Source organism: Myxocyprinus asiaticus, chromosome 25 (genome assembly GCF_019703515.2).
Source record: "Myxocyprinus asiaticus isolate MX2 ecotype Aquarium Trade chromosome 25, UBuf_Myxa_2, whole genome shotgun sequence".
Lineage (NCBI taxonomy): Eukaryota > Metazoa > Chordata > Actinopteri > Cypriniformes > Catostomidae > Myxocyprinus > Myxocyprinus asiaticus.
In genome coordinates this window covers 14,495,448-14,737,822 of record NC_059368.1, presented here as the reverse complement: position 1 = coordinate 14,737,822, position 242,375 = coordinate 14,495,448, and the positions used below count along the sequence as shown (strand labels likewise).

The window sequence follows — 242,375 nt, the reverse complement described above, 5'->3', positions numbered from 1 at the left end:
ACCTCAAGTGTTGCATACAGAGGGCTCATGAGATAGTCGTCAGGCAGCGACCACTTCTTACATACATTTTTAAAAGGAGGAATGAGGAAGCAGCTTGTTGTGTGTCTCAGAAAATTGTCCTCAAGGCATGGCCTGCTTTATCTTTTTCAAGGGCATAATCCACCATTAATTGGATTAAAACCAGTTTATGTTTTCATTGTTGCATGTCCTTTTGCTGCTTAAATTGGTTTCTCAGTTATTCTTATGGTGTTTGCTTCTAGTTTCTGGGATATTGAGGTCACTCCCTCTCAAATTCTGAATACAAAATCTTAATGTTTTAGTGTCCCTCTGTGGTTTTGAGTTGAATTTCCAGTGTGTATATGTGTTTGCGTGGGTACTTTTAAACACAATGCATTGCATTTTAAAATGGTAAGTAAATTGTCATTCAGCTTAACACTGGAAGCTCAACACTGACCTCTGGTGCTCAAATTGAATTAGTGCAAATTTAAGCGGGCAGGAAAACGATTCTGCTATTTTATTTCGCCAAATAATCTAATCTAATATATTATTACATTTTTTAATATTATGTATATATATATAAATAAGCCTGTCAAATATGTAAACGTTTCTACCAGCTAGGAATCCTGCCTAACTATTCTGCCTGACAATCCTGTTGTCGGCTAGTTGCCATGACAACTGTTCAACAAGTGAAGTGCAACTGGAGATGGAGGTTACAAGTCTGTGGTTGCAATCTATTAAAGTGAGTAGTCAATGAATAAAGAAAATTATTTATATTTAGTGAATGCAAAGACATTTCTGATAGGTTTACAAAAGGACATTTGGAAAAATAGTTCACTTGATACCGCGCGTGTTACTCAAAATATTAATTATTAATAACAACTCAGCTTTAGCTAACTATAGTTAAATTGTTCGTCATATGGACACTTAAAATATATTATTAAGATATGACTAGTAAAGCAGCTTCATACAAGATCATTAACGATGATTTCATACTGAACTTGACCGTTCCTTTTTGATAGCTGTAAACAGATTAACAGCTCTGTGTGTTTCTGCTTTACAGTAACAGAAAACTCGCCTAACAATGCCATCCACTGTCCCGAATCCGTCCACCTTCCCTTTAGCGGATAAACTGATGGAGGACGATGCAGAGAAAGATTTTCTGCTCTCTAAAGCAACATGTTTTATCATCATTGGAAAACCAGTGAGTCTCCAACACGCATCTCTCAAATATAAAAGCGGATATTTCTCAGCAAAAAACAAAACAAAACAAGCAAAACAGTATTTCATTATGTGGCTATCTGTATTATTTACAGGGTGTTGGCAAATCCACTCTTGCTAGAAAATTAGCCATGACTTGGAATTGTGTCCTCATTGATGGTAATTTTGGTCAAGTGCCTTTGAAACTACATTGCCAACATTTAAAAAGCATTTTCTGTTAAACATGTTTATTCTTTCACTCTGCATAGATACAGATATTCTGAACAGCCACATCAATAATGGGACAGAACAAGGTATCCAGGTGCGTTGTTTTTCTATATGGCAGTCTTTCATTTCATGTGGCCATTATGGAAATAACCGAATCACTGTAAACAGTTCTAGTTTTGTCAAATGAGATATTTTGTTGTTGTTGTTGTTTCAGCTCTTTAATATTTTGGCTGAAGGGAAAACTGTTCCTGAAGAGATGGTGGTCAAGTTAATTGTTGATCGGCTCAATTCACCTGATGTTGAACATTATGGTAAGGGTGTGACAAGGCTTAAATAACCCAAACTTAAAAATATTTTGTCTTAGTTGTTTTAATGCCACCGGTTTATTTAAATGGTCATTGAAGACAAAGTTCTTCATATCAACAAACATATTGTAAAACCATGTTTTTAGGATTTTAGTTCTCATGCTTTGTTTTGAAACCTGTTGTTTAACAGGTTATGTCCTGGCCTGTTTGCCATCAATGTCAGAGGAGTGCCTGAAAATTCAGGAGCAAATCGACCTGATTAAAAACCTTAGAATGCCACCAGACTTCATCATCAACATCAAGGTAGCCCTTTTCTTAATCTTTATACTATCTATACTAATCTATACTCGGTGTTGGGTGTCATCTGATTACAAAGTAATTAGTTACATGGTAACAGTTAACAATAAGGTTCCATTTGTAAACATTAGTTAACATGAACTAACAATGAACAATACTTTAACAGCATTTATTAATCTAAGTTCATTTAAACATATGCTAAAAACAAATTTAATTCATAAGTTGTATTTGTTAACATTAGTTAATGCGCTATGTACTAACATGAACTAATAATGAACAATTTTATTTTGATTAACTAACATTAACAAAGATTAATAAATGCTGAAGAAAATATACAGTTCATTATATGTTCATGATACTTAATGTTAACAAATGGAACCTCATTGGAAAGTGTTACCAGTTACAGTAATCTAAATACTTTTAAGTAAAAAAAGTAGTGTAATGATTTACATAGTAAATTCTTGTAATCAGATTACATTTGCTGACTTTCAATTAAGTTAATTACTTTTAAGTACATTACTTGGGTTACACATATATAAAAAAAAAATCATATTTATTTAAAACACATTTAAAACATGAATTATGTTAATATGTATATTTTATTGACAGCTGAAGGGTGTGCGCCCCCTAACTAAGGGAGAAACGAGTGTATAGCTTGCATGTGACAATGAACAAGGAGGAAATATAGACATTGAGTACGTTTACATACACATTATAACACTGATTATGCTTATTAGGCCAACAAACTGTGTGGTCATGTAAATGCATTAAACAGCTTTCCTTTATCGGTGTAAGGCCACAAATGTCTTAAGAATAAACTGATCGACACGGGTACAATTTTGCCAATTACCCCAATTTTGTGTTGCATGTAAACACCTTAACCAGCGTTCTTAACAGCTTATCCAATGTGCACATGTTGTGCGCATTCCTCTTCACATTTGATGTCAAAAGCAGAGAATAACCAGATTATTTCAAATTTCATGTATACGCGGATTTCTTGCATTACCAGATTTTAAAAATAAGCAGATTTTTGGGAGTAATCAGAGTATTGGTGTGCATGTAAACAGGCTCAATGTTTTGAATTCGTTGAGCACAAAAACAAAAAAATTTTTCTGTGAAAAGTGTTTCAGAAAGTAACTTAAAAGTAAAGTAATTAGTAAAGTGATTACTTTTCCAATGACGTAATCAATAAAGTTATCTTATTAAAATTTTAGAGAAATAATTAGTAATTTTTAGTGGATTACTTTCTTTGAGTAACTTACCCAAAAACTGTCTATACTCCACTGATACTTACTTTGGTTATCTGTTGCCTTATTTCATCCTTTAGCAGCCATGAAAATATTTTACCACATTGTCATATTATTATTACACCTAAATGTGAGAAGTTGTGTGCTGTTGTTACATAAATGGAACCCCTGTGATTGTGTTATGTTCACTTAATCACTTCAGTATACAATAAATGAAGTAAATAAATGTTAAGTTAGTGTCTTTCAGTGTGTGTGTGGTTTTGTGTGTGATTGTGTACAGTGTCCAGACAGGGACCTGATCCAAAGGCTGTCAGGTGAGCGTCAACATCCTGAGACAGGCCTTGTGTTCCAGAGGGAGAAATGGGACCCTGTGAAGAAAGAGTCACCCATGAAAAGTAGCAACATAGAGGATGAGGAAGGGGAGGAAACAGAGGATCTGGAGGAAGAGGTACAGTGCTACGAAAGTCCAACATGATGTCTTTGGTAATACATAGATTGAATGACAAAAGTGGGAACTGAGTTCAGTTCATTATTGTCATTTTTATCAGAAAAATGTATAACTTCATAAATATACATCAACTTTACAAGCAACATTATAAATATACAGTAAGTTGGTGTTCTGTAACTGCTATGTCGATAAACTTCTTTTTCATGTTTCTGGAAAGATCAGCATTGCCAAATTTTAAAGCTCAGTTTACAAATGGGTAAACACAATTGATAAGTGTGCACAGTGTTTGTATCTGTGTCTAAGACGGAAGAGATAGAGCTCCAGAAAGACATGATCACACAGCTAGTAAGAGTGAGAGAGAATTATCCAGAAAACGCCAACAGCAGGATCATACTCTATAAGGACACCTTGCTCAGGCCTCTAGAGGTAATTATCCTTATTGCACACCTGCATACATTATTACTGAAACAAATATTTAGAGGATTTACACTTATGTTTTATTTGAAGGATTACATGGCGGACCATAATCCCCCACACTTATTTGAGTTGGATGGAAACAAGGACCCAGAGGAGCTCTTTGTGGTGGGTGACCTCTGTCAAGGCTATAATGCTTACAATAGTATGCTCTCTTAAAATTTATATCAGTAAAGCATTCAAATAACATGATATATAGTATAATGTTATGACTTAAGTTCTGAACTTTCCAACTATCTGTAAATGTCCACAGTCAGTGATGTCTCGTTTGGAGTCCATGGCTGTGAAGCGTGCAGCTTTGCCTGTGCATTTGATGATAGAGGACACAGAGTTTTCTGATCAGATGGACATGGTCAGATACTATAAACCAATATCTCTCTTATTCTGAACTGATCAATTCATAGGAACCTTAAAGGGATAGTTTACCCAAAAACGAAAATTCTCTCATCATTTACTCACCCTCATGCCATCCCAGATTAGTATGACTTTCTTTCTTCTGCAGAACACAAATGAAGATTTTTAGAAGAATATCTCAGCTCTGTAGGTCGATACAATGCAAGTCAATGGTGGCCAGAAATTTTAATCTCCAAAAATCACATAAAGCTAGCATAAAAGTAATCCATATGACTCCAGTGGTTAAATTCATGTCTTCTAAAGTGATATGTTAGGTAGATATGTTAGATATGTTAGATATGATAGGTTAGATCAATATTTAAGTCCTTTCTAACTATAAATATCCACCTTTGGCCAGCCTCGATCGGTAGGTGGTAATATGAACAAGTGAAAGTGAATTGGAGATTTATAGTAAAAAAGGACTTAAATATTGATCTGTTTCTCACCCACACCTAACATATCGCTTCAACATATCGAAACATATTGAGTCTAATGAATTACTTTTATGCTGCCTTTTATTTTTTTATTTTTTTTTTTTTTGGAGATTCAAAGTTTTGGCCACCATTCACTTGTGTTTTATGGACTTATAGAGCTGAGATATTCTTACAGTATAAAAAAATCTTCATTTGTTTTCTGCAAAAGAAAGAAAGTCATACACATCTGGGATGCATTAGTGTGTGTAAATGATGAGAGAATTTTCATTTTTGGGTGAACTATCCCTTTAATAAAAAAAGCTTATTATATCTCTCATTACCATGTCTGTTCTTGTAGGAGGAGCTATTTCGAACTCTGTCCTCTTGTAAGATCGTCGCACCAGGCTTTCGTTGGCGAAGAAGCCGATGGTCCACTACCTGCCCTGTGGCGCTCAAAGAGGGCAGGGTCATCAAGGGCAGACTTGAATTCGCTGTTGGGTTAGTAAAACATTTATCTGAAAAGGAAAATATTTCAAGAATTTAATGTGAGGGGCCTGGGTAGCTCAGAAAGTAAAGACGCTGACTACCACACCTGGAGTCGCAAGTTCGAATCCAAGGCTTGCTGAGTGAATCCAGTCAGGCTTCCTAAGCAACCAATTGGCCCGGTTACTATGGTGGGTAGAGTCACATTGGGTTAAGCTCCTCGTGGTCGCTATAATGTGGTTCTCGTTCTCGGTGGGGCGCATGGTGAGTTGTGTGTGGATGCCGCGGAGAATAGCGTGAAGCCTCCACACGTGCTAGGTCTCCACGGTAGCGTGCTCAACAAGCCACGTGATAAGATGCGTGGATTGACTGTCTCAGACGCGGAGGCAACTGAGACTCCTCCTCTGCCACCCTGATTGAGGCAAGTCACTATGCCACCATGAGGACCTAGAGCGCATTTGGAATTGGGCATGCCAGATTGGGGAGAAAAAAAAAGGAATAAAATATTTTTTTTTTTTTTTTTTTTGGAGGATTATTTATACATTTTAAGTTTTCCTCCCCATTAGATTCATGGATAAGATGTACATCCTGTCTTCTCTGGACGCTCTGCAGAAATTCATTACAAACCCTCGGCACTACCTGCTGCCGCCCATGCCCTGCCTGCCATGTAGGGTATCTGTGATCGGGCCACCGTGCTCAGGAAAGAGCACAATGTGTGCACTACTAGCTAAGCATTATGGAGCTGTAGTGGTAGATGTAAAAGCAATGATGGAGCATACCCTGGCTACATTCAGACAGGTCATGCTGGACAAAGTGCGTCACGATGCCACATTTGCAGCCCTGGAGAAGGTCAGGGTCAAGATGGAGCTTGAAGCTAAAGCATCAGGTTAGACAGCAATGACCTGCAGTTTCCAGCAATGGACTTGGTGTTTTTCCACACTAGGCATTGATAATGAAGGCTCTGTGCTTCATGCAGATTCTGAAAACATGCTTTAAGGAAGAAAACAGGCTCCATGCAAATGTAAAAACTCGCAAACTGATATACAGTTTAGCATGTTTTGCATTGTTCAAAGTTGAGAGAACTCGAAACTTGCAGCAGACTTCAAAATATATTTACATATGAAATAGTGATCATTATGTTTTTTTCCGTTTCTGCCTATATAGAATCCTGATATATAAGCTACATAATTCAATTTAATGACAACAACTGAGCAAAAAAGGAAACAGAAATAGTTTGTTTTTCTTTGACAAGGCAGTTGGTAGATTTTAGAACTGGCACAAGGGGGAGGTAACACCTCTGGTAACTGGCTAAGCAGACAAATTTATCAGCTGAAGTCGACAATCTCGAAATTGTAAAAAATCAGCCAATTAATTGCCTTGGCTGAGATTTCAGTCTATCACTAATATAAAATATAGGATTTCTCAATTTTTGAACTGTAGGTAATATGGAAGCCAATGAGGGTGAGTCTGATGAAACTTACTCAGGTAAGGGCATTCCACAGCCAACATGGACTTTACACCACTTTGTCGTAATCAGTGACAATGATAGCATAATGTATGTCTTGAGAGATCTATGAATAGAGTCAGTTTGTTCAACTCTGCTTTAACATATTGTTAACTGTTATCGCTCACTTTATTTTCTGCAGATACCCACCCAGTCGGTGAAATAAGTGAGAGGGGTACATAGTTATTAAGTAATCCAGTAGTGTTAAAAATGTTCACTTTATATACCACTGTATACTCCCAACTACACTCAGGACTGTTAAATTTCTTTTGGTCTCATTAAAAAAAGAAGTATTCATAGTAGTAACTTTTGGGCAAGCGTAGGAGATAAATGTTGCTACACTGGTTTGGTGATGTGTCTTTTTTACTTTTTTAATAGAGGTGACAGAAGATCACCCAGATGTTCAAGCTCTTGTAGAAGAAGCCATGAAGGTGGCAGAACAGTCTCCTGCCACAGCTCCACAGGAGCTTTATTTAGAGGCCCTGGAGAAGCACATAAGAGAGGTAGACCACCTCCCTAAACCATTTATGAACCATTATAGCCACTTTCCCATACTTTACACAGATCAACGTCATGTTTTAGAATATATGTGTTCTTCACATTTGTGGGTTGTTAGATTGAGGCTGAAGGTGAGGATGCTGAATTTAAAAGAGGTTGGATACTGGACAACTTCCCCAGCACCAGATCACATCTGATCAGCATTGAGGAGCTACATAATGTTATAATGCCTGAAGTCCTATTCTGTCTTCAAGACAATGTTAGAGAGGGTGAGGGAAATATATACTCACTCACACACATTTTTGCATGCACACTAACTAGCAATAATTCAACTTTTTTATTTTTAGTCCTGAACTTCAATACAGTACAGACTACAAGCATTAATTGACTGAAACTTGGTTATTTTCCATCAAATCTGAAAGATTTGTTTAGCCTTTTGTGGTTGTTTAGGCCACCATTGGGCCAAGCAGTTGAGTGGTGAGTAACAGTTCCAGTAGCATTTCCACTTGAGTACAGTTTGGTACAATACGATAAAAAACCACTTCCGGCCTGGAATTCTCAGTATGGTTAGCTAACCATCAGGACAGGGAACTGTTCTGGTGGAACGGCTGTAGTGATGTTGCAAATCACGATTGGCATGGCCGGCTCAAGGATGGGCAGCCCCCCTAGATTTTCCTTGTGCCCCCAGAAACTTCTGACCCCCCCCTCCCACTAGAACCTATTGCCCACCCAAAAGGTCAAAATGCCCCCTCAAGGGTCTCATTCTAGTACCAGCCTTGACGATTGGTCATTATTCTTATCCTGATTTCGAATCACCACTGTGAAAAAAGAAATCATAACCATGCCAACAAGTCTGGATTGGTACAGAACTGCACGGATCCGCAATGAGAACCACTCAGCCTGATGGTGGAAAAGTGCCTTTAGTTGTGATGGTCATATATTGTTTATTGAAGGAAGGACCGTACTAACCAGGATGTACGAACGGGATAAGGAAGCGGTGGATCGAGCTGTGCTGGCTCGCCTACGAGAAGAACGAAAACAGCAGAAGACACAAAACAGTCATGAGACATTGTGAGTGTATAGCAACAGGGCACAGTTTCAGTAAACATATATATAAAAAGCAACCATGAAACTTGTGGATAAATTGAAAACAATGGTTAACATAATGTCATGTAGGAAAGTGGTGGCTTACATAACTCATAATTGAGGTGAGAAATAGTCTTCAGCATTGTTTTCTTGCTGTGTTTTTTAAGGAAACACAATGAGGACTCAATGAAAGGTTCACAGCCTACTGACACCCAGTCAAAACTAGAGACATTGCTTGAGGAGCCAGATGGTACTCTTACTCAACATCTCACATATGAACAGACACTTAAGGGTATGTTCACATTGGCAGCAAATCAGTTCTGTTATGGGGGAAGATGCCCCCCTTAAGAACAATGCGCATTTACAATTTGGGGTAAAATGACCTACCTGGGGCAAAAAATCAGTCTCAGTTTTGCAGAATATATAAAATACATGTGATATCATTTTTAAATATTTTTCTGTTAAAAGCATCATTAATGTAAAATACTAAATAAATTATTCTATGTAAATTGAAGCTTTTTGACCATTTACTGTAGTAAGGGTCTTACTTTAACTTTTCACACTATGTTTTACCCTACAAATCTAAATGTGCTACTGTGTCCACAAATCCCCCATTAATAAATAGACATAAAAATTTTAAAATCCAAAATATAAATTCACAGTAAATAACAATAAATTCACAGATCACACCCTGCTAAAACAAATCCAGCTTAACCAGCATGCAATTCCCATGATGTTCTAAGCTATTTAATGCTGGTTAGTGCTGGTTTGGTGCTGGTCTACCTGGTGGATGCTTTTCACCAGCAAAACCCAGCTGGTGAAGTTGGTTGACCAGCATGGTCTTTCAGGAGAAGCTGGCTTAGCTAATTAAAAAGCCTGGTAGGGTCACCAGCACTCTAGGATGCCATGCTGGGGACCAGCACACAAAACTGGTGACCAGCAATACTGGATTTTTTAGCAGGGCTATTAACCATTTGAAAAAAAAAAAAATAATAATAATAAAAAGAAGATAATTTAACCTCAAAACTGTTTAGAAGGAATAAATCTCACAAATGTTGAAGTTCAGATTAATAAAAGCATAACCATTCGATAAATATGTTGAGATGAGATTTAGTGACATCTATGGTTAAGAGGTAATTTAAAGGTGAGGGGGTGCGGCATCTTACCCCATCTTCCCCATAACATTTCATATATTTAATAATTTTCTATTCTAGTCTTCAGTATTAATATTCAATTAATATTCCATTAATATTGCTTTTTGGCTGCAAATTGCTGTCATTGTGAACACTTCTTTATGTCAAAACTAAAGCAAAAAGTGTCATCTTGTAGATTCCATGATTATGTGTTTAATGAGTAATTTATACATTTTTGCAGAGGGTTCTGATAAGTCTGACGAAGGCAAAACTTCAGACTCAGTTGCATTAAATGATGAGGGTGAGTAAACTTATTATCTACTGTACAGTATATACAGAGTTCTTTTTTCCTTCAACACTCACTTTTCCTTTCCTTTTGTAATGTCAGTTGTGATTTCATGACTTCTGGATAATGTGTCTATGTGCATAATCCGCATATGTTTGGGTGTACAGTGGTGGTGCTACCAAAGGTGTGGGAAAAGGGTTATCCTGACGGCCCGGAGATGGATGCCTTAAGTTTGCAGCTGAAGCAGTTTTTGATGGATTGGGAAAGCACTGAGCTTGCCATCACCTGCAGTTGTGTTAAAGTGGACATCAATAACAAAACCCCTCAGGACATCCTCCAAGAGATGATTTGCCATATGGATCGTACGTGGAGTATATTGTCCGTCTTTTTATGATATTTCTTTAGTGGTCATTCTCTCACACTCTGTGGCGGCCCGCGCAATTTTAGTCTAGGCCTTCAGTGCTATTCATGCCATTAAGAAAACACAGTTTCACAATGAATAAGTCACCATATCATACATTATGTGGCAGTTAACTAATAATACCAATTGACATTTTAAAAACATGTCCACGCATGAAAGCCAGAACCAAGGAGGTCTAATACACTATCTAAAATTTGCTATTTAAATGTTGCTTGCAATAAATTTTGTTTCGTCAGTGTACATGGTTACTTTTCAAAACTTGATCTGACACTGAATGCTCAAGCAGCCTAATTTACACATCTCAGGTTTTAAAATCCATAAGGATCTCTTTCTCAGCTACAATACCAGCAGTGATGACAGCCGACTTGTCAGCAAGATCTCTCATTCTTTGCTTTTAAATTACGTACATCACTTAAAGCGTGATGGTGTCACACAAGGCCAGCTCGAAGGCCTGGACTGGGACATATCCTAAAGACCACACCCACCAAGAACAAATAAATCAATCTGATTGGCTAATGAATCTGACTTTAGATGCCTGTTCATTTGCACTGTTGAGGGATTCTGTGGAAATTCTGAAGGCCTGATGGGGTGGAGCTCAGAATCACACGCTCACACGCTGCTTCGACTAAGGAGCATGCGATATGTGAAACAGCCGACACGCTTTGCTTATAAGCATCGAGGGATTGATTCTGATTGGATAAACTTTTTTTTTTTTTGCTATTCATTTGTAGATGAATTAGGAGTGGAAAGTGATTGAAAATACATAGGCAAAAAGGTCAATGAAAATGAAAGGATGAAAAAATATTTATTTATTAGGCATGTTACGCCAGCAGAGAAGGCTTTGCTGGCCCCGAGAAAGCACCACTGCTCACACTCACTATATCCTCTCTATTCTTTGTTTCTCTTGTCGTGTCTCTCTACATTTCTGTCTCTCTCAGAGTCATTTAAGTACACAGCCATGAGGATATCTAGTGAAGATCTGGAGGAGGAGGAAGAGGATACACATGCTTTGGCACAGGCTGAGAAACCAGATGATGTTTATGAAGAAGAAGAACAAGAATCAGAGGTCACTGAACATTTGATAATAGGCAACAAGTACAGTCAATGTGAAATCAAAATGGACCATGTGTTCTTAACACACGTTTCTGGTGATTCATTAATTTGTCTGCAAATTTTAGTGCACTCCAGTGGCTCCAATGTGTTAATCTGTCCGATCACCAACCCAACATTTGTCAAAACAGTAAAAGAACAAAACAAATCACGCAGTGCAATCTATACGGACTAAGATCAATGCAAACATTTATAAATTAATTGAGGGCCCCAAACCATGGACAGTAACATCTACTCAACTAATACCGTATGTGTAGAGGAACTCCATCCTCCACTGCTTCCTTGAGATGAATTTAGAGACTATCCTGTCGTTCAGTATTTCACATATTTTTAGATCCTCCAATAATTGTTTATTTCATTGATATTTTGGCAAATTTTTAAGTTTCTCTTCACCTGTCACGTTAACCACAAGCAGGCTTGATGACACATTAATGTGATACTAGAAGCTGATTGGCTTGAATGGTTACCTCTAATAATGATTGATTATGAATTCATTTTGTGATGAAATTTCATTTTGCCTTTTTCGGTCGCATTTTGGACAGAAGCAGATGATGTTTACTTCAGTTGAATATCCATTTTGATTGGTCAGTTTACTAATGAGAAGAGGCTTTAGGGCATCAGCTTTCTCTAGTATTCATACCGATTCATACATTAAAACTCACCTGGACTACCGAAAAAGAAAGAAAAATACAAAAATTACCTATTTTTTTCATTAAAGGCATATGAGTTATGGACATTAGTAGGTAAAGTGATTAAAACAATTGTTAATTTGATTACTTTTGTTGTTACTTTCATTTTGAATACATTTTTGACGAGGCTCTCAGAATATCATACCACTCTACTATTTATGATGGTCTCAGGAGGAGGTCAGCTTTAAGAGGCAGCTGGGAGATACTAAGAATTTTTGTCCAGTCGTGCTGAAGGAGAAGGGTACACTGCTTCTGTGTCTGGATGAATACACTGCCAAGTACAGAGAGAAAGTCTATTATTTCTCCAGTGGAGAGGCACAAGAAAAGTTCTTACAGAACCCTGAACTCTACATCTCAAGCACAGAACTATTAAAGGTGCCACCAGCATGTTATCATGACAAATGTTAAAAACACATTTTATACAGTGTTTTGCACTATTAAAGAGTTGAAAACAAAGAGAAAGTGTCAAAATGTAAGTAGATACATAGATCTGCTTTGCTGTGTGCCACCAGCCACCAGCGCTGCGGGTCTTCATGCTTGGAGTGAGGGGCTCGGGGAAGACAACCAATGGGAAGTGGCTTGCCGAGCAACTGGGAGTCTTCCACATCCAGTTTCAAGAGCGGCTACAGGAGCTGATCCTACGAAAGACCCAGAAACGTGTGCCATATGCAGATGATTCAGTACCCCCTGAGGAACCTCCAAAAGAGCTGCAGGCCTTGCTGGAGGCTTTGGGTCAGAGTACAGCATCCCATCCTGACCAGGAGGACAAGCCCAGTCATGAGGAGATTGCATCTGGTAATGCTGTCAAAAAGGTAGGGCTCGGCAATATATCGAATGTCATCTATATATTTATGATGATTTTGCTGCAGGTTTAAAATAAAGAAACATGGTGAATATCATGGAGAATATCTCAGCTCTGTAGGTCCATACAATGCAAGTGAATGGTGATCAGACCTTTTGTAGCTCCAAAAAGTGCATAAAGTAAACAGAATTAATCCACAAGACTCCAGTGGTTAAATCCATATCACTTAAGTGATATAATAGAATTTAAGTCCTTTTTGTACTCTAAATCTCCACTTTCCCTTTTACATCTGAAAGTCACATGTGGTGCCTGTTTAGTTTTATTTTCACATCTGAAAATGAAAGTTAAAGTGGATATTTAGAGTAAAAAAGGACTTAAATATTGCTTCTGTAAATATGGATTGTGTGTATATGCACTATCGTTCAAAAGTTTGGGGTCACTTGCCTGAAATGTTTCTCATGATCTTAAAAACCTTTTGATCTGAAGGCGTATGCTTAAATGTTTGAAATTAGTTTTGTAGACAAAAATATAATTGTGCCAACATATTAATTTATTTAATTACAAAACGAAAATGTTATAAAAAAAAAATAATATTTTTTTTAAATGGATGACTTAGACCGAATAATTAAGAAAAGCAGCCACTAAGTGCCCAGCATATAGATGGGAACTCCTTCAGTACTGTTTAAAAAGCATCCCAGGGTGATACCTCAAGAAGATGGCTGAAAAAATGCCAAGAGAACATTTCTGCAAAATCTAGGCAAAGTGTCCACATTGAAGATGCTAAAATATAAAATAGATTTGATTTATTCACAACATAATTCCCATATTTCCATTTCTGTTATTCCATAGTTGTGATGACTTTACTATTATTGTGTAAAATGTGAAAAAAAAAAAAAAAAAAAAAAAAAAGAGTAAGTGACCCTAAACTTTTGAATGGTAGTGTGTGTGTGTGTGTGTGTGTATATATATATATATATATATACACACACACACACACACACACACACACACCGATCAGCCACAACGTTAAAACCACCTGCCTAATATTGTATAGGTCTCCCTCGTGCCACCAAAACATCGCCAACTCGTATCTCAGAATCACATTCTGAGATGCTATTCTTCTCACCACAATTGTACAGAGTGGTTATCTGAGTTACTGTAGACTTTGTCAGTATGAAACAGTCTGGCCATTCTCTGTTGGGCTCTCTCATCAACAAGGCGTTTCTGTCTGCAGAACTGCCCCTCGCTGGATGTTTTTTATTTTTGGCACCATTTGGAGTAAATTCTAGAGACTTTTGTTCAGCAGTTCAGCTTTTGAGATCAGCAGTTACAGAAATACTCAAACCAGACCATCTGGCACCAACAATCATCATGCAGATACGGGTCAGGAGCTTCAGTTAATATTCACATCAACCATCAGAATGGGGAAAAAATGTGATCTCAGTGATTTGGAGCGTGGCGTGATTGTTGGTGCCAGATGGGCTGGTTTGAGTATTTCTGTAACTGCTGATCTCCTGGGACTTTTATGCACAACAGTCTCTAGAATTTACTCTGAATGGTGCCAAAAACAAAAAACATCGAGTGAGAGGCAGTTCTGTGGACGGAAATGCCTTGTTAACGAGAGAGGTCAACAGAGAATGGACTGGTTCAAACAGACCAAGTCTACGGTAACTCAGATAACCGCTCTCAACTGTGGTGAGAAAAATAGCATCTCAGAATGCTATTCTGAGATGCGGGTTGGCGCCGCTTTGGCGGCACGATGGGGACCTACACAATATTAGGCAGGTGGTTTTAATGTTGTAGCTGATATATATATATATATACTGTATAAAATAATATTACTGTTTATTGCTATGTATTCATTTATTGGGGCTAATGAATGAAAACTAGTAAATATATTTTAATTTCGTGAACAATTAGTGAGTAAAATATGCCTTGACTATTTTAACATGATTTTTACCGTTTTAGTTTAACATTTTTAAAATCTGTATAACAGTGTCTTTTTGGAAGAAATTATGGTTCATCTTTTTTTTTTAAATCACCCTTTTAAGTCATATACAGTACATTAATATTGAGATATAGATTGAATATTGTCAAAAGTTTAGCTGTATTGCTTCATTTGTTAGAGAATACTTTTATGCATTTGTGTGTTTGCAGGAAGATCTAGGATTAACTGAAGATGAGGAGGCCATTAAAGCGTACCTGCAGGATGGCGATCCTCTCCCTCCAGAGATATTGGAAAAGGTTTTGTTACAATGGTGGGACCAAGAACCCTACAAGTAAATGATTGCTCATTCACACACATACACTTACTAATTCACACATGCTATTTCATAAACACTCTTTTGACCTTTTGAGTTTGTGAACCCCTACATTTTCTCTGTCTCAGATCCACAGGGTTTATTCTGGAGGGCTTTCCTCAGAACCAAGAGGAGGTGTCCTTCATGCTGGAGCATCATTTGTTTCCAGATGTGGTGGCAGTCATGTCAGTAGAGGTTGCTGAAGTGGTGCAGCGTCTGCTGCCTGCAAAGCTCATGCTTTGGAGAGAGAGACAGGACCGCAGACAAGAACAATTGCGTCTGGTCACCAAACTCAGGGTGAGGGTTAAAGCAGAATCTTTGGGTCAGCACTTGTGATAACTGTTCATAAAATGCAAATCAGTCAAATGAACAGCAGACATTTACCATTTTGAAGAGAAGTAGGTGAAACTAAGGAGCTAAAACAAGTGCTTGGTTTTGAGTAAAAATGTATTTATCTGTGTCCCACTCCAGGAGGAAGCCATCAACCAGAGAAGATCTGAGCTCATGGCTGAACGTGCACCCAAAAATCCCAGCCAAAGTGTTGGACTCAAGCCTCCCAAAGAACAGGTCATTGATCATTGTCATTGTGTCTTGTTTTAGTCCGAACGGACCCTTTTGACATTACTGGGTTTGTAATGTGGAACTAAACAAAAGCAGGATAAACGGCGTAGTTGGCTTATAGAGTTAACATAAGAGATAATGGCAAACATTATTGCAGCTTTACCTTTTGCTTCAACAGCAGAATAAAAAAAATCACTAAGTTTGCACAACATTCCAAAAGAGTAAAAAAGTAAGAGAGACATCGATTACAGCAGTCAGAAGGTGCCAATTGAAATTGTATGTAAAGGTGTTATAGATTAAACATATATAACCAATTATGCAATGCACTTCAAAGAGACAGTTTGTCTGTCCTCTGATTGGAGATTCTGTTGCTCCATCAGGAGGATGAGGATAAAGAAGATGTGGAAGAAGAAGCAGAGGAGAGGGATGACCTGGAGCAGGAATGGGAAGAGATTGAAACCATGTTGCTGGAGGAGTTTCCTCCTGTGGAGGAAGAGGAGGAAGATGATGAAGAAACAGAGACCAGTGCAAAAGAAAAGCTGGAGATGGAGATCAGTGGGAGGTTTGAGAGGGACGACAACAATCTCAACAGTATGGTGGTAAGGAGGAGAGAGGGGGAATGTTGAAATGTCGAAAGCCCATTTTATAAACAAATTTACTTAAAGTAAATTAAGAAAATGTACTTTTCATGTTAGGAAGATGTGATTGCTCTTGGTCAATTGAATTACAGCTGTTCTGCAGACAACATATAAAGTATGGATTGCTTTTTGTAGGACCTCCTAACAGACCACCAAATTCCACGTCTGGTTATAAGTGCTGGCCGCATGCCCCGGATTGTAAGGTACCAGCTCCTTCAGGGAATCAATCCTCTGCTGGTGAATAGACCCTCCCTGTTTCAAAAGTGCCAGCCAATCAGCTACAATCTTGCGAGAAGACTTTTGTACTGCTCCTTCAAATATCCCAGTGCCTTTGGGTGCTGGGATCCTGTAAGGGTAAGGACAGATTAAACATTTTCAATTTGTGAATATGAGAATCATGACTATGCACATAGATACATACAGCAGAATACAATACCAGTGACAGTTCTGTCATTAACAAAGCTACTGTAAACAAGTACGTGCATTTTTGCTGTCATAGCTTTCAAAGCCCAAAAATAGCCTAAGGAAATTGAGAGACAAAAGACTCAGTTTGCTATTTGTTTTGTAGCTTGCTGAAGGAGATTTTATCCAGCCTCTACAGGGCCCTTTCAAAGCCACCTTCCCTGTCATCCTGCATCAGTTCATCTACTTCTTTGCGTCAAAGGAGACACGCAACACCTTCATCCTCAACCCAATCAAATACCTCCGTCAACCAAAACCCAACCCTTCCCTACCCATCAAACTGGCTATCATTGGCCCACCCAAAGCAGGCAAAACCACAGGTTAGGTTTCAAATCCACAACGAACTTGTGAATGTTGAAAATGTTGCATAGTGAGGATGTCTTCAAAAATAATGACATAAATAGTTTTCATTTATCACTTAATGTCATACAAAGTCCAGTAAACATAAAAAGCTAAATCAATATTTGGTGTAACCACCTTTGCCTTTAAAACAGCACCAATTCTCCTAGGTACACCTGGACACAGGTTTTCTTGGTTGTTGGCAGATAGGATGTTCCAAGCTTCTTGCAGAATTCGCCACAGTTCTTCTATCTATTTAGGCTGTCTCAATTGCTTCTGACTCTTTATGAAATCTCAGACTGACACGATGTTCAGTGGGGGGCTTTGTGGGGGCCATGACATCTGTTGCAGGGCTCCCTGTTCTTCTATTCTAATCTTTTTTATTTGCAAAAGTAATGTTTGTGAGTCTAACATTTATATTTCCTATTGACTACACTAAAGCTGAAGATATAAATAACCATCTTAAGACAAATGCTTTTGTGAAACATCTTATGTCCCTAAGACTTTTGCACAGTACTGTATAATAGCTTATAAGTGAGTGTTTTTTAAAGATTATAGAAACAGTATCTAATGATCTTTTATTTGTGTGTGTGCACTCAGTGGCACAGATGTTTGCAAGCGAGTATGGTCTAGCTCGCCTCTCTATTGGAAATGCAGTACGATTGGTACTCAACAACCAGGCCAAAACTGATTTGGCTCATCAGGTGCAGAAGCATTTGAACCAGGGCCTGACCGTACCTGATGAACTGGCTATCCAGTGCCTGGAGGTGGCAGTAATGAGTCTGGTTTGCGGCACTCGTGGGTGAGGAGGACCATGCACAATCAAAGAAATACACAAGACAAATAAACACAAGACAGCCTAAAAGACTGAAAATTCAGTTAGCAGATCGTGTTGTGTCCGTAACTGTATGTGTCATTGTGAATGTGTTTAATTCATTATTTTAGGTTTGTATTGGATGGCTTCCCTATGACCAAGCATCAGGCTGAATTAATGAAATCCTGCAGCATTATTCCTATGCTAGTGATTGAACTGCAGCTGGACACATCAGAGGTGCTGAGAAGAGGCCTGGGAGAAAGGGGGAAAAACAAGAGGTTCGACCAGAACAAACACACAAAGTAAAAAAAAAAAAATGTATTAAATAAAAACAACAGTGTACCATACTATCATATTGCTACAAATTTCATTATCATTAGTTTAGGATATTTAGCAGTGGTTCTCAAATGGTGGGTCATGAATAAAACTCGAAAGTATTTGGCACAAATAAATACATTCAAATTGGCAGATGATAGCTAAATTAGTTTCTCAAAAGTTCTTAATGGTAATGTTAATAAATGACCATTTATACATTTATAAATATATAAATATATTCAATGTTTGATTTACTTATGTATTATAAACAAGTACTGTGTTGGGTCACCTCATTATCTCCAGTGTAAAATGTGGACCCTGAAGCAAAACAAGTTTAAAAACACAGGTCTAGTTGACAGGCTCTATGTAAAATTCAGCTAAAATGCTGACATATCATTTAAGTTTCATGAAATAATTTAGATTTTAGGTGAGTATTTTAGAATTCTGACCAATCTCTCCAACAGGCCCTACCCAATGCATGATAGCCCCCAGATCCTAAACATCCGCATCTCTTGCTTCAGAAGGGAGGTTGAAGCTATCAGGCTACACTTTCAGCAGCAGTATCACAACTGGACTCCCATTGATGCTCACAGGAGCAAATGGTGGGTGTGGGAACGAGTTTTAGATGAGGTTCGCATAGGCATGAGACACATTCGTTCTTACTTGGAAAGGATTCACAAAGGTGAGATCATGCAAATGATGCCCTGTCAAACAAGAAATATCCTACTAATACATACACTACTATACAGTTTGGACACACTTGACTCTATGACTAGACTGTAATTATTGTTAAATGCTTGAATTTAGTTTTGTGGCAAGTAAAAATTATGCCTAAATATTAAGTTCTCCAGCATACATGAAAAATCCTTCAATCAGGTGGTTTCATGGTATTCCAGTTGGTGGAGATTGCCCATAGTGTTGGAGCTGTAATATAGGCAAATGATGTCATCTTAGAAGATAAAGATAGTTTTGATTTATTTATAATTTTATGGCAACTGCATAATTCATTGTTTTGAGGATTTTACAATGATTATAAAATCCAGAATGAGTGTGTGTGTCCACACTTTTCACTGGTAGTGCACATTCGTGATCAGGCATGAAAATTGGACTTACCCGACATCAATATTTTCAGTTCTTTGACAGCTTTCTGTGTTCATGGCAGGCCAGGCAGCCTGTATATACAGACTGTGCATTACCCCACGAGAGTTGCAGTCTCGGCTGGGCGAGTTTGGAGAGCACTGCCCAGTTAGCTTGGCTCTCCATCGGCATCTGGTGGACTGCTCCCATAACACCTCACTGGAATTTGCCGCAGAGTTCAGGGGTCACTTCTACAAAATGGCCAGCAAGGAGTTCCTAGAGGTAAAGTGTTTATGGTCCTGTACTATCACTTGTTAATTTGTTAATACTCTGTTTTTGTGATGTTATTTTAACTGTCAGGCTTCACTTCAATTTAACTCATTACCTCTATTTCTTTGTTACTTGAAAGAGATTTTTAGAGTCCCCAGACCAGTTTGTGGTTCCAGGCTGCCCCTACCCGCTTCCCCCTCCTTCACTTCTTCCTCATAAGTTGAATGCAGGCCAAGTGAAGAGCCGGTTCCCAGAACAGGTGGAGATGAAGGGATTTTGCCCTGTCACTTACCTGGACGGCCAACACAGGTATAGTCATCACAAAACTACTTTATACTTTCAATCAGGGATTAAAAACTAAATGTCTTTCATTTCGGTTCATTCTGAATAAAAATAGTATTTTTTTTTTGTGCCAGTTCAGGCTTTCCCCAGCCTCTTTTCCAAATGGTAACCGATTAGAAGGAAATAAAAGAATGGTTAATAACGTTCTTTTTTTAAATAACAGGATTCTGTGCCAATGGTGGGTGATATACCAGTTGCAGTGTTGCCAGATCTCGAAAGATTAACAAGGGACCTGGTCTGGAAAAAAAGCTAAAAAAAAAAAAAAAGGAACTTGTCTTAACCAAAATAAGCAAAAAATAAGCAATACAAATATTTTAGCATATGGGAATGGGAATTATCAGTACATTTTTTTAAATTAAATTAATATTTAATAATTTTATAATTGATCAGAATTATCAATTATACAGTATCCTACATAAATTAACGTCTTTTCAATAAATGTATTTTAAATATTAAATATACCCCCAAAAATATTACGAATATACATGTGGCCTTATAAAATCAATTAATAGCCTAAATTGCTCTCTCCTGCACCTTATGTAGCCAATTTTGTTAATATTTTTTAAACCTTGGTGTGCCCCCAGAGAGTGCATACACAGACCATGATCTTAACGGGATGAAGTCCTAATTTTGTCTCTTTAGCTGTAATAAGCCATATTAAACCAAATATTACCACAAAGTAAGAAACCTGTCAGTCAGTTAAACCAGTCAAATCCTGGCAGCATCAAATCTGTCCATACCATGCATGTACATGTGTTTATTAAATATAGTTTTTAAAAATGTCTTCAGCATGTCACAGAAGGCTACAACCACAACGTGCAATTAGGCAAAGAAATGGGTGATGCAGCGGTTTCCTTCAGGATCAAAGCACATTCTTATGTTCTGCTAAAAAGAAAGAAATCTTTCAAGCTGCAAGTGAATGTAAATGAATATCCACAGTGCAGTTCTATCAGGTTTTTCTCTGCTTCTGTAGATATGAAGCCTTGGTACGTGGAAACATGGAGTATGCTGTTGAGTATCGAAACAGGATCTATATCTTTGAGAATGAGAAAAAGCAAGAGCGATTTCTTCGGTGAGTGGCCTCTCCATTGCCAAGTTATAATACATTATACCACTGGTCTGTTGAATGCTTGATTCTGATTGGTTGACAGACGTTCTAAGGTGTGCAATTATTTTCCGGTAAACACACGGCAATGAAGTAGCTCCAGGTCTTTACTGCATAACGGTTCCATGTCACTACGCCAAATTATTTCAGTAATTTCAAAAAGCCGTACAGGCTACCACAGCAAACCATAAAAAAAAAAAGACATTGATTAAAATAAATCAGTTAAGAACAGCAAAATATTTGTAGTATCCTAAATTTATATCAATTTTGGTTGAAAAGCGCCCTTGCATTCCCTCTCTCGTGTCTCACCCATACTTACACACGCTGACACACATGCATGTGTCACCGGTACTACTCGAACCGGTGATCCCCAGCATGGAAGCCAGACGCACTAGTAAGGAGGCTATAAAAGACATGGCCTCTAGCTTCGGTCGCTGGTGTGTCTCTTAAGGCCAGGAGAGTGAGGTTTACACACCTCACAGCTATCACGTACCAGCTGGCTACCGTTACACATGCCGTGACTTGATCAATACAGAAGTTTCTATATTATCCTAAATAACCATTAATATGTGCAACTTTTAATGTTTCAATGTATTTTGCTTTAATCTTTATCTTTTTTTTACGCCATGCCAGCTTCTATGGCTATATTCATGGCGAGAGCCAGGGTTAGTTGTTCAAGAATAGAACTAAATAAGGTGATTAAGATTAATTTGTTCTAAAAACGTTAACTAAATTTGGATTCACTTGGTTAAAAACCTTTTCAAAAGTATCAACAGAATAATACAAGTTCCTCAAATGTGTAGAAGTATTACAGTCCAGTAAAATATGTTTAACGGATAGTGGATTCTGACAAGAGGAACACTTTGGTGAATTTTCTCCTGATAGTAAAAAATTGTGTGTGAGTCTTGTATGTCCTATCCGGCATTTTGTGTAAATGACCTGATCCCAGCAATTATTAAAAGGGAATACATATCTTGTCCCAACAACAAGATTTATTTAACGTAATTTGTTGTTTAAACACTGATCCCATTCTGACTGCCATTTGTTTTTAATGTATACATTTAATGTTGGTTTCAGATCTGTGAAAGGTATAGAGCATTTTACTGGTTCTGTAGTTAATGCTTCTCTGGCAGCTCTGTCTGCTTGTTCATTACCAGAGATTCCTGAGTGACCAGGTACCCAGCAGAAAATAATACTAAAATTCTTTGATTCAAGAGATGGCAATTTGATTAAAATCTTCACGATTGTTGGGTGATCCGTTTTTATAGATTCCAATGCTTCAAGACATGATTTTGAATCAGTTATTATTAATAAAATGTTATGTGGAGCAGTCTCAATGAACTTCAGTGCCAGTAGTAGAGCATTTGCCTCTGCAGTAAAAACTGAACTTTGGTCAGGGATGCATATACCCTGACACAGTTGATTTGTTGCTAAAGCTGCTGCCACTTGATTTCCAGATTTAGATCCAGCTGTGTATATTGGGATATGTTGTGGAAATTTTGCTCTAATAAGCCTCCATAGCTGTAGTTGAAAGCACTGTCGCGCTCCCCCTCTCTTTCGCTCTCACACAAACTCTCTGGAGTAAAGTCAGCGCACCACCGTGACTCAGTGGGATTGTTAACAGTTGTTTAGCAATAGAAAAGCTACATGCAAGAATGGCGACTCTCGCTGCTGCTGAGAAGTATGCTTAAACGTACATCTTGTCAGTTTGAAGCGATGTTATTCCTAATGAGAGCCGTTTAAAACACAGGTAATTCCACGCGCAATCTCTCTGTTTCTCTCTCTCTCACTCTCACACACACGCTCACATGCACATTTACTACCTTGAAAGGCAGCACATCCTCCATTGCTAGTTCTAAAGTGACGTTTTCAAACTAGCAACGAAAGCTTGAGCTGTATTAAAGCTAGACGCTGAATCCGTGGTGGAAAAAAGTAGTTCCTCTCACAAGAACGTTTTAGGGACGAAAACCAGAAAATGTCTTGCGATAAAACCCTGAACGATGTCTTAAGGTATGGTAACCTTGGTATAAGTGGAATAATTAACTCAGGCCCATTGAATTATTGAAAAATTATGCACAACCGAGGTGTAACTGCTACTCCGCTGTGCGTCTTGACCAGATTACCACCTCGGGTGTGCATTGTTTTTCAATAATTCAACGGTCCATCGTGTTATTCCTTATGTATAATACAACTTGAAACACAAAAAATCACAACTGTTTGCAGGTCACCGGAGACTTACTGGGACCAGAAACTTCCACATAAACTACCTCCCATGGAAGAGCCAATTTTGCTAACCTCTTTACCAAACCTGGGTTATTTGGAACAAGTGAGAGGGCACCGAAACACACTCACAGTCTTTCGATCTGCAGTTTTAATTATCTGTAAATCTCAGTTAACAATGTAAATGGTCTGTTAATGGTAAATCATGTTTTATGGAAGTGGTAAGATTATAATAAACTCTATATGGGTTAGCAGTTATAGGACTGATGTCATGAATAAGATTTTGTGACATTAATTTAATTAATCTGTTTTTGTAGGGTCTGGCAGTACCCATCATCAAAGCCATGACTGCAGTTGGTAACCTAAAGCCAAAGTTCCCTTTTCTCAGTGTGAAGAGATCTGCTATATTGTACCTGGCCTTTCATCTGAAAGGTGATTGATGTTTTTCTTTTGACCTCTCTTTGAATAGATTGCGGTGTGATGGGTTTAAAAATAAATAAATAAATAACCCCATAATATGGTTCTAAATTTGTGTAAGACATGAAATCATTCAAAGTAAGATCATGTAAAATAAAGTCTAAGTATTTTCACACACCTAATCTAACTCACTACCCCTCACTCTCACAGCAATCAACACCAAGAGCCCGGACTATATTCGTCAAAAGTACAAAAAGAAACTTAAACATTTTGAGGAAGGCTGTGAGCTTCTCTCGTACCTGGGTACCACTATGGGGAGGCACAGATCTCCTTACGATGTGCCCCCTGATTTTACACTAAAGCTGGACAGGTTTCTGGCTCTGGAAAAGTCCACCAAAACAACCTCAGGCCTGATAAAGCTTGGGGGCAGGTAGACAGCAAATTTAAATAATAAAAACCTTGAGTCAGCAGTGCGACACGTCACAGTATTTCAAGATCAGTTTTGGTTGACATTAAATCAGTAAAATATGCAAGTATACAAACATTATTACTTTATTGTTCTGTTCAATTGACAATTCAATGTGTGAATGATCTCAATAAATACGTTTTAACTGTTTGGTTTTTTTTGTTGAGTATTACTGTCTTGAACGTTTAGTGTGAATTTGACTGACATCTTCCGGTTTATATACAGTATAAGGGTGTTTATATTCATTTAAATATAAATCTCTTCTCTATATACACAACATCACTGGGACCCATCATTTAAGCACACAGTTTTTTTTTTAACAATCTTAAGAAAAAATATTTTTTTTGAGAATACAAAATATTCTTAACTTTTTCTTAAATTGGAAATTAAGAAGGAAATGGTGGTTAAGAAGAATCTTCTTCTTTACAACATTTCATGAATCCGGCCCCATATCATGTAGATTTGCACATTAGGAAGACCCTTCCTCTCTGAACATGCCACACAACTCCTTGTTCAGTCTCTTGCCATATCTAGACTGGAGTACTGTAATGCTAATTTAACCGGCCTTTCTGCATGCGCAATTAGGCCTCTGCAAATGATCCAGAATGCAGCTGCACATCTGGTCTTCAATAAACCCAAGAGAGCACATGTTACTCCCCTCCCTGTCTCTCTACACTGGCTGCCGGTTGCTGAAAGTATCAAGTTCAAGGCTCTGATGCTGGCATACAGAACAGTCACTGGGTCTGCGTCAGATTATCTACAATCATTCCTGATGAGCTACGTTCCCACCAGAAGCCTTCAGTCTGCAAATGAGCAGCGCCTTGTGGTACCAACTCAAAGAGGCATCAAATCACTTTCCCGGTGTCGTGCCGAAATTTAATTCCCTAGTATCCTTATGTTTAGGTGTGGGCTTTAGGGATAGGGACCGATGACTCCCTAGTATGGTTAAGGATAGCTGTGGGTGTAGAGATAGTCTTTAGGTATAAGGACAATCAGGTAGCGGGGAGTTAAAATCTGACAGGGAGTATCATTTCGGCACAATACAGGACTTTCGGCTTCACTGTACCTCGATGGTGGAACGACCTTCCCAACTCTATCCGTGAAGCAGACTCACTCTCAGACTTCAAAAAATGGCTAAAGACACAACTTTCTCATGAGCACTTCACCATACACCTAAAAAAAATAAAAAAGAATTATTGTTGCCCTCTAATCTCAGTCTTGGCTAGTACTTTTCGAATGCAATTTAAACGTTGAATGCAACACTTTTCATGTTACTGTCTCCTTAAGAGGAATCGCTTATGTTGTTTCCTTCCTCATTTTGTAAGTCGCTTTGGATAAAAGCGTCTGCTAAATGAATAAATGTAAATGTAAAATGTGGGTGTTTCTTCAAATTCTGGCACTTTTAGCATTGTGAACTTCTAGAAAGCACCGTCTCGTTAAAATGTCTAATAGTGTATGTACATGCATCACAGGAGATTTATGTAGTTTTTGTATTTATTTCTGAAATTCTTGAAAATTCCCACCACTCATTTCCACCCCATCTCAATTTCTGTTTGTTTTTTCTTGTGTGAAATAGAATTCCATGGTGGAAATGACAGTAATGGAAATTACATTAAAAAAAAAAAAAAAAATTATATATAATTTTAAATAATTTCATAGCTAATATTTTATGTATTCTAAATACACACAATTAAATCATATTTTCACACTTTTTGCATAAGTTGGTAAAATTACAGCTTAATTGGAAATGACCACCAATAAAAGTATTTTGCTGACAAATTTTATTTAGCTTGATTTTTTTTTTTCTCTCACTTATCATATTTCATCTCAAGCATGCTCTTCACTGGCACTTTTGTTGACAAGTATACTAACTAAAAAAAATTAATAAAATTGTGGTGTGGTATGTCACAGTCATGTGTGTTTTGTTCACGTTTTGTGTCTTTTATTTTGAAATTTCATTATTAAAAAAAGACATGAAAACATGAACAAAACACACATGACTGTGACACGGTGATAATGATGGCAAAACTGGCGGTTAGCTGTAATTAAAAAAAGAAAAATAGAAAACGATTTCACACAACAAATATTGAAATGGTTTATGTTTAACTCTGTAAATGTAAATATGTAATACATTTTATTTTTATAATGGATTTTTGTAGTTTAATATTGAAAGTCTGGGCCTGGGACGAGGCTACATAAAAGGTATTGAAAAGAACCAAAAATAAATTATGAAAACCTGATAAAAAGTCTCCACAGAAAGAAAAGGTTGAAATCTGTTCGTTTTAATACAAATTAGCTGAACATGAAAGTGCCCGAAGTTGAAGAAACCCATAAACACATACAAAAATCGACTCTTAAAAGAAACGCAATCAATTTACTGAACTGTGCGTCATCGTAATGCGCCTCTCAGCTCGGTTACCTTGGGAACGGGACGCTCACAACACATCAACATGGAACCTGCTCTACATTTAGAGATAGTCGGTCTGATGAACAAACATAATTTTCAAATAGCCAAAAGCATTGTGGAGGTAAAAACTTTCTGGCAACTTTGCAAGTATTTTGCGTTGTGAACTGTGCAAACATGATCACTAAAGCTAACGTCTCCACTTGTAGGGACTGAAAAATAAATTCCCGGGTTCTTTTGATGATCCAGCCATTCGCCCTCTGCTAGAATGCGACTGGCATGTGTATTTATCGAATAAAAAAAGGGTAAGGTGCCCATCAATTACGTAATCTTTTATTGTTTTCATTATGGCTTGATTGTCCAAAGAGATTAAATACCTACGTCAACTTTCAAGGAGCTGAAAGGAGAGGTTTGGCAGTACACCGGCTGTCTTATGTGCTTTGTTAACGGTCAGTTGCTCGGTGATGAGAGGAAGCTGTCCAGCTGGGCTGAGCGAGAGTGGAGGTTTTCTTTCCATCGACCACAAGCGCTGTTTATTGCACTGGCTGATGAGTATTACACCAAAAACCTGCGCCGCACCGGGGTAAATATAATCCAAACAAGAGAGTGAAACCGAAGCTTAAAGGGATAGTTCACCAAAAAATTAAATTCAATTAAAAATGAAAATTTTCTCATCATTTACTGACCCTCATTCCATCCCAGATGTGTATGACTTGCTTTCTTCTGTAGAACACAAACTAAGATTTTTAGAAGAATATTTCAGCTCTGTAGGTCCCACAATGCAGGTGAATGGGTACCAAAAATGTTGGCATTTAATTTACGTAGAGCTCAGAATATTCCTGTGATTCACCCAGAATGTAAGGTTCTGTCATCATTCATTCACCCTCATGTTGTTCCAAACTCATATGACTTTCTGTCTTCCGTGGAACACAAAAGGAAATGTTAGCTTCAGTCACCAAAAAATAAATAAATAAATAAATAAAAATAAAAATTGAGAGAGAGAATATGCAATGGAAGTGAATGGTGACTTTTGGGTAAACTAATCCAATGAATGAATAACAATTGTTAAAAACGTATTTGACCAGTCATGTTTTGAAACAAATAATTTGTTAATTTCTCACCATACCTCAAAGGTGTGCAACATCCTTTCTCTCTTTCACCACCACAGCACATTTTTGTTTATATGGATATCGAATGCAGTGGCGAGGCATTTGGCAGACTGCTTTTTGAGGTAAGATCTTCTCTCTCTAGGTGAGGCGAGCTACTGTAGAAGCAAATATTTGTTATTACATTCATTTTCCTTGTCAAGAGCTTTTAAATGTCATATTTGTGTCAGCTGTTCTCAGACCTGTGTCCAAAGACGTGCAATAATTTTAAGGCCCTGTGCACTGGAGAAGCAGGCTTGTCCAAGAGTAATCTTGAGTTAAGCTATAAGGGTTCGATATTCTTCAGAGTTGTGCCACATGGCTGGGTACAGGGTGGAGGTAAGAGGCTGTTATACATACACATATGCATATACAATACCATTAAATATTGTGACTTTATATACTTAATCACTTTTACGGTTACTGTTACAGATATATCACCTGGAAACAAAGGCACTGGGGGAGAATCTATCTATGGCCCAACATTTGAGGGTACATTCTTATGCAGGACCGTTTCTAGGCATAGGTGAAATAGGCGGCCAGAATAGTCAGAAACGGCCCTTTACTTATGAACAAACACTTAAAATGCAGGACAAATTTTGAAGCTAAGACACAAATACTTTGATATTTTGCATGATACAGCATGTCAGTATAAGTCCATGACAATCAGCCAGTTCAACATAAACCTGTTTACCTACTTTAAATGACATAGGCCTACACACACAGAAATAACAAGCACTAGATTGTTCTCTCCTCTAGATGAGAATTTTGTTGTATCTCACAACAAGCGTGGTGTCCTGGGAATGGCTAACCAAGGTCCTCATAGCAACGGCTCTCAGTTCTACATTACACTACAGCCAGCCTCCTGGATGGACCACAAATATGTGGCTTTTGGGTAAATGACTTGAAGAATATAACTCCGCAAGTCTGCATATTGGTTTAACAATTGACAAAGTGCACAAGATGTACAGTAATGAGAAACTCACAATTATGAGACCTTGATACTGTCTTTGTATATTTAATCAGATGTTATATCGAGGAAGACCTGCGTAAATGCCCAATGAAGACCATTGCTATTTACCACTCTTTCAAGATCCAATGTTTGTGTCAGAGATTTATCTTTCTCTCCCAGGAAACTCGTTGAAGGTACAGAGGTTCTAAGGAGACTAGAGGAAGTACCCACCTACAACGAGAGGCCCAAACAGGACTGCAAAATAATAGCATGCGGAGTGTTTGAGCCCTGAGTGATCAAATATTTGTAGATCAAGCAAGCAATGCAAAAGATGTTTTTTACATGACTATTTTTTGTAATGTATGAAATGGCTTTGTGCTTGTCTTTGTGAAGTGCACACAAAATTGTTTGTTAAATGGCCCACACAATATTTTGCACATTCAAAAAAAAACTAAATATAATGACTTAAAATTAAAGGAATAGTTCACCCCAAAATGATTAGTGGTACATTTTTTTATTTGTAATTTAAAGGAATAGTTCACCCAAAAAAAAAATTCTCTCATCATTTACTCACCCTCATGCCATCCCAGATGTGTATGACTTTCTTCAGCAGAACACAAACAGATGTTTTAGAAGAATATCTCAGCTATATTGGTCCATAAAATGCAAGTCATCAGAGTCCAAAATTTTAAAGCTCAAAAAGCATATAAAGGCAGCATAAAAGTAATCCATACTAGGGGCCTGGGTAGCTCAGCGAGTATTGACGCTGACTACCACCCCTGGAGTTGCGAGTTTGAATCCAGGGTGTGCTGAGTGACTCCAGCCAGGTCTCCTAAGCAACCAAATTGGCCCGGTTGCTAGGCAGGGTAGAGTCACATGGGGTAACCTCCTCGTGGTCGCGATTAGGGGTTCTTGCTCTCAATGGGGCATGTGGTAAGTTGTGCGTGGATCGCGGAGAGTAGCACGAGCCTCCACGGTGTCATGCACAACAAGCCAAAAGATGCATGGATTGACGGTCTCAGAAGCGGAGACAACTGAGGCTTGTCCACCGCCACTCGGATTGAGGTGAGTAACCGCGCCAACACGAGGACCTACTAAGTAGTGGGAATTGGACATTCCAAATTGGGGAGAAAAGGGGATAAAATAAATAAATACATAAAAATAATCCATACAACTCCAGTGGTTAAATCCATATATGATGGGTGTGGGTGAGAAACAGATCAATATTTAAGTTGTTTTTTTTTATTTTTTTTTACTATAAATCTCCACTTTCAAACAGCCCTCCTAAGCGCTCTTCTCTAGAGTTCTTCTCTTCTTGTTGGTGATTCGCATTCTTCGTCCATATCACCATCTAAGGAAGGGAGGAAACTTAACAGTAAAAAAGGACTTAAATATTTACCTTTTTCTCACCCACACCCATCATATCACTTCTGAAGATATGGATTTTATTAATTTAATTAAGATACGTTATTTGCACAACAGCCCAGTAGGTGGCAATATACACGATGAATGTGAATCAGCAAAAAACAGGAACTCTCATGAACTTGCATAGAAGGGCTGTTGGAAAGTAGATTAATAATAAAAAAGGACTTGCATATTGATCTGTTTCACACTCACACTTATTGCTTCTGAAGACATGGATTTAACCACTGGAGTCGTATGGATTACTTTTATGCTGCCTTTATGCGCTTTTTTGAGCTTCAAAGTTTTGGACCCTGTTGACTTGCATTGCATGGACCTACAGAGCTGAGATATTCTTCTAAAAATCTTTGTATTCAGCAGAGGAAAGAAAGTAATTCTGGGGTGAACTATTTCTTTTAACTCTTTTAAAATTTTAATTAAATTCAGTTCAATTTAGCTTTATAGAAAAGTGCCTCACAAACACCCAGTGAACAAGGCTGAAAAAAAATAAAAATAAACTAATCGATTGATTTGATTGTTAATTAAACATAATCATGGGTTATTACAAGAAATTAAATATAATGATGATATTATTATGAAATACAGCTTATTAAAGACAATGATTTACATCGATGGCATTTTTTAACCAACCACACAAAAGTTTTTGCACATTCATCAAATATAATATAATAAAAGTTACAGAATTATATATATATATATATATATATATATATATATATATATATATATATATATATATATTACTTATTTTAAAAAATCACTTTTACAATTATTTAATTATTAGTTTGCTTTGCGATAAAGTATTTTACTTTAAAAACAACTCAATCAACACAGGTCCTGCTATGTTGTTTTTGCTTCCACGACCCTAGTCGAAGACTGCTGCAGTGTGCTTAAATAAAAACACACTAAACTCATTCACACAGCTGAGCTGAAGTGCAACACTCCATAACAGACTTCTGCCATTTGTTTAATGAGGACGGACAGCCGGCCGAAACATGACACACATCGTAACCACACCGTTTTCTCCTCCGCTGTACATACAGAGATACCAGTTTGTTATTGATTACGTGAGAACTTACCGACCTAGAAAGGTAAATACGGTCAAATTTTACATGTTAAAATTTTAGTAGTGCTGGATTTCGTTGGAGAGATTGGACGCTTTGTGAACTAACTTGCTAATCAATCAATACTCTCGAGCTTCAATTTTATTTTTAAACCACCTTAACTGGATTTGATCGATTTCTCCATCCACAGGTCATCGACTTAGGATGCGCTGAATGTGGCCTGCTGAAGAAGCTCAAGTTTCATCGCAACGGTATACAGTTACTAGTGGGAGTTGATATCAACAGAGCTGTCCTCCTCAAAAGAATGTACGTTTCTCCTCTTGCACATGGCACTGTCCGTGAAAAACGTGTAGTTTGGTGTCCAATTTTATTTATTTATTCAAATTTTTTTGGGCATTTTGTTGTGAGAACTACTGTCAGAAACTGACGTTTCCGTTGAAGGGCAATATCTGTTCCCGGATTTGATTTTCACGGGCATTTGAGCTTTTATAAGGGCTTTTTTTATTTTTTTATCTTACCATATAAAACAATATACTCTGTGCGGTCTAATACTTCTCTTTAATCAGTTCATCGACATAAATTCTGAAAATCTGAAAGATTAATCTTAAAATCAATTAATGAGATAATGTGTAACTAGGCCTAGAATTAAATAGAACAGAACATATCAGACGTTACAAATATAAAACAGAGAAATTCATACTGGAGCAGTTTTGGCCAACACAATTTGAATTTTGAGGCATTTCCCCCAAGCCCTGGTGATTTCTGACCCTGGTGAGAACTATTAGATATTTTAAATAAACTTACCCCACACCACCCCTTTTAAATTGTAATTTTGAGATGTCCCACATTAGGACTTTCTCAACTGTATATGCAAGTCAAATAATAATAATAATAATAATAATTTAGTCCGGTTGTTGAATTGACATTCAATTCAATGCAGTTAAAATATTTGAATTATTAACTGTTTAATTTTAATGACCAAAAATATTATATTTAGCTGTGTCCCACATTTTGCACACAACCCTTTTATCGCATGAAGTTTCTAAATTACAAATATGTAACATTCCTTAAAACTGTGACACCCAATACTGCAAGTAATATAATTTGGACCCTTTTTTACAGCATGGGAGGAAGACAAGTAAATATATAGCTGATGTAGTGGTACACTTTTTTATTTGTAATTTAAAGGAATAGTTCACCCAAAAATAAAAATGATCTCATCATTTACTCATGCTCATGACATCCCAGTTGTGTATGACTTTCTTTCTTCTGCTAAACACAAACAAAGATTTATAGAAGAATATCCCAGCTCTGTAGGTCCATACAATTCATGTGAAATGTGGCCAGAACTTTGAAGCTCCAAAAAGCACACAAAGTCAGCATAAAAGAAATCCATATGTCTCCAGTGGTTAAATCCATGTCTTCAGAAGCAATAAGTGTGAGTGTGAAGCAGATCAATATGTCAGTCCTTTTTTATTATTAATCTACTTTCCAACAGCCTTTCTACGCAAGTTCACGAGAGTTCCTCTGTTTTTTGCTGATTCACATTCGTAGTGTATATTGGATTGTATACCTACTGGGCTGTTGTGCAAATACGATTTATTTATTCTTTTCCTTTGCTTTATCCCTCAATGTTTTTTTTTTGTTTCTCCTCCTTTTCTAGTAGGGGGTGATATGCACGAAGAATGCGAATCGCTAAAAACCGAACTCGGTCCTCTTGTGAACGTACATAGGAGGGCTGGTGAAAGTGTAGAATTATAGCAATAAAGGACTTAAATATTGAACTGTTTCTCACATACACCTATCATATAGATTCTGAAGATTTGGATTTAACCACTGGAGTTGTATGGATTACTTTTATGCTGCCTTTATGTGCTTTTTGGACATTCAAATTCCTGGCCAGGCCACCATTCACTTGAATTGAATGGACAAACAGAGCTGAGAATTTTTTTTTTTAAATCTTTGTTTGTGTCCTGCAGAAGGAAACTCGTTAATCTGGGATAATATTAGGGTGAGTAAATTAGGGTGTTTTTGGGTGAACTTTACCTTTAATTTGAACCATTTTGTTTAATATTTAACTATATTGCTGCAAATTTTGGTAAAAGGGTATAAAATTGATAAAATTAAATAACAGTTTAGCTCATCAGTGGATTTTTGCCAGGCGTACATTGGCACCACTTATGAGTGATTACCTTCAGCCAAGCGACGGGCCTTTGACTGTTGAGCTGTACGAAGGCTCAGTCACAGAGAGGGAACCGTGCACCAGAGGATTTGATCTTGTGACATGTGTTGAGTTGTGAGTGTTCCACTTCTTTTGTTTCTCTAGCAAAGAAGTTCCTGTACAACTAGATTATTTAAAAATGGCATGTTCTACCAGAAATGTGTGAACTATAACGTTACCTCTTTACCGTGAAGAATCGAACACCTGGAGCTTGGGGATGTGAAGAGCTTTTCAGAGGTTGTGTTTGGGTACATGGCACCAGGTGCTGTGATTGTCAGTACACCTAACTCAGAGTTCAACCCATTGCTGCCGGGTCTGAGAGGCTTTAGAAACCGTGATCACAAGTTTGAGTGGAGCAGAGCGGAGTTTCAGGCTTGGTAAGCAAATGTTTTATATCGGAACTGATTCTACAAGGCATCAACACATGCACCAGTGTTACCGGTTGACAATTTCTCAGGCCAAAAGTTGTCCTAACTCTCTCTCTTAGGGCTCACAAAGTTTGTGGAGAATATGGTTACTCAGTGCAGTTCACTGGAGTTGGAGAAGCCCTTGGCCACTGGAGAGATGTGGGATTCTGCACTCAGATTGGTGTGTTCCAGAGAAATTTTGATGGGCTAAATTGGTCCATGACCAACACTGAACGTTCTGAACCCTCCGTGTACAGACTGGTGAGGGTCTTTAACATTCTTTCTGATGAGATGTTGCATATGCATTTTCTTATTTGTTTAAAGGGGTCATTCCATTCTCTGAGGTCTACTTTGTCAAGTAATTTTTATTTGTATAGTGCTTTTCACAACACACATTGTTTCAAAGCAGCTTTACAGAAAATCATGCATCACTTTAGTCCAGGTTAGTCAAGATATTTTTTTAACCAAAAACGGTCCTAATTTTGTTTTTCCATCACCATTTCCCACCTTCTCTCTTCTCTCAAAAATAAACAGGCTGTTTTTTTGTTTGTTTTTTGCCTCTGTGCCTTTAATATACACCCCCTTCACATATGAAAAGAGGTGTTTGCAGCACTCAAGTGCAGTCAAATATAGTTTTTTAACAGCTCCATCCTTCAATAACAGCCACTTTGCAAAACCTGCATTACATTGAAAAGACCACAAATCCGGACTTAAATGTGTATTAGAAACTGTTAAGATCAAACTGAATTGATCAGGGACATTGATAAAAATAAACGTCAGCAACTATTTCTTAAGTTGGGATTCTTCACAAGGATGTGCAGAGCAGCATGTGCTACACAGCCAAAAAAAAGCACAAAGTTTGGCAAACTTTCCGCATTTTTACTCTTATTAGTGCTTCTAGTGTACCACATGTGTCTATATACCTCACTGTGACAGGGCGGGCCAAGTTTCTGAACACAGAATAGGTGTTGTTGACGTAATTATTTTGGGTTTCTGACGATTAAAACCTGAGGATTTCAGATTGAGCTGTTAATGCAGGTTAGTAATAAATGCTCTTTTTAGACTCTGAGGAAGTTTTGAAGTCATCGCTTTCTCTTTGCCGTTCCTCATTTAGTTGTACAAAGTGGTGTATCCGAGCCTGTACGATAACAACATCTACCAGAAGACTTTGGTTAATGAGGTCCTGTATGAGGCAGAACACCTGAGACAAGAATGGCTCAAGAGTGAGAACATGGATTCTAACAGCAATTCACATCTCTACTATCATCCATCAGTGGAAACAGTACAGTATGGGGCTGAAGGGGGTGCAGTTGAGTGGCAACCTGTCTACCAGCAGGGCGGTGCCATTTGTGTGCCCTTGCCATGTATATGGTCCAGCCCCAGAGTGAGAGCGCTGTGTGGCACAGTGCAGCAACTCAGGAAGGAACTTCTGGAGGACTCGCAGGTAAGGCTGAGTGCTGATGGAACGGTGCTAATCCTGCCTGCCAATGATGAGGAGGAAGAAAAAGAAGAGGAGGAGGAGGAAGTGAAAACAGTATCGCGAGTAACAGACAATGTAGAGGAGGACTGGGACAGGGAGCTTGAGAGTTATGGAAATGTATAACAAAGCTTTGTAACCAGAATCAAAAGTAGGAAGTTGTACTTATTGTTTACAGTTTACTAGATGTTTGTTAGAAAAGAATGGACCATATTTTATGGCCAGATCTGTGATAGATTGAGATGTTCTTGGGGGAAAATAACCCTTAAACATTCTCATGTCCCATAGGACATAAAGTAATAAAAGATGCATCAAGTTTTGAAAATATGACACATTTCTTTGAAATGTACTGGTTTTATTGAACAGTGCATGGTACATACCTTACCAGCATCATAACAGAACACATGGCATGGAAGCCACTATGGGTCTAAAGTTAGAACACAACATTGCAAGACAGTCAAACGCAATGTCACCTTTTAAACATCAGAAACGGTACAATTACAAGGACCAAAACTTCACAGAAGAGATAAAGCCACCATGTTTTTTTACAACATGTAAAGTACCAGGACCAACTTAGAGACTATGTAAGAGTAACTAGGGAAGAAATATGGGGGAAAAGGGCTGAAGTCTCTAACAGTGGCACATATGAAACTATGGTCTAACAGTATCACTAAAGCTCAAATACATAAAAATAGACTTTAATTTTGGCAGTAGATAGATTAAAATGGTAAAAATCAAGTTCAAAAGAACAAAGAACACAATTCATATCACATAATTTTACTGTCTGTGGACTTGAATTAATGAAGCTGAAAGATCTAAATATCCTCTGAATAGCCTATCCTGATATTTGCACACATTTGAAGTGTGGTGCTTTAAAATTTGTGCAGTAACAATGAAGATAAAATTATAAACCTGAGATGTGCGGTTGAGTTTACTACTGAATCCAAGTTTCCCATCAGGGTTCTTTAGTGTTTGGATCTTGACGGCCTGGTGGAGATGTTTGGGATATGCGATAGCCAAGTCAACACATAAGGCTGGATGCTTCGGACACATTGAGTAGGTGTGACACCCATGCATTTTTACACCTAAACTTTTAAGTTAATTCTAGACAGTTATGATATAATCAAGTGCTACAAACAGACTGTACACACTCGATCAATCCTCACATGCACAACATCACAGAGGCAAGTGTATTTATATCTATAAAGCAGTGAATGGCTTCCGAGAAGATATGGACATACAGTCACATAGAACTAGATAAGCACTAAGTTATGATTTGATATCTTCTGATATGCCCTACAGCTGATCTTACAGAGAGATACTTCAGCACTGAATAATTAAGAGAGACATTAAAATAGCTTCATTTAAGTGATACATCAAGTACTACAAAAAGTTGTAGTGTTGTACTGTTATGGCAGATGAGTTTTTTTATATAGAGGCCTAGAAGAGCTACACACTTCTTGCTGACGTTATCTCGAGAGCCCTGTGCTAAACAGTTCAATTTCAAGCATTGTTGAAAAAGTTAAATGCTTCATTCGCTGCGTAGCTTAGCTTTAGAACAACTAGGCTGATTTTGTCCCTGCATGAAAGCTGGTACATTTACGTTATGTCATAAATGGTGATATTCACCTGCTTGGATCTGAAGTAGCAAATGGGTCAAGAAATCAAACTGCAAACGTACCACATATCTACATACAACAATGCATTTGGAACTCCCATGTAAAGAGTCCTTCAATTCAAAGTGCTTTTCAAATGGACAATTTTTTCAAGTCTGAAAACGGCTCCATCTGTCAAACGTATCACGACTTCTCAAACGCACACACAGTCAGACAAATTGCTGACAGTTATTAGCATAGCGCTGAATGGGTTAGGACAGTTTGATTTCCATTCGTATAGTAAAGCGATGACAGAATATTGGCTAAAGGAGTGTATACCAGCATAAAGAGGTCACCTTCATCTGCAGACAGAGTATACACCTCACACGTACACAGTGGTGCGAAAATGTATACTCCATCAAATACTACAGACAGATGCCTTACAATGGCTCACAAATATAAAATACAGAGATCTTATCACAAAACAGCACTAGGAAAGGTAATTAGGTAAAAAAAAATACTGTTACTGTTTGCAATGCAGATGCACCTCACAGTGAAACACAGACAGCAATAATGGCAGTCTCATACAGAGAAGCTGTCAGATTTATATGTAGCCAGCAGAGGGCACCGTTTCATCGAAAGGTTGAAATAGGTTCGTGACAACTGCTCATGATATGAGAGGAGACGAAAAGTCTTGTCTTTTCATCTCTTCGTCCCTCCTTCCTTCCCTCTCTCTCTCTCCTCCCACGAAACAGACTTTGGTTTTTGACACTTTTCCATCTGGCAGCTCCCAACCCTAGCGTTTGATCACCACCTGTTCATAGGCACCAGCTCCAACCCTGAAATGAGAAGAAATCAGCAATTACACACATCCTGGTCTATGGCTGCCCAGAAAATGCACTGGTTTCCTTTTTTATAGAGCATGCAGGGAATATCAGCTTATTGGCTGATATTGCTGTTATTTAAACTAATGATTGACTGATACGTTATTTAAGGGCCAATACTAGAAATCAAGGTGACCGATTGCATTTATACATGTATACAATTACACACTTTAGCTTTAATTTTAGCAAATGAGAAGTACACAAAAAAAAACAACACTTATTTTACATTATATTTACTCAATTCACAAAAAAATAAATAAAAATAAAATAAAAAAAAAATAGAAAATGTGCACTATCCAATGACAAAGCCGTTGGTTGATTTCGGAACTTACACTATGGGGAACAAAAAGTGTTAATCGGCCAATGTCGATAATTTCAATATGGCCAAATATCGTCTGATTAATCAGCCTGGCCAATATATAACGATATATCACATATTTAAAATCACCTGGCAGGAAGGTGGTGGCTACCAAGTGCTGTGCTTCCACCAGGACCAACAAACAAGCGCAGGCCTTCCTCTGAAACACACACACACTAAAATTAGATATTGCCTCCAATTCTTATGCAACAAGTCATGACTTCCCTGGGGAATGCAAAAACTAAACTGGTCCAATTCTAATGAGAACCTGTTGTCAGGTCATCTAATTATAATTCAAAACCTATTAGCACACATACATAGAGACGTGCTTTGGCACAGATACATTTCAATACATCAAACAGAGTTGCAGCTGCTACCAGTAAACATTGCTTCCAACAAAATATCCCCTATTTCTAGCTCTGGCCCTATTTTTAGTTATATACTCTGGTGTGCCCAGCAGGTTTCTACTGTGAAACTGCATGCAGTTGTCTGGAATCAATACAGTGTTCACTTAGGTTGCAAGGCTTAATGCACAGATCCAATCTTTTGACATATACATGGTTTTATGTCCCTCCTGTTTTATTACATTAATACCCCACAAAGACGCACTAGGATGACAACAGCACTATTTAGCATTTGTAGTTAGCTTTTTAGTAGTAAGCCTCTTTATGGCAAGCCTTATGAGTCAGAAAATATGATCTGTGCCAGAAGACAAAATCTGAATTGGTTGAGAGTGTAAATGCAGCCTTTGGGTAATGAGAACAAGACAGATTGTAAGAGAAGGACATTATAGTCAGATATATATGGAATACTGTATATGGAAAGGTAAGAATTTGCAACTCATGCAATGTCTTCTAATAAACCTGAAGAAGTTGTTGCAATTGTTACCTTCAGCGCTTGAGTCCAGCAGACTGTGGGTGAAATCCTGGCTCTGTAGGATCTTCTCCACTACGTCATCAGCATCCACACGTGTGGCATCCACCCTCTTTAGCTGAGACTCCATTGAGTCCTGCTTCACTGGATACCTTTGTGTATGCGAGGAAATAAATCTGATAAGCAGCTGACAAATTCTCTATTATGATCTAATTTAATAATGCTGCTTTCATTGCAAGCTCAGATCCCAAATGCATTGATCACTACATTCATTTCATTTATTGCATCTAAAGCTTGTTGAAGATAGAGCAGGCAGCAATCTGGCTGACCTGCTGGCTGCTCTGTCAGGGGTTGATGGGTGTTCAAACACAGCAGCGCAGACTCCCGTGGCTGTAGGGGGTGCTGTAGTTTGGTCTCTCTCCTCACTAGGCTCAGGGATGCTGGCAATGCCAGTAGAAGCACTGCCCACCGAAGTGTTTCTCCTGTGAGAGAACTCCGACAGACTGGAGGAACGTGAATGACTCGTACTATAGCCTGAGAAACAAGACACAAAGTTGTTTTCAAATTAATATGATTTTATTACAAATTGTATGTTGCAGCTAGGGGTGTAAATCGCAAGTTTTATCACGATACGCTCATATCGATTCTCTTTTGTTTGCCGATACCAAATGGCGTAACTACAGGGAGGGCAGGGTGGGCAGCCACCTTAGGGCCCTGGATGAGAGGTTTGCCCACAACGGCAAACCAAAAGGGAACAGAAAAAACGGCCACTGACCCGATGGGCAATGAAAAATGTGGGAATACTCAGCATCGATGACTTCCCATTGTTGGTTATTTGATCAATGGATCATTACACCCCTACTAGCAGCTTTCATAAAAAAAAAATAAAAAAAAACACAGCAAATCAAAGCAGCAACCCTGACTAGAAATATTCACTACTAAATCGGTTACAGGTTCCTCAAAATCGGGTCTACAGATAGGTAGCACCATTTGGTGGGTCTCTAAAGTATAGCACCCATCAATGGCGTTACACCGCTGTGCATTCAACAAGAATTAGTTTTCACACATAAACTAACTTAACGTATCTTTTGTATCTTTTAAGGCGTGGTTACATTTAACTTTGCATGGAAAAACTGCATGGCCAAAACAGTAATCTCAATGGGGAATCAGAGCGATATTGAATTTTGCACGATGGACTTCCAGTGGCATTTTAAGCTTAATATTTATATCCCAAAATAAAAATAATTTAATAAATTTGTGACCAATTAATATACACACACACACACACACACAAACACTCACCGGCCACTTTATTAGGTACACCTGTACATCTACATATACATGTGATTATCTAATCAGCCAATCATGTGGCAGCAGTGTAATGTATAAAATCATGCAGAAATGGGTCAGGAGCTTCAGTTAATGTTCACATCAAGCATCAGAATGGGGAAAAAAATTGATCTCAGTGATTTAGACCATGGCATGATTGTTGGTGCCAGACGGGCTGGTTCGAGTATTTCTGTAACTACTGATCTCCTGGGATTTTCATGCACAACAGTCTCTAGCGTGTAAAGAGAATGGTGCGATAAACAAAAAACGTCCAGCGAACGGCAGTTCTGTGGGCAAAAACGGCTTGTTAATGACAGAAGTCAGAGGAGGAGAAGTCAGTACCACTACTGTCAGCTAAGAACAGGAAACTCAGGCTACAGTGGGCACAGGCTCACCAAAACTGGACAGTAGATGATTGGAAAAATATCGCCTGGTCTGACAAATCTGGATTTCTGCTGAGCTACACAAATGGTAGGCCAAGTGGAACCCAGCGTGTCTTCTGCTGTTGTAGCCCATCCGCCTCAAGGTTCGACATGTTGTGCATTCTGAGATGCTATTCTGCTCACTACAATTGTACAGAGGGGTTATCTGAGTTACCGTAGCCTTTCTGTCAGCTTGAACCAGTTTGGCCATTCTCCTTTGACCTCTCACACCAACAAGGCATTTTCGTCCACAGAACTGCCACTCACTGGTTGTTTTTGCACCATTTTCTATACACTCTAGAGACTGTTGCGTGTGAAAATCCCAGGAGATCAGCAGTTACAGAAATACTCAAACAAGCCCATCTGGAACCAACAATCATGCCATGGTCTAAATCACTGAGATCACATTTTTCCCCCATTCTGATGGTTGATGTAAACATTAACTGAAGCACCTGACCCATATCTGAATGATTTTATACATTACACTGCTGCCACACGATTGGCTGATTAGGTAATCGCATGAATAAGTAGATGTACATGTGTACCTAATAAAGTGACCGGTGAGGAGATATATATATACAGGTGCATCTCAATAAATTAGAATGTCGTGGAAAAGTTCATTTATTTCAGTAATTCAACTCAAATTGTGAAACTCGTGTATTAAATAAATTCAATACACACAGACTGAAGTAGTTTAAGTCTTTGGTTCTTTTAATTGTGATGATTTTGGCTCACATTTAACAAAAACCCACCAATTCACTATCTCAAAAAATTAGAATATGGTGACATGCCAATCAGCTAATCAACTCAAAACACCTGCAAAGGTTTCCTGAGCCTTCAAAATGGTCTCTCAGTTTGGTTCACTAGGCTACACAATCTGCTGATCTGACAGTTGTCCAGAAGACAATCATTGACACCCTTCACAAGGAGGGTAAGCCACAAACATTCATTGCCAAAGAAGCTGGCTGTTCACAGAGTGCTGTATCCAAGCATGTTAACAGAAAGTTGAGTGGAAGGGAAAAGTGTGGAAGAAAAAGATGCACAACCAACCGAGAGAACCGCAGCCTTATGAGGATTGTCAAGCAAAATCGATTCAAGAATTTGGGTGAACTTCACAAGGAATGGACTGAGGCTGGGGTCAAGGCATCAAGAGCCACCACACACAGACGTGTCAAGGAATTTGGCTACAGTTGTCGTATTCCTCTTGTTAAGCCACTCCTGAACCACAGACAACGTCAGAGGCGTCTTACCTGGGCTAAGGAGAAGAAGAACTGGACTGTTGCCCAGTGGTCCAAAGTCCTCTTTTCAGATGAGAGCAACTTTTGTATTTCATTTGGAAACCAAGGTCCTAGAGTCTGGAGGAAGGGTGGAGAAGCTCATAACCCAAGTTGCTTGAAGTCCAGTGTTAAGTTTCCACAGTCTGTGATGATTTGGGGTGCAATGTCATCTGCTGGTTTTGGTCCATTGTGTTTTTTGAAAACCAAAGTCACTGCACCCGTTTACCAAGAAATTTTGGAGCACTTCATGCTTCCTTCTGCTGACCAGCTTTTTAAAGATGCTGATTTCATTTTCCAGCAGGATTTGGCACCTGCCCACACTGCCAAAAGCACCAAAAGTTGGTTAAATGACCATGGTGTTGGTGTGCTTGACTGGCCAGCAAACTCACCAGACCTGAACCCCATAGAGAATGAGGAAAATGAGAAACAAGAGACCAAAAAATGCAGATGAGCTGAAGGCCACTGTCAAAGAAACCTGGGCTTCCATACCACCTCCGCAGTGCCACAAACTGATCACCTCCATGCCACGCCGAATTGAGGCAGTAATTAAAGCAAAAGGAGCCCCTACCAAGTATTGAGTACATATACAGTAAATTAACATACTTTCCAGAAGGCCAACAATTCACTAAAAATGTTCTTTTTATTGGTCTTATGATGTATTCTAATTTTTTGAGATAGTGAATTGGTGGGTTTTTGTTAAATGTGAGCCAAAATCATCACAATTAAAAGAACCAAAGACTTAACTACTTCAGTCTGTGTGCATTGAATTTATTTAATACACGAGTTTCACAATTTGAGTTGAATTAATGAAATAAATGAACTTTTCCACGACATTCTAATTTATTGAGATGCACCTGTATATATATATATATATATATATATATATATATATATATATATATATATAACACACACACACACACGGCCAAAAGTTTGGAATAATGTAGAGATTTTGCTGTTTCAGAAGGAAATTGGCACTTTAATTCACCAAAGTGGCATTCAACTGATCATAAAGTATAGTCAGGACATTACTGATGTAAAAAAACAGCACCATCACTATTTGAAAAAAGTCATTTTTGATCAAATCTAGAAAGGCCCCATTTCCAGCAGCCATCACTCCAACAACTCCAACAGTAATCATGCTAAATTGCTAATTTGGTACTAGAAAATCACTTGCCATTATATCAAACACAGTTGAAAGCTATTTGGTTTGTTAAATGAAGCTTAACATTGTCTTTGTGTTTGTTTTTGAGATGCCACAATATGCAATAGACTGGCATGTCTTAAGGTCAATATTAGGTAAAAAATTGCAAAAAAGAAACAGTTTTCTCTAGAAACTCTTCAGTCAATTATTGTTTTGAGGAATGAAGGCTATACAATGCTTGAAAATGCCAAAAAAATGAAGATTTCATACAAAGGTGTACACTACAGTCTTCAAAGACAAAGAACAACTGGCTCTAACAAGGACAGAAAGAGATGTGGAAGGCCAGATGTACAACTAAACAAGAGGGCAAGTACATCAGAGTCTCTAGTTTGAGAAATAGACGCCTCACATGTCCTCAGCTGACAGCTTCATTGAATTCTACCCGCTCAACACCAGTTTTATGTACAGCAGTAAAGAGAAGACTCAGGGGTGCAGGCCTTATGGGAAGAATTGCAAAGAAAAAGCCACTTTTGAAACAGAAAAACAAAAAGAAAAGGTTAGAGTGGGCAAAGAAACAGACATTGGACAACAGATAATTGGAAAAGAGTGTTATGGATCTTAACCCCAGCTTTTGTGGAATCAGGTAGACTGTAAGGTGCGGGAGAACTGCCCGAAAAGACAGCCACGTCTATGGCAAGTGCTACAGGAAGCGTGAAATGTCACCTGAGTATCTGGACAAAATGATAGCTAGAATGTTAAAGATCTGCAAAGCTGTCATTGCTGCACATGGAGGATTTTTTGATGAGAACTCTTTGAAGTAGTTTAAGAAGGTGGCATAATAATAATAAAATATTAATAATAAATATTGTTATCATTGTTATAGTTTAATGATCATTACTGTTAAATGCAAAGAATTTTTTTTTATTACAGTTGAAGTCATAAGTTTACATACACCTTAACCAAATACATTTAAACTCAGTTTTTCACAATTCCTGACATTTAATCGTAGAAAACATTCCCTGTCTTAGGTCAGTTAGGATCACTACTTTATTTTAAAATGAGAAATGTCACAATAATAGTAGAGAGAATGATTTATTTCAGTTTTTATTTCTTTCATCACATTCCCAGTGGGTCAGAAGTTTACAAACACTTTGTTAGTATTTGGTAGCATTGCCTTTAAATTGTTTAACTTGGGTCAAACATTTTGGGTAGACTTCTACAAGCTTCTCACAATAAGTTGCTGGAATTTTGGCCCATTCCTCCAGACAGAACTGGTGTAACGGAGTCAGGTTTGTAGGCCTCCTTGCTCGCACACGCTTTTTCAATTCTGCTCACAAATTTTCTATCAGATTTAGGTCAGGGCTTTGTGATGGCCACTCCAATACCTTGACATTGTTGTCCTTAAGCCATTTTGCCACAACTTTGGAGGTATGCTTGGGGTCATTGTCCATTTTGAAGACCCATTTGCGATCAAGCTTTAACTTCTATTTGATGTCTTTAGATGTTGCTTCAATATATCCACATCAATATCCTTCCTCATAATGCCATCTATTTTGTGAAGTGCACCAGTCCCTCCTGCAGCAAAGCACCCCCACAACATGATGCAGCCACCCCCATGATTCACGGTTGGGATGGTGTTCTTCGGCTTGCAAGCCTCAGCCTTTTTCCTCCAAACATAACGATGGTCATTATGGCCATATTTTTCAATTTTTGTTTCATCAGACCAGAGGATATTTCTCCAAAAAGTAAGATCTTTGTACCCATGTGCACTTGCAAACTGTAGTCTGGCTTTTTTATGGCGGTTTTGGAGCAGTGGCTTCTTCCTTGCTGAGCAGCCTTTCAGGTTATGTGGATACAGAACTCATTTTACTGTGGATATAGATACTTGTCTACCTGTTTCCTCCAGCATCTTCACAAGGTCCTTTGCTGTTGTTCTGGGATTGATTTGCACTTTTTGCACCAAACTATGTTCATCTCTAGGAGACAGAATGCGTCTCCATCCTGAGCGGTACAATGGCTGCGTGGTCCCATGGTGTTTATACTTGCATACTATTGTTTGTACAGATAAACGTGGTACCTTCAGGCGTTTCGAAATTGCTCCCAAGGATGAACCAGACTTGTGAAGGTCCACCATTTTTTTCTGAGGTTTTGGCTGATTTCTTTTCATTTTACCATGATGTCAAGCAAAGAGGCACTGAGTTTGAAGGTAGGCATTAAAATACATCCACAGGTACACCTCCAATTGACTCCAATTAGCCTATCAGAAGCTAAAGGCTAATTGCCTAAAGGCTTGACATCATTTTCTGACATTTTCCAAGCTGCTTAAAGGCACAGTTAACTTAGTGTATGTAAACTTCTGACCCACTGGAATTGTGATATAGTCAATTAAAAGTGAAACATTCTGTCTGTAAACAATTGTTGGAAAGATTACTCATGTCATGCACAAAGTAGATGTCCAAAACGACTAACCCAAACTACAGTGTGCTAATATGAAATCTGTGGAGTGGTTAAAAAATTAGTTTTAATGACTTCAACCTAAGAGTATGTAAACTTCTGACTTCAACTGTAGTTTCTTATTGAACATTTAAATATACAAAATCTGTATCTGTAGTGATCATATAAAAAAAATATTGGTCAATCTGTAACACTTACTGAAGGAGACTCAACCAAACAAATCTGTTTTTATGAAGGACATAATAAAAACATTCATCTGCTCTAGAAATTCGCAGCCTACACTTTTTTTAAACCTTTAACAGATTAATCAATCACTGAGAAGGGAAGGGACATTTAACACTCCCACCCAAACATGCTATTCAAGTTGCTGTCAAGCTGGAGAGCTTCAGAAAGTGTACATGTCACAACAAAAGAAGGCCAAATATCCACCAACTTAATGAATTGCTTAGTGAAATAAAGACTGAGTGCTGTCTCCAGTAACTGTATGTGCTGAAGAAAGCAGTGTTATCAAACTAGGGACATCTAACCCAGATATTTATAATAGGACAGTATCTTTCTAAGGCTCTGTTCAGACAAACAACAAAAATGAATTTTTTTAGCACATCCAACTTAAATATGTTAAGTTTCTTGTAGTCTGAACACCAATAAATAAATACAAATAAGTAAATAAAATTATACTTTTCCAATCTGATCCAAACAATATTTATATGTGGCCTGAAATCATTAAATCATGATTAAAATCAGACTTTTTTTGAATGTCTTAGTCTGAATGGTCCGATTTCAAGTACTCATTTTGTCATTCAGAATATGACACGTAAGTAACATCATAAAAAGTGTGCAATAGTGTCGAGAGCTGTGTCGGAGTACAAACATTTTCACACACTCTTTTCTCAAAGGGAATTATGTGATATTTACTACATAGTGATTAGTGAATGAGTAAACGGATCAGCGATTTTGGACACATGTGCATGAATGCATAAAATGCCTCCTCCACTGATGTTCTCTCATATGGTTTGTGAGTTCAGCACTGTTGCGAGATGTCAGGATAAGACATGAGCAGAGCCACAATTTCCAGTTTTCCAGACTTCGATTCCACTGTCTGAACAAACGGAACACATTTAAAGATCAGATTTGAAAACCCCCAAAAATTTGAGTTAGAGTTAAGCACATAACAAAATATAATGTGTGCAAATGGATGTACAGTACACACTTACATATTCTCTCCATCATGCAGAATAGAGACACATGAGATGACACATAACAGCCTACATGCAATGTCATATGCAATGTAATTACAAAATCATTTCATCGTCTTGCAACAACATGGCATCATGTCGATTGACAGCATGACAATGTTAGAGCCAGACTAGCAGATAGTAACAATCAGGCATACATTCAGTTCGAAGTCGAGCAAGACATCTGGGTTACATCAAACCCAGATTAAGTGATCAGAGAGAATTCAGAGAGAAAAGGAAAGCCTACCTGACACTTTGGACTGCTGACTAGCGTAACTGGATGTTCGAGAGTGTCCACACATCCCCAGTTCATCAGGCAGAGAGCCACACTTCCCTGATGTCTCTGTGGACATAAGGGATTGAATAAATATAAATGTAACCTGCTCAATTGATTTACATGCCTACATGGGCTGCATTGCCAATCTTAACTGTTCTTTTCCCATTTCCAACCTTGTACATGTAGACTGTCTTCAATATGTTTGGTCTGATATCTCTGGCTCAAAACTATATCGACGGTTTTGTCCATTGAGTGTAGGTTTTGCTGGTGTATTATACTGTACTTGTGATTTCACTATTCAAATCAGGACTGTTTGGAGGTCAATTAAATATTTTTGGGATGAGTAAACAAAAAGAGGATTTTCATGTGTAGCAGTGAGCCTAAGGATGTTCAAAACTGCATATTTTTTAGATCGACTAGTCGTTGGGCTGTCTGAATAATGGCTAGTTGATATTAAGGATGCCTGGAATAATTAGGCTGTTTTAGAGTCACATTCATGATTTTTAGAGATGCTTTTCTGAGAGGGAACTTGTAATGCTAGTCAGTGGCAGGTGACATTAAAGAGGCATTCTCATTCTAGTATTCAATTATTTTACTGGACAGAAATTCTATGCTCCTGAATGCAAGATGCCTTATCAATATTTTTGGTGGAAGAGAAAGACTACAAATGTATATATACTGTACATTTCTCAGCCATTTTTTTAAAATATTTTTTTTTACTTTGAGTGCACTAGCATATTGATCACCTCAAAGCTAACAGACATGGATTAAAAGCAACAAAACTCAAATTAAAAGCCCTGTCGCTAACATTTTTAAGTTAAAAAAAAAAAAAAAGAGGAAAATAACCAGATAAACTTATTTAACTCTCTCTGAACAAAAGGCTCAACTAATTAATTAATCAATTGCCTCAGACAACAAGCTGCTTTTTGGCATCTTTCACACGCAATGTCTTGTCTTCCATTAATATTTAGGATAAAACGACCATTAACTTTAATATTTTTAAATTATCACAACTTTAAATCAATAAGTGGCACTGGGACCTGCTTGATATGCCCCTAATTACAGTATATTTTAGGAATTGTAAAGTTGTGGATGGAAGCACACCTGCTCTAGATAATGTGCAGTCAGTCTTACTGTTTCACAATGAGAGCAGAGAGGAGAGTGGCACATGGCTAAATTATACATTAAAGACTGATGCATTCACCAGCCTCTGGACAGAAAAGGCACGCAGCATGTAAAAGGGGAATGGAAGAGAGGATAAAAGAGAGTGGGGGAAGAGAGAGAGCACTCTTTCAAGCTCCCATTAGTATAGCAGCATCGAATGAAACACACAGTCCCATTAGTTTCTATCGGACTGATATGGATGCAGGATTAATGAGAATCTTCTCACAATGTTTGATTAGGACAAGCTGATTAGAGCAACTGTGCTGGAACCAATTTCCCGACATAAACTTCGATTGAACCAGATATTCCATCGCAGCATTGTAGAAATGACTTCATGAATTTCGTTACTGATAAAATCAAAATCAGAAACAAAATTGGAATTACGTATACATCTTCCACAGCACCCCAGAAGACTAAAATTATTCCCTATGAGCAACTTCAATCCTTTGCTGTTACTGGTCCAGAAGAGCTAGCAAAAATGATCAAAACATCAAAATCAACAACATGAATGTTAGATCCAATACCGACTAAACTCCTAAAAGAGGTGTTTCCTGTAATCGCAGAACCTCTTCTTAATATTATTAACTCCTCATTATCCTTAGCGCATGTCCCAAGAAACTTTAAATTGGCAGTTATCAAACTGCTTATCAAGAAACCACAGCTTGATCCAAGAGAATTGGCTATTTATAGACTGATTTCAAATCTCCCATTTATGTCGAAAATACTAGAAAAGGTAGCCCTCACAACTATGTTCATTTTTACAAAGAAATTGTAAAAATGAAGAATTTCAGTCAGGATTTAGGCTCCATCATAGTACAGAGACTGCATTTATCAGAGTTACAAATGACTTGCTCTTCTATTTTCTAGTGATTTTCTAGTGCTTTTAGATCTCAGTGAACATCGTGTCAGTCTGAGATTACATAATGAAACAGAAGCAATTGAGACAGCCTGAACAGATAGAAGAACTGTGGTGAATTCTCCAAGAAGCTTGGAACATCCTATCTGCCAACAACCAAGAAAAACTGTGTCCAGGTGTACCTAGGAGAATCGGTGCTGTTTTAAAGGCAAAGGTGGTCACACCAAATATTGATTTAGCTTTTTTATGTTTATGTCTAGACTTGGTATGATAGTTAAATGTATTTATAGTGATAAATGAAAACTATTTATGTCATTATTTTTGTAGACATCCTCACTATGCAACAGTTTTCACAAGTGCCTAAAACTTTTGCACAGTACTGTATATCAACTTGGTCTTAGGTCAATAAGGATCACTACTTTATTTTAAGAATGTGAAATGTCAGAATAATATGAATGAACATTACATTTATATAGCGCTTTTCTGACACTACACTCAAAGTGCTTACATCACATTTCCAGTAGGTCAGAAGTTTACATACACTTTGTTAGTATTTGGTAGCATTGCCTTTAAATTGTTTAACTTGGGTCAAACATTTTGGGTAGACTTCCACAAGCTTCTCACAATAAGTTGCTGGAATTTTGGCCCATTCCTCCAGACAGAACTGGTGTAACTGAGTCAGGTTTGTAGGCCTCCTTGCTCGCACATGCTTTTTCAGTTCTGCCCACAAATTTTCTATAGGATTGAGGTCAGGGCTTTGTGATGGCCACTCCAATACCTAGACTTTCTTATCCTCGAGCCATTTTGCCACAACTTTGGAGGTATGCTTGGGGTCATTGTCCATTTTGAAGACCCATTTGCGACCAAGCTTTAACTTCCTGGCTGATGTCTTGAGATGTTGCTTTAATATATCCACATAATTTTCCTTCCTCATGATACCATCTATTTTGTGAAGTGCACCAGTCCCTCCTTCAGCAAAGCACCCCACAACATGATGCTGCCACCCCCATGCTTCACGGTTGGAATGGTGTTCTTCGGCTTGCAAGCCTCACCCTTTATCCTCCAAACATAACGATGGTCATTATGGCCAAACAGTTAAATTTTTGTTTCATCAGACCAGAGGACATTTCTCCAAAAAGTAAGATCTTTGTACCCATGTGCACTTGCAAACTGTAGTCTGGCTTTTTTATGGCGGTTTTGGAGCAGTGGCTTCTTCCTTGCTGAGCAGCCTTTAAGGTTATGTCGATATAGGACTAGTTTTACTGTGGATATAGATACTTGTCTACCTGTTTCCTCCAGCATCTTCACAAGGTCTTTGCTGTTGTTCTGGGATTGATTTGCACTTTTCGCACCAAACTACGTTCATCTCTAGGAGACAGAATGCATCTCCTTCCTGAGTGGTATGATGGATGAGTTGTCACATGGTGTTTATACTTGCGTACTATTGTTTGTACAGATGAACATGGTACCTTCAGGCACTTGGAAATTGCTCCCAAGGATGAACCAGGTGGTTCAACCTTGTGGAGGTCCACAATTTTATTTCTGAGGTCTTGGCTGATTTCTTTTGATTTTTCCATGATGTCAAGCAAAGAGGCACTGAGTTTGAATGTAGGCCTTAAAATATGTCCACATCTACACCTCCAATTCAGTACACCTCCTATTAGAAGCTAATTGGCTAATTGCCTAAAGGCTTGACATCATTTTCTGGAATTTTCCAAGCTGCTTAAAGGCACAGTTAACTTAGTGCATGTAAACTTCTGACCCACTGGAATTGTGATATAGTAAACTAAAAGTGAAACAATCTGTCTGTAAACAATTGTTGGAAAAATTACTTGTGTCATGCACAAAGTAGATGTCCTAAACGACTTGCCCAAACTATAGTTTGCTAATATTATAACTGTGCAGTGGTTAAAAAATTAGTTTAAATGACTTCAACTTAAGTGTATGTAAACTTCGGATTTCAACTGTATATGCAGTAGAAAATGTTTAATTTGTCTTGTTTACATTATGAATTCATGAAGCTAATGCGCTAACATGATACATGCGGACATAATATGCGCTGGTTACACTCTGTTATTGTAATTTATTATGACACTAATACCATTGCCAAGATGAATGTATAAAATTGTTACTGTGCAGAAAAAAGATAAAACAATGATGATAGAGGCATATCTTACTTTAGACAGATGTGTGAATGGCTTTTGCTGCAGATGGCACATGAGTGAATGGGCACTTGAGTATTTGAGAAGTTTTGATTCCTTTAGAAGACTAAAAATTACATGAATTGGTCTTGGAAAATGTCTCTAAGCGAACGATCGTTCAGATGTAGGTACATTTGCACCAGCTCGCTAATAACTCTACACATCGATGTGTTCATGTTGACTGATTTTGACTCACTGTACAACGTAAACAAAATTAGTCATCGACCTCAAGGTAGGTGGAGCTCCAGGTCATACCTACCACTGACATGGACCAATGGCAGTAAGGTGTTTAGCAGCCGATAAGAATTTTTACTAAAAGTTCGCCCCAGCGAGCTGTTACGAACCACCTAAACGAATGCAAAAACACATTCTTTTTAGCCAGATTTTGTTCTAAATGACGTCACACCCATTCGTTCTTCGATTTCGTAGAAAGTATATCGAGGCCTTTTGGTTTGTGCACGAGATGTTTACCTGAGAGGCTCAGAAAAGGTTTCTGTGTGTCTCCTCCTTTCCTCTCTTCCAGCAGACTCTCAGAATCACCCTGAATGCCTATTACTGTGGCAGTGGATGGAGGCCTAGAGATACAGGAAGAATATTACATACGGATCCAGTACAGTGACAGAATAAAGATGGGGAGACAGACCACTTGTAAAACAAAAGAATGGGGGAAATCGTAATGCTCAATACAGCTACATGGAATGAAATCCTGGCTTCCAGTTAAAAGAGCAAATCACCTTTTTAATTATGTCTGTATACTCATATTATACTCATATTAGTATACACTGTATACTAATAAATGTTTTACTAGCATTAACTGGTGCATCCTGAAAAATACAGTTTTAGCATGATCTAAGTAAAAAAACAATTAAATATGACACCAATATTGTCAGATTTTATTGCTGGTTTGAAATACGTTATTGAAGTGTATTCTTAACAAATAGTTTTGAAGAGATTTTGGTCATTCCCCAAATCAAGTACATAGGCGCTGTACTTGTTTGCCTACTGCATATGTAGAACATAGCAGCCCAGGGGTTATATGGACTTATCTTAAAGGGATATTTCACCCAAAAATGACAATTCTCACATAATTTACTCACCCTCATGCCATCCCAGATGTGTGTGACTTCTTTCTTCTGCAAAACACAAATGAAGATTTTTAGAAGAATTTGTAAGCCCTGTTGGCGCTCACAGTGCAAAAGAATGGTGACTAGAACTTTGAAGGTCCAAAAATAAAATAAAGGAGGCATAAAAGTAATCCATAAGACCCCAGTGGTTAAATCCATGTCTTCTGAAGAAATATTATAGGTGTGGGTGAGAAACAGATTGATATTTAAGTCCTTTTTTACAATCAATCTCCACCTTTGACCAGCCCCATCCAGTAGGTGGCTGAATGTGAAAGTGAAAGTCACTTCAACACTACAACGTGGACGTGAAAGTGTAGATTTACAGTTAAAAAAAGGACTTAAATATTGATCTGTTTCTCGCCCACACCTATCATATTGCTTCAAAAGACATGGAAGACTTATGGATTACTTTTATGACTCCTTTGGACCTTTTTTGGACCTTCAAAGTTCTGGTCACCATTTACTTACATTGTGAGGACCAACAGAGATTAAACATTCTTTTAAAAGTCTTCATTTGTGTTTTGCAGAAGAAAGAAAGTCACACATCTGGGATGGCATGAGGGTGGAAAAATTATGAGAGAATTTTCATTTTTGGGTGAACTATCTGTTTAAAGAAATGTTCTGAGTTAAGCTCAATCGACAGCACTTGTAGAACAATATTGAAAAATTATTTTGGCTCATCCCCTCAGTAAGGCACTTACAATGGAAGTTAATAGCGCCAGTCCATAAACATTCAAATACACACTTTTTCAAAAGTATAACCACAACACAAAAACAATACGTGTTAACGTGATTTTAGTTTGATAAAATCACATTAAACACTTTGCTGTCATGACGACGCAAATCCGGTAAACGCCGTAATGCAAGTAAATCCCTAATTTTATCAAACTAAAATCACGTTAATATGTATAATGTTTATGTCTTCTTGCTATACTTTTGAAACAGAACATAATTTAATGTGTAGCAATCAACATTATGTCACTAATGCTGCTGATCAAGCTTAAATTGTGTTGAACCTAGATCATTCCTGTAAAGGATACTTTGACAGTGACCAACCGCAGAAGAGAGCTTTTACCTATGCCACAAAAAGAAAACAAGGAAGTGGATAAGTGAAAAAATAAGCAGCCTGAAGGGCAAGAGAGTAAGAGATGGAGGAGAGAGAGCTCTGAGGTTGACTGGTAATGCACAACAGGGCTAATGGAGACTGAAAAAAAAAAAAAGCCCATCATTTCCAAATGCGGAATTAAAGAACTGTACCATCTTAATCCACCTACTCACGGAGGTCCACAAACAGCACCCCCCGAAACCCAGAACACTATCCTCTCCTCCGTGCTCCAACCCACACAAATGTTTTAGCAGGTTTTTGCATTCATGCCCAGTGTGTGCTGCAGTGTGTGTACGTGTGCGTGTGTGTGGGTGGACACTGTTGGTTTCCTCTTCGACTCAGTATGCAAATTTGTGTTCAAAGCTCTGATTGCCCAGAGCTCTCACTCACAATCTTCCCCAAAACACACAGGCGCTTTCAGAGAAAATACTATACAAGCAGCCTCAAATCTCTGAGTGGCAAAGGTCACTGTGGGTGCTCAACTAAATCACATTTGAAAAAATTTAGATATGGTGGTGTAGAGGTAAAATAGCCCATTTAAAACCAAACTTTAATTTATCTCTCTCACTTCAATAGTGTCACCCATTGGATTATAATGCATTCAAAAAGCATTGAAAAGTAATACTCACGTTTTGAAACAAGGGTCCCCAGACATTAACTGTGTGCTAATAATCACCTGCAGGTAGAGACAAATGACAACATAAACATACGAAACACTGAATGTGTGTGATTTAAATGCCACATAATTTGAGGTTTAACTGTACAATACCCAAACGTGTCAAATTTTAATACTTGATGTGTTGTTAATACGTTTTATGTTTAGGATCACATTTATACTTTGCAAACATAAACATTTAGTTTTCTGTGATATTAAATGCTGTGTACTGAATTATGCTGCTGCAAATCCTGCATTCATTTTAAACCAGTTATTTTTGACAAGCCTGTCCTGACAAGATAAAAGGAAGATCCTGAAAGGAATCCTGAACATTTCTATACCTTAAGGATGGAGTTGTCTTGCCTAGTGTTCTTGGTGTCATAACCTTCCAGCAGACACCTGCGTGTGGTGCTACCTGACCCCGCAAACTCTGCCAGGTTGAGATCAGCAAACCCCAGCTGTACAGAGAACAAGAGCAATACATTGTCAGGGATGAAATCCAATTTAACTTTCACCGATAGCAAAACATAAGGTGTCACGAAAGGCACTGATGCTTCAAAGCCTCAAGCTGAACTAAATGGTTAATGCTTTTATGAACAGAAGTGCACCGGAAACATACTGTTTGAGCACATACACAAACAGAATTGGATACAAACACTATGTTCTCAAGAGAGATCTATTTTAAGCAGTTAATTTTGCCATTAATATTTTACAATCCTTTGCCTTGTCTACTTGATGAATTACCAATCCCCTAAATTTTCCATCTACGAAGAGTAAATGGGTAGTTGGCAAATAACATGGACATGAACAAAGATTTGAGGTTAAAATGGATATGGGAAGTTTTATATGTATAGTAGGTGCTGTGACTGGTCACAATTTCTTATAAGATTTTCACCTTTTAGCTTTTTTTGCAGTTTACTTAACCCTTATGTTGTTTTTCGGTCATTTTGACCTGGACTAATTATTTTTTCGAACTTTTTTTTTTTTTTTTTACTTAATCCAATTGGAATAAAATTTCTCAACTTTGTTTACATATAGTATCTGAAAACACAAAAAAATTTGACCATTTTCTTTTCAGAATTTCAAGATATACTTATCATATTACTGTATGTTGTGTTTGGGCTTGTTTGAATCGGGATAGTCTGCTGTAAGTTACAATTTGTAATTGTCAATGTTATATGTATGTTTCAGGAATTAATAAGGAAAAACATGACAAAAAGCCACTCCGGTTTATTACATTTATGTGTGTCAGTGGGAATTACTCACTGCAGTTTGGACTCATTACATTCTACTAATTGAGACCTTTCCAATGATATATAACACATGGCTATCTCATCTTCTTTGTGGTTTTACCAACTCTGAATGTAATTGTTGTGATATCAAATTTGAAAATTATGAGAACGAAACAGGTCTTATTTGTCAGCAAATTAAAAAGCATAATTTAAGAATTGGTAGGGTCAGCTATATGCATTGTAAAATCTAGATTCTAAGCTTTAAAATAACAAGATCAAGGCAAGTGGTTCTTAATTTATTATGTAATTATTATAATTATTTATTTTTTTCTGCAGGGTGTGCCCCCCACTGGCCCGGTATAACCAGTTCAATTATTCTTTATATCAATAAAAATATATATTTTTAAAAAATATGTTCAAAAAGGTCATAATTACTAAAAAAAAAGGTTGATAAAAAGATCTAATGCAAAATCTTGTAATAATATATGCAATATGAGAGATTTATAAACAATCTTAGTGGGCCGGTCATTTTTGACCAGGAACACAAAATGTGTTGGCACAAAACAAACACAACATGAAGGTTAAATGATACTGCCATGTGATTACTACAGAAAATATAAATATTTAATGTAGTCTCTCAATTCATATCAGGCCATAACTGCATGATTAAAAATTACAAAAGAATTGGCAAAATGCTGTTTAAAATAGGTTCATTAAGTATACCTTTTCACACTGCAAGACAATGCTGTGACTGCTCGAATACGGCTGGTAAAGTCAATGAAAGGGAAGAATAATTTACCTTTGCATAAGTCTTTCCACCTTTCAGTTCCTGTTAAAAAAACAATCAAATCATTTTCACTATTTTAACTCAAAACTTATTAATGGTTTTTATTGTAGACAAAAATGTGTGCACAGTACAGGAGTGTGTTTGTACCTTTCTGACTGAAACTCGACACACACAGGGGTCAAGGATTCCAGTTCCAGCATTAGCGCTCATTTTACAGGGGAAGGAGAATCTCTTTCTCCAGTGTACACAGTTTGCCTGAACCGTCTCCCTGTCAAACACACAAATACACACCATGTCATTACATTTAAAATGTTTATGCATATAGCAGACACTTTTACCCAAAGCCACTTAGAGTGCATCAGTTTGTGTGTTCCACGGGAATCGAATCCATGACCTTGGCATTTCTAGCACCCTGCTATACCAGTTAAGCTAATTTGAGGTGCCACTTAATAGAACACAGTCATAGAGTCAGTTTCACCCAAACAGTATGAACCCTGTTCCAAACTATTTGATTTTTATTTGCTAAATACAACAGTGGTGGACAGCTCTTGCCGCTTGCTCCTCAGGGAGATCTTAGAATGATTTCACAACAGAATGAGTCACCTAATCCAACCCTATTATAATGGAGTGACTTTAATATTCTCTGGAAGATGTCTTCATAAAAGGGATAGGTTACCCAAAAATGAAAACTTTGTAACTCACCCTCACACATTGTTCCAAGTCTGTGTGACTTTCTTTTTTCTGTGTAACACAAAGGGAGAGGTTAAGCACAATGACAGCCTCAGTCACCATACACTTTCATTGAATGGACAAAAGATGCAATGAAAATGAATGGTGACTGAACTAAAGTCATATAGGTTTGGATCAAAATCATTTTATGGTTTTATTTTTGGGGGAACTATCCCTTTAAAGAGTCTGATTCAAATTCTGTGGTTAATTAGAGCCTAGAGTCAAAGTGCCATACAGAAAACTAGAAGTTTAATTAATTTCCCATCTGAAAATGGCCCTCCCTGTGCAGGAGGTGTTCTACTCTCTAATTAGACAGATGCTTGCAGACAGGGCAGATGAGTGAGACCCAGTGGGCTTTTGGAGAGATGCAGAGATGTATTATAACCTTCAGATAAACTGTGATGCCAATGCCAATACACACATTTACTGTAACAGAGTGAACACTATATAGCAGGGGTCTTCAACCTTTTTCAGGCCAAGGGCCACTTGCTGGGTAGAGAGGATGAGTAGGGACCCCCTGTTATATATATTGTACAAAATCAGGGGTTGAGTTAGTCCATTTGAAAAAAACAAAAAAGTACCAAAATAATATGGTTCCATATTATTGTATGGATATCCTTTATGATGTTTACATAGCAAAGCCTTTAAAATAATCAAAAATGTACAACTTTTTTGACATGAAATGCCATTTTTAATGACAACTGCAAAGACTAAACATTCTACATGCATGTTTCCACAGTGGGCTACATGCATGCCCCCTAGCTGGATAGATTAGACTTATGGCTGACCTGTACATAACCCTTACATAAATACAAAGTCCCCTCATTCTTACAATATTCTGTCATCTCCTAATGGTCTACAATGACGTCAATGGGAAACACAGCCAAAATAACACATAATCACAAACAGCTGGGGAGATTCCCTACCATAAGGCTTGTGCTTGGTTCTGAGCGAGTCACTGGATGAAAAAAAGCAGCTTCAGCCATTAAACAGAATAACCCACAGCTGGTTGAAAACCCTCAACTCTATGTGATTCTGTCACCATAGCAGCAGGGGAGAGTGACTTCTATAAACAATACTAGAATGATTTTCCTCCCGGCGAAAACCCCCAATGACGGGCAGTTTCTATGGAAATAAACTGTGTGAGACTAACATGACTAAGATGACAAATCAAGGAAACAAAATCTGCTCAGCTAATTCATAATTGCTAAAATACTCATAATATCATTCTCTTATAATTTGTAGTAGATGGACAGAGTTAAATGACCCTGTTGTGTGTCAATAGACCTCAGAGATTTTCTGAGAATCCCCGCTTTAGAAATGGTCTGGATTGAAGAGCTAAAAAACTCTGCTGACTCCTTGAAAACCACCTGCCTGTGACTTTATAATGACATGCAATCCAACTAAATTGAGCCCTTAAAGTGCATATTACAAATAAACAATATAATCATCATGAAATTGCATAAAACCCTTTTTACTTCTGCAATTTGATGTATTTAAGAGTAAAACAGACTATTCAACAAGAAAAACAAAATGTCTGGCATCCGTGTGAGCTCCACTTTACAGGTGTAATGTCCACGGAGGGGCGCCAAAAGCAAGTTGTGAAGAGAGTTGTTTTCAGCTGTACAGGCAGTAATACAGTAGAGTGGAATTCATGTTTTATAAATGTCACCCTCCAACCCAAACCCCAAACTTAAAGCTAACAATCAGTGGAATAAGGGAGGGAAAAATCTAGATGCTAGACGGAAAAATGCAACCTCCAAATCGCACTCGTCACTGATTATACGAATGCGATTACTTCCTAGTTTCAACGCAGTATCCAAACCAGCTGACGCAACATGCTTCTGGTCGAGCCACAGGGGAAGGTAAACATGCTGGAGCTGATGCAATGACATCTGATAGGAGATGCCGCTTGTCAGTGAGTCGGCATAATGTAGCCAATCCTAGGGTACCGGAAGTAGGTACTAGGTACAAGTAAAAACACTACTCGAATATTGCAATTTGATTTTCTTTGGTTCCTTTGCCTGCCGTGCAACAATGACACTGCTTCTCTTAACTAAATCTTGCTGTTAAATTCAATGCATTGGTTGATGTGTTGTTAAAGGAATAGTGCACTCACAGACAATCATCATAATTTCTTGAATTTTGCTTATTTTGATGAATTTAATTTCTTAAAACACGTTCTGGATTTTATTGTGCATGATTCATCAATGCATGTTATATGAATTGATGAATCATGCACAATAAGGTCCAGAATGTGTTTTAAGAAAGTAAATGGGGTCAATTTTGATTTCATGTTGACTAAGTCTTAGGGCTTTATTTTCTCCTCAGCTTTCATAACAAGTCTCAATTCCTGCTTTAATGACTCTTCCTAAGGTGCCATAAACAATGATAATGAATGGAAGATATGATAATGTCAGGTAATGCAATCCCTCCATCCTGATATGATTATAAGCAAATTGCTGGCACGGAGACTATAAACGAAAGGCTGCACACAAATAAATCAGATGCAACCTTAGCAAAATGAACAGGGCAGAGTTCTGATCAATACAGGACGCTTCTATTTTGTAATCAAAACTTCACTGCAGGTCAGCTTCATACTTGTCCTTTCTAGGCTTGTCCTTTCTGCCCATCAAATAATGAATGTAAGGCTAGGTGCCAAGAGAACTGCACCCAGCACACACCCACATAGAACAACGAAAGAACTCAACCAACGTCATAAAATTCTCACACAGAAGACATCTCCACCTGAGACAACACACCCTACTGAGAAAGGACCATAAAACGCAAATCTCACTCACATCTGCTCTCTCTCACCTCAGGTCACTTTAAGGACACCAAAAACTAAGTTATGACTTATCCTGTTCTGTAATGTAAAAGGTTTTCTGATCATACATGTTTGGTATCATTCAAGAGGTCTCAGTGCAACTGGTAAAACGGTCTCATTCCCTTTCAGCAAAGTCAAATCACAAGATTTAAGAACTTAGTAAAATACTGTATTCTATCAGGGGCATGATGAGATCAGATGCTGTATACAGATTAGGTGCATTCTTTAAAAACATCAAACGACCTACTCACAAGTTTCAAAGGTCAACTTACAACTCCCAAAATTGTAAACCAAATCCTAATTAACATCAAACATACACATCTGAAATAACAATAGAATAGTTTGGTACTTACGGAAGGATGGCAGAGGAGCTCGGGGAATCTGTATTCAGATTAGGGATGTGCGAGACTAGTCGACTAGTCGATTAAACGGTTCTGATGTGGCTAGTCGACACTGGAATTACTAGTCTGTTAATATTTCCCCCCATTAAACTGATAATAATTTTTACACATTTACGTTTGGCTTTATATTTTTTACAGAGGCTGCACTTAAATCACTGTCATATTAATGTTACATATTTTAAATAGAATTAATAATACAAATATTATTTTAAAAGAGGATATCTGGAGCAGATACATAGTTTAATTTCACCTCAGTCTGCGTGTGCTTCTTCCCTTTCTCACTCGTGGCGTGCGCAGGAAAATGTGCACTCGCTAGACAAGCAAACTCAGCAAAGTACTTATGAAATCACTTCAGTGGTGCGGGAATCGGCTTTCCAAATGTTTGAAAGTCCCTAAGGATGTTTTCACATTTGAGTCTTCTTTACATCTGTGCATGCATGTACGTTATTTTTCCGCTGAGCGGGCTTTTTCAAGCACAGGATAGCCACCTCAGGTGAGTCAAGTCCCGTCTTTCACCGGACCATGTTGACATGTTGGGGCAATTTATTGAAGTTCCACTCCGGAATGGATAGCTTTTGCCTTATTTACAATGAATATTGTTTAGTCTCTGACTCGATAAAATAGACACCACTGGCTGCAGCCCTAACTTCCTGCAATGATTCAGCATCGAAATGACTCATTATAACCTTCCCTACAAAGCATTAATGATGTGAAAACACAAAGGGCATAATGAATTCAGTAATGTTTGGTGATAATGGCTTTCATTACAAGTGCAAATAAAAACTATTTATCATATTTGCTCTCATTATCTTCCTGGAAAAACAGTACTGTTTTTTTTTTTTTTCATTGGATGATCAGAAACCATTAGTGTAGCTTGCATGTGCTGGAGACATTATTGTTCTCACAGGAATAATGAGCCATTAAATCTTATTGATAGACCTTCTTATGCCATGATGGGCAACATACTTGTTCATAAAATGATAATATTTTAATAAAGAACCACCATAACCATCAATATTGCCCATAACTATAAAGTTTGAGAAGAGTGCTACAGTGCTGTGAAAAAGTATTTGCCCCCATCCTGATTTTCTTCTGTTTTTGTGTATATCTCAGGGCTCCAGACTGCAACTAAAATGGTCACAAATGCGACCAAAAAAAAATGATTGCAACAATCATTTAAAATCTAGTCGCCACTGGCGACAGTCGGGATGTGTGCTTTCATATGCAGTTTCGTCAGATATCATCTTGAGTGCTGAATTCATCTTTTCACCCTTTCTGTTAATAATATGAGCTCGCTGGCTTCACGCAACAACAAACACAGCACAAGCCATGCTGTCTGATTCGTGAACAAATTACTCTTTATATATATATATATATATATATATATATATACACACACACACACACACACACACACACACACACACACAGTTGTGCTCAAAAGTATGCATACCCTGGCAGAAATTGTGAAATTTTGGCATTGATTTTGAAAATATGACTGATCATGCAAGGATAGTGATCATATGAAGCCATTTATTATCACATAGTTGTTTGGCTCCTTTTTAAATCATAATGATAACAGAAATCACCCAAATGGCCCTGATCAAAAGTTTACATACCCTTGAATGTTTGGTCTTGTTACAGACACACAAGGTGACACGCACAGGTTTAAATGGTAATTAATGGTTAATTTCCCACACCTGTGGCTTTTTAAATTGCAATTAGTGTGTGTATAAACAGTCAATGAGTTTGTTAGCTCTCACGTGGATGCACTGAGCAGGCTAGATACTGAGCCATGGAGAGCAGAAAAGAACTGTCAAAAGTCCTGCATAACAAGGTAATGGAACTTTATAAAGATGGAAAAGGATATAAAAAGATATTCAAAGCCTTGAAAATGCCAGTCAGTACTGTTCAATCACTTATTAAGAAGTGGAAAATTTGAGGATCTCTTGATACCAAGCCAAGGTCAGGTAGACCAAGAAAGATTTCAGCCACAACTGCAAGAAGAATTGTTCGGGATACAAAGAAAAACCCACAGATAACTTCAGGAGAAATACAGGCTGCTCTGGAAAAAGACTTGTGGTTGTTTTAAAGGAGCACAATACGACGATACTTGAACAAAAATGAGCTGCATGGTCGAGTTGCCAGAAAGAAGCCTTTACTGCGCCAATGCCACAAAAAAGCCTGGTTACAATATGCCCGACAACACCTTGACACACCTCACAGCTTCTGGCACACTGTAATTTGGAGTGACAAGACCAAAATAGAGCTTTATGGTCACATCCATAAGTGTTATGTTTGGAGAAGAGTTAACAAGGCCTATAGTGAAAAGAATACCATCCCCACTGTGAAGCATGGTGGTGGCTCACTGATGTTTTGGGGGTGTGTGAGCTCTAAAGGCACGGGGAATCTTGTGAAAATTGATGGCAAGATGAATGCAGCATGTTATCAGAAAATACTGGCAGACAATTTGCATTCTTCTGCATGAAAGCTGCGCATGGGACGCATTTGGACTTTCCAGCATGACAGTGACCCTAAGCACAAGGCCAAGTTGACCCTCCAGTGGTTACAGCAGAAAAAGGTGACGGTTCTGGAGTGGCCATCACAGTCTCCTGACCTTAATATCACCGAGCCACTCTGGGGAGATCTCAAACGTGTGGTTCATGCAAGATGACCAAAGACGTTGCATGACCTGGAGGCATTTTGCCAAGACGAATGGGCAGCTATACCACCTGCAAGAATTTGGGGCCTCATAGACAACTATTACAAAAGACTGCATGCTGTCATTGATGCTAAAGGGGGCAATACACAGTATTAAGAACTAAGGGTATGCAACTTTTGAACAGGGGTCATTTCATTTTTTTCTTTATTGCCATGTTTTGTTTTATGATTGTGCCATTCTGTTATAACCTACAGTTGAATATGAATCCCATAAGAAATAAAAGAAATGTGTTTTGCCTGCTCACTCATGTTTTCTTTAAAAATAGTACATATAGTATCAAATCTCCAAAGGTATGCAAACTTTTGAGCACAACTGTATATATATATATATATATATATATATATATATATATCAAATCAATTTAATATATGCACTCCCTATATACTTAATGTGAATACCTGTTATGTAGATTCTGAAGGGCAGTCCTACATAAAAAGCAAGATCCTTTATCTCTTATATTTGTTTAAATTCAGAAAGGGGTGTGAAAACTTATGAGACAAAAGGGGAATGCAAATTTGTGCACTCAACTATACAGTATATATATTAAACACCCGATTAATGAGCTATCAGCTGTCTTTTCTTTGGCTTTCTATCTAAATCCAGCAATTCTGTGATGTGGCAACTAAAACAACCATTTGGCTCTTAAATGTTTCAGTTTAGGAGCCAATGGCTCCTTAGTCATTTTTTTAGTCTGGAACCCTGTATCTCAAACTAAATTGTTTCAAAAATTCAAACAAAATCTAACATAAAACAAAGAGTAAACACAAAATACAGTTTTTAAATGATAATGTTATTTATTAATGCAAAAAATGTATCCAATACCAACTGGGCCTGTGTGAAAATCTCCAAATCTATAAAACTGCATTCATATTGGGGTTCAGCTGGACTAGACACACCCAGGCCTGATTACTGCCAGCCCTGTTCAATCAAATCAACACCTAAATATAACTTTTTCAGCAGCATGAAGTTGGCTAAAATGTCTCACCCAGTAGAACACTGTCAAGGTTGAAAGAAATTCCAGAAATTATGAGGAAAAAGGTGACTGAAATACATCAGTCTGGGAAGGGTTACAAAACCATTTCAAAGGCTCTGGGACTCAAAAGAACCACAGAGAGAGACATTATTTCTAAATGGAGAAAGCTTGGCACAGTAGAGAACTTTCCAGAAGTGGCCGACCTTCCAAAATTCCTCCAAGAGCACAACGACGACTCATCCAGGAAGTCACAAAAAAGCCAAGGACAACATCAAAGGAACTGCAGGCTTCTCTTGCATCAATAAAGGTCACCGTTCATGACTCCACTATCAGAAAGACACTGGCCAAAAATGGCATCCATGGAAGAGCAGCAAGGCGAAAACCACTGTTAACTCAGAAGAACATTAAGGTTCATCTGAATTTTGCCAAAACACACCTTGATGATCCTCAAAGCTTTTGGGAGAATGTTCTGTGGACTGATGAGTTAAAAGTGGAAGTTAGTTTTTCACATGGGTGATGTAGATGTTGGTGTTTGAAAACTGTATTTTGTGTTTACTCAGGTTGCCTTTGCTTTATGTTATATCTCGTTTGAAGATCTAAAACAAATCAGTATGAAAAAATCCACTAAAACAGAAGAAATTTTCACAGCACTATATATATAACTAGACAAGCCACTAGTCTAATTTCCGTATTTGGAATATATGCCGTTGCCATGGAAAACACAGCTAAGCATATGAAGAGCAGGAGTGATTTGGTTTAGTGTGCTCCTTTGCTGCTCCCTCAGGATGTCTGCAGTGGAATAGGAGTTCTTAAAAATAATAACCACAGGCAGATAGAGCAAATCTCACGCCTGGAGGGAGAATAAACTCACAAACTTTAGACACTCTCTGTAAACTGCATAACTAAATAGCGAAGGACTGATGGTAAAACTAGACCTTCTAAGATGCTGTGGCGCTGGTCTACAGGCTCTCTCTCTGTTTGGATGAATAAGCTATTGTGGGAGAGTTGCTTTGAGGGAAATTTGACAGCCCACTTTCACTGCCTGACACATTAATGTTTAACTGTGGGAAGCCTTTGTAGTGCTGAGCTCCAAAAGAGAGTGAATGATAAACGGTACAGCGGGGCACAGAAAAAGCTTGTGATGTCTCTACTGAGATGGAAGAGAGAATTTGAGGACAATCGATTTCATATACAAATGCTTTTTTTCTTGCTGTGTACTAATGTTGTACTGTTCGATACCACTGCGCCTTCAGAAATTCTGTCAATTTTAATAACTGCCTCTTGGAATTAATTATCAGGTGTTTTTTTTTTTTTTTTTTTTTGAAGGGCATATTGTTTTATGTCTATCTATCATATATATACACTGCATGCCCAATTATTAGGCAAGTGAGTATTCTGATCTTATCATTATTTCCATGCACATTTTCCAACTCCAAACCATATAAACTTGAATGCTTATTGGATTCAATTATTTTCAGGTGGTATGTATTTGTGTAATAAGGGAGGGTGTGGCGAAAGTGACTAACATCTTATATCAAGGTGTGCATAATTATTAGGCAGCTTCACTACCTCAGTTAAAATGGGCCAAAAAAGAGACTTAACTGACACTGAAAAGTCAAATATTGTAAAATGCCTTTCAGACGGATGCAAAACTCTTGAAATAGCTAATCTATTGAGGCGTGACCACCGGACAATCAAACGTTTTGTTGCAAATAGTCAACTGGGGTGCAAAAAATGCATGGAGAAGAAAAGGTACAAATTAACTGTAAAAGACTTGAGAAGAATTAAACGTGAAGCTACCAGGAACCCATTATCCTCCAATGCTACCATGTTCCAGAACTGCAACTTACCTGGAGTGTCCAGAAGTACAAGGTGCCAAGTGCTCAGAGACATGGCCAAGGTCAAGAAGGCTGAAACACGACCACCACTGAATATATTTACAAGTTGAAGCGTCAAGATTGGACAAAGAAATACAAGTCATATTTTTCAAAGGTTTTATGAACAGATGAAATGAGAGTGACTCTTGATGGACCAGATGGATGGGCCCGTGGCTGGATCACTAATGGACACAGGGCACCACTTCGAGTCAGGTGCCAGCAAGGTGGAGGAGGGGTACTGGTATGGGCTGCTATCATTAAGGATGAGGTAGCTGGACCTTTTTGAGTTGAAGATGGACTAAAACTCAACTCTCAAACCTGCTGCCAGTTTCCGGAATGTACTTTCTTCAAGCAGTGGTACAGGAAGAAGTCCTCAGCATTCAAGACAGCCATGATCTTTATGCAGAACAATGCTCCATCACATGCATCCAAGTACTCCACTGCTTGGCTAGCCAGCAAGGGCCTCAAAGATGCCCAAATAATGACTTGGCCCCCTTCCTCAACTGACTTATATCCTACTGAGAACTTGTGGGCCCTTCTCAAATGTGAGATTTACAGTGAAGGAAGACAATGCACCTCTTTGAACAGCATTTGTGAGGCTGTGGTTGCTGCTTCAGTGAAAGTTGATCGTGAACAGATCAAGAAACTGACAGACTCCATGGATGGAAGGCTCATGGCAGTTACTGAAAAGAAGGGTGGCTATATTGGTCACTGAATATTTTTGAAAGGCCAAAAATGTTATTTAATTGTAATTTTGTGTTACTTGTTTGTTGCACCTACTCTAAAAATTGAGAATAAACAATTGAGTTGGGAGAAATTCTTTTTGTAATTTAGTTATCTATTAATTGTGCACACTAATAGTTGCCTAATAATTGTGCACACTTATGTATTACCATGAGAAAGACAAAACTCACTTTTTCTTTGTTAAACATTCAGGTTTGAGGTTCAATAAAATTTTGGATTGATTGAGAGCATTGTGTTTGTTCAAAAATAAAATTAATCCTGAGGAATACAATTTGCCTAATAATTGGGCATGCAGTATACAATACACAGCATGTATGTGTGTGTATATATATATATATATATATATATATATATATATATACACATATTTATTTATTTCAAGAATGTAAACAATAATAAAGGAATTAGAACGCTACTGTACATGCCTTGCCCTGAAGTATTTCCAGTAGCTGCATTTTTATAAACCAGAACTGTCAAAATAAAATGACAAGCGCATACATTGAGTCTAGCTAAAACAGAACAAATAACTTATGTGCAAAAACTGAAAATAAACAATGAGGTGTCATTACCGGATCTTCATAAGGCTCTGAGATAACACATTTTCTCAAAGAACATCAAACGTTCACCTGAAGTTACTTATCTAGACGCGTTGTTGATACTGAGCGTTTACGCGAGACAGGCGATAAAATAGTATCGTAGTTTAGATGCTCACAATTATTTCCTCAGTGGAAAGGTTATAATGGATCACTCCTGTTATAATCAATGAAGCTGTAAACACTATAAGTGTGTGACCTGCAGACAAGGTAACAGGTTTTTTATAATAATAATAATTAAAAATAAAAATGTTTCATTGTCTGTCTCTTTCTTCTGCATTAGCTTCTTTACTACTCCAGCATCTTGATAGTTTGTACCTCGCTTTAGATAAAAGCGTCTGCTAAATTATAAAATGTAAATGACTTGCGCAGCTTAATTCATTATAATGGGGGCGATCTGTAGTCACTTTAAGAGCCCGTAAAGAAATACTCTGACTTAACTAGCCAGCTAAACTATACCTATAAAATCTATAGTTAGTTGGCAAAATTTTGTTCACCTACCAGATATAAGATGTGTGCTACAGTTGTTAGTACTGCATGTATCCAGCCGTCTCGCTTCATTGCTGCGGTTCATGCGTCCATTTGTGGTTGCTTTTTCAGATATCTAAACACTTTCATTTCTGTTAGTTTCAGCCATCCACGGAGAATCCAGCCACCGAACAACATCGTCCACATTTAAAAAATTACATTTTATGACAATCATGTTAAAGTCACTATGAATGAAGCACCTCCCACTGTTGTTTTGAATGAGTTTGACAACTAGCCTGAAATGTTCAAGGGACAATATACAGTATTAGTGTTGTCACGGTACCAAAATTTCAGTAGTCGATATCGATACCAGTGAAATTTCACGGTTCTTGATATCGATTTCGATACCACAGCAAAAATATGCTAATATGATCATGTGCTATTGAACACATAAGTTTAGTTATTTTTAATTATTATTTTCCAGAACATTTAATCATCAAAATTGTGTCTAATCAATTAATTCTTAAAACTTTTAATAAATGAATATAGAACTTTTTACATGACATTGCATTTTTCTTGCCAAAATTTATTCAACACTGTCTTGCATGTGATATACTGATGAATTGATTGATTATACAGTTGTAATATATTAGTATTCTTTATTTAATTTCTTCAATTTCAAGCATCTAGCTATTATTTTAAATCGTGCTTTTACTGTGACATGTATTTTTGCCGGAAGCTTCACTTTTCCGGATAAACAGTTCACAACACGGCCCAGTGTGATCATTGGCCTTTATCACAGTCCACGTGTCGTCACACCCGGCTCCGAATACTAGCGTTACCAAATATCCACCTATCGATCTGTCTATGGACGATCGCAGTTTTTCTAAATAAATTAAGCCAACTTTGATGCACTTGGCAGTAAACATCAAACGTTTAATTGTTTCTTTGGATTAACACAGCACTTCACCATATGTGTTATCTAGCACTTTAATGTGTAATAGTATCTGAGCAAGGCGATAATCAGTGTAAAGTTTTCCCAGTTCACTAGGAGCTGCGCGCGATGTTCAGCTTACTCCCGGAGGATTATCGTGCTCAACTCAAGTCCGAAGAGACAGCGTTTAAGTGTTTTCACCATGCTTATCTCCCGTTTGTGTGTATAATACAGTTGTAGACACTGGGACAGTTTCATCTCTATGTTTTATTTACATTGCATTCGATCGCGACTCGTGAGTGGAAGCTTCAATCATCATACTCGAACCACAAGGATATAACCCCACGTTTACAACGATTAAACCAGTTATTTTCTGTAATTGGACTCTGGGATGGAAATGTTTCTTTATTTGAAAATTTTCAAATGGATCTTATATCATACATGGAGATTATATAGAGTAAATAAATGAAAGCAATGTGATCATTATCATCACAAATACTCTGTAGAATCTTTACATGGAATATATATATATATATATATATATATATTTTTTTTTTTTTTTTTTTTTTTTTGCGATTTACTGTATACCCTTGTCTTGTTCTAATACTCTTTAATGTGTAAATGTACTTTTGTTTGTATTATATTCTTGCGTTCCTCTAATAAAAAACATACTTATACTCTGTGAAGTGGTCCCTACTTGCATTCATCCTGTTTAAAATAATAAAACAACATGACACAGTTTTTCTATACTTCATTATCCCTGAGTAATGATTGTAAGGTGAGGTAGGTCTGTTTAGATTAAGTATTTGAGATTAATTGTACATAAAATAGGCCAAAATAATTCCACGCTGTGGGCACTGCCATTGAAACAGACTACAGCAGAAGTTGTTTTACGCTACTTAGCGAAGCTTTCGCTCTGCGAACGCGGAAGTGTGATAAAGGCCTATTGAAGACTTTGAAGTCATGTCTGAAAAATGGTCAACTCTGTTGTTTTAAATGCTATATAAATAAAATTAAATTGAGATTATAGCACAAATGCTGTGATTTAATTATATAAATGTATAGTTTACATGTGCTGCTTGGTTCACAGTGGATTATTGCTCTGCTTTGTCATCTCAAACAACGTGAATGATTCTCAGTGTCTGTGGAGTTTCCAGAGTATGAGCAGTTGGATTTATACATTCATTTAAAGTACGCAGCTCATCCACGCTATGATTGCAGCCTTCAGCAGTTTAATAAATCACACTAGGACATGTCACTTGGATTAATTGTCCATTTCAGTGTAAAAGGAGTAACAGAGCACGCGTTATAAGCCTGTGAGCATTTTAAAGCTGACGTGTGTCAGTCATATTGCATGCTGGTACCGGATAGAGTCGGTGTTCGGTACTACAGAAACACTGGTATCATTACATCTTTTTTATTTTAGTACCGAAGTACCGGAACTTTTGACAACACTATACAGTGTATGTGTATATATATATATATATATATATATATATATATATATATATATATATATATATATATATATATATATATATATATATATATATATATATATATTCATTTTTTATTTTGCACCTAGCCCATTATTCATCTTCACAAAGAAACATGAGTGACGGAATACTGAACTGTCCACCAAAGGCACTCATTAATTTTTCAGACTATCACATTTGCCACTGACATTCATAACACACAAGACAAGACACTCATAACACATTCATCTATAACCTCATTCACACTGGGCTCTGACACTATGCAGTTCTCTTTACTGTTCTGGATTTATTCCCAGCCTGCCAGAAATTAACCTGTGATCAAGTCAAATAAGCAACACAGTTCTTTACACACCAAACAAGTAAGTGGCTTGAGGTGACTCAGCACAAGACCAACAGCTTTCAAATGAAGTGGAACAGTGCACACAGGATGTGATAAATATTATGTAACAGTATGGTAACTTAAATCATATGTTTCCATGAAAATGGTTCTTCTATATTCTACCAGTGAACTGCAGTGACTATTTAGCTCTGACTGTTTTCAGAATACATTGTCAGTGCACTCTGTAACATTTTGTTGTTGTTGTTGTTGAGGCAGTACTGATTGTGTTAGTTAACATACTGACAGAAACAAGAGCAGCCAACTTTATGCTTAAGGTTTTTATAACATCTATGTCTTTTGACACACCATAGTTATTGATTAAGGGCAGAATAATCATTTACACACATCGGAATCACTCATATGGCATGTCAACATCTAAAACTATTTTGTAGAGTAAAAATTAAGCCTTGTAGGTCATGTAGCCTATGTTGTAATAGCCTATGTTGTAATAGCCTATGTTGTAATATTCACAAGTCTTAAATGCTTAAGCTCCCTTTGTGAATGACAGATGGCTTACATCCAGGTACTCCAAACAATGGTCAGTTGTTTGGACAAGGATGCAAGTCCTAAAGTTCTGCTGGGTGTTGCTGGTACAACTAAAAATTAATTTGAGCAAGATAATAATAACATTCATTTCAGACAGATTCACCATCGATTTTTAAACCATTTTAAGCCTGATTCACCATTTTTAACCATGCATTAGATCTTACAGGACACACTACGGTCATGATCAGAACCACACAAACAAGTGTTGAGTCAAACCTTGCCATCCCAGATGTGTATGGCTTTTATTCTGCTGAACACAAAGATTTTTAAAAAAATATCTCCGCTTTGTAGGTCCATTCAATGCAAATGAATGGTGGCCAGAATTTGAAGCTCTAAAAAGGACATAAAGGCAGTATAAAAGTAATCCATATGACTCCAGTGATATAATCCATATCTTCTAAAGTGATATGATAGGTGTGGGTGAGAAACAGATCAATATTTAAATTATTTTTTACTATAAATTCTCCTCCCTGCCTAGTAGGTGGCGATATTCACAATGAAAGCATATCGCCAAAAATAAAAGAAGAACGTGAAAGTAGATATTTATAGTAAAAACAAAAAACAAAAAACAAAAAAAAAAAAAGTACTTACATATTTATCTGTTTCTCACCCACACCTATTATATTGCTTCTAAAAACATTGTTTTAACCACTAGAGTCATATGGATTATTTTTACACTGCCTTAATGTGCTTTTTGGGCCTTCAAAGTTCTGGTCACCATTCACTTGCATTGTATGGACCTACAGAGCTGAGATGTTCTTCTAAAAATCCTCGTTTGTGTTCAGCAAAATAAAGACGAGGGTGAGTAAATGATGAGAGGTTTTTAATTTTGGGGTGAAGTATATCTTTAAGCTTTACCCTGTCGATTAAAAACCAAAACAAATTCACATTAGTATTACCCTCCATCAAACCACATAACAAACTACCTTCATCCCTCCACATTTCCAAGCATGCTTACCTCGATGACTCCTCGGAGAATCCGCCGTCGAGCAGGCGGACTTTACAGAACAGAACCCCGTTGACAAACGGAACCGACGACAGCTCGTCCAGCTCAAAATCCACTCTGAACTTAAACTTCTTTTTCTTCATCATCTTGACTGTCGATTCCCACCAGTCTCGTACCGCCCGAAAGTATCTCTGGTCATACGCTGCGAAGGAGCATCACTTTTATTTACACATCTTTGATTAGTCTCTGTTGCTGGAGCTGATGGCCGTTAGCATCTGCTGGAATCCCCTTTGCGTATTAAGCTACGCTAAGATTATAATAACGGATAGTAAAGTCTAGAATGCGTCCTGTGTCAGTAAACTACATATTTACTGTCAAAAATTGTTCTGAATATGCAGTCTATCTGTGACGCAATGTTTCACCCCACTGAATCTTGTTTTATGTTATGTTACGTTGCGCGTTATCGTGTAGTAAATATCGGCTGCGCGCCTTAAAGAGCCAGTGGACACATAAAGCGAAAGTGACGCAGGAGTGACGTTTTTTTAGGAGGACAAATTATAGAGTAACACAATAATACGAAATTATTTCTTTCAAGAAGCAGAACACAGAGTATATAATTTTCATAGAACACAAAAGCTGAAACCTTAGACTGTACCAATATAAACACAAAAGCATTGGTGTCTTAAAGGCACAGTACTCCTTTTGATGTTACACACGCACAACAGTGCCCGCCAAATCTTTCGGCCGCCTGGGTTTCGGAAGTATTTTTCCCATTCATTTCTTCCATATATTTTCTATAAAATCCTTAATATAAGAGTTCTAAACCATGAACCAAACCAAACAGCTCAGTGATAAATCTTAACATTACAAACTTTGTTTTGAAGCAAAAAAGTATTTGAAAATCAGACAAAAAAACAAATTAAGGCTGTGTAATTACCCTCTTTCACAAGGGCAGGAACTACAATCCAATGAAGCATTGCAAATGACGTAATCAAATAAAAAATGATGGAAATATATTAAACTATTGATTTTAGGTTGTTGATTAGAAGTAAAAAAAAAAAAAAAAGTAATAAAGATTACATTTATTGTAAAATATTGCAATTTATACAAACATAAAAGTAGTTTGAGGGTGTAGGGAGACCGACTCCTTTGTGTCAATCACAATGTGTCATGGAAGTGGACGGTCACTTCCGGGTTTGTTAGGTGGGCTTTCTTGGCCGCAGTTCTCTGATTGGAGGATCTTTCTCTGCTGAACCAAAGGAACGTAGTTGTTCACCAGGAACTCTGCTACTAAATGCGATTTTTACACAATGAAGTTCAAATAAAGTGGACTGATGGCTTCAGAAGCATATATAATCGATGAACAACCTCGGAGCTCACGGTGTGTGTGTCTTTAAAGGTTTGTAAGTTTTCAGTAAAAATCAATTAGTCTATGGAAAAATAAATGTCATTTTTACTTCCAGAACCTGACTGTTGCGTTCTATAGACCATATTCATAGTACAGCCATGTTTAATTTTTGACAGAAATGAATGAAATGAATGTCCACTGAAGAACATACATACTATTAGTTTGCTTGCTACCACCATTTATGTGGAAATGGAAGGTTAAAGCTCGACTAAGGGCCCCAAAAAGTGAGTTCTGATTCTTTACTCACGCAAACAGTAACATGGGTAACACTGACCACTAGTGGTTAATTATAGTACTTCGTCACCGGATATGGAAAGAATGAACTTGTACTGGATTGTGGACGCCGAATGGATTTCACCAGTTAGACTACAGATGGCGCTATAACATTTAAATTGTCCCCATAAATTAAACCTTAACTTTAAGGATTTGATGCTCAAAAGTAGCTCGTAAAAATAAATAAATAATGCCTTAAATAATATAAATAACTTAGTCTATAATCGATAGTAATTATAAATGGCTTATTTTAGGAATAGAAGTTAATGGGAAGTCCATTTTTGGATGACTATGAAAAGATTTGTGTGTGCATCTGTAGATGTGGACCAGGGCGCTGTGAGTCTCTCCATCCTGCCCCCTTACATAAGATCAAATGTAACGTCACTCCTGTTTCTTCTCAGACCAGCTTAACGCTGAGGACCAGGCACCTGCCCTCATCTGGGACTTTACCTCCTCTTGACTTGTGCAAAATCTCGTCTCAGATATTCTACCTGGAGGGCAGTGCAGTTGGAGATGTGTTTCATAGTTTTTCGTTTTTAAAGAGGAAAAGCTCGATTTTAACGCACAATCTACAAGTGTCATATCCTCGAAGGGATTATATCAAACACTGTGCATGATGACTTATATGGGGATGTGGTGCGTTTTATGGTTCGTGGCATTCACTCTCACTTCTGCAGCGCTAAAATCTCACCAGCGAGTTTTGGAGATGACAAAGGAGCAAAATGAAACTCTGCAAATGGAAATGGATAATCAAGTAAATATATTAAGTCAGGTAAGGTAATATTATCCACAGCTCGCATGGTATTTCACAACACATTTTATAAAAAGAAGTAATAACATGCAATTGTTTCCTCTTAAGGATCTACAGTAGGTCTTATAATAATTTTCGTTGGTGTAATTTTGTTAGGTCAGTTCAGTAAGAATAAATACAATTTTTGAATATAACAAACCAGTAAATGTATTTATTACCACATGAAGCACATTTATAGGTTTGCATCGCCAAACAATGTTTCCAGAACACACAGTTAAATGAGCATAGCAATATGTGCAGTTTATTCAACTTGTGTAAAAATGCTGCTTCATCATTTAATTTTTAACACACTGTAAACAAGGTAACATGCAGTTGTTACATTAGCAGCCTAACCCGTGAAATTACTTTTGTTGGGGTAAACTAGTCAGGTTGATTCAGTCACATTAAAGGTGCTATATGTAATATTTGTACTGTACTGAATCATAAAATGACCATAATATGTCATTAGAGAATTAGGATACATGCTAATTTGAAATACTGGCTTCTCCGATAACAATGCTACAGCCAGTATATTCTACTTTTAAGTTTCCATTCCGGGCCGGAATTTCTGTTTATGTTTTGGCCCGTGTGATCCCGCCCACTGCCCACTCACCAATAGTATTTCGACACCGCCGGGTTGCCAGATTTGAACAAGTTTGCAAGCAAACAACACTGCGTGCTGCAGCAATGGAAGCCGGCAAACGAACTGGATCAGAGATAACAGATTCCACCTGACCTAAAAAGCCTCACCATCCATCTAAAAACCACCATGACCAGAGGTGTAGTAAAACAAGGATAAATATTGGAGATGCCTTTGGAAGATGGAGACAGCTTAAAGCCCAGAAATCCTTTAAAACGGATGCCAAGTTGGCTAGTTTGCATGTCAACATTCTGGCAACCCGCATGAGCTTCGAGTGTTGGGCGGGGCAGACAACTCTCCAATATTTAGAATTTGGATTTCAAACGCTTGTTGTCAATCTTGCATACAGCACCTTTAATGTTATGAATGTTATTACAAATGTATTGTTATACATGTTATAGGCTACATGACATGTCATTTTCTCAAACGAATGAAAACCATAACAAAAATGTATTTGAGTGTCACGTGCAGGAGTGCAGCATTTTTAGACACCATGTCAGGTAAAAAAAAAAAAAAAAAACATAAATTTTTAAAAATGCGCCTCAGTGGGGCCTGGGTTGCTCAGCGAGTATTGACGCTGACTACCACCCCTGGAGTCAAGAGTTCGAGTGACTCCAGCCAGGTCTCCTAAGCAACCAAATTGGCTCGGTTGCTAGGGAGGGTAGAGTCACATGGGGTAACCTCCTCTTGGTCGCGATTAAGTGGTTCTCGCTCTCAATTGTGCGCGTGGTAAGTTGTGGGTGGATCGCGGAGAGTAGCATGAGTCTCCACATGCTGTGAGCTTCTGCGGTGTCATGCACAGCGAGCCACGTGATAAGATGCGCAAATTGACTTTCTCAGAAGCGGAGGCAACTGAGACTTGTCCTCTGTCACCTGGAGGTTACCACGAGGACCTAGTAAGTAGTGGGAATTGGGCATTCCTGAAAAAAAAAAAAAAACGCACCTCGAAACGCACGTGTTCGGTTCGTTGCATCTATCTTTATAGCGCAAGAATGTGTTTGGTCCTACGGCCCCTAATTATGAAGGTAAATCAGTAGCAAAACTCAAGAGCTTGCATATTTGATTTGAGAACTTGTACAATAAATATTTGTACTCATAAGTTTACATTTGCACTCACAGCACCAATATTAAAACTTGTAAAATAAACATTTTAAGTTGAATGTTGCAATCTGCACTCACAGACAATAATTCAAAGCTTGTGTTCTGAATTCACAATTGCAGACAGGTAGTCACAAATGTGCAAAATGACATTCACATAAATACAACTACAGACACAAACTTGTATTACACATTAACTTTTGTACTTAAATTCATTTTCGCAGTACAACCACAAATCAGCACGTACAACCTCTCAAATTTGGCACTGCAACTTGAAATCTTCACGCCTTGACATTTGCAAGTACTTTTGCGAAAAACCGTAGCAAAACTCACTTGTGCACTTGTAAATACTGATGCGAGAGAGCAAGACCAGTATTTGGTGGGGGTGGGGGCAATTAAATCGTTTTCACATCGGTGCTGTGAGTGTAAATTTCGATTTACGAGTACAAATATTTATCGTACAAGTTCTCAAATCCCAAAATCCAAGCTCTCGTGTTTTGCTACTGATTAACCTTCATTCTAATTCTCAGTCAAATACAACATGTTGCATTGTGACAAAGTGTGGTGATTTTGCTGGCTGGAAAATGCATTCGTCCTCTTCTCTTTGTAGCTGCTGGGTGATTATGACAAAGTGAAAGCGCTTTCAGAAGGCTCTGACTGTGGCTGTAAATGTGTTGTCAGACCTCTGAGCGCGAGTGCGTGCAAGCGGATCCAGGAGGGTAACGCGACGCCTCAGGATTTCTACACGGTGGAGACCATCACATCAGGACCTCACTGCAAATGTGCATGCATCGCTCCACCGTCAGCTATAAACCCATGTGAGGCTGACTTCAGGTTGAAGCGGCTGCAACAGGCTGGTAAAGATAATATCAAGGTGACTGGACAGTGTATGGATATTAAAGGCCACAACTATTGAAAACCAACCTAATTATGGCATGAAAATGAATGCAAAACATTTTCCTTCTCTTCAATAAACCCAACACTTGCCGTGATGGAATTTACTTAATGTTACAGCTGTCCACAGTACTGGAATTGCTGGAGGGTGCCTTCTATGGCATGGACCTACTGAAATTGCACTCGGTCACCACAAAGCTTCTTGATCGTGTGGACAACATAGAAAAAGTAAGTCACAGGGCTGTTTGCTTCGCCAGCACTGAACTTAACCACACCACATTTTCTTATATTAAATGCCTAAACACACCTGCACTCAAAAAATGCATGCATTTCAATTTCATAACAAAATTCCATCAAATTGAATTGAGTAATCTTTAATAAAATAAAACAAAAACAACTACATGTTTTACGCTTTATTAATTTAATTTGGTTAAACATGACACAATTCAATTTGATGTAATTTAGTTATGAAATTGAAATGGATACATTTCAAAAATAGCCAAATTTTGTTACACATAGTGTTATACATAGTAGCCAGTGCATGCTCATGTTTTTATATAGACCACACTGTGGCCCCTAAAGGGATAGGCTAGTTCATCCACACTGAAAAATTTTTACTAGTAAGATTTACTTAATGTTACTTTGCAAGTGTTTGCACACAGTTTTTCTAAGTACATTTGAATGGTATAAAATTGAGTAAAATCTGTTTAACTTCATGGCATAATATTGATTAAAGTTAGTAAGTAAATTTAAGTTTAAATAATTACAGTTAATACAATAACGGTTACTTACAAATCTGATGTATGCCTACATGGTATTTAAACAGTATAAAATTTAAATCAACATTATGGTAGAACATTTCACATTTAGAACTTTACTTAAACATATTTAATCATATTCCCCATGGCATAAAGCCTTCCACAGGGAAATTGTCTATTAGACAATAAAAAGTTGTCTATTAGACAACATTTCCTTGTATTACTAACAATAGACACAAAATACAGATCTGCACAGGCAGACCTCAATACCTGGTGTACAACACAAGATTTATATCATCAGTGGTTAATTTTGAGTAGTGAATTAACTTCAGACTTGGCAAAACAAGAAGATACTAAACATAACAAAATCAACAATAAAAACTTTGAATAAACTTGCAAACAGTGAAACCATGCAAGCTCATTAATTATTCAAGCACAGTGCATGCTGGGAACAACAGTTTCGAAAAGTAAAGTAAATTGTACTTTGTTTTAACCAGTGAAATTTACTCAAATTAGTGTATAAATATGACAAGGTTTTCTACTTTAGGATTGAAGCATGATGATGCATTGTAAAGATAACAAACAATCATAAATAATATTTACTTATAAGCTAGATCATTCATTTTTACATGCTTGAATTGAATACAAATGTAGACTTCACTAAATATTTTCAAGTTCACACTTTTATTATTTTATTATTTAATGTAGAATGATCTTCATCTTTTCGGCTATATTTACTTCACCACATTTTTTTTTTATTATGTCATCATTTACTCACCTTAATGTTGTTCCAAACCAGTATGACTTTTTTTTCTTACATGGAACCATATAGGAGATGTTAGGCAGAATGTAAGCCCCAGTCACCATTCACTTTCATTACATCTTTTGTTCCATACAAGGAAAGTGAATGGTGACTTGAGTTTAAAATTCTGCCTAACATCTCCTTTTGTGTTTCATGGAAGAAATAAAGAACCCTGCCAAACTATATTTCAAGATGTTTTTCCCCACAAATGAAAATTTAATCCTAGTGTTTCATTGCATTAATGTTGCTATTGTGGCGGTCACCTCACAGATGGTCTCCAAAAACCAGACTGAGGAGAGGTCAAACACAAGGAGTACCTCTCCAAATCCACAGCTGCCCACATCCTCACCTACAACTCCACCCCCACGACTGCAGGAGACGAAAAAGAGACAGAGGGAGCAGAATGACGAGGCAGCTGCTTTTCTGCACATAGAGGTGAGAGGGTACTCCCCATTGCTATTTAAAACAATTTAGGCTAGTCCTTACATAATGTAATAAGCATGTGCAATACGTAATAATGGAACAATCCAAACATAATTTGAACTGAAATGGCTCACCTGCTGCTGACGTTTATTTATTTACTTATGCCTCGCTTGAAAGTATCTGTCCCAGAGTCAAAAGGGACCTCATATTATGCCAGATTGTTTTATTCTACTCTCAATTTATATATAAGGTGCTTATGGCAAGTTAAACAATTTGCCTGCAAAGAAGGCATGACTATTGATAACTATAGTAAACGTCTATTTAATATAACTATGATAATATGTACTGTAACTTTTGTTCTAGTGGGTTCAATTTCTGCTTAATATAATCCTTAAAAGAAAATTTCGGGTTCATTACAAGTTAAGCTCAATCAACAGCATTTATGGCAGAATGTTGATTACCACTAAAATAATTTCGACTTGTCCCTCTTTTTCTTAAAAAAAAAAAAAAAAAAAAAAAGGATAAATCGAGGTTACAGTGAGGAACTTACAACAGAAGTAAATGTTGTAAGTTTTTGAAGGGTTTAAAGGCAGAAATGTGAAGCTTATGATTTACTATAGCACACTGATTCTTCTGTAAAAAAACTTGTTTATTATTTGAGCTGTAAAGTTGTTTAAATCGTCATTTAAGGTGTTACGTTATCATGGTACATAACTTTAAACAGAAAATGTTAGAAAGTGATTTTATTACAATCAAATCATGGTAAGAGTAACACACATATTGTTTACGTCTTGTAGCAATTCTTTTGAAACAGTATTTTAACATTTATGAATTTGCCCCATTCGCTTCCATTGTAAGTGCCTCACTGTAACCCAGTTTTTTTTTGTTTTTTAAAAAGGAAGTTGAAAATAATTTTATGCCACAAACAGTGTTGACTGAGCTTAACTTGTATTGAACCTGGAATATTCCTTTAAAAAATACTTTTTTTAAGAAAACCTGTTTTTAAGTTAGGCACATTTTTATGCTATCTGAAAAAAAAAAAAAAAATCATTGTAGAGAAAATTGTGTCTATTCAAAATGAAAATACTGTATGGCTTGTATATTATTCTGTAAAGCATCATAGCTCAGTGGGAGCAATATGACTGTCACTATGTCACTACTGTCACTAATGTGCTAGCAGAATAAGTTTGAGGAAAGGTTTGTTGGAGATCTTCTAAAGAGGACGAGTGAATCAGACCTAGACAAGGCCATTGCAACCTTGCAAGAACAAGAGCGTCATGGGAGGGAGAAGCACCCAAAAATGATTGTTAAGGGGATGACATTCTATAAATCTGACTCAGTGGAAGAGGCAGACACAGAGGAGAACTGTAAGTATAACTGCAGTGTTTCAGTATCAAAGGATTCTAGATACCAGTTTTGAGTTATATGCTTTGCCTATGTTAGTTACCTATCTAAGATGTTTGTTCCTTATTACAGTAGATGAGAATCTCAGTGGTGATAGCCCAATGGACCTTTTTGCTGATGAACAACTTCTTCATTACAAAGCTCGACACTTCAGGCCTGTCATCAGAGCATGGTCTGTCCCACCCAAACCCAAGACTGAAGTTTCAAAAGGGGGAACTGCACAAAATAGCTTTCAATCTCCATTCACTGGACTGTCAGACTCTGCCATGCCAATTAAGAGACCTTCTGACCCAATATCCGTTCTGGCTCGAATGGCTCTTTCCACCATTGAGAGCTCCAAAGGAGATGATAAAACAACACCAACACCTGCTGCGATGGATAATTTGATGGTTATAAATTCTGAGAAACAGACCAAACCTCAGACCATCATCAATAAAATGGAGGAAGCAAGCAACATGGAGCCCTCAACTCCATCTGTAAGACAGGCTCAAAATATTTTGGTCAGGTCATCCAATCTGAGCCACATAAGGACAAATGAGTCAGTCACAGCAGCTGTTGCCAATGTAATGACTACAGTGCCAACCATTACAGAGATTATAACCAAAGGGACAACTGAAGTTGCAACTGTGACTAAAAAAATCTTGAAAGAAGATGTCTTTCAAACTGGTAAACCTTTGTTTTCAACTGAGAGTATAACTCAAGAACAAACTCTCCATAAGCTACCCGCCTCCATTACAGAATCACCATCCGACACATTAACAGCAACAGAAAACACCTTGGGCTCAGCTGCTGGCATAAGAGTAGCTAACACCTTGGTGACAACACCACATATCAGTAAAAGTAAGACAGACTCTATCACTTTCTTAACCAAGATAAATCCTGAACAGACCTTTACCTCCATGGCGTCTTTGTTCACAACTACTTCGCCTACAACAACTACTTCGCCTTCAACTACTAAAACAACAACAACAGCAACCACAAGCAAAACTGGCAAACGCAAGTATAGCATAAGCTGGGAGGAAGAGGAAGTGGTAGAGGTAGAGGAGGAGATGGACAGAGGGACAGCTGTGAAAACTGTGGTGGAAGAGAACTTTAAGGAGGGACCTCAAAAGAAGCCAGGTTTGGTTAATTGGTTTCTCAGATATTCTCCTATGACAGATGGAGATGTTTGCTAATAGAAATTTAGTGGTGGGTTCATATCACGTCGGAATAACAAGAATTACGAGATTCCGACTTCATTCACGTCTTCGTAGAACTCGTAATTACAAGTTGTAAACTCTGAATTCTATGAAAGCTTGACAGTACTTGACAGTCGTGAAGTTATGTAAAAGGAACCAAAATTGCAGTGGCCTCAAAAGTTAAAGGCTAATAATCATTAATTAAAAATTGTTTGACATGCCATTTTATTATGCCATTGTTACCTGGATTACTTTCTTTGTCCTTAAACATTTTGCAAGAACATATACAGGTGAATTAATGTAGTGATAAATGTTTTGCTGTTAACAACAACAAAGCTGTTTTGGCATTGTGTGTGTCGCCATAGAAATTAATAACTTACAAGGTCAGAGAATGTCAACAGCTCCTGCTAGAATCGCCGAGTTGTCATCTCATAATTACAGTAATTCCAACGCAACCTGAAAGAGCATTAGAAATAATGCTGATTTGAGAGAGGTCATTTTAAATTCAGCAATTTGGTGTACATCTAATATTCTTTCATTAAATTGTATTTTATACTGTATATTGCACTATCGGCTTTTGGCCATCCTACTATTTGTATATCGGCATCGACCATACAAAAAAAAACACATCGGTTTGCCACTAGTTTGCACTCCAGTTTTCCAATATGGATTCATCAACCAAACGGTTCTGTCTTCGATGTCAAATTGGTCTGTGCATGGAAATGCAGATTGTTTGGCAAAGAAAGGTTAAAACAGTGCTGTAATTATCAAGTGGTCTGTTTTTGTTTACAGGACTTTGTAAGGACACCTTGGCCACAATCGCAGAACCTGTCACACATAACACATATGGTCGCAATGAAGGCGCTTGGATGAAAGATCCGCTGGCTCAAGATGACAAGATATACATCACAAACTATTACTATGGCAACAACCTACTGGAGTTCCGCAACATGGATATTTTCAAACAAGGTGTTGTTTTTTATTTATTTTCACATGCTTACTAACAAACAAACTTTGTAAATAAGCAATTTTGAGTACTTTTTCATTTTCATGCTTTCCTTCAAGGTCGCTTCACTAATTCCTACAAGCTGCCTTATAACTGGATTGGTACTGGCCATGTGGTCTACAATGGTGCTTTCTACTACAACCGCGCATTTTCTCGAGACATTATCAAGTATGACCTCCGGTTGCGTTATGTGGCTGCCTGGACCATGCTGCACGACGCGGTCTTTGAGAACGACGATGTGTCCGCATGGAGAGAAAATTCGGAAATGGATCTGGCCATAGATGAGAGTGGACTTTGGGTGATCTACCCTGCTCTGGATGACGAGGGCTTCTTGCAGGAAGTGATTGTCTTGAGTCGACTGAACCCCAACGATCTGAGCATGAAGCGTGAATCCACATGGAGGACTGGACTCCGCCGCAATCGCTATGGCAACTGCTTCATCGTATGTGGCGTTCTTTACGCAACAGAGAGCTACAATCAGCATGACACCAATTTGTCCTATGCCTTTGACACTCACACTAACACTCAGATGATCCCTCGCTTGCCTTTTAGCAACAACTATACTTACATAACTCAGATCGATTATAACCCTAAAGAGAGGGTGTTGTATGCCTGGGATAACGGACATCAGGTCACTTATAATGTTCAATTTGCATATGTAGACCCACTGTAGACCAAAATGATAAAGTGCGTGTACTTGTACAAAACAGATGTTGTCAGGATAAACTTTAAATATATTAAAGTGGATTGTGGATCAGTTCACTCAGCTATTCTTATCAACTTTATGTAGTTTAATGTACTGTAGTATATGCTGTTGGCTCAGTGTTTTCAAAGTGCAAAAATGACCTCAGAATCTTTCTAGACCCTTATCTTGATGTCAAAAACAAAGAAAGTCATCAAATTTCATTAGTTGAATTTCTTAATGAATAACTACCAAACTTCACATGAGCTTTGCAAGTGTGCATTGATGATCATTTCTTTAGATTTTATTGTTGCTTGCTTTTGCACTATGAAAACAGACCTCTTTATTTTTGTAGCTGTACATCTTTTAAGGCTGGCAGAATTATAAAACTGTTGAGGTATTGAGGTGCTATATTCTTACATTGAGTAGAAAACATTGTATATACTGTAAGATAAAAGCTTAAACACGGGATTGATGAATGTAAAAAGAAATACATTTTTTATTTTCATAAACATTTTGTTTTACACACTATCACTTGCAAATATAGTTTGCAACTTTGTGTCATTCGAGTATGAACAACAGTAGACATTCTGGGCACATTTTCATTGTATTACAAATTCTGATAAATTTTATAGAGTCTTTACTGTTTGTAATCTTTTGTCATGTTTTATACATATTTTGTATTTTTGCAATTTCATTTGACATTTTTTTTAGCACTTAAACTCAAATCTCTGTCCGACTCAGAACATAACTGCAATTAAACAGGAGTTGAAATGAGATATATTGTACTGGTTTTCCTTTTAAGAGTGTTCTCTCATCACAGACCTTCTCAATGGACACTCAAATCAAAATCAAAATCAAATCACTTTTATTGTCACACAACCATATACACAAGTGCAATAGTGTGTGAAATTCTTGGGTGATCCCCCAGGTGGATAAGGCACTCGTGGTGCACTTGTGCCTGCAGAGCGCCACCACCTGGCGTGGGCACCCGAAGCTCCTGTCCAGGGCCTGTAGGTTTACGTCGTCCTTGGCGACTAAGGCCTACGGTGCCGCTGGACAAGCCGCCTCCACCCTGCACGCCATGGCTCTCCTGCAGGTACCCCAAGCCAAGGCTCTAAAAGAGCTGCACAAGGGTAGTTCTGACCCGGGATTGATGCAGGCGATGTCCACCTTGGTGGTCCAGGAGCGCCACCTTTTGCTCAACCTGGTCGAGATGAGAGAGGCTGACAAGGCACGGTTCCTTGACGCCCCCATTTCCCAGGTTGGCCTGTTCGGCGACACCGTCGCAGTTCTCGGCGGTGAAGAAGCAGACGGAGGCTATACAGCATATCCTACCCCGGCGCGGCTCAAGACCCCGCACCCCATCTGCTCAAGGGTGTCCTCCTGCAGCAACATCACCAGCTCCGCCGCAGCCCACCCCCGCAGCCCGGCCCTGACGTGGAGCCCACCGCCGGAAGCAGATGCCACCCGTCTCACGGCCAGCCACCAAGAACCCAAGGAAGACTTCGAAGCACCCCTGAGGCGGGCAACCCAGGGACGAGGAGACCCGCTTCAATGGAGCTGGTGGACAGACCACTCCATCCCCCGGTGGAGGGCTGGGAGGAGAATCTTTTGTTTCATTTTTCACCGCATGCCCAAGAGGCTGCAGTACCCAAAACTTCAACAAAAGAGTGGGAGTCTTGTTCCTTGGGTCACATGTCAGGTGCGTACTGCCGTCGTCACGACCACCGTCCACCATCCCATTTTGGCAGGTTTGGCGCTCCAGCGGCGTACCCCCCGCCAGCTGTGTGCCCATCTGTGGCACAAACATGCCCACACCGGGTTGGTTCCGACGGACTGTGGGGACAATATTCCTCCTCCCCCCTCCTCGACCAATCTTATGGTGGGCATTAGGAGCCAGGTAAGTGCTTCGATGTCTCTGGACTCAGCACGGCCACGGGGTTCGACCCCCCTCGACGTGGCGCCTCAGGCTCCACCCCGCCGCGAGGCCCCACCCGCCGGTACATCCGACGTGATTGTCCCCTTGATCCCCCTCGCCCAGAGTTTCAACACATGGCTCGCGCTTTCCAACCCATCACGATGGCTGACCCGGACCGTCTGACTCGGCTACGCGATTCAGTTCGCCAGGTGCCCGCCCAGGTTCAGCGGCGTCTGCTTCATCTCGATGAAGGGCGAGAACGCCACTACGTGTTGTGTGCGCACAGGGACCTGGTGCTCATGCACCTCAGCCGACTGAGGCTTCGGGTCAACTGGGAAAAGAGTAAGCTCTCCCCGGTTCAGAGCATCTCTTTTCTCGGCTTGGAGTTGGACTCAGTCTCGATGACGGCGCGCCTCACAAATGAGCATGCACAGTCGGTGCTGAACTGTCTGAAGGCGTTCAGACAGAAGACAGCGGTTCCACTGAAACTTTTTCAGAGGCTCCTGACGCATATGGCATCCTCAGCAGTGGCCACACCGCTCAGGTTGATGCATATGAGACCGCTTCAGCACTGGCTTCAGACTCGAGTCCCGAGATGGGCATGGCACCGCGGGACACATCGCGTGGTCGTCAAGCCGATTTGTCACCACCTCTTCAGCCCTTGGACCGACCTTGCATTTCTACAGGCAGAGATTCCCCTAGAGCAGGTCTCCAGGCGTGTCATGGTTATGACGGACACCTCCAAGACGGGCTGGGGCGCCGTATGCAATGGGCACACAGCTGCCGGCTTCTGGACTGGCCCGCGGCTGCGTTGGCACATCAACTGTCTCGAGTTGTTGGAAGTACTGCTCGCCCTGCAGAGGTTCCGGCCGTTGATCCAGGGCAAGCACGTATTGGTCCGGACGGACAACACATGCAAGGCGGTCTACGCTCCCGTTGCATGTCACAACTCACCCGCCATCTCCTCCTCTGGAGTCAGCAGTGCCTCAAGTCGCTGCGAGCCACTCACATCCCGGGCGACCTCAACACCGCGGCGGACGCGCTGTCACGACAGGCTACGCTCGGGGGACAGTGGAGACTCCACCCCCAGGTGGTCCAGCTGATTTGGAGTCGATTCGGTCGAGCACAGGTAGCTGGCCCCCGGGATTACGCAAATATGCGTTTCCCCCAGTGAGCCTACTTGCACAGACCCTGTGCAAGGATAGGTGCTCCACATGTGCTGGTTCCCCGTAGGTGACCCCATGTGATATCTTCCGCTAAATCATTTCCCTGTTGGTAAACTGCGTCTTCTTGGGCAGAGGCCCCTCTGCCCCCGGTCACCATGTTTGTTGAAACTCCTCATCCCTCGGGTAGGACCTACCATGCGACTTCTCCACATGACATACTTCCGACAAGACTCGGTAAGACCATGTGATGTATTTCCACTCAAAATACCCCCCCTTCTCTGGGCGGGGTGTGGTCTCTGCGGTGTCTTCCCCTTGGGAGTGACACCCCCCCGACGTAGACATTTATGGCCCCTAGTCGGTTAACAAATTCCATTCTTTTTGGGGAGAAAAAAGAGGAAAAGAAGCCACGGCTGGGCTAGCCTGTCCCTATTTGTCAGGCAGTCGACTTGTTCCCGAAGGACCGTTCGACGCTCATAAGAGCATTGGGGGAGGTTACGTGACAGCCTGGTGCGCTGGCTACGAGGCACACAGCGGTCTGCCCGTCTCACACTACCAGTCCACGTAACACAGTTCAACTAGTTGTGGCGTTTTGTATAGGGACCCCTTGTGTCACTACATCGACACAACGTCGAGTGAGTGACAGATAGGGAACGTCCTGGTTACTTTCATAACCTCCGTTCCCTGATGGAGGGAACGAGACATTGTGTCCCACTTGCCACAACACTGAACTACCCGCTGAAATGGCCAGGACCTTGTCTCGGCTCCTCAGCACAAAACCTGAATGAGTGGTTGTATACCAGCTCCTTTTATACCCGTATGTCCATGGGAGTGGCATGCAAATTCCACTCGCCAATTCCCATTGGCCTTTTTTCAAAAAGCAGAAGTGTTTGGGGCTCCCAAGAGTGACCCCTAGTGTCACTACATTGACACAACGTTACGAAAGTAACCATGACGTTTTTTTAAAAGAGCTACAATCAGAACTTTACTGTACCTCATAGCCTTTACTTTCATAAACCTTCAATTTCAATGAGCAAATTCATACCAACATATTCCTACTACAAAAAAAGTTTGCAGAGAACTACAGTATGCCTGGGTCGTGAAACAAAAGATATACACAAATCACCCACAAACTTGTGCTAGTATTTGTCCAGTGTTTCTTTCTTGGCATTGTTACAAAATTCCTTTCCTTTCTGTCACTGTGTGTACAGGAACAAACAAGAAGTCTTTCCAAAACTGCGGAAATTAAATACATTAAATCCAAAAATGTTGTTTAAGGGAATAGGGCATTTGAGAACCAACTACAACATCCTGAACAAGAGAAAAAGATGCAAACCTCTAAATAAGCCAGACTAATGGACACAAATACACAGTAAATAAGGACAGATGAGGCACAAAATCAATGACTCATTTGTCTCTTATAAATTTTCAAATTAACAACCAGTTATATGGCAACAATTGTCTTTATAAATGCACCTCAGTTAAAGTGCAATTAAGCCTCACAGCAAAATATGAGGCCCTGACGTGTATTCAAATGAATTGACAGATTTTGCATAAATTTGTGGCAGTTAGAATTCATCTAAAATTATTAACTCAAACATTCGAAGCGAAGGCAGAGGGATTATTATAACACCATAATATTTCTTCTTTTGCACTCTTTTTTGGAAATATATTTAGAGCAGTGTCCTGAATGAGAAGAAGCTTTTCAATTCAATTATGAGAAGTGAGTTAAAAGGGTAAATGCATTTTAACACAATTTTCAATTCACAAGCGGCAACTAAGAATAACTGCCAGGGCCGGTTCTTTGAGAATAGTAGTATTAAAGATTATGAGCCTTAAATGTGTACCAAACAAGCTTGGTACAAAAATGTAAGCTTCATAAATATTCATTTCAAGTCATTTTACAAAGCAACGTAAGCACAGTGCGACATTTCTGACCGCTCCCACGTATAGCAGAGAAATAAATTGAAAATGCAACTGAACCATGACATCAATAAAGACATCTTAAAATTGACTGAACATTAATTGTAATTGTGTGTCTGCTTGGAGAACATAAAAAAAAAAAAAAAAAAATGTTTTGGAAATAAACTAACATTTTAATCAATCAAGCCAGATCAGCAAGGTAACAGCAGTCTTTGGGGGGGAAAAATGCCCTGGAATGTTCTGACTTTTGTATTGAATGGCACACTTTGTGCATATGCATTTTGATGTGGTGACTTCATATTCAGTTTTCTGTCCCAGTTAATTAATCTTGGTAGTACTCAAACAGATTCTGGTTTGCCAGTCTGACAAAAACAGCCACCAAAAACAAACAAAATAAATGATGATGAGAAACGACAATATGACAAGATACATTTTTGTAGTTAGTGGGTTTCTGGAATTAAGAACCCACGAGGACTCCAACAGGGGGAGCAGGCTGGTTGTTGCTGGGGGTTGAGTGATAGAAAGAGTCTGTGTCCGTCTGATTGGCACGCAAGATGGGTGGAACACTAGATGACTTGATATGGAGGATCCTGGTGTCCATGACTTCACAGTCGATTTGCATCATCACCTCAAACTCTTTGTCTTTTATAACGCTCTCTGTAATGAGACATATAAGTAATTTCAGTATTAACAAAAACACAAATTAAACATTTGAAAACGCAAGTTTATACACACCTACGGTCTGTGTGAAAGTAAATCTTTAAAAAATGCAGGTGATGTGCTGGGTGGCCAGAGGTTAAGAGGCGTTTTAGGGGCTCTTTTCAGACAGATGGTTCATAGAGGTCAGTCACATGTTGGCCTTCACTTTTACATAGCAATAAACACAACAGATGACTCCCACATGATGAAAAATGGGGTTAAGGAGAGGTTCTTGGGCAAAACACCTCTGGATTGATCAACAATTATATGAGCGATTATCTTTACCTTAAAAGCTCAAAAAAAAAAAAAAAAAAAAAAAAAAAAAAAGGGAATTGACACTTTGAGGCTCTGATTTCATGATTGAAAACCTAATTGCAAGTAATGCATTCTTAACATTTTGTAATGCAATAAAAAGTAATAACTGTGAATCTGTTGTATCATAAGAAGTGTTTTATGTGTTTACTCAAAAATATAATGCAAATCTCAGTAACCAGTACACATTGTAAAAATTAAGTTATTATATAACCGAAATCAGGGCTCTTAGACTATGATCTGTCCTTGTGCAAGACAGGTTTGTATCAACAATGCTCAGATTCAGAGAAAACAGAATGAGACTATTTTGCAATCCACATTTGGCAAGAGAATCAAAAAACTTTGAAGCCATTTTCTCAGTGTCAGTTTTGGCGAAGTAAGTACATTTGGGCTTTGCAGGGCAGTTAAGAAGAAGGAGAAACATCATTATTATAAAGAAAATTAACACTATTTGGTGTGATTTCTAAAATACATAGTAAGCAATATTGAGCATGCTTTGAGTTAAACTGACACAATGAGAATCCCTGGAAGACAAGGTCAGGCTGTGACTAATTTTCCCATGTTTTGACTGACTTATAAAAGCCAACTGTCAAACACAAGCAGTGAGTATTTTAGAAGGCACCTTTAATAGCATGATGGTTTACATCATCACTCTGCAGATGCTGTATGGTCTACTTTCAGTAAGGAAGGCTCTCCATAAGGAGATCTTCACATATGTGCACAGCTTATGGGCAGCAGGACAGTAACTTCCCTCATTTTTACAGCAGACATGTGTGTGACTCGCTCCAGCCCCAATAAAAACTTTATAAGCCAGAGAGCATCACAGTAGGTCAGTCTGAAAGTACTTTTGCAGCTATGACAGGTGAATAGATTTACGTATGGGCCTGATGAGAGTTTAAGCTGCACACCCACAATGATAATGTCAGAACCAGTGATTTACAGTAAACCAGAGACAGTATATGGGGAAGGAGACAGACCACTGCTAGAAAAATGAATGGAAGAAATTTAAAGGCGGCAATATATTTCTAGCGAAATAGAAGAATGGGTGTAACGTCATTTCAAACAAAATCTGGCCAAAAAGAAAGTGTTTTTGAGTTTGTTGCGGTGGTTTGAAACAGCTTGCTAGTGCAAACCTTCAGGAAAACTTTGTACCGGCTGTTAAATACCTTCTTACTGCCATAGGTCCATGTTATCTGTGGGCGCGAACCGGTGATCGACCTATTTTGAAAGCAACATCTCTTTGCGGTTGATTTCTTCACCCAGTCAAGATTAGAAACCAAAATCTACCCATCCATCTCAGTCTGATACAGCCATTGAACAGTCAGTCAATGTTATATGATTGTATTTCATCGCAAGCACTAAAATGGCAATAAACTGTTCAGCTATACATATAATTTTGAATATGGTCTTTTTCCATAATATCTACTATAAGTTTCCAATATCTCAGAAATGCTATTTTTCATTCTCATAGAAAGCTGTTTGCTGGGTGAATTTACTTGGATATGTCTGGTACTATGCCTGACTGTCCATACACCTTTTAAAAATACTGATTTAAAGGGATAGTTCATTCAAAAATGAAATTCTGCCATCCCTTAAGCCTGGTTTATACTTTGGAAGAAGCCAAACTTTTTTCTTGGGCGAACAAACGCACCCTTGGCGAACGAAGCTGGCGTTTATACTTAAGCGTGGTGTTGTTTTAAAATGAGTTCATTTAGGGTGATGTCACGGTGTTTAACGTACTGTTCCAGCCACAAGTAAAGCCAATAATGCAGGTTTTTCTTTCCGTGGACTGCCGCTTTTAGCGCTGTCACTTCTTTGCTTTATTAAACTTGTCACGGCCCCTTCCACTTTTAAAAACTCCAATCTCTCTCTGCTCATTTGTCGTGGCAGCACTGTCTTTGTAGAGTTTGTGTTGCAAATCATGTAAAAGAAGTATACTTCCGCACACTCTCTGAGAGATGGGCTTCAAAGTTATCAATTTTAACGACAATAACCTAGGTAACAACTCCTCAGCTGGCACGCACGATTGAAAAAACAAAAAAACAAACAAAAAAAGTCACGTCCAAACAACACCCACTATTAGTTTTAACCAATCATTTAACCAATCATCATAATATTTAACCAATCACCTATCTTTCTTAGGATTTTGCATATGCCCACCTGAATTAATTGATGATACGTATGGCCGCCAGAACAACGAGTCATTTTTTGACCCGGAACTTTCAATCTACTAACGCAATGCCACAGCACCGCTGAGTGAATTGTGTATACATATGTGGGTTAGGGTTTTAAGTGTGAAAGCGCACGGAGCTGCGGGAGTGCAACTGATGGCACTGGCAAGACAGACAGTCCGACAAAGCTGATCCACCAATCAGAACGTTCATTTCAGACTTGATATTTGCTAACCAATAATATTTTCCGTTTCAGTAAGGGGCAGGAAATTTACACGTCTGATGCACAAGCATCTCTGGAGTAATCCTAATTTGCATTGCAAATTTATTTCCCTGCTAAACATAAATATTTATATATTTACCTTTAAATTTAACTTAAGCAATTAAACTTTGTGAAAATACTGCATGTTTTTGATTCTATTTTTATTTTTATTTTTTTGCCTTTTACTGCAGTCTGGTGTCTTTTTCTTATGATATCAAATCATTTAAATTTACATTTCTAAATAGGAAAACAATTTCACTATACACAGAAAAGCACATAATAGTACACAAATAAAACAAATAACCATTAATGTTTATGTAGGCTATATACAGTATATGGTAATACAAGATAACGTGTTAACGTGAACATTACTACACTCATATTTGTTACAATGCAGTTTATACAGTTTATTACGTACAGTCGAGGTCAGAAGTTTACATACACCTTAGCCAAATACATTTCAACTCAGTTTTTCACAGTTCCTGACATTTAATCGTAGAAAACATTCCCTGTCTTAGGTCAGTTAGGATTACTTCTTTATTTTAAGAATGTGAAATGTCAGAATAATAGTAGAGATAATTATTTATTTCAGCTTTTATTTCTTTCATCTCGTTCTCAGTGGGTCAGAAGTTGACATACACTTTGTTGGTATTTGATTGCATTGCCTTTAAATTGTTTAACTTGGTTCAAACATTTTGGGTAGACTTCCACAAGCTTCTCACAATAAGTTGCTGGAATTATGGCCCATTCCTCCAGACAGAACTGGTGTATCTGAGTCAGGTTTGTAGGCCTCCTTGCTTGCACATGCTTTTTCAGTTCTGCCCACAAATTTTCTATCAGATTCAGGTCAGGACTTTGTGATGGCCACTCCAATACCTTGACTTTATTGTCCTTAAGCCATTTTGCCACAACTTTGGAGGTATGCTTGGGGTCATTGTCCATTTGGAAGACCCATTTGTGACCGAGCTTTAACTTCATGGCTGATGTCTTGAGATGTTGCTTCAGTGTATCCACATAATTTTCCTTTCTCATGATGCCATCTATTTTGTGAAGTGCACCAGTCCCTCCTGCAGCAAAGAACCCCAACAACATTATGCTGCCACCCCCATGCTTCACGGTTGGGATGGTGTACTTCGGCTTGCAAGCCTCACCCTTTATCCTCCAAACATAACAATGGTCGTTATGGCCAAAAAGTTACATTTTTGTTTCAACAGACCAGAGGAAATTTCTCCAAAAAGTACTGTAGTCTGGCTTTTTTATGGCGGTTTTGGAGCATTGGCTTCTTCCTTGCTGAACAGCCTTTCAGGTTATGTCGATATAGGACTCATTTTACTGTGGATATAGATACTTATCTACCTGTTTCCTCCAGCATCTTCACAAGGTCCTTCGCTGTTGTTCTGGGATTGATTTGCACTTTTTGCACCAAATTATGTTCATCTCTAGGAGACAGAATGCATCTCTTTTCTGAGCGGTATGATGGCTGTGTGGTCCCATGGTGTTTATACTTGCGTACTATTGTTTGTACAGATGAACGTGGTACCTTCAGGCATTTGGAAATTGCTCCCAAGGATGAACCAGACTTGTGGAGGTCCACAATTTTTTTTTCTGAGGTTTTGGCTGATTTCTTTTGATTTTCCCATGTCAAGCAAAGAGGCACTGAGTTTGAAGGTAGACCTTAAAATATATCCAAGGGTACACCTCCAATTCAATACACCTCCTATCAGAAGCTAACTGGCTAGTTGTCTAAAGGCTTGACATAATTTTCTTTCATAAATTCACAGTATGCCCACCTCTTCAGACACTACTACACCACTGTCATCGACGCTCTTCGACCAGCAGTGTTCTCCTAGGTCAAGAATTTCAGAGATGTGCAGGAACAGTTAAAATGTCACCAAACAAGCACACTGGCAGAACAAAAACATCACTGCATTTCATCATCATTTGTAGGTGACATGAAATCTGTTCGCCCAGTAAGTGTAAATTAGCCTTTACTCAGCCTCACGCTGTTCCAAACCCATATTACTTTTTTCTGGAACACAAAAGGAGATGTTGGGTAGAATTTTACAAACTGACAGCCTCAGTCACCATACACAAAAAAGAAGTGGTGAAAATAAAGGTGACTAAGGCTAATATTGTGCCTAACATCTTTTATGTTTCACAGAAGAATGAAAGTCATAGAGGTTTGGTTTAACTAGGCTTTTAAATTTAAAGCACTGGCATGGGACTTTGGTTTTTTAATCGCAGAGTACCACATTTTCACTAATATGACTTTGAAAATGTATGCAGTGCACATACAAATAGTTTTATTGTCCTCTTCCAAGTTCACAAATGATTATAATGCTGACTCAGGATTCCCCATGGGGGTACCAGAGAAGGCCTGGGGCCGGTTGCACCAGCTATATGTAAGTTACAACTTAGCCTAGTTGTGGTATAAATGGGCACTAAGTCACATTTACGCACTACTAAATATTTGAGTGTTGCACCATTAAACTTAGGTAGGATGTAAACCTACGTATAAACTAAATATTTACGGAAGCCTCCGAACAGGAGTAATGGATGGAATAAAAAGCAGACTCATTAATGACATCAATGAGCTCATGTTTTGGTTGACAGGCTTCAGTCCTTTTGAAATATATGATGTCGGCATTTACACTTGTTTACATTCACGGGAGAAAACATTATGTAAAAAACATACTTCTTCAGCATGAACCAGATCTAACGGTGCACATTCCTGTGTACGCCGCCCAGTGTCAAGTTTCAACATATAAAATAGATATTAAAATGAATAAATGTCTATTTTTTCAGCCTGTTGTATTAGTATTTATTTATTTATTTTCCTTTATTCATTTTAGATACAGTTATTGAATATTGTTATTTACATAGGCTAAATATACCATTAATGAAATCTTGTTTTATTACGTATCATATTTCAGTGAGGATATCATTTATTACAGCTGACAGTTACGTGAGCAAACAAAGTTTGAACAAGATCAAACTGAAATTCAAGGCTGTTTAACATGTCTGTGTACAAATTTTACACTGAATTAGTTACAAACTAACTAGTAGTTACTAAGCCCTTAGTGTGAACTTTACGTTTCAACTTAAGACCTTACGCACAGCTGGTGCAACCCTACCCAGGAAACAGCACAGATAATAGCATGCACTGATGCTGCCAAGCACTGCAACAATTGTCTCCAAACAAAACACTCTTTTACACAAAACATGAAACTGAAATTGATGGAAGAAGGATGGAGGATGGAAAAAAATCTGTTTTGTTGTTTTCAAGATGGAAATTATCCATCTTTAAAACCCCAAAACAAGAAGAAAAGGTTTTTTTCTCCACTCTTGCGTCACATGTAAGGAAAATACCATTATCCAAACCCAAAATCTTTAGCTTGAAGAAAAGAACAGTAACAGCTGGCGGCAATTTCAAAAACTAGACTTTTGTCTTGAGCTGACCAAAAGTTGTCTTTTAATAGAGCCTTTAGAAAGTCAAGCATTTCTAAAAGAACACAAGTTTGAGCTGGAAAAAATTACATCAGAGAACATCATGCTTGGCTTTCACTAAACTGTCCTCTCAAGAGCCAATACTCAGTTTTCAATTACATAAACAGTTCAGTCCTGTAATCTTGTAGATCTGGCAGGTTTCTGTCAACAGGGAAATTAAGAAAATCCTGAGGAATGTTACTGTGTAGACTGTTGATTTGATACTTGTTGACTTAAAATGGTGTTGCTTATGCTGTGACTAAGGAACAGCACACTAAAGATTATTAATTTGATTTTAGGGTATTTAATTAGTTGGAATTTGCAATTAAATGTGAAATGTGTAATATCTGCACAAAAGTGGATACAAATGGAATTGCAAAAATCTGTTTTCAAACAGTTTTCTCATTGGTTTGGCATTGGTCAGACAAACAGGTTGTCCCACCTTACACTCACACCATTGGTAGATCTAATGCTGCCATGTCGGGTCAATCAAACAGAGCAATGATTTGATAGTACCACAGTGCCATAACATTTTAACTTTTTTGGGGAAGTTAACCTACAATTGGCTTACTTGTAGAACTGGGATAAGGGAATGTAATTTAACATGTGAAAAAAACTTAACCTTTAAATAGACTATGCAAACCACAAAGAGTTACAGACACATCAGTCTACTACTGATATTACCTCCTGAAAGGTAGAGGCTGTTCCGTTCCTGGTATTTGCACCTATTGTTTGGCAGGCTTTCACAGAATCTAACCATAGTGCCATAGTAGGAAAAATAGGGAGAGATGAAATTGGACTACACTTTTATCCATCTTCTCTCTAAAAAGGGACAAAACTCTTGTCTTTCACACTGATCTGTTCACCCTCCAGGGGCAGGGATATCACATTACCCTGAATCACCCTTCTTGAGATCAGTACAGAGCTAATCTAATCTGATACTGTGACCGCAGCCAAGAGTGAGAAATGTAATAATAAAGGGAACATAACTATTCTAGACATAATCCACCATCCTCAAATTTCAACACATAGTTCTCTTTTTAAAATTCACAAATTCATACGAGCATAATCAAAACCATTGTCTTAAAGGTGACGTGTGTAATTTCTGCAACAGTTTTCTCAAACACTTCCCCATCTGCCACACCCCATCTGCCACACTAGCAGACTCCAAAAAAAAACTCAATTTAGGCTGAGGGTGCCACACTTGCCAACTGTTTTGCTGAGATCTCGCTCTCTTCAGTCGGAGGTTTGACAAACTTGCCGATTAAGAAAGGTGGAGGGGTTACAGACATACCAATTCACTGTAACTCTCTCTCTCTCTTTCTGATTCCCTGTCACATTAAGGTCACCAAAAAAACAATAGGAGTACCGCATGAGCATTAACAATTGTAAAAGAGTGATTTAGGATATTATTCATGGACTAACTTTACCTTGTGAAAGTGTGATTGTGTATTTATCCCCTCGAGGCTTGCCGTAGAATGTGTATGTCCATATGCAGCTTTCGGTGAGTAAAGAAATTATGTTAAAAAAAACAGACTGTTGTACCTCCGTTCTCTCATTTCATTAGTCATTTAGTGTAGGAGAAAATCGCAGGAAAAATGCTTGGAGACAGAATCACTATGGATTACAATCAGCATTTGTGATGATATCCAGCTGCGACAGAATAATTTTTTTCTGTCATGTTTGCTCATTTTTTCCCATTGCTGGAACCATTAACTCAGCTGGGAGTACCGACTGGCAGCAATTATGTAAATGAAGCTCACACCTGAAAATCACTGGAAAAATTGGCTAGTGTGGCGCCGGCTTAACAGATTCAATTCATTGGTTGATCGAATGTTGCTTTGTCGGAATGGGCAGGATAGCAATGTAGAGATAGCACCACAGTGTCACAGTGTTTACACATTTGGGTAAGGCTATCTGTGAATAGCTTTCTTATAGTTGTTTTTACATATTAAACTTTGATAAGATAAAGTATTTTAACATCAAAAAGATTACACACATACCTAAGATTTAAAAAAAGATTTTTTTTTTATTGCACAGTAACATCTGTTCCTGCTACATGAATCAATCAGATGTCTAACCCCCTACTCATTAATGAGTAATTAACTCACTGGAAGCTCTTGTGTGCTGCTCCTCTGTCAGGACTCTGAATTGAACATTCTCACCCAGCAGTGGTCAAAAAAAGCAATCGTGTAATCAGAGGTGAACTGACTGTGAGCTTATCAGCATACAGGCATAAACAGCTCTGGTCTGCGAGCAGGAAATGTCTGGGGTACGGTGGTTTTGAGTGAAGGATGTGCGCTGAAATGTAAACCAGTATTTATGTCGCCAGTCAGAAGACATGCAGAACACGGCAACAATTTCTCTTTTTTTCAGTGACAAGACTAAAGGACTGTCATGTATTTCACTATCAGTCAGATTAGTCATTGGTTGAGATCATGTACTGTACAAAGGATGATCCGGGTAGACCAAACTGGGAACCAAGAGTTGGAGCTGGCTAGTGATTTCTGACTGTAGAATCAGGAAAATACATTGACTTATCTTCAAAAGGTAACAGATGTTTTTGCTCATTTTATAGGCATAAGACATGAGACAAAGGATTTTGTAAATTAGTAGGGATGCACGCTATGTCTGTAATTGTGTCTGTATGCTACCAATTATCAGTATTGGTATGATTAGGCCGATATTGGAAACAGACAATATAGCCCATAATTTTTGTTATTGGCTATAAACTAAATTGAGTATCGTAATGGGCAATGTCTATATAATTTTAACCATATAAATCCTGTAAGATCATTCAGAACTCTTTTCTCTTACCATTGTAATTCATAGCTGGCAGCACAACAGACATTTTGGGTCGGCTTCCTTTGTTGTGGTTGGTGGCAGGAAGGAGAAGGTGATCCTGTAAACGAGAGGAACAGCCGTCAGTCAGCTGCAAAAATGTGAATGAGAAGAATTTATTACATTGCTGTTGACTTCAACTGCAGTGGTCATTGCTGAAGAAGTTTGAAGAACCAATAGAGTATATTAACCGAACGTTATTGACACACAATTAAAAAAATTATATATGTCGGTATTCCCAAATAGCCCATGTTTGGAACTCAATCAGCAACATTCATGATCCTTTATCATAATGCAGCCATCAGAAATGTATTACAACTGTAAATGGACCTAATATAGCATGTTACCATAGACATTGCATCATAGAATAAACTCATGTAAAGGCCACAACCAGAGGCCTATCCTTCAACAATAAACACAAACTTGTTTTTAGCAATAACCACAGCATGTACCCATAACTGCCCAAGCAGCTCTGTACTTTTGAAATTAACTCCTAAGAATCCAAATGAAACTCAAACTCATCAACAAGGAGACAGTTTTTCAGTTATTTAATGTACACGCTAATGACAAGCATCTATATATAGTGCTGAAGAAATGAGCACATGCTAATAGGAGGAATGTTAAGAAACACTTAACATTTGCTGAAGAAAGCTGCTAATTTCCTCGAATGCATGCAATTTAAAGACCTTGAGAATGTAATGTAACACTACCGAACCAAAGGTCCAAAAAATGTGTTCGTCTAACTCAACTGAACCAATTGGAGACATTCTCCTGTCAGGACAGACACCTGTTGAAGACAGAAACTATGCAGGCAGGAAAGACCCAGAGTTGGAGTTTGTAATAACACTTTTGTTTCTTACTGACTGTGTGATGGATGGGAGATGGGTTGTGAAGTTTTGAGTCATGTAGACTTTATCAAATGTGTCTGTGTTTAAAACCATCTGTTGTCACTGTACTAAAAATATACAAAAAGGAGTCCGGTGCAAAACAGTGACATGTGCCTGCACAGAACACCAAACAGATAATTACAATTTCATTAATCATTTAATGATTTAATTTGTGTTACACCTTTTTCTAACTTGTTCCTCCAAGCCCACTGTGGCTCCCTAGACAAGACTATGACAAGGAGGTCTTTTAGGAACTGAAGACATCTTTGGACACAAGAAGGTGACCAAGAACAGCCGTGTGGCTCAGACTCTCTCATCCAACAGCCTTCCTTAGAGGTAGAGGGGGAAAAAACCCAAAGCTGATATTTAAAATTATCACAGTATTTTATGGGGAAAAAATGTGATCTCAGTGATTTCGACCACCTTGGTCGGAAACACCTTGTTGATGAGAGAGGTCAACGGAGAATGGCCAGACTGGTTCGAGCTTACAGAAAGGCTGCAGTAAGTCGGATAACCACTCTGTACAATTGTAGTGAGCAGAATAGCATCTCAGAATGCACAACATGTCAAACCAAAAACAGTCGAAGACCACATTGGGTTTCACTTCTGTCAGCCAAGAACAGAAAGCTGAGGCTGCAGGGGGCATAGGCTCACCTAAGCTGGACAGATAAAGACGGGAAAAACATAGCCTGGTCTGATGAATCTCGATTTCTGCTGAGGTCCACAGATGGTAGGCCCATTGCAGCCTCAGCTTTTTGTTCTTGGCTGACAGAAGTGGCACCCGACATGGACTTCTGCTGTTGTACATACGCTATTATAAGTTAAGCAACACATTAAGCACCTGTTGTGGAAAGCATTGACCAATAAAGATGAATGAGAATAGAGTCAAACATCACAATACATCACAGTTTTGGATTGCAATGTTTTTATTTTGCATCCCAAATACTGATAAAATATATTCCCTGAATCCCAACCCTAGCCTCCATGACTTGAAAGGGTAAGTGAGTGTGCAGAACAGTATAAGTTATACCTCTGTAAGACTGGCACCAGAATGTCTACAACCAAAAGGCGCCATTTCCGGTAAAAGTCAAAGAACTCTGCGAGAATCAACGTCATAGAACTCTCTCACAAAAGCTGAAATCTACACCTGAATATCACCACAGTGTGATAAATTGCAAATCACCTTGCTGCCCCCCCTTCTCTCTCCCCCTTCTCCCCTTCATCAGCTCTGGACCAACACAAAAGACACAAGATTTATATGTAAAAATATAACAAATACCATGAAAACAAAGAATGCAACTGTATGTGTTTGATATCATTTAAGAGGTCTCTGTGCGACTGGTATAATGGTCTCATTCCCATGTTGATCAAACTAATGGTAACAAAGTTATAAGGTCTTTGCCAAATACTGCATAATTCTGGAGGTGTCTCCCCCTCCTTGACCTACAATTGAAATTATCTCCTGTATGTTAACAAGGTTAAACCCCAGGAAGTCAAGAACCCATTCACCCCCAAATCCTCATTGTTCAAAGGATAATACCATTTTGTACACAATGTTTATTCTGTCTAGATACTTAAGGAAAGTTGGCATGAAGCTCTGGGAATTTGTATGCAGATCTCCCATGCTGTACCGCCACATGTAGTTTTGTCAGGTATGTTTCTTTGACTTGTCTTTTATTTTTAGTAATGCTTGTTTATTCTGATCATGTGAAATTGGCTTTGATTTGAATTTCTGCAACAATGTTTTATATCCTACCTGACAAATAAAAATACAAATTTTTATAATAAAATACAAATAAACTGTTATTATTTGATTTATTCTGAATTCCTCTGAAATCATTACTGGAGCTTTAATATAGGAGGAAGCCATTTAAAGACTCTCAGTTTGAATTTAAACCACTCAGGACAACCAGGTAGGACAACCACCTAGGACAGCCGGGTAGGATTTGAATTTCATTAGACCAGGGTAGACCATACTGGAGCTTTAATATAGGAGAAACCACTCAGGACAACCAGGTAGGAGAAAGCCATTTAAAGACTCTCAGTCACTGCTCACCGCCCGTCTTAGCAAGTTGTATGTACGTGACTAAGCGGCAATATCGTCTGGTTATGAGACAAGCCAAACCAGACGATATTAGTTAACCCTACAACCGCTGACTAAGAACGGAACTGGCTATCCATTTTCGGGAGGTTTACGTAATTTAATAACGGCCAGCGTAAGTCTCCAAAGATCAAAAGGACAATGAATAGAAGAGGATTTAGAGTAATCAATAACATAAAAATGTTAAATTAAAAGAATGATCAGAAATTAATTAGAGCTTAAATATAAATTAGAGGTCAACTTAAAATTGGAGTCAGATTAATATAAAATTGGAGTCAGATAAAATGAATAGATAATCAAATGTGTGAATTAACAATAATTGCTTTACTTCAGCGCTCAGAAAAGACAGAACAACGCAGAGACCTTCAAGGGCAATTTATTGAAGTTCCACTCCGGAATGGATAGAAAATTATCCTTCTTTTTTTACACCTCTCTCATCCCACAGCCAGTAAAGGGACTTCCTGCAACTCTAAACTGACAGGCTCAGAGGGAGCTGCAAGCCAAGGATCGTATGACCAGCTTACATAAGGAGGACGATGGAAACATTTCTAGCACAGTTTGGGATGTTACTGTAAACCCAACTCTGGGTGATCAGAGAGCTTGATGAAATGGAAAAATGAAATAAATCCTATTAATCTGCAAATACACTCCAGAGAGAGATGCAGGGGAGAAATGAAACAGAAAGAAAGAAAAGAAAATAAGATATGCAAAACTTCACAGAAACACACACCAAGGAAACACAATAAACAAACATAAACGTAAACTAATAGAGTCTAAAAAATTATAAAGAGAAATCAAAATTAATTTCCCAAGTGATGGTTCATTGCACACAGTAGGGAGATAGATGGATGAAAGAGGATGTTAATTGTTTCAGTTAGAATGAGACCTCGAAGACACATTCCTTCAGATCAGCAGTATAACTTTTGGGGTGGGGGTGATGAACAGGTGAATTAAAAGAGGAAAATTGAAGCTTACGCATTAGTTCTAATGGGAAGACTCATATTAGTAAGCTAGTTCTATCTACACTATATTGCCAAAAGTATTCGCTCACCCATCCAAATAATTGAATTCAGGTGTTCCAATCACTTCCATGGCCACAGGTGTATAAAATGAAGCACCTAGGCATGCAGACTGCTTCTACAAACATTTGTGAAAGAACGGGCCGCTCTCAGGAGCTCAGTGAATTCCAGCGTGGTACTGTGATAGGATGCCACCTGTGCAACAAGTCCAGTCGTGAAATTTCCTCACTACTAAATATTCCACAGTCAACTGTCAGTGGTATTATAACAAAGTGGAAGCGATTGGGAATGACAGCAACTCAGCCACGAAGTGGTAGGCCACGTAAAATGACAGAGCGGGGTCAGCGGATGCTGAGGCGCATAGTGCGCAGAGGTCGCCAACTTTCTGCAGAATCAATCACTACAGACCTCCAAAGTTCATGTGGCCTTCAGATTAGCTCAAGAACAGTGCGTAGAGAGCTTCATGGAATGGATTTCCATGGCCGAGCAGCTGCATCCAAGCCATACATCACCAAGTGCAATGCAAAGCGTCGGATGCAGGGGTGTAAAGCACGCCGCCACTGGACTCTAGAGCAGTGGAGACACGTTCTCTGGAGTGACGAATCACGCTTCTCCATCTGGCAATCTGATGGACGAGTCTGGGTTTGGCGGTTGCCAGGAGAACGGTACTTGTCTGACTGCATTGTGCCAACTGTGAAGTTTGGTGGAGGGGGATTATGGTGTGGGGTTGTTTTTCAGGAGCTGGGCTTGGCCCTTAGTTCCAGTGAAAGGAACTCTGAATGCTTCAGCATACCAAGAGATTTTGGACAATTCCATGCTCCCAACTTTGTGGGAACAGTTTGGGGATGGCCCCTTCCTGTTCCAACATGACTGCGCACCAGTGCACAAAGCAAGGTCCATAGAGACATGGATGAGCGAGTTTGGTGTGGAAGAACTTGACTGGCCTGCACAGAGTCCTGACCTCAACCCGACAGAGCACCTTTGGGATGAATTAGAGCGAAGACTGTGAGCCAGGCCTTCTCGTCCAACATCAGTGTCTGACCTCACAAATGCGCTTCTGGAAGAATGGTCAAAATTCCCATAAACACACTCCTAAACCGTGTGGAAAGCCTTCCCAGAAGAGTTGAAGCTGTTATAGCTGCAAAGGGTGGGCCGACGTCATATTAAACCCTATGGATTAAGAATGGGATGTCACTTAAGTTCATATGCGTCTAAAGGTAGATGAGCGAATACTTTTGGCAATATAGTGTACATTTGCATGCATTAATTTAGCAGACGTTTTATCCAAAATGACTTACAAATGAGGAAAACAACAAAAGCGAATCATCTTAAAGCAGCAATAACATTTAAAATGCTGCGCACGCGTTCAGTGCTCACGCACACTGCTTTTGACGAGATTTTGAGTCATGCGTCCTGTATGCCGAAGTATACTTTGGGCTTACTATAACTTCCCTTTAAAGATCCTCTAATAGCCTGTCATTTCACTGCTTTCAGGTTGCCAGTGTTCATTTGAATCCACCCTCCACAAATGCCACCAATATGGGTCCCTGACTGGAGGGCAAGGCTCCTCATCTCTGCAATTTTCCTCTGGAAGAACCAGTTGCCAAGCCGTCAGATGGGGCCAAAAGGCATTATACTATCACAAAATAAACATGCTAAATTTGAGTCTTTCTGGTAGAACTATATTTTCTCTAAAACAATTCATAACAGGGCTGATTCATTGAGTCAAGGATAACAGGCAGCGTTTGCCAGTCTAGGGAGCAGCAGTGGGGTTCAGTAATTAGTTACTAACTACTTATTACATCTTCTACAGTGTAATCAGATTACTGTATTAATTACTCTGTCTGAAAAGTAATTGCATTACTTATTAATAACTGCTTTCTAAAACCCTTATCAACCTCGAACAGATGAAAAATACAAGGATAAACGTGAAACTGTTCTTTTAATTCTTTCAAATAAATCATATAAAATCAAATAAATTATTCATGAACTGGCCAATGAATTTAAGGGGGCAGCATTAAATTAGAAAACATATATTTTGACATTTGATGTTAAATTTAGATTTTAAATTCACTATTGTTTTATATAGAATTGTTCTATAGTCTATACAGTATTTAACACAATTACATCAGAAATAACTGTAATTAAATTACTGAAAATCTCTTTACTTTTTTCAATGAAAACATTAATTAATTACTTAGTAATGCATTACACCCAACACCCAAGTTTTGTGGATGAATCTACACGCTCTTTGTGCTTATTCCGCCTATCAGCTGGAGTTTATTTTGTGGAGTATTTCTGGCAAAGTCATTGAAGTGAGTAAGTAATTTGCTTACACTCATGTTGTAGCCGAGTGGGCCGGCTCACTGAACATCCGCTTGACAGAGGAACTTGCATGTTTTTTTTTTGTTTGTTTTTTTGTGCTGGTGCCACCTATCGGCTGAAGTTTATTTTGTGGAGTATTTCTTGCAAAGTCATTGAAGTAATTTGCTTGTACTCATGTTGCAGCCGAGTGGACCAGCTCACTGAACATTCGTTTGACTGTTTCAAGAATCTGCACATTCTTTTTGTGTTGGTTCCGCCTAGCAGCTGGAGTTTATTTTGTAGAATAACACACCATCAGGACATTTTTATGGATGAATCAACACGCTCTTTGTGTTTATTCTGCCTATGGAGTTTGTTTGATAGATTATCTTTTGCTGTGTAATTCTGTCTCAGAAAATGTGTATAGAAACACCGGACTTGAGCCGATGGCAAGGTTGTTGCGGTGGCTCTAGTAGGCGTTCATGGACTGTTTGAGTTTGGAGACATGGACGCCAGTTGGCACTGTTGTGCGTGGGGTTAATGCACACGTTTTTCTTTTTTGTTTTGTTCTAATGGAAGTTCGGGGTTTGATTGTTGCACTAATGTTGGAATGTGGTCTTTATAATCATGTCTTTGATACACATTCTATTTTTTCTTTTATGTCAAAATGTCAAATGTTAATATGAGTGGATTGTTTCTCTCCACGTGGACTGTGAATGGGTTGGGGCACCCCATAAAAAGAAGGAAGGTTATTTCTCTTCGTAAGCGTAAGAAATATGATATAGTGTTTCTTCAAGAAACGCACCTTTCTCCGCAGCAAAAAAGCTGAAAATTTTTGAAAGGTATTGATATTTTTTTATAGTGCTGGCACGACTAAGAGCAGGGGAGTCATTACACTGATAGTAAACACTGAAGTAAACATCTACAATTCAAATGTCTCAAAGTAAAGATAAATTAGGAAGAGTCATTATTGTTTTAGCTGAAATTCAGGGACAAAGTCTTATTTTGGCTAATATTTATGTACCTAATGTCAATGATCAGGGATTTTTTATAGCTCTTGAAGGGATGTTGCAAGCCACTGGCACCCCTCACGATATATTATTGGGGGGAGACTTTAATCTATTGATGGACACAGTCATTGAACATAGTGAAACAAAAGTGTGCAAGTCACCTAGAGTAACACTGCTGCTTCACAGGATGTGTAAAAATCTTGGTCTTACAGATATTTGGAGACTTTTGAACCCATCTGGTAGGTACTATAAATTTTTTTCATCAGTCCATAAGATTTACTCTAGAATAGTATTTTTTTTTGTATTTTTTTTTTATCTAAGTCCCTCGTTTCATCTGTCGTTGATTGCTCAATTGGAAACATTTTAGTCTCAGATCACACGCTGGTGTGTTAAGAGGTGTTGCCACATATGGAGAAAAGGAAATCTTATAGTTGGTTCTTTAATGTATCCCTCTTGCAAAATCCTGAATTTCAACAAATGCTAAAGGCTGAAATCAATGTCTATATGGAGACCAACTGGTCCTCAGTATCCTCTGTGGGCATGGCTTGGGAGGCACTTAAGGCTGTTCTTAGGGGCCGGATCATACAGTAGGCAGCTTTCATCAAAAAATCAGATATAATACTATTTTGTCACGAAAGGTGGAGTTTTGGCTATTCAGGGCAAGACAGTCATTCTTTGAGTCGGGGGAAGAAGCAAGGAAGATTCTGGCTAGATATATAAAACAGAGAGAATCTTTTTCTACCATTCCTTCAGTGAAATCTGTTAATGGTGATATATTTATCTCGGCCACTGATATTAATAATGCTTTTAAAGAATTCTATCTTGATCTTTATAGTTCCACATCTTCATCTACTGAAGAGGATATTAGAAACTTTGTGGAACCATTAGAACTTCCTAAACTGTCGGCTGAGCAAAACAATCTCTTGATTCTGAGCTTGGTGAGGTAATCAAGGCCTTGCCTACAGGCAAGGCTCCAGGGCCAGATGGCTTTGCTGCTGAATTTTTTAGATCTTATGCTACAGAACTGGCTCCACTCTAGCTAGAAGTTATACGGAATCATTAAAGAATGGAAAGCTTCCGCCAACCATGACACAAGCCTGGATCAGTCTGATTCTTAAAAAGGACAAAAATCCAAGCGAGTGTAAGAGTTACCATCCAATTTCCCTGATCCAGCTAGAAGTTAAAATATTGTCAAAACTTTTGGTTAACCGATTAAGTAAAGTTATGACATCTCTTATACATATAGATCAGGTGGGGTTTACTCCAGGCCGTTGCTCTTCTGATAACATTAGGCGTTTCATCAATATCATGTGGTCAGTGGCAAATGATTAGACTCCGGTCGCTGCCATCTCACTTGATGCTGAAAAGGCGTTTGATATGGTAGAATGGGATTATCTTTTTAAAGATTTTGAAAATGTACGGGTTTGGGAATACTTTAATAGGATGGATTAAGTTACTTTACAGACACCCGGTAGCGGCAGTACAAACAAATTGATTAATTTCAGATTATTTTACTCTGGATATTTCCCCCTTATTGCTCTGTCTTGCCCTGGAACCATTAGCAGCCGCGATAAGAAAGAAGGATGATTTTCCAGGGGTGATAGCGGGAGGTGTGGCACATAAGCTGTCTCCGACCCCACTAGATCTATGCCTTGCCTCCACAGAATTATTAATTCCTTTTCTAAGTTCTCAGGATACAGAGTTAATTGGTCTAAATCCGAAGCTTTGGCTCTGACAGCGTACTGCCCGGTAACGGCTTTTCAGCTGGGTGCCTTCCAGTGGCCCAAACAGGGCATTAAGTATTTTGGGTATTTTATTCCCAGCAGATTTGTGTGATTTATTTAGAGTTAACCCTTTAATAAAAAGGTTTTTGAGTGATGTGGGCAGGTGGGCTTTATTACATTTATCTATGATTGGGAAGGTTAATGTTATTAAAATGATTCAAAATTCAACTACCTGCTACAATCTTTCCCTATAGATGTCCTCCTCTCTTATTTCAAGCAATTTGATAGCATAGCGAAGTCCTTCATTTGGAATGGTAAATGTCCCAGATTACATTTCAGTAGTTGGATAGGCCGATTGACAAAGGTGGGCTAGGCCTACCCAAGATTTTGTTTTATTATTATGCATTCTCAGACATTTGGTTCATTGGTCGCTTCCACCTGAGAGAGCCCCTCCCTGGTTTTGTATTGAACAGGAAGTTCTTGCCCCTATTTTGCCATTGCAAAGCTTTTCTATAAAACTATCTGGAGAAGTTAAATTACACCCCGTTTTCTCGCATTTGTACTCAGTATGGACAAAAGTGTCCAGAGTGTTTAATTCGGACATTTATTTAAATGTAGCATTGAGCATATGGCTGAACCTAAAATTATGTATTAATAAGTCCCCTTTCTGCTGGACAGAGTGGATTGAGAGGGAGGTTAATACGCTCGGTGACTTATATGAGAGTGGAGTGTTGAGATCCTTTGAAAATATGGTTCAACATTTTGGGGTTCACAGGTCTCAGTTCTTTAGGTATTTACAGCTGCTCCACCTGCTCTGTACTATTTTTGGGAGTAGCATACACCCCCCTAAAGCGGAAGATGCTCTGGGAGTGGTGATTACTGCTTTTGGAAAAGGTCATGAGGCATCAGTGTATTACTCCCTGCTAATTCAGAGTCTGGGGGACAGAGCTTCGGCTTCTCTCAAGAGATTATGGGAGAAAGATCTAAACTTGGTATTGGAGGAGGAAGTGTGGGCTAGGATTCTAAAAAACATCAAGTCTACATCTAGAGATGCAAGGGTGCGACTCATGCAATTTAAGATTTTATATCGATTCTATTGGACCCCCTCTATATTGTATAGACTTGGTCTGAAAGACACACCCACCTGCTGGTGATGCCAATCAGAAGATGGGGACACAACCCATGTTTTTTGGTGGTGTGTTAAGATCCAAGAATTTTGGTTGAGGGTTCAGAGTTTTATGTGTGATGTACTAGGCACTCAAATTTCATTTTGCCCCAGACTCTGTATTTTAGGCGATGAGGCAGTCATTAATATAGGGGATAAATATATAAAAAATTGGGTCCTAACCAATTTTAATATATTTTTCTTTTTTTCTTTTTGTATGTGTATATTCAAGTGTGACCATGGGGATATTTGTTGAGGGCCAGGGTGGGGTTGGGGATTGGGAGGGGGCAAGGGAATAATGGGGGTTAAATGTTGATTCTGTGAATATATGTTTTGCTTTTCTTTGTCAATTGTGTGAATCAATAAAAACTGTTAATCAGAAAAAACAAAAACAAAAAAAAACAAGAAAAAAAAAAGGAACATCATGAAACTGTGAACTCCAGTTGCTACACATCATTAGAATTGCAACAACAGGAGAAAAAGAAGAAAAAAAAACCTTTGATAAAATCTTCTTCATTCACTGTGATTGCCCATGTCCTGCTAAACAAAAGGTCACAAATTGGAGGTAAATGCATTCCCTTTATTCAATCTTAGACAGCTAGTATTGCAGCCTGATGGATCAGGCTTTGACCTTTCAATGTTAATAAATGGAGGTAACCATCTAAGGAGAATTCTGGTGGCACTGGGTCAATATTATGAAAATCTGACTTCCCAGTAGACTGAATAAACCCAAAGACCTAATGAAACAATGGTAAAAACAGGGTGGTGCCTTCCTATGACTAAGCCGGTCAAATGTCTTCTGACTCAACTCATCCAAGATTTCTTAGATTTAAGGTGATTTATTTTCTATTGGGACTGATAAAAAACGAAAAACTGAAAAATGTGATGTTAAAATCTTTAAAAGGTGAAATATGTAATTGGTAAGAAAAGGAGAGAGGTGCAACAACTGTTACCTAATGGAATTGCAAAAAATATTAACTTTTTTTTATTTTTTTATTAAAGGTTTCCCAACACACTCCCCTCGTCTGCCAAAAAGACAGTCTGGCACTAGATAGTCCTAGAAACATGGCATCGGTTGGGTCAATGTTACTTCAGTATGTCAGGCTGGTTCGGATGATAAAACAAACAGAGCTTGATTTGACACTGCCATAGAGCCACAGTGTTAACACATGGGGTGAAGGCTAGAAATCTTCATAAAAACGCCAGTAATGATACTTCTGTCTGTATGTACAGTTCCATGTGTACTTGCGTTCATGTACATGTGTGCACAAGAGAGACCTCATTTCACTCTGAGGCCTGATTCATTTGAATAACTCTGAATCATGTTTTGCAAGGCAATGCCAGTGTTTTCACATCAAAAGGGAGCCCATATGGACACTCAAGTGTATAAAAAGTTTAACAGATCAGCTACGCCAATAGCAGCACCAAACGGAATTGCAAAAATAACAGTTTTCAAACAGGTTTTCCAAACACTCCCCATGTTTGCCATTGATCTGACAAATGGATAGTTCTGCCCATTGGTTGAGACAATGTTACTGCATCGGGCTGGTCAGGATGCTCAAACAAACAGAAGAATATTTTGATAGCGCTAAAGAGACACATTTTCATTGAAATTAACCTTCAAATGGCTTACTTAGTGGTCATTCAGACCAAACATGTTCTTGCGAGAAAAAAATCTAGATGTAGCGCAACCAATTTAACAGAACGGAGGTGTCTTATTGTGTTTTTAAAAAATTATTTTAACTTGACCAAAATAAGTGAAAATAAGCAATTACATTTTTTTGCTGTGTGGTGGATTTATAAGCATAGAAATCATAAAAAACATACAGTTAATTCACGTATAATTTTAATTCCAGACCTGCTTCTCAGTCAAAACCCGGCAACATCAAACCTGTATTAATGCATCATATCTAACATTAATTCAGTGAAGACTTTGAAACAACTGAGAAACTTACTTTTTACAATTACTAATGTTTTCCTTGTATCTGGATTAGCCAGTCATGTACTGTTTATGTAGTTACTATACATAGTTGTTAAAAAGGTCTTCATTCACAGGATGTGACATCCACAACGGGCAATTGAGCAAAGAAATGCGTGATGCAGAGGTTTCCTTCAAGACCAAATCACATGTTTCATTTTTTTAGGCAACATGAAGTAGTGTAATTCCAAAAATAGCCTCGGAACGAAAATTTACTGGTTATAACCAGTTACCAGCATTTAAAATAATGTTTTCACTCCAGAACAATTGAAAATGACTTTGTTCCCATTTACGATTATGTTCTGCAAAAAAAAAAAAAAAAAAAAAAGTACCTTGAACTGTTTTTAGTCCCTGCTTGACACATTGTCAACAAAACACAGAGATACTGTGCAAGATGCGCCGCAACATTTAAAGACATTGATCTAGTGCATGTTTACATAGAAAAACAATTTTAAAAAAAAACAATGCAGACAGACACAAAAAACACTTTCGTGTGAACGACCCCTGATACTGTAGTTGTCTCTACACATAAAGCTTAACGTAAGGATAGGAGAAAGTATTTTTAACATTGAAAAAAATTACACACTTCAACTTAAATTATGGCGGTATGCCAAATACTGGCAAAGTGGTACTGCTTTTCATTTCATACAAGAACATTAGTTTACAGAACTGGAAAACAGAAGTTTACAAAAACTTCCCATGTTCTTGCATATGTTCGGGATTTCAGACAGGCCATGTGCTCTATTGTAGTGGAATGGTCTCAAGTGTCCCATTATGGCTTTGTGTGAGCTCTCAAACCAATTAATCATGTCCATGTGTGGCCACAGACAGAGAAAAGGCAGAAAGATAGATTGATAGGTAGATAGACAGAGAGATAGACATGGTGGTCAGCTTACCCGGCGGAACGAGATCACGTAGAATGTGTCCCCCCTTCTGTTGAGTTCATCAAAGAAGTCATTGTATGTGCGGTGAGGGGCGTAGTACACCTGCAGCTCACTGCTGGGATTCCTACATACAGGAGGAAAAAAAAAAACTTCAAATGTGTTTTCATCACTAATAAGTAACTGACTGCTTTTCTTTAAAGCTCAAACATTAAAATTTTCACAGACAAGAACATTCAATACCACTGAAAGGGCAGGGATTCTCACAAATTGTTTTGGATATGAACTAAAGCTAATACATTTAGAACGACAGGCACAGTTTTTATACTTTTCATTATTATTACAGCAGAGATTTGTTTACATTCAAATGTAGCTGTATACCCGATTGACTAACGAATGTGTAATCAGAATCAGAATGAGCTTTATTGCCAAGTATGCTTACAAATACAAGGAATTTGTCTTGGTGACAGAAGCTTCCAGTACACAACAATACAGCAAAAAGACAGAGATAATAATAAAAAAAATAAATAAATAAATAAAAAAGTGAATATAAAATAAAGTATATATAGAAATACACAATAGGACTATATATATATATATATATATATATATATATATATATATATATATATATATATATATATATATATACACAAATCTGTTATATACAGAAGCAAGGGAATGTAATGGCAGAAGAGGCATGGTATGTTGGATAAATATAAATAGAATAAGCTGTGTATTGCACATTAATTATTGCTGAATGGGGCAGTTTGGAGCAATAATTAATGCAGAGCAAACAAAAAGTCAACTGACATTTCTCATTAATCTCTTGATAAAACATCTTCTTCCTGTGTGAATGTGATCTTTCCCCTATTGTCACTGTGCAACAATGCTGAAATTTGACCTAGTGCTCTGCTGAGATCAGCCAAACTCTCCACAGCCAAAAATATGATTTAAACTCAGGGAAGAGCAAGTGGACCACCCAGAAAAAAGTGAAACAAATAAATAAACAAAAAGGAATGCAAGAGGATTAATCTGCTGAGGTGTAAAACAGCAACATTATAAATCATTAATTAACGATTTGATATGAATACATACAATTGAATATAAATTGTATTCGCAATCCTTCTTACTTGCACAATGTAACATAAATGAAACAGGAGATTCACTGAGAAAAATAAAGTAGGGACTTGATTTTATAAATCAGGAATTGATTGGATTGTGGAAGTCCATTCCATTCCAGAATGGAGCCAGACCTGAATGTGAGTTTACAGTCAATTATGGAAGACTACTGTCCTTCTGAAACATCGCAGACACCAACTTTAATACTTTTTGGTCATGGTTAAGGTGACATCAGCTAAAAAGGAAAGTAATTTTAGTGGTGGACAACATACTTTTTTTTTTTCATTTGGAATAATATGCACTGCTCATTTGTGCTCAATAAGAACAAAAATTAAGAAAGTAAATTACTATATTAAGAAAATAAATAGGGATCAATTTTGATTTCATGTTGACTTCAAAAACATTCATAATTTGGGCTTTCAATGTCACTGTGTAAATTGTCTTCAGACCATTTCTCAGAATGCACATTAGAGAACATTACAACGCTTGTGCAACTTAGCTCACATGAGCAATCAGTCTCATGAAAAACAACATATAGTCATACAGCATTTATAAAGCAATGTAGATTCAAGAATAAACAACTCGCACAATCACACAATCATGGCCACTAAACAATTGAAAAGACTCTGTGAACAATTCAGAAAATTCCTCGCATCTTTTGTTGCAACTGGATGGAACTTACTTTTCAGAGGAATCTGTGTACTGGATCTGTGTCACTATCTGCTGCACCTCTGCCCTTTTCTCGGTTGCTTTCTATTGGAACAAAAGAACAGAAAAATTTGACTTCCTTTTTCCATATTAAAAAACATGCACAATCCCATGCGTGTCATTGTGCAAGCTCCGATATCTCCATACATGTGGCATACTGGGTCTGTGCAGAGGCTTCTGTCAGCATGTGTTAGTCTGATAGAGTGCATCTCCCCCAGTCTTTGTTTGGTTTGGTGCCTGGCTCTAGAACGGTTCCACTCTGTGTCACCTTAATGAATATGCAGCATTACAGCACACAGAATCAGGGAAACAGCCATCTGTCAACACACCTATCAATCTCCAATCACCCAAACTCTCAGCACCCTGCATGATGACAGTGTTTACACCAGTGGCTCAATCCTGGAGACGGAAAGCATACAGGGTTCATTCTGCTTCCCAACTGCTCCCGGTAGGGGTGGGTCAAGGGAAACTGTCTCTGTGTGTGATGAATTTGATTGTGTGTATATCTTTAAATCTAATGCCTAGCATGACATAATACAGAACTGTGTCTTTAAAAGATTTGTCTGCCTTGTCAATGCAGTTCCCAACATAGGGCAGACCATTCAAACAGCCTTTCAAACAGTCAACTGCCTGCACACATATATCACTCTAAATCAAAACAAGCTGTCCATTTACCTCCTCTCACTCTTAGTTAACTGATAAAAATAAAAAAGAACTAAACCAACCAAGTGCAGTCTGATAGTTAAAAGAATATTTCATCCAAAAATTCTGCCATCATTCCAAACCTGTATGACACATGTTGAACACAAAAGAAGAAATTCTGATGAATGTACTGGATGGTATTTTCCATTCAATTACAATGAATGGAGACTGAAGCTTTCAAGCATAAAAAGGACACAAAAACATAACAGTATCATAAAAGTGTATTTTGAAGTATTCTGAAGCCATACGATAGCTTTTGGAATCTAGTAAATTGAATCTAGTAAAGCTACTGACAGTGGTTTTCAAGGCAATAAGACTGTGTGGGAGAGACTGTAAAAAAAGAAAGAAAGAAAAAAAGAAACTGCTCAGTCATTCTGTCTTTCCCAAGACTCCTGGATTATACTTAGTGAGAGATCAAGCTGGAGAGATTGAGTTAAAAAGGAGTGAACAAGTGAGGAGAGCTAAGAGAAAGAGAGAAGAGAGGGATCTCAACCCTAACGTAAACACATCAAAAGATCTATTTAAAGAAAATAAACGGTGTTACATTCTGGTGGTTCTCAGCCACCTCTATCTGGATTGGAGGTATACAACCCAGTGTCAGCAGCTGAGCTGCACAGAAACAGATGTTATGCTTCAGTTTAAACAGATAGAAATGAGGCTCTTCAGCAACTGTACTGTATATTGTCCCAACCTAAAAAGACCCTTAGGTCTCCTTAGGTGTCTCTCTGATGCAAATTCTCTGATGAATTTTGATTGCATTTAATATTTGATGAAAAATTAGAGGAAAGTATTAAAATAAAAAATAGAGATAGACAAATGTGGCTTGAATAGGAAAGATGGTGCTGGGTCATACCGGAATGGTTCTGCCCCTGTGCTGGGTGTTGCTCATGCGGCGGGTTTTGGTCCGCTCAACCTCATGCCGATGTACCCAGCCCCTCAGATCATGTGCTATCCTGTAGATATGCAGAGCAGAGATATAATATCAGATATGGAAAGATGTTAAATGGTAACATTATGAATTAAGTAGGGATGTGAATCGCTAAACATTTTTTTTTAACTACTTAATCGCACATTTTTCTGTGATTAATCACGATTAATCATGATTAAATTGTGGTACATTATATACACTATATTGCCAAAAGTATTCGCTCACCTGCCTTTAGACGCATATGAACTTAAGTGACATCCCATTCTTAATCCATAGGGTTTAATATGACATCAGCCCACCCTTTGCAGCTATAACAGCTTCAACTATTCTGGGAAGGCTTTCCACAAGGTTTAGGAGTGTGTTTATGGGAATTTTTGACCATTCTTCCAGAAGCGCATTTGTGAGGTCAGACACTGATGTTGGACGAGAAGGCCTGGCTCACAGTCTTCGCTCAAATTCATCCCAAAGGTGCTCTGTCGGGTTGAGGTCAGGACTCTGTGCAGGCCAGTCAAGTTCTTCCACACCAAACTCGTTCATCCATGTCTTTATGGACCTTGCTTTACGCACTGGTGCGCAGTCATGTTGGAACAGGAAGGGGCCATCCCCAAACTGTTCCCACAAAGTTGGGAGCATGGAATTGTCCAAAATCTCTTGGTATGCTGAAGCATTCAGAGTTCCTTTCACTGGAACTAAGGGGCCAAGCCCAGCTCCTGAAAAACAACCCCACACCATAATCCCTCCTCCACCAAACTTCACAGTTGGCACAATGCAGTCAGACAAGTACCGTTCTCCTGGCAACCGCCAAACCCAGACTCGTCCATCAGATTGCCAGATGGAGAAGCGTGATTCGTCACTCCAGAGAACGCGTCTCCACTGCTCTAGAGTCCAGTGGCGGCGTGCTTTACACCACTGCATCCGACGCCTTGCATTGCACTTGGTGATGTATGGCTTGGATGCAGCTGCTCGGCCATGGAAACCCATTCCATGAAGCTCTCTACGCACTGTTCTTGAGCTAATCTGAAGGCCACATGAACTTTGGAGGTCTGTAGCGATTGACTCTGCAGAAAGTTGGCGACATCTGCGCACTATGCGCCTCAGCATCCGCTGACCCCGCTCTGTCATTTTACGTGGCCTACCACTTCGTGGCTGAGTTGCTGTCATTCCCAATCGCTTCCACTTTGTTATAATACCACTGACGGTTGACTGTGGAATATTTAGTAGCGAGGAAATTTCACAACTGGACTTGTTGCACAGGTGGTATCCTATCACAGTACCACGCTGGAATTCACTGAGCTCCTGAGAGCGGCCCATTCTTTCACAAATGTTTGTAGAAGCAGTCTGCATGCCTAGGTGCTTCATTTTATACACCTGTGGCCATGGAAGTGATTGGAACACCTGAATTCAATTATTTGGATGGGTGAGCGAATACTTTTGGCAATATAGTGTATTACAACGAACATTAAAAAATCATAATAAATATATTTTATATTTTGTTTAAAAGAACTTGCAAGAAATTGGTTATTCATCATTTATTTAAATTATTTAAATATTTTGTGTTAACGTTCAGTTTTGTATTTTTAAAAAAAAAAATTGTATAAGTTGAGTTAATAAGACACATTTTTACAGGTATTAATCTTTGATACAAGTATTTGTATACATGTCATCAATTAAGTAGACATGCTGTAATTACAATTTGGGCAAAATAATAGGATCAACTGGACAGATTCAATTCATATCAAACTTTATTGGCAAGAGAAACTTAAGTGTTCATTGCTAATGCATTATTAAACACTATACATACAGATATAAAACATAACGAATGCTGAAGTTTAATTTGCTGAAATTAAAAATCTCAAAACACGCCTGTTTCACTGCTTGCGGGTGAAGTCTCCATTCTCCATAAAGTAAATCCGCTCCTGTGTTTATTATGCTGGGGACACGCGCAATGAATAAGTGTGCACTGCTTCACACAATCAGTTTCTGTGCTAGGATGTGCAGTTGAGCATGTACCTCCTGAAAATGTATATATGCCAATTTTAGCCACAGAAATTGGGGAAAAATATTGTGTGCCACAAAAATGTGCCTGGGTTTGTTCCTGGCAGGCAGCAGATGCCCTAACCCCCCACCCTATTTGGAGCATGTAAGGCTGAATTAGCTGCCAGTAACAACTTGAGTCACCTTTCTCCTATCACTGGAAGTTTCAGGAAGTGAAAAAAAAAAAAAAAAAAAAATGGATACGGCATTAATTGCTTTTAAAAATAAAATTACGTGTTAAACAAAAAAATAAATCGCAGAAATTAATGCATTACATTTCCCAGCCCTAGAATTATGTACTTCGCTTCAGTGCAGTTTAGTACCACATTTTCCGGAAATAAAGTCACACCTAGTCAAAACTGAGAAATAAAGTCACACCTAGTCAAAATCGCATTGAGAGAAAAAAAAAAAAAAAAAAAAAAACATAAATTGCATCCATGCATTTGTGCTTGTTTAAATTGGGAGCATCTGCTTTAAGAAATCACTTTTCATATTTTCTTTATGCTTCTTTCCTGATGCTTTCATCCATTTGTGTAAGTATATATGTTTTGGTGTGCAGAGTGTCTGATTGGCCAACATCAATTATGTAAAATGCGATTTATATTCTGGAAAATACAGTATTTAAAAAAAAAAAAAAAACACTTAAAACATATGGTCAACAAGAAATGGTACTTAAATTTAAAAACTACATAAACAGTGTTGCTGCAGAGTTTTTAAAATCAAATGTAAGACTTTTTAAGACTTTTTTCAAGACCTGAACAAATAAAATTAATACTGTATCCCCATACCAAAACAAACCTTGTTACCATACCACAGACTCTTACTTAAACAGGCAGGGGCACACATTCAACATGGCCTTAACATCGCTTATCAGTAAAACAGGGTAAGCTATATGCAAGTTTAAAATACTCAAGACATGTTTTCCACATAAATATCACACTAAAATCGTACAATGTACAATTATATAAATAGATACAAATTAGAGGTCGGCTGATATTGGATTGTGCTGATTCGATAATGTGTTGAAATTATAATCTGCCAATAGTTTTTTAAAATTGGTAGCCTATATTAAAATGTTCTTAGTCTTTTCTTCCTGTGATGGGGAGGGCAAAACAGAGGCTACAATAGTCCAAATTTAATCAAATTCCAGATGCACTTTATGGCTGGGGTGTGTGTGTGTGGAGGGAGGGGTGCAGATTTTATTCATAGTGTGGAAAAGTGTTAAAAGAGCCACACCGGGGACTCTTATTTTGAAATGCTTGCGCTTCACTGCTTCCAGCTGCTTATTCAAACAAATAAGGGATATAAAATGTGCACAATAATCTACGTTTTACAATAAACAATTAAAAAAAACATTGTCATATTTCATCAATGCTATAACATCATCATCAACAGTTGATCTTTAGTCATAAATTTGAAAACACTCACAAGCCCTGGCGTGCTTGGAGAAAATACAACAGTGCCACGTTTTCACTCTGAGAAACGCAGCGCATGCATTTATTTAATTCAATCATATTCTTTTGAAGTTTGATAATCACATTAGGTCATATCACTATTCCTGCTTTCCACTCCCAAATTTAAGACCTCTTTAAATAAAAAAAAATAATTTAAGATATTTAAGGCTTTTTAGGACCTTAAATTTCGGAAAACTGAATTTAAGACATTTTAAGTCTTTTTAAGGATCCGCGGGAACCCTGATAAAAACAAAGAATATAGAGAAAAACAACTAATTACTTTGGAACACTGATTGAACAACTGCTACATCTATTTTTTTTTACCCTCTTATAAACAGAACTCAAATGTTTGAGAGCTACACAATAAAAAATATTTCTCGGTTAAGATCAGATGGCACTGCGGATCAGATACTTACTTCATGCACTTGGTCCTGTTGACGGGTGGCTGGCAGGGAGGTGGAGTTCTGAAATACAGAGGATCCTTCTTCACCACCATCAGAGCCTTCTGTTCTGATGCCACATCCTCCAACCTATAAGAAAGAGTGAAAACGGTCTTAAAACAGAAAAAGGGGCAACATTAAAAGAGTACTCATCCACTTACATTGAACAGAAACATTCGACTAAATATGTACTTTTGTGTTCCACGCAAAACATAAAGTCATACAAATTTGGAATGACATAAGGGTGAGTTAATGATTACCATTTTCATTATTGGGTGAACTATCCTTTTAAAAGAAGAGAAGAGAGATGCCACAATGTAATGGCAGAGAACAGATAAAGACCTCAAAAGTGAGGTTTAAAAGGAAAGAACGGAGTCAGTTCTTTATAAGGAAGTTCTCATTTTATGACAACGTCAGGGATTTTTCAAGGCTCTTGTTTTAATCATCTCTTGGTGCACTGCAGGCTTAACATCTGAAAAGGATGCCACATGCATGTGTGCAAGCCAAGGCGGTACATTTTTTATCTTGTCTAAGGGAAGAAAAAGCAACTCAAAGCTATAAATGAGCACTGCATATGACTAGCATCCAGTCAATGCTTAGCGGAGACCTAATGAACCTGTACAATACAGCCAAGACATGACATCATCAAAAACGTATTTCAAATGGTGCGTAATCAGACTATGAGCAGCTAATGTCGGTATTTATAGCTTGATTTAATGGCTTTGAAAAACCATGATACTGAGAGGGAAACATTTGTCCTCTGAAACGACAAGTCAAACGCTTTTGGCTTGGGATGAGTGAGCATGCCTAAAACTCTGGGAAGTTGGATCTAGGACTCACAGTATAGAAACAGGGAGTGGGAGTTAGTCTGGAATACTTTCTGTGAGCTCAAGCCTTTGTAAAGGAAATAAATTCAGACAGCAGACTAAACCGCTCTTAATATGATCAATCTACAAGAATAATGCTTTCCATAGGACAAACTCTGAGCTATTATAACCAGAAGCCCTGGACAGATCCAAACTCAGATGAACCCTTTAGGAATGGAAGCACCCTCACAATCTTAATAATGCTGGTGATCTTTTCTAAACCGGGCCACTGGAGATTTGAAACATGACTCTGGGAGAGTAACGCAAATTCGACTAGTCTTGCTTGATGGATGTCTTTGAGAAATCCCAGAGACAGGTTTTCAAAGCAATCATTTCTTCAAATATCTGTCTTTTCATGTGGGGTATTTGAAGTGCTGTGAGTTCCATGTTGTTGAAGCAATTTTGTATGGACATGAGGACCCAAAATCACCTTTCAAAACATTTTCTGGGTAGATAAAACAACAAACTGAGCTAGCTGTCCTGTTGTGGGACAGACATGAGAACAGAGCCTTGTTCTCCTACCCGGGCAGTTGGACAGAGTCACGCAGCACCTGTGCTGTCATGTTTTATAAAACATAAATGGCCTGTCCAAGCTCTGATAGGTAAGGGCCTCAGATGCTTCCGGCCCCAAACACAGCATTCAGCATGACTGGGTGTTTGTGCAAATGTAGAGATGACGGAATAATAGTTTAACCTGTTCACAGTGTTAGATGGATCAGTCTCAGGCCTGTTTGACTCCATGTTTCTCTCTGACTCTGGTGAAAAACCCAGCAGGTGTCTGCCATTGAATGCAGGTGCTGCAGGAAAGGTTGACCCCCAGTCTCCTCCTAACAAACTGGGTGGGAAACAAATGAAAAATAGGAAATAAGACAGGATATTAAAAAACCTTAAAATAATAAATTATACAGTACTTTGTGCCTTCAGAATAATGGCACATGGGTTGCAGTCAAGCTTTTTGTGACACAATTTTATTACCAATTTTTGCTACCAGTTAATTTTCCAAATTCCCTTACAGCTATGAATTTTAATTATTTTATGTGATACAGAACCAAAATAACAAAGAGATAAGACCTAAAAACATACATGAAACAAATGACTATCTAAATCACAATCATCCAGTCACAATTTAAAATACGGAAATGGTTTGAATAATGTAAATTATTTACCTCATTGGACCCAAATTAAAGACCAGGAAGACCAGGACCACCATAAGGCACACAGCCCTCCTTTTTGGAGCTGTTGCCTGCAGTACGGAGTTCTAAAGATATGAAGAAAAGATGCCAATGCATCTTAGAGCAAGACCACACACGATTTCAATTTAAAGTCTACTTTAAAAACTCTAGTACAAACTTATGTGTTTTATGTAGACAAAAATAAAAAAGAATCCCATTTATGGGTATTAATTATTACTTATTAATTTGTAAATCTGGCCCATGATTCATTTTCCTAAGTGGGTCTGTTAACCAAACATTTCCATTGTTATTATAGTCTATGATAAGATCAAGGATTGATAGTATGGACACAAACCTCACTCATCAGGCCATCTACTTGTCTTTTCAATGTGCCGTTTTCATTTTTCAGCCTCTTGTTCTCTGACAGCGCCACCTTCAGTCGGGCCTCCAGCATCAGCAAGTACTCCTTTTTCTTCTTCCGAGATAGAGACGCAGACTCTCTGTTCTTTATCATGCGTTGTTGCCTCCTAGACACACTCGACTGTACAGGTAAAAGTGAGAAATCAAGTCAATGCTGCTCAACAAAAATTTAGTAATTGCATTAGTGTTTGCTGTGACACACTGGTAAAATATCTTGTGGCTTAATCTGCACGAAACAAATGACGTCACAAAATTAAAGAAGGAAAATGTATAATACCTTTATTGAGAGATTTTATTGGGGCTTTGAAATGCTAAGACACGGCTACTGAATGAACCAACTTGCCCTAGAGGGACGTGCTAGGTCATAGCTACTTAAAAACAACTACATTTTCTAAGCACATAAAAAGCACTGAAGCCCCAGTCACACTAGACTTCGCACTCCATTCACTCACATTCAAACGCATCTGAATGCGAGAAGGCGGAAATGCAAGCTCAAGTGAAGAAATTTCACATTCTGCTCCATACAAAAGTTCATGTTTGGTGAACTCTGACCTGCTAATCTTGATGACGAAAAGACCAATAATAGATTGAAACGTCACACACTGACCTCTAAGCTCAATACAAAGAATAAATCTTTCAAAGCTGTGTTTTTTGTTGCAAAAAGAAAGTAGACTGTATATTTTAATGTTTTGAATATTAGATTATTTGTTATTTGTGATTTATTGTTTATTAGAACCAGAAGTCCTTACTCCTGACATCATATCCTGGTTTGTTGCAGTGTCCGAAATAATTTTGCATGCTCAAAGATTAGTGTGATGGCAGCGTTTAGCTTATAAAAAGCATTAAACTAAGTGATGAATTTACAGTATGTATGCTTTTACGCTAACAATGTTCTGGATAAAAAAACCAGTATACAAAACTCTGTTACCAAGTCAAACATGGTTAATTAAGCTTAAATAACTAACATAACTAAATCACCACCCAGGTCTGATACAACTCAGGGGTTAGATGTTTGCATCTGATATGTTTTTTTTTGTTTGTTTTTTTTTTTTTGTGAAAACAATTTTGTGCCAGACTCAACCAAAATTCAGTGTAACTAAGAATTTGTGCTGAAACAATGAAAGATGTTTCATGACATTTGTTCCATTTTAGTCTTGTGCACATTTGAGGGAAGGTCAAACAAAACTGAATATTCCAACCAAATGTCTACCATCTGACACTCATATTGATGGCTGCCACCTAATAAATTTATAAATACAAAATGACTCCCCCAAACCTTACTGGCAAAGTAAAGAAAGCTCTCCAAGGTTCAAAACACCCCTAACCAATGGATATTCTAACTAACCAACATTACAGTTAAAAGTTATAAGGTCAGAATCTGCTTTGGTTGGCATCACTTTTAGAACGCCATCATCTTAAAGACATGCACAATTTATCAGCAAAAGTGATTTTTAAATTTGAGACTTCTGAAAAATACTCTGCTCTTGAAGTGACATGCTAACTGAGTGAACCATAATCCATAAAGCCCAAAGTATACTTCGGTCAGACGCAGACATACAGGACACCTGATGCAATTCTCATTAGAGTGCTTGAGCACTGAATGTGTGCAGCCCGATTTTTCTAACCGCACGTTCAAAGAATGCACATTCACATTGAATTATTTGCACAAATTAGTGGATCCACAAGGTGGCAATACTCACATTTGCTGTCACGAAAAAATGCTAGAAGATGATGTAATCGTCTGTAAATAACAGGAGACGAAAGTAACAACAGTTGCGCCAACTGCCTGTGTATGCGCGCACCATCAAATGGAGTAAACTTTGACAGGCTGGCATTTGACTGTATGCAGATGCTGAGCGTTCGCGTCAAAATCGAATTATATTTTGGGCTTAAGTCGTGAGAGTAAGATAGAATAGAAAACTTATATAAAGCTTTAAGTTAAAAGGTGCTTAATGTACAAATGGGCTTTGGATAGTAGGAAAAAAATACCTTATTAAACTTCTTTGTTTTTCAATACAACTGCCTGTTGTGTCCAGCTCACAAGAATTTTTAAACTAGATAGAAAAAATTGTAGTCTCTAGACCTGCATTTTGAAGCATTAGCCACTGAATGGTTAATGACTGACCCAAGTTAAAAATTACAGAAACATTTTCATTTATAAGCACCAATCTAACAATACATTGTAAAAAAAAAAAAAAAAACAGCTATTTTACCTACATATATTTTAACTAAAACATTTAAATGTATGCAAAATGCCACTGAGTGGTGATTCGAATGCATCATTAAATCAGAGTTTTGAATTTCACTGAAATGCACAGCTTGAACTGATTCACAGAAAAGAATTAAACCTGCCAACTCAAGTTCAAATCAGAGACACTATTAAAATCTTAGTACTCTCATACTCGCAAGTCACAAGACAAGGAAGATTTACGATTGGAGCTAGTCCAATGACAGTCTTTAGGAAACTTATCAGGCCAAAACACAAGTGCATTTAAAATCATTGTGATATTGCTTAAATTAATAGCAGCGTCATTTCGATTTTACTGCCACTATAAAATAGAAAGTGAGCACTCTGAACATCAGATTTCTGTTTACCAGCTAGACGGGCACAATTATTGGTCAATCCTACTTATATAAAAATGCCAAATACTGCCCGTTTAATCAGTCTGGCCATTATATCAGTCAAACAATAGTGTAAAGCATGACTCAAGAGATAAGAAGCTAGAAATATAGAGGAAAGGGGCTCCGAAGACTCTCTCATGCAGCATACAGTCTACTGCGACTGGGAACTGAAATCAGCCCTAAGCTGCACAAACTAACTTGCCAAAGGTCATTAATCTTGAGCTGCCATAACAAAGCATTACATACAATCTGCTAAACAGTCATCACCATTCAGTCGTTTCAAACATCCCACTCCACAATAACTCACAAACAGCCATACATAAACACATACCACCATACACTCATGGACACCTGCCCCACCTGCCAGTTTTACTATTGCACTGCAATTCCTTAACCCCCTCCACCAAAAACCTCATCTGAGGCTAACCCACAAGAAGCCATAGTTAAACCACAGCTGTGCTCACCCACACAAATGCTATGCTCACCCACACACACTCAACAGCACTCTATGGACTGTGACAGTTTCAATGGGCCTTCAAACATTTTTACCACTTCACACTCATGACATTAGCACTGGTCCAAAAATGAGAAGGGCATAAATGTCAGGAAATGTAACCACTGGACTCTGACCTATTTTCAATCTCCTTGACTTGAAGCTAATTTAGTGCAATCAAGTAATTGTATGTTTTTCTTTAAAGATAACATTTTCTCCCATGCAACCCCTGTTTGCTTTCACAACTGAGGGATGTAATCCATTGACCAAAATGGGAAAACTCAAAGATTCACTGCACCAAATATGGTGAATAAATATTTCTAAAATACTATCAAACGACAGTCTTACATCACTGCCTGTAACATTGGTGGGCTGACATTAAAATTAAATAATGAAATTAAGAAACATCACAATGATTTTAATGCACTGTTTATTTGGTCAGTAAATTTCCAAAATACTGTGTCATTGGACTAGAACAGCATTAAAAACAGCATTAGAGTTAGATTCTAATAGAAATTCTATTAGAATTACTCCATTCAACCACTGGAAATTGATAATTTTCTGTGAATGAGTTCAAACTGTCATTTTTAAATTGATTCAAAACTCTGATTCTAAGATGAGTTTGCCTCATCACTCAAAACGTATTTTCCCTTTCTCTTCAGAGAGTGGCCTGTGCGAGTATGAATGCATGAGTGTGTGTGTGAGTGTTTGCCACGTAGGAGTACAATACCCTAACCAAGAATCTGGAACTCAGAATAAAGGACAAAAACAGAAGCAAAAGAGAGAGCGAACATGTGGTTGAGCGCTGCTCAATTGTTTCTTCTGAAAAACCAAGAGACGTTGAGGCTACAGAGTTTTTCATCATATTCCCCTTAACGCCAGATCCATCCTATAGAGTCACTGTCCATATAATAAGCACAATATTTAGTCTATCAAGTGAATTCACACCTCAACATGCCTCCAAAGCATTTAATTATTTTGTTAATTTTTGAGAGAACTCTGTGACACAATTTAATTTACTTACCCTGCTCATACTATTCCAAACTCCATGTCTTTCTTTCCTCTGTGCAACACAAAAAGAGATGTTTGGCAGGACAACAATTTCAGTCACCATTCACTTTCATTGTAAGAAAAAAAAAATGTAATTAAAGTGAATGGAGAATGAGGCTGTCATAAAATCTAATTCTGTGTTCCACAGAAGAATGGTTCGTAACAACATGAGGATAAATAAATGGCAGAATTGATGTTTTTAGGTGAACTATAACTTTAATATGTAATTTTACAAGTTGTCCAAAAAAGGGCAGTTCAGAAATATAGACTGTAATAAAATCTTAAACCTGTAGAATTGCAACATTAAAAGCAGATCTGGATTTTACAAGAAAACCGCTGGCTTATATGGAGACAATAACTGTTGCTATAAATGTGCAAACTTGTTTTGCTTCTCTCAGTTCAGACATTCATGACCGAGTCTAAATGATACCTTGTGTGAATTGCACACATTCACTGCTGTGTATGAAAGCATTCATGCCATGCATTATAATACAAACATGTGGACATGCAAATGTGACACATGCACGTGGCTGTTGTACAGCTGTCCTATACTAATCTACTAAATAACAATAAAATATGGATAACAGTCAGCATGTCATATTTTTAACACATTTGGAAACAGGATTCTTTGAGTGCTGCACCACGGGAGTTTTAAACACAAACTCCATATACACTGTCCATTCAGCTAAGCAACAAGGAAGCAGTTAACGCTCATTCACAACAACTGTGCTACAGAACACTACAAAGTTTTTAACAGCATGATCTAAATAATATAATGCTTCTGTGCATACTGAGCATACTATACGATTAGCAATGGATGAATATCCTGGTGCTTAGCTCATAGCTGCAATGTGATGTGGTGATGTACTTCATAGCACAAGTAGTAAATGCATCCCCCCCCCCCCCCCCCCATGTGTTTTTTAAGTGCCTCCAAGTGCTACATTATTATTTCAATGTAAATATTTCAGCTGCAGTATAAGGCTTGAGTATTTAAGTGATTCATATGACCCCTGTGCTACTATTACTAGGGTGATGACTATTAGTTGAAGCAAGCTTTTGATCTATTGCTCAGTGCACATGGGTGGGACAATTAATAACACAGGCACATCAAGTTCCCAACATTAAAAAATGTTCAATGTCCATGTTGAAAACGAAAATACTGCAGTGAAATTAAAACATAACAGCTATGTGGAGCAGGATTATGGCCCAATAAGATTTCACTATGGGCGAAAAAAACAAAAACAGTTACTAATAAAATGGCTTGCCACAGTCGAACCTGGTTAACATAAACACAGATTAAGACCAGAAACTCTGTTTTCTAGGATATGGGCTTTATTCAAGAGCCTCTACTCAAGTATGTAGAGGCTTTTAAATGCTATTCAAGTATGCACTCTAATTAGCACACTAAGTATGCAAATACATGCATGAATGCTTGACCAATGCATTGGAAAAGCACAGTTTCATCATACATTTGAGCATCCTAAAGGCCAAAATATTCTTCGGTTGTCCGCGTTGCTGATCGCTCTGTGCACAGAATGTGTGACACAAATTTCGCCATCAGTATGGTCTGTGCAGACTGTCCGCGTGTGGCACAGATTTTCTCGAAACGTGGACAGTCCTCATCGGTGCACACTGTCTGCACATGAGCCTGCTGTTGAATGTACTAAAAGAGTATCACAAAACAGTCATTGTGTGCGTGCGTTGAACGAGTTTGTATTTGTCCGCAGTTAAAAGAGTACACTTTGAAAGGCAACACAGCCAACCGGGTGCGATCCAATTCGGAATGCAGAAAAAAATAAATATACCTTTACCAGCCCAACAAAGTAATGTTGGCTCAACCAATGGCGTGAGTTTGGGGCGGGACTATCTGTTTTGTCTGACCAGCTGCAGATGGGAGGAAGAGTTTGGGAAACCTGTTTGAAAACAGTGAGTATTTTTGCAATTCCATTTGGTGACACTAGTGGCACCAAATGAAACCACATCAAAGGGGTAGATCACCCAAAAATGAAAATTCTCTCTTATTATTTACTCAACCTCATGCCATCCCATATGTCTATGACTTTATTTCTTCTGCAGAACACAAACAAAGATTTTTAGAAGAATATCTCAGCTCTGTATGTCCGCACAATGCAAGTGAATGGTGGCAAGAACTTTGAATCTCCAAAAATCACAAAGTCAGCATTAAAGTAATCCATATGACTCCAGTGATTAAATCCATGTCTTCAGAAGTGATATGATAGATGTGGATGAGAAACAGATCAATAATTAAAGGAATAGTTCAATGCAAATGAATGGGTGCCAAAATCTTGAAGCTCCAAAATCCACATAAAGGGAGAATAAAAGCTATCCATATGACTCCAGTGGTTAAATCCATGTGTTCAGAGACGATATGATAGGTGTGGGTGAGAAAAAGATCAATATTCAAGTCCCTTTTTATCATAAATTATCCTCCCTGCCCAGTAAGGGGCGATATGCACGAAGATTGTGAATTACCAAAAACAGAAGAAGAATGTGAAAGTGAAGTGGAGATTGACTGAGTAGGAAGGAGAATTTATAGTAAAAAAGGACTTAAATATTGATCTATTTCTCACCCACACCTATCATATCACTTCTGAACATATAGTTAAACCACTGGAGTTGTATGGATTACTTTATGCTGCCTTTATGTGCTTTTTGGAGATTCAAAGTTTTGGCACCCATTCGCTTGCATTGTAAAGACCTACAGAGCTGAGAATTTGTTCTAAAAATCTTCGTTTGTGGTTCCACTACAACAATGTGTGTGCTCGCATAGCTAGAAGTGAATATTTTTATGAACTTGTTTTGAGTATGTTTCAAACCTGACATGGAAGATAGAAGAGTCCTGGTCAAGTTATCGTGTCATGCCTGTTTAGGACATGGTGTAACAATTCCTAAATAAATGTCACTGCAATGACTTGCAGCCTGTTGAAAGCATCCTGACTGAAAATCTGAAAGGTCCTTTATTTACCAGGCTGACCATAGTTTATAAGATTTGGAAGAGGCTCTGTCAAGTCACCATATGCCATGCCCTTTGAAAATCAGATTTAGGTCATAAATCAGACATAAATATTGATTTATAGAGACATGATGACTCAGACTAAACTTTAAATGTGGCTTCTCACGCAACTGCAGTTAAAATGTTTGAAGTTAAGCAGTAATTTCAGACACAACTCAGTGGTGTTTACTTCAAGTCCTGCACAGGTTTATCAGTATTTCTATGAGCAGGTCATCGCTCATGGATGACCACTTTCCACCCAACCTACACATGAACCATACCAATGTTACGTATAGGCAGGTGCTGTGTTGTTTTTTTACCCAGAGAACTTGGAAACAGAAAAGAGCTGTGAACGAAACCTGTAACAACATACAATGTGGAAAAGGGAATTTCCACAGGAATTTGAGACTAATCCTAACCTCTGTTAAATTAATCTGATTTCAGATGAATCAATGTTGGAGGAAATACATTAAGGTAAATTAAGTAATATGAGTATGAGCTCACTGTTGGTCTGCTGCTAAGGCAAGGACAGATTAGACCTGACTACGTTCACTTTTATGTGCTACTGGACACTTGGCAGATTTGTTTGGATTTTCAAATAGTGGAAGAAAAGTTTGTAGCAGTGTCTGACACGGCTAATTATATGTACTTTTTAATTATGAACCGATTCAAAATCATGCGTTATTAATAGGGATGTGCACGGTATTCAAATATCAAAATCACTCTTCGGTTATTCTGTACGTGTACAGAGTTCTTCAACCCGATCTGAGTCCGATGGTACCCGACAAACCTACAGGTTTTGGGCCAGGTTCGGGTCAGTTTTTCAAAGCAGGCTACAGGGCGAGTTACGGACTGTTCACACCTGCGTCTAAGCTGTTTTTAAATAGTTTTTCTATGTAAACATGCACTGGACGGACGTCTTTGATCGTTGCACCATGCCACAACTCAGGACCGTCGCATGTTTTAGACACTGCATTAAGTTTAAAAGAACTTTAATATTTATAAACGCATCTCGAGACACCTGTGTTCTGTTTCACCATTTGTTGCGCTGCATCAAGCTTTTTCAGCGCTGGTGTCACAAATCGACATTCTGATGAAGTTCAGGTTGCAAAGAGGACTTAATGTGACTGTTACACATGATTCCAGATTGTTTTTCACCTGGCAAAGTTTCAGTGCCTGATAAATGGTGAGCCAATGTTTTTCCCCCTTTTGCTCTGGTGTGCAGAGAATAATTACACAAGTTAAATGCTGAATCACTTAAAAATCAAAGCATCCCGAAGAAGTCCTATAAACCGCAGCGTTCGTTGCCTCATGGAAAGTGAACCTGCCTGGACAGAATTACGCATTTTCCGTTTATTAAGAATAGGCCTTCTATGTTGCAGGCAGTGACAGAGATTACTTTTGTTCGGCTTTAATGTGATTTTATCATTTGAAGATCTATGTATTGTGCTATTTAGGCTCCTAGCTCACTGTGCACTTTATTCCATACTAATCTGAGATTGTGTTTATTGCATGGATGCGTATCCATGGCAATAAACTTTCTTTATTCCCGAATCCAACTCCCGACAAACACAATAACCATTCGTGAATGTGGTGAGCAGGGCGGAGCTGAGCGGCATCTGGGCAGAGCAAGGCCGGGAAGATAAGTGGCGAATGACTTCCACCTGCGTGCCACACCGGCCTCGCTCTGCCCAGACGCCGCTCGGCTTCGCCCTGCTCACCACAGTGAACTCTCGCGGTTAACTAAATATTACAAAAAGTTACCATGCATATATTCAGGGTATTAAGGCATCTTTCACTTTATCATTAAACATTAAATGCATGCACAACATAAATATTTTAAAGTCCTCCACACTGTTGCACGAATTCTGTCGCTTATATGAATTTAAACCATCAGCTTTGTACACAGCCAGGGTAAACTGCACCTTATCTTTGGAAGCATTTTGTAAATCAGACACTGTTCTCTGTAGTCCATCAAATAAATGCGCTGCACCTGTGAGACGCAGATTCCCTGAGCACGCACTCGAGTGTCTGTGCTCGCGCTGCTGTTGTCCAGCACGCATTTGGCCGAACAAATGGTATTTCACATAAGGCTGACATTTACGTGGATTTATAATAGATATCTCAAAATAAATACATTATTGATTTAGAGCTCGGGGCCCTTTGGGTTTAGAGGCCCCTGGGCAACATCTTTGTGCTAAGGGACTGATAGTGGCCTCTAAGACCCAAATTCTTACAAAAAAAAAAGATAAGAAAATGATTTGCCATTGTTTTTCAAAGCCAACATGTCCTAGTTTAATGAGAATGTCAATGTCCTGTAAAATATTTGGCTAGCAATTACACCTTGGTGAAACTGTAGAAAAGAAAAGAGTGAAATGTCTGCCAGATAAGTGCCATTACTGCAAAATCCTATAGAAACGCATGCATTTCTCACATAGAGTTCTCATTCTCCCACCATTACAACAGCTCTCTCTATCCCAACTATAAACAAAGTAATTTCCCATGTCTGTGTAGGGCTTTTAGCTGATGGTCAGGACAGCACATGTGGAAGAACACATGCTTTTCATTAAGAAAACATTTGATGAGTAAATGCTATCAAAGCAAGACTGGGTCCATTCTTCTTTTCATCATCTTGTCTTGTCTGTACTCTTGTTCCCTTTCTATCTTTCCTGTTCTCCACATTTATTTGAAGTTGTGGGGTGTAATTTCCACGCCATATGTGGCTACAAACGGAATTGTAAAAATACTGGCTGTTCCTACACAGGCCTCCCAAACACTCCCCCATTTGCCATTGTTCAAACGTTTCCAGTAAGTCAACCTTAAGGGGCGTTCACACCGCAGGTTGCTGAGTGTAGATTTAGGGATTTTAGGGATTGTAAGTATTTTAACGTTTAAATAAATTGCACACAGCAGTTTAAAGTCCTTTAGCACATACACAAGGAATAGACACTGATTTAGTAATTATTTTACAGAATTTTTTCAACACAGAAATTATACACATCTGCACTTTAAATACAAATAACACCACAAGCGATTCTTACTTCGATAATTATAAATTACTCTATTACACTGACACTGATTTCTTTTCCACTCGCTTTTACTGGCAAGTTTGAGGAATATTTTAAAGTGAAATTCTCTTATATAGGAAAAAGTCAGAGACAAGTGGTATGCAAGTATTTTCACACACAATGTTGTCTATATGTATACATAATGAAATAATCTCCAACAGATTACAGTAAACTAAATTATATAGTCTATGTATTTATTGATGAATGTTACTGTTGTCATAATCTAAGAAAACACTCCAGGCCAAAGATCTTTAACAAGCTATTCGGGAGTAGGGCTGCAACAAATGATTATTTTGATAATCGACTAATCTAACGATTATTAGAACAATTATTAGACTATTCGGGTGATTATTGCAACGATTAATCATTAGCTCTTAACCGACTATTCAGCTTGTGCCCCGACTTAAAAGGTTGTATTAAACGTGCTTGCTAACAATAAAGAGGACAAAATCATCTTTAAAAAATACCTCTAAATGACATTCACAGAATTAAAGGAAAAAATACATTTTATTAAGTTTAATTCAGTAAAAAAATTCACAGCAAAAAATCCTATTGTAATCAAGTGTTTTTGTCTTGTTTTCCATTTAAAATTGTCTTAAAATACATTTACTTGAGAAGCAACATATAAGATATTTAGACTTGCTTTAAGAGATAAAAATAAGTGTATTTTGTATATAAGTGTATTTTTTCATGTGGTTATACTTCTGCGAGTGCAGTAAAGACAAAATATACTTATATTCAAGATCTATTCTCTAAAAGCAAGTCTAAATATAATATATGCTGCTTCTCAGGTGAATGCATTTTTTTTAAAGGATTTGTAGATATTTTAAAATATTTGTATTTTTTATATTATATTCAATATTCTCAGATAACAATTTTTTCTTCTGCAGTATAGCTCCTAAAGTAAATGTACATTGTTTTAAAGGAGTTTTAGATATTTATATTGGAAAACAAGCCAAAACAAAAAACAAATCAACCTTTTTGTTCACTTCAATCCATCTTTAACTCACAAAAAAAATAAACACTATCTTATTAATAAAGCTGCGTATTGCCAATTTTCTTCAGGGTAAGAAATGCACAGTGACAGATATACTGTATTTTGATACAATAAGTCACGAGCCATCACGTTATAATCTAGCTGCAGCAAGCGCACACGCTCGAGGGATGAGTGTCCCCATGCCAGAGTGTGCCTCAGCCGGATGCAGTTTCAATCTCTCCCCCTTAGATTGGGACACTTTGCGCAACTAATATAAGAGTTTGTATTTGTATTTGAACTTTAATAAAGCTATAACGCATTAAATATAACTGCATTAAAGATGTAACGGCAGTTCAGTGGACGGAAATGCTTTGTTGATGAGAGAGGCCAACAGAGAATGGCCAGACTGTTTCATACTGACAAAGTCTACGGTAACTCAGATAACTGCTCTGTACAATTGTGGTGAGAAGAATAGCATCTCAGAATGCTATTTTGAGATGCGGGTTGGCGCTTTATACACCCTTTAAAGACGCTGGACACGAATGGTGCTATAAGGTCGACACGCAAGTTTTGCTTCAACGGAGCGGCAGCTCCAGTGTCCTGAAAATACACTAATCAGCCACAACATTAAAACCACCTGCCTAATATTGTGTAGGTCCCCCTCGTGCCGCCAAAACAGCGCCAACCCACATCTCAAAATAGCATTCTGAGATGCGTGAAAATCCCAGGAGATCAGCAGTTACAGAAATACTCAAACCAGCTCATCTGGCACCAACAATCATGCCACAGTCCAAATCACTAAGATAAAAAAAAATTCCCCATTCTGATGGTTGATGTGAATATTAACTGAAGCTTCTGACCCGTATCTACATGATTTTATGCACTGCACTGCTGCCACACGATTGGCTGATTAGATAATCAAATTGGAGGACTTTTGGTGCCAGACGGGCTGGTTTGAGCATTTCTGTAACTGCTGATCTCCTGAGATATTCACGCACAACAGTCTCTAGAAATTACTCCAAATGGTGCCAAAAAAAACAAAAACAAAAAAACATCTAGTGAGCGGCAGTTCTGCAGAAGGAAGAATGGCCAGACTGGTTCGAACTGACAAAGTCTACGGTAACTCAGATAACCACTCTGTACAATTGTGGTGAGAAGAATAGCATCTCAGAATGCATCTAGATTTCTGGCTGTCAAAACTCTGAGAAACTTACATCATCCTCAGGTATCATGTGGACCACTGGAGTAGCTGTTACCGGGGCAACAACAAAAGCAGGTCTGTCCAGTGTTGGCACTGTGACCACACGTGTGGCTACTGCCTGAGGCACCTGGAGCTGGACAACCTGAGTGGGTTGAGATAACAACATTGGTCGACCTGCATGAGAGAACACCACAGACAGACAGTCAAAATCTAAAACCTGATTTCATTCAACTTCGATTTCAAAGTACTTTATTGCCATGATTGTTTTTCATATAATATTGCAAAAGCATCCATACAATGCACACACAATGAAAGTAGTGGTCGACAGATATAGGTGTTTCCGATATATAGCGAGCAGATTGGCCGACAGCCTAACATATTTTTGACAATATTTACTCAAATAAAAAATAAAAAAACGTCTATCCCTTGACAAATCAATGGTAGATTTTGGAAGTGACACAAAGAGAAATGTAACACTTTTGTTTATCGGCCAAGTGAACACGGTTATAAGCCAATGCAGATAATCGCAAAATTGCAAAATAATGGCTGACATATCTGGCGGATATATCGGTTATTCACTCAATAAAAGCAATGGCAGAAAAATAAATCAATTTTAAAAAAGGACATTTTTGGAGGCTAGGAAATCCAGTTTGTTGTTATTTTACCTTTATTTTCACTGACCTCCATATAAATACTCTCTGAAAATAATGCCTCGGTTTGTGGCACATGACGTGTTGCTGTTGGAGTTGAGTTAAATGAGAGAAATTCACAGCAACCCCCCTGCAGGGGACATTCTCAACAAGTTTAATCTCTTAGCCACCCACTGACTTCTTCGACAAACTACAAAATAACCACTTGCATCAAAACTCTGTGGTTTGCCAGAAAGGAAAGTAATTCCTGAAGCAGAATGCAATCAGTTCAAAGAGTAATTCCACCATTTTTCACACAAATGGGTTAATTACATTTATGAGTAGCTGACATTAAATACTTTTGAAAAGTTGAATGTATGTATCCTGATACATACATACGAATATCCTTGACCTCCAATCCCTTTTTTTTTATTGTTTTAATAGATTATTATTTACAGTTTATTGTCTACAACTGTTTACATAAGTAATTGCATTGCTCAGAGTGATGTTTACAAGTGTTTATTGTAATGTCTGTAAAATGCAGTTCCACTGAATAATTGCGCATGGCTGGAATGACAATAAACTTGATTGAGGTCTTGCAGTGATGTGCTATACTCTTACCTAACACCCTGTTAAACAGCATTTTGCTGATTCTTTTATAACTACTATAATGTACTGTAGACTTAATGACCTCATATTAACCGTGGGACTACATCTACTACATCTGTACTTTTAAAAATTCATTTGCCACAACCCTTTGAAATGAACAAGGTAAAAGGATGATTATGGTGATACTCGTAAAAAATCTATATAAATGATGACCAGTCAGAATACCTAAAATTTACACTTTCCCTTCAGCATGAGCAGAACTTTTAATCTTGATGTTGATTAAAAAAAAAGTTCGGGTAAAATTCCGTCATGCTCTGTGTGACGTAACATTCATAAACTAAACTGCACTGACATGCTAGGCCTCATTCTATCATACCGTTTTCAAAAAATGAGTGAGAAGCAATTGTTTGCACACACTAAAGTACAGAGATTTGTAACAATAAGTCTCTTTAGTGCTCCAGACAAGATGCTTACATGATAGGATTACCGACGTGAAGCTACTCTTGTCTTCTGCTGTACTGGTGCTTCCAGGTATGTGAGGCAGATGTTTATATTGGCAGTGAGGAAACGGATACTAGAGCTTGCTAGAGGAAATTGATGCCTGACAGCCATTGCTTAACACACTCAAGACACTACACAGGGCTGCCTACTTCATCAGCACAGTGTTTTTTTCTAATTCTGCTCGATCACAACAAATTAACATTCTCCACAGCAAGAATGAACCTGCTAATTTGTACTGCAAACAGAGAAATTATCAGATTTCCCTAGCAACCCTAAAAAAAAACAAATATATTAAAACATTCATAATTCTATAAAGCTCAGCCTCAGAATTAATACATACTGGCAACAAAACACCTATAAAACATCCACGTCTTCAAAACTTTATACTTAGCGCCACCTGCTGGTTTTTGTATGCATGAACAAAGTACTGCAATATAGCATGAGATGGGTTAACTGTTAACTAACAGTTAACTAACCCAAATTGTAAATGAAGAAAAAAAGACTGGAGAGAAAATACCATCTGCTCATTCTATAGCTGAATTTTTTTATTTTTTTTAAAGGTGTAAAAAAAAGTATTTTTTCCCCGCTCACCTGCAGGGGGTGCTGGCTGAATTGTGACATGTGGAGGTTTCACCACAGGTAGAACTGTAGTCTGGAGAGGTTGGATGATAATGGTCTTAGCCTGAAGAGGGGCTGCAGCATGGGAGATGGGCACCGCAGTGATGAACGGTTTAGGCTGTATGGAAGCCATATGAATGGGTCTCTTAGATAAATGGACAGGCTTTGCTGTGAGAACAACAGTATTGTTAATCAACTTCATTACGAATAAAAGGACATTAGAAAACAAATTATTAAAATGAGGAAACTAGAGAGGTTTCAGCAATGCCATATGAATGTAGATGAGTGCCAACCTTCTGTGGCCTGATTGGTCCTTTTGGGTGGCTTCTTCTCAATGGGTGGCTCAGCACAACCGCTTGAGTCAGAACAGACAGACAGCGGGGAGGGCTGAGAATGCCAGGACAATGGAGACAGCGCTTCATCCTAAAATGGTAAATGCTGTTAAGGTAAAATTATGTTTATGTTTATTTGACATATACAATGCATTCTGATCAGGTACAACAGCCTTTTTTTGGTTCTTCTCATCACAAGACTGTGGGGTAACATTGAGATGTTGGATCGTTCTGAAGGTACAAGTTTTCACTGGAACAATGTGTTTGCGTGATAGTGGAATTGAAGTTGTTCTTTGAACCTTGTGAAAGATTCGAGAGACACTGTGTGATTTTGCTTATACACCTTGAACTGTCAGCAAACATATTCCAAAATGAGACTGAAAACCTCAACGAGAGACAGATTAATTAGTTTGATGATGTGTTAAGAGGCAATTAAGACATTTGTTAGCAAACCGAGGTCTTAATTAGACACCTAATTCACATGGGTGTATATTTGTGTCTGTGTCCTCTTGACCTCTGAACCAGTGCAGCTGTCAGACCCAGTGTAGCCCAAACACACAGTTGACATGCATCTGACAGTTTAGGTCATTAAGCAAATGCTTAAAAAGACAGAAAATGTAACTGTCTTTTTTTAATATATCAAGACCTATTAATTCTCTAACATGATAGAAAGAGTGGTGATAGACATACTGTCCATATTTTTCAGGCCAGATTATTTGCTGATATTTGGCCAATTTCATATTATGCCCACTTGACAGTCACGGAAATGTTAGCTGTCCCTACAGTCATTTTGCAAAAACTACAGACAGCCTTGTTTACAGACAACTTTTCAGAATAAGGTACTCTTTCTGTTTTCATTTTTTATTGTTATTTTCATATTTTATATTATCATACAGTATGTTTTCATTAATTAAAGTGTAAAATAAATATTTATTTCCAAGTTTTTGTGTCTTGTTTGCCAATATCAAACTGTACTATGTACAGGCTATATTAATATTTATATCGGCCATCGTTCAATGGCCAATGTGTGTATGTTGACTACACAACAATACAGTGGGCAGTATATGTAAACAGTAGGGAGGCAACAGCAGTGCAAAAACATCTCTACAAATCACACTGACAAATCATATGCTAATTTCTGAGGGCAGAAATGCTTAAAGATTTGGGGGTGGAGTTTGACTCACAAGTGCAGAGTATGGTGATTGGGGCTCCACTGATGCTGGTGAGGACACTGAACTAGGCGTGTGGTTGGGTGAGAGTGAGTCCACTGTTACATCACCGTCTGTGAGAGTAGAGACAACAGGGATGGCAAACACCTTGAAATCAGATCTCTTCCAAAGAACATAGCGTCCTTGCAGATCAGCATCGAAGGATCACAGTGGCATGCCCCAGAGTGACTGTATTAAATTGTGTTTTGTAAGTTTTGAGAGCAGATACAGTGGGGTCCAAAAGTCTGAGACCACAAGTTGTCACTAGCTTCTATTTTGTATGGATCCATGTTTCCCAGCACTATTTCAGAAAGTCCCAAAGAGCATCTTGTGTGCTTCAATGGCCCTTTGTACAAAAGAGTTAACACGGCCAAAACCACATTGCTTACATTTGATTAGTGACCATGCAATAGCGCAGAATTTGAAATATTCCTTCAACATTTTTAAATTGTAAAAATCCTGCAATTAAATGTTTATTTCCAGGTTTAATGAAAAAAAAAAAAAAACTTTTCAATGTGATCTCTGACTACACCGATGTCTTATGTCTGCAGAATACAAAAATACTAACAAATGTTGACTGGAGACATTTGAACATTTTGCATAAATATCAAGTTTCTCAATTCAGTGCAGCTACAGACATTGAAATACTACTTAAAACAGAGAAATACAGTGCAGTCAGTGCATGGTAAATTTCAGCACCTGATCGAGGGCTGACATTTTCTCTCCAGCCATCATTGTCCAATTTCAGGTCTTGTGTATAGGTTTCCTAAAGGAGGAAAAATCCACAGTTATTTCCATTTATTCTTTTTTTTCTCTCCCCTTTTTCTCCCCAATTTGGAATGCCCAATTCCCAATGCGCTCTAAGTCCTTGTGGTGGTGTAGTGACTCCAATCTCAGTTGCCTCCACGTCTGAGACCGTCAAACCGCACATCTTATCACGTGGCTGGATGAGAGCGTTACCGCAGATACATAGCACGTGTGGAGGCTTCACGCTATTCTCTGTGGCATCCACGCACAACTCAACACAAGCCTAACCGAAAGTGAGAACCACATTATAGCTACCACGAGGAGGTTACCCCATGTGACTCTACCCTCCTTAGCAACCGGGCCAATTTGGTTGCTTCGGAGACCTAGCTGGAGTCACTCAGCACACCCTGGATTCGAACTTGTGACTCCAGAGGTGGTATTCAGCATCTTTTCTTGCTGAGCTACCCAGGCCCCATTTCCATTTATTCTTAATCTTCTTACATTTTCTTCCTAAACATTGGTCAAAGCTGCTTAAAAATCCACAGGACTGTTAAAATGAAAACTTGCAAATACCTGATGAGTTTTTTTAATGCACTAAAAACCAATAATAAATCTATCTAACCATGTCTGAAAGCTTCTGTGTAGCAGAGCTAAAATATTTTGATCAGTTGCCATTGCAGGCATTTTTACTTACATAGCCGACACTCTCCACCAGTGCCTCCAAGAGCTCATCAGCTTCCCCAAGACCATCCAGGTCATCAAACAAACTGATGTCTATACAAGCAAGAGACAGAAAAACAAAACAAGAATGTAGAGCCAACAAAGAAATTGCTTTAATGGCATTAAGCTAGACTGTCATCAGATAAGCATTAATGGAATAGTTCCAGAATCTGAAAATTCTCTAATCATTTACCCACTCTTATGCCATTATTTCTTCTGAACACAATGATTTTTAGAAGAAAATCTCAGTTCTGTAGCTCCATACAATACATACATTAACGCTCTTGGGACATAACAATAAAAGCAAGACAGCAGGTCAAAAAAATTATTAATACATAAATATAAATTTTACAGTCAAGACATAAAAGACACTTATTATTCTAATTTGCAGAAAAAGGCAATCAAATTAACTTCAGATTTAGGTTAACCTAACCCTAATTCACACCCTTTAATACAGTAATACACCTAGACCTGTGTATTAACTAACCAGTTAAACAAATAACCCTAATTCACACAATTTAATACAGTAATACACCTAGACCTGTGTATTAACTAACCAGTTAAATAATCCTAATTCACACCCTTTAATACAGTAATACATCTAGACCTGTGTACTAACTAACCAGTTAAATAATCCTAATTCACACCCTTTAATACAGTAATAAACCTAGACCTGTGTATTAACTAACCAGTTAAATAATCCTAATTCACACCCTTTAATACAGTAATACATCTAGACCTGTGTATTAACTAACCAGTTAAATAATCCTAATTCACACCCTTTAATACAGTAATACACCTAGACCTGTGTATTAACTAACCAGTTAAATAATCCTAATTCACACCCTTTAATACAGTAATACACCTAGACCTGTGTATTAACTAACCAGTTAAATAATCCTAATTCACACCCTTTAATACAGTAATACACCTAGACCTGTGTATTAACTAACCAGTTAAATAATCCTAATTCACACCATTTAATACAGTAATACATCTAGACCTGTGTATTAACTAACCAGTTAAACAAATAACCCTAATTCACACCCTTTAATACAGTAATACACCTAGACCTGTGTATTAACTAACCAGTTAAATAATCCTAATTCACACCATTTAATACAGTAATAAACCTAGTCCTGTGTATTAACTAACCAGTTAAATAATCCTAATTCACACCCTTTAATACAGTAATAAACCTAGACCTGTGTATTAACTAACCAGTTAAATAATCCTAATTCACACCCTTTAATACAGTAATAAACCTAGACCTGTGTATTAACTAACCAGTTAAATAATCCTAATTCACACCCTTTAATACAGTAATAAACCTAGACCTGTGTATTAACTAACCAGTTAAATAATCCTAATTCACACCCTTTAATACAGTAATACACCTAGACCTGTGTATTAACTAACCAGTTAAATAATCCTAATTCACACCCTTTAATACAGTAATAAACCTAGACCTGTGTATTAACTAACCAGTTAAACAAATAACCCTAATTCACACCCTTTAATACAGTAATACATCTAGACCTGTGTATTAACTAACCAGTTAAATAATCCTAATTCACACCCTTTAATACAGTAATACACCTAGACCTGTGTATTAACTAACCAGTTAAATAATCCTAATTCACACCCTTTAATACAGTAATAAACCTAGACCTGTGTATTAACTAACCAGTTAAATAATCCTAATTCACACCCTTTAATACAGTAATACACCTAGACCTGTGTATTAACTAACCAGTTAAATAATCCTAATTCACACCCTTTAATACAGTAATAAACCTAGACCTGTGTATTAACTAACCAGTTAAACAAATAACCCTAATTCACACCCTTTAATACAGTAATACACCTAGACCTGTGTATTAACTAACCAGTTAAATAATCCTAATTCACACCCTTTAATACAGTAATAAACCTAGACCTGTGTATTAACTAACCAGTTAAATCATCCTAATTCACACCATTTAATACAGTAATACACCTAGACCTGTGTATTAACTAACCAGTTAAACAAATAACCCTAATTCACACCCTTTAATACAGTAATACACCTAGACCTGTGTATTAACTAACCAGTTAAATAATCCTAATTCACACCCTTTAATACAGTAATACACCTAGACCTGTGTATTAACTAACCAGTTAAATAATCCTAATTCACACCCTTTAATACAGTAATACACCTAGACCTGTGTATTAACTAACCAGTTAAATAATCCTAATTCACACCCTTTAATACAGTAATACACCTAGACCTGTGTATTAACTAACCAGTTAAATAATCCTAATTCACACCCTTTAATACAGTAATACACCTAGACCTGTGTATTAACTAACCAGTTAAATAATCCTAATTCACACCCTTTAATACAGTAATAAACCTAGACCTGTGTATTAACTAACCAGTTAAATCATCCTAATTCACACCCTTTAATACAGTAATACACCTAGACCTGTGTATTAACTAACCAGTTAAATAATCCTAATTCACACCCTTTAATACAGTAATACACCTAGACCTGTGTATTAACTAACCAGTTAAATAATCCTAATTCACACCCTTTAATACAGTAATACACCTAGACCTGTGTATTAACTAACCAGTTAAATAATCCTAATTCACACCATTTAATACAGTAATACATCTAGACCTGTGTATTAACTAACCAGTTAAACAAATAACCCTAATTCACACCCTTTAATACAGTAATACACCTAGACCTGTGTATTAACTAACCAGTTAAATAATCCTAATTCACACCATTTAATACAGTAATAAACCTAGTCCTGTGTATTAACTAACCAGTTAAATAATCCTAATTCACACCCTTTAATACAGTAATACACCTAGACCTGTGTATTAACTAACCAGTTAAATAATCCTAATTCACACCCTTTAATACAGTAATAAACCTAGACCTGTGTATTAACTAACCAGTTAAATCATCCTAATTCACACCATTTAATACAGTAATACACCTAGACCTGTGTATTAACTAACCAGTTAAATAATCCTAATTCACACCCTTTAATACAGTAATAAACCTAGACCTGTGTATTAATTAACCAGTTAAATAATCCTAATTCACACCCTTTAATACAGTAATACACCTAGACCTGTGTATTAACTAACCAGTTAAATAATCCTAATTCACACCCTTTAATACAGTAATACACCTAGACCTGTGTATTAACTAACCAGTTAAATAATCCTAATTCACACCCTTTAATACAGTAATACACCTAGACCTGTGTATTAACTAACCAGTTAAATAATCCTAATTCACACCCTTTAATACAGTAATACACCTAGACCTGTGTATTAACTAACCAGTTAAATAATCCTAATTCACACCCTTTAATACAGTAATACACCTAGACCTGTGTATTAACTAACCAGTTAAATAATCCTAATTCACACCATTTAATACAGTAATAAACCTAGACCTGTGTATTAACTAACCAGTTAAATAATCCTAATTCACACCCTTTAATACAGTAATACACCTAGACCTGTGTATTAACTAACCAGTTAAATAATCCTAATTCACACCCTTTAATACAATAATAAACCTAGACCTGTGTATTAACTAATCAGTTAAATAATCCTAATTCACACCCTTTAATACAGTAATAAACCTAGACCTGTGTATTAACTAACCAGTTAAATAATCCTAATTCACACCCTTTAATACAGTAATAAACCTAGACCTGTGTATTAATTAACCAGTTAAATAATCCTAATTCACACCCTTTAATACAGTAATAAACCTAGACCTGTGTATTAACTAACCAGTTAAATAATCCTAATTCACACCCTTTAATACAGTAATAAGCCTAGACCTGTGTATTAACTAACCAGTTAAACAAATAACCCTAATTCACACCCTTTAATACAGTAATACATCTAGACCTGTGTATTAACTAACCAGTTAAATAATCCTAATTCACACCCTTTAATACAGTAATACACCTAGACCTGTGTATTAACTAACCAGTTAAATAATCCTAATTCACACCCTTTAATACAGTAATACACCTAGACCTGTGTATTAACTAACCAGTTAAATAATCCTAATTCACACCCTTTAATACAGTAATACACCTAGACCTGTGTATTAACTAACCAGTTAAATAATCCTAATTCACACCATTTAATACAGTAATACATCTAGACCTGTGTATTAACTAACCAGTTAAACAAATAACCCTAATTCACACCCTTTAATACAGTAATACACCTAGACCTGTGTATTAACTAACCAGTTAAATAATCCTAATTCACACCCTTTAATACAGTAATAAACCTAGACCTGTATATTAACTAACCAGTTAAATCATCCTAATTCACACCATTTAATACAGTAATACACCTAGACCTGTGTATTAACTAACCAGTTAAACAAATAACCCTAATTCACACCCTTTAATACAGTAATACACCTAGACCTGTGTATTAACTAACCAGTTAAACAAATAACCCTAATTCACACCCTTTAATACAGTAATACATCTAGTCCTGTGTATTAACTAACCAGTTAAATAATCCTAATTCACACCCTTTAATACAGTAATAAACCTAGACCTGTGTATTAACTAACCAGTTAAATCATCCTAATTCACACCATTTAATACAGTAATACACCTAGACCTGTGTATTAACTAACCAGTTAAACAAATAACCCTAATTCACACCCTTTAATACAGTAATACATCTAGTCCTGTGTATTAACTAACCAGTTAAATCATCCTAATTCACACCCTTTAATACAGTAATAAACCTAGACCTGTGTATTAACTAACCAGTTAAATCATCCTAATTCACACCATTTAATACAGTAATACATCTAGACCTGTGTATTAACTAACCAGTTAAACAAATAACCCTAAATCAGTTTTAATGGACGTGTTTAAAAGCTACATCATTACAATGCAGTCCAACAATATTGGAATGTTCAGCAACTGAATTTTTTTTTTAATAATATATATATTTTTTTTTTGACCTTAATATTACTAACGTTCAGATATTTAAATATATGTTTTTGAATTTAAGTCTCACTGTATCGCTGTGGATGAATGGGAAACAGGTTCAGCAGTTGCTCAGATATTGAGTAAACCAGTAAAATGGGTCACAACACAACGTCTCAGTGCCGAAAAGACACATTTTAAAGTTAAAATACTTCTAATAGTACCCGCGGCTTATGCGCTGTCATGGATATTTCCAGTAAGTGTTTCTCACCCCACTCTCCATCCTGATCTATGTAAATATCTTCCTCCACTTCCTTATTCATCAGCGATGAATTCACAAACATTAAATCCGACGACATTATATCTCGAATACATCACTTAGTGTTAAACAATTAAACTGATAACGGACGCTGGTTATCTGTGACTTCTGTGTGAAGTTGTAAACGCGCGATTCTCGATTCTGATGAAACTACATAACAACGTTGTAAGTACACGTCTAGCTTTACGGCAACTTGACGGATGCCGGAATGGGTCAAACACACGTTAGTGTAAAATCCCTGTTGGTTTTCATCTGTACGCCACATGATGGCAGTACACAATACTGTTTTGATGGCCTACCAGCAGTTATGCACAAACTGGGTTGATGCAATACCATGGTGATGTTATCTTTGATATTTGTATAGTGTTCGTGCTGTACAATAAGTAACTTTTATGTTTTATTTCTTTTCATAGAAAAAATTCCCAGATCCCCAGATTTCCATAAACATTGATTACAGCTCTCAGTTTTATTGCTTTGCTTTATCCAGGCAAAACAATAATCATAATGTGCATTTTACTACTGTTGCAGATCAGAGATGGTGTACTTACAAATATAGACATAGGGCAATAACTTTGACATGGTCTTCTCTGTCCAATACTGTCTGAAAGCTGAGACTTTGACATTTGGAAATGTGTTACTAGCCAACCTTGGTCACTGGATATCCTATTTAAAGCACTGGTACCAGCTAAAATAAAAGGTGCATAATCAGATTGTTGCAGGTTCATTTAACAGATGTATTCAAAGAATAAAAATAATCATAATGCTTTATTTGAGTTGCACATCTGTAATACACAATTTCAGTAGGCACAGCAGCCCCTTTTCGGTGGGGAGTGTCAAACTGACTTAGTATAGGAAAAGTGCACAACACAAATTAACAAAATCTATCTAAAGAGCATTATGACTGTTTTGTAAAAACAATCCAACTGAGCTGTTGGGCTTACTTTATTCACGGGATTTTCACAGTCCCTGTTACGTTACTAAATGTCAGACCAGCAGGTCACATCGGCTGGTTTGAAGATCTGGAGCAGGTGCTAGCTATAATCTTGTTGGTCTTCCCAGGACATGGTCAGCTTAACCTGATGTGGTCTACAACAATCTCAGCTAGATTTGAACCTCTCCCACACTTTACCCAAGTAATGTTTTTGTGTTTTCTAAGTAACTGCTATGAGTGGGTTAATCTACACTTTCATCATAAAATCTAGCAACTCACTTGCTCTACATGTTATTGAACCAAAATTCAGATGTGGGCATATTTGTGCAAAGTTGCTTTAAATAGACCAATATAATTTACCTTTCAAGCATGCCTATTGAAGTTGGGATGATATATTATGATTGACTGAGTGTGTAAATTAAAGGTGCTATACAGATTATCTTTCTGACAGTAGCTACTCATTGGTTTAAAAGAGGTGAAATTTTTATGGCAAAAACAGCCATACTAGGCACTATAAACAAAAAATATATACTCATTTGGCTGAGGGTTTTGAGGCTTTTTCGATTTTAGCCAATCATGAACCAGTATGGACCATTCAAGTTAATTGTGTATTCAGGTTAATTGTGAATAAACCCACCAGCCCCCTCACAAAAACAGCCTGAGAATTAACAGGTTAATGTAATGCTCGGCAAGAACATCCATTTGGAATGGATTAGGGCTTTGACCACCATGTCTATAAATTGCCATAGGAATTGTTTGTTCAAAATCCCCCTTTACAGAGGAAGACTTCAGGTTTTCCTGTAACAAAAGGTACATCCACAATCCACAAAATGCATTTAGGGGGTCACAAAGCAAGTGAAACTTAATTTGAGAGTTCATTATAGGGATGGTTCACCCCAAAATAAAAATTATGTCAGTTTACTCACCCTCATATTGCTCTAAACCTGACTTTCTTTCTTCCAAGTAACACTAAAGGAGATGTTAGGGACAGACAACATCAGTCCCCATTTATTTTCATTGTATGGAAAAAAGAGCAGTGTCTTGATTTTTGGGTAAACTATCTCTGAGCATTGCAATTGCCTGAGATACCCATAGAATAAGCAACAGAATAATCCTGCTTCTTATATATCCTCTTTGAAGAAAAGCAGCAAGCAATGCCAGGAAAGTAGAGCACATTATACAATTTAGACCTCCCTGCTGGAAAACAGATGAAGTAAAATGTAAAGAATTCTCCTATCATCACAATTCCATACGATCACCCCCACACCTCAGTTTGTGTGCTCCATTTGCACTTGAATCTCTGTGGGTGTTTTCGCTCAGCAGTCATCAAGAGAACGTAGAGGTCTGGAAATAAATGGAGGTTAAAGATAGAAAAGAGCAGTAGAGAGTAAGCAAACAGACATTTCACAAACATAGTCCTCTGCCCACATCATCTTTTGTTTACGTGATGGATGTCCTGTGAGACTGATGATGTTGAACAGTTGCTGGGCATTGTCTCTTCCAAGCGACCATAGAGGATGGATCACTTATCATCTTAGCTTGGGAAGAGGGAATTAGGGGTTGTAGAAGGAAGATTTGTGGAAAAAGATGGATTTTGTGTGACATACTGTGACCCCAAAAAGTATTTGGACACTTAAGCCACACTTGAAAATGAATGAATGTCATTATTACACAAGATCACAAAATATCAAACCACTTTAAAGAAATACAGCACAAAAACACATTTGAAGCTAAACATTCCATAAAACAAGAAATTCTATTAAAGATTAGTAATATTCAATTTGATGGAATTTTGTTTAAATTCAATGTGTAAAATGTGTAAATCTAAAAAAAAAAAAAAAAAAAAAAGAGTGTGTTTCAAGTTATAAAACAAAAGTTATAGGCCTAATGGCCTATTGTTCAAAATCAAGACAAAGTTATTTGGACACTTTCTGGTTTTTAAACCTAAGTGGAACATGTCCATGGTTAATGTAATGGAACTACAGTGGTTACTCTGCAAGGACTTCACACATAAAAACAAAATATGATCTTGACACCAGTTGGTTAGAAGTAACAGCTAAATTGGCTCCAAAAAGTAAGTTAGTTCTAAGGAAATTTCTAGCATTGTTTGTGTGCTGATGGCACTTGGTTTAATATTTTGTTGTAATGCAATGAAATTCACACCATTTTAAGAGTAACTTAAGTGTCCAGATACTTTTTCGGCCCACTACAGGCCTAATGAGTGAAAAAGAGGGATAGAGTGCCAAGATCCATAACATGATGAGTTACAGAGCTGGTGATGAGCATGTTATAGAGTATGTATATAATATTGTGGTTATTTTAAACCTAATTTAATTTCATTGTATTGTTTTTTTTACACTTGTATTGGCTTTTATTGCATTTATGTATTTACTTTATTGTATATTTCTATTCTTTAAATGCTTTGGCGATACTGTAAAATGTTAACAATCATGCCAGTAAAGCTTTCTTGAATTGACTTTATATATTCACACATTGGCACATAGTTTTGGTCTTCATCCTTTGGTTTGTGTCTGTGTGCTTTTAATTTTCACTTGACTAGGTAGTCGCTATTTAACCTATAATGCAGGGTTAGCAGGTGACTTAGGTCTGGTGTGCTGGGGGTGTGGGAAACATTGTTTGTCTGGATAGGTTTGTGAATACAAAGGGATTACGGCATACGGTTTGGCTCACTGACAAGCTCTGACTGTGTGTGTTTGTTTGTTTGTTTGTTTGTTTGTTAGTGTGTTATAGAGAGTGTGTGTGGCTGATTATCTTTGAGATAAGTGGGCAAGGGAAACATGATGGAGGTTAATAGGGGGTGAAAAATGAAAAACAACCAGTTAAATGTAAAATGTCAAACTGACTGATCAAAGTTTACATAGCAGAAAATATCTTGACAGTGTCATTTTAATGATATGTTTTCATGTATGCCTATAATCAGTTTGTTGCAGTAAAACTGATTATACTTACCTTTAGAAATTATAATTATGCTACATGGAACTAACTTTAACTCGATGTTCTCCCGTTTTTACATCAAAAACAGCTTTAAAAGAAAAGAACAATAAAAAAACCCTTAGCAGAAAGAAGAGGATAACAAATTGCAGGCATTACACCATGTGCCACCATTAAGCCCACACAAAGAGAGCAGTAACAAATGACCATTTTAATTCTTCAGTTTGACTTTAATGAATTAACATGATCTAATAGACCTAAGAAAGGAGGGTATACATAAAAGCCTTGACTGGTGTGAGAAGGGTTGGAGGAAAAAAACTATTTATCTTGTTTACTTGTGCTCTTTAATAGGTCATTCCTATAATAAGGGGGCCGAGTAAATGGGGGGTTGTGTTATGGGGTGGGCTTATTCTAAAACCTAGAATGATATGTGTTGTGAAGTTGCTGGTCATCCAGAGCACTCACCCCACACTAGTTCAAGACTGTGAATGCTGGTGAGTTCAGAATAACCTTCTGAGGTAGTGAGAGCTCACCTTTGTATGACCCCACACTCTGAAGAACAGTCTGGGGGTAATCTCAAGGAGTCTCTGAGCCCCCACATTGAATTTGAATGAATGTAACTAGGCGGACAGATGGATCTTACTTGACTGTATACGATTTTTACATAGGGCTCAGCTCTGGTTTACAATAATAATTAATAATTGTATTTATTTATCACATGTTATACATTTGCACATATACAGTGAAATTCTTTTTTTTTTTTTCACATATCCCAGCTAAGCTGGGGTCAGAGTGCAGGGTCAGCCATGATACAGCGCCCCTGGAGCAGATAGGGTCAAGGGCCTTGCTCAAGGGCCCAACAGTGGCATCTTGGCAGTGCTGGGGCTTGAACCCCCAACCTTCTGATCAGTAACCCAGAGCCTTAACTGCTGAGCCACCACAAGCATAATTGTATAAAATTAAAGCAATGCAACAAACTAAATACAATATTATGCCAAATATGCTTAAATTGCATACATTTTACCCTTTGTACACTGTAAAAAGGGAAAATGTGTTGTTGTTGTTGTTACCTTAAAGAGCTATTTCCACCTGAACTGATCCTTAGAAATTACTTTTGTAGGTGTATTCTAACGAAGTCAGGTTGATTTAGTCATATTAAATCATATTTTTGACTTAAACAAAGCTAGTTAATTTACCACGTATAATGTATATTACGCGTAATGTATATTTTTAGATTACCTGAAAATTTTTAGCAGTGTGCAGCACTGTTTCTCTTGATGGTTGTTTGCATAGATATCTATATGTAGATACCTTATTAGCAGCTATTCCTATGGGCTTCAATATGTCGGCACGTCCGCCATACTGGAAAGGTCAAGAGCCGTCCATCAACACATGAAAGTAAATTGACAGATACGGTCTGTAACAGTCTGGAGTCTTTTCCAGCCAACTTCCAGATTATCTGATTTTTCATAAACATTGAGCAATATTCTCGATGTTATAAAAATTCCTGACTTCACTTCACTAAAACAAGGTTTTTTTTTTCATAGCAAACTGCAAATAAAGTCCTCTACCAATGAATATATCATGGCAAACATACTGAAAATTATCACCCAATCTGTCAATTACATGATGAACTGTTTCCACACAAAAGCAGTTTATGCAGCGGTCTGAGGCTTCTTCTTCATTCACTTGCATTCAAATAGCTCTGCTTGCTGACTGTTCCAAGATGGCATCGCGGTTGACGTATCCGGACCAGCTGAATGAGGCATATACGTATGTATATCTATGGTTGCATGGTTCAGTAGGCATTGCTGTGCAGAGCTACAGAACATCTTATAATTTGCATGCTTACAGGCCAAATTATAGAAAGCATTCAGATATGTGTAGTCTGGTTGTCTTTTTTAAATAGTGATTAATCTTTTACTAATTGGTTATAGCTTGAATAGGTTTTCCCATGTAACTCATAAAATATTTTCTGCATAGTAGCTAAATTCAATTAAAGGAATATTCCAGGGTCAATATAAATTAAGCTCAATCGACAGTATTTGTGGCATAATATTGATTACCACAAAATTTTACTTTATCTCTGGGTTAAAGTGATGCTCTTGGGAAGCAAATGGGGCCAATTTTTGAATGTGAAAATACTCACTGTTTCAAAAGTATAGCCACAATATGTAAACAATATGTGTGTTAGCATGATTTTAGTGTGATAAGATCACTTACTAACCTTATACATATCCAATATTACAACTTCTTTGCCATGACGATGTAATGCAGTTAACCCTAAAACCCTAAAATGACTGTAAAATTGGCGATTTAACAACTTTACAGCTCAAATAATACACAAGTTTAAACAGCAGAATTAATGTAAGTGTTTTTTATTATAAATAAAATTATAAGCTTCACATTTCTGCCTTTAAACCCTCCAAAGATTGACCCCATTCACTTACATTGTAAGTGCCTCACTGTGACACAGATTTTTGCTCTTTTTTGTTAAAGAAAAGGAGGGACGAGTCAAAATTATTTTTTCAACATTATGACACATATGATGTTGCTTAAGCATGGCATGTATTGAAGCAGTAATATTTCTTAAAGTTAAGCTCAGACGACAGTATTTGTTGCATAATGTTAAGTATGAAATACAGTTACAGTAAGACACTTAGAATAGAAGTGTGGTTTTATAATTATAGCACAAGATGTAAACATTATTCACGTTAACATAATTTTAGTGTAATAAAATCAATGATGTATTGCCGTTGCAGCATTTTCCAGATTACAGGATATATTGCTGTTACATCATCATTCCAACAAAGTTGTAATATTGGATATAACTTTACACATATAAGATTAGTAAGCAATTTTAACACACTAACATATATATATACTTTTAAAAATATACTTTTGAGGGGCCTGGGTAGCTCAGCGAATAAAGACGCTGACTGCCACCCCTGGAGTTGTGAGTTCGAATCCAGGGCATGCTAAGTGAACCCAGCCAGGTCTCCTAAGCAACCAAATTGGCCCAGTTGCTAGGGAGGGTAGAGTCACATGGGGTAACCTCCTCGTGGTCGCTATAATGTGGTTCTCGCTCTCGGTGGGGCACATGGTGAGTTGTGCGTGGATGCAGCAGAGAATAGCGTGAAGCCTCCACACGCGCTATGTCTCCGTGGTAACACGCTCAACAAGCCACGTGATAAGATGTGTGGATTGATGGTCACAGACATGGAGGCAACTGAGATTCGTCCTCCGCCACCCAGATTGAGGCGAGTCACTACGCCACCACGAGGACTTAGAGTGCATTGGGAACTGGGCATTCCAAATTGGGGAGAAAAGGGGAGGAAAAAAAAATATATATACTGTATATATATATATATATATAAATATATATATGTATATACTTTTGAAACAGTGTGTATTTTAACGTTTGTGGACTTTATTTCCATTTTAAGGGCCATAACCATAATTTCTGTCTTTTTTATTATTATTATTATTATTATTATTTTTAAAGAGGGACTAGTCGAAATTTTTATAGTAATAAAGTAATTAAAGCAATTCAAGTAATTAAGCTTGAATTGTATTAAACCCGGAACATTTATTTAAATGTTATTCTGTAGCATGCAGTATCATTTGAATCGTAAAAACTGTTCCAATGTATCCATGTGCTGAAGTCATCTGCCTAAATCTTATCAGATTGTTGTCGTTGGCAACACCCCTCCTCCCGCCTCCCCCTGTGTGGGGCCCCGAGCCAGCCAGCAAAGCTGAGGATTTCACTTCACTCGGGCTGGGTAAAGAAAGCAAAGGAGGTGCTGCGCGCCTCCAGGACAAGACCCGACAGCAAACTGAATCGGAATGGATAATAACGACACATACTTACATCTCAGTAAGTCTCCCTGTCTCTTCATTCACTGTTAGGATCTCCTGTGTGTGTTTCGAAGATTCGTGTGTTGTTTGTCACAAGCGGCTGCGTATGTCGTGAAAACAACTTCGCTGATGAACTTCAGACAGATTGTGGACGCTGATCCGCTTTTTGTCCTATCAGTCCGTGTGCATTGACATAGTCAGGTGATCTCGAGTGCCAGTTTAATTGAGTTAATGTAATCTATAGCTCTGAAAGCACGCGTGTTGTCAAACTCTTGTGTCGGAATCACTGAGAACAGTATGTACTTATGAGGAATGAAATTATTTGGCCGAACCTTGGAGTTAAACACGCGACAAAGACATGTTTTTTTCTTTTTCTTCTTCTTCTTCTTTTTAATTTTTTTTTTTTTTTTTTTTTAACAAAAGACAACTGAATTTCTTGCTGCACGCTCTCCTTAATTAGCTCTAAAGCGTGAATTGTAAGTCACGAGACTCTAATTAAAATAAAAAGTGTGTGCCAAAGAATGTGTAAAAGTAATAGAGCGCAGCGATGCGCAGACTTGCAACTGACAAACTAGAGAAAAGGTCCTCTGCTCTGAGTCACCAATTTGTCAAGCTTAATTCAAATGTACATGTAACTTAATTTGACCCTTTGATGGTTAATCTTGTTGTTGAGATATGAATAAGTTAATGACAAATGCATAATTATTTATTCAGATGTTGTTATATGCAGTAATAATAGCTGATATTACAATGGAGTACAAAAGGGTAACAGATGATACTGCATAAGTCTTTGACCTACTTACAATACGTGTGCTTTAGAAGTAATATCACATGCATTTTCAGTGTTTTCAATTAACAATATGTATCTTATAGCCTACGATATAGTTTTACTCCTGATTACACTTATGGTACAACTTAGGTAGTACAACTTAAGTTATACAGTAACAACAGATGGGAAACAGAGCAAAGTTGTACGGTTGTACTGCTAAATAGAGTAAAAAAGATAGTATCAGTGGCGGATTTAGGCATGGGCGACATGGGCAGTTGCCCAGGGTGGCATCTTGTGGGGGGGCGTGTTGGGGGCGTGTTAAAGTGGGTGTCGCCCAGGGCCCCATACAAGCTAGAACCGCTACTGGATAGTATAGAACTTTCTGAAGCACTTTATAATAAGGTTACATTTGTTAATATCAGTAAATGCATTAGGTATCATGAACTACAATGAAAATATATTTTTACAGTATTCATTTATGTTAGATTGTAAAAATACAGTTGTTCATTGTTAGGTCATGTTAGTTCATAGCGCATCAACAAATGTTAACAAATACTTTTGATGTGATGAAAATAAGAATGGGCAGTAATAATAAATGAACATAGAATTCTACTGTACACTTAAGACAATCACGGCTGTGATTACCTGCGGTTTGGTATTCAGTAAAACAGCACTCTTGCTTGTTGTTTTAATACAGTGCAGTGATTTGATCTAACTAATTACTGTATATATTACAATGTTACTGACAGACTTCAATTTTCTTTATAGCTGCTCTCAGGGCATTGTAAGTGCTTGAATATATTCTGAACAGGTTTCTTAGATCTTGAGTGTATGATTCGATTTGGTATCTTTCCGCCATCACGCTCAGCTCTCTCTTGGTGCTAGGCTGTCAAAGTGGTGCCTATACCTATATCTCTTCTTTTAACAATGTGAAACGACTCAGCAAGTCCAAAAAGACACAAGACAAGATAACCGTTGGTCGTTGAAAGGTGTAAGGACACAATCTGCGCAGGCTTTCGCCTGTTACAATTGTCAGGTAGAATTGGCTCTGTGGCCATTGGAATTGTCAGCTGTACACATGATTTCAAACTGCTCAGAGCTGTTTCTGTACATTTCCTACATGTGCTTTAGGCTTTCATTGTGTTACCCACTGAGCAGCCTTGCCCTCACTGTGGCTGTAATGACTGAGAGAGTCAGAGGAGCCCAGTCAGGCATTAAGAGAAAAAGAGGATATGAAATCAGTGAGTAAAGAGGGTATTGGAACAAAGTGCAACAGACAGGTTTTGGAAGTACAAATCCCATTTATTTTCTCCATAAATAACAAGATTGATTAACTATAGCTTTTCAACACAGACCTACCTTGAGACCTACCAACACTGTTACATTTTTCTGGAAAAGCCAAATACAGATGTGATTACAACCTAATTAAAAAAAAAACATTGTGTTTAATACTTGAATTCCTGGTGAAGAACCACACTACCTATGAATCCTGAAGAGAGATCCACCAACTGGAGAAGTCACTGTTACTGTGTGAAATGTAAATCATGATGAAAGAGCTCAGCAGAGCTGAGAGTATATTTTCATGAAGGCTATAAGTCATTTTCTGCCATGCCTCAGATTCCCACACCCACACATATCCTCTATCATCTGTCATTCTATCTTTCTGCATTCCTTTTCTCCTTTTATGTACAAAGATGACAACTTTTTATCAAAAGCTATTTATTTATTCTATTAGAATTGCATAATTATTGGGATTAGTCCCTTTTAAAGGAATATTCCAGGTTCAGTACAAGTTGAGCTCAATCGACAGCATTTGTGGCATAACGTTTATTACCACAAAAATGTATTCGGACTCATCCATCCTTTTCTCAACATTTAAAGGCATAAATGTGAAGCTTATAACTTTATAAAATGACTTATATTAAGTATTCTGTTCAAAATTGTGTAGTATTTGAGCTGTTAAGTTGTTAAAATCGTTTTAACAGCAGTTTTAGGGTTTAAAGCATTACGTCGTCATGGCAACAAAGTTGTAAAATTGGATATAACTTTACACAGAAAAGGTTAGTAAGTGATTTTATCACACTAAAATCATGTTAACACACATATTGCTTATTTCTTGTGACTATACTTTTGAAACAGTGAGTATTTTAATCGGATTGACCCCATTCACTTTCGTTTTAAGTTCCACACTGTAACCTTGCTTTTTGCTTTTTTTTAAAGAAAAGGAGGGACGAGTCGAAATACATTTTTGTGGTGATCAACATTATGCCACAAATGCTGTTGATTGAGCTTAACATGTAATGAAACCTGAGTATTCCTTTAAGGTCCCGGCATACTCCATACGAAATCAAAGAACGAACTGGTCTGACGTCATTTAGAAAAAAATCTGGCTACAGTAGCGGATTTAGCATGGGCGACATGTGCAGTTGCATCTTGCGGGGGGGCAGCATGAGGCACCCACCCCACACTTAATTTGTTGAATATTTACATGCAGAGCATTGTAACAGAGCCAAGACTCTGTCACCATCACTGTTTTATAGACTAGTTCACGATTATTAATGTTATATAATAAGCTGTAATATTATTGTTATTATTGTTATTTTACATATTTTAATAATAGTAAAGTCATTAAACTGGGATGAATAGTTTACATAGTTGACACATTTGTGTTTTCTAATAACACAAATGAGAAAAATGTGAATTATGTTGTCATCAAAAAATTTTACTCAAATATTACATTTTAGTCTCTTCAAAGTAGCCATCCTCTGCCTTGGTAACATATTTGCACACTGAGCAATCTCTCAGTCAACTTCATCTGGTATCCACTTTAATGGGGCTCAGTACATATCCCTATACAAGGTGACTCTATATTTCCGCGGGCAGCTCCAGTTGTGTCAATCTTCTGCGTGAACTCTGTTTTCATTCAAACTGATCTATGTGGGCCATGTCTTTTATAAGATGACATATTAAATAGGCTTTTTTAGATTCACCCTGAAGGCATTCTGGCATAGAGTCAGCTCTCTTTACTTATCTTATCTACTGTCTATCTCTCAATGAAACTGTAATGGCACCAGCATTGATATATTGTAGGTTTAAGTAGAAGGTCGTCTTACAACTTCTGCATCATTACAGTGCTTGCTTGCAAGACATCTCGCAAACATTTTTACTCTTTTTTTTCTCTTTTACTCTTCTGCAATTTTTTTTCAGCCCAAACCACTCAGACTTCATATGTGATATGTATTTTTGTTTTTTATAAGCTTTCTACAATTTTCAGAAATTGAAGATTTCTAAATTTCCCCAGTAACTTGACACTTTTTTGGATTCATGTTAGGGCTGTAAACTTCATGTGAAATTCAGTGCGATAAAAAATAACGCTTAAATAAATGAATGAATCATGCCCCTGGATTGTAATAAAGAATTTTCCTACCACCGGAGCAATTCAAGCTTGAAGTATACCTATTGTACCACCTTCATGTTTTTACAAGTCTCAGTCACGAGGGACAGTAAGCGCAACTACAGCTGTGCAGGCATCAAACCACACTACTGACAACAGACAGCACAAGATGAAGACACGTTTTTTAGCATTTAACTACATACCAAACTTGAACCAAACTACGTTTAACTTGACAGAGTGTCCTAAAAATGCTGTTTATGAAACAAAAAGTGAGAAGCTTCTAAAGCATCCATCTGATATATTTGTTCATAAACATGTCCTTAGAAAAGCCCTTAAAATAAGTGTACCTCAGACTAATTGACGAATTTAGTTGCAAAATGGATCGCTAAAGCCAATGACAGCCTTATGTTAAATTATATGAAAGTAAACAAAATATTGTTTAATCAATGCTTTTCTCATCTGCCACAATATTGTAATGTATTTTAATTATCTGAATAATTAAATGTATTATATAAAGGCCATATTATATTTATAATTATTTAAATACAATTATTTATAATATTTTAATCATTATATAATACATTTTTATTTGTGGGCATTTCTCTGCAAATGTTTATTATGTGATTAATTGCGGTTAATTTATTTGGCATATCATGTAATTAATTTGATTAAAAAAATAATCATATAATGAGCCCTAATTATTATATAATGTCACAGCTTAATTATTTCCAGTCACAAGTAACTACATTCACCAGTAACCAAGTAACCGAATTGTCAGTATTGAATATAGTTAATATTGACCAAATGTGAACAGTTTAAGAATAGGTTTATTGAAAAACCCTCATTGATCAACGACTATTCTGAATATTGCAGACAGAGACACATCCTCCTCAATGTCGGTTACAGCCCTGCACAAAACTCTTCTTGGTAGTTTGACTTTTAACTTCAATTTGTGGTAGTACTGTATAATTGAAGTATGCACTGTGCAGCCTGGCACAAAAATAGTCAGTGACTAGAGTTGGAAGTGCATTAGATAATAAACACACAAGCAGGTGTATCTGAGGAGCTTGCCAGACTTGGCTGCGGGCTGTGCTTTTGTAATGTGTGTTGTGTGTGTGTGTGTGTGTGTGTGTGTGTGAGAGAGAGAGAGAGAGAGAGAGAGAGAAAGAGAGTGAGAGCTGTTGTTACCACTTCACTGCTTTAATACTGTAGAAGCATTCATGTGCCCCAGTTACTGTGATTTTTATGGAGAATTGTTCAATAATTTAGTTCTGGCTCAAAGGTTAAACTTTTACCCTTAGTTTCCAAGATCAATGTCCTCCAATGTACACTGATTTATTTTAAGCTGCACTTGCAATCTAAATATAAAAGTTTATTTTTGACAATCAGATATTCACTCTAAATATATATTTAATTCTGAATCGTAAACAAACAGGTATAGCCTCTATTTGAGCCTCACACAGACACTGTTCATACTTGGTCATGCAACAGGTGGCCCGTCTGGACTGATAGATTTAATGACACCCTGAGACTCTGTCATGTCAGACCACAGTTTGTGCCGAAGGGGGCTTGTCAAGGGTGGGAGGGATGCTGATCTGTGGCAGTAGACGGTTCATGCTGGATTGAATCGCCAATAATCTGAGTAATCCCATAAATGAGCAGACTCCTTCCTGCAGATCCTCTCCCAATGGCCATCCTGCTTTGCTCGTGTCCCATCTGTTTCATCAACAGAGTGAGTCTGTTTGGACGGGCACTTTACCATGTTCGTTGAGGTTTGGCAGTCATGTGGAATCTGATGACGTTGCCTCCTCATGGTCAGAACCACGGCAGAGAGAGCGGCCACTACAGCCACCGTGAGTATTTGCTTATAAGACCAGTGATCAGACCTGCTCCCAAAACTCTAAAAACTTCTACCCTTCAATGTCTTGGCCTGGCAGGTGCATCCTCAGGATGTAAAGGGAAGATGAGAGAATTGTGCCAACTATGTATGATCAGAATCTTTCATATAGGAAAGCAGGTGCATTCAGCATTGACAACAGGAAAAACTTTTTGGGCTGATTTTACATCTTGGTTACTAATTGCAAGATTTCATTAGATCGGGCTTGGATACTGTATGTACTATTTTAGGGGTATGTTCGTAAGTTGTTATAAGTAAAGAATCTGTTAGGTATTATTTCTAAGAGAGGGCACCTTCCCATAGAACACAACTTGTAGCATGCATTGTTTTGTTTTTGCAGGAAGTGAGCAGTATGCACTGTAAAAAGGGCAGTTGACATCTGCATTTTTTTTGTTTGTTTTTTTGCACTTAATAAACACTATGCCTCTAAAATCAATCTATCTATCTATCTGTCTGTCTGTTACTCTTTCTGTCTTTTTTATCTATCAATCTATCTCTAGCTATCTGTCTATCTGTCTTTCTGTGTGACTGTCTGTCTATCTATCTATTACTCTTTCTGTCCTACCTGTCTGTCTGTCTATTACTCTTTCTGTATTTTCTGTCTATCTATCTGTCTGTCTATATATATATATATATATATATATATATATATATATATATATATATATATATATATATATATATATATATATATATACAGTATATATAGTTAGGTTGATTCAGTAACAAAGTACTTGCATCCAGTTAATTTAGATGTTCTAGGTTAACTGACAATTAACTGCACTACTACTACTTTTTTCTTGTACTACTTATAACTTACACTGCTCTGTATACAGGTACAGTGGCCAAAAAAGGACACTTAAGACATTTACAAATGAATTAATTTGTGGTATTAGATAGTAAAATAAGAAACCAAGTGACAAAAGCAAATAAATTATGCTAGACCTTTTAATTTCTCTTTACCATTTAGCAATTACTTTTAACCAAAACTCTCCCAAGGTCTTTTTAGTGGATGTATGAAGTCCATTTCACTCAAATTCACACATTTGTCCTAGCAGAGTAACCACAGGTGTAGTTAATCATATTAGTTATGGACATGTTCTACTAAGTTTGTGTTCTTATGAAGACCAGTCGTGCTAGCCTAGATCGAATTCAGAGGGACAGGAGGACATTGAACGCATCTATTGCAAGCTTTGAGATGTGCTGCAATTTTCCTGTTGCGCAATTAACGAGATGGGTGTAGCTGCAGACAGAGTTCCAAAAAGGGGCAAGAGCTCCAAATTGCCAGCAAAGATATAGGGAGCCAATAACCTAACCCTTTCCCTAACTCTAGCAGTCTGTGGAGGTGTCACCTCCTTTTAGAGTTGGTGCAACCCCCTTTTGGAATAACCCCGCCCCCTTCTGGAGAAACCACACCCTATTTTGGAGATTCCACCCCCATTTGGAGATCTCAGCCTGCAGCTATACCTACTTGCAATTAACCGTCACAGCACTTTTGAATCCTGTAATAAATCTACTGGCATTATCACACCAGTGACAGCATTTTGTCATTAACAATTTTTATTGATTCCACACTCAAATCAACACAAACAGCACATGAAAACACGGAATCAGCTTTCAACAAAATTTACCCCTACACTCCCCCCCACCCAATACACATCCCAGTGGTCAGACACAAATAATAACAGACACACATACAAGCAGACAGTCCAAAGAAAATACTCAGACTTAAAAAAAAATCCCACAAAAGATTGCCCAAAAAAAAGAATAAGAAAAAGAAAAAGGGTTCCACACATCAATTAATTATATACACACCATTTAAACTGTCCCTCACCACTGTTCCTCCCTGGCAACCCTCCAAGAAGGCCAAATAAGTGCCCCACTTCTTCTCAAAGGCACCCAAGCTGCCCAGCCGTCTATGCGACATCTTTTCAAAGGCCGCCACTGTGCCCAATTCGGTGCACCACTCATGAAATGAGGGTGCACCAGCTGACTTCCATCCCCCAAGGATCACTTTCCTGCCGATCATCACACTGGTAAGGACCCAGTTTTTAATATGTGTATTCCCTATGTTAACCCCCACCCCATCACCCAAATTACAAAGTCTGGGGCAGAATGAAATCTGAGCGCCTAGGATCTCACAGACATGACTCTAAACCCTCGACCTAAACTCTTGAATTTTGGTCGAGGTCCTAAAAACGTGGGCTATGTCCCCATCCTCTGATTGGCCTCGCCAACAGGTGGGTGTATCTTTAAGACCAAGCCTGTCCAGCAAAAAGGGGACTTGTTAATACACAATTTAGGGTTTAACCAAATACTTGTGGCAACGTTCAGGTAAATGTCCGAATTGAACACGCGGGAAACTTTTGTCCACACTAACTGCATGTGTGAGATAACGGGATGTGTCTTTACTTCTCTGGGCAGCTTGGTAGAAAGACATTGCAATGGCAAGATTGGGGCAAGGACCTCCTGTTCAATAAAGAGCCAGGGAGGAGCTCTTTCAGGAGGAAGCGACCAATGCGCCAAATGTCTGAGACCAAAAGCATAATAGTAAAACAATATTTTGGGGAAACCTAACCCACCTTTGTCAATTGGCCTGTGTAACTTGTTAGAATGCATTCGAGGGTGCATACCATTCCAGATAAAAGATTTAGCAATACTATCAATTTGTTTAAAATAAAAGAGGGGAACTTCAATGGGGAGAGACTGTAATAGGTAGTTAAATTTTGGAATACAATTCATTTTTATAACATTAACCTTATCAATCATAGATAAATGTAATGAAGCCCACCTTTCCACATCACTCAAATTTTTTTTTATTAAAGGGTCAAAATTAACTCTGACTAAATCACATACATTTGCTGGGAATAAAATACCCAAATACTTAATGCCCTGTTTGGGCCACTGAAAGGCGCCTGGCTGAAAAGCCGTTACCAGGCAGAATGCTGTCAGAGCCAGAGCTTCGGATTTAGACCAATTAACTCTGTATCCCGAAAAGTTAGAGAAGCAATTGATCATTCTGTGGAGGCAAGGCATAGATCTAGTGGGGTCGGAGACGAATAATAAAATATCATCTGCATAAAGCAAAAGCTTATGCGCCACACCTCCCGCCATCACCCCTGGAAAATCATCCTCCTTTCTTATCGCGGCTGCTAATGGTTCCAGAGGTTTTTCGGCATCAAGTGAGATGGCAGCGACCGGAGACTGATCATTCGCAACTGACCACATGATATTGATGAAATGCCTGATGACGTCAGAAGAGCTGCGGCCCCGAATAAACCCCACCTGATCTATATGTATAAGAGATGTCATTGAGATGTCGCTTGGATCTTTGTCCTTTTTAAGAATCAGACTGATCCAGGCTTGTGTCATGGTTGGCGGGAGCTTTCCATTCTTTAATGATTCCGTATAAACTTCTAGTAAAAGTGGAGCCAATTCTGTAGCATAAGATCTAAAAAATTCAGCGGCAAAACCATCTGGCCCCGGAGCCTTGCCTGTAGGTAAGGCCTTAATTACCTGGTCAAACTCCTCCAAGGTTATCTCAGAATCAAGAGAGTTTTTTGCTCAGTCGTCAATTTAGGGAGTTCTAATGGTTCCACGAAATTTCTAATATCTTCATCAGTAGACGAAGACATGGAACTATAGAGACCAAGATAGAACTTTTTAAAAGCATTATTAATATCAATGGCTGAGGTAAAAATTTCACCACCAGCAGATTTAATGAGGGAATGGTAGAAAAAGACTCTCTCTGCTTTATATATCTAGCCAAAAGCTTCCCTGCTATGTCACCCGACTCAAAGTATGACTGTCTTGCCCTGAATAACCAAAACTCCACCTTCCGCAACAAAATAGTATTACATCTGTATTTCAAATGAGTCAATTCTTTGAGGCCATCAGACGACATTCGGCGCTTCAGCTCTGCCTCGGCACTTTTAATATTCTCTTCCAACTCCACGAGTTCACGTGCTTTGGATTTTTTGGTGAATGAGGCATACTGTATGATCCGGCCCCTAAGAACAGCCTTAAGTGCCTCCCAAGCCATGCCCAGAGGATACTGAGAACCAGTTGGTCTCCATATAAACATTGATTTCAGTCTTTAGCATTTTTTGGAAATCAGGATTTTGCAAAAGGGATACATTAAAGTGCCAACTATATGATTTCTTTTTCTCCGTATGTGGCAACACCTCTAAATTCACCAGGGTGTGATCTGAGACTAAGATGTTTCCAATTGAGCAATCAACAACAGTTGAAATGAGGGACTTAGATATTAAAAAAAATCTATTCTAGAATAAATCTTATGGACTGATGAAAAAAATGTATAGTCTCTACCAGATGGGTTCCAAAGTCGCCAAATATCTGCAAGACCAAGATTTTTACACATCCTGTGAAGCGTCAATGTTGCTCTAGGGGGCTTGCACACTTTTGCTTCACTATGATCAAGGACTGAGTCCATCAAATGATTAAAGTCTCCTCCCAATATTATATCATGAGAGGTGCCAGCGGCTTGCAGCATCCCTTCAAGATCTATAAAAAAGCCCTGATCATCAGAATTAGGTGCGTAAATATTAGCCAAAATAAGACTTTGCCCCTGAATTTCTGCTAAAACAATAATGACTCTTCCTAATTTCTCTTTAATCTGTTTGAGACATTTGAATTGTAGATGTTTACTTATCAATGTAATGACCCCCCTGCTCTTACTTGAACTGGCACTAAAGAAAACATGTCCACCCCATATCTTCCCAAATTTTTCAGCTTCCTGCTGGGAAAGATGCGTTTCTTGAAGAAACACTATATCATATTTCTTACGTTTAAAAAGAAATAACTTTCCTTCTTTTTATGGGGTGCCCCAACCCATTCACATTCCATGTGGAGAGAGGCAGTCCACTCATATTAACATTTGACATATTGGTATAATAGAAAAAATAAATCGTGTGTCAAAAACAAGATTATACAGACCACATTCCCCATTAATGCAACAATCAAAGCCTGAACTTCCCACCAAACCAAACAAACAGAAAAAAGAAAAACGTGCACATTAACCACGTGCGTGGGCACGACAGCGCCAACCGGCATCAATCCCTCTAAACACAAAAGGTCCATGTACGCATACGAGAACCCCCGTGACAACTTTGCCATCGGATTATTCCAGTCCAGTGCCTCTGCACAAATTTTGTAAGGCAAAATTACATAACAGAAAATACTTTGTAAACAGACCTCAGCCACTAGGCAGAATAAACACAAAGAATATGTAGATTCATTCACAGAACTGTCTCGAAGGTGTGTTCCTCCACAAAACAAATTCCAGCTAATATAAAGCCTTTCAGTTTCCTCGGACAGACAAACAAGTGTTACAAATGTTCAGTGAGCCAGCTGTTATGAGTTCAGCAGATGACGTAATTATTCTAATGTCCCTTAAAATTATTCCACAAAAACAAACTCCAGCCAGCAGGAGGCATAAGCACGAAGAACGAACAGATTCATCCACAACTGTCCCAAAGCAGTGTTATTCCACAAAACAAGCTCCAGCCGCTAGGCGGAACCAGCACAAAAAGAAACAAAACAGGCATCCCGGTTTCTTGAATGGTCAAGTGTGTTTCAAATTCACTCGGAGGCTGCATAAAAAAAAAATACACCATGACTTACTCAGTCTGTCAACTTTATAAAAGACATCCTTTGTGTAGGCATGAAGATATTTTGCAGTCATTCTTAGTATCCATTCTCAATCTGGCCGGGAACTTCAGTGTAAAAGCGATCATCCGTCCATGCAAAAGTTTCTTGAAGGAGTCATTCCACAAAACAAACTCCAGCCGTTAGGCAGAGCCAACGCAAAAAGAAACAAAAATGGCACCCAGCTTCCTCAGACAGCCAGAGTAAGTACAGCAAGTTAATCCACATTGGAGCTACATGAAAAACCCTAAATGGCTTACTCACCCATTGTTTTTATAAAAGACAATGCTTGCTTGGGACACGTAAATGCCCTACGACCATCCTTCGTTTGTATTCTCAGTCTGGCCGGAAACATCAGTGCAAAAGTGATCTTCCGTTGATGTAAGAGTTTCTTACATTCCTTGAACCGATTGCGTTTCTCTCTTGTCGAATTCGCAAAGTCCGGGAACAAGAAAATATTGTGATTCTTCCAAGAAAGCTTTCCTTTGCTCCTCGCCGGGTGCAACATGAGATCTTTATCGGATGATTTCAGAAATTTGGCCAGAATTGATCGGGGCCTCAGGTCTCCCTCAGCAGATCTGCGAGCCGGGACTCTGTGAGCTCACTCGATTTCCAGTTTATGGCCTGTTATGTCGAGCAGACTCGGGAAGAGCTTGTCCAGGAATTTCACCATATCTCTGCCCTCTTCATGCTCAGGAATTTCAATCCTTCGATTCCTATTTTCGAGATCTTCCAATTTTCCCAAAATATATTCCAAGTCTGTTTTGGACATGGGCGGATTAGTGGATAATTCCCTTTCCAATGACTCCAGATAATCGATCCGTCTCTCAACTTCTGCCACTCTTGTGACCAACTCAGAGAATTTTGTTTCCATCGCCGTAATCGATCGACGTATTACAGCGAGATCCTCCAAGTCAGCAACAACCTTCATCAGCATCACCGAGATGTTGGACAGTTGACACTGAATTTCTTCTCCCGACGTGCTTTCCAAATCAAGTCCTCTGCTCACAGTCCCGTCAGAGTCCCCAGCTTGAGCACGTAAGTGTCTTTTTCACAAGCCACCATCCGATGCATCCTTGATATCAAGAACATATCCGGGTAATTACCTGCGTCCTCATTACTTGCGTTCTTGAGGATTGGAATCAAACTTCGGCAGTGGATGATGACATTGAACGAGGATGTAAGAACACAAAAGAACGCACATTGAGAAGCCTTTTACACCCACAAGTGTCCAAATTAAGTGTCAATTATTGCAGTGGTTGATCATTTTAACCAATCAGAGACATGACCATTGCTCGCTTCTGTGTACAATTTGTTCAAAATTTAACCAATCAGAGACATGACCTTTGCTTGCTTCTGTGTACAATTTGTTCAAAATTTAAATAACAGTTTTGTTTTTTATGCTTCTAAGAGGGCCAATCTGAAGTTGACCATTTTAGGCAGCTAGTCTTGATTTAGTGATGTACTATATAAAGTGGCAATTGAGGAATTCAGGAACACAATTCTAATCTTGTAGGATGTCACCCACCCAAAATAAGTATTTTAATGTTTATTCTTTTAATCCAAATTAATCTCAATTGCAATATCAAGGGAAATAATTGGCAATTATGATTTTTGTCATAAACATGCTGCCCTACAACAAACTGCTTTTTGTGAAATTTTGTGCTCACGTATGCTGTTCTTTCTTTCAAATAAATGCCAGTTGGTGTGGTATTTTGAAATCTAATACAATGACATTCATGCAATTTGAAGCATGGCTTAAGTGTCTTAATACTTTTTGGCGCCACTGTATGTTTATGTATGTGTAGGAGGGAGACAGATTGCAATTTGTATTTTAACACTAACATTTGAAGCATAATGTGTAAACTGTGTATACACACACACACACACACACACACACACACAAAGATTTATGAGGTAACCTAAAAAATGTGCTTCATGTGGAAACATCTAAATTAACTGGTTTTAATCAAGTCAAAAATATTATTTAACACGTTATTAACATATTATTAACAAAAATTATTAACATTAGTTTACTCTAACAAAGCTAATTTGTAAGCGGTAGATCAGGGGGAAAGTTCCTTAAGGTAACAATTGCAGGTTGCTACTTTTTACAATGTACTGTCCTTCCCCAGTGTCTATTAAATTGCCACTCTCTCGATCAGATACTTGTTGGGCTTGTCATCATTTGTAGCTCTTTTGTGTAATTAATCTGTGACTTCCGCTCTCAGCCGTAGAGAAGTGAGAGTATTTGGCAAGGCTCGGTACTTTAATGCTCTTCAGCTGTCATAGATCAGGGCAAGGTGGCACTGGAGTATTAAGGATATTTTAGGAATGCCTGCTTGGATCTATCCAATTCATTATATCCCTTTATATCTCTCTTTTCTATCTCCTTCTGTATCCCTCACCTCTACTCACCCCCTCACTTCTTTTTGTCATGTGCTCTTTCTTTACCATTTACCTTCTCTCTCTCTCTCTCCGTTTCTCTCTTACAATAGCTCTGTTGAGGGACGTTTGTGTGTGGGTGTGTGTAAATACTTGGACTGACAAGGACAAAAAACATTTTGATCACACAATAGATATAGTTGACAGAAGTCGTCATCACTGATTGGCAATCTTCCCCCTCTCTCCCCTTTCTCTTTCTTCTCCATCTTTCTTGAGAGGTGTCAGTGTTGGCAAAACAAATAAATCTTGCACTATACTGAGGCAGTAATCAGCCTGTGTGGAAGTTTTATGGACATGTCTCAGTCTTCAAAGGCAATAACAATTATTTCTTATCTATATTGTTTATAGTCATAACCCTGTAGGACAGCATATCATAGAAAGCATATAAGTGTGTAAATTTACAGCAATTCAACTTCTGATACAGCATGTTGTCAATGACCAGATTGAAGCTTCGCTAAGCACAAGCTCCGCTGGTTACTGTTGCTGGGTCTGGCAAGCTTTCCAACTACCACTTGTTTTACCACTGTCTGATGGAGAGAGAAGTAATCTGATGGAATGAACCTCAAGAATGATTGAATTACATAGATTTTCCATAGACTTACATTACACAAGAGCAATTTTGTCAGGCTGTTTGGCAAATGGCAACAGCTGCCAAGGTAGGATTGCTCAATAACCTTTTAATGCAGGGCTTAGAGAAGGGTCACTTGCTGTTGTTTGGAGAAAATGTATATTGAACATATATATATATATATATATATATATATATATATATATATATATACAATTTGTTTTATTTATTTATTTTTTTATAATAGTCTTATGAAATATTTGAATAGTGGGTGGCAGAAGGTTAGGGTTTGTGCTGAGAATACAGGGAAAAACGTCCTCTAGTGTTTTTTGCTCAATGCTAATGTTCCCTGGGGAATCTTTTAATATTGTAAAGGACATAGATTTGACTAGGCTTTGACTCTTTGGTTCTTATTTACACTGTAACATGAACACTGTAATATAAAGTATGACCATTTCCTTTTTAAGTGGCCTCTTAGTGAGTAAGTGGAATTATCTAACTCTTTATGTTTTGATTGTAGTGGTTGCTATCTGCCATTCTCTGGTTATTCAGAGTCAAACTCCACCTTCCGTGACAAAATAGGATTATATCTGTATTTCAATCGGGTCAATTCTCTGAGGCCATCAGACGACATTTGGCACTTCAGCTCTGCCTCTGCACTTTTTTTTTTGATTAACAATTTTTATTGATTCACATATATGTAACTCATAAGACAAAACATATATACATAGAATCAAACTTAACCCCAACTATTACCCCTCCCAATCCCACCCTAACCCCAACAACATAACAGTGGTCCCAAATGACATAGACACACACATGCACAAAAAATAAAACAAATAAATAAACAGATAAACACAACAACAATAATCACATATCCACAAATGACAAATACCCGCCCCATTTCTCCACGAACACTTTATACCTCCCCGTTCCTCTGAATGTAACTTCCTCAAAGGTCGCCACCCTTCCCATCTCTGAGCACCACTCCTGAAAAGAGGGCGCTCCAGCCAACCTCCAACCCCTCAAAATGATCTGCCTGGCGATCATGACACTGGTTAAGACCCAACTCTTTATGTGTCTACATTCAATGTCAATGACCGCCCCAACACCCAAGATACAGAGTCTGGGGCAGAATAATACCTGAACACCTAACACATCGCACACCAGACTTTGCACCTTTAACCAAAACTTTTGTATTTCAACACACTCCCAAAAGACATGGGTTATATCTCTGTCCTCTGATTGGCATTGCCAACAGGTGGGTGTGACTTTAAGACCAAGCCTATACAATTTACAGGGGGTCCAATAGAACCAATGTAAAATCTTGAATTGTATAAGGTGCACCCTTGCATCTCTAGATGCAGTTTTTATGTTTTTTTAAATCCTAGCCCATTCTCCCTCCTCCAATTCCAAGTTTAAATCTTTCTCACATAATCTCTTGAGAGTGGTTGAGACTCCATCCCCCAGACTCTGAATTAGCAGGGAGTAATACACTGATGCCTTATGACCTTTTCCAAAAGCAGAAATCACCTCCCCTAGAGTATCTGCTGCTTTAGGGGGGGTGTATGCTATTCCCAAAAATAGTACAGAGCAAGTGGCGAAACTGAAGTTATCTAAAAAACTGAGATCTGGGGATCCCAAAATATTGAACCAAATTTTCAAAGGATCTCATCACACCACTCTCATAAAGATCACCGAGTGTATTAACCCCCCTCGCAATCCACTCTGACCAACAAAAAAGGGGACTTATTAATGCATAGTTTGGGGTTTAGCCATTGGCTCGAGTCAACATTTAGATAAATATCTGAATTAAACACTCTGGACACTTTTGTCCATACTGAGTGCAAATGTGAAATAACGGGGTGTGATTTAACTTCTCTGGTTAGATTGACAGAAAGGCTTTGCAATGGCAAAATGGGGCAAGAACGTCTTGTTCAATGCAGAACCAGGGAGGGGCTCTTTCAGGTGGAAGCGACCAATGAGCCAAATGTCTGAGACCGAAGGCATAATAATAAAACAAAATCTTGGGTAGGCCTAGCCCACCTTTGTCAATCGGCCTATGCAGCTTACTAAAATGTAATCTGGGGCGCTTACCACTCCAAATAAAAGACTTCGCTATGCTCTCAAATAGCTTGAAATAAGAGAGGGGGACATCTACCGGGAGAGACTGTAGCAGGTAATTGAATTTTGGAATACAGTTCATTTTAATAACATTAACCTTCCCAATCATCGATAAATGCAATGAAGCCCACCTGTGTACATCGCTCGAAATCCTTTTTATTAAAGGGTCAAAATTAACTCTAACTAAATCACACAAATTTGTTGGGAATAAAATACCCAAATACTTAATGCCCTGTTTGGGCCACTGGAAGGCGCCTGGCTGGAAGGCTGTTACTGGACAGTACGCTGTCAGAGCCAAAGCTTCGGATTTAGACCAGTTGACTTTGTATCCTGAGAATTTGGAAAAGGAATGAATAATTCTGTGGAGGCAAGGCATAGATTTAGTAGGGTTAGAGACGAATAATAAAATATCATCTGCATAAAGCAGAAGCTTATGTGCCACGCCTCCTGCCACCACCCCTGGAAAATTATCCTCCTTTCTTATCGCCGCTGCTAATGGTTCCAGGGCAAGACAGAACAATAATGGGGAAAGAGGGCAACCTTGCCGGGTGCCCCTATTCAGAGTAAAATAATCTGAAATTAATCCATTTGTTTGTACCGCTGCTACAGGGTGTCTATAAAGTAACTTGATCCAACCAATAAACGTACTCCCAAACCCATACATTTCCAAAATCTTAAAAAGATAATCCCATTCTACCATATCAAACGCCTTTTCGGTGTCAAAATTGAGATGGCAGCGACCGGAGTCTGATCATTCGCCACTGACCACATGATATTGATGAAATGTCTAATGTTATCAGAAGGGCTATGAGCCCGAATAAACCCCACCTGATCTATATGTATAAGAGATGTCATAATTTTACATAATCGGTTAGCCAAAGTTTTAGCAAAAATTTTTACATCTAGCTGGATTAGGGAAATTGGATGGTAACTCTTATACTTGCTTGGATCTTTGTCTTTTTAAAAATCAGACTGATCCAGGCTTGCGTCATGGTTGGCGGGAGCTTTCCATTCTTAAATGATTCTGAATAAACTTCTAACAAAAGTGGAGGCAGTTCTGTAGCATAAGACCTAAAAAATTCAGCAGCAAAGCCATCTGGCCCCGGAGCCTTGTCTGTAGGAAATCCTTAATTATTTCGTCAAGTTCCTCCAAGGTTATCTCAGAATCGAGAGTTTTTTTGCTCAGTTGTCAATTTAGGGAGTTCTGATGGTTCCACAAAATTTCTAATATCATCATCAGTAGATGAAGACGTGGAACTGTAGAGATCAAGATAGAATGCTTTAAAGGCATTATTACTATCAATGGCCGAGGTAAAAATTTCACCACCAGCAGATTTCACTGAAGGAATGGTAGAAAGAGACTCTCTCTGCTTTAAATATCTAGCAAAAAGCTTCCCTGATTTGTCCCCTGACTCCAAAACTCCACTTTCCGCGACAAAATAGTCTGTATTTCAAACGGGTCAATTCTCTGAGGCCATTAGACGACATTCGGCGCTTCAGCTCAGCCTCTGCACTTTTAATATTCCCTTCCAACTCCACTAGTTCTCGTGCTTTGGATTTTTTGGTGAATGAGGCATACTGTATGATCCTGCCCCTAAGAACCGCCTTAAGTGCCTCCCAAGCCATGCCCACAGAGGATACTGAGGACCAGTTGGTCTCCATATAGACATTGATTTCAGTCTTTAGCATTTGTTGGAAAACAGGATTTTGCAAAAGGGATACATTAAAGCTGCATGATTTCTTTGTCTCCGTATGTGGCAACACCACCAAGCTCACCAGGGTGATCTGAGACTAAGATGTTTCCAATTGAGCAGTCGACAACAGTTGAAATGAGGGACTTAGATATTAAAAAAAATCTATTCTAGAATAAATCTTATGGACTGACGAAAAAAATGTATAGTCTTACCAGATGGGTTCAAAAGTCGCCAAACATCTGCAAGACCAATATTTTTACACATCCTATGAAGTGTCACTGTTGCTCTAGTGGGCTTACACACTTTTGCTTCACTATGATCAAGGACTGAGTCCATCAAAAGATTACAGTCTCCTCCCAATATTATACCATGAGGGGTGCCAGCGGCTTACAACATCCCTTCAAGATCTATAAAAAAGCCCTGATCATCAGCGTTAGGTGTGTAAATATTAGCCAAAATCAACCTTTGCCCCTGAATTTCTGCTAAAACAATAATGACTCTTCCTAATTTATCTTTAATCTGTTTGAGATGTTTGAATTGCAGATGCTTACTTATCAGTGTAATGACTCCCCTGCTCTTAATTCATCCACATAACTGTCCCAAAGGTGTGTTCCTCCACAAAACAAACTCCAGCCGCTAGCGGAATTAGTACCTAAAAAAAAGAAAAAGGCCGTTCAGATTCCTTGGGCAGTCAAACGAATGTTCAGTGAGCTGGCCCATTCGACTGCTACATAAGTGCAACAAATGACCCAATCACTCCAATGTCCTGCAAGAAATACTCCACAAAACAAACTCCAAACAATAGGAGGCATAAGCACAAAGAACGTGCAGATTCATCCACAACACTTTCCCGAAGGAGTGCTACAACACAAAATAAACTCCAGCCGCTAGGCAGAACCAGCACAAAAAGAAACAAAAAAGGCGCTCAGTTTCCTCGGACGGTCAAATGAATGTTCAGTGAGTCGGTCCACTTGGCTGCAATGTGAATACCACAAAATAACTTACTCAGTCCATTGACTTTATGAAGGACATCGCTTGCTGGGGACATGTAAATAATATACGGCCATATTTAGCATCTATTCTCAATTTGGCCAGGAACATCAGTGCAAAAGCGACTTTCCTTTGATGTAAGAGTTTCTTGCATTCCTTGAATCGATCACGTTTCTCTCGTCGAATTCGCAAAGTCTGGGAACAAGAAAATGCTATGGTTCTTCCAAGAAAGCCTTTCTTTACTCCACGCTTCACGTAACACGAGACCTTTATCGGATGATCTCAGAAATTTGACCAGAATTGATCGGGGCCTGTCTCCCTCAGTGGATTGCCGAGCCGGAACCCTGTGAGCTAGTTCAATTTCCAGCTTATGGCTTGTTATGTCGAGCAGACTTGGAAAGAGCCCGTCCAGGAATTTCACCATATACCGACCTTCTTTGTCCTCAGAAATTCCAACAATTCGGACATTATTCCGCCGGTTACAGTTCTCCAAGTCCTCCAACTTCTCCCAGACGTGCTCCAAATCCACCTTGGTTGCTAGCGGATTAGCAGCTAATTCCCTCTCCGATGACTCCAGATAATCAATCTGTTTCTTGACATCCCCGACTCTTGTAACCACCTCAGTGAATTTCGTCTCCATGGCAGTGATCGATCGACGTATTACGGCAAGATCCTCCAAGTCAGCAACGACCTTCGTCAGCATTGCTGACATGTTCAACAATTCTCGCCAAATTTCCCTCACTTCTCTGGTGAAATCAGTTCCCGGGCTTGCGGCCTGCTCAGGGGCTTCACCTTGAGCACAGTAAGTGTCCTTTAATGTCTCCAGAGCCTGAGGATTTTGAAGTCCTTGACATATTGTCTTCCTAGAACAGTTAAGGATCAGGGTGTATCGAATCTCACTGGTTTATGACATAAAAAGTATTAAAACTAGCAAAGTGCCGTTCACACATCCGAACCTTGCATGGCGTCCGGTTGTCTGTCTTTATTAATCATTTACACTTAAATTGGTCCGTGCTGCAACAAATGCTATAACAGTCACTTTGCTACACATCCACTTAAGCTTTCTGTTAGCAGCTAGTTCTCTCCTTCTCTCTCTGTCTCAGACTCCAGCGTTAAAGACTTCAGACTTGACTCAGACTTCAGATGAAAGACTTGTGAACATCTTTGCTGTAAAGCAGTTGTCAGCATTTACTATTTTAAATTAGAGTAATGCATGTGTCAAAATGTGCTTGATTTGAGTGAAGAAAGATAGAGGTTACTGCAGGTCACACTGTGTTTTCAGAGTTCATTCACTTCACGTTCAGTGAGGTCAGACATCTGAATACTGTATACTCTATTATTCTTCAATATTCACTCATACCTTTAAACAGCATATCACCGACCACCCTTTATGCTGTTCTTGATAGCACAGCTCCCGTTGTTTGACTGTACAGAGTATTGTGGATATTGAACAAAACAGTGTGTTCAACAAAATATGCTATGACAGCGCATGTATGCGATTGTGTCCGCATAGACCTGAGAGATTTAGTGTGGTCTCCACTGAACGTTATAGCAGTCTGCCAAAAGCTGCACTTTGCACCCAGACAGCTGTACAAAGGTCATGGGCACTTTTTCATTGTGAAATCCTTGATGAATGTTTGGCACATGGGCTAATTTTTGTCTTTTCAGACCTATCACTCTGAGGTTCTTTCTCTCAGGAGAATAAAGATTTGAATGATCATAAGAGGAAGGGGTGATTGGTCTGGGAATTTTTTTTAGACTTTCTGAAATGGTGTGAAAAGGCATTGTGCTGCAGTAGGAAATAGAGAAATAGAGTAGAGTGATACTATGAATTGTGGTATTCAAACATGATAACACGGGAAGTTGGCATGTTGTTTTTGAGAGTTCGGATCGGCCACATTATGCCGACTCACCGACAAGCGCCATCTTCTGTCAGACATTTTTGCATTGACTCCTGCGTATTTACCTTCCCCTGTGGCAAGACCGTAAGTGCGTTACTTCAGCAGTGTGGGAGATCCTGCACGTTATGTATACTATGTATACTGTGCTTGTATACTGTGCTTAATTCAATTCAGTGCAATTGCCTCTAACTGTTCAGTTTGTATATTGTGTAATGTGTATTGTGTAACATGCAAACTGTGTAAACGTCTCTGTATTGTTATTCTGTATAGTGTTATATTGTTATTCTGTATATTGCTAATTGTCATTCTGTATATTGTTATTCTGTACACTGTTATATTGTTATTCTGTACATTGATATATTGTTATTCTGATCATTGTTTTTCTCATTGTCATATTGTTTATTCTGTACATTGTTATTCTGTTGAGTGTACTTACACTTATTGTATTTACATGTATGGCTGCAGTGTCTGGACCACGCGCATAAGCTTTGCACACAAAATTCACTTGTGTAATGGTGTAGTGACAATAAAAGTGAGTTGAGTTTAGATCCGGGTTCAGATCCAGCATTAAAATCAGGAAGCAATAACATTTACACAATCAGTGATGAGCACGATTCAGAGGTTGCATTTTTCCCTCTAATATTACATTTTAAGCAGTCTGTTTGGTTATTGCATCCTAGGTGATGTCAGATGAAAAAGAAAGTTGTTTCAGAGGTGGAGCAAGTTATTGTATTTTGATGAAAGGTTACAAATACAAACATTTTGTCTTTGGATTAATGAATTGTTCAAAATAAGACCAGGGATGTGTATTAAAGGAATATTCTGGGTTCAGTACAAGTTAAGCTCAATCGACAGCATTTGTGGCGTAATATTAATTACCACAAAAATTCATTTCAACTGGTCCCTCCTTTCCTTTAAAAACAGTGAATGGGGGCCAATTTTTTAATGTTTAAATACTCACTGTTTCAGAAGTATAGCCACAAGACATAAAGGATGTGTGTAAAAATGATTTTAGTATGATAAATCGCCTACTTTTCTCTGTAAAGTTATAGCCAATTTTACAACTTCATTGTCATGACTATGTAATGTCAACAAACCCTAAAACCTTAAAAAGACTGTAAAAACGACAATTTCAACAACTTTACAGCTCTAATAATACATGAGTTTTAACAGAAGAATTAATGTAAGTGCTTATATACAATTATATGCTTCACATTTCTGCTTTTAAACCTTCTAAAAATTGGCCCTGTCAGGTTTTTGTCAGAAGAACCCAAGCACAGGCAGTCAGAGCTCTTTTACAAGTCTTTAAGACAAAAACAAAACAAAAAACAATAGCAATTCGAAAACTCCCATGAGAGGGAAAACTGAAAACAAAACAAACTAGACAAATGAATTATTAACAAGAGAACAAAACAAAAGCACTGAACCTGAATCTAATAGCAGAAAACTGAATTAGAAAACAGACCGACTGGGAACAAGACCGAGCAGACAGAGAGAAGAATCCGACAGAGCACACATGGGAAATATAAAGCTAGAGAAATCAGTAGGGTAATGAGGGAATGCAGGTGGGAACCATAAACTAATAATCAAACAGGTAACAAGGCAAAGAAGAGGGCAGGGTTATCACTGAAGACAAGACAGACACGAATGCATAAGGAAATGAGAAAACACAAAACCAAGTGCATTCACATAACATGAGACAAAACACACGTGCCTGGACTCAGCCACAGAGTAAATAAACCAAACCAGCCGAAGTGGCTGAATCCACACACAAGACATAAAACAGACATAGAATACGTGCATGTCAGGGCTCTGCAACAAAGGGGGAAAAACCCAAAACTAAGGGAAGAACTCTGACAGTCCCCATGCACTTCCATTGTAACTGCCTCACTGTAACCTCGATTTTTGGAGGGACAAGTCGAAATTAATTATTGTGGTAATCAACATAATGCCACAAATGCTGTCGATTGAGCTTAACTTGTATTGAACCTATAGAATATTCCTTTAAGAAAGTGAAGAGGGTTAATTTTAATTTCATGTTGACTTTAAGAAATATGTAATGGCAAAAAATTATTCTTTGTAGTATTTCTGGAATTTCCTGTGATGAGAGGGACCTACTAACTCCTTCAGAGACTCACAAAAATATATTTTTATTTGATAGCAAACATTCATTTGCATTATTACTTGACTTTTGGGACTTGGCCTGTTTTCTGATTTTAATGGACTTTCTAGATCAGGTCAGTCATTTGCGTATAGGCCATAGTGTGGACCTCTCTTCCAAAAGATCTTTGGCCATCCGCCACAGAAATTCCTCCTTTTGCCCAGAGTCTTGGACAGAAAACAGATGCACAAGTAAATGAACCACACTTCCACTCAGCATGAAAGAATTTAGCCACTGCAGGCTGACTGTGCAAATTATTGTGTTTAAGCTCTGTGGTGCTTAGTTCTTCCTTGTTCATTAACTACAAATCCTGTTAAATTTACGGTAAAAAACTGGCAGCTGTGGTTGCCAGAAATTCACTGTAAAAAATACTGTAAGCACGTTTCAGGCTTTACGGGATATAATATTGATGCCTGTATATTTTACGGTGCTTTTCTGTCGTTTATATTAATAAACTTGATATATTAACCTTCTGAAACTGTCAGAATCTGCTTTTCACTTTATAATGTACTGTTAATCACCATAGTAATTACAAAAGGGCTCATGATGACATGATGTTTATCAATAGAGGCCCTTCCAGGAGACAGTGCTCAGTGTCACTCACACGAACACTAAACACCATCAGGGTAACACGTGAAATTAAAATTATGCAATAAATATTAACTAAACTACATCAGATATAACACAGCACACCCCAATGTACATAACTGATATTAAAAATATGAAGAAACATAACATAACCCATAAAATATAATGAAATTTGATGGATCACGCAGAGAATTCTGGGGATGCCCGATTATTGTTTTTTTTTTTTTAATTTTAACAATAATTTAACATAAAAAGTACATGTACTTTTAACAAGGTAAGTATGGGAAAGGAGGAGGCGGGAACTGGTTGAACAGTCAAAATAATATTTAATGAAAACGTAAACAAAAAGACACAGAACACAAACACACACACTGCAGCTGCGTGTGGCTCTCTCTCTCTAACTGCCGCGTCCCGCTGCACTTATCCCTCTCCTTGGCTGATTAGCCCGATTCTCCTCATCACAGTACTCTCTTGTTAAAAATAATATACATTTTTATTGCTAATTATATGGGAAAATCATACTTTTTTCATCTAAAAAATTGAATGTTTACAACATTTTACCATAAAATTACATGTATTGTCTTTTTAAATATATCAAAAAATGTTACCTTATGTTTTAAGGTAACTACCCGTTAACCAATTAATGTTTTTTTTACTGTAGCATTTTACAGTCTTTTACCGTTAAAATTCTGAAAAAATTTTACAGTTTAGGATCAAGTGGGTTGGTGAAATCGCACATGCAAATTGCTAGTGGGCAGAGTCAAGTGCGATTTAATTCAGGGGAAGGGATGCCGTGGTGTGAGTTTTTGATGCTTAGATTTCCGCCTGAGAAAAAAGTGCGGTTAACCGGTCTTACAATTATTTGCAAATGTTCTTATTATGCAACAGAACTGAGGCAAAAAAGTCATATCATATCACAACTGAATGTGTAAGTGGACATGTTTCTACAGATAAGACTCTTAAGTGCAGCCATACAATAGGAAAACTTATAAATACACAAAATACAAATAGGAGGTAAAAAAAAGAGATGCTCCAACAAAGGGCACAACACCGCTTATCTGTATCCTGGGTGCAAATTGATGCACTTTGGTGTAACTGCAGTGCTTGAAGTCTGCATAACTGTAAGATTATTGTGGGTGCTCAACATGTAGTTCACGGCATCCAACAGTTTTTTTCTTCTGCAACAATTTAATAAAGCAATCCGTTGTATGTCAGACACCCCACCATAAAGAATCAGTACAGACTCTGAATACTGTCGAAATACTGTCCTTTAATCTGTCCACAACACCTCACAAATAAACCTGTGGTCTATGCATTAAAACGGTTCATAAATGCATTGTTGAATGAGGTGAATTTGTACACATGCAATACTTTAAATAATGAGGATGATTTAAGATGCAATTTTCCAAAGTTTACCACGCTGAAAGTAACTACACGAAAATGCAATGCAGGCTGTCAACACACTTAACAATTACAAAAAGATGCATCTCTGAAGTCATCCCTTTAAATCAACTCAACAAAAAATATTAAACTCACTAGTTTGTTGTTGGATGACTTGTGGAACATCCTGTCCTCTATGTAGGATGTGTATCTTTATATGACATCTGTCCTCTGACTTCTTAACCCTCAGTCATTCAAATGCTCCCAATCAGATGATTAAATTCACTTTTTTTGGTGGATATGTGTCTGGTAGATCGAATTGCTCTGTTATAAATTGGAGTTTGTTTGTATATAAGCCCCAGTTTCATGTGAATTGAAAATTCACGTTCAGTCTGTGACACCTGGCCAAGCACCAAGGACCCACTGTCTGTAATCATAGCAACTAGGGATGGGACGATATGGTTATCTCACAATTCAGTTTGATATATGAAATGAGGTTCACGATTCGATATTATCTCGATTCAATTTAATAACACTTAAAAGACAAAGTATGGCAGAAAATTGTGTTTATTTTTATTTTTAAATTGCACAAGATACACATTATAATTTCTCATTAAAATAAAGTTCTTTAAGACACAATATAAATCTTCAAAGTTAAAATAATAAGAATTTCTCATATACTGTACTTTTCACTATAAGAAAAGATCACAAACAAATGAACTTTCAAAAATAGTGGGCTACATTCAGGCTGATCAGGTGCAGAACAAGCAATAGAACTGAACAGAACCTGTCCTGAAAAAGTATGTGAAAATGTGTATTTATCTTTTAATATTTTTTTGTCTTGATTTTTATAATAAAAATGCACTTTCTGTCAATTAATATTATTTCTTGAAATTGTATATATAATAATGATATGAGCTGTCAATGTTTGAAATAATGTTTACAAGTAATAACATTAAGTTTCCATTAATTTGTATGTATTCATTTGTATATTGTAAGCAGTATAATGGTACTGTCACTTTAAGAGTTTAACGTGGGGGGGGGGGTGTCCTCTTACACCAACAACCCCCCCAAACAAATTACAATATTAATCCTGCTAATCGTAATAACCTCTTTAATCACAGATTGATAGTGTCCTTATCAAATTATTATCTCCTTTCTCTTTCTCTTGTGAAACACGTTTACCTGTCCATAGTGATCATCTTTGTGAGAGATTGCTGAGTTTTTATGCTGGAGATGCCCAATATCTGACATGGTTTTGCTGTTGCCTCATGTTCTTTCTCAGCTCAAATCTCTGCTGTAACTCGCTATGTTGTCTCTGCTCCAGTGTATCACAATGAGAGTGAAAAGAGTTCGGAGCGGCAGAAAAAATGCTGGTACCCACGAAAGCACAAGATTTGTTTGAACTGAATAATTGTTATATGCACACATGACTCCCCCAAAATCACTACGGTAATCCCTACCAACAATTCACAGAATAATTCGATATATCGATTAAAATGATTCATTTTGATATTTTAATGTATTCTAAGACAAGAGTAATCTATAATTTTAGATTTTAAAGTGGTCACTGTGGCTGAGATGTTTAGTATATGTATGGTAGAGTTATAAATAAGATGTAGCTCTATAATACACATTATCAAATGCCTTATAGTATTGTTTTCTTAATTGTCACTATTGTTTATCGGCTTGTGTATTTAAAGATATTGAGGGAAGGCCGCTCGCCATGGACACAGCATAATAAATGGACAAAGATATTTCTCCACATTGCATCCATGCAATAACTTTACAACTGTTTGATCGCAAGCTAACATGTAGTGTTAGATAAATACCAACAAAACTATGTGCATATTAAATACCTGTATATTCATTACTATATTACTAGCAACATTTTAGATGATTTAATGTTAGTAATTTAGGAGTAGCTTACCAACAATCCTACATCAAAGAAATATTATATTTTACCATTATTGTGAGGTGAAAATTAGGATTCACTCTGCCAGTGTCACTCATTCACCTTCTGTAGGTTTTTTCCAAAAGCAGCACGTGGCACACTCAAGCTTGTTTAGAATTTTCCGACATAAAGAAATCTGGTTTGGATTATTTATGAAAACTTGGACAGATAATGGACAATGTTTCGTTTGTCACCGCAAACATTAAAAAAAATTAAAAAATTTTTTTAAACAAATTTAGTTTTATGTTTCTAGTATTCTAGTTTTGATTAAACACCAGGGGAAACCCCAAGTTACAGTATTTTGGCCTTATGTGGGGGTCCCTTAACTCCCCCTAACTAAAAATGTTTAGTAGAATTAATTTATTCAATACATTTTACAAGATGTTTTACAAAGACATATAAAAATAATATAGGCCTATTCATTGAAGGAGAACTTTTATTCTTGTTGTATATTATGGCGTTGTTGGTTTGTATGATGGTTGAATGTTTGACTGCCATCTAGTAAAATACAAGAGCTGAGAATCACATAAAGTCTGATAACAGTAAATAAAATTACTTGCCAGAGATGAACAAGAGTCCAAATATGTGACCAAATCATAGATAAATAAATGTATCTACAGTAAATAAATTCTTTGTGATCTCAAATGTGCACTTCTCAATAAAGCAATTACTCTAAGACATATTCATGGAATAAAAGAGTTTAGAGTAATCTTAGTTTATTTTGAATTTATCTTCATCTTGAATGATGAAACAAGTTGGATTGCAACACTATCTGTATTTGGCAAAAGGGCAACCTTTGCTCTGTGTGTGTCCTTGTAATATGTTAGATTAAGTGTGTTTGTGCTTTTACAAACTACCATTACCAGGTGCTTTAAATGGCCTCTCTCATCAAACTGTTATTGTGGCCTTTTAAAATTATTCGGACAGAGGGCACAATTTTGTCTCACAATACCCATCTTTACAATCAGTGGGTTTAAGCCTTATTTAGGGGATAATTGATGTCCATTAAAGGCACTAATGCCTCCACAGGTACTTGTTGTTCCCCTTGGCAGATGCTAATTGTAACACTGTTTTATGACAACTTTGCATGCTAAATAAAGTATTGGATGTGTCTTGATAAATTCATACAGACTCATTACATTCTGCTTTTAGTAAAGGAACAGTTCACCCAAAAATTTAAATTCTGTCATTATTTACTCACCCCCTTAATTTCCTCTGAAACACATCTTGACATAGATCTTTTCCATATAACAAGTTCATAGTGACCATGGCTGTAAAGATCCAAAGAGGACAAAAAATCACCTTAAAATTAATCCATACGATTTATGTGCTATACTCCATGTGATTTGTGTGCTCTATTCTAAGTCTTCTGAAGTTATACACCATAGGCGCCATATTTTATTTGAGAGCTGCAGCTGAGATAAAGATTATCAGTGAATAATGACTTGCATTTTTGTCTGCTATTGTATAGCTTCAGAAGACATAAAAATATAGTGCACTAGGTGATTTTTCCAGTGATTTTCAGGTGTGAGCTTCATTATCATAATCACTGGCCAGGCGGAGGGAGACAAAGCACGAATTAGCATCTGTCAGTGGGAGGCTGTTAATCACTTGACTGTCAGGACTCCCTGCTGAATTAATGGTTCGAAAAACTGAAAAAACACATCCGGCTTGCTTGAAAAATCGATCTGTTGCCGAGGTGGGGTCTTGTGTTCTTGTCAAGTGACCATTGAGCTTTTTCTTTTACTGAAGAACTGACGAGACGTTAACCTGATCTGAACGGAGGATGCATGAGGTGTATCCTTCATGGGCACTCATAACCCACGATACTTTGCTGCAACAGAAATGTTTAAAAAAATTTGATGTTCAGACGCAAGGAATGTTAATTCCCAAGTTGAAATACCTCAGTAGATGGGTGCAGAGTATATAATATGTATAATTATATTAATATATAATTAAAATAAAGTATTAGACTAAAAGTACACCTGTAAAATCATCATTATAACTCTCCTAAAATGTACCTCATACATTCCCTTCTAAAGGGACTTTGTTCCCTTCTCACTCAAAGCGCTCGCACTTGTTAAAGAGTGGCGTGCTGTCATAGCAACTATGTTACGTTCCATTTCCGTTTGTCCTACGAAGGCTGTCTCGTTTAAACGAGGCTTGTTTAACGGAGGACACTCGGTATGCTGCAGCCTTCAAAGGACGTGTCCTACCTAGCATGCAGCCTTCCAAACGAGACACAGCCATTGTATCAAAAGATACAGAGTAAAAATTGGTTTAAGAGAAGATTTAAAAATGGCTAAAGATGGGGTGGACCTTACGTGTAAAGGGAGACTGTTCCAGAGTTCGGGGGCAACAACAGAGAAGGCTCGATCTCCCTTAGACTTGCAACGACAGCAGGGAACTGATAAAAGAAGTTGCTTACAAGATCTAAGCATTCTAGGAGGTGAGTATGGGTGCAGAAGGTCAGTGATATACTGAGGAGCAAGACCAGACAGGGCCTTGTACACATAAATAAGAATTTTAAAATAAATTAAAAACCTGGAAATGTCATGGAAATAAGGCACATCTTTAAAATTTCTATAGTAAAGATGGATTTTTGCAGTTATGCTATGCTCTGAAAATTTTTATTGAATTTAAATTGCTCTCAGTGAGTGCAGTTTCAATAAATTATATATTTTTTAATCCTTATCCAGTAATCCAGGCTACTGGAAAAATCATGAAAAAGTCATGGAAATTAATTTGTCAGAAGGTGTGGGAATTGTGCTATGAACTGTTGTTGTTTGGAAAAGATCTATGTTTTTACCCCTCAAAAAAAAAAAAAAAAATATTTTACAGGTTTAGAATGACATGAGGATGAGTCAATAATGACAGAATTTTCATTTTGGGGTGAACTATTCCTTTAATGTTTATGAGCATTAATGCAATCAACAATCATTTTAGTACTTAATTGTAATGGCTCTGCTCTTACAAACCTCTTCTTCTCTCTCTTTATCTTTCTTTTTATCTCTGGCTCTTCACAGACACTAGTGCTCTGAATTCCTCCCTTTCTCAGCACCCACCCATGAGCTCCATGGTGGGTCATCCATCCGTCATCAGTTCCTCCCGCCTATTGCAGTCTCCCATGAGCACGCTGGGTTCCTCCATGAATGGCCTAACCTCACCCTACTCTGTCATCATCCCGTCTTTGGGTTCCCCATCAATTTCCTTGCCATCTGCGCCCAGTATGGGCTTTAACACTCTCAGCAGCCCGCAGGTAAGAAACTCCATACAATTCTTTCCCCTCCTGACATGACACCAATGTGCAATGAAGCATCTAGTGAATTCCTAGACTTACACTACCATTCAAAAGTTTGGAATCACTATGAAATGTGAATGTTATTGAAAGAAAACAATACTTTTATTCACCAATGATGCTTAAAATTTATCAAGAATTACAGTAAAGACATATATAATGTTACAAATGACTTTTTCTGTTTGCATAAATAGTAAACAGAAATATTCTGTAAATAAGTGCTCTATTCTTCAAACCATAAACGCAAATGGTCATTTTAACCCCAAAATAATGGATAACTATGTTAATATTAACCAATGGCATTTAATACTTTAGCTTTGATCATCATTTATGTATTTCTTTCACCAGGAAAAAAATATATATCAAAAACAAAATGAGCCAGGGACCTCTGATTGAGTTGACGTGGAATGACCCAGTAGACAATATACATTGTATGCCAAGCAGAATTTGGCAAGTAACTATCTAGTATTCCATTCGGAACATAGCCACTCTAGCCATGCACAAAGGTGATGTGCATCAACTCAATGACTCTCGCTTCTACAGATGCTCTGGTGTTTCAGAGAGGTCAGTTTATGTGTCTCTATACATTAGTATGTGTGTCTCATTTCCCCCTGGAGGCTAGAAAAAGCATTCACTCAGACAAACGTTTCAGGCTTTTAGGCTAATGAAAAGGACATCAATAACAGTGAATATAGATGATATATCGGGCAGTGTTGTTTGTTCATGTTTTATGTGTATATATATCTGTACTGACAGGCATGCAGCGTCTAAAAATATAAAAATGCAGGGTCTCAGGGTCCTTAAATGTATGGGTGTTTCGCCAAATATTATTACATACTCGGGTCTTTAGTGACCCGGCACATATCTAACACAAATGGATTTACAAAATGCCCAGATTGTGTCAAATTTTCAAAACATTAAAGACAATTAGAGAATAATGGAATAGAATATATTTTGATTAGGGACTGTCAGATGATTCAAATATTTAATTGCATAAATTTTTGTAGTTAATAGCGATTAATCGTAATATCTTTATAAAAATGAGTGAACAAATATGTTTCATCCAGATGTATTTTGCAGTCATCCACACAAAACCTACCCCATTATGAAAATATATACTTTTTTCTAATTATATTTTATTCGTTTTTCATCATGTCACATTTTAGCTTTTTAAAATTGAACAAATCAATGTATTTAATCAATAAGTATGATACTATATTGCTTATATTATTATTTGTTAAATGTTTATTGTTTAATGGCATAATTTGTACTATTCACAGGTATTTATTTTGAGTTGTTGAACACGTGCTAAAAACTGGTACTGTCTCTTTAAGGAAACGTCATGGTTACTTGTGTAACCTCCATTCCCTGATGGAGGGAACGAGATGTTGTGTCGATGTATTGACACTAGGGGTCACTCTTGGCAGCCCTAGACACCTCTGGTCTTTGATAAAAGGCCAATGAAAACTGGCGAGTGGTATTTGCATGCCACTCCCCCGGACATACGGGTATAAAAGGAGCTGGTATGCAACCACTCATTCAGGTTTTAGGCTGAGGAGCCGATATAAGGTTCAAGGGGGGGGGGGGGGGGGAGTCCGAGAACCATGCCTGGGCTGGCCAGTAGGGTGCTACCAGGACGACCTGCTCCTCATCCTCCCTGACCTGTGCAAGTAGGCTCACTGGGGGAAAAACGCATATTTGCGCATGCCAGGGGGCCAGCTGTGTGCCAGTGCGTTTATGCCGAGGGGACCTCGGTCAGGGCGTACCAGAGTGGACAGTGGGGAGGATTCTTGGGAGGCGAACAGGTGCACCTGTGCCTGTCAGAATCGACTCCAAATCAGCTGGACCACCTGAGGGTGGAGTCTCCACTCTCCCCTGAGGGTAACCTGTTGTGACAGCGCGTCCGCTGTAGTATTGAGGTTGCCTGGGATGTGAATGGCTCGCAGTGACTTGAAGTGCTGAGGAGGAGGAGGAGACGGCGGGCGAGTTGTGACATACAACGAGCGCAGACCACCTTGGCGGTTGACATATGCCACCGTTGCCATGTTGTCTGTCTGAACTAACACGTGCTTGCCCTGGATCAACGGCCGAAACCTCCGCAGGGCGAGCAGAATTGCCAACAACTTGAGGCAGTTGATGTGCCAATGCAGTCACGGGCCCGTCCACAAGCCAACGGCTGCGTGCCTGTTGCAAACAGCACCCCAGCCCGTTTTGGAGGCGTCCGTCGTGACCACGACGTGCCTGGAGACCAATCTAAGGGAACTCCTGCCCGTAGAAATGAGACGTCGGTCCAAGGGCTGAAAAGACAGTGACAGACCAGCGTGATGACCACGCGATGTGTCCCACGCCGACATGCCCATCTCGGGACTCGAGACTGAAGCTAGTGCTGAAGCGGTCTCATATGCATCAACCCGAGCGGGGTGGCCACCACTGAGGATGCCATATGCCCCAGGAGCCTCTGAAAAAGTTTCAGTGGAACCGCTGTTTTCTGTTTGAACGCCTTCAAACAGACCAACACCTACTGGGCGTGGTCGTTCATGAGGCGTGCTGTCAAAGAGACCGAGTCCAACTCCAAACCGAGAAAAGAGATGCTCTGAACCGGGAGGAGCTTGCTCTTTTCCCGGTTGACCTGAAGCCCTAGTCGGCTGAGGTGAGAGAGCACCAAGTCCCTGTGTGCGCACAACATGTCCCGAGAGTGAGCTAAGATTAGCCAGTTATCGAGATAGTTGAAAATGCGAATGCCCACCTTCCTTAGCGGGGCAAGGGCTGCCTCTGCGACCTTCGTGAAGATGCGAGGAGACAGGGACAGGCCGAAAGGGAGGACCTTGTACTGATATGCCTGACCCTCGAATGCAAACTGCAGGAAGGTTCTGTGTCGAAGAAGGATCGAGACGTGGAAATATGCGTCCTTCAGATCTACCGGCGCGAACCGATCTTGATGCCGGACGCTCACCAGAATGCGTTTTTGCGTCTGCATCTTGAACGGGAGTCTGTGTAAAGCCCAGTTCAGTACTCACAGGTCCAAGATTGGCCGCAACCCACCGCCTTTTTTTCGGTACGATGAAGTAGGGGCTGTAAAACCCCTTTTTCATCTCGGCTGGAGGGACAGGTTCTATCGCACCCTTCCATAGGAGGGTAGCGATCTCCTTGCAAGGTAGCAGTGTTTTCGTCCTTCACCAAGGTGAAGTGGACACCGCTGAACCTGGGCGGACACCCGGCGAACTGAATCGCGTAGCCAAGTCTGACGGTCCGGACCAGCCATCGCGACGGATTGGAAAGAGCAAGCCACGCGTCCAAGGGGGACCAAAAGGGACAACGTTGTCGGACGTACCGGCAGGTGGGGCCTCGCGGCGGGGTGGAGCTCGAGGTGCCACACCATGTCGTGGCCGTGCTGAGTCTAAGGACATCGAAACACTTACCTGGCTCCTTGTGACCACCCCCGGAACAGCCTGGGACGGGAGAGGAAGAGGCCTGTCCTCATGACCCATGGAGACTGTCACATCGGGGGTGGATTTGTGCCACAGCTGGGCGCTCAGGGGTGGAAGACCGCCGCTGGAGCGCCAAACCTGCCAAATAGAGTGGTGGACGGTGGTCGTGATGACGGCCGTGCACACCGAATACGTGACCCAGGGAACAAGGAAACCGCTCTTGCTGAACTCTTGAGTGCTGCAGCCACTTGGGCATGCAGCGTAATTAAATGCAAAAGGTAACAAAAAGATGGAGAGGTCTGCTTACCAGCTCCAGAGCAGCGGGTTTCGTCGTCCATGGGTTGCCTGTCTCAAGGGCGCTTTGAAGCCTTTCACGGGTTCTGGGCAGCCGCGAGATGGGTGGCGTCTGCTTCCTGCGGTGGGCTCCACGCCGGGGCTGGGCCGAAGGGGCGGGCTGCGGCGGAGCCTGTGCAGTCACAGCAGGGGGACGCCCTTGGCAATGAGTAGACGGGGTGCGGGATATTGAGCCGCGTCGGGGCAGGATATGCCGGATAGCCTCCGTCTACTGCTCCACCGTCGAGAACTGCTGGGCAAAATCCTTGACGGTGTCGCTGAATAGGCCAGCCTGGGAGATGGGGGCAGCAAGGAATCGTGTCCTGTCGGCTTCGCCCATCTCGACCAGGTTGAGCCCAAGGTGGCGCTCCTGGACCACTTTTGTGGACATTGTCCGCCCGAGAGACCGCACCGTGACCTCAGTCGCTCAGAGAACGAGGCCGAGCGCAGTTCCTACATCAATCCCGGGGTGGAACTACCCTCGTGCAGTTCCTTTAGTGCCTTGGCGGACTTGCAGGAGAGCCATGGTGTGCAGGGCGGAGGTGGCTTGTCCAGCGGCACCGTAGGCCTTGGCCGTCAGAGACGACGTAAACCTACAGGCCTTAGACGGGGGCTTTGGGCACCCGCGCCAGGTGGCGGCACTCTGCGGGCATAGGTGCACCGCGAGCACCTTTATTCACCGGGGGATTGCCGAATAGCCCTTAGCCCCACCATCAAGGGGAGTGAGGGTGGGGAAGCTGAAAAGATCGGGACCGGACAGTAAAAAGTGCCTCCCACGACCTTGTCAGCTCATCATGCACTTCCGGGAAGAAAGGATCGGGGGCGGGGCGTGGCTTTGAGTGGCGCCACGAGCCCAGGAACCAATCATCGAGCCGCGAGGGTTCAGGGAAGAGCAGAGGGTTCCACTCTAGCCGACGCTCGAGGCTGCCCGGGAAAGCATGTCATCATCTCCGCGTCAGCCTGTGACTGGGCAATCGTCCCCAAAGGGAGGAGCCCAGCTGAGGCTTCCGCGTCCGACTGGACGAGCCCGCTCTCCGATGCTGCACTCGAGAGCTCATCACTTTCGCGGGCTCCGAATAAGAGGTCGAACTCGCTGTGAGACGAGCCGGCAGACTCATCCAGAAGCCCGATTGTGGCAGACGAGCGTGCTGGGGAATGGGAGGTCCGCGGGGGGATACCCGGTGGAGGCGGTTCCATTGGGGTCCCCAAATCGCCCCCAGTGCTTGCTGCGCTGGCCTCATACCCGTGGGTAAAAGGACCGAGGCGGGGAGCCTCTGGGGTGGCTTGCTTTCTTACGAAGGCGAGCCGCGATCGCATTGTTGCCATGGACATGTCCTCGCAATGAGAACATGACCATCCACAAACGCTGTTTCCGCGTGAGCAGTGCCCAGACATGAAAGACAGCGATCGTGACCGTCAGAAGGCGAGAGATAACGAGCGCAACCAGGAATAACACACAATCGGAAAGGCGTCTTTAAAAGACGCGTCTTTAAAAAGACGTCCCGTGTGTGCCGCTCTTTTAGAGAAATATAGTCTTTTAGAGAAATATACTCTTATTTCTGCCGAAGCGCCCAGGGGCATTCTCTGCATTGCACCAGTGCAGAGGGGGGAGAAGCCGCTGAAATGCGCCGTCAGATCCAGCAGAGGTGAATGAACAGTCGGTGGAATTCAGCTCAGTGAGCATGACCGTTTGGCTCCGAAGAGAAAATCTGAATGAGTGGTTGCATACCAGCTCCTTTTATACCCGTATGTCCGGGGGAGTGGCATGCAAATACCACTCGCCAATTTTCATTGGCCTTTTATCAAAGACCAGAGGTGTCTCGGGCTCCCAAGAGTGACCCCTAGTGTCACTACATCAACACAACGTCGAGTGAGTGACAGATAGGGAACCCAGCATTTCTGTAAAGAGCATCTGTAAATGAGCGAAAGTTAACAAGAGACACAAACGGCTTTATCTGTGCCATGCGTGATTAGAAATAAATGTTTATTTTTTGTTGTTTGTGATCAACAACTGACTGCAAAGTACAGAAAGAGTATTAAAAGAACATTATTTATTGACAAATCAGTTGCGTGGATCTCGTCTTTGGACGCATTACACGGAACAACTTTTACGCTGAACACGCAGTGAAAGGATCTCGCTGCTGAATACTCCACCACTATATTACACAATTCATTCACTTTTGAGTGAAATCTAAACATTTACCAGCCAGTGTTATAAATTTATAAAGCCAAATTATAAATAATTAGTCATATAGTGCCAAATTTGGTTGCAAATGTGAGTGATTTCTTTTCATTGTAGTGGAGGGTTGCACATAGAGTAAAAGATCGAGCCATGGCTTTTGAGAATCGACATCGAATTGACAAAAAAGAAGAAGAAATAAAAGAAAGAATCTTTTTTGCCTAGCCCTAGTAGGGCTATGGGTGCTCTTGCTCTGGTAACTGAGCTTGGACCGTACTCGCAATGGAGTCATGTTTATCCATCTTCTTCTGCCAGTGATTGTTATTTGTCTCAAGCACAGGTCAAGGTGCTGTGCGTTGTGGTGAGATGTGATGTTGCTTCTCAATGACCAGTGACCATTTTGTGGCCAATTACATTTTATGTTAAAATAGAAATAACTGGCAGACTAAATAACATTTAACTTAATACTAACAAACCTATCAAATTGCACTGATGCCCAGATAAGATAAGACGAAAGAAAATGATTTTCAAAAATGTAACGAGTACTTTTCAAGTCTAAATAAAATTGTAAGCGGTAAAAAGTAAAAAATTTTCTTTGAAAATGTAATTAAGGAAAAGTACAAGTATTCAGTTTAAACTGCACTTGCGTAAAGTACAAATCTTCAAAAATAATACTTAAGTATAGTAATGAAGTATAATTACTCAAGTACTTTACACCCCTGTCCAACTTCTGCATTGGCTAGTGCACTATCACACAGAAACAATGTGACAGAACCTTGGAGACAGCAGCGGGGTTTCTGTTTGCCGGTAATTACTGTTTTTTGACAGTTAAAACGTATCAGTGTCCGACATATTCAAAAATTGTCTACGCTGCCACAGAGGTTTAACTTTCCTGACAGTTTACAAAGTTATATCCCTCACACTGGCAAAAGCCGTTCAAAAGCAATTCACTTTGGAATCGCATCAAAACAGTCTTGCGTTGCTGTCTTCTGGAGGAGAAGGACATCAGATATATGGTTTAAAACTCTTGCTTTAGCGCATTGGTTGACTGACAGGTGAGAAGATCCAGAAATTCATTCACAAACAAAAAAAAAAAAGAGTTTATTCGTGATAACATGTAAACAAGCATAAAAGAACGGCTCGTGCCCGTAATGCGTTTTGGGTGATCCAATCACAAGTGGATAATCGAGACACATCACCGTTAGCAGTTGTTCTTTTTGTTTTTTTGTTTTTTTTGACCACTTGTGTTCGGATTTCAGAGGAGAGTATCTGGTTTAATGACACATCAATAATTAGCCTATGTCAGTGTACTAAAAGAAAAAAGAATGTGCTAGTGCACCATTTCTCTTAATTATACTACTTGCATATAATCTAACCACAAACATGATCTTTAGAGCAGAATTATTTAGTGAGTTATTTAGTGAAATACCTGAAATAACAGAGCTTCAAATGTGCATGCTTAGTCCATCGTGTTACAGCACAAAATAAACACCGAAATTAGATGGCTTAATTTTTCCAATTTGTCCAGCAAACGTAATCATTCCTGGACACATTGGCCGTGCGCAGTGCAAGGCAGGTGATCAAATGGCAACTGTCTTGCCGCTGCATATATGTTTCAAAGATACAAGCTCTATCTGTGCTTTGCGGGCATGTTCTACTGCTATGCTACATTGATAAAATGCTTGGCGCAGGTCTCAGCATGTCTCCCACCATCTGTTTTCCCAACGGTCAATGCATGTGACATTAGCGGTGTTTGCGTGAATTGACTTTGTTCTCATGAACTACGGTTTATTCAGTGGGTCATATTACATGTTAATGGTGTTAAAAAAATTTGTGGCATTAAAAAAAATTTGCGTTAACTTTGACAGCACTAATTCTGATATATTTTGATATTTTATTTTTCATATATCAAAGAGGTGATGCAACTAATATAGAACAGGATTTATTACTTCCACATTGAAATTTCATGAGATGCAACTGGCTGCCAAACACATATTGAGCTACATGTAAGCTACACATAAACTATACATATGTATTTTCTCAGGCACTTTTTGAGTCTAAATAGATGTACAACGTACATAATTAAATAGTACAGTAGTACACCCAAATGACAATAGCCAAATCAAACTGTTCATGTGTTACACCTGCTATAGTTTTCTTCCACGTTGCTTCTTCGTCAGATCGCAATGTCAAATGTAGATCAGGTCAATCTCTGAAATATCAGCGCAACTTGAGGAAGAAATAGCATGTAAAACATGTATTTGTACACACATATAGAATACTGATATTCACCATTGTCACAGAAAATCAACGTAATATAGTTGTCACACTTTCTGTGGCTGAGAAATGGCCATATCCTGCCACTTGCTGGCTGACTACAGGACTGCAGAAAAATGGCTTGTTGTTGTAAATTCTCTTCATGTGAGAGGGAGAGGCAAATACACCCCCTCCCTTCACTTTTGAAAGTTATGTCAGCACCCTCACAGCTACTTGTGTAATAGACTTGTCAGGGTGGAGTTTGTTTTTGTGTGTGTATGAGCGTGTTCTTGTGCGTTGTTTGTGGTACTTGTGTGGTAGAACACATATAGCCTTGCTGTATTGTGGCATAAACTAAAAAGACTCGACTCCTGTTCCCACTGTATGACAACTTTCTTTCTCTCCTTCCCTCCTCTCGTCCTCTCTCTCAGATTAACTCTTTGAATGTGACTAGCTCAGAGGACATCAAGCCTCCACCGGGATTGGCCCCACTGGGCAACATGAGCAGCTATCAGTGCGGTAGCCCTGGATCCCTGTCCAAACACATCTGTGCCATTTGCGGGGATCGATCTTCAGGTACAACACACACATATTGTAGATGTTTATGTTCATTTCTCTTGGCTTTAGAACTTAAATAATAACCCAAAAATGTATATTCTGTCATTAAAATTCTTGTTTACTCACCGTCATGTTGTTCCAAACCCGCATAACTTCTTTCTTGGGTGGAACACAAAAGGAGACATTTAGCAGAATGTCCGAACTTCTCTTTTATATACAATGAAAGTGAATAGTGACAACGGATGTCTCACAGCTGTCCTACGCCATTCGTCATATTCCACACAAGAAAGAAAGTCACATGTGTTTAGAATGACATAAGGGTGAGTAAATGATGACAGAATTTCCTTTTTTGGGTTAACTATTCCTTTAATCAATGAATCGGGCCGTCTGTTTTGGTGTTCATTACAAATGTGCTTGTGTTTGTAGGGAAGCACTATGGTGTTTACAGTTGTGAAGGTTGCAAAGGCTTCTTTAAGAGAACCATCCGAAAAGACCTGACCTATACGTGTCGAGACAGCAAAGAGTGCCTGATCGACAAACGCCAGCGCAATCGCTGCCAATACTGCCGCTACCAGAAGTGCCTGGCCATGGGCATGAAGAGGGAAGGTGTGTATACAGTATATGTGTGTATACTGTATATATTTATGTATTTACAATATAACAACCTTGTGGAGTAGAACAAAAATAATCTTGTTGTACTTTTACAATGACAATAAATGGGGGTCTCAATCTCAGAGCTCAAGTCCAGTCCTGTGCAAAAAGCCCCCCCATTTTGGACAGCATGTCAAATATGTTTACCTTAATGCACTCCAGGACTACATAAAAGGGATACTTCACCCAAAAATGAAAATTCTCTCATCATTTACTCACACTCGTGCCATACCAGATGTGTATGACATTCTTTTTTCAGCAGAACACAAATGAAGATTTTTAGAAGAATATCTCAGCTCTGTAGGTCCATACAATGCAAGTGAATGGTGATCAGACTTTTGTAGCTCCAAAAATCACATAAAGGAAACATAGAAGTAATCCGTAAGACTCCTGTGGTTAAATCCATATCTTCAGAAGCGATATAGTAGGTATGGGTGAAAAACAGATCACAATTCAAGTCATTGTTGTACTCTAAATCTCCACTTTCACTTTTACACCTGAAAGTGAAAATTAAAGTGGAGATTTAGCAGTTAAAAAGGACTTAAATATTGTTCTGTTTCTCACCCACACCCATTATACTGCTTCTGAAGATATAGATTTAACCACTGGAGACTTATGGAGCACTTCTTTGTTTCCTTTATGTGATTTTTGGAGCTACAAAGGTCTGATCACCATTCACTTGCATTGTATGGACCTACAGAGCTGAGATATTCTTCTAAAAATCTTTGTTCGTGTTCTGCAGAAGAAAGAAAGTCATACACATCTGGGATGGAAGAGGGTGAGTAAATGATAAGAGAATTTTCATTTTTGGGTGAACTGTTCCTTTAACTAGTGAACTTGTGAAAAGAACATGAACTTTATTGGATGAATTTTTAGCACTTGTAAAAGACATCGAGGGCAAGTCTAACAAATTTGTTTGTATAACCATTAATTAATAAAAGTTAATATTCGCTGACTACCACCCCTGGAATCACGAGTTTGAATCCAGCAAAGGTCTCCTAAGCAACCAACTTTACCCAGCTGCTAGGGAGGGTAAAGGCACATGGGGTAACCTCCTTGTGGTCGTGATTAGGGGTTCTCGCTCTCATTGGGGCACGTGGTAAGTTGTGCGTGGATCGTTGAGAGTAGCATGAGTCTCCGTGGTGTCATGCACAGCGAGCCGCGTGATAAGATGCACGGATTGACGGTCTCAGAAGCGGAGGCAACTGAGGCTTGTCCTCCGCCACCCGGATTGAGGTGAGTAACCGCACCACCATGAGGACCTACTAAGTAGTGGGAATTGGGCATTCCAAATTGGGAGAGAAAGGGGGTAAAAAAATAAAATAAATAAAAATAAAAGTTAATATTAATGTACTTTTTTTTCTTTGCTCTGTTTGACCTCTGTGATCCCCCACAGCGGTCCAGGAAGAAAGGCAGCGTGGGAAGGAGAAAAGCGATAATGAGGTGGAATCAACGAGCAGTTTCAATGAAGACATGCCTGTGGATAAGATTCTGGATGCAGAGCTCGCAGTCGAACCTAAGGCTGAGACTTATTCAGAGGACACCCCAGGCAACTCAGTAAGCCACAGATTTGAAGTAATTACCATTAATCTGTTACGGGATAATAGTTATGTTTACAGATGCAATCTACCCAATAACAGAGCTTGCTAGTTTTAGCCCCCATGAAAAATCCTTTGAAAACTAAGAGACTTTATTTTTTGGTCTCCCTTCCCAGACGAATGATCCAGTCACCAATATCTGCCATGCAGCTGACAAGCAGCTGTTCACTCTGGTGGAGTGGGCCAAAAGAATACCTCATTTTTCCGATCTGCCTCTGGATGATCAAGTCATTCTGCTTCGAGCAGGTATGTGACACTAACACGCATATATACTGTATGTAGTGCGTCCAAAAGTCTTAGTGAAAGTTGTTTATTTGCCTTTTTTTTTTTTTTTCACATTTTATACAAAATATATAGAATATTTTTTGTTCAAAGGAGTCAGCATGTTCAGTGTCACAGATTTGCTTATATTTGATGTAGGGGCCTAAAAATAGTGCACAATAAATATTTCTTCCGCATTATACATCATAACTTTTAACTTTTTCAAAATCCTATAACTTTCTGTTTATTTCCAATGTCAAATGAACAAAAATGCCAGATTTGCAATGTGGTCTCAAACTTTTGGACCACACATACATAAAGCTGCTAAGTTTTACCATTTCCATGTCAACACAGCAGGTCAAATGGTCAGACAGAACTGTGTTATTAGTTGTGTTTGGTGATAATGCTGACCTCTACTGGTCAAACATTTCACATGCACTCCTAAATTATTCACCACAGAACATCACACAGCTTCACTAATGAAAAGCACTGTTTTGAATGAATAAATCCACAGGGAGAGACACAAAATGACTCACAGAGAAAAAGAGATACATAAAGTGAGAGTGTAAATCATCCTCCTGGTATTCATGTTATTGTCCCTCACTCTGTTTTTCTCCTCTCAGGATGGAATGAGCTCCTCATCGCTTCATTCTCTCATCGCTCAATCACAGTTAAAGATGGCATCTTATTGGGCACAGGCCTCCACGTCCACAGGAGCAGTGCTCACAGTGCTGGTGTGGGCTCCATTTTCAACAGGTGAGTATTCAGCCTTCAGCCTGGCTTGACTTTGACTTGATTTGCATCTAAGTTATCCATATCAAGCAGAGTTCAAGCAGAGCAAAGTTTAGTCTTTTGAAATGAGTTAACCTGTGTTTATATGCTGGAGTACATTGTATGTTTGTTTTATTTATATTTATAAATCATGTATTTCTTTAGAATGTCTTTAAAAGCTTTGTCAAATATTTTCCCCTGCTATTTGTGTGACAGAGTACTTACCGAGCTGGTTTCTAAAATGAAGGACATGCAGATGGATAAGACAGAACTGGGTTGCCTTAGGGCCATCGTTCTCTTCAACCCCGGTGTGCTATTAATTTTCACTGATTAATTCTTTAAAGTGTGCTGCATAGATGAATTAAGTTGTTTTAACTGGAATTTTTCTAATGAAAAATACACAAAAAAGTTATTTTAGCCTAATTTTAAGATTTACACATTTCAATTTCATTTAAAAAAATCCATCAAATTTTATTGTGTACTAAACTAAATTAATAAAACTTAATATATATATATATATATATATATATATATATATATATATATATATATATATATATATATATATATATATATATATATATATATATGATTAAAAATTACTCTTTTCAGTTTAATGAAATTTTATGAAATTGAAATGCATAAATCTTGAAATAATTTTTCTGAGTGTATGTAGTGTTTTCAGGATTTCAGGTTGTCAAATACTAATTATGTATTTGTATTTTTATGTATATTCCTAAGTATAATAAACAATTAACAAGCCTATAACATGCCTTTAAGCCTGTATAAACATGCCTTGTTAACATGTTACACAATTTTATTGGATCAGAAATAAGCACATATATAAGATGTGTCGATATGCTGAGTATATAGTTATTCATAGACATTGCCTTTATTATTAGATGCAAAAGGCTTGTCAAACCCAGCGGAGGTAGAAGCACTGAGGGAAAAGGTTTATGCCTCACTTGAAACCTACACCAAACAGAAATACCCCGACCAGCCTGGCAGGTACAGCCGTACAGACGTGTTTATTCAGTAGAGACTCAAATTGTATCTGAAATCTGCAAATCTATGTTCATTCTTCCTTTCCTTTACAATTTGACATTAAAGGAATTGTTCACCTAAAAATGAAAATTGTCATCATTTACTCACCCTTATGCCATCTCAGATGTGACTTTCTTTCTTCAGCAGGAAACAAATGAAGATTTTTAGAAGAATTCCTCAGCTCTTAGGTCCATAAAATACAAGTGAATGGGTGCCAAAATTTTGATGCTCAAAAAATCACAAAAGTCAGCATAAACGTAATCCATAAGACTCCAGTGGTTAAATCCATATCTTCAGAAGTGATATGATAGGTGTGTGTGAGAAACAGATCAATATTTAAATCCATTTTTACAATAAATTCTCCTCCCTGCTCAGTCAGTTTCTTCTTTAACTTTCACTTTCTCATTCTTCTTCTTGTGTTTTTGGTGATTCACATTCTTCATGCATACGCCCCTACTGGGCTGGGAAAAAATTGACTTAAATATTGATCTGTTTCTCACCCACACCTATAATATCACTTCTGAAGACATGGATTGAACCACTGGAGTCATATGGATTATTTTTGTGATGCCTTTATATGCTTTTTGGAGCGTCCACATTTTGGCACCCATTCACTTGAATTGTATGGACCAACAGAGCTGAGATATTTTTCTAAAAATCTTAATTTGTGTTCTGCAGAAGAAAGAAAGTCACACATCTGGGATGGCATTAGGCTGAGTAAATGATGAGACAATTTTCATTTTTGGGTGAGCTATTCCATTAAGTACTAGGGCATCATCACTAGGGAAAAAATCTTGTTTAGGATTTTGCCAGTGAGACCTTTTTGATGACTTTACACTGCATTTCAGTAATGTGTAGTTCATTTGTCTTGAGTAAGTCATGACATTCAACAATGTTTGTCACCCTAGCTGTGCTTTATGTTTTAATATATTTCACAGGTTTGCTAAACTTTTATTGCGTCTACCTGCTCTCCGATCCATCGGGCTCAAGTGTTTGGAGCACCTATTTTTCTTCAAGCTGATTGGCGACACGCCGATAGACACTTTCCTGATGGAGATGCTTGAAGCCCCCCACCAGATCACGTGACACAAGTTCCAACTGGCCATTTTTTGTACATATTCCCATGTAACTAATATAATAAGACATGATTGAAGCTGCATATTTTATACCAAGCAAGAAATTATTTTTCTTGTGAAAATTATGGGGAGGGAAAAGGGAATAAGTGGGTTATGTCTTAAAATATACAGATGAAATTAATTTTACTGGAATGGTTGTATTAGAAAGATGTTTGTCTCTGTAAATAGCTAACATCAGATATCCATTCTAATGGCAAGACAATGCAATAAAGAAAATATATTTTATTCAAAGAGTGCATTTATCAAACCAAGACAATAATTTCTAAAATGAAGTTTAGAATTCTGTCTAAATAAATATTTAAATATTTAAACGCTATGTCCTTTTTTTCTTTTGAATGTTTTGTCTAAGAGACATAGAGCAGGTTGTCATAATTTCCAGATGTGTATAACGTTGTTTCTTCTGCAGAACACAATGATTTTTAGAAGTATATTTCAGCTCTGTAGGTCCATACAATGCAAGTGAATGGTGAGCAAAACTTTGAAGCTCCAAAAATCGCATGGAGGAAGCATAAAAGTAATCCATACGACTCTAATGGTGAAATCCTTGTCGTCTGAAGCGATATGATAGGTGTGGGTGTGAAACAGATCAATATTTAAGTCCTTTTTTAGTATAAATCTTGACATCAGCAGTCTCCTTGGTGATCATGATGTCAAGCTTGATTACACTTCCTTGTTCCATCTAGCGATCTGTGCATGCATCTACCACTAGGAAGTGTAATTGAGCTTGAAATTATGATCCTGCCTAGAGACTGCAATGGCAAGATGTACAATGAAAAAAAGAGTTATATTTTGGTCTGTTCTCACCCAAACCGATTGGATCGCTTCAGAAGATATGGATTTAACCACCAGAGTCTTATGGATTACTTTTATGCTGCATTTATGTTCTTTTTGGAGCTTCATGGAGTTTTGGTCACCATTCACTTGCATTGTATGGACTTACAGAGCTGAAATATTCCTCTAAAAATTTTCATTTGTGTTCAGCAGAAGAAAGAAATTCATACACATTTGGGGTGACTGAGCTGGTGAATAAAATGAGAGAATTTTCATTTTTAGGAGAACTGTTCCTTTAACATATCTAGGACATTGTGTCCAGCCCACCAGATGGCGACATTTTCCTCTATTATAAAACACAATTTTAATCTTCACCTCATCATGTGAGCGACTGTAATAAAGGTCTGTGATAAAGGACTGTGGCTTCTTCCATTTCAAATGTGTAATTGCTCTGTCACTACAACTGCTGAATCTGATGCAGTACATTAATGAAGGTACCCCATTTGTATCTGCAAAATGTAGTGCCTTCTTTCATTATAAATCTTTATTGTCAGATCTTTACTGAGTATGTATTACATCGAAAATAAATTTTCAATATTTGATAAAAATCTGATCTCATTATCTGACTAGCTCCGTTTAAATTATATATTATTTTTTTTTTCTTTGTTTATTTCAGTACGTTTAAAATCAGGAACAAAGCATGTTTTAAGTTAGTAAAAAGACGATTCGTTTTGGATATTTCATATTATTAATATTGTTATTATATCATTAATTGATTATTTATTCTTGATTATGATAATTATTTATTTTTGAAATAAATAAGTGCGCAAATTAGGATATCCTATGGACAGTGACACTAGAATAATGAAAAACGCAAACCAAACGTAGCCTGAGCTTTAAATGAACAGGATTTAAGGCGTGAATGTTTATCATTCATGCTTGATTAATTGTGGCACCTACAGGCTAGTGTCTTTTTTACGAAAATATATATATATATCTTTTGTTCGTTAATTTTCTCGCCTGTTAAATTATCTTGCAAATCTCTTTTGTCTTTAAGATTTATTTATTTATTTATTTATTTTATAATATATTAGAGCTTTTCATAAATAAAAGGAATAGGCCTATCTGTAGAATTAGTACACATTCTTAATTTGCTGCCAGTTTGGGACACTGTAAACTCTTCTCGTCACCTGGTGCTGCTGATGGGAGGAGGAAGAGGGAGGAGAGGGCAGGTCAGACAGAGAAGAAGAAATGAAGAGGAGCGTTAGAGAGAGAGAGAGAGAGAGAGAGAGAGAGAGGTGGTATCTGACGCAGACGCACAGGTTAATTTTATTATGGAGCTTTTGTGAGCCTGTACAACGAACTTAAGCATCTGTCGAAAGTTACACCGGACGGCAAAACGGATACTTTCTTTTCAATGGTAAGTGGGTAGGTCTAGTCCACTGTCTGTAAAGTCTTCTTTTTTTAAAAAAAAAAAAAAGAGTTTTTTGTCATGCACATTGGTAGTTTCTATTTCCTAGTTTTGATAAATCATGCAAAAATTAATAATAGCACGTATTAACTGCTATGTGAGGTATTATGACACATTCCAATTTAAAGACAAACTTTTTGTGTTAGAATAAAAATAATGCTAATAATGTAAATAAGAACATCTGAAGGAAGTTGCTTCTTAAAATTATTTATTTGGAATAACAAATAGGTATTTATCTTGCCATTAAATTTAGTTTTGTTTTTATTTACTGTTTTTGTTGTTTTGTAAATATCGTGGGGGAATGCATAGTTTTCATAGATTTATTGTATTGTTTATTGGTTTTAATTTTTGAGTTACATTATATTACTTTTTTATATTTGTATGGTGTGTGCGGGGGGGTCTTCACGTTTTAAAAGATGTCGTGTGTCATGCTTTTAAGCTAATAGGCCTATAACGGATTCAAAATATCAGCTTTATAATGCAATTAGGAAAATGATCCATACATTGCTCAAACACATAAAAGTACACCCTTAAGGGGTTGAAGTTGCCAGATTAATTACTACAAGTTTCTTTTTTTCCAGACATGTGGAGAAAGAGCGTGTGTGAGGGGTGTAATGAGCACATCCGGGACAAGTACCTGCTCCGCGTGCAGGACGGGCTGTGGCACGAGCGCTGCCTGCACTGCGCATCATGTCGCGAGCCGCTGAAAAACACCTGCTTCCTCCGCAATAAGACACTCTACTGCAAGCGAGACTACCAGAAGTAAGACATTCATACACTCCTTACTGCAGTTCGTACATACAGTACATTTTGAAAACGAATGTTTTGTTTAATACCCCAGCGATTTTAGCAGTTCAAAGTTATTTCACTCCGGAAAAAGTGTAACGTCAAGGACCATTGTTGTCCTAACACTAAAATAAACATGGCTGCAGTTGCAAAGTGTTACAGATTAACTTAGTTTAAGCATAAGGTTATTTAGTAGGCCTATTTCTTTTCGTTTTGGTATTTCGCTCATTTTGTTAGGTTTCAGTTAGGGTAGCGTTCGCGTAAATAATTTGTTCCTGCCGTCGCTATTTATTTTTGTTGAATTAAATGTTAATGGACAAATAAGATTATTTATCCCGCACGAATCCACGACAATTTAGACACATGTTATGTAATTTAAATCCTTGTCTCGTTTGTTCATGATTTAGCCATTTACGTCTTTTCTAAATCAATTATACGAGTCTTAGTCAATATGGCATGGAGTTCTTAAACTCTTTTTTAATTATTATTATTTTCAAGAAAATTACAAATGAACTGGTATAGCAACATTTTCTATAAAATCATGCATTTGAGTATAAAATAGATTATTTTACAAAATAATTTCAAGGGTGTGTATTATATAGAGGACAATACTGTATAATGAATAGGCTACACCAGTTTTATGCATAAATTAAACTGAGGTAATCATTTGTTTTCATTTAAATAGCCTACCTTTATAAAATGGTGAAAACAAATGGATTGTAAATAATGTATTTGAAGCACAGTAACCAACTAATACATTGTTTTCCAAGATATTATTCATGAATATACAGTATATAACACTTGAGAACTTTAGGATAGTGCCAGTGAAATCCAAAAGTTTTCACATCCCCTATAGTAGCCTAATTTGAACATCCTCTAGAGATGCAATAAATAATTTTATCTCAACTTTCATTTCCTACTTACATGCTACAGTGCAAAAATGTCCCACAATTTGACAATTTGGTATTTAGTATAGAAGATACTGATATTATAAAAGCCTACTTTTTTGAGTGTTGCAAGACAGCTAACCCTCTCCAACAATTATTGTTAAGAAATTGATGTCAACTTTGGTGCTAAATTTAATTGAATATAAATATACATTTTGATGTAACACAAATTCTGTCCTGATATTTAATATACTGTCATGCCTGTTTTTGAAATAATATATTCATGCATGTGCTATTCGGTTTTCTTTCGTTTTTTTTTTATATACAAAAATATTTACTTGAACAATATTCAGTCCTATTATTGTCCTATGACAAGGGTCTGTGCTTGTGTGTGTGTGTGTGTGTGTGTGTGTGTGAGAGAGAGAGGGAGAGAGAGAGAGAGTGTGTGTGTGTGGATTGGGGGACTTGGCACAGTATCCAGAGAGACAAGGTGACTGCAGGAGGAAGGGTCACGGTGGGCCATGGAATGTGAGGAGGCTTTCATACAAAAACACACACCGTTAGATCAGGAGGACAGCACTACTGACACGCTGTCAAGATGTGTTAAATTAGCAGGACCCATCAGCGTGGCAATGGCAAGCTGGGGACAGCATATGGCCACATTGACACGGTGCTCGGACCCCCTACTACCCCCTAAACTCAGTCTTTTTCTCATTCGCACACTTATATGCACATTCTTCTCACCTCCAAATACAAGACAGTGTGCTAAACTACAGAGCACAATGACCCCCAAACACAGCCAAACACTAGTTCTGGACTAAAGGTTTAATCACAGTCTAAAGTGATTAAAGATCCAAAATTGTATTACAGAAAAAAAATCACATTTTTATTGTTGGGTAGCAGTTTCTGCTCCCAGCTGTCAAAAAGAACTGAAACTGAAAGGCCCTGGCTTCTTCACAGCATTTGGCTTTAGCCCAGCCTATATGGCCAAAATGTTCCCCCATATCACATTTTCACATTAGGAGTTCGTCAAAAGTAATAATGATGGAAAAGTGACCACTGTGCTCTTAATAAGAGGGTTTAGGCAGCCAGCGAGTTCTTTAGGAGTGTGGAGGATTTGCCCATATGTTCTTGGTACAGGAGAGCTTTATGCAAGAGAAGATGAGTGTGTGTTTGTGTGAATTTTGGGGAGGGGAATATGTGGGGATCCCTGCATGTGAAGTATGTCGAGGCATCTGGATAGGTTGGTGCCCACTGGTGCCCCTGCTTGATGCCCGTCCAACCGTGAGATATCTGACCTGACCAATTAGCCACATACTCTTGCTTGGCTGGCATTCCTGCCCAGTAGCACAGTGCTTCACTATGGGCTCAGGGGTGGGGAGCCAGCTGACCCAGCAGTTACTGACCAGGTTAAGGAGCAGCTTTACTGTAATTGGGTCAGCAGGCTGCTCTCTTAACAGATACTTCAGTGTCTTAAAATGGTGATTAATTTGATTCAGACTTAGAGTGATGCTCAGAGTTTAAGGATGGGATCTAAAAGAATGATCTCCTTGTCTGTGATCAGTGGGCATTTTAAAGGAATGTTATGGATTCAGTGCAAGTAAAGCTCAATCAGCAGCATTTGTGGCATAATGTTGATTACCACCAAAAAATAAATAAATAAATAAATAAAACAATCGCAGTTATACTGTAGTAAGGCACTTATAATGGAAGTGAATGCGGCAAGTCCATAAACATTAAAATACACACTGTTTTAAAAGTATAGCCACAAGATATAACATTCTATACAGTATGTTAACTTGATTTTAGTCTAATAAAATTACTTACTAACCTTATCTGTGTAAAGTTACTGTAAATCAAATATTACAATTTAATTGCCATTATGACGCAATGTCGGTAAACATTGTAATCGATTTTATCACACTAAAATCATGTTAACATTTATAATGTTTACATCTTGTAGCTATAATTTTGATACTGTGGATTTTAACAATAATAGACTGGCCTTGTAGCGATTTTTGCTTATTTTTTATTTAAAGGGACAAAATGAAAATATTTTCTGTGTTAATCAACATTATGCTGCAAATGCTGTAGGTTGAGCTTAACTTGAATTGAACCTGGAACATTCCTTTAAGGGTCAGAAGGCATAGAGGTACAGTACAATTCCTCATTCCTCAAGGATCAAGAGCAGGTTGGAATAAAATTGGAATCGGCATTCTAATTTGCAACATAGCAGCACCATCAGAAGTAGTTTGAAGCGTTTAAAAACTGTTGTAGAAAAAACTGAACTTGGCCAATGTAACTATTGCTGTGGTAGATGTGTGGTCTTGTGTTGTTTTTGTGTAGATTTGGCTGTGCATTTTGGCTCAAACAGTGCAATTTAGACTTATTACTGGAAACTACAGGTCGTTGTGCATTTTTAGAGGTTTGTTCATCAATACCGCTTTGTTCACCACAGGTACTACTCAAGCAGCATAGTTGTGTATAATCATGAAAGTGTTTATTCAAACAGAATTTTAGAAGGTTACCAATCTGAAGATTTGCTTTTCACCGTAAAAGCATAGATGTTCTTTTTAAATTCAGCGTGACCATTGCCTACCACAGTGTGCTGCTGCTCAGTGACCTCCCTTTCCAGTAATCGTAGTGAATACACAGAAATATTTCATATCAAAACTACAGTTAATGTCAGAAGTTTACATACACATTAGCCAAATACATTTAAACTCAGTTTTTTCACAATTCCTGACATTTAATCATAGAAAACATTGCCTGTCTTAGGTCAGTTAGGATCACTACTTTATTTTAAGTATGTGAAATGTCAGAATAATAGTAGAGATAATTATTTATTTCAGCTTTTATTTCTTTCATCACATTCCCAGTGGGTAAGAAGTTTACATACACTTTGTTAGTATTTGATAGCATTGCCTTTAAATTGTTTAACTTTTTTGGGTAGCCTTCCACAAGCTTCTTACAATAAGTTGCTGGAATTTTGGCCCATTCCTCCAGACAGAACTGGTGTAACGGAGTCAGGTTTGTAGGCCTCCTTGCTCGCACACGTTTTTTCAGTTCTGCCCACAAATTTTCTAGTGGATTTAGGTCAGGGCTTTGTGACGGCCACTCCAATACCTTGACTTTGTTGTCCTTAAGCCATTTTGCCACAACTTTGGAGGTATGCTTGAGGGTCATTGTCCATTTGGAAGACCCATTTGCAATCAAGCTTTAACTTCTATCTGATGTCTTGAGATGTTGCTTCAATATATCCACATAATTTTCCTTCTTCATGATGCCATCTATTTTGTGAAGTGCACCAGTCCCTCCTGCAGCAAAGCACCCTCACAACATGATGCTGCCACCCCCATGCCAAACAGTTACATTTTTGTTTCATCAGACCAGAGGACATTTCTCCAAAAAGTAAGATCTTTGTCCCCATGTACACTTGCAAACTGTAGTCTGGCTTTTTTATGGCAGTTTTGGAACAGTGGCTTCTTCCTTGCGGAGCAGCCGTTCAGGTTATGTGGATATAGGACTCGTTTTAATGTTGATATAGATACTTGTCTACCTGTTTCCTCCAGCATCTCCACAAGGTCCTTTGCTGTTGTTCTGGGATTGATTTGCACTTTTTGCACCAAACTACGTTCATCTCTAGCAGACAGAATGCATCTCCTTCCTGAGCAGTATGATGGCTGTGTGGTCCCATGGTGTTTGTACTTGCGTACTATTGTTTTTACAGATGAACGTGGTACCTTCAGATATTTGGAAATTGCTCCTAAGGATGAACCAGACTTGTGGAGGTCCACAATTTTTTTTTCTGAGGTCTAGGCTGATTTCTTTAGATTTTCCCATGATGTCAAGCAAAGAGGCACTGAGTTTTAAGGTAGGCCTTAAAATATATCCACAGGTATACCTCCAATTCAGTACACCTCCTATCAGAAGCTAATTGGATAATTGTCTAAAGGTTTGACATAATTTTCTGGAATTTTCAGTTTTTACATTTAACTTAGTGTATGTAAACTTCTGACCCACTGGAATTGTGATATACTCAGTTAAAAGTGAAACAATCTCTCTGTAAACAGTTGTTGGAAAAATTACTCGTGTCATGCACAACATCCTAAATTACTTGCCAAAACTATAGTTTGCTAATATTAAATCTGTGAAGTGGTTAAAAAATGTGTTTTAATCACTTCAGCCTTAGTGTATGTAATCTTCTGACTTCAACTGTATTTTTAAAAACCCCACAGACACTGCATGACTGAATGTGAAAATAAAAGGCGTGTTTACGAGTGTGCTGGAGTATGTTATAGATTGGGCGTGCATAACATTTATCAATATAAATTATATCTTGAAATGTGTGTTTTGTTGCATCAAATTCTACTTAATACACAAATGAACCATACTGTGCTACATGGATTCACATACCATAGATGCTCTTGTGTATAACGTAAAGAGCCGTCATTTCTTTCTGTCCCCCTTCTGAACTCTAGAGAACTCACACTTGTTTCCCCAGCAACCCCAGGGCAACACTAATAGGTCTCAACAATGCAAAGCTTTGGGATATTTTTAGGGGAGTTTTTTGCTATGCTCCCATGCACCTAGCAGAGCTATGCAAAACAATAAAAACATCCACTGTTCAATAGGCAAAAAAATATTTAAAAAATGAATCATAAACATAAGAACATATCTTTAATGCATGACAGTTCACTAACCCCCCCCTCTTTCTTCTGTGGAACACAACAGGAGATTTTAGACAAAATGACAGCAAAATTAAGTAGTGACTAAGACTAACATATCCTTTTGTGTAAAAAAAAAAAAGTCATACAGTTTTGGAACAACATGAGGGTGAGTAAATAAGCTATTACTATTTGATGTATTAAATTTGTTGAACCATCCATGATGGTCGTAATGGGGTAACCTGTCAGTCTGGGTCTGATGTACCTTTGTGGATGATTCTCTCTAAGACTCCCTATCACTCTCACCCCAAACCTTAGATTTCAGCTCTGCCCTCCGCCCCCCTCCGGGCGTGGAAATCTCAGGCCAGTTTGACAAACAGAAAATGTGGTGTCTGCCAGGGCAGGACAATGGCAGTGAGGCTCTGGGCCAGCTCCCTCCTTTGTCTGGGTTTGGTTAAGTCGAGCTAAAATCATTCCCTGGACCGGCCTCTCCCGCCAGGAGGCATGATTCTTTCCCTCCGTCTGGAGCCACAGCCTGCAGAGCTCCTTTCTCCCCCCTCCCCGGGAGCCCTGCTCCGGACACAGTCGTGGAGCCGGCCGCCTCTGTTTTAGCTCCTGAAACCCAGCTCTGGTTGCCAGGCGCTAAGATGCACACTCACCATGCTGGGGGTATGCGTCTGCGTGTTTTTGGGGGGTGAGATGGGTGGAGGGGACGGCAAGGGAAAATGGCAAGTTCTAGTCTCATTCCTTGATGGACGTGGCGACTAAGCAACAAAATATTCCAAAGTTCGAGAAGAACAAAACTGCTCTCAGAGCTGTTTTATTGAATATTGAAGGGATAGTTCCTCCAATAATATATTTTCTGATGTCATTTATTCACCCTCATGTCGTTCTTAAACCTGTATGCCTTTCTTTCTTCTGTGGAACACAAAAGGAGACGTTAGACAGATTGACAGTCTCAGTCACAAATCACTTTTATCGTTTTTTTTTTTGTTTGTTTGTTTGTTTTTCAGTCAATGATAGTGAATGGTGACTGAGGCTGTCAGTTCCTAAAATTCTGCCTAAAATCGTTTGTGTTGCATGGAACAAAGTCAGTCATACTTGTATGGAACAACACAAGGTGGAGTAAATGATGTCAGAATTTTCATTTTTAAGCCATGCACACTGCCCCTGCATAATTTGATTCTGTTATGATAATAGGTGCTTTCTCTCTTTCTTTGTCAGGTTGTTTTTGGTACGGTGCAAGGGCTGTGCGGAGGTCATCTCTCCGGCTGAGCTGGTGATGCGCGCAGGCACTGTATTCTTCCACCTGCGCTGTTTCTGCTGCTGTGTGTGTGCCTGCAGGCTGCAGAAGGGAGACCGCTGTGTGCTCACAAAGGACAGGTTGCTCTGTGCAAGAGACTTTCATAACCAACTGGTCAGCCCGACCACCTCCGACTCAGGTGTTGTTTTAACACTCTCAAACATTCCAGCATAACAGTGGGATACTGCAGTCTTCTTTTGATAAACCATACAATCCCAGACAATGCACTGATTAAGCTAGATTCAATAATACATTTAAAGTAATATATATTCAACAAAAAGTAATAAAATAAACTGTTAGTTAAGTGATATTCTTTTATCCACCCAGAAGCTAGACTGGTTGGATCTGATTCATGTGGTTTATGAATGAGTACTGAACATACTGTACTGAATATGTGTGTGTGTGTGTGTGTATATATATATATATATATATATATATATATATATATATATATATATATATTCATGACTAACTCTATGCACAAAACCATGCACAAACATATTCAGTTTGTATTCTTTATCATTGTGATATACTTTCCAGGAAACACTATTCTGTACTAATATATCAGAATTCTGTAGAATGTAAAAAGATCTATAAATTTGGACCTTCGAGAAAATTTTGTTGTTTAAAGTTACTGTGATATCCTGGTTTACAGTTTAAAACCCAGCCAAAACCCTACAAAGGATGCTTCAGTTGCAGTCATTGTGATACAGATAAACCACCACGTGTATATATACAGATTTACAATTTTCAGAACCTATAATGTAGATGACCAATTATAAACATCTTTTTATCATTGCATTTTTAAGATAATTAAAGAAATATTCTGGGCTCAATACAAGTTAATTGCATATGTGGCATAGTGTTGATTTTCACACAAAGAAAATATGAAGAAAAAAAACAACAACAAACAGCAAAAATCGTGTTGTAACATTGGAAATATCTACTAACAGATAAGGTAAATACGAAATTTTATCAAACTAAAATCATGTTAACACTTAAAATGTTTACGTCTTATGGCTATACTTATGAAATATGTGTATTAGAGTGTTTATGGACTGGCCCATTTCACTTCCATTGTAAATGACTCATTGTACCTGCTTTTTTTTCCTAATGGAACGACGAGTAAAATATTTTTTTTGTGTTAACGTAATGCCACTAATGCTGTTAATTGAGCTTATCTTGTATTGAATATACAGTATCTTTAAAAGGATAGGTCACCCTCTCCCCCACCCCCGCAAAAAAAAAAAAAAAAAAAAGATTCTCATAATTTACTCACCCTCATGCGATCCCAGATGTGTATGACTTTCTTTCTTCTGTAGAACACAAATTAAGATTTTTAGAAGAATCAGTTTTGTTGGCCCATCCAATGGTGGCCAGAACTTTGAAGCTCCAAAAACCACATAAGGCAGCTTGAAAGTGATCCATACAACTCCAGTGGTTAAATCCATTTCTTCAGAAGCGATATGATAGGTGTGGGTGAGAAACAGATCAATATTTAAAACCTTCTTTACTATAAATCTACACTTTCACTTCTTCTTTTGTTATTTTGGCAGTTAGCATTCTGCGTGCATATCACCACCTAGTGGTTGGGGCTGGTCAAAGGGGAAGATTTATAGTAAAAAAAGGACTGAAATATTGATCTGTTTCTCACCCACACCTATAATATTGCTTCCGAAGACATGGAATTAACCACTGGAGTTGTATGGATTACTTTTATGCTGCTTTTATTAGCTTTTTGGAGCTTCAAACTCTGGCCACCATTCATTTGCATTAGATAGACCAAAAGAGCTGAGATATTCTTCTAAAAAGCTTTGTTTGAGTTCTGCAGAAGAAAGAAATTCATACCCATCTGGGATGGCATGAGGGTGAGAAAATTATGAGAGATTTTTAATTTCTGGGTGAACTATACCTTAAAGCTTAAAAAACAGAGAGAAAAAACAATAATATATTTTGGTTGCTAATAATCAGCTTATTAGCTTATCACCTTTAATTATTTATAGTTATTAGCTCTTAGGCACTTATATATAACCGTGCTACCTTTACTACAGGTAAAAGTGAGGATGATGATGAGGAGGAATATAACAAAGGGAACATTAAGACAGCAGGGGACAGTAACACAACTGGAGACATGGACCACAAGAGACCCAAAAGACCGCGTACCATCCTTACAACACAGCAGAGACGAGCTTTCAAAGCTTCTTTTGAGGTCTCATCCAAACCATGTCGAAAGGTCAGCCATTACAATACAAAAACACAAACATGTCTGTAATGTGACTATATATTTAACACCAGCTCAAAAACTTGATAATAGTCCAAATTAATCATAGCTAAAATACTGGTAATTAAACTTTATAGGGAAATAAACTTGTTTAATATTTTATTAAACTTGTTTAACTTAAATAAAGAAGTGTAATGAGGATGCTGTGTTGAACTTTGGTTTAACTCACCATTCATTTAAAATGCATTTTAAAAATTGTGAAGGAGGTTTTCTTTTTTTTTTGTGGAAAGGTAAGGAATGATCCCCCTCTCCAACTGCAGCTGGTCTGACTGCATTGCTGTATCTATCTTTGTTGATCTGATACTCCAGTGTGGGTCAGTTCATCAGTTAGTTTACATGACCCATAGACCATGAAGGTCACACTATGGCTCTCTTTCTGTCTGTCTCATCTTATTGTAAGGTGAGGGAGACTCTGGCAGCAGAGACAGGACTGAGCGTACGAGTCGTTCAGGTCTGGTTCCAGAACCAAAGAGCCAAGGTAATGTGATGCCCACACACACACTCACTGAAAGAACATTAAATTATGCAATTGATAACAGAAGCCTTTCTGCAGTGTATGAGCTTGCCAATAAGGAAACAAGCTGTGTTATTGCTTCATGCAGGAAACTGATGACATATTATATGTATAGATGCTTTTAGATTAGATGCGTATTTCCTTTCAGGGTAGCTATGTGTGTGTTCTCTGCCTTCCTTTGTATTATCAAAGGTATTATTTTCTCTTAGGATTCTCATGGACTGTACATGCCTCAGTATTAAGTTTGCATCCAGCAAGGGACATGGGATTAAAAAGAGGAAACACTTTAAATTATGTGAATGCTTACAATTCTCTATCTCTTTGTCTGTTGAAATGTAGATGAAAAAACTGGCAAGAAGACAGCAGCAAAAGCAAAGTGTGTCTCCTCAAGAGAAAAGGGACAGCCAAGCACAACACACTGGTATACAAAGTTGACAAAATTCCTCAGTCTACACACACAGATTATTCTCTGAATCTCTTATAATACTCATAGCATAAACTCATCCTCTTGGGGGAATTTTTCTCCCAAAAATTTAAATTCTGTCATTACTGACTCTCGTATGCTGTTTGTTTTTTCCCCTGTGGAACACAAAATGAAAATTTTGAAGTATCTTCTTGCAGTTTTTCCCACACAACAACAGTTCATTGTGATGTTTTTCATCATCTGTAAAGACAAAAACTACAGTAAAAGCACTATAAATGTAGTCCATACAACGTGTGAGCTATATCCCAAGTCTTCTGAGCTCTTATGGACTACTTTTATGTACTTTCTACTTTTACATTGCTTGGACTTCTTTTTTGCTTATATTAATGAATTGATTTGCTTTTATTTTATTTATTTATCTTGGTCATATTTGAAGCTTTACAGACATGGTCACTATTAAATGTCTTTGTATGGAAAAGAGCAGAAAAAAATAACAGAACTTTATAATAACATAAGATTTTTTCTGTTCTAAACAATAAAAAAAATATATATATATATATATTTGTGTAGAGACAGTACAAAAACATGATTTCAGCACAAAAACTAAAAAAAGATGCATTACATAGAGACTAATTTGGATCTCAGGTACATAGATGGGCTTTTTCTATTAAAAACAACATAAATCAAGAAATCAAGCAATGTAGAACAGAAAAAATCTTATGTTATAATAAAGTTCTGTTAGTTTTTCTGCTCTTTTCCATACAAAGATAAATAAATAAAATAAAAGCAAATCAATTCATAAATAAATGCAATAATTAAAAATAAAAAAAATTACTAAGGTTGCTCCCATCCCTGGTAACATATTTTATAAAAGATTAGACAAAAAAATTAACTGAAAATTAAAGATGAGTACAGTTCTGGTTTCTTTAATACTAACGCTTCACCAATATTATAAAAGATTTTATTTCTGTTATTGGTTTTATTTCAGATGGTAGCATGTTGCAGAGTTAAGAACCCTTCACAGAAAAAGCCCTTTACCACTGAGTTGTTCTGTGATAGTCAACCCTACAGTTACCATTCACTGTGATCCATCTTGTTCTACTACCATCCTGTCTATTTAGCAATTTACATAACACCTGTGGGGCTTTATTGTGCAGACTTTAAACACCAATTTTATGTAGGACAGATTTATAAAAAATTAAAAACTAAGAAGATTTTTTTTATTGCAATGATGCACATGATTTGGTTTATTATCCATGATTTTTAAAGCCTGATTTATTATACAATTTACTGTGGATTTGCTTGTTTGAGTCCAAACTGTGGTACAATACGAAATATGAGACAAATTTATTGCATACATAAGAAGCTGAGCTGCCTGCTTTGAAATGTAATGTCCAATATATTTGAAACAATGTAAGTGAATCTTCAACTTTTTTGAAAGTTTATTTATGTCTTATCAAATGTGAGTTGAGAATCTAAAATAATACCTATAAACTTGAACTCTTTTACCTTTTCTATTTCTTTATTTAATAAAACGATATAAGGATGAAGAGATAATATGTTTATTTTTGGATGAATTATTCCTTTAAGTAACAGTACATTTTGATATAAAATTCACACTGCAATGCTGAAATGCCCATTTTCTTGCCATTTTTGTAACCACAGTGCCCTCTTGTGGAGGTCTGCCTGCAGAGCTAGAGAGAGTAGGTTCATATGTCTCACTGCCCCAACAAAATATCAGTCTAGAGTCAAGGAGCATCAAGCTGGACCCCTTCAGACAGGGCCTTACCCCTCCACAGATGCCTGGAGACCACATGCATCCCTATGGTATAAAACACACTCAAGGTTTACAAATACAGGGCTAGAAACACATTTTGCTCTTTTCCCATCACATTTATCATCTCTTTTTAGGTTGTGACACTTTCTTTGACGATACGGACAGTGACCCTGTGTGTCACTTTGCAGACTGTTTATCATCCAGTGAACCCTCGCTCTTGACACCCATTGACTGTTTGTATTCAATGCAAGACTCGTACTTTGCATCTTGAGCATTCTTCAGATGCTTCTGGAGAAATACATGAGATTGTATGTGTGTATGCATGTGTGGATGTGTGTGTACTGCTTGTGTGAGTATTCTGCTTTTGCATGTTTCAGGACTCAGATATAGAAATGGTGGTGACTGCTGACAATGGAAATGTACTGTGGTGAAAATGTTCTCGGTGTAATTTGTATTTATTATGTTTTGTGTGTTAACTGGACTGAATTACAATAAAATGCTATCTGACTGGGAAAGTGACTCATATTATTTAAAACAAATCTATATGACATACTATATATTCTGACACAGCTAATTACATATCCCCACATATATAGCCTACTGTATACAGTTTTATGTTGTGCATTTTTGTAATGCATGTTAGTGATCGGGTACTTTGTAGCAAATTCTTTGTACTTTCCTTAGCAAGCATGCAATGAGAACTGGAACTGGACCAAACTCAAGGTCATACACAGTCTAGGCTTTCAGCACCTCCTATGATGATGCTTATCTCTGTGTGGCACTTTACCAGAACAGGACTGTGTCTTCCACTGGCCATAACATCTCCCAGATCTTTAGACTTACATTTGAACACAAATAAAGGCCACATCCGGTCACAGTCTCTCATGAACGCTTACATTGTGGCACTAGATCTATCCAACCTGCATACTTGCATCTTTTTTTTTTTCTTTTTTTTTTTTTCTCATGGGCTTCCGATGTGACCACCCAAAAAGCCAGAATGTTGGGGCTGCCTCTCTGGAATGTGCCATGCAGGGGCAGACTGACCATGGGGAGAACCAGGACTTTTCCCAGTGGGCCGGCCGTGAAAAGGGGCCGAACGGGCCGAACCGGCAGCTATAAGCTGAAACGGGCCGCCGTGTTATGCAGAACGGGCCGCAACCGGCTATAGTTTTTTTTTTTTTTTTTTTTTTGTGAACTATACCAGTTATTCTATAGTTTAAAACTAACAGAAAATCTTAGGAATAAATAAACAATTTTATTAGGTTTGCATAGAAATCACCAAGAACAAATTGTCAATGAGACTATATTCCGGTTAAAACCGCATTGGCACGCGCATCGCAGTCTCTCGTGCATTAATTTTTGGCGCGAGACTTGCCGTTGGCAGGAAAAGTAGGCAAAGGAAAGGAAAAATAATCAAAAGGATATCATACGGTCACAGCGGGTAACAATAGCCTCGTTATTATTACGATAGCAGCCAGGAGGCATCCAGTCCAGTCAGATGATCAGTTATTTATTACACATTTCATGCCAGGACGGGCTGCAGACATGCTTCCTCTTAAGCGATATAATTGGTGCCATGCTGCGTTGATGTCCGGACAGATGCGACTGGTTTGTAGAAGTCCCCGTGCAACTCCCTTCTTCTGTGCTGAAGAGGTTCTGTTGACCAGCAGCACGAACTGGCTTTCTGATAAGGCGGCATTAAATCAAAACGTTGTAATTTTACATGTTACTTAAGAAACATTCAACTTTGTTGTCAAAAATGTTTTAGTAACAAAAGATTGGTTTGAGTGTGTATTTTCACTTGGCACCAGAAGTCACATTCGAAGGTTCAACGGGAAAGGTGACCATGGTACGGAGTGTACTGTTGAACTACTGTCATTATTTATAACATTAGATTCACACATCAAAAGTGTATGGTAATAAAATAAAAAAATGTATTATTTAAAAAAAAAAAATTTACCCCTAAAGAAAAAACCTCAAGTTCAGATCACATAACCAGCAAAATGTTAATTATTTTGTCTCATAATCCCCTTATAATTGGATGCTTTTGCGTCACAAAATAATTCATAATGGCTGACTGCGAACAGACAAAAACAGTAGCGCCATATTTAAATTTTGACGGCAATGAAAACGAGGCTGTGAAGGATAGATTTATTAGCTGCATCCGAATATGAATACTTCCCTATATATTATGCCAAACGCATTATGCCAGTGCAGAAGAATGGGTGAGCTCGATCGGAATGACATACTATACTACTCTTACTATTTCTGCCATAGATGGATATGGTAGAATTAGTAAGAGTAGAATGGGTTGCATGCCAATCCAAACTCAGCCTACTGTATGTCTAAATCCTCAGTATTAATAAAACAATATGCGAGAAATACCCGGATGACCTACTATTTCCATTATAAGTGTTAATAATCCCATGAGAGCTGAGGAGTCACATTCAAACGCTGAATTAAAATATGTGGCGGAGAACCCCGAGTCAGATGGCTTACTTTTTTTTTGTCTACTGAAAGATGTTTTTTTCAACGTTTCGTTAGTGGAACGTTCCAAAAGACTTCAAACAACAGTATACTGAAGAGACTGTAATTCTATCCAGCCTTGTTTTCATTCCTGTCAAAAATTGAAGATGGCTCTACTCTGAATAATACATTCTGTCTATGTAGTGTATTTCTACAATGGCATTATTGAAAATTAAAAGATCCTGCATCCACGCCACTAGGTGTTGTAGTGTGTGGAGGTGAGGGCGTGGTTGAGCGCCCATCTGGGGAGAGAGAAAGCGGTAAGGACATCCACCTGAGATGAACTGTCACTAATTACTGTTTCTATGTGCACAGTGAGATTCGGGGGAGATAAAAGACAGCCCAGAATTATCTCCCGAGTGGGGATTCCGAAAGAAATCCTCACCAATCAGTGCACTACTTTCATGTCACGTACACTACGCAAGCTGTACGAATTACCATCCACAAACAGACGGCTTGGTCGAACGATTTAATAAAACCTTAAAAAATATGGTTCATAAGTTTGTGCACGAAGATGCTTGGAATTGGGATAGGTGGCTCGAACCCCTGTTATTTGCAGTACAAGAGGTCCCACAAGTCTCCATGGGGTTTTCCCCATTTGAATTGTTATATAGGCATAAGCCCCATGGCGTGTTAAATGTCATGAAGAAAAATTGGGAGGAGGGACCTTCACAAAGCAAAAATTAAATTCAATACGTTCTTGACCTGAGAGCAAAACTCCACACACTGGGGCGTCTATCACAGGAGAATTTGCTACAGGCTCAAGAACGTCAGTTACGGCTGTATAACGGGAGCTCGGCTATGGGAGTTTAGGGGAGATAAATTACTTGGATTACTGCCCACATCGAGCTCGAAATACTCGCGAAGAGGAAAGAGCCCTTTGAGGTCACACGGCGAGTTGGGGAAGTCGACTATGAGGTAGTGCGTACAGATAGGGGAGGGGCTCATCAAATTTACCACCTCAACCTACTAAAACCATGGAAAGAGGCAGTCCCCGTATCCTTGGTGACGGTAGTTCTGGAGAGGGAGGAGCTCGGTCCAGAGGTGAGTCTAAAAGCCAATCAGTTCACTCTGGTCCCGTGTGGAGACCACCTCTCGCCGTCACAACGTACGGAGGTTTCCAGATTGCAAAAAAGTTTCTCTGACATGTTCTCGCCTCTCCCCGGCCGCACTAACCTCATAGAACATCACATCGAGACAATGCCTGGGGTAGTGGTACGTAGACGTCCCTACCGCTTACCTAAACAGAAGAAACAGGTGGTACAAGAAGAATTAAAGGCTATTATCGATATGGGGGTAATAGTAGAATCCCATAGTGATTGGGCCAGCCCGGTGGTTCTGGTACCTAAGAGCAATGAATCCGGTTCTGTGTGGATTATAGAAAAGTCAACACGGTGTCAAAATTGGATGTGTATCCAATGCCTCGTATTGATGAACTGCTCGATCGGTTGGGCACGGCTCACTTTTACACAACACTGGACTTAACAAAGGGTTATTGGCAGATCCCCTTTATGCGATGTCCCGAGAGAAAACGGCCTTCTCCACACCGATTCGTGACCCTTCCGTTCAGTTTGTTAGGGGTCCCGGCTACATTTCAGCATCTTATGGACCGAGTCCTCAGACCGCACGCTGCGTATGCAGCATCTGGGGGCCTTTCTGAGGTCGCTGCGACGAGCGGGGCTCACAGCAAACCCGAAGAAGTGCGCAATTGGACGGGTGGAGATACAGTATCTGGGGTTCCACTTGGGTCATGGGCAGGTGCGACCCCAAATTTATAAAACCGCAGCGACCAAAAAGGAGGTGAGACAGTTCTGGCTGGCTATTATCGAAGGTTTGTGCCTAATTATTCGGACGTCACCAGCCCACTGACTAATCTCACTAAAAAGGAAGCTCCAGACCCGGTCCAGTGGATGGAGCCATGCCAACGGGCTTTCACACAGGTAAAAGCTGCACTGTGTGGCGGGCCGCTTCTGCATTCCCCTGATTTCTCTCTCCCTTTCGTTTTACAGACGGACGCATCGGACAGGGGGCTGGGTGCTGTTCTGTCCCAGGTGGTGGAGAGGGAGGAGCACCCGGTGCTGTACATTAGTCGAAAGCTCTGTATGATGTACAGCACCATAGAGAAGGAGTGTTTGGCCATCAAGTGGGCAGTCCTCACTCTCCGCTACTATTTGTTGGAATGAGCATTCACCCTCTGTTCTAACAACGGCCCACTCCAATGGCTCCACCGCATGAAGGATGCCAATGCCCGGATCACCCCTTGGTATTTGGCACTCCAGCCATTTAAGTTTGAGACACAGATGGCTGTCATGGACTTCCTCTCCAGAAAAGTGTGTGTGTGGTGGGGGGGAGGGTGGAGTAAGCAGTCCGGACGGTTCCCCCGGGTATGTGGAGGTGAGGGCATGGTTGAGCGCTCGTCTGGGGAGCAAGAAAGCGGTAAGGACATCCACCTGAGATTAATTACTGTTTCTATGTGCACAGTGAGATTCGGGGGAGATAAAAGATGACCCAGTCCGCAGAGAGAGAGACAGGCCAGAGACTACGTGTCCGCTACCAGAGTGTTTCATATAGAGTGTTGTGCTGAAAAGCAGACCTGTCTTATCCTATATGCTGCAAAGCAGACTTTTGGTTTTGAGTGTGAAGCTGCAAAGCGTTTTTCTATTATTTTGTTAAACTCTGACTCAAGAAACAGTGAAAACCGGCTCCCGCTTCCTCCTTTGATCCAAATATGAACCTCTGTTACATAGTGATATGTGTTAAATAAAACAAGCCCTTTTAAGAGATCATCACTACGGCACCCGCACAGTTGTGACATCTTGAATGCCTTGTACACGTTTATGTGTGACTCTAATAAAGTTTGATTATCTATCCTATACACCCTCTCTGATAGTACTTCAGTACCCAAATCCTAGACAACAGCCATAGTGCCCAGTACAACATAAAAAATGCACCTTTAAGAAGCTGTATGACATTTATTAACTGTAATAGTGGCACTAAAGACAATTTGGGTTGCACTAGAGAAACCTATAGAATTTTTTCAATAACCCAACCTCCCCTTCCCCATTCCTTAGTACAAACCTAGCCTCATGTGATTATGGAAAATGTTCATAAGATCCTAATCCCAGAGCTTTTAACATACAGAAAATACTAGTTGAATATTCTATAGGTCAGACTGTGGGCCTAAGTGACAGCGGGCACAATGCCCTTAGGCAAAATGCCCTGGCCTGGGTGTCTGATTTGGGACAGCATGTCCAGGGTGAGGCTGGATGAAACAGTGGGTGTGTGCGGGTAGACAACAGGGTGTTTCACAATGTTTCCGTTGTCTCTCACACACCCAGTTAGGGTGCTACACATAGATACTGAGAAATGTCCCTGCAGTCACTCACACTAATATTACACCATTCGTGCATGACAGTGATGAACAGAGTATAAATGTTCTATAGTGTGCAAATAACTCCACAGCATACTAACATGGACTGTTACGAATGTTACAAAACACAACACACAGTCCTGTTTAAATTAGTATTTATTTTAAACACAACAATCCTTAACTTCCACAACAGTCTGAATGGAAAACATCAAATAAAAGTGCTTGTACAATGTGAGTGCATTGTTCTTTTAACTGATTTCAAAGGCTGACTTCAAATCCCCATCCAATGCAGAGTTATTCTGAGCGTAACAAGCTGCTGTGGAGATAGATTAATGTGTTAAGAGAACTGAAACCACTAAACAGTTAAACAGAGTTTTAGTGCTTAAAGGGATAATTCACCCAAATCATTGTTTACTCACCCTTATGCCATCTCACATTTTACTTTATTTCTTCTGCTGAACACAAATGAAGATTTTGTGAAAAATATCCTAGCTCTGTTGGTTGATTCAATGATGTGAAAGGTGGCCAGATCTCTGAAGCTCCAAAAAGCATATAAAGGCAGCATAAAAGTAATCCATTCGATTCCAGTGGTTAAATCAATGTCTTCAGAAGCAATATGATAGGTGTGGATGAGAAATATATCAACATTTAAGTACTTTTTTACTATGAATTTCCCCCCCTGCAAAAAAATTAAAGAAGAAAAAAAAGAGAGAACTCTGGAGAGAAGAGAGCGCTTAGCACTGCTGGTGAAATGGACATTTACAGTATAGTAAAAAATAACTTAAATATTGATCTGTTTCTCACACCTATAATATCTCTTCTGAAGATATGGATTTAACCATTGGAGTTATATGAATTACTTTGATGGTGCCTGGTCACCATTTACTTGCATTGTATGAACCTACTGAGCTGAAATGTTTTTCTGAAAATCTTTGCTTGTGTTCAGCAGAAGAAAGAAAGTCATAAAAATCTGGGATGGCATGAGGGTGAGTAAATTGTGAGAGAATTTTCATTTTTGGGTGAACTATTCCTTTAAACTTCAAAGTCACTTACCGTAGTTACTGTAATGGTCCTTGTTGCATTTTAAAACTCTTTACCACAAGGCCAATACACATCATTGATCTTACTTAGTGTATTAAAAATGGCTATGCTCATTTGACCTACTAAAGCTAAAAAACAAACAGGTTTGCTGGCATTAAATAATCAATTACGGTACACAGATAAGTGAAAGGCATTTTTTTCAATTGCCAACCAACAAATTTTGATTTCAAATGCTATTAAATGATATTTGTTAATTGTTTTAAACTTTGTATAATGGTTGGATAAATTTGTTTCATAGTAATGGCAATAGCAGAATAGGCTTTTCTGTTTCTTACCTTTTTTGTAAATTTGTACACTAACAAAAATATCAGTCCTCCAAGCAGTAGAAGACCAGCTGAAGATGCCTGCACTCACTGGCATCTCCTCTACTGAAAATATATAACAAATATTGTCAATATGGTTTAGTGGCCTTTTGTTTTAAAAGCAATTATGATGAAATGGCCCTACAATTATCTACTCGTTTCAATATTTTATGTTATTACCACAGTTTTAGTTATCATCATTATTATAATAATTAAAGGGAGACAACCTTTACACTCAAAAAATGTTTTAGACTATTTTTAAGATTTATGAATTTCAATTTCATAACAAAATTCCATGAAATTGAATTGTGTAATGTTGAACAAAATTCAATAAATAGTTTATTTTTTTATTTTGTTTTTATTAAAGATAACTCAATTCAATTTTTATGGAATTTTGTTCAATTCAATTCACTTTTCTAGTACTGCTAATGATTTTGGAGGAGGAGTTGGCGTTTCCAACGCAACTGGATGGAAAATCAGTGCCCTTTGAAGGTGCAGATGACCTCACTTGCTCCATTGAGCACATGGCCTTCGGCACACTAGAACACACACTGAGATCCAAGCTCTGGGGTCCCAGCTCAGGTGAGAGATGAGAGAATGAGAGGGACTCACAATGAACAGCTGCAATTTAAAAAGAAAAAGAGAAGAGAGAACATTGCTGAGGATTAACAGGGACCTCCTTGGATCCAGCCACTCTCAGGAGCTGACAGAAGGGAGCACTGTTGAGCTATGAAAGCAAAAAAAATATTTACAATAGACAAGAGTCTTTAAAAAAACCTGCTGGATTTTGTGAGAAAAAAGAAAATATGCTAAAACAAAGATACTCTATTACATTAACTATTACATGAGGCTAAAGTTCAGTTAAATGTTTCATTGTCCCTCCCACATTAAAATGTAATGTACAAGTATGTAAATACAAAAAGTGGTAAACTGCAGTTGTTACCTTAAAGGAATAGTTCACCCAAAAATGGAAATTCTCTCATCAATCACACACCCTCATGCCATCCCAGAGGTTTATGACTTTCTTTCTTCAGTAGAACACAAACAAAGATTTTTAGAAGAATATCTCAGCTCTGTAAGTCCATACAATGCAAGTGGATGGTGATCAGCACTTTAAAGCTCCAAAAAGCAAATAGAGGCATCATAAAAGTAATCCATACAACTCCAGTGGTTAAATTAATGTCTTCTAAAGCAATACGTTTGCTTTGGGTGAGAAACAGATCAATATTTAAAGGTGCTGTAAGTGATTTTAGCATTCTGAAGCTTTTGTTGAATTAACCACGCCCCTCATTCCAAAACCCCGCCCACCAAAGATCAATTTGAGACCAAAACCAAGCAAAAGAGCAGCATTGTTTGTTCCTGTGGCTGTCAAATTCAACAGTGGCCCAATAGTGCCCTCAACTGACAAACATTATGAATCAAAGCCTCAATGATCTGCTTCAAATACAACACTATGAGAACGAGCAAAATGATTGACAGGTGAAAAGCATCAGTGTCCGCGGTCCGGGGACACATTTTTGTTTGCTGTTTACAAAATCTACAGCTGTCACAGAGACCGGTGAGATTTCTCAGGACACTTATTTCATTAATATCTTTAAGGGAGTAGGAACATTTTGTGCATACTTTTCCATGAAAAAAATCGCTTACAGCATCTTAATAGTGAGTATAGAATTACATTCCTTTGAATATCATTAAATTAGTGTCTGTATCACATTACCTCATCTTTTGATGTTCTTTGCACATCTTCCTCATTTGTGTTACAACATATCATTAAGCCATTCTTTGCCAGTTTTAATGATGGTCTTGTATAAACTGATATTATGCCAACAGAATGCTGCAACTGATGCCATACCTGTACAAATGGGAGTTTTGTGTGTCCAGTGCCCAGTGTGGTCACAGTAGGTATAATTTGCACCTTTGAGCGCAAACCCCTCCTGACACTTGAACTCACAGCTGGAGTTGTAGCTACTGGTAGAGAATGGGTGTGTACAGTTCATGATTCCACCACTTGGTGCATCAGAAAGAGGGGGGGCACTGAATAGCTGAGGGCGAACCAAGATTATTTCATAAATGTATTCTGTTTTTTATTCTGAACTGAAAATATGTCTGAATTTGTACTGTTAAAGATTTAGGTTAACAAGGCAAACAGGAGGGGTGTGACTCCAGTTACCCTGTGCAGTGCACTGGGTGAAATTTGTACCATTGTGGACAAAACCAAAATCACATTTTAACCAACAAGTAGCAGCATAACCAAACTCCTGCACAGGGTGAAAACATTGCAGAGAGCCATAAGGGGCAGACTTCATTGGGTCACACTTTACAACTGCCAAAATAATTCAAACAGAAATGATAACAGCTTAAAACCTCAAATATGTAATTAGTACATACTGCAGGAGGGAAATATGTAAAGTATGTGTCCCTTTAAAAAGCTTCCAGCTGAATTTAGAAGAGCATTTCAAAATGCATTGTTTTTCAATACTCTAGTTTAGCACATTTGGAAGCCTCGTTCCACAGTTCATATGATGGATTCTTGGATTCCATACTCATGAAATCATGGACATGCTTCAAAAAAACCACCTTCACATGAAGGTGTGGGTGCTGACCAGGTGCCATCACTCAGACAGGTGAGTGTGGTCTTTCCTTTAGGTTTGTATCCCTTGTTACATGAAACATTATATAAGGAACGAAAAGAAAACTTCCCCAATGGATCAGCACAGGTCAGGTGACCCTTTGCAAGGGCAAGGAGGGAATCACAGGTCAAAACTGTGACAAATGCATATAAAACACCAATTTAATTATGAAGCAGCTCTGTTCAAATACACAAAAGGACTTGTTTGTATAAATGTCTTTATAAGTATCTTTTTTTATGTTAAAGGAATATTCAATACAAGTTCAGCTCAATCGACAGCATTTGTAGCATAATGTTCTTAAAGGGATAATTCACCCAACAATGAAAATCCTCTCATCATTTACTCACCCTCATGCCATGGTGAGTAACGTAGGTCCATACAATGCAAGTGAATGAGTGCCAAAATTATGACGCTCCAAAAAGCACATAAAGGCATCATAAAATTAATCCATACGACTCCTATATCCATATCTTCTGAAGTGATATGATAGGTGTGAGTGAGAAACAGATCAATATTTAAGTCCTTTTTTGCATGAAATTCTTCTCCCTGACCAGTAAAGGGCGATATGCAAGAAGAATGTGAATCATCAAAAACACAAGTAGAAGAATGTGAAAGTGATCTGTTTCTCACCCTCACCAATCATATCGCTTCTGAAGATATGACTGATTTAACCACTGGAGTCGTATGGATTACTTTTATGCTGAGTTATGCGATTCTTCAAAGTTCTGGTCACCCTTCACTTGCATTGTATGGACCAAAAGAGCTGAGAAATTTTTCTAAAAATCTTCATTTGAGTTCAGCAGATGAAAGAAAGTCATAAACATCTGGGATGGCATGAGGGTGTGTAAATGAAGAGAGAATTGTAATTTTTGGGTGAACTATTCCTTTAACTACAAAAAATTCTCTCAACTTGTCCCTCCTTTTCTTTAAAAATAGCAGAAGTCTGGGTTACAGTGAGGCACTTACAATGGAAGTGAATGGGGCCAATCCATAAACGTTACAATACTCACTGTTTCAAAATCATAGCCACAAGACATATACAATGTGCATATTAATATGATTTTAGTGTGATAAAACTAATATTTCCTGTTGAAGTTATAGCCAATTTTACAACTTCTTTGCAGTTACAACGCAGCGCTGTAAATCCTGTAATCCATTTAATCCCTGTAAAAACTGTACGGCTCAAATAATTCACAAGTATTAACAAAAGAATACAAGTCATTTTAACAGTAAGTTCTTTTAAAAATTATAAGCTTCACATTTTTGCATTTATACCATAAAAAAGGGCCCTATTCACTTCCATTATAAGTGCCTCAATATAACCTTGATTTTTTTTTATTTTATTTTTTTTAAGAAAAGGAGGGACAATTCTAAATAAATTTTTGTGGTAATCAACATTATGCCACAAATGCTGTCGATTGAGTTTAACCTGCATTGAATCCGTAATATATCTTTAATAGTTTTTCCTTATTGTTGTTTTTTAACATATTACAGTTTTTCTCAGTCGCTTTGGTACATTTCTCGAATCATCCTTAACATTTGCAAACCAGTAAGTGTATTTCTCAAAACAATTCGTACAAACAGCACCACACAATGGATTACCTGCAAAAGCGTGTAACTTGCTCAAAATCCTTAGTTCATCTCTCAAAATTAAATATCTATGTCAATGAACATATCAATGCCATCAGAATGATAAGTCCTTGTGTCATTGTTCACAAACAAGATAGTCAAAATGCTTAGCCATGTTGTCAGTAGTGTCCTCTGTCAATAATTCCTGTTGTAAACCATGGCTATGGTTTTGATGGCAATGACTGAAAATGCACAAGGCTGCACTGTTTCTGCATGGCATATATCAATTTCAGCAGTACAAAGTTACACATTACTATCAGAGATTGGACAGGATTCACATTTACGCTTTTACTGTTGGTCTGTCAACAAATTAGAGTACAATGTCATTGCGATACAGAAAAGAAAATGACAAGACTATTTTACAGCACAAAAGGAAAAAAATATGTCACTTTGCAAATATACATAAACATACACTGTATACACGTGTGTGTGTTACAGTATGTATCTGTATAAAGTATATTTACTGTATACTGTAAAATGCAAGTGGACTACTGTAATATGAAGCATTACAGTAATTACACAGTATTACACTACAGTGCACATTGTTGGATTGCATACCTGTTCTGTCTACGAAACATTTGAATGATTGAGGACACGGTTGTTCTCCCAACATTTGGCTGCACCCTTCGACCAGCCTCAGCCATTGTAAGGACATGATTGAGAACACTGTCCACAGTAGTGGCCCTTATTTAATCGGAAACGTGCCTATGTCCTTGGCCTCTTCTACCTCTTCCTCTGTTTTGCCTCCCTACCCTTCCACCACGCATCCTTACTCCTCTTCTTCTTCCTGGCTGTTGACCCTGTTCGTTTCCTTGTTGTTCTTCCATTGTCAGATATTGTAACACTGTGTTGTGCTCTGTCTATATATGCTTGCCAATTGAAGGTTCATGAGATGCACCTCTGAGCTATTTTAGAGAACTGGTTGATCATCAGTTGATCTAATGCTACACACATTCCCCTTCATTAGTGAAAGTCAAGATTCACATGAGAGCAATTCATCAATTCAGGACATATTTACAAAAAAAGTCTAATAGAAATGTATAGAAAATATGCTTGACAGATTATGACAACTGGTTCAACCATTCTGCATTTAATGACTTATGCAATGAACTAATACCTAGATGTTTTGGGGGGTATGGCTATTCAACAGAGAACCAGTATAATATATTTTGATCAACATGACATAAGCAATAGATAATGTAGCAAACAGCAGACAGTTGTACATAATCAATTGCATGAATGTACCAAGCATTGGCAATTTGTTCAAAAGAATGAGAAATTGCTTTTATGATGTGCACAAGTGACTATATGATGTGGAGGTTGAACAAGTAGTTTTGAGAATTTCAACTGTGATCTGAAAAATGTACCAAAGCAACTGAGAAAAACTGTAACTTTAAAACTATTTATAAAAAAATTTCTGATTGAAAAGACAGCCCTCAGTGCTTGTTTGCTGCCTATACATCCTGATTTGACATGCTGTCCTCTGTTGATGCCACATCGTGTTCAAAGGAGTCCTGTAGTGAGCATGCTGAATGTGTAGAGACTATTGGGAACTACACATGTCAGTGTGACCCAGGCTTCATGGCCCCACGCTGTGAGGAACTGTAGAACCCACCCCAGTCCAAACATACTGTATTGTCTTCCATGTGTTTGTGCATTTTGTAAATTCCTACTCTCACTCTTGCAGTTGTTGAATGTCTGCCTGTTGGAAATCCAGAAAAAGGTTGTATGAGGTGTGATGGTGTCTTTGGAAAATTTCATTTTAACTCAACATGCCAGTTCCAGTGTGCGGGTATAAAAGGAGCTGATTTGCAACCACTCATTCGGATTTTTTCTTCGGAGCCAAACGGTCATGCTCACTGAGCTGAATTCTACTGTTCATTCACCTCTGCTGGATCTGATGCCGCATTTCAACGGCTTCTCCCTCCTCTGCACTGGTGCACTGCAGAGAACGCCCCTGGGCGCTTCGGCAGAAAAAAAGAGAGTATATTTTCTGAAAGAGCTTTTTCCTCTAAAAGAGTATATTTCTCTAAAAGAGCGGCACATACGGAACGTCTTTTTAAAGACGCGTCTTTTTAAAGATGACTTTCCGATTGTGTGTTATTCCTGGTTGCGGTCGTTATCTCTCAACTTCGGATGGTCATGATTGCTGTCTTTCGTGTCTGGGCGCGACCCACACGGAGGCAGCATTTGTGGATGGTTCATGTTCTCATTGCGAGAACATGACCATGGTAACGTTGCGGTCGTGGCTTGCTTTCGTAAGAAAGCAAGCCACCCCAGCGGCACCCCGCCACGGTCCTTCTACCTACGGGTATGAGGCCAGCGCGGCTAGCACTGGGGCCCATTTGGGGACCTCAATGGGATAGCCTCCGCTGGGTATCCCCCCGCGGACCTCCCATTCCCCAGCACGCTCGTCTGCCCCAGTCGGGCTTCCGGATGAGTCCGCCGGCTTATCTCATGGCGAGTCTGGCCTCTTGTTCGGAGCCCGCGAAGATGATGAGCTCTCGAGCGCAGCATCGGAGAGCGGGCTGTCCAGTCAGACGCAGAAGCCTCAGCTGGGCTCCCCCCCTCGGGAACGATTGCCCAGTCACCGGCTGATGCAGAAATGACAGACATGTTTTCCCGGGTGGCCGCGAGCGTCGGGTTAGAGTGGAACCCTCCGCTCTGCCCTGAACCCTCATGGCTTGATGATTGGTTCCTGGGCTTGCGGCGCCGCTCAAAGCAGCCACGCCCTGCTCCAGTGCCTTTCTTCCCGGAAGTGCACGAGGAGCTGACGAAATCGTGGGAGGCACCTTTTACTGCCCGGCCCCGATTCCACAGTTCCCCCGCCCTCACCAATCATATCGCTTCTGAAGATATGACTGATTTAACCACTGGAGTCGTATGGATTACTTTTATGCTGAGTTATGCGATTCTTCAAAGTTCTGGTCACCCTTCACTTGCATTGTATGGACCAAAAGAGCTGAGAAATTCTTCTAAAAATCTTCATTTGAGTTCAGCAGATGAAAGAAAGTCATAAACATCTGGGATGGCATGAGGGTGTGTAAATGAAGAGAGAATTGTAATTTTTGGGTGAACTATTCCTTTAACTACAAAAAATTCTCTCAACTTGTCCCTCCTTTTCTTTAAAAATAGCAGAAGTCTGGGTTACAGTGAGGCACTTACAATGGAAGTGAATGGGGCCAATCCATAAACGTTACAATACTCACTGTTTCAAAATCATAGCCACAAGACATATACAATGTGCATATTAATATGATTTTAGTGTGATAAAACTAATATTTCCTGTTGAAGTTATAGCCAATTTTACAACTTCTTTGCAGTTACAACGCAGCGCTGTAAATCCTGTAATCCATTTAATTCCTGTAAAAACTGTACGGCTCAAATAATTCACAAGTATTAACAAAAGAATACAAGTCATTTTAACAGTAAGTTCTTTTAAAAATTATAAGCTTCACATTTTTGCATTTATACCATAAAAAAGGGCCCTATTCACTTCCATTATAAGTGCCTCACTGTAACCTTGATTTTTTTTTTTTTTTTTTTTTTTAAGAAAAGGAGGGACAATTCTAAATAAATTTTTGTGGTAATCAACATTATGCCACAAATGCTGTCGATTGAGTTTAACCTGCATTGAATCCGTAATATATCTTTAATAGTTTTTTCCTTATTGTTGTTTTTTAACATATTACAGTTTTTCTCAGTCACTTTGGTACATTTCTCGAATCATCCTTAACATTTGCAAACCAGTAAGTGTATTTCTCAAAACAATTCGTACAAACAGCACCACACAATGGATTACCTGCAAAAGCGTGTAACTTGCTCAAAATCCTTAGTTCATCTCTCAAAATTAAATATCTATGTCAATGAACATATCAATGCCATCAGAATGATAAGTCCTTGTGTCATTGTTCACAAACAAGATAGTCAAAATGCTTAGCCATGTTGTCAGTAGTGTCCTCTGTCAATAATTCCTGTTGTAAACCATGGCTATGGTTTTGATGGCAATGACTGAAAATGCACAAGGCTGCACTGTTTCTGCATGGCATATATCAATTTCAACAGTACAAAGTTACACATTACTATCAGAGATTGGACAGGATTCACATTTACGCTTTTACTGTTGGTCTGTCAACAAATTAGAGTACAATGTCATTGCGATACAGAAAAGAAAATGACAAGACTATTTTACAGCACAAAAGGAAAAAAATATGTCACTTTGCAAATATACATAAACATACACTGTATACACGTGTGTGTGTTTGTGTGTTACAGTATGTATCTGTATAAAGTATATTTACTGTATACTGTAAAATGCAAGTGGACTACTGTAATATGAAGCATTACAGTAATTACACAGTATTACACTACAGTGCACATTGTTGGATTGCATACCTGTTCTGTCTACGAAACATTTGAATGATTGAGGACACGGTTGTTCTCCCAACATTTGGCTGCACCCTTCGACCAGCCTCAGCCATTGTAAGGACATGATTGAGAACACTGTCCACAGTAGTGGCCCTTATTTAATCGGAAACGTGCCTATGTCCTTGGCCTCTTCTACCTCTTCCTCTGTTTTGCCTCCCTACCCTTCCACCACGCATCCTTACTCCTCTTCTTCTTCCTGGCTGTTGACCCTGTTCGTTTCCTTGTTGTTCTTCCATTGTCAGATATTGTAACACTGTGTTGTGCTCTGTCTATATATGCTTGCCAATTGAAGGTTCATGAGATGCACCTCTGAGCTATTTTAGAGAACTGGTTGATCATCAGTTGATCTAATGCTACACACATTCCCCTTCATTAGTGAAAGTCAAGATTCACATGAGAGCAATTCATCAATTCAGGACATATTTACAAAAAAAGTCTAATAGAAATGTATAGAAAATATGCTTGACAGATTATGACAACTGGTTCAACCATTCTGCATTTAATGACTTATGCAATGAACTAATACCTAGATGTTTTGGGGGGTAAGGCTATTCAACAGAGAACCAGTATAATATATTTTGATCAACATGACATAAGCAATTGATAATGTAGCAAACAGCAGACAGTTGTACATAATCAATTGCATGAATGTACCAAGCATTGGCAATTTGTTCAAAAGAATGAGAAATTGCTTTTATGATGTGCACAAGTGACTATATGATGTGGAGGTTGAACAAGTAGTTTTGAGAATTTCAATTGTGATCTGAGAAATGTACCAAAGCAACTGAGAAAAACTGTAACTTTAAAACTATTTATAAAAAAATTTCTGATTGAAAAGACAGCCCTCAGTGCTTGTTTGCTGCCTATACATCCTGATTTGAAATGCTGTCCTCTGTTGATGCCGCATCATGTTCAAAGGAGTCCTGTAGTGAGCATGCTGAATGTGTAGAGACTATTGGGAACTACACATGTCAGTGTGACCCAGGCTTCATGGCCCCACGCTGTGAGGAACTGTAGAACCCACCCCAGTCCAAACATACTGTATTGTCTTCCATGTGTTTGTGCATTTTGTAAATTCCTACTCTCACTCTTGCAGTTGTTGAATGTCTGCCTGTTGGAAATCCAGAAAAAGGTTGTATGAGGTGTGATGGTGTCTTTGGAAAATTTCATTTTAACTCAACATGCCAGTTCCAGTGTGCGGGTATAAAAGGAGCTGATTTGCAACCACTCATTCGGATTTTTTCTTCGGAGCCAAACGGTCATGCTCACTGAGCTGAATTCTACTGTTCATTCACCTCTGCTGGATCTGATGCCGCATTTCAACGGCTTCTCCCTCCTCTGCACTGGTGCACTGCAGAGAACGCCCCTGGGCGCTTCGGCAGAAAAAAGAGAGTATATTTTCTGAAAGAGCTTTTTCCTCTAAAAGAGTATATTTCTCTAAAAGAGCGGCACATACGGAACGTCTTTTTAAAGACGCGTCTTTTTAAAGATGACTTTCCGATTGTGTGTTATTCCTGGTTGCGGTCGTTATCTCTCAACTTCGGATGGTCATGATTGCTGTCTTTCGTGTCTGGGCGCGACCCACACGGAGGCAGCGTTTGTGGATGGTTCATGTTCTCATTGCGAGAACATGACCATGGTAACGTTGCGGTCGTGGCTTGCTTTCGTAAGAAAGCAAGCCACCCCAGCGGCACCCCGCCACGGTCCTTCTACCTACGGGTATGAGGCCAGCGCGGCTAGCACTGGGGCCCATTTGGGGACCTCAATGGGATAGCCTCCGCTGGGTATCCCCCCGCGGACCTCCCATTCCCCAGCACGCTCGTCTGCCCCAGTCGGGCTTCCGGATGAGTCCGCCGGCTTATCTCATGGCGAGTCTGGCCTCTTGTTCGGAGCCCGCGAAGATGATGAGCTCTCGAGCGCAGCATCGGAGAGCGGGCTGTCCAGTCAGACGCAGAAGCCTCAGCTGGGCTTCCCCCCTCGGGGACGATTGCCCAGTCACCGGCTGATGCAGAAATGACAGACATGTTTTCCCGGGCGGCCGCGAGCGTCGGGTTAGAGTGGAACCCTCCGCTCTGCCCTGGACCCTCATGGCTTGATGATTGGTTCCTGGGCTTGCGGCGCCGCTCAAAGCAGCCACGCCCTGCTCCAGTGCCTTTCTTCCCGGAAGTGCACGAGGAGCTGACGAAATCGTGGGAGGCACCTTTTACTGCCCGGCCCCGATTCCACAGTTTCCCCGCCCTCTCTACCCTCGATGGCGGGGTGGCCAGGGGCTATACGCCGTTTCCCCAGGTGGATAAGGTGCTCGCGGTGCACCTATGCCCGCAGAGTGCCACCACCTGCCGTGGATGCCCTAAGCTCCCGTCCAAGCCCTGTAGGCTCACATCATCCCTGACGGCTAAAGCCTACAGCACTGCTGGACAAGCCACCTCTGCCCTGCACGCCATGGCTCTCCTGCAGGTCCACCAAGCCAAGGCATTGAAAGAACTGCACGAGGGTAGTTCCGCCCCAGATTTGATGCAAGAACTGCACTCGGTGACCGATCTCACTCTCCGAGCAACAAAGGTCACGGCGCGGTCTCTCAGTTGGATGATGGCCGACATTAGTGGTCCAGGAGCGCCACCTTTGGCTCAACCTGTTCGAGATGGGTGAGGCCGACAAGACACGGTTTCTTGCTGCCCCCATTTCCCAGGCTGGCCTATTCGGTGACACCATCAAAGACTTTGCTCAGCAGTTCTCGGCGGCGAAGCAGCAGACAGAGGCTATCCGACACATCCTGCCCCGGCGCGGCACAAGATCCTGCACCCCATCTGCTCGTCACCAAGGGCGTCCCCCTGCGGTGAATACACCGGCTCTGCCGCATCCCGCCCCTTCGGCCTGGACCCGGCGTGGAGCCCACTGCAGGAAGCAGACGCCACCCGTCTCACAGTCGGCTGCTAAGAACCTACGGAGGTCGTCAAAGCACCCCTGAGACAGGCAACCCTGGGACGAAGAAACCCACTCACCTGGAGCTGGTAAGAAGTCCACTCCATCCCATGGTGGAGGGCCGGGTGGAAAATCTTTTGTTGCCTTTTTCTTTGATTTTGCCACATGCCCAAGTGGCTGCGGTACCCAACAGTTCAGCAAAAGAGCAGTTTCCTTCCTCCCTGGGTCACATACCCAGTGTGCACGGTCGTCATCACGACTACCATCCACGGATTTTTCCTTGCAGAATTGGCGCTCCAGCGGTGGTCTTCCCACCCCTGAGCGCCCAGCTGTGGCACACAGCCACCCCTGATGTGGCAGTCCCCACGGGTTACGAGGACAGGCCTCTTCCTCCCCTGTCCCAGGCTGTTCCGGGGGTGGTCACAAGGAGCCAGGTTAGTGCTTCGATGTCCCCAGACTCAGCACGGCCATGACGTGGTGTGGCACCTCGAGCTCCGGTACGTCCGACGACGTTGTCCCCTTGGTCCCCCTTGCGTGGAACTTGGATGCATGGCTTGAACTTTCCAATCCATCGCGATGGCTGATCCGGACCTTCCGACTCGGCTACGCGATTCAGTTCGCCAGGCTCCCACCCAGGTTCAGCGGTATCCACTTCACCTTGGTCAAGGACGAAAATGCTGCTACCTTGCATGTGGAGATCGCTACCCTCCTACGGAAGGGTGTGATAGAACCTGTCCCTCAGGCCGAGATGAAGAAGGGGTTTTACAGCCCCTACTTCATCGTACCGGAAAAAGGCAGTGGGTTGTGGCCAATCTTGGACCTGCTAGTACTGAACCAGGCCTTACACAGACTCCCGTTCAAGATGCTAACGCAAAAACGCATTCTGGCATGCGTCCGGCATCAAGATTGGTTCGCGGTGGTAGACCTGAAGGATGCGTACTTCCACATCTCGATCCTCCCTCAACACAGAACCTTCCTGCGGTTTGCATCCGAGGGTCAGGCATATCAGTACAAAGTCCTCCCTTTCGGCCTGTCCCTGTCTACTCACGTCTTCACGAAGGTCGCAGAGGCAGCCCTTGCACCATTAAGGGAGGTGGGCATTCGCATTCTCAACTATCTCAATGACTGGCTAATCCTAGCTCACTCTCGGGACATGTTGTGCGCACACAGGGACTTGGTGCTCTCTTACCTCAGCCGACTAGGGCTTTGGGTCAACTGGGAAAAGAGCAAGCTCCTCCCGGTTCAGAGCATCTCTTTTCTCAGTTTGGAGCTGGACTCAGTCTCTTTGACAGCGCACCTTACGAACGAGCACACCCAGTCAGTGCTGGCCTGTTTGAAGGCGTTCAAACAGAAAACAGCGGTTCCACTGAAACTTTTTCAGAGGCTCCTGGGGCATATGGCATCCTCAGCGGTAGCCACCCCGCTCGGGTTGATGCATATGAGACTGCTTCAGCACTGGCTCAGACTTGAGTCCCGAGATGGGCATGGCGCCACGGGACACATCGCGCGTGGCAGACGTTCCCCTAGAACTGGTCTCCAGGTTCGTCGTGGTCACGACAGACGCCTCTAAAATGGGCTGGGGCACTGTTTGCAACGGGCACACAGCTGCCGGCCTGTGGACGGGCCCACGACTGCATTGGCACATCAACTGCCTCGAGTTGTTGGCAATTCTGCTCACCCTGCGAAGTTTCAGCCGTTGATCCAGGGCAAGCACATGTTAGTTCAGACAGACAACAAGGCAATGGTAGCATATGTCAACCGCCAAGGTGGTCTGTGCTATCGTCTTGTATGTCACAACTCCACCTCTGGAGTCAGCAGCACTTCAAGTCGCTGCGAGCTACTCACATCCCGGTCAACCTCAACACTACAGCGGACGCGCTGTCATGGCAGGTTACCCTCAGGGGAGAGTGGAGACTCCGCCCTCAGGTGGTCCAGCTGATTTGGAGTTGATTTGGACGGGCACAGGTGGACCTGTTCGCCTCCCAAGAATCCTGCCACTGCCCGCTCTGGTATGCCCTCACCGAGGCCCCCCTCGGCATAGACGCGCTGGCACACAGCTGGCCCCCTGGCCTGCGCAAATATGCATTTCCCCCAGTGAGCCTACTTGCACAGACCCTGTGCAAGGTCAGGAAGGACGAGGAGCAGGTCATCCTGGTAGCACCCTATTGGCCCACCCAGATGTGGTTCTTGGACCTCACGCTCCTCGCGACAGCCCCCCCAGTGAATTCCCCTGAGGAAGGACCTGCAGTGGTAGACACGATCACTCAGGCTAGGGCCCCCTCTACATGGCGCCTGTATGCCTTTAAGTGGCGTCTGTTCGCTAAGTGGTGTTCTTCCCAACGGGAAGACCCCCAGAGATGTACAGTCAGATCAGTGCTTTCCTTCCTGCAGGAGAGGTTGGAAGGGAGGCTGTCCCCTTCCATTTTGAAGGTGTACATTGCCACCATAGCAGCACACCACGACACAGTCGATGGTAAGTCCTTAGGGAAGCACAACCTGATCATCAGGTTCCTAAGAGGCACCAGGAGGCTGAATCCCTCCAGACCTCCCCTCGTTCCCTTATGGGACCTCTCTGTAGTTCTTCAGGGTCTACAGAGAGCCCCCTCTGAGCCTTCGCAGTCAGCCGAGCTTAAGGCACTCTCCTTGAAGACTACCCTCCTGACTGCACTCACTTCCATCAAGAGGGTAGGAGAACTGCAAGCGTTCTCTGTCAGCGAAACAGCCTGGAGTTCGGTCCGGGCTACTCTCACGTGATCCTGAGACCCCGACCGGGCTATGTGCCCAAGGTTCCCACGACCCCTTTTAGGGACCAGGTGGTGAACCTGCAAGCGCTGCCCCAGGAGGAGGCAGACCCAGCCCTGTCATTGCTGTGTCCGGTGCGCGCTTTACACATCTATTTGGATCGCATGCAGAGCTTTAGGATCTCTGAGCAACTCTTTGTCTGCTTTGGTGCACAGCGGAAAGGAAGTGCTGTCTCCAAGCAGAGGATCGCCCACTGGCTCATTGACGTCATAACTATGGCATATCATGCCCAGGACATGCCCCCCCAGTAGGGCTATGAGCCCATTCTACCAGGGGTGTAGCAGCCTCATGGGCCCTGGCCAGGGGTGCCTCTCTAACAGACATTTGCAGAGCAGCAGGCTGGGCAACACCCAACACCTTTGCAAGGTTCTACAACCTCCAGGTGGAACCGGTTTCATCCCAGGTAGTGGCACACAATACAAGCGGATAAGCCCGGGATAGCCGGCCAGGTGTATCTATGTGCTTGCACATAGTGCTTTCCACCTCCTTTTGAGCTGAAGATGTGTGCCATTAATTCCCAGTAGTGTTCACAAACTTTGTTCCCTGGTTGACTTCCTCCGAGCCCTGTGGCAGTCGAGTGCTTGGAAAGACTCGCTGCTGGCCCAGTACACGTGCTAACTAAGAGTCCTGTTCTGGGGTAGGTGCTCTGCATGTGGCGGTTCCCTGTAAGGCTAACCCCATACGATATATATCTTCTGTTAATTCGTTTCCCTGTTGGCAAACTGCGTCTTCCTTGGGCAGAGCCCCTCTGCCCCAGTCTTTATGTTTGTAGTAACTCCTCCCCCGTTGGGTAGGATCTACCTTGAAGACTCTCCACATGGTCAGAAAGACCATGTGACATATTCTTCCACTTAAATATCCCCCCCTCTCTTTGGGCGAGGTGTGGTCTCCGCGGTGTCTTCCCCTTGGGAGGGACACCCCCCGACTAGACCTGGCGGTCCAGTCAGATAATCCCACTTCTTTTTTAGGGAGTGGAAAAAGAGAAGGGAAAAGAGGCCACGACTGGGTTAGCCTGTCTCTAACTTTTGGGTAGTCGACTTGTCCCCAAAGGGCCGTTCGACACTCATAACTATCTTGGGGGAGGTTACGTGTCGACCTGGTGTGCTGGCTATGAGGCACACAGTGGTCTGCCCACCACACACCGCTAGTTCATGTAACACAGTTCAGCCAGTTGTGGCGTTTCGTATAGGGACCCCTAGTGTCACTACATCGACACAACGTTGAGTGAGTGACAGATAGGGAACATCATGGTTACTTGTGTAACCTCTGTTCCCTGATGGAGGGAACGAGACGTTGTGTCCCTCCTGCCACAACGCTGAACTACCCGCTGAAATGGCCGGACCTTGTCTCGGCTCCTCAGCATAAAACCTGAATGAGTGGTTGCATACCAGCTCCTTTTATACCCGTATGTCCGGGGGAGTGGCATGCAAATACCACTTGCCAATTTTCATTGGCCTTTTATCAAAGACCAGAGGTGTCTCAGGCTCCCAAGAGTGACCCCTAGTGTCACTACATCAACACAATGTCTCGTTCCCTCCATCAGGGAACGGAGGTTACACAAGTAACCATGATGTTTTTTTAAACTGGTTTGGTGCAGTTTTCACAAGCAAGTGGTACATTTTCAAAACTCTTTGTACAAAACTTTAAACTGATCACACTTGTAACACTGCTAGTCATTCTTTTAAAACCTGATCTCATGCTTTCATTCTAGTTGCACATATTTTCATTCCACATAATCATTGTTTCAAAACACAAGATCATCGTGATATGTAATGAGAACATTTGGTTTAATCACCAAAACACAACAGTAAGATCTTCTTTCAACTTAGTACTTTTAACAATCAGTTCATTCAGTAGCAAACAATACAAGATACAGGTTTAAAATCACCCTCAGTGCTGAATGAATATTACTTTACTGTAAAACTGTACACACATCAATCACAATGGATGTTACACTTACGTTCAAACAAACTGACAAAAGCCATATTTTTTTTTTTTTCTCCCAATTTGGAATGCCCAGTTCCCAATGTGCTCTAAGTTTGCCTCAGTCCGGGTGGTGGAGGACAAATCCCAGTTGCCTCTGCGTCTGAGACAGTCAACCTGCACATCTTATCACGTGGCTTGTTGAGTGTGTTGCCACGGAGACATAGCGCGTGTGGAGGCTTCACGCCATCCACCGTGGCATCCGCGCTCAATTCACCATGCGCCCCACCGAGAACAAACCACATTATAGCGACCACGAGGAGGTTACCCCATGTGACTCTACCCTCCCTAGCAACTGGGCCAATTTGGTTGCTTAGGAGACCTGGCTGGAGTCACTCAGCACACCCTGGGATTTGAACTAGCAAACTAGCGAGCTCCAGGGGTGGTAGCCAGCGTATTTTACCACTGAGCTACCCAGGCCCCCATGACAAAAGCCATATTAAAAAAAACAAAAGTTTATACAACATGATCAAAGAACACATCAAAAGTAGTTTACAGTTTTTACAACAATACTGTGGTTGCATTGTGAAAAAAACAAAAAACAAACACTGTAAATGGAGATCTGAAATACATAAAATATTAATTAACATCAAGCCAGTCTTCAACATTTGGTCATTAATTTATCAACATCACAGTGAATGTCCTCAGTGTTCAGGCACCGTGGGGAAAACCTTCTGGCATGATGAATCCAGGCTTGACATTGCTCTGCAGTTATATCATTGCAAGCTTCATCCATGGCTTGAAGAAGGGTGACATGCTCATGGGGATGGTGATCATACACCTTCCACCTCCATGTAGAGAAGGATTCCTCAATTGTGTTGAGGAAAGGGGAGTATGGGGTAAGGTAAAGGGTCATGAACCGAGGATGTGCCTGAAACCATTCCCAAACCAGCTCTGCATGGTGGAAACTGACATTGTCCCACACAATAACATAGATGACATCTTCACAGGCCTGCTCAAGCTCATTTAGAAAAGCTATCAGGTGTTCAGTGTTGTATGATCCAAGAACTGGTCTACGGCCTACAACACCATCTTCAGATATAGCCGCACACACTGAGAGGTTTCTCCCACATTTTCCGGGCACTTGGATGGTTGCCCTTTGGCCAATAAGGTTACGTCCACGGCGTCTGGTTTTTACCAGATTGAAACCCACCTCATCAACAAAAATATACTTGTGATGATTCACAGCAGCATCCAGCTCCATCACCCTCTAAAATAATAATTTGGTTGGCTCTTTTACAAATAATAGTTGACATTGTTAGTCTGTAGTACAGTATTGTAAATTGCATGTCTATAACATACAGTAAAAGCTGAACATACAGTACACCAATTTAGTGTTGTACCTGAACATATTCTGAACACAGTGTTTCTCTCAAAAGGCACCAGGTAAATTTGTTTCATAGAAACCTGGTGCTTCTTCAAAAGGCGAGCAATAGTTGGAAGGCAAATTGTTGCCACATTGGAAAAGGTGTCATTGCTCTCCTCGATAGCCTGCTTGATTTCAGACAGCCGTATGCCATTCCTTGCCCTGACCATTTCCACCACAGCCAACTCCTGCTGGTCAGTCAGAACACATGGGCGACCATCACCAGGTTGTCTCCTGTTAATTCTGAGAGTAAAACAGTATGCTGTCAATATTTTACTACTATAAATGACATAAAACTGTGACAATTCCATGTTGTTCTTCTATACAGTAATGCCACTTACAGTACTATATTGTAAAAGTATAGTGAATAGTTTACCGGTTTTCTTGGCAAAAAGTTCTGATGATAGAGCTGACAGTTGACCTTTGTAAGTTAGGCTGAATTAACCTCTGTTAACCACATGGTCAACAATGATGGCCCGGACTTCATTTGGGATGACAGTACGCTGTCTTCTGCCTACATTTCTCTGAAGACCACCTCTTTGTTGAAGAGTACCACCGCCTCTTTGTCTAGGCCCATGGCAACCTCTTTGTTGAGGAGCACCACCACCTCTTTGTCTAGGCCCATGGCCACCTCTTTGTTGAGGAACACCACCACCTCTTTGATGCAGGTTTCCTCTCTCTACAAGTCTATCCTGCTCCATGTTTGAATATTGCAAATTCTCACGCACAGTTCTACTTATATGGTGTCTAATTGTGATCATCGGGTGAAAGTAATTAGTAATATTTGGGATTATTATAATTGGTCTTTCTTGACTGAAAGCTCTTACAGCAATTTGTAACTTACAAATTATCAGACAACAATCAGACCAGTTGAAAATTGTTGGGCCTCATGTATTCAGATAGAAGACAAAGGCAGGCCTAACACAGTCGTAAAAACCTAACTCAGGCCCCCACATACCAGGTCATAAATTATACTGATAAAAATCGCGCCAAAATCAAACAAAGGGAGTCCAAAACAGACTACAAATCCCATGAAGTCTTGCTCACTAAAGGATCGAACTCTCCTATTGGATGAGGCACACAACAGAACGTCCCTCAAACCATGACATCATCAGGAGTAGAAATACCACTGAAATGCTTCTGGGATTTGCTTCCAGCAACTTTGTTTGCAGTGTATAGACGCAGCTCATCGCTGCTCTCAGGTGCAACCTCGTGGCACAAGGAAGTAACGTCCGACTTGAAACTGTGGCCATACAATCTCCATCTCACTGGACGAGTTGAGATTACTCTGTGTTCAACCGAACACTCTAACGGATCCGAAGGAGACCGCCGAGCAATCCGCATCTTCATCCATTTGCCTACAGAAGTGAAGAGATTAAAGATTTCTCTTCCATCTTCAATCAAGTCGACATTTCTGAAGTTCTCCGCCAGCCCGCCGAGAATCAACAGCCGTGCCCGCCAACAAAGCCTCAAGGAACCGGGTCGGAATTAAAGGACGGATGAACACACATTCTGCATCCTCATGCGATTCAAGTAAGAGGTTTACGTCTGGGCAGAGATAGAATATTATAGTGTGTTATTATTGTGTTTCAAGGTTTTTTGCTTGTACAGTTTACGGACTGCCATGTCCGCTCATTATTAATACTCAAGGTATTAATTATCACGAATTTGTTTTGCTGTATTGTGGTCCAACCAAATTGGACTGTTGTGCATTTTCGCCATCGCGGGTGAGACCGGCAAACTGTTTTGATCCATTAAGAGTCAAAGAACGCGGGACTGTTTACGAGCCGTCCACCGCATCTCTGAGCGATAAACTAACAGCTGCTTTCTCTCCCACGATCGCAAAATCTGCTTTAGGGCCGTCACTTTATTCTCTCTCTCTCTGTCGTACTAACCACACACACACACACACGCACGCGACCCCTCACAAACATTCTGGCACACATTTTTGGCTCATAGATAGCTTCATGCTAAAGCCCAGCTTTGTCCCTAAGCTATCGTACAAGCGGATACACGCGGTAACTGGTAGACGCCATTGACTGGTTTCTCTCCGCCCCCATTCGCGGTCATATTCCCTGGCCGGAAGTCTCGCGTGACATACTCTCCACGAGAGTCGCGTTCGCCATTTTGTGCGCGTCCCTCCTTACACACACACACACACACACACACACTCTCACACACACTCTCACACACACACCTTATGTGTTATAAGATTATTTTAGTTTCCATATCTAATCATATCACTGTTTAGTTTGTAGTTGTAAGTCGGAAGTTTATTGACTGCATTGTATTAATTATTAATTGATATTACTGCATAAATAAACTTTGTTTATATTACAAAGAGAAGTGTTTTGGTTTGTTTTACATACGCCTGTGTCATGCTGATGGGATGTCAGTGCTCGGATTCAAGCCTTCATTCATTGTTTTTCTTCCCGAAAATCTATATTCTTCGGATGTCGATTTTCCTAAGAAAACAATCTAATATTGAGACTTTTATACTTTCTGGTTATTAGTCCCTGATTCCAGGGTGGTGCCCCGTCAATGTTAATCCTTATTAATATTCTATTGATTTTTGATAACTGATAATTATCTTTGATGATTGTTGAATTTGAATGATCAATAAGCTAGTGTTAATTTTAATTAATGTTTCATCGATGTTAACAATTAACAATTATCTTTGATAATTGTTAATTTAAAGGATTAGAAAAGCTAACATTGATTCTCATCAATGTTGTATTGATTTTAATAATTAATAATTATCTTTGATAATTATTAATTATTGCTAATAACCAAACTTGCTCCTAAACGTAGCGCACTACATTTACTGGAGCCCCATATGAGGTTTTAATGAGTTAGATTCAATTAATTAATTTAAATATTAATTAATAACTAAATAAATAATTATTAATTATTTCTGATAGTAACACTGATCTAAACAACCAGTAAAGCCCTACATAAAAATCTATTGACATAATAAATGATTCATTGATTAAACATTAAAGGAGACCTATTATGCCCCTTTTTACAAGATGTAATGTAAGTCTCAGGTGTCCCCAGAATGTGTCTGTGAAGTTTCAGCTCAAAATACCCCACGGATAGTTTATTATACCATGTTGTAAATACCTCTTTTTGGGTGGATTCAAAAACACGCTGTTTTCGTGTGTTTCTTTAAATGCAAATGTGCTGCTGCTCCCCGCCCCCTTTCCGGAAGAGGGCTGTGCCTTTTCAGCTAGTGCTTCGGATACTATAGCAACAACAAATCAGAACCAATATGACTGACACCGTAAATACCGGAGTTCAGCCATATATGTATGCGCAACTGTAAACAATGCAAAACATAGGCATTTTGAGTTTGTTATAGTGCTTCTTATGTAGAAAATAAATTCCTGCCCTCCATCTGCATTTCATGCCACAGCAATGCAGTGACGTGACGTCATGTGCAAACAAGCTATAAAGACATAGCTCTGGTCTCCGTGAATACAATCAGAGACAATGGTAACTTTAGCTGCATTAGCCGTGGAATCAGCTAACAAGCACATTCGGAAAGGCAATTTGCAAACATTCACAAAATATAAAGTGCGATACTTACATCTTCAGGATATAAAGCTGGAACACAAACAGTTGGTACTGATCCATGCTTGAGAGTAAAAATTTTTGAAAATCCTGCTTTATATTGACCCTCATTCACAAAGCAGTCCGGTGTAAAATGATTTGCACAAACATACACAAATTTTGGTATGTTTTGGGGCACATTTTCTTCAAAAACAAAACTTTTCCACTGCGTCTTCAGTGGCTCTGATGCCGGGAGTACATGAAGACTCTTATGTTCACTTTTACAGCCAACAACAGAACACGTATGACGCTTATTAAACTGAGACATTATTCTTCTCACTGTAGCTGATCCAGCGTGGAAAAAAATGGCGGACTGTGTGTCATCACTCAGGGGAGGATCTATGATAATAGGGTGGAGTCCGTCACCAGTCGTGGGCGTAGCCTGCTCTAAAGTGACATCACTTTAGAGCGGATACGAAAACCAGTCATTTTGAGACACTATTTTTGATTAATAGAAATATAAGAAAGAGGAGTGGGTGGACTTTTAACATTGTAGGGTGGTTGTGTACACACACTGCCGACTCACATTTATGTTCAAACACCATGTAAAAGTGAATTTTGCATAATAGGTCCCCTTTAAGATCAGTTGAATTAAATGACAGACAAATGTAATAAACTGAATGATAAGAGATGCAAATCAAAAGTTTGATATTGATAAGATTATGAAAGGCAGTTACTGTGAATGAATAGCTGATATAGATGAAACACATATTATGTGTAGAGAAAAGGATACTTTGTGATTTTGTGTTTTGTACTAACACAATTGAAAATATGCTGAAATGTTTGAAAAAAGTGTATTTGTGATGATCTGTTGTGAGATTAGTACTAAGAGTTTTGAAAATGTTCCACTTGCTTGTGAAAATTGCACCAAACCAATTAAAAAAAAAACTGTAACAGCTACAACTCAAGCTGTGAGTTCAAGTGTGAAGAGGGTTTTGTGCTCCAGGGCTCAAGGACAACCCGATGTGACCCCAATGGGCACTGGACTGACAAAACTCCCAACTGCACAGGTACAGCACATCTGCAGAACAATCCTCAATTAATCACAATTCAAAAGTTCATTAATGTACACTTAAATAGCTTAACAAAGGCTAAATGTTCTATTCTAGTTCTATTTTAACCGTCAAGATGTTTTTAATAGATCAAACATGGCTGTTGGCAAAGGAATAGCCCCCTCCCTTCCTTTCTTGTGAAATATTCTAATGTTGAGGTACACAAATAAATCACACTGGAAGTGCATGTTAAAAAATTGAATACAGTTTTTCTCATTTGCTAAGACACGCTTAATGAAACTGGGATCCACTTGATCTTCACCATCACCTTCTTAGCACAATTTTTCATTTGTTTCACACATTTTTCACACGCTTTGTCAAAACAGTTACCACAGATCTCATTGAAAGACCCCAAACTCTATTGGATTAACTGTGTTGAACAAAATGAAAACATCTATTCACAGCTGATAGAAAGTACTTGCATAATTATGAATCTCTAATCCACCTGTGTGAAACTCGTTTGCATAACTCTTCAATCAGCAATCAGTCCTCATCCATCTATAAAAGATGCCACCTCTGTGTTGCTATTTGCAAGCATAGCAAGGCATGGAAGGAGAGTAAGAGTAAGAGGCCATGGCAGAGGGGCCTGAGGAAGAGGAGTTTGCATGCGTGATGGAGGAGCCGCAGCAAGAGGTGAAAATAGAGCTCAAGTTTCAAATGAAATTTGGGCAACAGTTATTGTCATCAAAAACATGTCATCAATCATGGCTTGTCCTTTAGAGAGGCTGGACAAAGGGTCCAGCCCATTCTGAGTCAGAGCACTGTGGCATCTATTGTCAGGCTTTTTCGGAATGAGAACAGGTAA

The 242,375-nt window shown here is 38.8% G+C and overlaps 8 protein-coding genes across 13 annotated transcripts; 6 read left to right on the top strand and 2 right to left on the bottom strand.

The window, feature by feature from the left end:
* Positions 1–700: 700 nt before the first annotated feature.
* Positions 701–24,483, top strand: ak9 (adenylate kinase 9). Its single transcript, XM_051655379.1, has 36 exons — positions 701–739; positions 1,061–1,201; positions 1,314–1,377; positions 1,467–1,519; positions 1,640–1,736; positions 1,921–2,033; positions 3,555–3,722; positions 4,026–4,148; positions 4,230–4,304; positions 4,450–4,548; positions 5,361–5,500; positions 6,052–6,371; positions 7,368–7,492; positions 7,606–7,756; positions 8,441–8,558; positions 8,741–8,865; positions 9,948–10,007; positions 10,160–10,354; positions 11,352–11,479; positions 12,384–12,587; positions 12,725–13,024; positions 15,172–15,293; positions 15,404–15,611; positions 15,786–15,881; positions 16,256–16,474; positions 16,649–16,867; positions 17,082–17,295; positions 17,915–18,116; positions 18,260–18,406; positions 18,908–19,125; positions 19,606–19,802; positions 19,930–20,099; positions 21,106–21,204; positions 23,461–23,563; positions 23,775–23,889; positions 24,085–24,483. The coding sequence occupies exons 2-36, from the start codon at positions 1,082–1,084 to the stop codon at positions 24,306–24,308; spliced, it is 5,331 nt and encodes a 1,776-aa protein (XP_051511339.1). The 5' UTR covers positions 701–739; positions 1,061–1,081; the 3' UTR covers positions 24,309–24,483.
* Positions 24,484–26,780: 2,297 nt separating this feature from the next.
* ppil6 (peptidylprolyl isomerase (cyclophilin)-like 6) lies at positions 26,781–29,336 on the top strand. Its single transcript, XM_051655467.1, has 8 exons — positions 26,781–26,868; positions 26,954–27,049; positions 27,139–27,327; positions 27,913–27,975; positions 28,081–28,228; positions 28,322–28,381; positions 28,649–28,784; positions 29,022–29,336. The coding sequence occupies exons 1-8, from the start codon at positions 26,791–26,793 to the stop codon at positions 29,131–29,133; spliced, it is 882 nt and encodes a 293-aa protein (XP_051511427.1). The 5' UTR covers positions 26,781–26,790; the 3' UTR covers positions 29,134–29,336.
* A 1,922-nt stretch (positions 29,337–31,258) lies between these two features.
* On the top strand, positions 31,259–35,757 carry LOC127415610 (small RNA 2'-O-methyltransferase-like). Its single transcript, XM_051654372.1, has 6 exons — positions 31,259–31,354; positions 31,518–31,633; positions 33,489–33,623; positions 33,743–33,925; positions 34,036–34,216; positions 35,070–35,757. Exons 1-6 carry the CDS (start codon positions 31,259–31,261, stop codon positions 35,556–35,558), a joined length of 1,200 nt encoding a protein of 399 aa, XP_051510332.1. The 3' UTR covers positions 35,559–35,757.
* Positions 35,758–37,144: 1,387 nt separating this feature from the next.
* LOC127416195 (protein FAM102B-like) lies at positions 37,145–72,548 on the bottom strand. 2 transcript variants are annotated; one of them, XM_051655398.1, is made up of 11 exons: positions 72,052–72,546; positions 56,552–56,672; positions 56,417–56,446; positions 54,727–54,843; positions 54,360–54,406; positions 51,973–52,076; positions 47,251–47,346; positions 39,472–39,676; positions 39,158–39,294; positions 38,360–38,429; positions 37,145–37,866 (listed from the first exon to the last, which is right to left on the bottom strand). In XM_051655398.1, the coding sequence occupies exons 1-11, from the start codon at positions 72,183–72,185 to the stop codon at positions 37,824–37,826; spliced, it is 1,104 nt and encodes a 367-aa protein (XP_051511358.1). In that variant the 5' UTR covers positions 72,186–72,546; the 3' UTR covers positions 37,145–37,823. The 2 variants fall into 2 exon arrangements, with proteins under 2 accessions (XP_051511358.1, XP_051511359.1); XM_051655399.1 differs by lacking the exon at positions 47,251–47,346 and having other exon boundaries at positions 72,052–72,548.
* Positions 72,549–74,139: 1,591 nt separating this feature from the next.
* LOC127416383 (olfactomedin-like protein 2B) lies at positions 74,140–83,397 on the top strand. 2 transcript variants are annotated; one of them, XM_051655715.1, is made up of 8 exons: positions 74,140–74,492; positions 76,859–77,122; positions 77,263–77,370; positions 78,973–79,137; positions 80,306–80,492; positions 80,602–81,648; positions 82,500–82,676; positions 82,773–83,397. In XM_051655715.1, the coding sequence occupies exons 1-8, from the start codon at positions 74,334–74,336 to the stop codon at positions 83,384–83,386; spliced, it is 2,721 nt and encodes a 906-aa protein (XP_051511675.1). In that variant the 5' UTR covers positions 74,140–74,333; the 3' UTR covers positions 83,387–83,397. The 2 variants fall into 2 exon arrangements, with proteins under 2 accessions (XP_051511675.1, XP_051511676.1); XM_051655716.1 differs by having other exon boundaries at positions 74,361–74,492; positions 76,930–77,122.
* A 473-nt stretch (positions 83,398–83,870) lies between these two features.
* LOC127416388 (cyclic AMP-dependent transcription factor ATF-6 alpha-like) lies at positions 83,871–144,367 on the bottom strand. 2 transcript variants are annotated; one of them, XR_007893099.1, is made up of 17 exons: positions 144,133–144,367; positions 138,850–138,929; positions 138,108–138,174; positions 137,385–137,482; positions 136,162–136,291; positions 135,842–136,036; positions 133,525–133,685; positions 121,024–121,209; positions 120,663–120,754; positions 120,191–120,331; positions 118,607–118,720; positions 114,628–114,727; positions 113,047–113,117; positions 111,258–111,369; positions 98,150–98,234; positions 97,444–97,633; positions 88,921–89,059 (listed from the first exon to the last, which is right to left on the bottom strand). XR_007893099.1 is itself a non-coding variant. In XM_051655727.1 (16 exons), exons 1-16 carry the CDS (start codon positions 144,218–144,220, stop codon positions 88,860–88,862), a joined length of 1,920 nt encoding a protein of 639 aa, XP_051511687.1. In that variant the 5' UTR covers positions 144,221–144,367; the 3' UTR covers positions 83,871–88,859. The 2 variants fall into 2 exon arrangements, 1 of the variants encoding a protein (XP_051511687.1); XM_051655727.1 differs by lacking the exon at positions 97,444–97,633 and having other exon boundaries at positions 83,871–89,059.
* Positions 144,368–151,775: 7,408 nt separating this feature from the next.
* Positions 151,776–197,282, top strand: LOC127416389 (retinoic acid receptor RXR-gamma-B-like). 3 transcript variants are annotated; one of them, XM_051655729.1, is made up of 10 exons: positions 151,776–151,940; positions 182,480–182,712; positions 191,379–191,523; positions 191,932–192,111; positions 193,553–193,713; positions 193,871–194,000; positions 194,639–194,771; positions 195,003–195,094; positions 195,689–195,794; positions 196,769–197,282. In XM_051655729.1, exons 1-10 carry the CDS (start codon positions 151,910–151,912, stop codon positions 196,914–196,916), a joined length of 1,359 nt encoding a protein of 452 aa, XP_051511689.1. In that variant the 5' UTR covers positions 151,776–151,909; the 3' UTR covers positions 196,917–197,282. The 3 variants fall into 3 exon arrangements, with proteins under 3 accessions (XP_051511689.1, XP_051511688.1, XP_051511690.1); XM_051655728.1 differs by having other exon boundaries at positions 193,553–193,731; XM_051655730.1 differs by lacking the exon at positions 151,776–151,940 and adding an exon at positions 183,100–183,315 and having other exon boundaries at positions 182,571–182,712; positions 193,553–193,731.
* A 1,835-nt stretch (positions 197,283–199,117) lies between these two features.
* On the top strand, positions 199,118–212,353 carry LOC127416392 (LIM homeobox transcription factor 1-alpha-like). The gene is made up of 8 exons (XM_051655732.1): positions 199,118–199,157; positions 199,790–199,970; positions 206,773–206,990; positions 208,903–209,084; positions 209,533–209,610; positions 209,986–210,067; positions 211,736–211,897; positions 211,982–212,353. Exons 2-8 carry the CDS (start codon positions 199,792–199,794, stop codon positions 212,116–212,118), a joined length of 1,038 nt encoding a protein of 345 aa, XP_051511692.1. The 5' UTR covers positions 199,118–199,157; positions 199,790–199,791; the 3' UTR covers positions 212,119–212,353.
* Positions 212,354–242,375: the final 30,022 nt, after the last annotated feature.

Coding starts and splice junctions, on each gene's coding strand:
- ak9 (XM_051655379.1), top strand. CDS start 1,082: ATGCCATCCACTGTCCCGAATCCGTCCACCTTCCCTTTAGCGGATAAA. Junction 13,025..15,171: donor CTGGTAATGCTGTCAAAAAG/GTAGGGCTCGGC, acceptor GTGTGTTTGCAG/GAAGATCTAGGATTAACTGA. Junction 15,882..16,255: donor TCAAGCCTCCCAAAGAACAG/GTCATTGATCAT, acceptor TTGCTCCATCAG/GAGGATGAGGATAAAGAAGA.
- ppil6 (XM_051655467.1), top strand. CDS start 26,791: ATGGAACCTGCTCTACATTTAGAGATAGTCGGTCTGATGAACAAACAT. Junction 27,976..28,080: donor TTGGCAGACTGCTTTTTGAG/GTAAGATCTTCT, acceptor TATTTGTGTCAG/CTGTTCTCAGACCTGTGTCC. Junction 28,382..28,648: donor CTATGGCCCAACATTTGAGG/GTACATTCTTAT, acceptor TCTCTCCTCTAG/ATGAGAATTTTGTTGTATCT.
- LOC127415610 (XM_051654372.1), top strand. CDS start 31,259: ATGACACACATCGTAACCACACCGTTTTCTCCTCCGCTGTACATACAG. Junction 33,624..33,742: donor CTTGTGACATGTGTTGAGTT/GTGAGTGTTCCA, acceptor TTTACCGTGAAG/AATCGAACACCTGGAGCTTG. Junction 34,217..35,069: donor AACCCTCCGTGTACAGACTG/GTGAGGGTCTTT, acceptor TTCCTCATTTAG/TTGTACAAAGTGGTGTATCC.
- LOC127416195 (XM_051655398.1), bottom strand. CDS start 72,185: ATGATGAAGAAAAAGAAGTTTAAGTTCAGAGTGGATTTTGAGCTGGAC. Junction 54,407..54,726: donor AAGACAACTCCATCCTTAAG/GTATAGAAATGT, acceptor CTCTACCTGCAG/GTGATTATTAGCACACAGTT. Junction 38,430..39,157: donor GCTGGACTCAAGCGCTGAAG/GTAACAATTGCA, acceptor TGTGTGTTTCAG/AGGAAGGCCTGCGCTTGTTT.
- LOC127416383 (XM_051655715.1), top strand. CDS start 74,334: ATGATGACTTATATGGGGATGTGGTGCGTTTTATGGTTCGTGGCATTC. Junction 79,138..80,305: donor CTGCTTTTCTGCACATAGAG/GTGAGAGGGTAC, acceptor ATGTGCTAGCAG/AATAAGTTTGAGGAAAGGTT. Junction 81,649..82,499: donor GGGACCTCAAAAGAAGCCAG/GTTTGGTTAATT, acceptor TTTTGTTTACAG/GACTTTGTAAGGACACCTTG.
- LOC127416388 (XM_051655727.1), bottom strand. CDS start 144,220: ATGTCGTCGGATTTAATGTTTGTGAATTCATCGCTGATGAATAAGGAA. Junction 120,755..121,023: donor TAGATGGCCTGATGAGTGAG/GTTTGTGTCCAT, acceptor TCATATCTTTAG/AACTCCGTACTGCAGGCAAC. Junction 113,118..114,627: donor ACAGGGGCAGAACCATTCCG/GTATGACCCAGC, acceptor TTGTTCCAATAG/AAAGCAACCGAGAAAAGGGC.
- LOC127416389 (XM_051655728.1), top strand. CDS start 151,910: ATGGATAATAACGACACATACTTACATCTCA. Junction 194,001..194,638: donor AGTCATTCTGCTTCGAGCAG/GTATGTGACACT, acceptor TTCTCCTCTCAG/GATGGAATGAGCTCCTCATC. Junction 195,095..195,688: donor CATCGTTCTCTTCAACCCCG/GTGTGCTATTAA, acceptor CTTTATTATTAG/ATGCAAAAGGCTTGTCAAAC.
- LOC127416392 (XM_051655732.1), top strand. CDS start 199,792: ATGTGGAGAAAGAGCGTGTGTGAGGGGTGTAATGAGCACATCCGGGAC. Junction 199,971..206,772: donor TGCAAGCGAGACTACCAGAA/GTAAGACATTCA, acceptor TTTCTTTGTCAG/GTTGTTTTTGGTACGGTGCA. Junction 209,085..209,532: donor CATCCAAACCATGTCGAAAG/GTCAGCCATTAC, acceptor TCTTATTGTAAG/GTGAGGGAGACTCTGGCAGC.